The sequence below is a fragment of the Scyliorhinus torazame genome, chromosome 12 (genome assembly GCF_047496885.1).
Source record: "Scyliorhinus torazame isolate Kashiwa2021f chromosome 12, sScyTor2.1, whole genome shotgun sequence".
Taxonomy (NCBI): Eukaryota; Metazoa; Chordata; class Chondrichthyes; order Carcharhiniformes; family Scyliorhinidae; genus Scyliorhinus; species Scyliorhinus torazame.
The window spans coordinates 88,688,527-88,912,868 of record NC_092718.1 but is presented as its reverse complement, the minus strand read 5'-3'; the positions used below and the strand labels follow the sequence as shown (position 1 = coordinate 88,912,868).

The 224,342-nt window shown below is 51.8% G+C and overlaps 2 protein-coding genes across 2 annotated transcripts; both read left to right on the top strand.

The window, feature by feature from the left end:
* The first annotated feature begins 6,215 nt into the window (after nt 1-6,215).
* On the top strand, nt 6,216-207,174 carry LOC140387078 (histone-lysine N-methyltransferase PRDM9-like). Its single transcript, XM_072470088.1, has 12 exons — nt 6,216-6,452; nt 17,527-17,650; nt 18,972-19,094; nt 20,206-20,276; nt 33,722-33,854; nt 34,484-34,698; nt 35,535-35,580; nt 35,691-35,801; nt 37,547-37,812; nt 41,105-41,172; nt 58,282-58,472; nt 207,110-207,174. The coding sequence occupies exons 1-12, from the start codon at nt 6,381-6,383 to the stop codon at nt 207,172-207,174; spliced, it is 1,485 nt and encodes a 494-aa protein (XP_072326189.1). The 5' UTR covers nt 6,216-6,380.
* Nucleotides 207,175-208,195: 1,021 nt separating this feature from the next.
* Nucleotides 208,196-223,499, top strand: LOC140387076 (histone-lysine N-methyltransferase PRDM7-like). The gene is made up of 5 exons (XM_072470087.1): nt 208,196-208,753; nt 219,358-219,481; nt 220,802-220,924; nt 222,036-222,106; nt 223,464-223,499. Exons 1-5 carry the CDS (start codon nt 208,682-208,684, stop codon nt 223,497-223,499), a joined length of 426 nt encoding a protein of 141 aa, XP_072326188.1. The 5' UTR covers nt 208,196-208,681.
* The last annotated feature ends 843 nt before the right edge of the window (nt 223,500-224,342 follow it).

The following is a 224,342-nucleotide window of genomic DNA, read 5'->3' as shown; positions in this document are numbered from 1 at the left end:
GCGCGGGTTCAATTCCCGTACCGGCCTCCCCGAACAGGCGCCAGAATGAGGGGACTCGGGGCTTTTCACAGTAACTTCATTGAAGCCGACTTGTGACAATAAGTTATTATTATTATTAGTTGCCACATTCCGACGCCTGTTCGGGTACACTGAGGGAGAATTCAGAATGTCCAAATTACCTAACAGCACGTCTTTCAGGACTTGTGGGAGGAAACTGGAGCACCCGGAGGAAACACACAGACACGGGGAGAACGTGCAGACTCCACACAGACAGTGACGCAAGCCAAGAATCGACCCTGGAGCTGTGAAGCGACTGTGCTAACCACTGCACTACCGCTCTGCCTGCTGCTGATACATCTGTCCATGACAGTATCAGCAGAAGTGACCGCTGCACAGACCTTGTGGAGACAAAGTCCCATCTCCACATTGAGGATACCATCCATCGTTTTGTGTGGCATTACCACCATGCTAAATGGGATAGGTTTCGAACAGTCTAACAACACAAGACTGGGCGTCCATGAGGCACTGTGGGTCATCAGCAGCAGCAGAATTGTATTGACCACAATCTGCAACCTCGGGGCCTGGCATATCCCCCACTCTACCATTACCACCAAGCCAGGATACCAACCCTCGTTCAATGAAGAGAGCAGGAGAGCATGTCAGGAGCAACACCAGGCATACCAAAAATGAGGTGGCGACCTGGTGAAGCTACAACACAGGACTACTTGTGTGCCAAACCGCATTAGCAGCAAATAATAGACAAAGCGAAGCAATCCCACAAAAAAAGCATCTCTCTAAGCTTTGCAGTTGTGCCGCATCCAGCAGTGAATGGTGGTGGACAATTAAACAACTCACTGGAGGAGGGGGCTCTGCAAATATCCCCATCCTCAACGATGGAGGAGCCCAGCACATATGTGCAAAAGACAAGGCTGAGGCATTTGTAACAAACGTCAGCCAGGAGGGCCGAGTGGATGATCCATCTCAGCCTCCTCCAGAAGTCTCCAGCATCACATCTGTCAGTCTTCAGCCAATACAATTCACTCCACATGATATTAAGAAACAGCTGAAGGCACTGAATGCCGCAAAGGCTGTGGGTCTGGATAATATTCCGGTGATAGTTCTGAAGACTTGTGCTCCAGAACTTCCCTCACCCCTAGCCAAGCTGTTCCAGTACATCTACAACACTGGCATCTACCTGGCAATGTGGAAAATTGCCCAGGTGTGTCCTGTACACAAGAAACAGGACAAATCGAACCCAGGCAATTACCGTCCTATCAGTCTACTCTCCATCATCAGCAAAGTGATGGAAGGAGTCATCAACAGTACTATCAAGCAGCACTTACTCGGCAATAACATGCTCACGGACGCTCGGTCTGGGTTCTGCAAGGGTCACTCAGCCCCGACCTCATTACACCCTTGGTTCATACATGGACAAAGTGGTGAATGTCAGAGGTGAGGTGAGAGTGACTGCCCTTGACATCAAGGCGGCATTTGACTGAGTTTGGCATCAAGGAGCACTGGTTAAACTGGAGTCAATGGGAATCAGGGGGAAAATTCTAAGCTGGTTGGAGTCATACCTGGCACAAAGGAAGATGGTTGTGGTCATCAAAGGTCAATCATCTCAGCTCCAGGACATCACTGCAGGAGTTCCTGAGGGTAGTGTCCTCAGCCCGACCATCTTCAGCTGCTTTATTAATAACCTGCCTTCCATCATAAGGTCAGAAGTGGGGATGTTTGCGGGGGACTGCACAATGTTCAGCACCATTCGCGACTCCTGAGATAATGAAGCAGTCTGTATCCAAATGCAGCAAGTCCTGGACAATATCCAGGCTTGGGCTGACAAGTGGCAAGTTACATTTGCGCCACACAAGTGTCAGGCAATGCCCATCTCCTACAAGAGAGGATTTAACCATCACCCCTTAACATTCAATGGCCAATTAATATCCTGGGGCTACCATTAATCAAAAACTGAACTGGACTAGCCACATTAATACTGTGGCTAGTAGGGCAGGCCAAAGGCTAGGAATCCTACAGCGAGTAACTCACCTCCTGACCCCCCAAAGCCTGTCCACCATCTACAAGGCACAATTCAGGAGTGTAATGGAATACTCTCCACTTGCATGGATGAGTGCAGCTCCAACAACACTCAAGAAGCTCAAATCTTGGACAAAGTAGCGCACTTGATTGCTCCTCCTTCCACATACATTCAAACCCTCCACCATCGACGAACAGTGGTAGCCTTGTGTATCCTCTACAAGATGCACTGCAGTAACTCACCAAGGCACCTTTCAAACCTACAACCACTACCATCTAGAAGGACAAGAGCAGCAGTTACCTGGAAACTCCACCACCTGGAGGTTCCCCTCCAACTCACTCATCACCCTGACTTGGAAATATATTGCCGTTCCTTTGCTGTCGCTGGGACAAAATTCTGGAACTCACTCCCGAACAGCACAGTGGGTGTACCTACACCTGAAGGAATGCAGTGGTTCAGGAAGGCAACTCACCACCACCTGCTGAAGGGCATCTAGGGATGGGCAGTGACTGCTGGCCTATCCAGCGATGCCCACATCCCATAAATGAATTTAAAAAAAGGAGAAACAGGTTCCCATGTCCAAATGTGCCCTCTGAACAGGTCCATTTCCTTCACTAAAACTGATTAATAATAATCTTTGTTACTGTCACAAGTAGGCACACTGCAATAAAGTTACTGTGAAAATCCCCCAGTTGCCACACTCCGGCGCCTGTTCGGGTACACTGAGGGAAAATTCAGAATGTCCAATTCACCTAACAAGCATGTCTTTTGGAACTTGTGGGAGGAAACCGGAGCACCCGGAGGAAACCCACGCAGACACGGGGAGAACATGCAGACTCCGCACAGACAGTGACCCAAGCCGGGAATCGAACTTGGGTCCTTGGCGTCTGAAGCAACAGTTCTAACTACTGTGCTGCTGTGCCACCCATTGTTCAGCCTCCTGCCTCCAATGTACACAGTTAGTAAACTATAGTGACGTTGATCTCACTGTGAGATGCATTTTGAGGTTGAGCTTGCGCAGCGATTCTCCCCCCCCCCCCCCCCCCCCACCATTCCATGCCACTGAGTTAATGGAGTCACATCTGAATGAAATAGTTTTTGGCAAAGAGCCAGGGACTTCATTTAGAATATTGCATATTGCAAAATTCAGATATTTGTGGACCGTAAAGTCAATTTGGTGAAACTTTAGTCATCCACACAGGAAGACTAAATACCCCCAAATCCTGACTGCTAAATCACATTGATTCACTGTAAACACCTCCACCATCTGATGGTTAGTATTTTCAGGGTGATAACAGATAAATACACAGTTCAGTAATCATGCTGGTCTGACATCAGCAGAACCATTGGCTTACGGCAATTGAATGAACGTCAGTAAAAGGTTTGTCTGAATTAAACAAGGCACTGTTATTCTCCATAATGGGAATCATTTGCTTGCAATTATTGAAAGCCGCATCCTATTTTGTTGTATGATTTCAAATTTATTCGAAGTTTGTTGATTGTTTGCGGGAGAGGATCTCAAAGAAATCACTCAACGCCCAGGGCTACTGGTCCTCGCATCAAACAGTTTATTTCGCCGGCGGGGAGATGGCATCTGTTAAAGTCCCAGACTGTCTCTCCATCCATTCTTGTACAATTTTCAAAACAGCTACATAGCCCATTTCGGCTGGACCTCATGCAATAATATTGGCTATACATTACATACATTAGTTATATTCCAATTAAATTTGACATTACGGAAAGTGGGTTGGCACCTTCTCAGCCCCTGACTTCATGAAGAAGTCACTCCTAACTGTTAAAGTTATGTCTTCTGCCTGCACCTGGACCTTGGGCAGGCGAAGATACATAATAATAATCTTTTATTGTCACAAGTAGGCTTACATGAACACTGCAACGAAGTTACCGTGAAAATCACCTAGTCGTCACATTCTGGCGCCTGTTCCGGTACACGGAGGAAGAATTCAAAATTCTCAGCTGAGACGGAAATTGAGCCTGCACTGCTGGCCTTGTTCTGCATCACAACCCAGCTGTCTAGCCCACTGAGCTAAACTAGCTCTTTGTCCTGTGGAGCTGTTATCACTCGCTGGTGAAGTACTTCCTCGAAACTCCCATGTCTGTTTACTTCATTCTTGTCCCCGACAAACTCTGCTGTCTGTAATTAAATTCTGTTATTTATACCAGTTTGCAACTTAACCCACCTAATGGTTGTTCAGGAATGTGGGTAGTTCAGCTAAAAGCCATTTTGTGTCTTTAGTATTGCTAGCTCGGCCAACAGTCATTTTGTGTCCTTTCTGATATTAGTAATTCTAAGATTATAAAATGACATGCATTTTGTATACACTATCTATTTCTACAAATTGCCTCTTATACAGGCATCTAAGCCAATGTGTACCTTTTGTCTAAAATCCTTCTTTCTAAATCTGACTTCAACAGGGATCAAGTGTGTTTTTCCTTCAAGAAGCACAGCAGCACCAGTTTGTGGGTAAACACAGGTGAGGACTTTTCCCCTGTCAAATTCTCTATTGCTCCGTAAATGCCCTCCCCACCCAGACATTGTCTCATCTCATCAAATCCACCCGCCCAATAAATTCTTCATGTCCTGAGGAGGTGGATTGATTACTTTGCACATGTGCAGCTCATCATTAGCACAACGTTCTCTTTCTACAGAGTAAATATTTATCTGATTTTCAAAACTGTATTTTCTACTTTCAGTCTCTTTGTTGGAGTCTTCATTTGCTGACCCCAAAATCTTCCCAGTGAAAGCAACTGTGGAATAAATCAGAAAAAGTTTTATTCCTTGAAAGGTTCGTTCTTGGTTCAGGAGTAGATGGGAATATTTAGATGACATTGCAAGACACAGTGCATTAATCTGACTAGAATTATTATTGTAGAGGTCACAATATGAGCAGAAAATATCTCTTCCTCATTGCCAAAAAACGTCAATTATTCAAAATAGAAATGTAATTTATGCGCCCAATTTATCCTTTTACAATTCAAAATACAATCAAATGAGATGAGTTTTAATCCTCACAACAGAAAATTATTGCAAATTAATGTTCCTATTTGGAGAAGAGGAAGATCAATTCTGAAATTAATTTTCTTCTAATTTATCAATTTACATTTTTCAATACATTTAAAAAATGTTATTTTAAATTATTTGTTAACGTGCTATTTTATTTTCTGACTATCAATTATTATTTCCTGCTCTTGGTATTTCTTTATCACATTTAAACTGTTCCTGTGAATGATTTAAGGTTGAATCTGGCTTTAATTATTCTAACTTTTTGCTTTGAGTTCTAATCCCGCGGAATTTGAGCTAAAAGTTGGACATTATTTCCAATGACCTCTCCCTTGCGCACAACCAGCCCAGCGCCCCCAGCCGGCCCAGCGCGCCTCCTGCAACCTGGATGCCGACTTGATTTGAAGTCCGGACCTCTCTCTCGTCGGCCTGGAAGGGAGACACGTGAATCGCGCTCCACCAATCGGAGCGCCTCTATCTGACGGTTGAGCGGTGCCTCGTGCGCCGGCAGGTGGAGAGTGCGCGCGCAGCACGTGCCCAGAGGCGGAGCGCGAGGGCTTCACAAAAAGGCGCCAAAAAGAGGGAAGCGCGTGGCTGGATCCGTACTTCAGGGAGGGACCGGGGATATAAATAGAGGCGGAGCCGCCGGACGATCGTCAGAAAGGGGGAGGCTGGAGGAGGGAGAGGGAAGAGTGAGGAGAGGGAGTGTGAGGAGGGAGAGGAGTGAGGAGGGAGGGAGAGGGAGTGTGAGGAGAGAGGGAGTGAGAGTGTGAGGAGGGAGAGGAGTGAGGAGGGAGAGGAGTGAGGATAGGGAGTGAGAGGAGTGAGGAGGGAGGCTGGACGGAGATATTGAACAGAGTGTGGCAGAGGGAGAAGATCATTTTAAATTCATAGGAGATACTGAGGAATTGGAACTCAAACACATGACTGAGGAGAGCTTCAGTGAGAATTTAAAGTGATATAATTCAAAGAAATAGTTTTGATATTTCATCATTCACTTCAGTAAATAAAAGGAATTTAAATTTCCTGAGGGAGAACAGGAGCTGCCACGTTTACGTTCACTGAGAAAGAGACTGAGGTGGTGTTAGTCTGAGCGAAAGTCAGAAGAAAAGACAGCTTCAGATATTAGTACCAGAAACATTATAAACTGTTGCCGGTAGGAGAGTATTTAACTGAGATTGTACTTCAATTCACACTGTGAGGGAACAAGAAAAGGGAGAAACAATAGACCCGGCACACAGCCACTGAAAAGACTGAGGGATAGACCAGGACACAGAAATTTGAGGGAAAAGTCGAGTGAATAAGGTGCCCGACCTGAGGAAGGAGATGGGTAAAGCTAAGAGTGACGGGACAGATAGTGGAGAGGGAAGGACCGTGTCTGAACAGAGGAAATCCGAGGTAAGATCATGGCAGATTTGAAATGGAAACCAGATAGAAAATGCTGGGTCCGGGTATTTATTGCAGCTTCAGATGGGGAAGGTTCAGCTGGTCAGTCACATTATTACTGTCAGTACGGAGTGGGTGAGCTCCCCAAATTGTCAGTGGGATGACAAATAATGTCAGAGAGACCATTTGCTCCATCTAGCTGATCCTCTCTGGAATTATTCAAAATCCTTATCGAAATGTCATAAATTATTTGATTTCATTTTCTTGCCATTATCTGATCCAGGCGACTCCTTCAGTTCCTGATCATTCTTTCTGCGTCCTTAATTCTGAATTTCTCTTTTCCCATGTTTATCCCAGTCTTGTTATTAGAATTTAATTAACTGCATTGCCATGAATCTGTCTTCTATTTTTCCCAGGGTAGAGGGGTCAATTACTAGGGGTCATAGGTTTAAGGTGTGAGGGGCAAGGTTGAGAGGAGATATGCAAGGCAAGTTTTTTACACAGGGTAAGTGGGTGCCTGGAATTCACTGTTGGAGGAGGTGTTGGAAGCAGGGACAATAGTGACGCTTAAGGGGCATCTTGACAAATACATGAATAGGATGGGAATAGAGGGATATGGACCTGGAAGTGCAGAAGATTTTAGTTTAGATGGGCAGAATGGTCGGCGCAGGCTTGGAGGGCGGAAGGACCTGTTCCTGTGCTGTACTTTTCTTTGTTCTATTCCATTTGTTAGTTTTTCTCTGATCGGAAGAGGAGTGAACTTGCCTGGATATGAGGTGTGATGTGATCGAGGTGGTGCCTCTTAGGCTTGTCCAGCTTTGTTTCTAGTGCATCATAGCACAAAGATCACAGGTGGGATACTCAGTTTCAGAAGCTAAGTGTTGATTTCGGGATTGAATTGGCAGACTACAACGACAAGTAAATTGCGTCGGTCCCAGAGCAATTCATGATCCATTCATGGGCTAGCACCAATGCCACATGGAACAAGATCGATTCCATTGAACAATGGTGTCCGATTCGCCGGCATCGGGACTGTCACTTGAGAGGCTGACAAGCTGCATCCGCTTATCAGCACTCCCCTCCCCACACACACTCATCCCAGCCAATAAGATTGCAGCACAAAGAGCGGCATCCGGTTTGCAGGCGTCGAGCTGGAGATTCTGCTGGATGTCGTGAAGGAAAGGCAGGCCACCCTGTTCCCTGGGGTAGGAAGGAGGCTACCACCTATTCCGCACACCAGGCCTGGGTGCAGGTGGTAGAGGCCGTGAGCGCCATGGGGTCAGTCCCTGAGACGAAGGACAGCATCGGGCAACAAAGTTGGGCCCTGCTGGGTTGCAGTGTCCTGTGGCATGAACCCCCCCACACCACCCTATGTTTCATGTCTTGTGTTTTGCCGGGTTTCATGGCGACTAGGCAGTCATTTCTGGTGTCCCCCAACCCCAAGCAGATTCCAGCATCGAGGAGGCAAATGGCAGTGACGCAGACCCCAAATGCCAGCCCGAGACATCCCGGTGCACCCATCTGTGGAACTACACTGAATTCCTGCCACAGCTGTCATTAACACCGTCCAAAATCCCAGAGACACCCAACTCAGTTGGACAAATTAGTGAAAAGGTTTTCTGGGGCACTATTTGGCACACACCGTACACGTGCTGCAGTCCACCAAGTGGAGGTAGGAACTCCTGAGGGGGTGGATGGTCAGAGGCGGCCCGACCCGAGGGTCTAGCTGCCGTCCAGATGGGTCTCAGGCTTCTGGAAAGGGCTATCCTATCAATAATAGAGATGCAGGCACAAAGCCAGGGACTACAGCCACCATCCAGTGGCTGCAGGTGCAGTTGAAGTAGTCCAATCCGCAGGAAGAGGAAGCCGTGCCGACAATGCGTGCCACTCCGGCCAAAACTAAACGGGCAGCATCCGCGATGGAGGCCTTGGGGGTGAAGGTATCATCCAGGGGTGAGGATGTCCATGGCCTGGGGCACTCTGTGCGGGCAGTGGCCGAGGCATAGGACAGGGTTGCCCTGTCACAGGCAGCTATGTACCATGGCCACCTACACACTGCAGCGGTGCTCCAGGGATTGGCCCAGTCAAAATGTGTTGTGGCTGAGGGTGGATTCGGCATTGCCCGGGCATGAAATGACCTGTGCCAGCCCTGGAGGGAGGTAGCATAGACACTGAGTGACATGGAACAGTCCCAGAAGGAGATGGCACAGTCCTGTGCTCCATGGCTGCGAGCATAGAGGAGGTACTTAGCCCCTTGGACACCCCCTGTCCCAGGCACATCTGATGGGCAGAACAGAGTGGCACCACACCAATTGGGACACCCGAGCGACTGCCGGGCCAATCCCGGCCAAAGGGGACCATGTCACATGGTGGGATTCGTAGCAGGCCGCCTCTACTCCTCATGGGGAACCACCGAGACATAGCGTTAGAGCCTGTCAGGCCAGAAAGTTAATCATTAGTTAAGTTGGCACGGATCATAGAATCATAGAATTTACAGTGCAGAAGGAGGCCATTCGGCCCATCGAGTCTGCACCGGCTCTTGGAAAGAGCACCCTACCCAAGGTACACACCTCCGCCCTATCCCCATAACCCAGTAACCCCACCCAACACTAAGGGCAATTTTGGACACTAAGGGCAATTTATCATGGCCAATCCACCTAACCTGCACATCTTTGGACTGTGGGAGGAAACCGGAGCACCCGGAGGAAACCCACGCACACACGGAGAGGATGTGCAGACTCCGCACAGACAGTGACCCAAGCTGGAATCGAACCTGGGACCCTGGAGCTGTGAAGCAATTGTGCTATCCACAATGCTACCGTGCTGCCCATAGATGCAGCACATAGGATTGTGTTAGGGGTTAGGGCACAGACTTGTCCATAAATGTTCACCCTTGCACAAACTTATCAATTTGCCTCGTCACTCTGTCAGAAGGATGTGAAGGATGGGCTGATTTGAGATGGGGGTTGGGGGGGGGAGATGTGTGGTCGCTCACTGTCGCGGTACCCAGCCCAACCCCAACCCCTCAACTGCCCCCCACCACCACCCCAAGGGTTTGATGGGACCGTGTGATGGAATGGTCAGCTCGCAAGTAGGCCTGCTACTGTGGACAAGAATCAGATGTTGTCAAATGATGCAGATCACCAGAGTTTCTCACGGGGCGGGTCATCATCATCCTCCACCCCATGGACCAGACCCGCTGTTAGTGCCAACCCAGGGCCCATATCTGTGAGGCAGGTAGCAATCAATGGGGAGGTTGCACGGCGGACAGGGAGGTAGACATGAGAGTGAGTGCTGGTTAGGGGTGTGGGTGAAACAGATTTGTATGCCTCCACGTCCCCATGTCAGCCAACCTGGAGGCGATTAGCGCGTCGGGCGCATACATTGTACGTCCTCCTGTGCCTGCCCGGGCCACACTCCCTGCCCACCCTGGCCCCCCTCTGTATCCTCCTCATCGAACGAGGCCTGGCGTACACCGTCTTCCTTCTCCAGCATGTCTCCCCTCTGCTGTGCGATGTTGTGGGGGATGTAGAGGTCACCATGATGTGGGAGACTGTTGTGTTATTCTGGAGGACCCCTCCAGAGCGGCCTGGGCACCCGACGCACTGCTCGATTATGATGGCTTCATGGGCATCGTTGTAGCGGGTCTATGCTTTGGGCTGGTGTCTCCAGATAGGCGTCATGAACCATGACCGTAGCAGGTAGCCCCTGTCACCTAGCAGCCAATCCCTCACCCGCGTGTGTGCCTCAAAGTTGTCAGGAACCGTTGAGTGTGTCAGAATGAAGGTGTCATGCACACTGCCTGGGTATTGGATGCAGATCATGGTCACACACCAGCTGTTCGTTCAACGAGTGGTGGCCTGCCAGCGGGTGGCAGCTGGCTGTGGGTGGGGGGGGACTTGGTGGGGTGGATGAAGGGGTCGGTATGTGGGGTGGGAGGGTCGGTGCATTCATATGGCCAGTGTCACCCTGCGCAGCCCCGTTGCGCACCAAGATGGCTGCCTTACAGGCTGCGGCAATGGTGAGCTGTGCCTAGACACCGCCCCAGTCCCTTGCGGAGCACCCCAACGGCACAGCCCATCTGCTGGTCATCCTCCGCTACTTCCCCCAGCCTTGGCAGAGGGCCCCACCTCACAGCCAGTCATGCCAGCGGCAGGTCCGGACGCCCATGGTCGAGTTCCCCCCCTCTCCCTTGCTTCATTGTACGCCCTGATCAGCTGTGGCCACAGGTCCGCCCCAGACTTTTTATAGAACTTGACCGTCAAGCTCGGGGTCTTCCCTGCCTGCATCGCCATCATACTCTCGATCACCTCTCTCAACCCAATTGGGGCCCCCAGCCCCACCTCTACTTTGAGAAACTCCAGCCAATCCAGAAAGAGCTGCATCGCCTCCTCCCCCGGGACTCCGACTCATATAACCTTTTATAAAACGCCTTAAACACCCCATTCTGCTCCTCTGAGTCCATCGCTACCGTATCATCCCTCAGTCTACCAATCTACCTCACTGCCTCTTGCTTTCTCAACTGATAGGCCAACATCATGCTCGCCTCCTCCTTGTACTCATAAACTGGCTCTCCGTAACTGCCCACCGCCTTCCCCATGGAAACTAGCTTAAACTCCTCTGCCTCTCCTTCAACAGTCCTGCCTCCAGTGCCTCCGAGCATCTCCTGCCCACCCTCAAGATCTCGTCCACCAGTCTTGCCCTCTCTATTCGTTCCGTTTTCTCCTCATGCGCCAAATTGGTATAAACTCCCCCCTAACCACTGCCTTGAGTGCCTCCCACAGGATGGTAGCCGTGACCTCCCCCGTATCATTTCACTCCACGTAACCCCGAATGGCAGTTCGCACATCTCAGCCGCCAACAACCCCACATCCAGCCTTCATTGCGGGCGCTGCCTGCCCCTTCCCAGGCCATGCGCCGATCCACCCAATGCAGCGAGTGGTCAGAAGCCACAATTGGCGAATACTCGCAAGTCGACCCCTGCCCCGCAATAGCGTCGTATCTAGCCCAAAAAATAAATCCGATAGTACACCCGGGTATGAAAACTCCTTTGCTCTGGGCCTCCCATACCTCCACGGGTCCCCACCCTACCTCCATGAGCTCCATAAACCCCCTCAGCTCCTTTGCCAGTGCTGACACCCACAACGACTTGGGACTCGACTGTTCGAAGCTCAGATTCATAACCTATTTAAAATCCCCCTTCCCGCCATAATCAGCTAATGCGAGTCCAAGTCAGGAATCTTCCCAAAAACAGCTTCCTAAAATCCATGCTATTGCAATTTGGGGCACAGACGTTTACCAGAACCACCAGCAATCCCTCCAACGACCCCCCAACCCCCACCTTGCTGGCCCAGGATTGGCCACAATACTTCCCACCTCGAACGCTACCCGCTTGTTAACCAACACTGCTCCCCCTAGTCTTTATATCCATCCCCAAATGGAACACCTGCCCCACTGGCACCATCGATAACACACGAGGCGAGACGTAGAGAACTCAATCGAGGCTTTATTGAGCAGACTTGTTCCCCAGCAACTCAGTTACAGAATGCGGCTGCTGGGAGAAACCGGGTTCTTATACCCCGCCTTTCTGGGTGGAGCCCAGTAGGCGGCAGATCCAATCAGGACCCAGTATCTGTCCACCAATAGCCCCTCGACATCATGGTGTACCGTATTACCCCTAATACATACCACCACACCCACCCATCCCTTTCTCGGCCTAGTCTGGTCCCCTATCTTCAGGTGCGTCTCCTGCAAAAAAGCCAGGTCCGCCTTCAAAGTCCTCAAGTGCGTGAACACACGCGACCATTTAATCGGCCCATTGAACCCCCTCATGTTCCACGTGACCAGCCTGGTAGGGGTGCTCCAAGCCACCTTCCCCTGCCGATTAGCCATGCCCTTTCTTGCGCCACTGGTCCACGTCACGCGATCCACCAGGCCCACCCTTGGATGTCCACCATCATCGACCTCTTTGAAACTGCGATACACCAACCACACCCATGTCAGCACCCTTCCCCACCCGCAAACAAAAAAACAACTCGCTCCCCCGTGCCTTCCTCCTGGCAACCCCTTCACTCCCCTCCCATTAACTAGTCTGCCCAGCTAGCATGGTAGCCCTCGCCCAAGGCCTTCCATCATCTTACCTCCCTCCAATTCTCCTCCCCACCCAACCAGCCCAACCATCCATATCTAAAGAGAAACAAAAGGCACATTCACCATCGTTGCTCCCCCATCAAAACCTGCCCCAAAACACTCACCACCAAACACTTTAACAAGCAACCAAATACTCCTACAAAGTTCATTGTCCTCACACTGCCCCCAGTTCATTGCCCCTCATAAATTTCATCGCCTCCTCTGGCATGTCGAAATACCAATCTTGCTTCTGGAAAGTCACCCAGAGGCGGATTGGGTACAGTACCACGAACTTCACCCCCTTTTTAAAGAGGGCAACCGACATCAGGTCAAACCCAGTCCTCTTTGTTTTGTTATGCTCTTGACGTAGCATAAGCTGCTTCCTTGTTCTATACTCTGACAAAGGAAGGTTCAGACTTGGAGATAGCTTTAATACATTTATTAAACTATTAACAATTCTCCTACTTGGTTTCGACTCTCCTGTTAATCCTACTATAGCTACTCAGACTAACTAACCAGTCTGCTACAATCCACGTGGTGGGTGTGATGTGTTTCAATCAACCCTGTCTTTACTCACTAAGTGTCTCCACTGGAAAGAGAAAGATCATGTGTGCTGTGTCCTTAAAAATGGGTAGCCGCCTTGTGGTAGTGTCACCTGTGTGTGTGTCTTGACTGCCCATTGGTCGTGTCCTATCTTACTGACCTATTGGTTGAATGTCTGTGTGTCATGATGTCTCTGGTGCTCCCTCTAGTGTTTATCTAGTCTTAATGTATTTGCATTAACCCCTTGTGTATTTACAGTGATGCATATAACCACTCCTCTTCATCAGATCTGCACCTAAGTCCTGGTACACCCGCAACTCGTTTCCTTCCCATATTCATTTCCTGGTCTACCTCTTGCATCAAAGGGTCTTCTTGTCCAGAAAACGGTGCAACCGCACCACCATCATTCTTGACGGCTCGCCTGTCTGCAGCCACCTCCTCAGCGCTCTATGCGCCTGCTCCACCTCCAGAGGCCAATCAAAGGCCCCCCCCTCCGTCAACTTCTCCAACACCTTTGCCCCATCCACTGCGGCCACCGCACGTTCAATGCCTTCAGGCATCCTGAAAATTCTTAGGTTTTTCCTTCCAGAGCGATTCTCCAAATCTTCCACCTTCTCCCTCAAGTTTCTCTGGCACTCCCGCATCACTCCTATCTCAGCCACCAATGAGGCCATCTGTACCTTGTGCTCCCCCACTGCCTCCTCCACATCCTGATCGCCAGATCCTGGTACTACAGTCTCTGCTCCACCCGCTGAATCGCAGACCTCAGCGATTCCACCACCTTGGCTAGGTCTTCCAGGGCCTCTTTCCTCTACTGCCAAAACTTATCATTTCAGAACTCCACCAACTGCTCCATCAACCACTGAGTAGGCAGCGCAGCCCTCCTGGCCCTCCGCCATATTTCCTTGTGGTGCACCACAAAATCTCTCCTGCTCCAACAGCACTTTCTTTCTCGTGGCGCTCTTCACCTGCGTATCTCCTTCCCCAGGCACTCCTGTACCCTCTGCCCTCTAATACCTTGCCCTTCGGGCAGCGAAAAGACAAAATAAATCTTGCTGGAGAGGGAGCCACCAAATGTGCGACCACTCACTCCATGGCCGCCACCGGACGTCTCTGTTCTCGATTTTTGAAACCACAAGTGAAACTCGCCGTCGGTAATTCCTCCTGGCGGTGGCATAGCATCACGGAGGTCGCGAAGAATACTGGATCGAACCCATCAATGATATGCCAACGGCATTTACTGTATGTGCGAGGTGGAATGCATTGATGCCGCTGTCGAGAAGTGGCATTCTGTTGGGCGCCTGGCACTGGCCACGATTTTCGGCTCACGAGCGATTCTCCACCCAATAACATTTCCCGATTTTGGTATCGTTGGACCGAGAATTCCGCCCCACATGGGCAATAAACTCACCATTCTGACATTGCAGGCGCAATTTTCCGGCCTTGCGGGAGAGAAATGACGGGAGAGGCCAAAAACGAGAACCGTGCCACGCGCCAAACAGTTTGTGATACAACCAGCCCCCTCCCGTAGGCGAAATTGGGATCTTGCTGTAGCGTGCTGAGAAACCAATTATCACCACTTAAGCCCTACTTCCATACAATTATCGGGAGTCACCCTTATCCAACACCCTCCTGTGATTCATCGGCCTCCCCAGCAAGTGGTTATGCTGGTGCCGATTAGTAGTCCTTTTTAAAAACGTGACCCTGGCAGAAGAGCTCCTGTGGGGAGCCGAGACGGTGTGTATCCATCTTTGCTCAGAGGCAATGAGTCTGGGGACACTGGGCTTGCCGCTCCAGTGCTCGGCGGGGGGGCTGGGGGTCATCGGGTGAGGGGAGAAACCCTGACTTAGGGTGGTGGACTTCCCGCAGGGATGGACCGCCATGGGAGGGTGTGACTTGGGGGGTGGGGGAGGAGGACGACACCCAGTCATCGCATCTCTTAACCATGCCTCAGGATCTTGCCAGGGCTCAAGCGGGATCTGTGCAGAATCTCACAGGCCACAGCCCACAGGTGTATCCGACATGTCACAGATGCCCTGCTTGCTCGGTGGGAAAACTACATCAACTTCGACATGAACCAAGCCCAACAGGATGCCCGGGCAGCAGGATTTGCTGCCATTGCCAGGACACCCCAAGTCGAGGGGGTAGTGGATGGTGCGCATATTTCTCTGCGCTCACTTGCCTATCTGGGAGCGTCCTATGTTAACAGAAAGGGGTTCCACTCCCTGAACACACAGCTTTTGTGCAACCACCACATGAAGATCATGCATGTGTGTGCACGCTTCCCAGGGAGTGTGCACGCTAGTTACATCGAAGATCATCCCGGCCCTCTTCGACGACCACTCCAGGATGTGTGGCTGGGGGATAAGGGGTAGCTGCTGAGGACCTGGCTAATGACGCCAATATGGAGGCTGGAGACCAAAGCGGAGACCCAGTACAATGAGGCTGTAGTGATATCATAGTTGTGTTGTAATTCACTGACTGAATCTCATACATAAATGAATGTTGGAGTCAGGTGACCTCAGACTGACGAGGGAGCTGGGAGAGAGATAGTGGTTTGTGCATGTTAATACTGTTATTCATGTGTTTTGTATATATTTGACCCATAGTTAATGTTAATAAATCGTTTATAGCTTTAGCTACAAGTGTTCTTGTAATATAAAGTAGGCCATCCAACAAGAACATTACAGAGGCCCATGCAGTCACCCGGACTGTGATTGAGCTGTGGATCGGGCTCCTCGAGATGCGGTTCCGAAGCTTTGACTGCTCCAGTGGTGCACTCCAATACATACCCCCAGAGGGTCGCATTCTTTGTGGAGGCTGCTGCGCCCTTCAGAACCTCGTGCAGCAGCAGGGAGATGAGATGGAGGTTGGTGATGAGGAACATGTGGCCACCTCCGAGTACGAGGGTGATGAGGCGATGCTGGACCAGCAGGGGCTGGAGGATGAGCCCAGGAACCAACTGGAGGACCATCCAAGGATAAGCGGCAGCAGCGAGTGTCTGGCAAGCCCAGAGGGCCATGGAAGCCCTCATACCCGCCCGATTTAGGCTGGGACCCAGCTGTGGCCTGGGATCCAGCAGACGTCTGACTGCTGCCTCACCTGGGGGTTTCTGCCTCCACCTGATGTACAGCAGCAGCTGTGTGGCGCTCACCAGAGTGTGCCCCAAAAGCCTGACCACTAATATTCCCCACTGAGGTGTGTGTATCTGTGCTGGTGGAGTGTGTGGATGACAGATGTGGCGTTTCGATCACGGCATCCTCGAAGCTCTCGGAGGTAGTCTCCTGGGAGGCTGGATGGGCTGGCGCCATCAGTTGTAGGACCTGCAGGAGAACAGACATGTAGTCAGTGGGAGGGTTGGGTCAGTCAGTAAGGCAATAACAACTCACGTGACAGGTCCACCAGATGGGGCCTGATGTTTCCTCACCTTAGCAGCTTCCGCCTACCTCCGGGTCGGTGACCGCCCTGTCCACAGCCACCCCTGTCATCTCAAGGATCGGTTCCTCAAAGGTGGTGAGGATTCTTGAGTCTGGCACCACCCAGCCAATCTGGGCCCTCGCCCAGAGGTTTTGCGAGAGTTTTTCCTGAGGAGACACAGAGAGGGCATCATTAGCCACACATGTGGTTCACAGTGGTGGGAGGGTGGATGTGAAGGGAGGGTTGGGAGGGGGGATGAATGGAGCGAGGAGTGAAGGGAGGGTTCAAAGCCGCATGGTGAGTTGTCAGGGGAAGATTGTCTACTCACTCGTGCTGCACGGTCTAGGTTGTTGACCTTTTTCAGGACTGGAAGCCAGTCCTGGTCATATTCCTGTAGCTTCCAACTGCCTCCACCTCGTCCCAGGCAGCACTGGCTGCCCTGTGACTCATCCTCCGGGAATCTCAGGGGACAGGACATCTCTCCTGGCCTCTTTTGCGACTCAAAGCCACCTTAGGCCTGCATCGACTAATCTTGGTGCGGGTCTCCTTGGTGCCATTGTCGCAAGCTGAGGGGTTGGTTGAGCAAGTGCTGTTTAAGTGCTGCTCTACCTTGTAAGCGGGGGGCTGGCAAGCACGGTGTTGGCAAATCAGCCGGCAAGCCTTCATTTGCGGCCAAAATCCCATGAGGCCTCGTTAAGTGGACATATTAACGTTGAATAGTGTTGCTGGCCTCGCTGGGCCTGGTTCCAGCTCGCTACCACACTTAGAAATCTTTCCGGTGAATCGCACCTTGAATTGTTTGGTAGAGAGGCTGTTCTTTATGAGTCCTCTACCACTGATTATAGTACCAGTCCATTCTAGTGGAGGGTATTCTAGAAATCCACCGATGGCAGAGCTGACGGATTGGCTAATCTTACATTTATGGAACTTGTGTTTGTGAACATTACTGATTCAGTGCCTGAATGTATTAACAATCCGAATCATCTTACATTTCCAGATTACAGACAAGTTTAAAGACATTGCCGCTCATTTTTCCAAAGGTGAATGGGCAGAATTAAGTGAATGGGAAAAGATCCGTTATAAGAACGTGAAGCGAAACTATGAGGCCATGCTTGCAATAGGTCTGTACAAAATCAATGTTTTTTTCCCTTTCCACATTTCTCACTTTTCCTGAAAACTTACATATCCACTGGCACGGTATTCATCTAATATTACAGCCAAGTGGATATTCGCCTAAGAGATCTGAGATTTTCATTGGGGTTCTCCATTTCACCACTGCTGACACACATCAGGAACGTATACCGAGGAATTAATCATCATCGACCTGTGAGTGCCTGAATGTTAATTAATGGCTGTGAAATAACTGGCTAAAGTTCCCAACGTGCCTTCCTCCTGTGCATTAGGAATGATGCAGTGAAAAATCTTGAGTGTTAGCAGTAATGTGATGTGGGAGATGGTGGAGAGGATGCTTGCTCGTCTGACGAGCAAATTGGATGAAATCTGGAATTAAATTTAATGATAACCATTAAACCATTGTTTTTTAAAAAATGACCCCTATTGGATCACTAATGTTCTTTTGGGGGAACAAATCTGCCACCTGCCTGCCTGCGACTCCAGACGTGCAGCAATGTGTTTGACTCTGAACTGTCCCCTGAAATGGCCTAGAGCGGTGTTTTTCAATCTTTTTTTCGAGCGACCAACGTTCACAGAATGGCCAACTATCGCGACCCACATCACATTCACAAAAGATTCTCCATAATTACTGTTAAAACGTTACACTCGTTGTTGGCACTTCTGAATGTTTATTGAATGTAAATTTGTAAATTGTAATACACTGTAATGCAGTGAGAATTTACCTCGAGAGAAAACGGCAAACATGGTCAGGCGATATTTGGGAATCCTTTTGGTGACCCATTCTACACCATCCGACGGCCCATCCGTGGGTTGCGATCCCATTTTTGAAAATCGCTAGCCGAGACTGCCATTCAATTTAATTAGAGATGGGCAATGAATGTTGGCCCAGCCGGTCATGTCCAGTGATAATTTTTAAAAAAGTAAAGAGAACAGTGCTATTCTATTTCACTTGATGTAGAGATGAGTGGAATTGGATGAAAAATAGTATTTGAAGCTTTCCTCCCTCCCTCCTCATGATAGATGCTGGCTGATCTGGGGGTTGTTTGCAGCATTTCCTGTTCTGATTTCAAATTCTGTTTGTTCATTTTCCCCCATAGTTCTCTTCCTATTGTATCAGTGTGGCTTTCCCCAACGCTGCGCGCTAAGCCACTAAACCTAACTCAGGAATAAAAATTATGTTTTGGAATAATGGAGATGAACTGTGCATCTCAGATGTCATTATTACCCTGCCTTTCCCTTGGACCTGCGAGTGACCACCAGCTGTCACAGATCTAAAACTTCTTTCTTTTGACTCTACAATTTTTGTAGGATTGAATGTACCAAAGCCAGCATTCATGTCAAGACATGGCAGGAGGCATCAACCCCGTGTGGATGAATCTAGTGATTCAGATGAAGATTGGGCACCGAAACGTCTTGTGAAAAATCCACCACGTAAATTGAATATCTTTCCTTCATTAAAATATTTAAAGCACATTTTGATGAGGGCAGCATGGTAGCACAGTGGGTAACACTGTTGCTTCACAGCTCCAGGATGCCCAGTTCGATTCCCGGCTTGGGTCACTGTCGGTGTGGAGTCTGCATGTTCTCCCCGTGTCTGCGTGTGTTTTCGCCAGGTGCTCCGGTTTCCTCCCATGATCCCGAAAGATGTGCTGTTCGGTAATCTGGACATTCTGATTTCTCCCTCTGTTTACCCGAACAGGCGCCGGCATGTGGCAACTTGGGGCTTTTCACAGTAACTTCATTGCATGTTGATGTATGCCGACTTGTGACAATAAAGATTATTTTTTTAAAAATAACCCTGATTACCTTTGTGTTTTGGAGAGTTGGAAGATAAGGAAATTGAATGATATTTGTCTTAACTTCTCTTTATAACTCTTTCACTTTCATTCAGCGTCAGTTGATTGTCTTTGTGTCTTCATGTGATTTTAAATAAATAAATTTTGAGTACCCAATTATTTTTTTTAAATTAAGGGGCAATTTAGTGTGGCCAATCCACCGAGCCTGCATATCTTTGAGTTGTGGGGGCGAAACACACGCAAACAAGGGGAGAATGTGTAAACTCCACATGGATCTGTCTTCACGTGAATTGAACATCATTTCCCAGAGTGGGACTGGAGCTCTGGACCATTCGATAAATGCCTGATGCTAACTTATGTGTATATTCTTTTGCTGAGACAAAAGAATCAATATATTCAGCAAAAAACAGAAAATGAGAAGAGGTGATATACTCTGATGGGGATTGTAACTGGAAAACAACATAAAAGAAACTTAAATAACTAAACCAAAATATAATTTCCAGGGGTGATGATAAACCCCAGCCCCCGAGGCATCCACCGATCCCAGAAGGCCTGGAAAATCCTTATGAATATGTAGACATATAAAACTAATGTCGACTTTATTTTTCGAATTTTTAGTAGCATTTATGTTTTGATTTTATTTTGAACTACAAAATGCCATTTTTGGAATTGCCTTCCTGCTCAAATATGAAAAGCTGAAATATGAGACAACAGAAATCTAAAACATCATTGTCATTATTTTCAAGAGATGAGAAACTTAAAGCCACCTTTAAAGAATGAAGATACCAAGAAGCCAAAGAAAGACAGTATCAAAAAGGTAATTGAGTGTGGACAGAAATTCTTACAAACCAAATATATCAAATGGAAACAGACTGCTCGATATTCACTCAACAGGCCTGTCAGCATCTGAAAGATATAGAGCTGCAGGGTCCCACCCGTAACGTTAACCAGCCTTTCTCCTTCAGACTGAAATTTACCTCTCCGTATTTTCAGCGTTCACGGCCTTCATTTTTAAAATATTAGTTCAGGGGGAATGATCGGCTAGCCCATCCATAATTGTCTTTGAGAGGGAGGTGGTGTGCTCCCTTATTGGACTGCTGCTGTCCATGTGATGTAGGTTCACCCACACTGCTGTTAGGGAGGGAGTACCTGGACCCCGTGGTTTTTCCTGGGTGATCAGATGATGGCTATTGTGTCTGTGATGTTGCTTCCTGCAGTGCTCATGCACAGTGTCCAACCATCAAGGTCTGATTGGGATGCCATGCAATTGCCTCCAGATGCTACATGGCATGCCTACCCACGGGAATCTCCTTTGGAGTTAGTGTTTCATTTTATATCTGTTACTTGTCTGCTTAGAATCCCTGGGAACTTGATTGTATTTTTATTTAGACTCCTGACCTGCATTTTGTCATATTTGAATTTCATGATCTGGGCGTGATTTAATGGCCACGTTGTGCTTGAGCAAGAGCGCAGTGAGGTCATTAGATCATGGGAGAGGCCAAAATCGAGAACCACATGGGCACCGATCGGTTTGCGATCTATCCGGCCTGCTCCCGTTGACAAAATCAGGATCCCACCGTGGCGTGGCGAGAAACCAATAATCAAAACTTAAGGCCAATCTCAATACAATTAATGTGAATGACTCCTATCTGACGGCCCCCGTGACCTAACCGCCTCCACAGCAAGCGGTCACGCGGGCGCTGATTAATACACCTTTTTAAAAATGTGAAGCTGGCGGAATGGCTGGTGCGAGGTGGCGAGAAAACACCTTCACCCCTGGACCATGAGCCTGAGGGCACTGGTGTTGCTTCCTGTTGCTGGGGTTGGCAGATATGATTGGGGTGGGCCGCCACCATTAGAGTGGATCGCCCCTCGGTGGGGTGGGGAGGGGGGTGGGTGTCTCAGCGCCAGTGGGTCCTCCATGCCACCCCCTGGATTGTGTGTGCCTGTTACATGGACAACCCCAGGCCCTGCCTGTCTGTCTCACTGACCACCCATAGCTCCCACTGACCGTGGAGTAGTCTGGCCATGTGGTTGAAGGCCACTGCTAATAGGAACTTGGCAATTGTAGTTAGGTGTGCACGTTAAAACTCCCAAGTGCCAGAGGTGTCATATGTCTTGGGTGTAACTTGTTTAATGCTGTCCATATTGTGTTCTTTTGTTGCTAATTTTAGGATGGTTGGTGTAATGTTCATAAAGACCACAAATAGCTTTTAAATTGAACAAAGCTATAGATTTATTCACACTACTTTATTAGATTCAACACTTCTATATGATACCCAGTTGGTAATAAACATATAATCTACACGCATCTACTACTAATCTCTACACTGTTACATTAACTAGGATCTGCTTTCACTCACACTATCCATCAGTCTGTCCTCTCGCTTTCTCCTCAACCTCTCACACACAAGGCTTAGCATCAATGCCTTATATAGTTCAACATCTAGCTCCCTCTAGTGGTTGATTTGGACATAACATTAACCCTTACAGTTCTTTACATTTATGATAACGTCACACATATGTGTCCCCAATTGCCCCTAGCCCTGATGGTGCCATCCCACCTTCCCCACCCCTGCCGACACCTTCCCCACCTCTTTCACCCTTTACCCCTTCACCCTTTTCCAGGGCCCTCTCAGTGATCCTCGACCTGTTTAGCCTTCCATGCTCTACCGTTGCGTCTAGGTGTGTCCCCAGGATGCACATCAGAGTTGAAGGCAGCCTTCTGCCTACCGAGTCCCGTAACCTACCGTTGGGGGCCCTAGGGTCGGTTTCGGCCCCGCTGGGATGAGCGTCGGGAAGCTTGCGACAGTTCCGGCTCCCTACCACACTTAGAAAATATTCCATTAATTCGAGCCCACTGTAAATTAACAGTTCTTAATGTGCTTGATGGATGAATCCTCCCAAAATCTGTGAGCAGTTTGGAATATCTGCAAATTAGTTAGACGATGGACGTTAACTTTGTTTCCATGAGGCTGCACAGCAGCGTTCACAAGAACAAACTCAATGATCACTGCTACATCACTGAAATCTCAAAGTTGCTGGGCTGAACCAGGGTCACTGCTCTTTCGATGTCTTGATCTCTACTCGAAAAATAATGTTGTGTGTAATCTTGAAAGGCACCATGATCAAGCTCTAACATCATGCTTCCAGAATCCTAATTTTCCTGTTAATATTTGCTGTGTACAGTTTTGAACAAGACAATGAAGGATAATTAGCATCTATGGAACATACTTTCATTCCTTCAGAAAAGCTGCGAGAATAAAAAAAACCCTTGTATAGTATCTGATTATTATTTACTCATATAGGTAATACTCAATTGTGTTTTTTTTCATAGTTTTAATTACCTTGTACAAACGCAGATGTGCTTTAATTCAGATAGTGCGAGACTTCCGGTTGCGGCTATGCAGAGCTAAGTCGTATGTTCGGCAGCTCCCGCTTGGAACGGACTTGTGGGCTCTTTACAGGGCCCCCAATGGCATTGTTTTGACATTTCCCGGTGTGGGAAGAAGACTGCAACATTCCCCCGACAGTGTCCCCCAGGAATGGTATGTCTCTTGGTTACCAGACCCGGCAGAAACAGTAAAAGATTTGGCTGGAGCTGCAGGAAAGACAAAAGCCTCTTCCAGCATGCAGGCGGGGGAAGGGCAAGCTTAAAGGCTTCAAGCTGACTTGAGGGCCTTTATTAAAGGTGAATTCTAGCAGCAGAGGGAACAACTGTGAAAAGATCTCACCAAGGCCGTTGAAGAAGCGGGGACGAGGCTTCCGGTGGCGGCCATGGAGGAGTAGGTTGCGCATTCGGCAGCTCCCGTCTGGAAAGGACTCTCAGACCTTTTTCAGGAGTTTCCACAGACATTTTGGGGCAGATTGGTTAAGCGAACACTGCCAAAAGGATTCTCTCTCGAGACTTCCCGTTGCGGCTATGCGGAGCTAAGTTGCACATTGGGCGGCTCCCGCAAAAACTGACTTTTAGGCTCTTTTCAGGGCTTCCAACGGCACTTTTCCGACGTTTCCCAGTGTGGGAAGGAGTTAATAACAGCTCCCCATCAGTATATGGCTTTAAGTAGGAGCGGGGCGAAAAAAAGGCGGTGGTGGACGCGAAGAAGGGAGGGAAGAAGGACAAAATGGCGGCAGGCGGAGACCAGGCAGCGTGGAGGCAGTGGGCGGAGGAGCAACAGGAGGGTATCCAGAGCTGCCTCAGAGAGATTAAAACGGACCTGCTAGAGCCGATGAAGGCTTCTATTGATAAGCTGCTGGGGACACAGACGGCCCGGGGGTGGCGATCCGAGAGGCTCGACAAAAGATCTCTGACAATGAGGATGAGATCTTAGGTCTGGCGGTAAAGGTGGAGGCGCAGAGGCGCTCCACAAGAAATGGCAGGAGCGGTTCGAAGAGATGGAGAATCAGTCGAGGCGGAAGAATCTGCGGATTCTGGGCCTCCCGGAGGGCCTGGAGGGGCCGGACGTGGGGGCCTATGTGGTCACCATGTTGAACTCGCTGATGGGAGCGAGGTCCTTCCAGGGACCCCTGGAGCTGGAATGGGCCCATGGCGTGTTGGCGAGGAGGCCCAAGGCTAACAAGCCTCCGCGGGCGGTGCTGGTGCGGTTCCATTGGTTCGTCGATCGGGAGTGTGTGCTCAGGTGGGCCAAGAAGGAGAGGAGCAGCAGGTGGGAGAACACAGAGGTTCAAATATACCAGGACTGGAGTGCGGAGGTGGCGAAGAGGAGGGCCGGGTACAATCGAGTGAAGGCGGTGCTGCACAGGAAGGGGGTGAAACTTGGCATGTTGCAGCCGCTGTGACTGTGGGTTACCTACAAGGACCGGCACCATTATTTTGAGTCTCCGGAGGAGGCGTGGGCCTTTGTTCAGGCCGAGAAGCTGGACACAGACTGAGGGTCGGGATGGGCGATTGGGGACTGCAGTGGATATGTTATGCCTATTTTTTGTTCGGCGGAGGGGGGAGCCTTTGCATTGTTTTGGGTTTTGTTTTCTCTGTGTTTTTCTCTTTCGGGTTGGGGAGGGTGGATGGGGCGGGTTGGGCACTGTTTTGGTTGGTGGCGGGGCCTGGTAGGTGGAGAGCGCGGGCTTTTTTCCCGCGCCGAAGACTGGGGGGGGGGGGAGCGAGGATTGTTTCCCGCGCTTAGAACGGAGGGGGGAGGGGAATCGAGTTGCTGCTGCTAAGGTCAAGGAGGAGCTGGAGCGAGTTGTGGGGGGGGGGTCAAGACGGGGGTATGCCGCTGTGGGGAACGGGCCGGCTGTGGGGTGCGGGTGCGTAGCTTGCCGAGGAGGGGCCATGGCTAGTCGGCGGGGGAGGGGGGGGGCGGGTAGCCCACTGATCCGGCTGATAACCTGGAATGTAAGGGGACTGAATGGGCCGGTTAAGCGGGCCCGCGTGTTTGCGCACCTAAAGGGGCTCAAGGCGGATGTGGTTATGCTTCAGGAGACACACCTGAAGGTGGCAGACCAGGTAAGACTGAGGAAAGGGTGGGTAAGTCAGGTGTTTCACTCGGGGCTAGATGCCAAAAATCGAGGGGTGGCGATCTTGGTGGGAAAGATTTTGGTGTCATTCGAGGCGTCGAGCATTGTGGCAGATAATGGCGGTAGGTACATAATGGTAAGTGGTAAGTTGCAGGGAGAGAGGGTGGTACTGGTCAATGTGTATGCTCCGAACTGGGACGATGCGGGTTTTATGCGGCGTATGTTGGGTCGGATCCCAGACTTGGAAGTGGGGGCCCTGATAATGGGGGGAGACTTTAACACGGTGTTGGATCCGGCACTGGATCGCTCCAGGTCTAGGACGGGTAGGAAGCCGGCGGCGGCTAAAGTGCTGAGGGGATTTATGGACCAAATGGGAGGGGTGGACCCTTGGAGATTTGCAAGGCTGGGGGCTAGGGAATTTTCATTCTTCTCACATGTCCATAAGGCTTATTCTCGAATCGACTTTTTCATTTTGAGTAGGGCGCTGATGAAATGAAATGAAAGGAAATAGCGAGAGTAGAGGATACCGAGTATTCGGCAATAGCCATTTCGGACCACGCCCCGCATTGGGTGGACATGGAGATGGGGAGGAGAGGGACCAGCGCCCGCTGTGGCGCTTGGAAGTGGGACTGTTGGCAGACGAGGAGGTGAGCGAGCGGGTCCGAGAAAGTATAGAGAGGTACTTGGAGACCCACGACAACGGGGAGGTCCGAGTAGGGATGGTACGGGAGGCACTGAAGGCGGTGGTGAGGGGAGAGCTGATCTCCATTAGGGCCCACAAGGAGCGGGAGGAGAGGGAGAGGCTGGTGGGGGAAATGGTGAGGGTAGACAGGAGGTATGCGGAAGAGCCTGAGGATAGACTGTTGAGGAAGAGGCGGAGCCTCCAGGCCGAATTCGACCTGGTGACCACCAAGAAGGCGGAGGTGCAGTGGAGGAAGGCCCAGGGGGCGGTTGACGAGTATGGGGAAAAGGCAAGCCGGATAATGGCGCATCAGCTTCGGAAGCGGGACGCAGCTAGGGAGATCGGGGGAGTTAAGGACAGGGGCGGGAGCATGGTGCGGAGTGGGGTTGGCATCAATGGGGTCTTCAGGGACTTCTACGAGGAATTGTACCAATCCGAGCTCCCATGGGAGGAGGGAGGGATGGGCCGTTTCCTGGACCAATTGAGGTTTCCAAAGGTGGAAGAGGGACTGGGGGCCCCGATTGGGCTGGAGGAGCTGATCAAAGGGATAGGAAGCATGCAGGTGGGAAGGCACCGGGGCCGGACGGTTTCCCGGTCGAGTTCTACAAAAAATATATGGACCTGTTGGGCCCGCTGTTAGTTAGGACCTTTAATAAGGCAAGGGAGGGGGTGGCTTTACCCCTGACGATGTCCCGGGCACTGATATCTTTGATCCTGAAGCGGGACAAGGAACCCGTGCAATGTGGGTCTTACAGACCGATTTCCTTGCTAAATGTAGATGCCAAGGTGCTGGAGGAGGTCTTAGCCATGAGGATTGAGGATTGTGTGCCGCAGATCATCCATGAAGACCAGACGGGGTTTGTGAAGGGGAGACAGTTGAACGCGAATGTGCGGAGGCTTTTGAACGTTATCATGATGCCGGCGAGGGAGGGGGAGGCGGAGATAGTGGTGGCGATGGACGCTGAGAAAGCCTTCGATAGGGTAGAGTGGGGGTACCTGTGGGAGGTGCTGAAGTGGTTCCGGTATGGGGAGGGGTATGTCTGGTGGGTTAGGCTGTTGTATGAGGTCCCAATGGCGAGTGTGGCCACAAATAGGAGGATGTCCGAGTACTTTCGGTTGCAGCGAGGGACGAGACAGGGGTGTCCCCTGTCCCCCCTGCTCTTCGCACTGGCGATTGAACCCCTGGCTATGGCACTGAGAGAGTCGAGGAACTGGAGGGGGTTGGTGCGGGGTGGGGAGGAGCATAGGGTGTCGCTTTATGCGGACGGCCTGCTGCTGTATGTGGTGGACCCGGTGGGAGGAATACCAGAGGTAATGAGGATCCTTAGGGAATTCGGGGACTTTTCGGGGTACAAGCTCAATATGGGGAAGAGCGAGCTGTTCGTGGTTCACCCAGGGGACCAGGAGAGGGGGATTGGCGAGCTCCCACTAAAAAGGGCGGAGAGGAGCTTCAGATATTTGGGGGTCCAGGCGGCCAGGAGCTGGGGGGCACTGCATAGGCTTAACTTTACAAGGCTGGTGGAGCAAATGGAGGAGGAATTCAAGAGGTGGGACGCGTTGCCGCTGTCTTTGGCGGGTAGGGTGCAGTCAATCAAAAATGACGGTGCTCCCAAGGTTTTTGTTCCTGTTCCAGTGCCTCCCCGTGTTTATCCCGAAGGCTTTTTTCAGGCGGGTTAACAGGCGTATAATGTGGTTTGTGTGGGCGCGAGGGACTTCGAGGGTGAGAAGGGTGTTCCTGGAGCGGAGTAGAGATAGGGGGAGGCTGTCGTTGTCCAACCTTTGTGGGTACTACTGGGCCACCAATGCGACGATGGTGCGCAAGTGGGTGATGGAGGGGGAGGGGGCTGCATGGAAGAGACTGGAGACGGCGTCTTGTGTGGGTACGAGTCTGGTGGCGATGGCAATGGCGCCGCTGCCGCTCCGTCCAAGGAGGTATACCACGAGCCCGATGGTGGTGGCGGCCCTCAAAATTTGGGGCAGTGGAGGCGGCATAGGGGGGAAGTTGGGGCCTTGGCGTGGACCCCATTACGGGGGAACCACCGGTGGGGGGGTTTTCAGGGTGGCACAGGGCAGGGATACGAAAGTTGGGGGACCTGTTTGTGGACGGGAAGTTCGTGAGCTTGGGTGAGCTGGAGGAGAAGTACGGGCTCCCCCCAGGGAACACCTTCAGGTACTTACAGGTAAGGCCGTTTGCCAGACGGCAGGTGGTGGAATTCCCACGGCTACTGCCACACACAGTACAGGACAGGGTGCTCTCATGGGGGGGGGGGGGGGGGGGGAGGAGTGGGGAAGATCTCGGAAACTTACCAGGTGATGCAGGAGGAGGAGGAGGCCTCGGTGGTGGAGTTGAAAGGTAAGTGAGAGGAGGAGTTGGGAGAGGAGATCGAAGAGGGGACATGGGCAGATGCCCTAGGGAGGGTGAACTCTTCCTCTTCGTGCGCGAGGCTCAGCTTCATACAGTTTAAGGTGCTGCACAGGGCATACATGACTGGGACAAGGATGAGCCTGTTCTTTGGGGGTGAGGACAGGTGTGTTAGGTGCTCAGGGAGCCCAGCAAATCACACCCATATGTTCTGGGCATGCCCAGCGCTGGAGGAATTTTGGAAGGGCGTAGCGAGGACGGTGTCGAGGGTGGTAGGATCCAGGGTCAAACCGGGCTGGGGGCTCGCAATATTTGGGGTGGCAGAGGAGCCGGGAGTGCAGGAGGTGAAAGAGGCCGGAATTCTGGCCTTTGCGTCCCTGGTAGCCCTGCGAAGGATTCTCCTTCAGTGGAAAGATGCGAGGCCCCCAAGCGTGGAATCCTGGATCAGTGATATGGCAGGGTTCATTAAATTGGAGAGGGTGAAATTCGCCTTGAGTGGGTCGGTACAAGGACTCTTTAGGCGGTGGCAACCGTTCTTAGACTTTCTGGCAGAACGATAGACATTGGTCAGTGGCAGCAGCAGCTCGGGGTGGGGGGGTGGGGTGCGTGGGTTTACTCTGTTTTTGTTTTTGTTATTTACACTGGAGGGTCTGAGGGGGTGTATACACCTGTTGTGTTAAGTCAGGGTGTTAATGTTAATTTATTATTTATGTACGGGGGGAGGGGTTTGGGGGGTTGCTTTTTTAGATTGTGTTTTGTACTTAACCCTGTGGGTTCTTTTTTCTTTCTCATTTTGTTATTGATATTTTATGAAAACCTTTAATAAAAATTATTTTTAAAACAAAATTCAGATCGTGCGAGGTTCCCCAGAATGAAGACATTTTTGGTTGCTTTTGTATCTCAGATAGAAGTCAATGATGTTTATTGGACAATAATACTTCTCTTTTAGCGATTGTGCTTGGGTTAGTTACATTTGGGATACCTGTGAAGTGAATATAGGAGGGTGGTATTAAACATGGGAACCATCTGAAATGTGTGGCTTAGTGCTACACTAAGAGAGTGACTGATTTTCTTAAATGGATCATGGGGACCTTTCTTTCTTCAATGTGATACAAGTGTCATGTGAGAGTCCCTTTGAGAAATGGGTGTTTATCAAATTGCTGCAGTGATGTCATTGTGTGGGTGGAGCTTGACTGTCTGTCTGTCTTTTACTTTCGTTTTTGAGCTGGCAGCCGCCGTGTGTTTTTAGTTTAGTTTTCAGAGGTGGAGAGCTGCATTCAAAGCAAGCAGCTGTACAATGATCTTTCTCTCTGCAAGTTAAAGAACGTCTCCAGATTATTGATGATTTCAAAGTAATATCTGTTTCTGTAGAGCATTTAAACCTGCTGTCTTATTTGAAAAAGGATTTAACTTATGGATGTTGTTTGGGGAATTTATTAAGGGTTGCCTATAGAATATTGTATTTGGGAAAGTATCAGTGTTTGTAGTTGATAAGATGTTTACTGTGTGTTTATAAAATGTTAACTGGATTCATAGAATAAACATTGTTTTGTTTTCAACATACTTTAGCTCTCTGTTGCATCACACCGGTAAAGTGGGCCCTTTTGCTCCCCATAACCAAAATCTATTTAAAGTTGCGAGTCAGGTGAACTCCATGATACACTTTGGTGTTCTCTAAACCCTGGCCCATAATAAATTGGGGGCATGTCCAGGATAAAAGTCTATTTTTTGTGATTGGATTGGCTTAATAAACTTAAAGATAGTGAGGGGTGAGCATATTTGTGTTTGCTTTTCAGGTGTGGTATACCAGTTTAAGTAGGGAGTGTGTTGTGTGCAATGGCTCTTTCAGAGGCTCAGAAGTTTTTGGGGTGGAGAACATCACATGCAGTACAACAGAGACTAAAAAAGGGCTTTTAGATTTGGCAAAAACATTGCTGTTAGCGTTACCTGATAGCACACGAAAAGAAGAGGTACTTGTGGCGCCAGCTGAGCATTTAAAATTGCTTGAGATACATCTCACTCAGTAGAAATGGCAAAAATTCAGTTCGAAATCAAGCAACTTGAACATGAAAAAGAATTAAAGCAGCTTGAATAGGAAACGAGATAAAAAGGGAGATACAGATCAGGGAAAAAGAAAAGGAGAGAGAAGAAAGAAATAAAGAAAGAATAGCCTTAGCAGAACAAAAAGAAAAAGAGAGAGAGGAAAGGGAAAAAGAGAGAGTTTGAACTTCAGAAAATGGCCATGAAACATGACAGTCAGTTAGAATTGGTGGATGTAGAGGGAAACGTACAGTTGGAGGATGGTGGTGAGGATAAAGAGAAAGTACTTGGTGGGGATCTATTTAAATATGTCCAAGCATTGCCAAGGTTTGATGAGAAGGAGGTGGAAGACTTTGTCATTTCATTTGAGACGGTGGCTAAACAAATTAAATGGTCACGACATGTGGTTGTGGTATTACTGATTCAAACAAAGCTGGTAGGTAGGGCTAGTGAAGTGTTTGCATCACTGTCAGAGGAGGTATTTGGGAAGTATGAGGAGGTGAAAAAAATCCATCTTAGGTGCATATGAACTAGTGCCTGAAGCCTAAAGACAATGGTTTCGAAATTTAAGGATAGAACCTGCTCAAACATACATGGAGTTTGAAAGGATCAAACAAAGTAACTTTGATAGGTGGATAAGGGCTTTGAAAAGAGACCAAATGTATGAAGCTCTCAGAGAAATTATACTTTTGGAGGAGTTTAAACATTCAATTCCTGATGCAGTGAGAACTCATGTGGAAGAGCAGAGGGTTAAAACTGCGAGGTCAGCAGCAGAAATGGCAGATGATTATGAATTAGTTCATAAATCAAAGCTTGGTTTCCGACATCAGTTTCAGCCTGTGAGGGATTGAAACTGGGGAAAAGAGAAATTCTCAAGTGGTGAAGGTAAAGGAGATCTGATGGGAGATCATAATGAAAGTGTACCTCGGATTAAAAATGAAATCCAGGAGGATGGAAGAGAAATGAAAAGTTTCAAATGTTTTCACTGTAATAAACTAGGCCATGTGAAGTCACAGTGTTGGTGGTTGAAGAAAAGCAGGAGGAAGGCTGATGTGGTAAAACAGGATAAGACAGTGCGGTTTGTTAAAGTGGTGAAGGAAACCCCAAGTGAAGCGAAGGAGGTGCAAAAGATTGTACAGGTGATTGATCAGAAGTTGCCAGATCTCTTTAAAGAATTTACTTGTGTGGGTAAAGTTTACTTGTGTATCAGGAGGAGCAGGTAAAGAAGTCACAATTTTAAGAGATACGGGAGAGTAGGAGATGAGGAGTTATGTAGTTTGGGAAGAATATTGCCAGAAAAGGTGGTAATATGTAGAATTCAGGGTAAGAAGAATAGTGTTCCATTATATAAGGTAAGGTTGGAAAGTCCAGTGAAGAATGGTGAAGTGGTAGTAGGAGTAACAGAGAAACTATCTGGTCCAGGAATACAGTTTATCTTGTGTCGCAAGTGGGAGTGATGCCTACTGTGGTTGATAAACCAGTGGAAAATCAGACAACTGAAGTGTTGAAGGACAAATATCCTGGGATTTTTTTCGGATTGTTTAATGACATGGTCACAAAGTCACAGGTTAAGACAAAAGGAGAAATCGAAGAGTGAAGATAAAGTTGAAGTTCAATTATCAGAAACAATTTTTGATCAGATGGTTGGAAGATAACAAGAACAGATGGAGGATGAGGCTGATATTTTTAAATTGGCGGAATTACAACAGAAAGATATAGAAATAAAACGTATGTATGAGAAAGCATCCACGGAAGAGGAATCTGATTGTTTCCCAGAATATTATGACAGTAAAAATATTTTATAATGAGAGCACTTAAACCAGCTGTCTTTATTTTTATTCTCCTTTTTCACATTTTCTCCCAAATTTACACCCACCAACAATAAACAATAATCAGCAACAAATATGTCAATCCCCATAATATTAACAACAATCCCATCCTCCCACCAACCCCCAAACATTAGTCCGCATGTTTACATAAACAAATAGCAAAAGGGAATCAGGGATTACCCATAGTCACCCTTAATACACACAACCACCCTCACCCCCCAACCCTCCCACCCACCCCCCCCCCCCCCCAACTAATGTTCGATGTTATCCAGTTCTTGAAAGTGCATAATAAATAATGCCCAGTTCAAACTTAACCTTCTCAAGAGTCAAGAATTCCGACAGATCCCCCCCCCCCCGGCCACGCCAAGGCACAGGGTGAAGAGGCTGCTCTCCATCCCAACAGGATCCACCTTTAGGCGATCAACGAGGCGAAGGCTACGATATCTGCCTCCGCACCCGTTTCCAACCCTGGCTGTTCCGACACCCTGAATATGGCCTCCCAGGTGGTGCATGTCAAAGAGACTCCACCTTGGAGATTACCCGAAAAACCTCCTTCCAATAATCCTCTAGCTTTGGACAGGACCAAAACACATGAACGTGATTAGCGGGGACCCCCCGCAACGCTCGCACACATTTTCTACTCCTTCAAAGAATCATCTCATCCTCGCCCTCGTGAGGTGTGCTCTGTATGCCACCTTCAGCTGCATCAGTCCCAACCTCGCACATGAGTTGGAGGCATTTATTCTCCGGAGCATCTCACACAAGACCCCCTCCTCTATAACCTCTTCCAACTCTTCCTCCCACTTTCCTTTGATCCCTTCCAGTGGTGCCTTATCCTCTTCCAAAATAGCTCCGTACACCGCTGACACTACCCCATTCTCCAGTCCCCTTGTCGTCAGCACCTCCTCCAGCAATGTGGAGGCCGGTTCCTCTGGGAAGCTCTGTATTTCCTTTCTGGCAAAATCCCAAACCTGCATGTATCGAAACATTTCTCCCTGCTCCGGCCCATACTTTGCTTCCAGCTCCTTCAATCCTGCAAACTGACCCCTAAGAAACAAATCTTTCAGCGTCTTAATCCCCTTCTCTTCCCATTTCCGGAAATTTCCATCCCACCTCCCTGACTCAAATCTATGGTTCCCCCGAATCGGCATTTCCCTTGACCCTGCCCCCAACCCTAAGTGGTGGCGAGACTGCCTCCAGATTTTCAATGAAGCTATTATTACCGGACTTCCTGGGTATTCCCCGGAGCTATTGGGAGCGGTGCTGTTGCTGGTGCTTTCAGTCCCGACCCCCTGTACATACTCTCCCCCATTCTGATGCACTGGGAATCAACCCCTCTGACCCAGCTCCACACCGTCTCCACATTCGCCGCCCAGTAGTAGTACATCAGGTTCGGAAGACCCAAACCCGCTGCCTGCTTTCCCCTCTGTAGCAGCACCTTTCGCACTCTGGCCACCTGCTGTCTTTATTTTAAAAAGGATTTAACTTACAGATGTTGTTTGGGGAAGTTATTCAGGGTTACCTATAGAATATTGTATTTGGGAAAGTGTCAGTGTTTGTAGTTGATAAGATATTTACTGTGTGTTTACTGTGTGTTTATAAAATGATAATTGGTTTCATAGAATAAATATTAGTTTGTTTTAAACACACTTTAGCTCTCTGTTCCATCACACCTGTAAAGTGGGCCCTTTTGCTCCCCATAACCAAAATCTAGTTAAAGTTGTGGGTCAGGTGAACTCCATGATATACTTTGGTGTTCTCTAAATCCTGGTCCGTAATACAAGAAATAACGGAGAGGAACATGGATAAATACTTTGTTTTCCACATAATCTCTGCAGCAATTCAAAAAATCTTTGCATTCTGCATTTCAGAACCAAAAAGTTCCATCGTCGATTACATTTCATTCAGAAGAGGATCAAAATGATGGAACTCTGGGCTTCCCGAATGACACAGTCACAAATAAGAAAGAGATAGTTTCTGTGAAAAAGATCAATAGAAAAACAGGTATCTTGGTTTGGAGAAGTGATGCTCGTAGTTAATCCAATGATAGTATTTGTCCTGGCATAAAGGATTTCAGTAAAGTATATTTGAGTACATTTCAAGGATGAATAAATGCTTGACATGACAATGTGACCACTGCAGCAGTGACTGAAGATACATTAACTCCGTGTCTTGCTGAACTATATAAATATCTTCAGCATTGGCAGATGTTGGGCAGCACAGTTGCACAAGTAATTAACACTGTGACTTCACAGCGACAGGTCCCAGGTTCGATTCCCTGCTGGGTCACTGTCTGTGCGGAGTCTGCACGTTCTCCCCGTGTCTGCGTGGGTTTCTTCCGGCTGCTCTGGTTTCTTCTCACAGTCCAAAGACGTGCAGGTTAGGTGGATTGGTCATGATAAATTGCCCTTAGTGACCAAAAAAGGTTAGGAGGGGTTATTGTGTTACGGGGACAGGGTGGAAGTGAGGGCTTAAGTGGGTCGGTGCAGACTCGATGGGCCGAATGGCCTCCTTCTGCACTGTATGTTCTATGTTCCATTTATCATTCAAACAATAAACAACCTTTACGTGCACCAAGAATTACATTTAATTTATTCAAGTTCTGTCCATGATCTTTTTTATTTATTTCACAGTTGTTTGTTCTGGAAATACTTTGGGATCTACAAATGTACAAGTGATCAAAGAGACTGAAAGTAGAAGATACAGTTTGAGAAACAGAGAGAGAAAGGTTTACACCGAAGAAAGGGAACTTTGTGATGATGACTACCTGTGTATGTACAAAGTATATCCAATCCTTGGGTCAGGAAGAATTTATTGGGAGATTTGGTGTGATGACATTAGGCCTTGGTAAACGAGGGCATTGCGATAACAATGAACATGGCATTGTGGCAGGAGAGGAGTGCAAGCCTGTGCTTGCCTGTCACTAATTCTTCATTACCTTAATCACAAAAATTATCCTAAACTATGGGTTATTATTCTGAAATGTTGTGATATAATAGAATCTGACTTCTTTTGTAAACTAAAGGCCTCTGATTTTAGGGAAGAACAGACTCATTTCAATTGAATACATTTTATTACATTTATACAATTACTGTAAGAATCAAGTATGGAGTCATCAGTATTGGAAGGGATGTGGTTAGAAAATCATATAATTCAAAGTATAGTATAAATTGTGGATTGGCTCTAGGTCCAAGTGTGATTTGTCTCAAGGTTTAGAGAAACATTTGTAACTGGCTCTGTGTTAGCTTCATTCAAATAATAAAACTGTAATCCAGAGGAAGTAATATCTGATTGTATTATGATCTTCACACTTCTTTGAATTTCAGTCTCCACATTCAAAGTTCCCTTGCTATTTTGGGATCAGACTATAAACCAAAATAATCTCAGGAGGCCCTGGTACAGAAAAAATATTTATTAACCAATGCATTGGGAGAGTACAATCTCAGAAAAAAATCTGGAGCTGGCTCTATAGAACTGAGAAACCAAGTAATATTTATACATTGTAGATCACGTAGACAAAGGCATTATTTACATTTAATCATTGTCTGGTTCTAACTTTACATTAAACAAATTACAGGTGTTTACCCAGGCAGAGTGAGTATTTTCTCCCCTTATCTTTCTCTGGCTCTTTCCCTAATCTCTTGTTGTCAGCATGTTGGTTGTGTCTGTGTCTTTACATCTTAGAAAACCAAGTGTAAGATCTACACTTTCCTGTTGTTGCATATATTAAGTAACACCTACCATGCAACTAACAATGCAGAATCTTGTCTGTCCATTTCGGGTGCCAAGTAATTTTATTTGGTATCTATTGATCGATTATAACAGAAATTCTTGTTACAGAATTTACAAGGTTCTCAGTTCAGCCCTTGCCTGCAAAAGACTGTTTTGAGAATCAGATTATCCTCAGTAACTTACAGAATGACTTGAATTCAAAATACAATGGCAGTAACGGTTTGTTTGCATGAAGCAAAACAGCTGCGCAGGTTAGAACTAGAAATGGAAAATATGAAACAAAGATAGCAGATAGGTTCTTAGGCAAAAAGTATAGGATGATTCTAGAATGGAAATAATAGCCTAAAACTATTACCGTTTTAGGAATTTGTTATCAGTCTAAGTCAATCTATTCCTGCCCCGATAACATGCTGACTGGTTTGGATGGGTCTTCAATACATTTGATTCGATGATTGGGTTGTCAACCTTCAATATGCAACATTAACTGGAATTATCAGTCATGTTGCATCTTCGAATTCTTTAGTGTATGTCGGATGCAAAATCTGTTCTTATTGCACTGGTATGCGCTTTGTCTTATGATTCCTTCTTTCGGACAATGGAAGGCTCATATGAACTCTGATGTCAACCTGACCTTCATTGGAAATGTGGCACTTGCTCAGCTCGTTGCAAGCTGTTCCTTGCAAACAGATATCCATTTTGCAGAAGCAAGCAATGTCCATTTTGCAAAGGCAAGCAATATCCATTTTGCACAGTCATGATGGAATCCATTTTAAATGGTTTCTGATTGAGCTTTTTAAGTCAATTATTAATTCAACTTATTAATTAACCCTCTTTTAACTACAAGAAATAACTAGTTTCTTTCACCAAGTTAGACTGAAAAACATATTATTGAGGGCCTCACAGGTGGCTTGGAAAAATAAGTTTTCACAGGTCACTGAAATCCAGTTGGACTGAAAAACACGCCATTGAATGTCTCACAGGTGGCTTTTATTGCTACGTAAGCATTCAATTAGTCCCATTTGAGTCTTTTGCTACATTGTGAAATTTTCTTCTACTGTTCTAATATGCTGATCAAAAAACTCCCTGCAATCCTTTAATGGACTATAATTATTATTTGCCCTGAAAAATCGTTGTCATTAAACCACATTCATTAGTTCCCCTCCTACACTGCCCACTCATACCTTATCAGGTGGAGCATGGTTTTGGGAAACGTTTGCCAGAGTTTTCATTGTTACTGTTCCTGATGTCAGTGTTGCCTTCTTGGAATGAAGGACTGAATATATTGCCCAGAACAAAATCTTGTATACAACAGAGTGGGGAAGGGCAGCACGGTAGCATGGTGGTTAGCACAATTGCTTCACAGCTCCAGGGTCCCAGGTTCGGGTCACTGTCTGTGCGGAGTCTGCACGTTCTCCCCGTGTGTGCATGGGTTTCCTCCGGGTGCTCCGGTTTCCTCCCACAATCCAAAGATGTGCGGGTTAGGTAGATTGGCCATGCTAAATTGCCCTTAGTGTCCAAAATTGCCCTTAGTGTTGGGTGGGGTTACTGGGTTATGGGAATAGGGTGGAGGTGTGGTCTTGGGTAGGGTGCTCTTTCAAAAGAGCCGGTGCAGACTCGATGGGCCGAATGGCCTCCTTCTGCACTGTAAATTCTATGATTCTCTGATTGGCACTGTATGTAATTTTCAGTAAGGAAGGTGCCCAGTTACTTTCAGCACCTACTTCTATTGGCAGACTGAATTCTAATGAAACGATAAAGACCATGGGTGGGATTTTCCGGTCCGCCAGCCGGGTTTTCCTGCGCAGCGTGCCACCGCCGGCAGCGGGATTCTCCGTTCCTGTGGCCAGCCAATGGGGTTCACCATTGTGGCCACCCCACGCCGTTGGGAAATTGCAGGCGTGTGTGTGATGCCTGTGGATAGGAGGATCCTGCTGACAGAGAATTCAGCTGCATACCTATGATAGGTCATCTGCCTCTTCTCTGTATTGAAGAATGCCCTGTGCATGGTCCTCCAGTATTTATCAAGGACACGGTTGTTGAATTCAGCCAACCAGACAGAGCACGTTTAACCCTTCCAGAGGGTCTCAGCATTGCAACCTCAAAAATTCGAAAAGCCGGTCTTGGTGTGTGGAATGAAGGGAAGATTATTCCCAAAGGAGTTCACTTTGGACCCTATGAAGGAGTTGTATCAAATGAAGAATCAGCTGCTATCAGTGGATATTCATGGATGGTAAGTTCCTAAAATGGTATTCAAGTTTCTTACTTGTTTGAAAAGAAAGTTCAGGCCTTATTTGAATGCAATTAAAAAAATTTTTTTTTAGAATACCCAATATTTTTTTCCAATTAAGGGACAATGTAGCGTGGCCAATTCACCTAACCTGCACATCTTTGTGTTGTGAGGGTGAAACCCACGCAGACACGGGGAGAATGTGCAAACTCCACACAGACAGGGACCCGTGCTGGGATTGAATCCGGGTCCTCAGCGCTGCAGGCAGCAGTCCTAATCACTGCTCCACCGTGCTTCCCTTTTTGAATGCAATTTCAATAATTTATTGCAGGTTTTTGTTCCTGGTTGCTGCTGGGTGCAACTGATGAGTTGGAAACAATTGAAGACAAAATTAGTTTCGCTCTGATCTTTCTCATATTGATCTGGCCTTAAAACTTGTAGAGTTGTTCACAACTGAAGTCTACTATTACTGGGTATGTTCATTGGAGGTCTGGTAGTAACCAAGGAACTCATTGAGCAGCAGACACCGCTAACAAGAAGCAAGAAAGCAAACAAACCTAAATCAGACTAAAACCCACTTTTCTCTCTCCATGTAGACCGACTTTTTTTTTTTCTCTTCTCACTTCCCTGCTCGCACCTTTTTCTCACCTCAGCTGATTTTGTGATTCCCTCTGTTTCTCTGCTCCGTCCTCGTCCTCTGTGCCTGAACCAGTTCTTCTCCACCATCTCCTTCTCTTCCATCTCTGTTTTCTATCTTCCCTCCATTTAGTTTATTGATACATCTTCACAGACACATAAGGAAGATGATACGAGGGATCAGGATTATTGGGTCTTTGGTTGAGTTGAGACTTTCATAGGTCTGTAGATGATGGGTGCATTGAATGTTTTCAAAATTAACCTGATGATTTCCCCATGTTGGGAAACTGATTTCATTTGGGGAGCAATGGATTAGATCTTTGAGGCAGCTGTCATAATATACACCAGTATATCATGGTGCAGACACACACACGCACACTGATGGACATGCAGTGGGACCAATCAGCATACACAACACCGCAGCCAATCACCAGTGAGAGCACACGCACTATAAAGACAGGGGACAGGAGAGTTCCCGCTCATTCTAGTAGCAGCCAGCTCAGAGCACAGAGCTCACAGCCTGCAACACAGACATTCACCATGTGCTGAGTGCATCACCTGGTTAGGACTGGGCAAGGGTCAACAGTTAAAGCTGGTATTGCATTTACCCACAGTTTAAGCATGTTCATATAGTTAACCTTACAATAAAATAGAGTTGCACCACTTCAAGTGATGGTGACCTGTTTGTGATCCAGAACACCCAACACTTCATGGTACCAGGAGTGAACTGGTTCAGTCCAGATAGCCATACCTCAGCGTACAGTGACAACCAGCAACGATACCCAGGCAAGATGTTCAAGATCCGGGCTCTGCAGCAGCTCCCGTGCCACGGCGATCTCCACAAAAACTGGCGGGCATTTCGGCAAAAGTTTGAAATCTTCCTGCTGGCAGCTGAACTAGAAGACCTGGCCGATCCTGAAAAAACAGAGCTTCTCCTCACCATCGCCAGTGCCAGAGCAGAAGAAATCTTTTAAAAATTCAAGTTCTCCAAGGGGCAAAACAGGAGCGACTTCCAGGCAGTCCTGGACAAATTCGGCAAATACTGTGAGGAAAACACACTCCATCCTGTAAGGAAAGGTAAGAGAAGCGCCAGTACTCACCTCGAGGCCGAAACCCCGGAGCAGAGAACGATTTTGGTTGGCGGCCATCTTTCTAAAGGGATTGCACTTGCGCAGTTGCGCGACGCCGCGCATGCGCAATCACGAAAACAGCCATCAGTAAATGAACCGCGTCTGCGCATGTGCAAACGCCTCCTACGTGCTACGTCACGCGCGTCATGATGTCAGAGGCCCCGGACCACGCCCATTTAAAGGGGAAACGTCCCAAATCAAAGAAAGAATCTTTTAAAGCTGTAAAACAACCTTCCTTCACCTGGAATGACAGCACAATGCCTCAAATTGAACCAGGAAATGAAATAAACCTCCGAAGAACCCTACAACAAGCAGTTACCTACCCCCAAACCGAGTCCAATTCTGACTTCCCGCAGACCAGTGACACCGAGGACCCGAGGGAGCCTTTTCGAGTCGCTGTTACAACAAAGAAACAGGCTGTCCCTGAATCAAAACCACCAGCTGCTGTCGGTGCACAGCATTGATCCAGACGACGAGTGCTGTGCCACTCTGATGGTCAACCAGAATTCGTCGTCCACCTCAGAGACTTGACTTATGAGTTTTACGATGTTGGACTCTTTGATCTGTTCTGTTATCTGTTTCATCATTCCAGTAGTTTGTATATAATGTTCATTTCGTTGTTGGTGTGACACCCTATTTCTCGGCACCAGGCACCTTCCCGTGTAAATAGATTAGCCTTATGTACATAGTCAAGTAAATAACACGCACACACATAGTCAGGTACATTCACTACACAATATTTATTGTCACGCAGGCACATATTCTTTATATAAAAGGGGGGATGTCATAATATACACCAGGATATCATAGTGCAGACACACACACACACACACTGATGGACATGCAGTGGGACCAATCAGCATACACAACACCGCAGCCAATCACCAGTGAGAGCACACGCACTATTAAGACAGGGGACAGGAGAGTTCCCGTTCATTCTAGTAGCAGCCAGCTCAGAGCACAGCTCACAGCCTGCAACACAGACATTCACCATGTGCTGAGTGCATCACCTGGTTAGGACTGGGCAAGGGTAAACAGTTAAAGCTGGTATTGCATTTACCCACAGTTCAAGCATGTTAATATAGTTAACCTTACAATAAAATAGAGTTGCACCACATCAAGTGTTGGTGACCCTTTTGTGATCCAGAACACCCAACACATCAGCAGCTGAGTGGGAAATGGTTAGATCGGGCCAAGCTAATGTAAGGAGGAAGATGAGGAAGAGATGGCAACATGACAGAGAGCATGGACTTGACTTAATTCAGGGACCATTCCTCACTTTGCAAAGCTCCCTGAGAGTGTTCACCAATTCTGTGTTTGTTGCTTTTGTGGAGCTCTATGCTTTCTAATTCAGAGGTATAGTCACAGAAAACAGATAAGGATTTGTTTAAGGTTTACTGAAAGATGTGGGAGGCCAAGACTAGCTTTTTTCAATTTATGTTCAGCTTGATCCCTTGTTAAAATAAAGGTAAAATTGATTTGCTAACTTTGAAGATTTCCAATCCTGTTATTAAAATACCTTTCTGCAGATCAGTAAAGGCAAGCAAGATTTTGAGTATATTGATGCGAAGGATGAATCTAATTCAAATTGGATGAGGTAAGGGAAGGCTGATACAATATCATCAGGATCTGAGAACCTTGGGCCCAACCAATCTCCTTGGCTCTCCCTCTGTCTCACAATGTCTCCTTTGTTGCTTTACACTCCTCAGCTGCAGCATAACGCCGCAGGAGAATCTGCTCAACAGGCAGACAGCTTCACAATCTGGGCGGCTGTGGCAACATTGGGCGGCATTTAACATAAACATTTTGAAGTTCATTTGTGGCGTGTTTTGCAGGGAGTTTCTCACCGGATCTGACAGTGAGTTTCCCACTGCTGTGAAACAACGTTTAGGGCGGGATTCTCCCACTACGTTCGCCCAGCTACCAGAGAACCCCACCTGAGGTCAATGGATTTTTCCAATGTCGGCATACCGATCGTGGCGTTCTTACGGCGGGCGGGGTGGAAGAATCCAGCACGTAGTCACTTATTTGGGTGCAAGAAATTTCTCTCCGGTTTAGGGCACACTTGGGGCGGAATCTAACGCAAAAGTTTCGAAGTACATTTGTGGCGGGTTTCTCCCGCCAATTGGTGTCAGGAAGGGGATGGGCACTGGATTGGGGATGATGGGCACTGGATTGGGGATGATGGACACTGGATTGGGGATGAAGGACACTGGATTGGGAATGATGGACACTGGATTGGGGGTGATGGACACTGGATTGGGGATGATGGACACTGGATTGGGGATGATGGGCACTGGATTGGGGATGATGGACACTGGATTGGGGATGATGGGCACTGGATTGGGGATGATGGACACTGGATTGGAGATGATGGGCACTGGATTGGGGATGATGGACACTGGATTGGGGATGATGGACACTGGATTGGGGATGATGGCCACTGGATTGGAGATGATGGGCACTGGATTGGGGATGATGGACACTGGATTGGGGATGATGGGCACTGGATTGGGGATGATGGGCACTGGATTGGGGATGATGGGCACTGGATTGGGGATGATGGGCACTGGATTGGGGATGATGGACACTGTATTGGGGATGATGGACACTGGATTGGGGATGATGGACACTGGATTGGGGATGATGGGCACTGGATTGGAGATGATGGACACTGGATTGGGGATGATGGGCACTGGAATGGGGATGATGGACACTGGATTGGGGATGAAGGGCACTGGATTGGGGATGATGGGCACTGGATTGGGGATGATGGGCACTGGATTGGGGATGATGGGCACTGGATTGGGGATGATGGACACTGGATTGGGGATGATGGGCACTGGATTGGAGATGATGGACACTGGATTGGGGATGATGAGCAATGGGTGGGGATGATGAGCATTGGGTGGGGATGATGAGCATTGGGTGGGGAAGATGAGCATTGGGTGGGGATGGTGGACATTTGATTGGGGATAATGGAGAGGCACGGCGGTTAGCACTGTTGCATCACAGTTCCAGGGTCCCAGGTTCAATTCTGGCCTCGGTTTACTGTCTGTGTGGAGTTTGCGCTTTCTCCCGGTGTCTTCGTGGGTTTCCTCCAGGTGCTCCGATTTCCTTCCACTGTCCAATGAAGTGCAGGTTAGGTGGATTAGTTATGCTAAATTGCCCTTAGTGTCTAAAAGTTTAGATTAGGTTGGGTTATGAGGATAGGAAGGAGGTGTAGGTTTAAGTAGGGTACTCTTTCCAAGGGCTGGTGCAGACCTGATGGGCTGAATGGCCTCCTTCTGCACTGTAAATTCTATGAACTGTGCCGGCGAGTTCCCCACTGCTATCAAATGACACTTAGGTCATGATTCACCCAAAAGGAAACAAAGTCCCCAGCCAGCGCGTTTAGCCGTGTGTTTCCCGACACCCACAGTGCCGAGAAATACATAGCAATTCAATGTGACGCATTGAATAAGGGGCCTGAACGGAGAACGCGCAGCCGAGGCCTCACATACCCCGTTTTGTGAAGTGGGGATCTCCATTCGCCAGGATTCCCCATTGTAGCGAGGGATCGGATGGCATTTAAAAACGGCATCCCGATCTCCGAAGCCCCTGAAATAATCCTCGACGACCTCCCCCCACCAAGCCCAAACGTAATGGGAGGGTCCCCGACCCAAACACCCATGCTGGACAACCCCAGCTCATCGTGCATGCAAATTGCCAGTTTGGCAGTGCTAACCTAGCACCCTGCCAGTGCCTATGCCAGTTGGCAATGCCACCTGGGTACCTAGGCAGGGCTAGGCTGGCACATAGGTGGCACTGCCAGGTTGCCAGCTGGCACTGCCGGGATGCCAGGCTGGCACTGCCAGGATACCCACGTGGCATCAGTAGTGCCAGAGCACCATCCTTCCCTTTATTTTTAAATACATTTAGAGTACCCAATTAATTTTTTCCAATTAAGGGACAATTTAGCGTGGCCAATCCACCTTCCCTGCACATCATTGGATTGTGGGGATGAAACCCATGCAAACAGGTGGAAAATGTGCAAACTGCACACGGACAGTGACCCAGAGCCGGGACCGAACCTGGGACCTCGGCACCATGAGGCAGCAGTGCTAACCACTGCGTCACCATGCTGCCCTCGCACCATCTTTCCCAAAGGGCATGTGGCTATGGGCCTCTGATCCCCTGGGGGACTTCCATGAGCACCTTTCCCTCTGGTCCCCGTTTGAGGGGACCAGTGCTGAACTGTGCTCAGCCGAGGTCTCTGAGGCGAAAGGGTTGAATCCCAAAGTCTGAGGTACCTCGGGAATTTGCACATTAGAGTGATTCTTACTGCCTCGCTCTAATGTGCAGCTTTGCAAAAAAGTGATCCCGCCCATTATGGGCAGGATTTACATTGCAACGTCTCGCGAGATCCAACAGGAGTGGAGTCTCCCAGCTTTCATCATGAAATGAAATGAATGAATGAAAAGAAAATTGCTTATTGTCACAAGTAGGCTTCCAATGAAGTTACTGTGAAAAGCCCCTAGTCGCCACATTCCGGCGCCTGTTCGAGGAGGCTGGTACGGGAATTGAACCGTGCTGATGGCCTGCCTTGGTCTGCATTAAAAGCCAGCTATTTAGCCCAGTGTGCTAAACCAGCCCCTAGTGACACCTCCCACTAGTCCCGAAAGTTGCGCTGTTAGTTAATTTGGACATTCTGAAGTTTCCCTCTGTGTACCCGAACAGGCGACCGAATGTGGCGACTAGGGGCTTTTAACAGTAATTTCATTGCAGTGTTAATGTAAGCCTACTTGTGACAATAAAGATTATTATTATTCCTTCACACATCCCAAACGGATTCCAGTGGGTAGGCCTGCTATGTAGTATGTGGGAGTGATTGCCCAGCATCCCAATGGGACCTTGATGCATGGACAGTGTGCCCGAACACTGTGGGACGCAACACCTAGAATGCAGCGGCCAGCATCCGAACACCACCGAGTATATTCCGGCCTGCACCGGAGAGGGGACCAGCACCCGGTCTAGGTCACGTTGTCTGGGGCACAAGGTCTGTGATCCGGTGAGCAGGGCCCCCCACTGCGACCGGATGTGTGTGAGCCGCACGTATCGATGCAGGGAGGGCTGGGGAGGAGGTGCAATGGAGGAATGGCGGGTCCGGGATGGAAAACATCGCTGGTTGCTGTTCTCGCACCCTCTCAAACCCCTTACAGGTTTTACACATGATGGACGATATCTTGGACCCCGCGGAACATGCCCTAGTGGTGCTGCTGGCAGGCCGGAGGAGACAGCCGCGGCAGAGTCGACAGAGACTCGAGGTGGCGGCACAAATGCAGGGCACTGCCCCATACCCTGAGGTCCCGGCCATCCAGCAGGTAAGGGAAATAACCAGAGGGGGAGGCCCGAAACAGCAGAAGGTGTACAGGCGTCACTGGCCTTTCAAACAGATGACGGACAGCATGTGCAGCAGAAGGCTCCACCTCAACAAGAGGGTGGTGTAGCACCTGTGCCATGTCCTTGCAGACTTGGCACCCCGTGGAGGAGGAGGATACCCACCCCAGTGGCCGTCAAGGTTACCACAGCCCTGAACATTTCCACCTCAGAATCATTCCAGGGCTCAAGCGAGGACATGTGTGGCATTTCACAAGCTACAGCCCACAAGTGCATCCATGAGGTCACAGGTGCCCTGCTTGCCCAGGCAGAAAACCATTTCAACTTTGACATGGACCAGGCGCAACTGGATGACCGGGCAGCAGGATTCTGCTCCATCGCCGGATTTAAGGGGCTAATAGATAATACGCATGTCGCCTTGCATGAACCTGATAGTCTGGGAGTGCCCGACATCAACAGGAAGTGGTTCCACTCCCTGTGAACATCCAGCTTGTGTGCAACCACCATGAAGATCAAACACGTGTGTGCACTCTTCCCAGGAAGTGTGCATGTCAGCTACATCCTGAGGCAGTCGGACGTCCCCGGTCTCTTGGAGGACCACCGCAGAATGGCGGGTTTGCTCTTAGGAGTTAAGGGGTATCCGCTGAGGACCTGGCTGTGACGACAGTATGGAGGGTGATGACCGATGTGGAGACTTGGCACAACGATGCCTATGCAGCCACTTGGACTGTCATTGAGCGGTGCATCGGACTCCTCAAAATGCGGTTCCAATGCCTTTCCCTCTGGTGGTGCACTGCAGTACACCCCCGGAGCGTTACAACTTTGTGGTGGTCTGCTGTGTCCTCCACAACCTGACTCAGCTGCTGGGCCACGTGCTGGAGGTGGAGGGGGAGGAATATGTGGCCATCTCCGAGGCGGAAGATGAGGAGGCAGCGGACAAGGGTGGGCTGGATGATGAGCCCGGGGAGGACCTGCGGGACCACCCAATGAGCGGCTAGGGTCCAGAAAGATCGGAGGACCAGAGATGCCTTCATCCTCGCACACCTCACATAGGATGTGGCCCCGGTAGTCATTCCCCCTCTCACCACCCATTACCGCCCGCCATCCCTCTGCCATCCCCCTCTCCCCCTTTTCCATACTCTCCCCGCACCCATCCCCACTTCCCACCTTCCCAGCGTTGGTGTAACAATATTCCAGGGCGATGGGATTGTCTCACCGGGTCACGGTGGACGGAAGGGGGGTGATAAAGGCCCGCAGAGTGCTGAGCGCTGATGCTCCTCAATCTATGCCATAGCCTGACCCCTGCCTGTCTGCTGAGATCTCGCTCACATTCATCACCTATTCATGGTGTGCCTGGAGGGTAGGGGAGGAGCTGAGGACCCCATGACTGGGGGTATGGGGAATTGGATTGGTACTCGGTCGCAATTGCAAAAGAAAGTGCCAGAGGTGCCATCCTGATCGAGGCCAACAGACGTCAATGCTGTACAGAAGTGTCCCCAACTGCCCTGATCTCCCGATAATGCCTCACTCACCCCAACCCTCCCAGACCTCCACACCCTTCCCCCGCAATGACCCTTTCCCACTACCCCCACATACCCCCTATTCCATCCCTTACGCCCAACCACCAGTGCCCCATTGGTGATCTCGATCTGATTAGCCTCCCGTGCTCTACTGCTGCGTCTAGGTGTGACCCCAGGATGCACGTCAGAGGTGGAGGCAGCCAGCTGCTTACCACGTCCCTTAGCCCTCGATGCCCGACGTGTGTCCTCTGGGAGAGGAGGGCACTGGCGCATTTGCCCGTGGCACATGCCTCGCCTTGCCGCACTGTACCAGTTGCTGCCTGCGAGACGCGCCGTAGTCAGGGGAGTGGAATTTGTGGGTGCAGGTGGCTGCCATCGGCACTACGTAGGATGGCACCGGATTGACACTCAGCACCCCCTCCTCCTGGTCGGTGCTCAGAGCACCCTGAGATTCACATCGGAATGGGGGAGGGAAACTGGCTTGAGCCACGAGTACCCCTGCTTCATCCGGCTCTGCAACAATGGCACCGAGGAGACCAGCCCCAAGATTCGAGGATGCAGATCTGGTAAGGCTCCTAGACGCTGTGGAGGCCAGGATGAATGTCCTGTTCCCCCCAGGGTCCAGGAGAGTCAGCCACAGGGCAGCCAGTGCTGCCTGGGATGAGGTGGCAGCAGTTGTGAGTTTGGGGAGTGTGACTAGGCGGATTGGCCTTCAGTGCAGAAAAAGGTCAATGACCTACACCGGGCAGCACGAGTAATGCCAGTGTCTCCTCCCCCCCCCCCCCCAACACCCCAAGGGAGCATAAACCATGTGAACCCCAAACCTCCCTCCATCCCCTCTCCCTTCAACCCCATCCCAACACTCCCTTCACACCCCCTTCCCACCACTGTGAACCACGCATGTTACTAATGATACCCCCTCTGCGTCTCCTCAGGAAAGCTCTCCCATAATCGTCAGGAGAGGGCCCAGACTGGCGGAGGTGTGTCAGATTTCACAATCCTCACTTCCTTGGGGGAGCGGGCCTTGGAGGCGACCAGGGTGGTCGAGGACAAGGCGGTCACCCTTGCGGAGGCTGGCAGACGCCGCAGAGGTGAGGAACCTCCAGGCTCCACCTGTAGGACCTGGCAAAGCGTTCCTGACTGAGCTAAAGAACATAGAACAGAGAGAATACAGCACAGAACAGGCCCTTCGGCCCATGATGTTGTGCCGAACCTTTGTCCTAGATTAATCATAGATTATCATTGAATTTACAGTGCAGAAGGAGGCCATTCGGCCCTTTGAGTCTGCAATGGCTCTTGGGAAGAGCACCATACCCAAACTCAACACCTCCACCCAACACCAAGGGCAATTTTGGACACTAAGGGCAATTTGTCATGGCCAATCCACCTAACCTGCACATCTTTGGACTGTGGGAGGAAACCGGAGCACCCGGAGGAAACCCACGCAGACACGGGGAGGATGTGCAGACTCCGCACAGACAGTGACCCAAGCCGGAATCGAAGCAATTGTGCTATCCACAATGCTACCGTGTGCCCTTAAGAACAAATAAATCTACATTATATCATTTTTCCGTAATCCATGTACCTATCCAATAGCTGCTTGAAGGTCCCTAATGTTTCCGACTCAACTACTTCCACAGGCAGTGCATTCCATGCCCCCACTACTCTCTGGGTAAAGAACCTACCTCTGATATCCCTCCTATATCTTCCACCTTTCACCTTAAATTTATGTCCCCTTGTAATGGTTTGTTCCACCCGGGGAAAAAGTCTCTGACTGTCGACTCTATCTATTCCCCTGATCATCTTATAAACCTCTATCAAGTCGCCCCTCATCCTTCTCCGCTCAAATGAGAAAAGGCCTAGCACCCTCAACCTTTCCTCGTAAGACCTACTCTCCATTCCAGGCAACATCCTGGTAAATCTCCTTTGTACCTTTTCCAAAGCTTCCACATCCTTCCTAAAATGAGGCGACCAGAACTGTACACAGTACTCCAAATGTGGCCTTACCAAAGTTTTGTACAGCTGCATCATCACCTCACAGCTCTTAAATTCAATCCCTCTGTTAATGAACGCTAGCACACCATAGGCCTTCTTCACAGCTTTATCCACTTGAGTGGCAACTTTCAAAGATGTATGAACATAGACCCCAAGATCTCTCTGCTCCTCCACCTTGCCAAGAACTCTACCGTTAACCCTGTATTCCGCATTCATATTTGTCCTTCCAAAATGGACAACCTCACACTTTTCAGGGTTAAACTCCATCTGCCACTTCTCAGCCCAGCTCTGCATCCTATCTATGTCTCTTTGCAGCCGACAACAACCCTCCTTACTATCCACAACTCCACCAATCTTCGTATCGTCTGCAAATTTACTGACCCACCCTTCAACTCCCTCATCCAAGTCATTAATTAAAATCACAAACAGCAGAGGACCCAGAACTGATCCCTGCGGTACGCCACTGGTAACTGGGATCCAGGCTGAATATTTGCCATCCACCACCACTCTCTGACTTCTATCGGTTAGCCAGTTCGTTATCCAACTGGCCAAATTTCCCACTATCCCATGCCTCCTTACTTTCTGCAGAAGCCTACCATGGGGAACCTTATCAAATGCCTTACTAAAATCCATGTACACTACATCCACTGCTTTACCTTCATCCACATGCTTGGTCACCTCCTCAAAGAATTCAACAAGGCAAGACCTACCCCTCACAAATCCGTGTTGACTATCCCTAATCAAGCAGTGTCTTTCCAGATGCTCAGAAATCCTATCCTTCAGTACTCTTTCCATTACTTTGCCTACCACCGAAGTAAGACTAACTGGCCTGTAATTCCCAGGGTTATCCCTAGTCCCTTTTTTGAACAGGGGCATGACATTCGCCACTCTCCAATCCCCTGGTTGACAGTGAGGACGAAAAGATTATTGCCAACGGCTCTGCAATTTCATCTCTTGCTTCCCATAGAATCCTTGGATATATCCAGTCAGGCCTGGGGGACTTGTCTATCCTCAAGTTTTTCAAAATGCCCAACACATCTTCCTTCCTAACAAGTATTTCCTCGAGCTTACCAATCTGTTTCACACTGTCCTCTCCAACAATATCGCCCCTCTCATTTGTAAATACAGAAGAAAAGTACTCGTTCAAGACCTCTCTTATCTCTTCAGACTCAATACACAATCTCCCGCTACTGTCCTTGATCGGACCTACCCTCGCTCTAGTCATTCTCATATTTCTCACATATGTGTAAAAGGCCTTGAGGTTTTCCTTGATCCTACCCACCAAAGATTGTTCATGCCCTCTCTTAGCTCTCCTAATCCCTTTCTTCAGTTCCCTCCTGGCTATCTTGTATCCCTCCAATGCCCTGTCTGAACCTTGTTTCCTCAGCCTTACATAAGTCTCCTTTTTCCTCTTAACAAGACATTCAACCTCTCTTGTCAACCATGGTTCCCTCACTCGACCATCTCTTCCCTGCCTGACAGGGACATACATATCAAGGACACGTAGTACCTGTTCCTTGAACAAGTTCCACATTTCACTTGTGTCCTTCCCTGCCAGCCTATGTTCCCAACTTATGCACTTCAATTCTTGTCTGACAACATCGTATTTACCCTTCCCCCAATTGTAAACCTTGCCCTGTTGCACGCACCTATCCCTCTCCATTACTAAAGTGAAAGTCACAGAATTATGGTCACTATCTCCAAAATGCTCCCCCACTCTCCCAAGAGTAAAAACAACAGGGTTGTGGTGATGGGAGACTTCAACTTCCCCAATATTGACTGGGACTCACTTAGTGCCAGGGGCTTAGACGGGGCAGAGTTTGTAAGGAGCATCCAGGAGGGCTTCTTAAAACAATATGTAAACAGTCCAACTAGGGAAGGGGAGGTACTGGACCTGGTATTGGGGAATGAGCCCGGCCAGGTGGTAGATGTTTCAGTAGGGGAGCATTTCGGTAACTGACCACAATTCAGTAAGTTTTAAAGTACTGGTGGACAAGGATAAGAGTGGTCCGAGGATGAATGTGCTAAATTGGGGGAAGGCTAATTATAACAATATTAGGCGGGACCTGAAGAACATAGATTGGGGGCGGATGTTTGAGGGCAAATCAACATCTGACATGTGGGAGGCTTTCAAGTGTCAGTTGAAAGGAATACAGGACAGGCATGTTCCTGTGAGGAAGAAAGATAAATACGGCAATTTTCGGGAACCTTGGATGACGAATGATATTGTAGGCCTCGTCAAAAAGAAAAAGGAGGCATTTGTCAGGGCTAAAAGGCTGGGAACAGACGAAGCCTGTGTGGCATATAAGGAAAGTAGGAAGGAACTTAAGCAAGGAGTCAGGAGGGCTAGAAGGGGCCATGAAAAGTCATTGGCATATAGGGTTAAGGAAAATCCCAAGGCTTTTTACACTTACATAAAAAGCAAGAGGGTAGCCAGGGAAAGGGTTGGCCCACTGAAGGATAGGCAAGGGAATCTATGTGTGGAGCCAGAGGAAATGGGCGAGGTACTAAATGAATACTTTGCATCAGTATTCACCAAAGAGAAGGAATTGGTAGATGTTGAGTCTGGAGAAGGGGGTGTAGATAGCCTGGGTCACATTGTGATCCAAAAAGACGAGGTGTTGGGTGTCTTAAAAAATATTAAGGTAGATAAGTCCCCAGGGCCGGATGGGATCTACCCCAGAATACTGAAGGAGGCTGGAGAGGAAATTGCTGAGGCCTTGACAGAAATCTTTGGATCCTCGCTGTCTTCAGGGGATGTCCCGGAGGACTGGAGAATAGCCAATGTTGTTCCTCTGTTTAAGAAGGGTGGCAGGGATAATCCCGGGAACTACAGGCCGGTGAGCCTTACTTCAGTGGTAGGGAAATTACTGGAGAGAATTCTTCGAGACAGGATCTACTCCCATTTGGAAGCAAATGGACGTATTAGTGAGAGGCAGCACGGTTTTGTGAAGGGGAGGTCGTGTCTCACTAACTTGATAGAGTTTTTCGAGGAGGTCACTAAGATGATTGATGCAGGTAGGGCAGTAGATGTTGTCTATATGGACTTCAGTAAGGCCTTTGACAAGGTCCCTCATGGTAGACTAGTACAAAAGGTGAAGTCACACGGGATCAGGGGTGAACTGGCAAGGTGGATACAGAACTGGCTAGGCCATAGAAGGCAGAGGGTAGCAATGGAGGGATGCTTTTCTAATTGGAGGGCTGTGACCAGTGGTGTTCCACAGGGATCAGTGCTGGGACCTTTGCTCTTTGTAGTATATATAAATGATTTGGAGGAAAATGTAACTGGTCTGATTAGTAAGTTTGCAGACGACACAAAGGTTGGTGGAATTGCGGATAGCGATGAGGACTGTCTGAGGATACAGCAGGATTTAGATTGTCTGGAGACTTGGGCGGAGAGATGGCAGATGGAGTTTAACCTGGACAAATGTGAGGTAATACATTTTGGAAGGGCTAATGCAGGTAGGGAATATACGGTGAATGGTAGAACCCTCAAGAGTATTGAAAGTCAAAGAGATCTAGGAGTACAGGTCCACAGATCACTGAAAGGGGCTACACAGGTGGAGAAGGTAGTCAAGAAGGCATACGGCATGCTTGCCTTCATTGGCCGGGGCATTGAGTATAAGAATTGGCAAGTCATGTTGCAGCTGTATAGAACCTTAGTTAGGCCACACTTGGAGTATAGTGTTCAATTCTGGTCGCCACACTACCAGAAGGATGTGGAGGCTTTAAAGAGGGTGCAGAAGAGATTTACCAGAATGTTGCCTGGTATGGAGGGCATAAGCTATGAGGAGCGATTGAATAAACTCGGTTTGTTCTCACTGGAACGAAGGAGGTTGAGGGGCGACCTGATAGAGGTATACAAAATTATGAGGGGCATAGACAGAGTGGATAGTCAGAGGCTTTTCCCCAGGGTAGAGGGGTCAATTACTAGGGGGCATAGGTTTAAGGTGAGAGGGGCAAAGTTTAGAGTAGATGTACGAGGCAAGTTTTTTACGCAGAGGGTAGTGGGTGCCTGGAACTCGCTACCGGAGGAGGTGGTGGAAGCAGGGACGATAGGGACATTTAAGGGGCATCTTGACAAATATATGAATAGGATGGGAATAGAGGGATACGGACCCAGGAAGTGTAGAAGATTGTAGTTTAGTCGGGCAGTATGGTCGGCACGGGCTTGGAGGGCCGAAGGGCCTGTTCCTGTGCTGTACATTTCTTTGTTTCTTTGTTCTTTGTTCACTAACAAATCTATCAATTGCCCTGGTTCATTACCAAGTACTAAATCCAATATTGCCCCTCCTCTGGTCGGACAATCTACATACTGTGTTAGAAAAGCTTCCTGGACACACTGCACAAACATCACCCCATCCAAGCTATTTGATCTAAAGAGTTTCAACTCAATATTTGGGAAGTTAAAGTCACCCATGACTACAACCCCTCCCACTGACCACATGTCCATTCTCCCGCCGGTCCCACAGCTGACGGCGCCGGCCCATCCCGGGCGGACACCCTTTCCTTCCTCCCAAGAGACCACCTCGGAGGACAGCTCCGAGAATGCAACATTATAGTCGCGGCACAGCTGTCATCCCCACCATCCATCAGCGCTGATACACACACCTCGGTGGGATATGTTAGCGGTTAGGCTTCTGGGGCACAATCTGGTGAGCACCATACTGCTGATGATACACATCAGGTGGAGGAAGGAACCCCGGTTGATGAGGTTCTACAGGACATGTCCTGCTCTCGGATGGGCATGGCCGAGGTGCTGCGGAGGTTGTCCCAGTTGCAGGTAGACATTGCCGAGGCACTGCAGAGCACGTCCCAGTCACTGAGGAGCATCGCTGAGGGCGGCGACACGATGGTGCAGACCATGGGGAACCACCAGGGCTGGCAGAGCCATATTGTACAGGGACAACCGGGGTTCGAACCAGCTGCCCTCCGTCCCAAGGTGAAGCCCCAGGGCCCGATGCGCACTGAGCGGGAGGAGAGGGTGCTGACCATCCTATGGAGTGGCGGCGGTGCCCACCAGCTCTGCCGTGTTCCACCCCTCCAATGAGGCTGCGTCTCACAGTCAGCACATTTAACAGGACAGCACGGCTGTACTTGTGCCATCGACAAGTGCACCGAGGCACTCCAGCCTCAGAACCCCAGAGGACGCCTGCCAGGGGCATTGAAGACCACGGGACGTGGGTCACTGTCTGTGTGGAGTCTGCACATTCTCCCCGTGTGTGCGTGGGTTTCCTCCGGGTGCTCCGGTTTCCTCCCACAGTCCAAAGATGTGCAGGTTAGGTGGATTGGCCATGATAAATTGCCCTTAGTGTCCAAAATTGCCCTTAGTGTTGGGTGGAGTTACTGGATTATGGGGATAGGGTGGAGGTGTTGACCTTGGGTGGGGTGCTCTTTCCAAGAGCCGGTGCAGACTCAATGGGCCGAATGGCCTCCTTCTGCACTGCAAATTCTATGATAATCTATGATAATCTATGAGATGTGTCTCATCCCCTGAGTGTTCTGATGTTGGCAACTGTGTGTGTGGTATTGCCTCCCGCAGTGTTCAAGCATAGTGTCCATGCATCAAGGTGTGATTGGGGTGCTTGGCAATGACGCCCACATGCTACATCGCCTGCCAACCACCCACGAGAATCCATTTGGGATATGTGAAGTGCTCACTTAACCACAATTGCCAATTCCCTATTAGCAATAGCCTTCAACACATGTCCAGAGGCCTAGGCAGTCAGGGGGGTTATGGGCAGTCGTTGGGGCAGACAGGCAGGGACAAGGGATGTCCCCGGAATGGTAAACAATCCAGGAGTTTGGCATGGTGACCGGTATGGTTTGCGGGCCACGTTTCCATACCTCGACAACGTCACCATCTGCGGCCACGACCAGCAGGACCACGATGCCAACCTCTGCAAATTTCTCCATACCGCCAATCTCCTTAACCTGACCTATAATAAGTAGAAATGTGCATTCAGCACCGATCGTCTAGCCACCCTCGGCTACGTAGTACACGATGGAGTCAGAGACCCCGATCCCGAACGCATGCGCCCACTCAGGGAGTTTCTCCTCCCACACTGCTCCAAGTCCTTGAAATGTTGTCTGGGGTTTTTTGCATATTACGCCCAGTGGGTCCCCAATTATGCAGACAAGGCCCGCCCACTAATCCAATCCATGGTTTTCCCCCTGTCGGCAGAGGCCCGCCAGGCCTTCAGTCGCATAAAGGCGGACATCGCAAATGCCACGATGCACGCAATCGATTAATCCCTTCCCTTCCAAGTCGAGAGCGACGCGGCCGACGTAGCTCGGGTGGCCACCCTCAACCAAGCCGACAGGCCCATGGCCTTCTTCTCATGCACACTCCATGCCTCAGAAATCCGTCATGCCTCTGTTGAAAAGGAGGCCCAGGCCATAGTAGAAGCTGTGTGGCATTATAGGCATTACCTGGCCGGCAGGAGATTCACGGTCTTCACTGACCAACGTTCGGTAGCTTTCATGTTCGATAATACATAGCGGAGCAAGATAAAGAACGATAAGATCTTACGGTGGAGGATCAAGCTCTCCACCTACAACTACGAGATCTTATATCGTCCCGGGAAGCTAAACAAGCCTCCTGATGCTCTACCCCACGGCACATGTGCCAACGCACAAGTGGACCGACTCCAGACCCTCCACGAGGACCTCTGCCACCCGGGGGTCACTTGTTTCTTTCATTTCGTTAAGACCCGCAACCTGCCCTCCTCCATCGAGGAGGTCAGGACCATCACCAGGAACTGCCAAATCTGCGCGGAGTGCAAGCCGCACTTCTACAGGCCAGAGAAAGCACACCTTGTGAAGGCTTCCCGCCCCTTTGAATGCCTCAGTATGGACTTCAAAGGGCCCCTCCCCTCCACCGACCGTTCTTCCTGAACGTGATTGACGAGTACTCCCGGTTCCCGTTCGCCATCCCCTGTCCCGACATGACCGCGGCCACAGTCATAAAAGCCCTCCACAATATCTTTACCCTGTTCGGTTTCCCTGCCTACATACACAGCGATAGGGGGTCCTCCTTCATGACAAACTGCGTCAATTCCTGCTCAGCAAGGCCATTTTCTCAAGCAGGATGATCAGTTATAACCCCTGGGGAAACGGGCAGGTGGAGAGGGGGAACGGAATGGTCTGGAAGACCGTCCTACTGGCCCTACGGTCCAGGAATCTCCCAGTCTTCCGCTGGCAAGAGGTCGTGCCCGATGCACTCCATTCCATTCGATCACTGCTGTGTACCACGACCAACGAAACACCTCATGAATGTCTCCTTGTCTTCCCTAGGAAATCCTCCTCCAGGACCTCGCTCCCAACCTGGCTGGCAGCTCCTGGACCCAGTCTGCTCCGCAAACATGTGCGGGCGCACAAGTCGGATCCGTTGGTCGGGAAGGTCCACTTCCTTCACGCTACCCCTCAGTACGCCTATGTGGCATACCCCGATGGCCGACAGGATACGGTCTCCCTGTGGGACCTGCCGTCTGCTGGATCCCCACCCACACCCCCCTCACCAACCCCACCCTCCCTCCCACCGGCGCACCCCACGGCTGCCCCCTTCCCAGGTGGATCGGTCCTTCCACTGGTCCCACCCAGGGTTGATGAAGGTACTGAAGAAGCCGGAGTCACACTCCCAGAGTCATGGATGCCTGAGCCGGCGCCTGCATCACCGCCGAAACTGCGACGATCACAGAGGACGACCAGTACCCCCGATCGACTAATTGCTTCATTATGAAATATACTTGTAAATGAATACCTGTAAATAGTTGCGTGACATGTAATAAGGCAAAACACTGTACCATCGACGGGTACCACCATAACCTCCACCACTGTATAACGCGAGACCACCACCCCCGCTGGACTCTTTTTTAACGGGGTGAATTTGGTAGTCGGAATTAGGAGTATTACGGACCTAGGTTGGACGTACCCGATACTGTAAGATCATTGGTGTTCGAGGTACCTGATACTGTAAGACCACTGATGAAGCCTGCCTGCTGGTTCCGCCCAGTAAGGCGGAGTATAACAGTCTGTGTCTCCTTAGCTGCTGCATTCTGTACCTGCGCTGCTGGGGGAAACATCTAGTCCAATAAAGCCTTCAATTGTCCTACAATCTCACTTCAAGAGTTATTGATCATGCATCACGACACCAGCGTGAGCACTTGCTGGGGAGGCCGCTGAATGATAGGATGCTGTTGGATAAGGAGTGGCTCTCGTTAATTGCATGGAAATTGGGCTTAAGTGGTGCAAATTGTTTTTTTGCCTCGCTACGGTGAGATCCTGATTTCGCCTACGGGAACGGGCCGGTTGCATCTCAAGCTGTTTGGCGCTCGGTGCGGTTCCCATTTTTGGCGTCTCCCGCTATTCACTGGCCTCGTTTCGCTTGAGCGAGAGCGTAACGATGCCGGAAGATCGTGCCCTGAGAATTTCTTTTGGCACTGAGGAGCTGATCTCAGAGATCAGGTCGCCATTGTGAAAGGGTGCCCTGATCTCTCAGTGAGTGTGTGGGTCCCCCACACACTCCACCCATGGGAAATGTCAACCCCCACACACATGGGCATTACCCCATACTCCCCCAAATGAGGACACCCCGCTATGGGGACCTCGGGGGCCCCCCTCTTCAGACACCCCCATGTCCCAGTACAGGCTCTCCTTTCCAGGACCCCAACCGCCACACCCCCAACCTCCCAGAGGCCCCTCCTTACCTGCTCTGCACCCCTCTCAGCCTTTATACTCCCCTCCACATGGGCATGGCCCTGCCTTAGACCCTGACCTTTGGCAGTGCCTCCTGGGCACCCTTGCACTGGCACCCAGGAGGTGCTCCTGCTGGCTTGGTAGTGCCAGGATAGCAGTGCCAAATGACAGCTGGGCAGTGCCAAGGTGCTCGCATTCCAGGGGAAGGGCCAGGGAGCCACCTGCACTATCCCTGACCACACAGGGGCCTCCTAGGGCCCGTGAGACCTCTCAGGTGTTGTTTCATCTGGTGCACGTTTGTGTGGACCAGTACTGAATGGCGCCTGGCTGCAGCCTCCCTGGGGAGGCCGGTAAATCCCTAGAGGCCGGTGGATACCAGGTACGTGGGCGTAAAGCCTACTTACACTTGCGCTGTTCGGGCACGTCCCCTTTGGGCAGGATTCTAAATTTGATGCCTTGCGGGACTTGAGTATATCCCGTGAGGTGCAAAGGCTGCCGGGAAGTCTGAGGGAGTCTCTCCCGGGATCTACCGGCTATGTTGCGCAGCCGGTAGATCACATCCAATCAAACATTACCAAGAAACAGCATGGATCTACCTTTGGGCAGATTTCCTAATAACTTATTTTACACATCCGGGGCACAGGGGCCTTTGAATTTAAACAAGCGCATCGATCAGAGTGAGTTTTGGGAAAATGAAGTGAGTTGGGCAGTGTAATGGTTTCCAAGGAAACAACCCACCAAGGTATCCTTGTCCTTTAATATGTGTTTGACATGGTGCCTGACAAATGGTTGCTGCAAAATACTGGGCTTATTCTCGAAGAGCGCAGCAGGAGGACTGGGAAACCATGAACATATTGCAGGGCACATCGACCCCCTCCTCTAAACTCCTCCATCTGCCCAGAAACGTTCAGGTGATTATTTTAATATCTACACTCAGTTCATTGGTCTTCTGTGAATGATGTCTCCTGACAGCGTGTTTAAAGTTGAAATTTGGCAATAGCTGGAGGCATGCCCCGTCAGCCGAACACACTATACTAACATGTCTCTCATTCTGTATTCATGCCACATTTTGAACTGAGCTTTCACCAGTTCTGTATTCACTTCTCTTGTCCCAGATTTGTTAACTGTGCCAGAAAGGAAGAGGAGCAGAACCTTGTAGCCTTCCAGCAGCAAGGAAAAATTTATTACAGGAGCTGCAAGCCTATTCCTCCTCGGTGTGAGCTGCTGGTCTGGTACGGTGATGAATATGCAAAGGAACTCGGCATCAAATGGACGACAATGTGGACGGCAAAACAAGAATCAAAATGTAAGGTTACTGGGGCGTCATTCTCCGACCCCCCGCCGGGTCGGAGAATCGCCGGGGGCTGCCGTGAATCCCGCCCCCGCTGGTTGCCGAAGTCTCCGGCACTGGATATTCGGCGGGGGCAGGAATCGGGCCGCGCCGATTGGCGGGCCCCCCCGCTCGATTCTCCGGCCCGGATGGGCCGAAGTCCCGTTGATAAATTGCCTGTCCCGCCGGCGTGGATTAAACCACCTTTTGAACGGCGGGACAAGGCGGTGTGGGCGGGCTCCGGGGTCCTGGGGGGGGGGGGGGGGCGATCTGGCCCCGGGGGGTGCCCCCACGGTGGCCTGGCCCGCGATTGGGGCCCACCGATCCGCGGGCGGGCCTGTCCTGTGGGGGCACTCTTTCCCTTCCGCCTCCGCCACGGTCTCCACCATGGCGGAGGCGGAAGAGACTCCCTCCACTGTGCATGCCTGGGAAACTGTCAGCGGCCGCTGATGCTCCCGCGCATGTGCCGCCCGGGGATGTAATTTCCGCGCCAGCTGGCGGGGCAACAAAGGCCGTTTCCGCCAGCTGGCGGGGCGGAAATTCCTCCGGCGCCGGCCTAGCCTCTCAATGTTGGGGCTCGGCCCCCAAAGATGCGGAGCATTCCGCACCTTTGGGGTGGCACGATGCCCGTCTGATTGGCGCCGTTTTGGGCGCCAGTCGGCGGACATCGCGCCGTTTCGGGAGAATTTCGCCCCTGACCAGGACTGGGAACTTTAGTGAAAGTTTTTTTGTGTCCTGTAAGAATATCAATGTGATAAAATGTCTCTTCTTGACGTGTTGATAAATTGAAGTCTGTTGGATTAATGTTGCAGCCGTACAGTAGATACAAAATAGATTGGAGGACAGGAAGCAGACAGTAATGCTGAATGGAATGGCTGTTCACCAAGCTTGAGCCAATTACACGTGTTTCACCCAGTGGACAGTGTTTAGACTCCTGACCGTTTTGATACAAATCAATGACCAGGACGTGGGTAAAGGGAGCATCATATCAATGTTTACAGCTGGCACAAAGCTTGAAAATAAAGTAAATAGTGAAGAGGAGGAAAAAAGTTCTCAGGAAGATGGAGCTAGAGTGGTGCGATGGAAAGACACAGAGTAGATTAAATTTCAGGCAAAGAACTGTGAGGAGGCGCAATAGAAATGAAATGGTACAATGTGCAAGGGGATGGAGGAACAGAGACCTGGGATGGAATTCTCCGGTCCACTGCATCCGTTGTCTGGTGCCGCATGCCCCCGCCACAGCGGGCTCCTGCTTCCCGCAGCTGGCCAATGGGGTTTCCCATTGTGGGCACCCCCATGCCGACGGGAAATCTGCAGGCGTGAGTGCGCTGCCGGTGAAACGGAGGATCCAGAATGGAATTAGAAATGGGAGACTTCACTTGTGTGTAAAGAGGCTAAAACCTTTCTCCTTAGTGTCTGAAGGTCAAGAAGAGATTTAATTGTGATATTCAAAGTTATTTGAGGTTGTGATCGAGTAATTCAGGAGAAACTATATCTACAGATCAGCTGTTTGTTAACCAGAGGTTAAGATAATGAACTGAATGTGACTTTTGTGTTATGATAGGGTTAAGAAAGTAGTTGAAATCTTAAGATTCACCGTAATTTTATGTTTGGTTCATTGGGTTTCTGCATCTCTATCTGGATGTTAGGTGAGGCAGTGTAGTTACCCGTTGTACTCCTGGATTGGGAAAAGAGCATTTTAGCAAGAGTTCCTTTCCTGATCCCAAAACAGTGAGTTGTTGCTATGTCAATTCTCAGTTGGAAGCAGAAGTCAGTCTGAAAGAGTTTGTATCCACAGTGGCGTAAATCGTCTGGTCCCGTTCACCACAGGAATTGTTGCAGGATGGATGGATAATTTGAGGGACCAGGGAAAAGTCCGCTAACAAAGAACAAACAAAGAACAAAGAAATGTACAGCACAGGAACAGGCCCTTCGGCCCTCCAAGCCCGTGCCGACCATACTGCCCGACTAAACTACAATCTTCTACACTTCCTGGGTCCGTATCCTTCTATTCCCATCCTATTCATATATTTGTCAAGATGCCCCTTAAATGTCCCTATTGTCCCTGCCTCCACTACCTCCTCCGGTAGTGAGCTCCAGGCACCCACTACCCTCTGCGTAAAAAACTTGCCTCGTACATCTACTCTAAACCTTGCCCCTCTCACCTTAAACCTATGCCCCCTAGTAATTGACCCCTCTACCCTGGGGAAAAGCCTCTGACTATCCACTCTGTCTATGCCCCTCATAATTTTGTATACCTCTATCAGGTCGCCCCTCAACCTCCTTCGTTCCAGTGAGAACAAACCGAGTTTATTCAATCGCTCCTCATAGCTTATGCCCTCCATACCAGGCAACATTCTGGTAAATCTCTTCTGCACCCTCTCTAAAGCCTCCACATCCTTCTGGTAGTGTGGCGACCAGAATTGAACACTATACTCCAAGTGTGGCCTAACTAAGGTTCTATACAGCTGCAACATGACTTGCCAATTCTTATACTCAATGCCCCGGCCAATGAAGGCAAGCATGCCGTATGCCTTCTTGACTACCTTCTCCACCTGTGTAGCCCCTTTCAGTGATCTGTGGACCTGTACTCCTAGATCTCTTTGACTTTCAATACTCTTGAGGGTTCTACCATTCACTGTATATTCCCTACCTGCATTAGCCCTTCCAAAATGCATTACCTCACATTTGTCCAGGTTAAACTCCATCTGCCATCGCTCCGCCCAAGTGGGAATTTCCTGTCCTGGGGCAGGAGGTTTTCAGGTTTAGAAAGAATTATCCTGTTAGAATCACATGGGATGTCCCAATTTTCATTAGATCCAATCTGTTGCCTTTAGGAGTGCAATCATTGTTGTTATTTAAGTGGTTAGAACAGCTCAGCTGATACACAGCAAGATCCCAACAACAGCGATAAGATAATTGATTTGACACGAGGAAAACATCCTGCACTTCTTTATATTGAGCCATGGGATTGATGTTGTCCACCTTAATGCACACGCAATGTGCAGTTTAGCACGCTTTGCGAGACTGGACCTCTGACAGTGCTGTACTCCTTCACTGGAGCATTGCATTGTCCTTCTGGATTACACACAAATGTCTCTTGAGGGAGACATGAACCCACAAGCTCTGCCTTAGATGTGAGAATGCAAATCCCTGAACCCCTGTGGTGAATGTATTGCATTAATCATTCACCATGTATTTAACTGTATCACGCTGTTGCCCATGAGGACTCCACCTATGGACCATTGTAAAGTATTACCTGTGATGTATCATGTTGGTGCCTTTGTGGGCACTGCCCCTGGCTTCTCCCCTTGTGGGGAGGTATAAAGAGCAGTAGCCCTGTAGGCGGCTCTCAGTAGCAGAGCAGTCGCAGGCAGGCACTGTTCTAGTCGATTAAAGCCACAGTTTACTTCTATTCCTTGTTTTGTGTGAATTGATGGTCACATCAATTTAATCGACGACAACACCACAATGGAATCGGCCCTCAAACCTGACCGACTGGAATTCGACCCGCAAGCCGCGGAGGTAAAAGAGATTTTTCCGCACTGGCTCCGCTGTTTTGAGGCCTACCTCGCAGCCTCCTCCTCGCCTTCCGTCTCCAACGATCAGAAGCTGAGCCTCCTCCACGCCCGGGTGAGCCATCGAATCTCTGTTCAACTCGAGGAAGCTTCCACCTATGCAGACGCGCTCGCGATGTTGAAGCGCCGATAAGTAAGGCCAGTGAACGAGGTGCACGTGCGGCATCTCCTCACTACGCGTCGCCAACGCCCCGGGGAATCGCTGGAGGAGTACCTATGCAACCTCAAAATCCTTGTGTGAAGTTGCAACTACCAGGCCGTTACGGCCACTCAACATTTGGACCTCACAGTCCGGGACGCCTACGTGGCTGGAGTCAGATCCAACTACATGAGATAGAGCCTACTCGAGAAGGGTGCCCTAGACCTGGAAGAGACGGTAAAGCTAGCCTACTCCCTAGAAGTAGTGTTCCAAAGCCTCAACGCGTTCCCGTATGATCATACGACCCCCTCGTGAACCCCCGACGAAAGAGTACCCAGGCCTGTGCCGCACGGCTGACCCCCCAAAACGGGGGGGGCTACCCTGCTATTTCTGCGGCCAGCATCAGCAACCCAGGCAGCGCTGCCCGGCCCGGAACGCGAACTGCAGCGACTGCGGAAAAAAGGACATTTTGGTAAGGTTTGCCTGGCCAGGTCCAGACCCTCAAAATCGCAGGCCCGACCCTCAGACTCACAGGCCCGCAGATCCCGCAGTGTAGAGCTTGCCTGCCGGCTCCGCCCCCGGATACGTCATCAACCTTGTGCTGTCCGTGGGGGCAGTCATCTTCAAGCCCACACAACGTGTGCGACTCACGGGGGCCGCCATCTTGGCCATCCTCGCCTATGTGGCCACTCATGGGGGCCGCCATCATGGACGCCATCCTCCTCGCTGCCCGAAACGTGCGACCGACGGGCCACCATCTTGGCCGCCATCTGCAACGCCGCCCGACACGTGCGACCGACTGGGGCCGCCACCTTGGGACCACCCCAGCACCTCCAACCACGCCAGCTACCCACAACTCAGCGCGGTCACCCTGGACCAGTCGCGACCTAAACACCTCCGGGCCTCCATGATGACCGCCTCCCTGGGTAAATGGACACAAAACCCTTTGCCTGTTCGACTCCGGGAGCACGGAGAGCTTTATTCACCCAGACATGGTAAGACGCTGCTCGCTCCCAATCTTCCCGGCACACCAAACCATCTCCCTCGCTTCTGGATCGCACGTGGTGCAGATCCGGGGGTGCACTACTGCAACCCTAGTAATACAGGGCGCCGAATACGCCGATTTTAAGCTATATGTACTCCCTGACCTCTGCGCTCCTCTCCTGTTGGGACTGGATTTCCAGTGTAACCTCAAGAGCCTAACTCTGAAATTTGGCGGGCCCCTACCCCCACTCACCGTATGTTCACTTGTGATACTAAAGGTCGACCCTCCCCCGCTCTTCGCTGACCTCACCGCCGACTGTAAGCCAGTCGCCACCAGAAACAGGCGGTATAGCATTCAGGACAGGATTTTATCAGGCCGAGGTCCAACGACTCTCGCGGATGGGGATCATTGAGGCCAGCAGTAGCCCCTGGAAAGCTCAGGTGGTGGTCGTCAGGACTGGGGAAAAGAACCGGATGGCTGTAGATTACAGCCAAACCATAAACCGGTACACGCAGCTTGATGCGAACCCCCTTCCCTGGATCGCAGACATGGTTAACCAGATAGCCCACTACCAGGTGTTTTCCACGGTGGATCTGAAGCCTGCGTACCACCAGCTCCCGGGACTGCCACTACACGGCCTTTGAGGCAGACAGCCGACTGCCTCTTCCACTTCCTCCGGGTCCCCTTCGGCATCACAAACGGGGTCTTGGTCTTTCAAAGAACCATGGACCGAATGGTGAACCAGTACGGGCTGCGGCCACATTTCTGTACTGACAACGTCACCATCTGCGGCCATGATTAGCAGGACCACGATGCCAACCTCCAGAGATTTCTCCAGACCACCCAAACCCTTAACCTCACTTACAACAAGGAGAAATGCATTTTCCGCACAACCAGGCTAACCATCCTTGGCTACGTCGTGGAAAACCAAGTTCTCGGACCCGACCCTGACCGTATGCGCACCCTCCTGCATCAAGGCGGACATCACGAAAGCTACAATGCGCGTGGTGGACGAGTCCGTCCCCTTCCAGGTGGAGAGCGACGCATCAGAGGTCACCCTCGCCGTTCCCTCAAACAGGCAGGCCAGTAGCATTGTTTTCACGCACCCTCACCGCCTCTGAAATTCGACACGCCTTGGTCGAAAAAGAAGCCCAACCCATCGTGGAAGCCGTGCGGCACTGGAGGTACTACCTCGCTGGTAGGAGGTTTACCCTCGTCACCGACCAACGATCGGTAGCCTTCATGTTCGATAATACGCAGCGGGCAAAATCCAGTGCGACAAGATCTTGAGGTGGAGGATCGAACTCTCTGCCTATAATAACGATATAGTATATCGCCCTGGGAAGCTCAACGAGCCCCCAGCTGCCCTGTCCCGAGGCACATGCGCCAGCGCGCAAGAGGACCGACTCCGGGCTATCCACGCTGACCTCTGCCACCCAGGGGTCACCCGGCTTCTCCACTAGATCAAGACCCGCAACCTGCCCTACTCCACTGAGGAGGTCAGAGCCATGATCAGGGACTACCCGATCTGCAAGCCGCACTTCTATCGTCCGGATAAGGCCCACATGGTAAAGGCATCCAGGCACTTTGAGCGCCTCAGTATCGATTTCAAAGGGCCCCTCCCCTCCACCAACTGCAATACATATTTCCTCAACGTCATTGACGAATTCTCCCGCTTCCTCTTTGCAATCCCCTGCCCCGACATGACCCCTGCCACCGTCATTAGAGCCCTACATAGTATCGTCACCCTGTTTGGTTTCCCCACGTATGTTCACAGTGACTGGGGCTCATCATTCATGAGCGACGAACTGCGGCAATACCTGCTCAGTAAGGGCATTGCCTCGAGCAGAACTACCAGTTATAACCCCCCGGGGAAAAGGGCAGGTGGAGAGGGAGAGCGCGACAGTCTGGAAGACCGTCCTCCTGGCCCTACAGTCTAGGAATCTCCCAGTTTCCCACTGGCAGGAGGTCCTCCCCGACGCGCTCCAGTCCATTCGGTCCCTCCTTTGCACGGCCACAAACAAGACTCCTCATGACCGCCTGTTTGTTTTCCCCAGGAAATCCACCTCTGGGTCCTCGCTTCTGCCCTGGCTGAAGACACCGGAGCCCGTCCTACTCCGCAAACACATCAGCAGCCATAAGTCCGACCCCCTGGTTGAGAGGGTCCAGCTCCTACACACCAACCCCCAGTGCGCATACATAGAACACCCCTCCGGGACCTAGCACCCGCAGGCTCCACTACCACCGCCAACCCAACTTACCTCACCCAACCTACGCTGACCAGCGCCCCCGCCCCTACATGGCACCCGCACCCCCTCCCGCCCCCCCCCCCCCCCCCATTCCCTCTTCACCGACCCACAAGAACGAAGCTCTGGAAGACATGCTCCCGGAGTCCACGTCTGTACCCGCACCGGCAACGTCATTATCCACGCCAGCACGGATGAGTTCGACACCCGGGCCAGCTGCGATACCAGAGCTCCGGCAATCACAGCGCACGATCCGGGTGCCGGACAGGCTGAACTTGTGAACCCTTCACCCCCACCGGACTTCATATTTTAACAGGGGGTGAATGCGGTGAACGTATTGCATTAACCATTCACCATGTATGTAACTGTATCACGCGATTGCCCATGAGGGCTGCACCTATGGACCATTGTAAGGTATTACCTGTGATGTATCATGTTGGTGCCTTTGTGGGCTCCGCCCCTGGCTCCTCCCCTTGAGAGGAGGTATAAAGAGCAGTCGCAGGCAGACACTGTTCTAGTCGATTAAAGCCACAGTTTACTTCTACTCCTTGTTTTGTGTGAATTGATGGTTGCATCAACCCCCCACCACAATCTCCACACATTCCTGAATTTATCTCCAAAAGAAACTTATCGATGTTTCATCACACTGACAATTGTCCTTCTTTCTTCAGCAGGGGAACAAGATGAGTGCCATCCTTGCCCTCATTGCAGTGTTGGATTTACCACTGCAGGTTTCCTTCACAAACACATCAGAAGACATCCAGAATCCTCAGAACATATTCCAACTGGACAAAACTCTCCTTCCAGCAATGGTCATCAAACTGAGCAGGGATCGTTCACACAATCTGCACAGGAGAGGGAATTTATAAAATCAAATTGCCTTCATCAGCACCAGAGGATCCACACAGGAGAGAAACTGTTTCAGTGTCCTGAATGTGGGAAGAGTTTCAAACGGGCTGGGAGCCTCCATAGACACCAGAGGATCCACACAGGAGAGAGACCCTATAAATGTCCTGAATGTGGGAGGAGTTTCACACGGGCTGGGCACCTCCATGTTCACCAGAGGATCCACACAGGAGAGAGACCCTATAAATGTCCTGAATGTGGGAGGAGTTTCACAGACTCAGGGAACCTCCATAGACACCAGAGAATCCACACAGGAGAGAGACCCTATAAATGTCCTGAATGTGGGAGGAGTTTCACAGACTCAGGAAGCCTCCATGTTCACCAGAGGATCCACACAGGAGAGAAACCCTACAAATGTCCTGAATGTGGGAGGAGTTTCACACGGGCTGGGAGCCTCCATAGACACCAGAGAATCCACACAGGAGAGAGACCCTATAAATGTCCTGAATGTGGGAGGAGTTTCACAGACTCAGGAAGCCTCCATGTTCACCAGAGGATCCACACAGGAGAGAAACCCTATAAATGTCCTGAATGTGGAGAGAGCTTTGTTCACAGATATCAGTTGAAAGCTCACACTTGTTATGAAAGCTGCCATCAGTGTGGGAAAGTCTTCAAAGATTCAGCAGCTTTCAAAATGCACCTGAGAAAATGTTTTGAAACCTAATGAAGGCAAGTGTAAATAATTTATAGTTTTATTCATTTTGAATATATTTTCATATTTGGACAACCTTATCCAAACATTACTATTATTTAGATTGCCAACCGTTTATTCTTTATGATGATTTTGTGTGGATAATGCTGGAATATTAGGTGATTTCCAGTGAGGGTGCAACATTTGGGACTCTGTTGTTGCAGCCTGTCTGAAATTGTGTTGTCAGTTTGAGCTTTTTAAATGTTCCCTCTGATATAAACTGCAGCACCTGCAGAACGTGTTAAATTTCCAAGAATCTTTATCCTACCGAACTGTCATAACCTCTTCATTCTGATGGTGAAAGGTCACTGGGGTGGATGCTGTCTTGCTGCAGTCAGGTGATATCTGTGTTGGTAAAGGTGTCAATCACTAAATATATGGTAACAAATGTAGCCACTGAAAATGTAACTACTTTCTTGCTACAAGTGTTGAAAACTCCCGTGTTGTGGACTGTGGTCCCAGTTACTTTGTTCAAACACCTCCCCACATGAACTTTTCAATATTTAATCATGACATGATCAATAAAATTCTGTTGTTGCTGTTTTGAAAGTTGAAGAAATTGTTAATAAAATTTTAAGCAGAAGCTGAGTTTGACAATTGAAAAGTTGAGGTCGACGCAACACCGAGGGCCGAAGGGCCTGTACTGCGCTGTAATGTTCGATGTTCTATGTTCTAATGTGTTGAAATGTATAATTTATTTAACTCAAGTTTGTTTGGTCAAAATGTGCTTTAATTTGTATTAATCTATTGTATTTCAATTATTTTGAAATCTTTAATTTGTGTCTATATTTGTCCAAATAAAATCTGTGTTGATGTTCATAGTTATTGAAATGTTATGAAATTTTGTGACCTGATTGTCAGTGAGTTATTGATTTGACACGAATGGGCCGTAATTCCCAACAAGCATCGGAAAGTGATGACTGATATTGCAAAACTATAACATTCACTTACCTGCTCTTGAAAACTGCACTGAAGCCTCCAAACTGTGGGGCAACATGGAGTCTGCATCGGAAGAGTCTTCGCAGTCCCCAGAGTAGTCTAGTTCCAGTAGATTCAAAGAGACCATGTGTCCTTTACTGCACCAGCTGCTGTAAAGCAGCAAAGTTTAAAGCGGCCGCTGGAATCAACCGGCCTTGAGAGAGAGTGGAGAGAGTGAGTGTGTGAAAGAGGGAAAGTGACTGTGTGAGGGGGAGAGTAAGTATGAGAATGAGTGCGTAAGAGGTAAAGAGTGCGTGCTTGGGAGAGAGAGAAAGGGAGCTTCATTGTGAGAGCGTGTGAAAGACACACACTCATGTTCACTTTACCCCTCACTCTCTCCATCTCACCCTCCCGGCTCTCACACTCATTCTCTCATACACTCCATCACTCACTATTCTTACACTCAAATCACTTTCTCCCTCATAAATTCAGTCTCCCTTTCTCTCACACGCACTCATTTTTTGTCACACACTGACTCCGTGTCACACGCTCACTTTCCCCCTCTCACATTCTTGTCTTTCACCGGGGCGAGCCTCCGATGGGGTCTGGCCCACCAATCGGCGGGCCGGCCTCTCCCCCCCCGCCCCCCCGCGCCTACCTCCTTCCGCGGCTGGCCCCAGAACACCGGTGCCATGTTGGTGAGGGGCCGGCGTATGTAAGAAGTTCCCCGCGCATGGGGCGGCCCAACTGCGCATGCACAGGAATGACCTGCCCCAACTGCGCATGCACAGGAATGACCTGCCCCAACTGCGCTGGCGCTGCACCCATTTAGTGCCGCGTAAGGAGGCTGGGGCAGCGTGAACCACTCCAGCGCTTGGCCTCCTGTGGGGGCCAGAATCGGTCGTGCCCGGGCCATGTTCGCGCCGTTGTGAAACACGACAGCGTTCACGTCGGCGCGGGCACTTAGTCCCGGGAGCGGAGAATCCCGCAACATGTGTCTGAAAGTGTAAGAGAAAGTGAGCGCGGAAGAGAGAAAAGGAGAGTGTGTGAGAAAGGAAGAGAGTGGTGGATGGGAGAACAGAAACAAGTGAATGTGAGTGAGTCAGAGAGAGTGTGAGAGGGATAGAGTAAGTGTGAGTCTGTATATTAGACTGAGTGGGGGAGCCCGAGGGAGAGAATAAGATTGATGTGAAATTGAGAAAGTGCAGGTAGAGGAGAGAAATGGGAGAGAATGTGAGGAGTGAGAATGGAAACGAGTGAATGTGTGTGTGAGAGTGAGTCCATGAGGGATTGAGTATGAGAGGGACAGAGTAATGTGTGAGTGGAAATCGGAGTGACGGAGAGGATGAGGGAGAGATTGAATATGTGAGGGAGTGAATGGGTGAGAGAGTATGAGAAAGGGAGAAAGTAAATGTGAGGGAGAGTGAGAAAGGGAGAGTGAGAGTGAACGTGTGTCTTGAGAGGGAGAGAGTGGAGGAGAAAGGGGCTGTGCACGTGAGAAAGTAAACAGGTGTTTGTGCGAGTATGAGGGATTGAGTTTATGTGTCAATGAGAGGGAGAGATTGTGTGCATGAGGGGAGTGACTATGAAAGTGGGAGAGTGAGATTGCATACGTGAGAGATTGGGAGAGTGCATGTGAGAGGGTGAGAGGAAGGGAGAGAGTGAATGTGTGAGCGGGTGAGTGCCAGAAAGGGAATGAGAATCTGTGGGAGAGATAGTGGGCTGGATTCTCCAATTTTGAGATTAAGGGCTGGATTCTCCGTTTGCTGATGCCGGAATCGTCAAACGTGATTGGGCGGAGAATAGCTTCCGCCGGCAAAATCGCGGTAGCCGCTGGTTTGACGCCAAATCGGGATGCTCCAGCACCCCAAAAATGGCATAAATGCGTCACTCGCACCGTGGAGCTAGTGTACGGGAGGCATATCATTCACGGGCCTGAAACCCTATTCTCGGGGTCCTCCAAGATTCACCGCCATTGATGGGCCGAGTTGTGCTCTCAAACGTCGTGAACCTGCCGTTGTGGCTGCTGAGGGAGAGAGAGGAGGTAGGAAATGGCGTGGAGTGACTGCGGCTGCTGGCGGGGACACCGGCCGTGGTGGGGGGGGGGTCCTTCCAGGGGAGGGGAGTTGAGTAGCAGGGGTGACCCTCCCATGGGACTGGGGCAGTGACCAGGCACCGTCTGCCATCACAGTGGCCATCTTGCTGCGCACACACTGACCGCCCACCTCAGCCTCTGGTTCTACACCACCCAGGGCAACACTCACTGCAGCCCCCAATGAGGGCAGTGCCAGCCAAAGGTACCCCTGGCAGCATGGTCGGGCTCCAGGACTGGGAGCTGTCGACCCGGACACCGGCTGTGCTGGCTGCGGTGGGGGAAGCCCGCCAGGGCCGGGGGAGAGCAGGGGAGAGGGCAGACTGAGCAGCAGGGGTGACCCCTCACAGGACCGGGGCGGTTACCGACCGCCACTACGCAGGCCATCGTGCTGTGCACCCAGTTGTCTGACGAGGATTATGCGGGGGGATGGGGACGATGAGCAGGACAAGGGGCCCGGGCAGGCAGGGGAGACCGCACAACATTATCACCAGGGTCCACGCACATGGAACGCCCTGATCACCTACAGGTTCACCGACGAGGAGGGAGGGAGTGGAGCGATGTGGGGGTGCTGGCCAGGAGCACGGACACCACATCTGTGGACAGCGGGTCTGGTGCATGTGTTGGAGGATGATGACAGCCTGCTCTGCGATGAGCTCTGGTGCTCCACATCGTATGACTCATGCCCACAGTGGCACGTTCCACCTGGGTGATCCCTGCATAGGAGCTGGCCAGCCCATCACACGGTCCCGTCGGATTCCTCGGGTGGGGGTACTAGGTGTGGTCGGGGCAAGTGTTGGGGGGGGATTGTGGGTGGGGAGCATGGTCCTCCCACAGGGCCTGCACTGGTCCCCCGCCCCACGGCCAACCCAGCCCCATACCCATCAGACAGAGCACCGAGACAGGTTGTAACGGTGTTAACAGGTGTTTATTGTGCAGAAATATATACACAGTCTGTGTCCTCGCCCAGTGTTTTTCAAACTTTTTTCCAGGGACACATTTTTATTGACCGGCCAACCTTCAGGACCCAACCCAGCCGACCTTCGTGACGCACACCAGCCGACCTTCGCGACCCACGCCAGCCGACCTTCGCGGCCTACGCTGGCCGGCCTGCGCGACCCACTATTTTCTCTTACCTTGTTTGCTGCTGACAAAAGTGGAGGAAATGGTTTTGGGTCCCTTTGGCCCTCGTACACGCTCCTCCAATGGAACCTGTTGGATGAAGGTGAAGCCTTCTGGTGTGGGAAAGTATGGAGTCTCCACCTGCCCAAAATTCTGCATTTATTTCCTGTAAAATGTTATCAAATAAATCCCCTTGTAGAAGTTGTAAAGAAATAAATAAATAAAAAGAATAAAATTAAAGAACAAAATGAATAAAACCCCCCCGAACCTGTAAAACAAAAAGCTGCGTTATTAATAGCCGGCTGTTGCGCGCAGCTTTGTGCGATCGGGAACGCAGCGATGGACGGCTCCGCGACCCTCCCGGCCTGGATGGGACCGGCCGCTGCTCGGGTATCTCGGGTGGCATGGTGCTGCCCGCTGCTCACCAGATGCGCCAGGGACAGGAGGGGGGAGTGCTTGGTGCTGCGGTGTTCTGGCGCCTCCTCTGCGGAAGTCACTGGCACAGACCGCATCACCTCCTCCTCCTTCGGGGTGCCCGATGGCCCCCGGCCTACTCCATTGGTCGGGTGTGCTGGCGGAGCCATCCCGAGGCCTCCCTGCCACCTGGCACTGTCAGTCCTGGAGGCCTGCTCTGGTCTCGACCAGGGTCTACGTGCTCGTGGCCATGGAGCACAGGGAGTGGACCATCGCGGTCTGCGACTGCGCCACATAATGCTGCGACTGTGCCACATCAGCCAGTGACTGGGCCACCTTCCTCTGGGACTGCGTCGTCCCATCTAGTATTTGCGCAATGCTGGCCACTGCCTGAACAATGCCGCCGCCGTTTCCAGCCATGGCCTGCTGTGACTGGGCCATGCTGAGGTGCGTCGCTGCAACATCCAGGTGGCTCTGGCACATGGCTGCCCGTGAGAGGGCAGCCCTAACCTGGGCCTCGGCTACCGCCTACACAGAATGCCCCAGGCCTTGGACACCCTGATCCATAGCCCCCAATGCCGCCACCTTGGATGCCACCTGTGCGGCGTCATCCTGGATGATACCAGTCACGCATCATCGGCACCACCCCCTGCTCCTGCAAGCGGATGTACTCCTCCACCTGCGCCCGCAGGTGCTGGATACTCGCTGCCATCCCCTCTTATAGTCCCTGGCTCTGCCTGCTTTCGGGCAGCATGGTAGCATAGTGGTTAGCACAGTTGCTTCACAGCTCCAGGGTCCCAGGTTCGAATCCCGGCTTGGGTCACTGTCTGTCCGGAGTCTACATGTTCTCCCCGCGTCTGCGTGGGTTTCCTCCGGGTGCTCCGATTTCCTCCCACAGTCCAAAGATGTGCAGGTTAGGTGGATTGGCTGTGCTAAATTGCCCCTTAGTGTCCACAAAAGGTTAGGTGGCGTTATGGGGATAGGGTGGAGTTGTAGGCTTGGGTAGGGTGCTCTTTCCAAGGGCTGGTGCAGACTCGATGGGCCGAATGGACTTCTTCTGCACTGTAAACTTTATGATTCTATGATTTGCCATGTGGCCTGGACTGGATGTTCCAGAAGCCCGGGACCTGTCTGGACGGCAGCTGGTTCCTGGGTCCGGTCTGCCCTCCGACCATCCGGCCCCTCGGCTGCTCCTACCTCCACCAGCTGTATCGGATGAAATGTGTGGTGTGCACCAGATAGTGTCCCAGGGGCCTCTTCACTAAAGTGCCCAACTGATGTGATAGTCTCTGGGATGGTGGAGGGTGTTGGAGACAGCTGTGATGGAATGTCCATGTCCTCCTCCGACCCGGTCTCCAAGGTGTCCTGTGTCCCGGGCGGAGGGCTGGTGTCCGCGCTGCTGTCCCCGTCAGTGCTCGGCTGTCTGGGGGGCACTGGCTCTGGCACTGGCTTGGGACTGGAGACTCCAGATGGACCGACCCCATCTCCGGCAAGTCCTATGAGACACAGAACAACATGTATGATCAGACAGCAGGGGGGGGGGGGGTAAGGGGCTGAGGGGGGTGAGGGGTTAGAGGGGTGGGGGTGAGGGGTTAGCGGGGTGTGGCTGAGGGGGGGGTGGGTTGTGCCGGGTGTGGGGCGGATTGTCCACACATGTCTGCTCGGGCATGGTGAGGGGCTGCAGTACTGCTGCTCCCCCTCCGGTTTTCTCCCGCTCCCGGCGGTTGTGCGCGACCTTCTCCTGGGGGGGTGGGGGGAAACATACAACGACACCTTTCGGCAACCGACGCATGCAGCCCAGGGGTTGGGTCGATGGTGGCCTCAGTGGCCAGGGCACCCAGCCATGGCGGCTGGCATGTGGGGCAGGATGGGGGATTTGGCCGTCCCCTGGGGGGGAGGGGCCGGGTTACGGGTGTATGGGGGGGCGGGGTTAGTGCCAGGGGCACGGAGCAGCCAACTCACCCTGGCCGGCCTGAGGAGGTTGAGGAGTCTCTGCTGGCACTGCATGCCGGTCCGGGCGACACTGTTAGAAACAGAGGTTAGAAACAGGAAAGGAGAGGTCACCCTGTTGGGAGTTTTCTTTCGGCCTCCTAATAGTTCTAGGGATGTAGAGGAAAGGATGGCGAGGATGATCCTGGATAAGAGCGAAAGTAACAGGGTAGTTATTATGGGAGACTTTAACTTTCCAAATATTGACTGGAGAAGATATAGTTCGAGTACAATAGATGGGTCGTTTTTTGTACAGTGTGTGCAGGAGGGTTTCCTGAAACAATATGTTGACAGGCCAACAAGAGGCGAGGCCACGTTGGATTTGGTTTTGGGTAATGAACCAGGCCAGGTGTTGGATTTGGAGGTAGGAGAGCACTTTGGGGACAGTGACCACAATTCGGTGACGTTTACGTTAATGATGGAAAGGGATAAGTATACACCGCAGGGCAAGAGTTATAGCTGGGGGAAGGGCAATTATGATGCCATTAGACGTGACTTGGGGGGGATAGGGTGGAGAAGTAGGCTGCAAGTGTTGGGTACACTGGATAAGTGGAGCTTGTTCAAGGATCAGCTACTGCGTGTTCTTGATAAGTATGTACCGGTCAGGCAGGGAGGAAGGCGTAGAGCGAGGGAACCGTGGTTTACCAAAGAAGTGGAATCTCTTGTTCAGAGGAAGAAGGAGGCCTATGTGAAGATGAGGTGTGAAATTTCAGTTGGGGCGATGGATAGTTACAAGGTAGCGAGGAAGGATCTAAAGTGAGAGCTAAGACGAGCAAGGAGGGGACATGAGAAGTATTTGGCAGGTAGGATCAAGGAAAACCCAAAAACTTTCTATAGATATGTCAGGAATAAGCGAATGACTAGGGAAAGAGTAGGACCAGTCAAGGACAGGGATGGGAAGTTGTGTGTGGAGTCTGAAGAGATAGGCGAGATACTAAATGAATATTTTTCATCAGTATTCACTCAGGAAAAAGATAATGTTGTGGAGGAGAATGCTGAGACCCAGGCTATTAGAATAGATGGCATTGAGGTACGTAGGGAAGAGGTGTTGGCAATTCTGGACAGGCTGAAAATAGATAAGTCCCCAGAGCCTGATGGGATTTATCCTAGGATTCTCTGGGAGGCCAGGGAAGAGATTGCTGGACCTTTGGCTTTGATTTTTATGTCATCATTGGCTACAGGAATAGTGCCAGAGGACTGGAGGATAGCAAATATGGTCCCTTTGTTCAAAAAGGGGAGCAGAGACAACCCCGGCAACTATAGACCGGTGAGCCTCACGTCTGTAGTGGGTAAAGTCTTGGAGGGGATTATAAGAGACAAGATTTATAATCATCTAGATAGGAATAATATGATCAGGGATAGTCAGCATGGCTTTGTGAAGGGTAGGTCATGCCTCACAAACCTTATCGAGTTCTTTGAGAAGGTGACTGAACAGGTAGTCGAGGGTAGAGCAGTTGATGTGGTGTATATGGATTTCAGTAAAGCGTTTGATAAGGTTCCCCACGGTAGGCGATTGCAGAAAATACGGAGGCTGGGGATTGAGGGTGATTTCGAGATGTGGATAAGAAATTGGCTAGCTGAAAGAAGACGGTTGATGGAAAATGTTCAGAATGGAGTTCAGTTACAAGTGGCGTACCACAAGGATCTGTTCTGGGGCCGTTGCTGTTTGTCAATTTTATCAATGACCTAGAGGAAGGCGCAGAAGGGTGGGTAGTAAATTTGCAGACGACACTAAAGTCGGTGGTGTTGTCGACAGTGCGGAAGGATGTAGCAGGTTACAGAGGGACATAGATAAGCTGCAGAGCTGGGCTGAGAGGTGGCAAATGGAGTTTAATGTAGAGAAGTGTGAGGTGATTCACAGGAATGCGGAATATTTGGCTAATGATAAAGTTCTTGGAAGTGTGGATGAGCAGAGGGATCTAGGTGTCCATGTATATAGATCCCTGAAAGTTGCCACCCAGGTTGATAGGGTTGTGAAGAAGGCCTATGGAGTGTTGGCCTTTATTGGTAGAGGGATTGAGTTCCGGAGTCAGGAGGTCATGTTGCAGCTGTACAAAACTCTGGTACGGCCGCATTTGGAGTATTGCGTACAGTTCTGGTCACCGCATTATAGGAAGGACGTGGAGGCTTTGGAGCGGGTGCAGAGGAGATTTACAAGGATGTTGCCTGGTATGGAGGGAAAATCTTATGAGGAAAGGCTGATGGACTTGAGGTTGTTTTCGTTGGAGAGAAGGTTAAGAGGAGACTTAATAGAGGCATACAAAATGATCAGGGGGTTAGATAGGGTGGACAGTGAGAGCCTTCTCCCGCGGATGGAAATGGCTGGCACGAGGGGACATAGCTTCAAACTGAGGGGTAATAGATATAGGACAGAGGTCAGAGGTAGGTTCTTTACGCAAAGAGTAGTGAGGCCGTGGAATGCCCTACCTGCTACAGTAGTGAACTCGCCAACATTGAGGGCATTTAAAAGTTTATTGGATAAACATATGGATGATAATGGCATAGTGTAGGTTAGATGGCTTTTGTTTCGGTGCAACATCGTGGGCCGAAGGGCCTGTACTGCGCTGTATCGTTCTATGTTCTATGTCCACAGCGCTAACCGCCTCCGCTACCAGCGCCCAGGCACGGCGAACGGTGGTGCCTGTCCTCCCAGGCCAGGGTATTGGGTCATCCTTCTCCCCTCCACGGCGTCCAGGCGGGTGTCCAGCTCAGCGTCCCTGAACCGTGGCACTACTCCCCATTCAGCATCTTGTTGGCTGGGACGGTGTGGGGGGGGGGGACCGTTTCAGTGTGGCTGCAGCGTGTGAGCTTCATGAGCGCCCATCACGGACCCGGAGAATCCGGCACCGTTTTCCATGGAATTTATTGTGTTCCACGTGGCGATGGTGCGAGCACATTTAAGGTAACTGAATCGGTCCAGCTCTTGCACCGTTTTTTCTGTTGTAACACGCCACACTTCCTCCGGCGGCAACACTGAGGGCTGGATTCTCTGATTTGAGACGAAGTGCCGACGCAAACTCCCCCCCCCCCCGTCCCTGGTGCATCTCGTGGGCAGAAGGCAGAACAGGGCGGCACCACATCACCCGGGACACCCAGGCAGCGGCCGGGCCCATCCAGGCCGGGTCACCCCAGGAGACGCGTGCCAACAGGTTGGTGGTGTGGGAAGTGAGAGGGGTGGGTCTGGCATGTGATGTCCATGCCCCTGACCAGCAGCCCCCTCTACCCCCTCCCTGCTAGTTGGTGAACCTGACGAGGATTATGCGGGGGGGTGGGGACGATGAGCAGGACATGGGGCCAGGGGAGGCCGCACAACATTATCACCAGGGTCCACGCGCATGGAACGCCCTGATCACCTCCAGGTTCACCGACGAGGAGGGAGGGAGTGGAGCGATGTGGGGGTGCTGGCCAGGAGCACGGACACCACATCTGTGGACAGCGGGTCTGGTGCATGGGTTGGAGGATGATGACTGCCTGCTCTGCGATGAGCTTTGGTGCTCCACATCGTATGACTCATGCCCACAGTGGCACGTTCCACCTGGGTGATCCCTGCATAGGAGCTGGCCAGTCCATCACACGGTCCCGTCGGATTCCTCGGGTGGGGGTACTGGGTGTGGTCGGGGCAAGTGTTGGGGGGGATTGTGGGTGGGGAGCATGGTTCTCCCACAGGGCCTGCACTGGTCCCCCGCCCCACGGCCAGCCCAGCCCCATACCCATCAGACAGAGCACCGAGACAGGTTGTAACGGTGTTAACAGGTGTTTATTGTGCGGAAATATATACACAGTCTGTGTCCTCGCCCAGTGTTTATCAGACTTTTTTTCCAGGGACACATTTTTATTGACCGGCCAACCTTCAGGACCCAACCCAGCCGACCTTCGCGACGCACGCCAGCCGACCTTTGCGACCCACGCCAGCCGACCTTCGCGGCCTACGCTGGCCGGCCTGCGCGACCCACTATTTTCTCTTACCTTGTTTGCTGCTGACAAAAGTGGAGGAAATGGTTTGGGGTCCCTTTGGCCCTCGTACACGCTCCTCCAATGGAACCTGTTGGATGAAGGTGAAGCCTTCTGGTGTGGGAAAGTATGGAGTCTCCACCTGCCCAAAATTCTGCATTTTTTTCCTGTAAAATGTTATCAAATAAATCCCCTTGTAGAACTTGTAAAGAAATAAATAAATAAAAAGAATAAAATTAATGAACAAAATGAATAAAACCCCCCCGAACTTGTAAAACAAAAAGCTGTGACTTCCGGGTGCGGCGATGACCAGCTAGGTCGCACGTTTCGGCACCTCCCGTTTGAATGGACTTTTGGGCTCTTATTGGGAGCCCCAACGGCAATTTTTGACGGCTAAACCCATTGTGCGGTGAAACAGAAGGGAATCCCCCCGGATGTACATGGAGAAAGGAGATAATAGTGGCCGGATTGCAGAGGATCCTCTTGGGGCAGCGGCAAGGAAGGGAAGCACGAAGCAAGATGGCGGCGGAGGGAGGCCATTTGGTATGGGGCCCGGAACAGCAAGAGTTCCTTCGGAGATGTGTTGAGGAGCTAAAGAAGGAGGTGCTGGCCCCGTTGCTGCAGGCGATTGAGGGGCTAAAGGAGGCGCAGAAGACCCAAGAATTGGAGCTTCGTGGCGTGAAAGCAAAGGCTGCCGAAAATGAGGATGAAATACAGGGCCTGGTGGTGAAGACAGAGACACACGAGGCACTGCATAAGAGGTGTATAGAGAGGCTGGAAGCCCCGGAAAATAGCTCGAGGAGGAAGAACCTAAGAGTTTTGGGTCTTCCCGAAGGTGCAGAGGGAGCGGACGTCAGGGCATATGTGAGCACGATGCTTCATTCCTTAATGGGACCGGAGGCCCCGACGGGCCCCTTGGAAGTGGAGGGAGCATATCAAGTCCTTGTGAGAAGACCGAAGGCGGGAGAAATACCTCGAGCTATAGTGGTGAGGTTTCACCGCTATAAAGACAGGGAGATGGTCCTGAGATGGGCGAAAAAGACACGAAGCTGCAGGTGGGAGAACGCGGTGATCCGCGTGTACCAGGATTGGAGTGCGGAGGTGGCGAGAAGGAGGGCGAGTTTCAATCGTGCCAAGGCGGTGCTCCATAGAAAGAAAGTTAAATTTGGTATGCTGCAGCCAGCGAAACTGTGGGTTACACATCAAGGGAAACACCACTGCTTCGAGACGGCAGAAGAGGCGTGGACATTCATTGAAGAGGAGAAGCTGGACTAGACTGGAGAGAGAAAGAACTTTTGTAATAAAGTAGTGGTGTGATTGCGTGGGACTGGGAATCGAAAGGGGGGGGGAAATTTTCTCTTTCCCCTCGATGGCGGGGGGGTGGTATGGTGAACTGTGGGCACCGGTGGGGAAGGAGAGGGGGAAGGAGAGAGGGAGCTGCGCCATTAGGGGCGGGGCCGAGTGGGAAGCGCGGGCTTTGCTCCCGCGCTATGGTAATTGTGGCGGGAAAAGGGGGCGCAGGAAGGAGGGAGCCTTACACAATGGGAGGCTGAGGATAAACGGGGGAAGCCGAGGTCAGCCAGATTTTGCTGACGTCTGGAAGCAACATGGGGGGAGCAATCACGCTAGAGGAAGATCTAGCGGGGGGGGGTAACTGGGTTGCTGCTGTTAAGGGGAAGGGGAGCTGCTTTGGGATGGGATGGTCGGGACGGGAGGACACCGTTGCTGGGACAAGTGGGTGCGTGGGACCCGGGTGAGGAGCTGGTCTAAAAAAGGGGATGGCTAGTCAACGAGGGGGGGGGGGGTAAAGTGCCCCCCAACCCGGTTGATCACGTGGAACGTGAGAGGGCTGAATGGGCCGATTAAGAGGGCAAGGGTACTTGCGCACCTAAAGAAATTAAAGGCAGATGTGGTCATGCTACAGGAGACGCATCTGAAACTGGCGGATCAGGTCAGATTAAGGAAAGGATGGGTGGGACAGGTATTTCACTCGGGCTTGGATGCGAAAAATAGAGGGGTGGCAATATTAGTGGGGAAACGGGTATTGTTTGAGGCGTGGACCATAGTGGCGGACAGTGGGGGTAGATACGTGATGGTGAGTGGCAGATTGCAAGGTGAGGTGGTGGTTCTGGTGAACGTATATGCCCCGAACTGGGATGATGCCAACTTCATGAAGTGTATGCTGGGGCGTATCCCGGACCTGGAGGCGGGAAAGTTGGTAATGGGGGGAGACTTCAATACGGTGCTGGATCCAGGGCTGGACCGGTCCAGGTCTCGGACCGGGAGGAGGCCGGCAGCGGCCAAGGTGCTCAAAGACTACATGGAGCAGATGGGAGGAGTGGATCCCTGGAGATTTACTAGGCCTAGGAGTAAAGAGTTTTCCTTCTTCTCCCATGTCCACAAGGTGTATTCTCGGATAGACTTCTTTGTCCTGGGAAGGGCGCTGATCCCAAAGGTGGCCGGGACGGAGTCCTCGGCTATAGCCATTTCGGACCATGCCCCACATTGGGTAGATCTGGAAGTAGGAGAGGAAAAGGAACAGCACCCACTGTGGAGATTAGATATGGGACTGTTGGCGGATGAGGGTGTGTGTGTAAGGGTAAGGAGATGTATCGAAAGGTATCTGGAGATTAATGACGACGGAGAGGTTCAGGTGGGAGTGGTCTGGGAAGCACTGAAGGCGGTGATCAGAGGGGAACTGATTTCCATAAGGGCCCATAAGGGGAAACAAGAGAGCAAAGAGAGGGAGAGATTGTTGAGAGAAATTTTGAGGGTGGATAGGCAGTATGCGGTGGCCCCGGAAATGGAAAGACGAAGGTTGCACACGGAATTTGATTTGTTGACCACGGGCAAGGCGGAGGCACAATGGAGGAAGGCACAGGGAGTGCAGTATGAGTAAGGAGAGAAGGCGAGCCGGTTACTGGCCCAACAACTGAGGAAGAGGGGGGCGGCGAGGGAGATTGGAGGGGTTAGGGACGAGGAGGGTGAGATGGAACGGGGAGCGGAGAGGGTGAACGGGGTGTTTAAGGCATTTTATGAGAGTCTGTATAAGGCTCAGCCCCCGGAAGGGAAGGAGGGAATGATGCACTTCCTAGACCAGTTGGAATTCCCGAAGGTTGAGGAGCAGGAGAGGACAGGACTGGGAGCACAGATTGAGGTGGAGGAGGTGGTAAAAGGGATTGGGAGCATGCAGGCAGGGAAGGCCCCGGGACCGGATGGGTTCCCGGTGGAATTTTATAGGAAATACGTGGACCTGCTGGCCCCGCTTCTGACGAGAACCTTTAATGAGGCCAAGGAAAGGGGGACGTTGCCCCCGACGATATCGCTGCTCTTGAAAAGGGACAAAGACCCGCTGCAGTGCGGGTCTTACAGACCTATCTCCCTCCTGAATGTAGATGCCAAGCTTCTGGCCAAGGTGATGGCGACGAGGATGGAGGATTGTGTCCCGGGGGTGGTTCACGCGGATCAAACGGGGTTTGTTAAGGGGAGACAATTGAACACTAACATACGGAGGCTGTTGGGTGTGATGATGATGCCCCCGCCTGAGGGGGAGGCGGAGATAGTGGTGGCGATGGATGCAGAGAAAGCATTGATAGAGTGGAGTGGGATTACCTTTGGGAAGTGTTGAGGAAATTTGGATTTGGAGAGGGGTTTATTGGATGGGTTCAGCTTCTATACAGGGCCCCGGTGGCAAGTGTGATTACAACTAGGCAGAGATCTGACCACTTCCGTCTATACAGAGGGACAAGACAGGGATGTCCTCTGTCCCCGTTACTGTTTGCGTTGGCAATTGAGCCACTGGCCATAGCGCTGAGGGGCTCTAGGAAGCGGAGGGGAGTACTCAGGGGAGGAGAAGAACACCGGGTGTCACTATACGCGGATGATTTGTTGTTGTATGTCGCGGATCCAGTGGAGGGGATGCCCGAGATAATGCAGACACTCAGGGAGTTTGGGGAATTTTCAGGATATAAATTGAATATGGGGAAGAGTGAGCTGCTTGTGATGCACCCTGGGGAACAGGGCAGGGGAATAGATGATTTGCCGTTGAGGAGAGTAACAAGGGATTTTCAGTACCTAGGGATCCAGATGGCCAGGAACTGGGGAACCTTGCATAAGCTTAATTTAGTAAGATTGGTGGAGCAGATGGAAGAGGACTTTAGGAGATGGGACATGGTGCCCCTGTCACTGGCAGGTAGGGTGCAGGCGGTTAAAATGGTGGTCCTTCCGCGGTTTCTTTTTGTGTTCCAGTGCCTCCCTGTGATGATTACAAAGGCCTTTTTCAAGAAAGTGGATAAGAGCGTTATGAGTTTTATGTGGGCTGGGAAGACCCCAAGGGTGAAGAGGGGGTTCCTGCAGCATAGTAGGGATAGGGGGGGGACTGGCACTGCCGAATTTAAGTGACTATTATTGGTCCGCCAACATATCAATGGTATGCAAGTGGATGGGGGAAGGGGAGGGAGCGGCGTGGAAAAGACTAGAGATGGCGTCCTGTAGGGGAACCAGCCTAAAAGCATTAGCGACGGCGCCTTTACCGTTCTCCCCAAAGAAATACACCACAAATCCAGTGGTGGTGGCAACGCTGAAAATTTGGGGGCAGTGGAGACGGCATAAGGGAGTGACGGGTGCCTCGGTGAGGTCCCCGATAAGGAACAACCACAGGTTCGTCCCGGGGAAGATAGATGGGGGATTTAAAGTCTGGCAGAGAGCAGGGATTGTGAAATTGAAGGATTTGTTCCTAGGCGTGACGTTTGCGAGTCTGGGAGCACTGACAGAAAAATATGGGCTGCCACCGGGGAATGCATTTCGATATATGCAACTGAGGGCTTTTGCGAGGCAACAGGTGAGGGAATTTCCGCAGCTCCCAGCGCAAGAGATTCAGGACAGAGTGATTTCGGGGGCATGGGTGGGTGATGGCAGGGTGTCAGATATATTTGGGAAATGAGAGACGAGGGGGAGACGATGGTAGAGGAGCTGAAGGGAAAATGGGAAGAGGAGCTGGGGGAAGAGATTGAGGAGGGGCTGTGGGCAGATGCCTTAAGTAGGGTAAACTCTTCGTCCTCATGCGCCAGGCTCAGCCTGATACAATTCAAGGTTCTACATAGGGCGCACATGACTGGAGCAAGGTTAAGTAGATTTTTTGGAGTGGAGGATAGGTGCGGGAGATGCGCGGGAAGCCCAGCGAACCACACCCACATGTTTTGGTCATGCCCGGTACTGCATGGGTTCTGGGTGGGGGTGGCGAATGTGCTTTCAAGGGTGGTGGGGGTCCGGGTCGAGCCAGGCTGGGGGTTGGCGATATTTGGGGTTGCGGACGAGCCGGAAGTGCAGGAGGCGAGAGAGGCTGATGTTTTAGCCTTTGCGTCCCTAGTAGCCCGGCGAAGGATATTACTTATGTGGAAAGAAGCTAAACCCCCGGGTGTGGAGGCCTGGATAAATGACATGTTTATAAAACTGGAGCGGATCAAATACGCACTAAGAGGTTCGGCTCAAGGGTTCACCAGGCGGTGGCAAACGTTCCTCGACTATCTCGCAGAACGATAAGGGAAATGGGAAAGGTAGCAGCAGCAACCCGGGGGGGGGGGGGGGGGGGGGGGGAGGGCCCATCCGGGCCCTCAGGGGTTTTGTACAGGTGTTTGTATCTGAGTTATTTATATTGGTTTTTGTGACTATTATTTTGGATATTGGCTAATTTTTATTTTTGTTGCTGGCAGTTGCCGTCTAGTTAATATATTATTTATTCTTTTTTAAAAAACGGTCATCATCATTATTTATATTGTTTTAAAGTTGTAAAAGGGGAACATTTTGTACTGTGTTTGTTTGACCGAAAAATTTGAATAAAATATATATTTTTTAAAAAGCTGTGACCGTTTTTAAAATCACCGGCACGCATGCACAGTGCGGCCTCATTTTCGTTTACATGTTCGTGGCCACTTTGAAGGCCGCTATTAATAGCCGGCTGCTGCGGCTGTTGCGCGCAGCTTTGTGCGATCGGGAGCGCCGCGACGGACGGCTCCGCGACCCTCCCGACACTCACCCGCGACCCACACGCGGGTGGCGCCTCCAAGTTTGACAATGCCTGCCCTAGCCCCTGTAACTCAACTGTGCCCTGCACTAACACTATGACCTAACACTACGCTAGGCGGTTCCCCAGATGGTAAAGCAGGAGTTGAGGCGGCCAGCTGTGACACCTGCCCTGCGGCAAGGGTCCCCGTTGGCACGTGTCTCCTGGGGCAACCCGGCCTGGATGGGACCGGCCGCTGCTCGGGTATCTCGGGTGGCATGGTGCTGCCCGCTGCTCACCAGATGCACCAGGGACAGGAGGGGGGAGTGCTTGGTGCTGCTGTGTTCTGGCGCCTCCTCTGCGGAAGTCACTGGCACAGACCGCATCACCTCCTCCTTCCTCAGGGTGCCCGATGGCCCCCGGCCTACTCCATTGGTCGGGTGTGCTGGCGGAGCCATCCCGAGGCCTCCCTGCCACCTGGCACTGTCAGTCCTGGAGGCCTGCTCTGGTCTCGACCAGGGTCTACGTGCTCGTGGCCATGGAGCACAGGGAGTGGACCATCGCGGTCTGGGACTGCGCCACATAATGCTGCGACTGTGCCACATCAGCCAGTGACTGGGCCACCTTCCTCTGGGACTGCGTCGTCCCACCCAGTGTTTGCGCAATGCTGGCCACTGCCTGGACAATGCCGCCGACGTTTCCAGCCATGGCCTGCTGTGACTGGGCCATGCTGAGGTGCGTCGCTGCAACATCCAGGTGGCTCTGGCACATGGCTGCCCGTGAGAGGGCAGCCCTAACCTGGGCCTCGGCTACCGCCTACACAGAATGCCCCAGGCCTTGGACACGCTGATCCATAGCCCCCAATGCCTCCACCTTGGATGCCACCTGTGCGGCGGCGTCCTGGATGGGACCGGTCACGCATCATCGGCACCACCCCCTGCTCCTGCAAGCGGATGTACTCCTCCACCTGCGCCCGCAGGTGCTGGATACTCGCTGCCATCCCCTCTTATAGTCCCTGGCTCTGCCAGCTTTCGGGCAGCACGGTAGCATAGTGGTTAGTACAGTTGCTTCACAGATCCAGGGTCCCAGGTTCGATTCCCGGCTTGGGTCACTGTCTGTCCGGAGTCTACATGTTCTCCCCGCGTCTGCGTGGGTTTCCTCCGGGTGCTCCGATTTCCTCCCACAGTCCAAAGATGTGCAGGTTAGGTGGATTGGCTGTGCTAAATTGCCCCTTAGTGTCCACAAAAGGTTAGGTGGTGTTATGGGGATAGGGTGGAGTTGTAGGCTTGGGTACGGTGCTCTTTCCAAGGGCTGGTACAGACTCGATGGGCCGAATGGACTTCTTCTGCACTGTAAATTTTATGATTCTATGATTTGCCATGTGGCCTGGACTGGATGTTCCAGAAGCCCGGGACCTGTCTGGACGGCAGCTGGTTCCTGGGTCCGGTCTGCCCTCCGACCATCCGGCCCCTCGGCTGCTCCTACCTCCACCAGCTGTATCGGACGAAATGTGTGGTGTGCACCAGATAGTGTCCCAGGAGCCTCCTCACTAAAGTGCCCAACTGAGGTGATAGTCTCTGGGATGGTGGAGGGTGTTGGAGACAGCTGTGATGGAATGTCCATGTCCTCCTCCGACCCGGTCTCCGGGGTGTCCTGTGTCCCGGGCGGAGGGCTGGTGTCCGCGCTGCTGTCCCCGTCAGTGCTCGGCTGTCTGGGGGGCACTGGCTCTGGCACTGGCTTGGGACCGGAGACTCCAGATGGACCGACCCCATCTCCGGCAAGTCCTATGAGACACAGAACGACATGTATGATCAGACAGCAGGGGGCGGGGGGGGGGGGGGGGGGGGGAGGAGGGGTAAGGGGTGTGTGGGCTGAGGGGGGTGAGGGGTGTGGCTGAGGGGGGTGAGGGGTTAGCGGGGTGTGGCTGAGGGGGGGTGGGTTGTGCCGGGTGTGGGGCGGATTGTCCACACATGTCTGCTCGGGCATGGTGAGGGGCTGCAGTACTGCTGGTCCCCCTCCGGTTTTCTCCCGCTCCCGGCGGTTGTGCGCAGCCTTCTCCTGGGGGGGTGGGGGAAAACATACAATGACACCTTTCGGCAACCGACGCATGCAGCCCAGGGGTTGGGTCGATGGTGGCCTCAGTGGCCAGGGCACCCTGCCATGGCGGCTGGCATGTGGGGCAGGATGGGGGATTTGGCCGTCCCCTGGGGGGGAGGGGCCGGGTTACGGGTGTATGGGGGGGGCGGGGTTAGTGCCAGGGGCACGGAGCAGCCAACTCACCCTGGCCAGCCTGAGAAGGTTGAGGAGTCTCTGCTGGCACTGCATGCCAGTCCGGGCGACACTGTCCACAGCGCTGACCGCCTCCGCTACCAGCGCCCAGGCACGGCGAACGGTGGTGCCTGTCCTCCCAGGTCAGGGTATTGGGTCATCCTTCTCTCCTCCACGGTGTCCAGGCGGGTGTCCAGCTCAGCGTCCCTGAACCGTGGCACTACTCTCCATTCAGCATCTTGTTGGCTGGGTGTGTGGGGGGGGGGGGGGACCGTTTTAGTGTGGCTGCAACGTGTGAGCACGTTCCTGCACCCACCACGTGCGAACCAGGGGCGCCGCCATTTTCCTCGTCGCAACCGGATTTTTGCCATTTCCAATGAGTCAGCCTCTGTCTCAGGCAACTTTAAATGCTTAACCACCGCCTCATCTTTTCACATTTTGTCAGGTAATGTTAACTGCAATGTTTTTGCCAAATCTATCAGTCTGCTTTTCGTCTCTGTAAGGTACTGCGTGTGACATTCTCTACCCCCAAAAACTTCTGAGCCTCTGAAAGAGCCATTGTCCACAACACACTTAAACAAAACTACCACTCCGGAAAAGCAACAATCCTTCACTGTCTTTAGTTCACAAGTTCACAAAAGCCAATCCAATAGATAGACTTTTATCCCGGACAAGCCCCCAATTGTTTTGGGAGAGGCGTTTTCAGAACCCCAAAATGTATCATAGAGTTCAACCAACCTCCCCTTTAATGTTTTGTTACTTTTGAAGCATACGGTGTGGTAATGCAATTATGGACACGTGGGTTTTTAAACACAAAACAATGTTTATTCCATGAACTCAAGTTAACCTTTTAAATAAACATTAGATCACTTAACACCCCTGACTTCAAAGATAACCCCAAAAATAATACAACGGTAAATAATCCCTCAAAATGTTCCTTCAAACTTCCAAAAGACTTCACGTTTAACAACAGACATGAGGTTACACTCAATATACTTATCGTCTTTGGATTTTCAGACACCAACAGCCCAGTTCTGTTTTCTTCTTGCAGCTTTTTTGCAAAACACACAAACACTCGCAGCTTTCTTCACAAACTGGCTTTCTCCTTTTATGCAGCTCTCCTCAAACCAGCCAGGCACTTTTCAGCTGCTCCTCGAACCAGCCAGGCACTTTTCAGCTGCTCCTCGAACCAGCCAGGCACTTTTCAGCTGCTCCTCGAACCAGCCAGGCACTTTTCAGCTGCTCCTCGAACCAGCCAGGCACTTTTCAGCTGCTCCTCGAACCAGCCAGGCACTTTACAGCTGCTCCTCGAACCAGCCAGGCACTTTTCAGCTGCTCCTCGAACCAGCCAGGCACTTTTCAGCTGCTCCTCGAACCAGCCAGGCACTTTTCAGCTGCTCCTCGAACCAGCCAGGCACTTTTCAGCTGCTCCTCGAACCAGCCAGGCACTTTTCAGCTGCTCCTCGAACCAGCCAGGCACTTTTCAGCTGCTCCTCGAACCAGCCAGGCACTTTTCAGCTGCTCCTCGAACCAGCCAGGCACTTTTCAGCTGCTCCTCGAACCAGCCAGGCACTTTTCAGCTGCTCCTCGAACCAGCCAGGCACTTTTCAGCTGCTCCTCGAACCAGCCAGGCACTTTTCAGCTGCTCCTCGAACCAGCCAGGCACTTTTCAGCTGCTCCTCGAACCAGCCAGGCACTTTTCAGCTGCTCCTCGAACCAGCCAGGCACTTTTCAGCTCTCCTCAAACCAGCCAGGCACTTTTCAGCTGCTCCTCGAACCAGCCAGGCACTTTTCAGCTGCTCCTCGAACCAGCCAGGCACTTTTCAGCTGCTCCTCGAACCAGCCAAGCACTTTTCAGCTGCTCCTCGAACCAGCCAGGCACTTTTCAGCTGCTCCTCGAACCAGCCAGGCACTTTTCAGCTTTCTTCTCAAAACTGAAACTAAACTGCAAAATGGCTGAACTGAAACCAAGCTCCACCCACAATCTGACATCACTGCATTTCTTAAAGGTACATTGCTTAAACATCCATTTCTTAAAGGCACTCTCACATGACACTTGACCTGGACTTCCAGTGCCACCGCCAAAGCTTGACCTTAAAATTCGGCCATTCCCTACCCCCCCTCACCATATGCAGCCTCACGACCCTTAAGGTCGATCCACCTTCCTTGTTTGCGAACCTCACCCCGGACTGCAAACCCATCGCCTCCAGGAGCAGATGGTACAGTGCCCAGGACAGGACCTTCAGCAGGTCGGAGGTCCAACAGCTTCTGCGGGAAGGGGTCGTCAAGGCCAGCAATAGCCCCTGGAGAGCTCAAGTGGTAGTAATAAAGACCGGGGAGAAGCGCAGGATGGTCATTGACTACAGTCAGACCATCAATCGGTACATACAGCTTGACGCGTACCCCCTCCCACGCATATCTGACATGGTCAATCAGATTGCGCAGTATCGGGTCTTTTCCACAGTGGACCTGAAATCTGCCTACCACCAGCTCCCCATCCGCCCGGAGGACTGCCAATACACTGCATTCAAAGCAGATGGCCGCCTCTATCACTTCCTTAGGGTTCCCTTCGGCGTCACTAATGGAGTCTCGGTCTTCCAACGTGAGATGGACCGAATGGTTGACTGGTACGGTCTGCGGGCCACCTTCCCGTACCTAGATAACGTCGCCATCTGCAGCCACGATCAGCAGGACCACGACGCTAACCTCCTAAAATTCCTCCATACTGTCAAACTCCTTAATCTCACGTACAATAAGGAGAAATGCGTGTTCCGCACCAACCGCTTAGCCATCCTTGGCTATGTTGTGGAAAATGGAGTCCTAGGGCCCGACCCCGACCGCATGCGCCCCCTCCTGGAACTCCCCTTCCCCCACTGCCCCAAGGACCTGAAACGATGCCTGGGGTTTTTCTCCTCCTTTGCCCAGTGGGTCCCTAACTATGCAGACAAGGCTCGCCCACTCATTCACTCCATAGTTTTCTCCTGATGGCTGAGGCTCGCCAGGCCTTCAACCGCATCAAGGCAGACATCTCCAAGGCCACGATGCACGCGGTCAACGAGTCCCTCTCCTTCCAGGTCGGCAGCGATGCATCGGACGTAGCTCTGGCTGCCACCCTCAGCGAGGCGGGCAGCCCCGTGGCCTTCTTTTCCCGCACCCTCCATGCCTCCGAAATTCGGCACTCCTCCGTCGAAAAGGAGGCCCAAGCCATTGTGGAAGCTGTGCGGCATTGGAGGCATTACCTGGCTGGCAGGAGATTCACTCTCCTCACTGACCAACGGTCGGTTGCCTTCATGTTCAATAATACACAGCGGGGCAAGATCAAAAACAATAAGATCTTGAGGTGGAGGATCGAGCTCTCCACCTATAATTACGAGATTTTGTATCGCCCGGGGAAGCTCAACGAGCCCCCTGACGCCCTATCCCGCGGTACATGTGCCTGGGCACAAGTGGATCGACTCCGGGCTCTCCACGATGACATCTGCCACCTGGGGTCACCAGGTTCTTCCATTTCATCAAGTCCCGCAACCTGCCCTACTCCATTGAGGAGGTCAGGACCATCACCAGAGACTGCCAGTTCTGAGCAGAGGGCAAGCTGCACTTCTACCGGCCAGATCGAGCGCACCTGGTGAAGGCCTCCCGCCCCTTTGAGCGCCTCAGCATGGACTTCAAAGGGCCCCTCCCCTCCACCGACCACAACACGTACTTCCTGAACGTGATTGACGAGTACTCTGGGTTCCCTTTTGCCATCCCATGCCTCGATATGACTTCTGCCACGGTAATTAAAGCCCGCCACAGTATCTTCACACTGTTCGGTTTCCCCACCTACGTCCACAGCGATTGGGGAGCCTCTTTTATGAGTGATGAGATGTGTCAGTTCCTGCTCAGCAAGGGCATCGCCTCGAGCAGGATGACCAGCTACAACCCCCGGGGGAAACGGGCAGGTGGAGAGGGAGAACGGGACGGTCTGGAAGGCCGTCCTGCTGGCCCTACGGTCTAAAATTCTCCCTGCCTCCCACTGGCAGGATGTCCTCCCCGACGCGCTCCACTCCATCCGATCACTCCTCTGCACCTCAACAAACGAGACACCTCACGAACGTCTCTTTGCCTTGCCCTGGATGTCCACCTGTGGGGTCTCACTCCCAACATGGCTGACAGTCCCAGGACCCGTCCTCCTTTGCAAGCATGTACGGACCCATAAGCCGGACCCTTTGGTCAAAAGGGTCCACCTCCTACTCGCGAACGCCCAGTACGCCTACGTGACGCACCCCGGCGGGCGCCAGGACACAGTCTCCCTCCGGGACCTGGCACCCGCTGGATTCACACCCACGGCCCCCGACCCGATACCTCCCCCTCGCCGTTGCCTCATTCACCCCTGCACCATTCACCCTCCCCCCAGCGAACCTCTCCGCAGCCCCCGCCTCAGGAGGATCCGTCCTCCCACTGGTTCCACTCAGGGGTGACGAAGACGAGGACAACACGCTCCCGGAGTCACAGGTGACCAAGTCGGCGCCCGCATCACCACCAGGACTGAGGCGATCACAGAGGAGGGTCAAGGCCCCCGACAGACTGAATTTGTAATTTCTTTCCACCACCCCCGCCGGACTCTATTTTTAACAGGGGGTGAATGTGGTAGTCACCACTACCAGTATTATATGTATTAAGGGAAGACATGTATACGAGAGGTATATAGGTAAATCCCTGCCTGCTGGCTCCGCCCAGTAGGCGGTGTATAAATGCGTGTGCTCGCCGGTGCTGCAGCCATTCTAGTAGCAGCTACAGGAGGCACAACATCTTTGCTCAACAAAGCCTCGATTATTCCACTGCTCTCGTCTTTGTGCTAATTGATAGTGCATCATTAATCAAGCCTGATCGCCTGGAGCTGAGCCCTCACGCAGCCAATGCCACCTTCGACCACTGCCTAGCCTGCTTGGAAGGCAACCTCAGAGCAGCCACTGAATACCTCTCGGACCCACAGAAGCTCCAAGCCCTCTACTCACGAGCCCTGAAATTTTTCCCCGCATCCGGGACGCACCCACCTACACAGAAGCGATGACGCTACTCAAGGGACATTACATTAAGTCAGTGAATCAAGTGTACGCCAGGCACCTCCTGGCCACGAGACAGCAACTCCCGGGTGTTATGGGCCAGGGTTTAGGGAATCCTAAAGTGTATCATGGAGTTCACCTGACCTACAATTTTTAATAGATTGTGGTATGGGGAGCACACGGCTCACTGGACAGGTGTGGTACAGCAGAAAATGGACCAGTGGTTTTTTAAAACAAAACAATGTTTATTCTATGAACTCAAGTTAACCTTTTTCAAAACAAACAGTGAATATCTTAGCAACCAGTAAATCAAATACACCCCCCAAGGAATACAACACTAAATAACCTGTATGCTGACCTTTTAACACCCAAAAGATTTAACAAACCTTCAAACAGGAGAACATGAGATTTATATTCAATACTGAGACCGTTTTACAATTCTGAGTTCGCCAAATGATCCATAGATAGTCTTTTGATGGCAGAGATCAACAGCAGTGCAGCTCACTTTGAACTTCAGATTCAGCTCACTGCAAAACACAGACACATCCAAGCTCTTTCTCAAACTGAAACTAAAAAGCAGATGTACAGCTCAGCTCCACCCACACTCTGACATCACTTCAGTAACATGAGCAGCTCCATTTCTTAAAGGTACATTTCTTAAGCACCCATTTCTTAAAGGGTACTCTCCCATGACACGGGGGAGACTCTGGACGATTTCTTGCGGGACTCTACAGATTCTCAGCAGGAACTGTGACTGCCAGGCAGTTTCGGCAGTCCAACACACCGAACTACTAATCAGAGACGCTTATGTCACGGGCATGAAGTGGGTACGCTCGATCTTGCAGGGACTATGCAGCTCGCTAATTACCGAGATGTGGCCTCCCATAATCTGGAGGCCTTCACCTCCGACCGCGCAGCACCCTCATGGGCATCGTGGGCCCCACCAGATGCCGACTCGAGCTCACCGCAAGCGTGCGCCGCGCAGCAGCCAGCCAATTCCAGGGGGCCCAAGTGTTATTTTTGTGGCCAGAGCAAACATCCTAGGCTGCGCTGCCTGGCGCGGAGCGCGACCTGTAATGGGTGCGGGAAGAAGGGCCACTTTGTTTCCGTTTGCCAGGCCCGGTCGGTCGCCGCTGTTTCCTGGCTCGGCATTGCTACAATCCCCATGTGTGATCCAGGGGCGCCGCCATCTTATTCACCACAAGCCACGTGCGGCCCATGAGCGCCGCATCTTTGATGCCGCCCGCCATGTGCGCCCTCTGGGCGCTGCCATCTTCGGCACCATTTTGGACCGTGATGCTCGATCAATGACTCCAGAAGTGAGATTGGATGACAATTGAAGGCTTTAATGGACTAGATGTTTCCCCCAGCAGCGCAGGTACAGAATGCAGCAGCTCGGGAGACACAGACTCTTATATTCCGCCTTACTGGGCGGAACCAGCAGGCAGGCAATGATCTTACTGTCTCAGGTACCTCCCACACCAATGATCATACAGCATCAACCTAGGTACCGTAATACCCCTAATACCGATTACCACATTCACCCCCTGTTAAAAAAACGAGTCCGGCGGGGGTGGTGGTCTTCGCCTTATGCAGAGTTAGAGGTTATGGTGGTACCCGTCGGTGGTACAGTGTTTTGCCTTATTACATGTCACAACTATTTACAGTATTCATTTTACATGTACATACCAAAATGAAGCAATTAGTCGATCGGGGGCCCTGGTCGTCCTCTGTGATCGTCCCAGTTTCGGCGCTGATGCAGGCGCCGGCTCGGGCATCCGTGACTCCGGGAGCGTGACTTTGGCTTCTTCGGTAGCTTCATCACCCCTGGGTGGGACTAGTGGAAGAACCGATCCACCTGGGAAGGGGGCAGCTGTGGGGTGTGCCGGTGGGAGGGAGTGTGGGGTTGGTGGGGGGGGGGTGTGGGTGGGGATCAAGCGGGCGCCCGGTCCTGTAGGGAGACCATGTCCTGCCGGCCGATGGGGTACGCCACGTAGGCGTACTGAGGATTAGCGTGAAGGAGGTGGACCCTCTCGCCCAATGGGTCCGACTTGTGCGCCCGCACGTGTTTGCAGAGCAGAATGGGTCCAGGAGCTGCCAGCCAGGTTGGGAGCGAGGTCCTGGAGGAGGACTTCCTCGGGAAGACAAGGAGACGTTCATGAATTGTTTCGTTGGTTGTGGTACACAGCAGTGATAGGATGGAGTGGAGTGCATCGGCGAGGACCTCTTGCCAGCGGGAGACTGGGAGATTCCTGGACCGTAGGGCCAGTAGGACGGTCTTCCAGACTGTTCCGTTCTCCCTCTCTACCTGTCCGTTTCCCCGGTGGTTATAACTGGTCATCCTGCTCGAGGCAATGCCCTTGCTGAGCAGGAATTGATGCAGTTCGTCGCTCATGAAGAAGGACGCCCTATCGCTGTGTATGTAGGCGGGGAAACCGAACAGCGTAAAGATACTGTGGAGGGCTTTCATGACGGTGGCTGCAGGGGCTGGTTTAGCTCACTGGGCTAAATCGCTGGCTTTTAAAGCAGACCAAGGCAGGCCAGCAGCACGGTTCAATTCCCGCACCAGCCTCCCCGAACAGGCGCCGGAATGTGGTGACTGGGGGCTTTTCACAATAACTTCATTGAAGCCTACTTGTGACAATAAGTGATTTTCATTTCATTTCATTTCATGTCGGGGCAGGGGATGGCGAATGGGAACCGGGAGTACTCGTCAATCACGTTCAGGAAATACGTGTTGCAGTCGGTAGGGTGGAGGGGCCCTTTGAAATCCATACTGAGGCGTTCAAAGGGACGGGAAGCCTTTATCAGGTGCGCTTTCTCTGGCCTGTAGTAGGGCAGCTTGCACTCCGTGCAGATTTGGCAATTCCTGGTGGCGGTCCTGACCTCCTCGATGGAGTAGGGCAGGTTGCGGGTCTTGATAAAATGGAAGAATCGAGAGATCCCTCGGTGGCAAAGGTCCTCATGGAGGGCCCGGAGTCAGTCCACTTGTGCGTTGGCACATGTGCCGCAGGATAGGGCGTCAGGAGGCTCGTTTAGCTTCCCGGGACAATACAAGATCTCATAGTTGTAGGTGGAGAGCTCGATCCTCCACCGTAAGATCTTATCGTTCTTTATCTTGCCCCGCTGTGCATTATCGAACATGAAAGCTACCGACTGTTGGTCAGTGAGGAACGTGAATCTCCTGCCGGCCAGGTAATGCCTCCAGTGCCGCACAGCTTCTACTATGGCCTGGGCCTCCTTTTCCACAGAGGAATGGCAGATTTCTGAAGCATGGAGGGTGCGTGAGAAGAAGGCCACGGGCCTGCCCGATTGGTTGAGAGTGGCCGCCAGAGCTACGTCGGACACGTCGCTCTCGACTTGGAAGGGAAGGGATTCATTGATTGCGTGCATCGTGGCCTTTGCGATGTCTGCCTTTATGCGGCTGAAGGCCTGGCGGGCCTCTGCCAACAGAGGGAAAACCGTGGATTGAATTAGTGGGCGGGCCTTGTCCACATAATTGGGGACCCACTGGGCGTAATATGAAAAGAATCCCAGGCAGCGTTTCAGGGCCTTGGAGCAGTGGGGGAGGGGAAGCTCCATGAGGGGGCGCATGCGTTCGGGATTTGGGCCTATGACTCCATCATGCACTACGTAGCCGAGGATGGCTAGATGGTCGGTGCTGAACACGCATTTGTCCTTGTTGTAGGTTAAGTTAAGGATTTTTGCGGTATTGAGGAATTTTTGGAGGTTGGTGTCGTGGTCCTGCTGGTCGCAGCTGCAGATGGTGACGTTGTCGAGGTACGGAAACGTAGCCCGCAAACCGTACCGGTCAACCATTTGGTACATCTCCCATTGGAAGACCGAGACTCCATTTGTGACATCGAAGGGAACCCTTAGGAAGTAGTAGAGCTGCCCATCAGCCTCGAATGCAGTGCACCTGCGGTCGCCCGAGTGGATGGGGAGCTGGTGGTAGGCGGATTTGAGGTCCACCGTGGAAAAGACCTTGTATTGTGCAATCTGATTGACCGAATCAGATATGCGGGGGAGAGGGTACGCGTTGAGCTGCGTATACCTGTTGATGGTCTGACTATAATCGATGACCATCCTGTGCTTCTCCCCAGTCTTTACAACCACTACTTGAGCTCTCCAGGGTCTGTTGCTGACCTCAATGATACCTTCCTTCAGTAATCGCTGGACCACCGACCTAATAAAGGTCCGGTCCTGGGCACTGTACCATCTGCTCCTGATGGCGACGGGTTTGCAATCCGGGGTGTGGTTCGCAAAAAGGGAAGGCGGGTCGACCTTGAGGGTCGCCAGGCTGCAGACAGTGAGGGGGGGGGGGAATAGGGCCACCAAATTTAAAGGTTAAGCTCTGGAGGTTGCATTGGAAATCTAACCCTAGGAGCTTGGCAGCGCAGAGGTGAGGGAGGAAGTAGAGTCGGGAATTTTTAAATTCTCTTCCCTGGACCGTGAGGTTAGCTACGTAGAACCCCTTGATCTCTACAGAGTTTAGACCCGGAGGCCAGGGAGATTCTTTGGTTAACTGGGTGTATGGGAAGAGAACAGCGCCTTACCGTGTTGGGGTGTATGAAGCTCTCTGTGCTCCCGGAGTCGATCAGGCAGGATGTTTTGCGCCCGTTGATGAGCAAGGTCATCGTCGCGGTCGAGAGAGTTTGGGGCCGAGACTGGTCCAGGGTCACCGAGGAGAGTCGTGGTAGAAGTTTAAGATTTTCCTTGGGCGGTGTGTGGTCATCCGAATCGGGGTCCTGAGACTCCAGCCAAGATGGCGGCGCCCACGGGTCGCACATGGCTGGGGTGGGCAAGATGGTGGCGCCCGGGGCCCGCACGTGGCTCGGGAAATTGAAGGTGGCGGCGCCCACGGCCCGCACGTGGCCCGCGGAGAGAGTTGTGGTGGCGGCCCCGGTTCGCCCCCGGAGACAGCGGCGACTGCCCGAGCCTGGCATACTGTCACGAAATGGCCCTTTTTGCCACATCCTTTGCAAGTGAAGGAGCGGGCTGGACAGTGCTGCTGGGGGTGCTTGGCTTGCCCGCAAAAATAACGGCGGGCCCCCCTGGGTTGCCTGGTAGCTGCATGGCACAAGCTTGTGGGGGGATGGGGGATGCATCGGGGTCAGCCGCGGGTGGGTTCCATGCTGCCCAACGGGCTGCCGTGTGTTCGGGGACGTACGCGCGGGCGTTGCGGGAGGCCACATCTAGGGAGCTAGCGAGGGCCCGTGCCTCCTTGAGGCCTAGTGTCTCTTTCTCCAGCAGCCGCTGATGGATTTGGCAGGACAGCATACCTGCAACGAATGTGTCCCGGATTAAAAGTTCTGTGTGGCCGCTGGCTGAAACTTGCGGACAGTCACAGTTCCTACCAAGTACCAGAAGTGCACGGTAGAATTCATCCAGCGATTCCCCCGGGATTTGTCACCTTGTCGCGAGCAGATGTTGGGCGTAAACCTGGTTTACTGGGCGAATGTTGTGTCCTTTCAACAGGGCCATCGCGGCTTCGAAATCGTCCGCATCCTCGATGAGCGTGTAGATCTCTGGACTCACCCTCGAGTGGAGAACTTACATTTTCTGGTCCTCTGTGGGTGTAGTCGTGGCGGTCCTGTGGTACCCGTTGAAGCACGGCCAGTGATTGAAAGTTGCCTCTGGGTTCGCCGCGTGGGGGCTGAGCTGCAGACACTCCGGCTTGATTTGGAGCTCCATTCTTTAAAATCTAGTCCAATAAATTGATGCTCGATCAATGACTCCAGAAGTGAGATTGGATGACAATTGAAGGCTTTATTGGTCTAGATGTTTCCCCCAGCAGCGCAGGTACAGAATGCAGCAGCTAGGGAGACACAGACTCTTATACTCCGCCTTACTGGGCGGAACCAGCAGGCAGGCTTCACCAATGATCTTACTGTCTCTCACACCAATGATCTTACAGCATCAACCTAGGCACCGTAATACCCCTAATACCGACTACCACAGACCGCGCCTCAGGACCCCTGCTCGCCTGGCCGTTCGGTGCCCGCTGATACCTCCGCCATCACTCATCAGCCCGGGACCTCCCAACATCTTCCGCAGCTCGCCTCCATCATCCTGGATCAGTCTCGGCCCCGCAACCTTGCGACCGCTACAACGATGGTGAAGATCAACGGGCACGAGACGACCTGTCTCTTTGACTCCGGGGGCACAGAGAGTTTCATCCACCCTGCTGAGGTAAGATGCTGCTCCCTCCCAGTACTCCCCGTCACCCAGAAAATCTCCCTGGCCTCCGGATCCCATTCCGTGCAAATCTGGGTATTCTGTGTCGCGACCCTCACCATTCAGGGCGTAGAATTCAGCAACTTCAGGCTCTACGTCCTCCCCCATCTCTGCGCTACTCTGTTACTAGGCCTGGATTTTCAATGCCACCTCCAAAGCCTTACTTTGAAATTTGGCGGACCCCTGCCCCCCCCTCACCGTCTGCGGCCTCATGACCCTTAAGGTCGACCCACCTTCACTTTTTGCAAACCTCACCCCGGACTGTAAGCCCATCGCCACTAGGAGCAGACGGTACAGTGCACAGGACAGGACCTTCATCAGGTCGGAGGTCCAACGACTTCTGCAGAAGGGGATCATTGAGGCCAGCAACAGCCCCTGGAGAGCTCAAGTGGTGGTGGTGAAGACTGGGGAGAAGCACAGGATGGTCATTCACTACAGTCAGACCATCAACTGGTACACGCAGCTCGACGCGTACCCCCTCCCACGCATATCTGATATGGTCAATCAGATTGCACAGTATCGAGTCTTCTTCACAGTAGATTTGAAGTCCGCCTACCACCAGCTCCCCATCCGCCCGGAGAACCGCCAATACACTGCATTCGAAGCAGATGGCCGCCTCTATCATTTCCTTAGAGTTCCCTTCAGCGTCACCAATGGGGTCTCGGTCTTCCAGCGAGAGATGGACCGAATGGTTGACCAGTACGGGCTGCGGGCCACCTTCCCGTACCTAGATAATGTCACCATCTGCGGCCACGATCAGTAGGACCACGATGCAAACCTCCAAAAATTCCCCACACCGCAAAACTCCTCAACCTCACCTACAATAAGGAGAAATGCGCGTTCCGCACCAACCGCTTAGCCATCCTTGGCTACATAGTGGAAAATGGAGTCCTATGGCCCCACCCCGACCGCATGCACCCCCTCCTGGAACTCCCTCTCCCCCACTGCCCCAAGGCCCTGAAATGGTGCCTGGTTTTTTTTTCCTATTACACCCAGTGGGTCCCTAATTATGGGGACAAGGCCGGACCCACTCATCAAGTCCACAGTTTTTCCCTTGAGAGTGTCAAGGCGGACATCGCCAGGTGGAGAGCGATGCACCAGACGTAGCTCTGGCCTCCACCCTCAACCAGGCGGGCAGGCCCCTGGCTTTCTTTTCCCGCACCCTCCATGCCTCCGAAATTTTGCACTCCTCTGTTGAAAAGGAGGCCCAAGCCATGGTGGAAGCCGTGTGACATTGGCGGCATTCCCTGACTGGCAGGAGATTCACTCTCCTCACTGACCAACAGTCGGTTGCCTTCATGTTTAACAATACGCAACAGGGCAAGATAAAAAATGACAAGATCTTGAGGTGGAGGATCGAGCTCGCCACCTATAACTGTGAGATCTTGTATCGCCCAGGGAAGCCCTATCCCACGGTGCATGTGCCAGCGCACGAGTGGACCGACTCCGGGCTCTCCACAATGACATCTGCCACCCGGGGGTCACCCGGTTCTTCCATTTTGTCAATGCCCGCAACCTGTCCTACTCCATTGAGGAAGTCAGGACCATAACTGCCAAGTCTGCGCAGAGTGCAAGCCGCACTTCTACTGGCCAGACAGAGCGCACCTGGTGAAGGCCTCCCGCCCCTTTGGACGCCTCAGCATGGACTTCAAAGGGCCTCCACCGACCGCAACGTGTACTTCCTCAACGTAATTGATGAGTACTCCCTGTTCCGTTTCGCCATCCCATGCCCCAACATGACTTCTGCCACGGTCATCAAAGCCCTGCACAGCATCTTCACTTTGTTCCGTTTCCCGACCTACATCCACAGTGATCGGGGATCCTACTTTATGAGTGATGATCTACGTCAGTTCCTGCTCAGCAAGGGCATCGCCTCGAGCAGGACTACCAGCTACAACCCCCGGGGAAACGGACAGGTGGAGAGGGAGAACGGGACAGTCTGGAAGGCCGTCCTCCTGGCCCTTCGGTCTAGAAACCTCACGGTCTCCCGCTGGCAGGAGGTCCTCCCTGACGCGCTCCACTCCATCCGGTCACTCCTGTGCACCGCTGCTAATGAGACCCTGCATGAGTGCGTGTTTGCCTTCCCTAGGAAGTCCACCTCCGGGGTCTCGCTCCCAACATGGCTGACAGTTCCTGGACCCGTCCTCCTCCGGAAGCATGTACGGAGCCATAAATCGGATCCCTTGGTTGAGAAAGTCCACCTCCTCCATACCCGCAGTACACCTACATGGCACACCCTGACGGGCGACAGGACACAGTCTCCCTCTGGGACCTGGCACCCGCTGGGTCCCCACCCACAACCCCCGACCTGACCCCACTCCTTCCCCCCCCCCCCCCGGTTGCCTCATCCACCCCTGCGCCACCCACCCTCCCACCAGCGAACCTCACCGCAGCTCCCACCCCAGCAGGCTCCATCCTCACTGGATCCACTCAGGGGTGACGAAGACAAGGACAACACACTCCCGGAGTTGCAGGTGACCACGTCGGCACCAGGACTAAGGCGATTGCAGCGGAGGGTCAGAGGCCCCGACAGACTCAATCTGTAATTTTTTTTTCACCCCCGCCGGACTCTTTTTTAAACAGGGGGTGAATGTGGTGAACACCACTAATAACACATTGCATGTATTACAGCACTGCGACTGGCTGCATATAAAAGTGTATTCTCTCCTGCGCTGCTACCATTCTGGTTCCAGCTGCAGGAAGCACAACATCTTGTGCAATAAAGCCTCGATTGTTTCACCATCCCCTTCCCGTGGTAATTGACGGTACATCAGGCCACGGCAACAGTGGGAACTCTTGGCGTCAGGAGCCAGCCCCTCAGCCAAGGGTGGGGGAGGGGGAGGGGGTGGTGGGATGCCCCTCGACATGTCAGGAATCTCCGAATATGCCAGGATGAAGGAGTCGTGCACGCTGCCCGGATATTGGGCGCAGAGGTCCACGATGTGCAGCTGATGGTCACAGACCAGCTGGATGTTCATTGAGTGATACCCACTTCGGTTAGTGTAGAGCGGCCTGTTATCCAAAGGTGCCCAGAGGGCGACATGCATCCACTCTATCACCCCCTGGACCCGGGGCATCCCGGCGATGGCAGCGAACCCCAATGCCCGGGCATCCTGGTGGGGTTGGTCCATATGGAAGTGGATGTATTGTTCCGCCTGGGTATATGGGGCCTCCGTGCAGGCGTGGATGCACCTGTGCGCCGAGTTCTGTGAGATCCAGGAGAGGGCCCCCCCTTGGCGACTGGAAGGGCCCCATCGCGTAGATGTTCAAGGCGACGGTCACCGTGACGGTCACCAGGAGCGTGTGTCCTCCCCCATAACCCCACGATGCCAGGTGTGCCATCATCTGGCAGATGTGTTGCACTGTCTCTCCACTCAGCCGGAGTCTCCGATGGCATTCCCGGTCCGGCAGGTCCTCGAATGACAGGCCGTACCGGTATACGCGAGGCCTCATGCTGCGCCTCCCCGGCACCTCCTCCTCCTCGGCCTGTGGGCAGCCGGCCCTCCACCCTGTGTTGTAATGATATGTATAATCTAAGGAGAGTAAAGGGTTAACAAAATGATGTTCATGTATATCAACACTAGATGGCATCACTGAGTAGTCTTATGAAAGGCTGTGTTTCTAAGCATTCTGGGAGAAGCTGGGGAGTGTGAGGTTGAGTTAGAGTGCAGGTTGTATTCGAAAGAAATAATTAATTCTGTAATATAGATTCATTGCTATTATTTTGTTAACTGTTGATCAGTAGAGTTTGCGAACCATTACAAGTAGCGTAAAATAAAATAGCTTTGGTTTAACATATAGGTCTATGTTCTTTGTAAACACTGTGACTTTTGCTATCTTGGAGAACAATACAAGGAACATAACATGTGTGGCCACCACCTGCACCTCTGCAGCCCCTTCCTCTGCAGCCCCTTCCTCTGCAGCCCCTTCCTCTGCAGCCCGGTCCGCTGCTGTCCGTTCCGCTGCTGCCCGTTCCGCTGCTGCCCGCTCAGCTGCTGCAGGTCCCCCCTCCTCTCCGAGCAGCTACCGCTCAGGCGGCCGCAGGGCATCTCACAGAGCTGCGACCATCGCAATGACAGCCAGAATTGCTGGTTGAACGGTAAACCCCATTGTCTGCAGGGAGTGGAAGGAAAACATGTTAGCATGGCGCATACTCCCGTGCCCAGCCAGGTTCCATGAGCTACACGGTCGCCCCAGTTGGCAATGCGGGCTTCGCCTACGCATGTCCATCCCCACGCCACACTCCTGCCCCATCGGTATCCGGCACCGTCGATGCCCTGGTCCTGGCGCCCATCCCTGCTGCCATGGGTACCATTGGCTGGCATTGCCCTCATTGAGGGCTGCCTTGGGTGTGGCCCTGGGTCCTCCAGTAGGTGGCAGCCAGTTGGACGGGGGCGGAGGTGGCGCACTGTGGCGGGGGGTGGGGTGCGGTGGTGGGTGCACCCATTTGGCCGGTGTCACTGTGTGGAACCAGGGGCCCAGGTGGGTGGTCACTCGGTGCGCAGCACGATGGACGGCATAATGGTGGCCGGTGCCTGGACACCGCCCCAGTCCTGTGGGGGGTCACCCCGGCTGCTCAGCTGTCCCCCTCCTTCCCCTCCCCTCCACTGGCCCAGGCAAGGGCCCCCCACCGCAGCCAGCACGGCCAGTGTCCAGGCCGGCAGCCCGCAGTCACTCCGCGCCATTTCCTACCTCCTCTCTCTCGCTCAGCAGCCACGACGCCAGGTTCACGACTCTTTAGAGCACAAGTGAACCACGCCATCGGGAACTCGGCCCATCGGAGGTGTTGAATCTCGGAGGCCCCGGGTGTCAGGCCTGTTAATGATATGCCTACTGTACTTTCACCCCGCACAGCGAGCAAAGCATTTACCCCATTGTCAGGGTGCCGGGGCACCCCGATTCGGCGTCAAACCGGCGCCCACCCTGATTTTGTCGACGGAGGCTATTCTCCGCCCAATCGCGTTTCGTGATTTCGGTGCCGGCAAACGGAGAATCCAGCCCAGTTTGTGTAAGAGAGAAAGGGAGAAAGTGTGAGAGACAGAAAAGGCGAATGTTAGTGACAGGAGTGACAGGGAGAGAGTAAGAGAAGGAGAGTAAGTGTGAGAAAGCAAACGAGTGTGAGCTGGTGATCCTGTATGAGTGTGTGAGAGAGAAAAGGAAAGTGTTAGTGAGAGTGTGTGTGAGAGGGAGAGGGAGTGAGAAAGGAAAAGTGAATGTGTATGAGAGATTGTGTGGGGGAGAGAGGGAAAGAGTGAGTGAGAGAGGGAGAGTGTGATTGTTCATGTACGAGAGAGGGAGTATGTGAAAGAGATAGGGAGGGAGAGAGTGAATGTGAGTGAGAGAAGAGGAGGGAGAGTGTGAGAGAAAGGGCGAGAGTGTGTGAAAGAAATAATGAATGTGTGTGTGAGAAAGGGAGAGAGTAAATGTTTGAGAAAGTGAGTGCGAGAGAAAAGCAGAGCGAGATTGGATGTGTGTGAGAGTGGGAGTGGGAGAGAGTGAGTGTGGGAGAAGGGGAGAAGGTAAGGAGAGAATATGTCAGAGAACGTGTGTGAGTGAGGGAGAGAGTGAGTGTGTGTGAAAGGGAAAGTGAGTGAGAGTGGGTGTGTAAGGAAACAAATGAATGAGTCAGGGACAGTGTGTGAGAGAGGGAGAGAGTGAGTGTGTGAGATTGAGGGAGAGAGTGAATGTGAGGGAGAAGGGGAAAGTGAATGTGTGAGAGGGAGAATGTGAGAGTGAACGTGTGACTGAGGGAGAGAGTGAATGTGAGGGAGAAGGGGGAAAGTGAATGTGTGAGAGGGAGAATGTGTCAGCGGACGTGTGACTGAGGGAGAGTGAAGGAGAGATTGTGCAGAAAGGAAACAAGTGAATGCTTGTGAATGAGTCTCTGGGGATTGAGTGTGTGAGGGAGAGAGTGAGTGTGTGAAAGTGTATATGAGAGGGAGAGAGTGAGTGTGTGAGAGTGCATATGAGAGGGAGAGAGTGAGTGTGTGAGAGTCTATATGAGAGGGAGAGAGTGAGTGTGTGAGAGTGTATATGAGAGGGAGAGTGTGAGAGTGTAAATGAGAGGGAAAAAGTGAGTGTGTGAGTGTATATGAGAGGGAGAGAGGGAGTGTGTGAGAGTGTAGATGAGAGGGAGAGAGGGAGTGTGAACGCGAGATTGTGCATGAGGGTGAGTATGAGTGTGAGAGGGAGAGATTATGTGAGAGATTGGGAGTGTGAGTGAGAGTGAGTGTGAGAGAGGGAGAGCAATGAGTGTGATAGAGGGAGAGAGAGGAAGGGAGAGTGAATGTGAGAGGGAGAGTGAGTGTGAGCGTGTATGAGTGAGTGGGAGATTGAGTGTGTGGAAGAGAAGGGGAGAGTGTTAGTGACAGAGACGGAGAGAGTCTGAGACGGAAAGTGAGTGTGCGAAAGCAAACAAGTGAGTGTGTGAGAGAATGAGCCTGTCTGAGAGTGTATGTGAGAGACAGAAAAGAAGAGTGTGATAGTGTGAGAGTGAATGAGTCTGTAAGAGAGTGAGGACAGCGAGATGCCCATGGGGCCTCGTTAAGTGGGTCAATGAACATTTTATAGCGGTGACGGCCGAGCGTCGGGGAGCTCATGGTAGTTCCCATTCACTTCCACACTGATAGGTTATTGATTTATTGAGCCATTGATTTATTTGATGTCTTTAGGTACTGATTGAGTGCATAGCTAGAGAATGGAATTATTCAAAAGGCCATGATTGTGAAAAGATAGCAATTGTTTCAGATAATGAATAAACTATTGAACTTTAGGGTCAAGTCTCCAGAAATTCAGACATTGTTTCGACGAATGTTTCATATAAATGAATAGACCATTGTATTCCAGTGCATTCAGTAATAAGAATGTGTAAAATAATTAGTTACAGCAAGGTTGATGGCTAGCTGTGGCGAGAGAATCCCATTCTCGCAAAGTGGAGCACGTAGACACTGAATTATTCCTCATTGATACCAGTCAATCTTAAGTAATGGCCAATGTCTGATTAATACATTGTCCTCTGAGTAACAGACATCTATTTGAACGAACCAGGAAGCCTCAGCTATGAATTAGAAACCAATGAGAGTCAATGAGGAACTAGACCATAGATAAGGATTCCCTTAAAAGTGAGACCATGTGATCAAGGACTCGTCCCCAACTTTCTGCCTTCCCGAATTCTTGAATCATTCTATTCATTTGTTTCAAAGTAATTTCTTTTTGCTTTATGATTGATGCATTCCTTTGCCATGTTATTAACCAACTAATACATTGTTTGATATTTTGTTTCTAAGTTTTGTTTTAGTTCTTATGCAAGTGTATTAAAGCGAATAATTGGCAAAGAAGTTGTATTTTGTACACCTCCAATCAACCGGACTATCGACTCACTTAGAAGAAAGAATAAGAGATCTTTCACACACTTAGAAATATTTCCATTCTTCCAGTGGCGGCCATGGAGGAGTAGGTCACACATTTGATAGCTCCTGCCCATGACGGATTTTTGGACCTTTCTCTCCCGTTTTTTCCGGATTTTATTGGATAAATTGGTGAAGAGTGAGATAGTCAGGAGAAATCCCCCTCCAGTGTATGGGGAATTGGACCAGAAGTGGCCATGTGAGACGACAAAGTCCTTTAAGGAAGACGCGAGCAGAGCTGGCAACACGGGAAAGCATGGCGGGGCAGCAGGGCCGCGGGGAGACGGCACAGTGGTCGACAGAGCAGCTGGAGAAGTTTTTTGAAGAATGCTTCGCCAAGCTTAAGAAGGACACGCTGGACCCGATCAAGGCTTCGATTGGTGCAGACTCAAGAAACCCACGGACGTGCGATCCAGGAGGTAGAGAAAATGGTGTCCGAGCACGAGAATACCTAACCGTGCTGGAGACCTAGGTGGAGACGATGAATGACCGCTAGAAAAGAATGCAGGAGAAGCAGGAGGACCTGGAGAACAGGTCCAGGAGACAGAATCTGAGAATCGTCGGCCTCCCTGAAGGTAGTGAGGGATCGGATGCGAGGGCCTATGTGACGAATATGCTGGACAAGTTGATGGGGGCTGAGGCGTTCACTCGGCCCTTGGAAGTGGATAGAGCACACAGAGCCCTCGCGAAGATGCCCCGAGCGAACGAGCCGCCGAGGGCGATGGTGGTACGTTTGCACCGATTCCTGGACAAGGAACACGTTCTACAGTGGGCCAAGAAAGAACGGAGCAGCAAGTGGGAGAATTGTGAGCTGTTCATTTATCAAGGCCTTTATTTGGCTGGGTTTAATCAAGCAAAAACGGCCCTCTTTCAGAAGGGGGTGAAGTTCGGGATATTGTACCCAGCCCGTCAGTGGGTCACATGTGACGAATGAGATTTTTATTTTGAAACACCAGACGATGTATAGACTTTCATCAAGGAAAAAAGACAAGGTGAATTAAAGACACTGAATCCTTGGAGAGTATTGTAGTGGCGATTTGCTGAAAATCACTTTTGTGCTAGTTTGAATAAGCAGTGTTATGTGCAATAAGGGGCTGTTTCATTGGCTAAAGTTAACTTTGTCTTACTGGGAGCTGGTTGGAGAGGGGTGGTTTCTGTGGTTGTTTTTATCCGTGGCTGTTTTTCCATTGTTTTTTCTGCTGTTTGTTTCCTGGGGAATGTGATGCTTTGAATATGTTTGTCCAACTGGGTGGAGAGGGGAGAGAACAATTGGGAGACAGTTTTTGGTGCCAGGGGAGGGAGCTATCAAGTCAGCTTGGGTCAGCTGACTCACGGAAGCACAGTGGTGGGGGGGGGGGTTGCGTGCGAACAGGTGTTAAGTTGGAGCTTGATATGGGGGGTTGGGTTTCTAGTGCTGTTACCTAGGGAGAGGGAGCGGGGGTTGGGGGAGCTGCTTTGCTGACAGGGGAGGAACTGTTATTAGGGGACAATTGAGAGGTCGGGGACGGCGAATGCCCGAGGGAGGGGGGCTCGAGGAGGTTGGGGCACGAGCTGGAGGCTGACCGGGTAATGGCTGGTCGGTGGGGGGGCGGGGGGAGGGGGGGGGGTGGCGGTGCAGGAAGCCCCCCGACCAGGCTGATTACATGGAGGGTTGAATGGGCCGGTCAAGAGGGCTCGCGTGTTTGAGCATTTAAGGGGGCTGAAGGCAGACGTGGCAATGCTACAAGAGACACACCTGAAGGCCATAGACCAGACCAGATTGAGAAAGGGGTGGGTTGGTCAAGTATTCCACTCAGGGCTGGACCCAAAGACCAGAGGGGTAGCGATCTTGATCATTAAACGAGTGGCATTCAAGGCAGGGAGAATTGTGTCAGACATGGGGGGTAGGTACATAATGGTGAGTGGGAAGCTGGAGGGGGTGCGGGTGGTACTCGTGAATGTATAGGCTCCAAATTGGGATGATGTGGAATTTATAAGGTGGGTGTTTGGCAAGATCCCAGACTTAGAGTCACATAATTTGATCATGGGGGGAGATTTTAATACAGACATTGATCCAGAATTGGACCAGTCAAAATCCAGGACAGGGAGGGTGCCAGCCATGGCAAAGGAATTGAAGGGGTTTATGGAACAGATGTGGGGGAGTAGACCCATGGAGGTTTGCATGGGGTGTGGGGGTGGAACCTGCTGGTGCCAGGTCCCTGAGAGAGACAGTATCCTGGCGGCAGTCGGGGAACGCCACTTAGGCGTACTGGAGGTTTGCGTGGTGCAACTGCACCCTCTCCATCAATGGGTCCGCCTTGTGGAGTCGGACGTGCTTACGGGGAAGCACGGTTCCCAGAGCTGCGAGCCAAGTCGGGAGCGACACCCCGGATGTGGACTTCCGTATCCGGGTGGATGAAGCTTTCGGTGCTCCCGGAGTCCAGCAGGCAGGAGGTTACGTGTCCGTCGACTTTCACGCTGGTGGGTAAGGTGGACAGGTTATGCGGACGAGACTGGTCGATAAACATTGAGGCGAGTCTTGGTTGATCGTCGCTGGTGTCGGATGATGGGGCGGCTGGTGGGCCCGGGTCCTGGAACGCTGATGGTGCCCATGTGCTGAGGGATAGACAAGATGGTGGCACCTGAAGATCTTGGGGATTACAAAATGGCGGCACCCATGTAACACACATTGCAGGGGTGGAACAAGATGGCGGCGCCCATGGAACACACGTGTTGCGCGGAGGGGAAGATGGCGGCGCCCACTGGCAGCACATTGTCTGAGGGGTGGGATGGAGCGCCCATTGTCCATGACCGAGGGGGTGGGGGCGATAGCGGCGACTGTGCGGGCCTGGCACAAGTGGCCCTTCATCCCGCAGGCTTTACAAAGGGCAGCGTGGGCTGGGCAGCATTGGCGGGGGTGTTTCTGTTGGCCGCAGAAATAGCATTGGGGGCCCCCGGGGTTCGCTGGCTGGCGTGCGGCGCAGGCATATTGGGTGGGCAACGCCCTCGCTGGGGCGGCTGACTGTGGGGTCCATGATGCGGAGGAGGGGTGGGCCGCGCGGCTGGGGGTGTAGGACTGGACGTTGCGCAAGGCGACCATCATGGAGAGCGCTAGCGAGCGTCTCTGTGAGGTCGCGCGTGGCCCCTTCTAAGAGTCGCTGGCGTATGAGGCCTGACCCAATCCCAGTCACAAAAGCGTCCCGCATAAGGAGGTCTGAGTGTTCCGTGGCCGTAACGGCCTGACAGTCACAGTCCCGGACTAGTGGGATTAGGGCCCGCCAGAAATCTACTATGGACTCGCCAGAAAATGCATGCCAGGCGAAGAGCGTGTTCGTTTTCTGTGCGTAGTTGTCCTTGAGTAGAGTCATGCCCTCGGCATAGTTCGGCGTGTCCTGGATTAGCGGAAAGACTTTGGAGCTCAACCTGGAATACAAAATCTGAATCTTCTAAGCCTCCGGAACAGGGGTTGGTACCGCGTTGATATCCGCCTCGAAGCAACCTAGCCAGTGCTGGAAGTCCTTTCTGGCGTCGCTTGAGTGCGGATCCAGCTGCAGGCGATTCGGTTTGATACGGCGGTCCATCCTTAGAAAATTATAGCAATAAATTGAGGCACGCTCAATTGGACAAAGACGAGAGTTGAATCCAACTGAGGCTTTATTGCTGTAAGATGTGTGGCCTCCCACAGCAGCTGGCGAACTGGCTGCTGCCTGGAGGACACGCATATTCATACCCCGCCTCCTGGGCGGAGCCAGCAGGCAGGGACTATTGGCGAACCTGTAGTACAGGTCCTACCGTACATCACCTAATAAAGGTGCAACAGTGGTTTACCACAGTGAGTACATGAGAGACGGAGAGTGTGGGAGCGAGAAGGAAAGATTGTGCGGGGGAGAGAAGGAAAGAGTGCGCTTGTAAGAGAGTGTGTGAGAGAGGGCGTGTGAGAGAGGGAAATTGTGTGTGAAACGTGGAAAGAGTGGGTTTGTGTAAGGGACGGGGAGGGAGTGAATGCGTGTGTGAGAGGGAGAAAGCGAGTGTATGGGAGAGAAAGAGAGCGACTGTGAGAGAGTGAGTGTGTGCGTGAGGGAGAGGGAGTGTGTGGGTGAGGGAGAGGGAGTGCATGTGAGAAGGAGAGTGACTGTGTGTGTGAGATAGAGAATGTGTGTGTGAGAGAGTGAATGCATGTGTGAGAGCAGGAGAGAATAACTGTGTCAGAGAGGGAGAGAGCGAGTGTGTGAGGGAGACTGGGGTGGAGAGTGTGTGCCAGAGAGAGTGAATGCGTGTGTGAGGGCGGGAGAAAGTGAGTGTGTGAGAGAGAAAGGGAGAGTGTTTGTGTTAGAGAAAGTGAATGCATGTGTCTGAGAGTGGGAGAGAGTGAGTGCATGAGAATAACAGAGAGGGTGTGTGAGGGAGACTGTGCATGTGAGAAAGAAATGTGAGTGTGTGTGAGAGAGAGTGTATGAGAGTCTGGGCGAGAGAGTGTGTGTGAGGAAGAGAGGGAGTGTGAATGATTGTGAAAGAAAGAGGGAGAGAGAATATGTACATGTGAGAGGGAGAGAATGTGTGACAGAGACAAAAGTGAGAGTGTGCAAGAGAGAGAGAATAGTTGTGCATTTGAGATAGGAAACAAGTGAGTGCGTGTGTGAGGAAGAGTGTTTTAAATTAATTTATGGGATGTGGGCGTCGCTGGTTAGGCCAGCATTTATTGCCCATCCCTAGTTGCCCTTCAGAAGGTGGTGGTGAGTTGCTTTCTTGAGCCGCTGCAGTCCTTGAAGTGTAGGTACACCCACTGTGCTGTTAGTGAGGGAGTTCCAAGATGTTGTCCCAGCGACAGTGAAGGAGCAGCGATATATTTCCAAGTCAGGGTGGTGAGTTACTTGGAGATGAACCTCCAGGTGGGTGGGCTTCCCAGGTATCTGCTGCTCTTGTCCTTCGAGATAGGAGCGGTTGTGGGTTTGGAAGGTGCTGTCTTCGGAACCTTGGTGAGTTCCTGCAGTGCATCTTGTAGATGGTACACACGGCTGCTACTATTCACCGGTGGTGGAGGGTTTGAATGTCTGTGAAAGGAGGAGCAATCAAGCGCGCTGCTTTGTACTGGATGGTATTGAGCTTCTTGAGTGTTGTGGGAGCTGCACTCATCCAGGTAAGTGGAGAGTTTCCATTACACTCTTGACTTGTGACTTGTAGATGGTGGACAGGCTTTGGGGGGGGTCAGAGGTGAGTTACTCGCTGTAAGATTCCTGCCTTACCTCCGCTGGCGGCCACAGTGTGAGTGGTCACACATTTGGTGGCTCCCACTCATGGCAGTGTTTTTGGACCATTTCCCTGGATAACAGGCGGATTTATTAAGGAAAAAAAGTGCAGGAATGGTGGAAGGAGAGGGTGTCCCACCGGTGGATGGATTCGTGGACCAGGAGTGGTTTTAAAAGAAAGGAGCAGTTGTCGCAAGAAGCTGGACGTGCGACACAGGGGAAGATGGCGGAGGGTCAGGGATCGCCCCTAACGTTTCAGTGGTAGATGGAGCAGCTGATGGGCTACCTGATCGAGAAGTTCACTCAGCAAAGGAAGGAGACATTGGAGGGTTTGGCAAGGACGGGGGACCCGATTAAGGTGGGGATCAACCCGCTGGAAACAAGGCTGGAGGCTCAGAACCAGGCGATCCAGAGGGTGGAGGGGCGGTGGGGGAGCATGAGGAGTAGCTCACCTCGATGGTGCCAAGTTGGGGGTGATGCGCGATACTCAGAGGCAGCTGCAGGACAAGGTGGAGGATTTGGAGAACCGATCCCTGAGGCAAAACCTGAGGATCGCGGGGCTGCCGGAGGGCAGTGAGGGAGCGGATCTGGGCTCATATGTGGCCAGGGTGTTGGAGAATTTGATGGGAGAGAGGTCCTTTGAACGGCCCTCGGAGGTGGATTGGGTGCACAGGGCGCTGATGAGGAAGCAGCAGGGTAACGGACCGCCCAGGGCCATGGTGGTGCGGTGCCACCGTGTTTTTTTTAATAAAATATTTTATTGAACATTTTTGGTCAACCATCACAGTACATTGTGCATCCTTTACACAATATTATAACAACACAAATAACAATGACCTATTTTATAAACAGAAAATGAATAAATAATAAATAACAAAAATGAAAACTAACCCTAATTGGCAACTGCCTTATCACAAGTAACACTCTCCAAAAATATAATTTAACAGTCCAATATATAATTATCTGTAGCAACGACCTATACATACTATACAGTATATATTAACAACCCTGAGAGTCCTTCTGGTTACTCCCCCCCCTCCGAGTTTACCCTGCTTAGGGCATCTGCCCACAGCCCCTCCTCGATCTCCTCCCCCAGCTCTTCTTCCCATTTCCCTTTTAGTTCATCTACCATAGTCTCCCCTTCGTCCCTCATTTCCCTATATATATCTGACACCTTACCATCCCCCACCCATGTCTTTGAGATCACTCTGTCCTGCACCTCTTGTGTTGGGAGCTGCGGGAATTCCCTCACCTGTTGCCTCGCAAAAGCCCTCAGTTGCATATACCTGAATGCATTCCCTTGGGGCAACCCATATTTCTCGGTCAGCGCTCCCAGACTCGCGAACATCCCATCCACAAACAGATCTTTCAGTTGCGTTATTCCTGCTCTTTGCCACATTCCATATCCCCCATCCATTCCCCCCGGGGCAAACCTATGGTTGTTTCTTATCGGGGACCCCCCCAAGGCTCCAGTCTTTCCCCTATGCCGTCTCCACTGTCCCCAAATCTTCAGTGTAGCCACCACCACCGGGCTTGTGGTGTAGTTCCTCGGTGAGAACGGCAATGGGGCTGTCACCATAGCCTGTAGGCTAGTCCCCCTACAGGACGCCCTCTCTACTCTCTTCCACGCCGCTCCCTCCTCCTCTCCCATCAACTTACTCACCATTGAAATATTAGCGGCCCAATAATACTCACTTAGGCTCGGTAGTACCAGCCCCCCCCTATCCCTGCTACGCTGTAAGAATCCCTTCCTCACTCTCGGGGTCTTCCCGGCCCACACAAAACCCATGATGCTCTTTTCAATCCTTTTAAAAAAAGCCTTCGTGATCACCACCGGGAGGCACTGAAACACAAAGAGGAATCTCGGGAGGACCACCATCTTAACCGCCTGCACCCTCCCTGCCAGTGACAGGGATACCATATCCCATCTCTTGAAATCCTCCTCCATTTGTTCCACCAACCGCGTTAAATTTAACCTATGCAATGTGCCCCAATTCTTGGCTATCTGGATCCCCAGGTAACGAAAGTCCCTTGTTACCTTCCTCAACGGTAGGTCCTCTATTTCTCTACTCTGCTCCCCTGGATGCACCGCAAACAACTCACTTTTCCCCATGTCCCCTGAAAAATCCCCAAACTCCCCAAGTATCCGCATTATTTCTGGCATCCCCTCCGCCGGGTCTGCCACGTATAGTAGCAAATCGTCCGCATACAAAGATACCCGGTGTTCTTCTCCTCCTCTAAGTACTCCCCTCCACTTCTTGGAACCCCTCAACGCTATTGCCAGGGGCTCAATCGCCAGTGCAAACAATAATGGGGACAGAGGGCATCCCTGCCTTGTCCCTCTATGGAGTCGAAAATATGCAGATCCCCGTCCATTCGTGACCACGCTCGCCATCGGGGCCCTATACAACAGCTGCACCCATCTAACATACCCCTCTCCAAAACCAAATCTCCTCAACACCTCCCACAAATAATCCCACTCCACTCTATCAAATGCTTTCTCGGCATCCATCGCCACTACTATCTCCGTTTCCCCCTCTGGTGGGGGCATCATCATTACCCCTAACAGCCTCCGTATATTCGTGTTCAGCTGTCTCCCCTTCACAAACCCAGTTTGGTCCTCGTGGACCACCCCCGGGACACATTCCTCTATTCTCATTGCCATTACCTTGGCCAGGATCTTGGCATCTACATTTAGGAGGGAAATAGGTCTATAGGACCCGCATTGTAGCGGGTCCTTTTCCTTCTTTAAGAGAAGCGATATCGTTGCTTCAGACATAGTCCCCTTTGTCCCCTTTCCTTTGCCTCATTAAAGGTCCTCGTCAATACCGGGGCGAGCAAGTCCACATATTTTCTATAGAATTCGACTGGGAATCCATCGGGTCCCGGGGCCTTTCCCGCCTGCATGCTCCTAATTCCTTTCACCACTTCTTCTACCTCGATCTGTGCTCCCAGTCCCACCCTTTCCTGCTCTTCCACCTTGGGAAATTCCAGCCGATCCAAAAAGCCCATCATTCTCTCCCTCCCATCCGGGGGTTGAGCTCCATATAATTTTTTATAAAATGTCTTGAACACTCCATTCACTCTCTCCGCTCCCCGCTCCATCTCTCCTTCCTCATCCCTCACTCCCCCTATTTTCCCTCGCTGCTCCCCTTTTCCTCAATTGGTGTGCCAGCAACCTGCTCGCCTTCTCCCCATATTCGTACTGTACACCCTGTGCCTTCCTCCATTGTGCCTCTGCAGTGCCCGTAGTCAGCAAGTCAAATTCTAATTGTAGCCTTTGCCTTTCCCTGTACAGTCCCTCCTCCGGTGCTTCCGCATATTGTCTGTCCACCCTCAAAAGTTCTTGCAGCAACCGCTCCCGTTCCTTACTCTCCTGCTTCCCTTTATGTGCCCTTATTGATATCAGCTCCCCTCTAACCACCGCCTTCAGCGCCTCCCAGACCACTCCCACCTGGACCTCCCCATTATCATTGAGTTCCAAGTACTTTTCAATGCACCCCCTCACCCCCTTAGACACACCCCCTCATCTGCCATTAGTCCCATGTCCATTCTCCAGGGTGGGCGCCCTCCTGTTTCCTCCCCTATCACCAAGTCTACCCAGTGTGGAGCGTGATCCGAAATGGCTATAGCCGTATACTCCGTTCCCCTCACCTTCGCGATCAACGCCCTTCCCAGCACAAAACAGTCTATTCGCGAGTAGACTTTATGGACATAGGAGAAAAACGAGAACTCCTTACTCCTAGGTCTGCTAAATCTCCACGGGTCTACACCTCCCATCTGCTCCATAAAATCTTTAAGTACCTTGGCTGCTGCCGGCCTCCTTCCAGTCCTGGACTTCGACCTATCCAGCCCTGGTTCCAACACCGTATTAAAATCTCCCCCCATTATCAGCTTTCCCATCTCTAGGTCCGGAATGCGTCCTAGCATCCGCCTCATAAAATTGGCATCATCCCAGTTCGGGGCATATACGTTTACCAAAACCACCGTCTCCCCCTGTAGTTTGCCACTCACCATCACGTATTTGCCCCCGTTATCCGCCACTATAGTCTTTGCCTCGAACATTACCCGCTTCCCCACTAATATAGCCACCCCCCTGTTTTTCGCATCTAGCCCCGAATGAAACACCTGCCCCACCCATCCTTTGCGTAGCCTAACATGGTCTATCAGTTTCAGGTGCGTTTCCTGTAACATAACCACATCTGCCTTAAGTTTCTTAAGGTGTGCGAGTACCCGTGCCCTCTTTCTCGGCCCGTTCAGCCCTCTCACGTTCCACGTGATCAGCCGGGTTGGGGGGCTTCCTACCCCCCCCCCCCTTGTCGATTAGCCATCCCCTTTTTCCAGCTCCTCACCCGGTTCCCACGCAGCTGTATCTCCCCCAGGCGGTGCCCCCCCCCGCCCATCCCCTCCCATACCAGCTCCCCCCTCTCCCCAGCAGCAGCAACCCAGTAATTCCCCCCTCCCACCCCACCCCGCTAGATCCCCCGCTAGCGTAATTACTCCCCCCATGTTGCTCCCAGAAGTCAGCAAACTCTGGCCGACCTCGGCTTCCCCCCGTGACCTCGGCTCGCACCGTGCGACGCCCCCTCCTTCCTGCTTCTCTATTCCCACCATGATTATCATAGCGTTTCTCCCTTGGCCCCGCCCCCAATGGCCAACGCCCCATCTCCTCCACCTCCCCTCCTCCCCCCATCACCACCTGTGGAAGAGAGAAAAGTTACCACATCGCAGGATTAGTACATAAAACTCCTCTTTCCCCCCTTTTTAACCCCCCTCTTCGCCCCCCACATTTGCCCCACCACTTTGTTCAAACGTTCTTTTTAATAACCCGCTCATTCCAGTTTTTCTTCCACAATAAAAGTCCACGCTTCATCCACCGTCTCAAAGTAGTGGTGCCGCCCTCGATATGTGACCCACAGTCTTGCTGGTTGCAGCATTCCAAATTTTATCTTCTTTTTATGAAGCACCGCCTTGGCCCGATTAAAGCTCGTCCTCCTTCTCGCCACCTCCGCACTCCAGTCTTGATAAACGCGGATCACCGCGTTCTCCCATTTACTGCTCCGAGTTTTCTTTGCCCATCTAAGGACCATTTCTCTATCCTTAAAACGGAGGAATCTCACCACTATGGCTCTGAGAATTTCTCCTGCTCTTGGTCCTTGCGCCATCACTCGGTGTGCTCCCTCCACCTCCAACGGACCCGCCGGAGCCTCCGCTCCCATTAAAGAGTGCAGCATCGTGCTCACATATGCCCTGACGTCCGCTCCCTCCGCACCTTCAGGAAGACCAAGAATCCTCAAGCTGTTCCTCCTTGCGTTATTCTCCAGTGCCTCCAACCTTTCCACACATCGTTTCTGATGTGCGTCATGCATCTCCGTCTTCACCACCAGGCCCTGTATGTCGTCCTCATTCTCGGCTGCCTTTGCCTTCACGACCCGAAGCTCCCGCTCCTGGGTCTTTTGTTCCTCCTTTAGCCCTTCGATCGCCTGTAGTATCGGGGCCAACAGCTCTTTCTTCATTTCCTTTTTGAGCTCTTCCACACAGCATTTCAAGAACTCTTGTTGTTCAGGGCCCCATGTTAAGCTGCCACCTTCCGACGCCATCTTGGTTTTTGCTTGCCTTCCTTGCCGCTGTTCTAAAGGATCCACTGCAATCCGGCCACTTTCTCCTCCTTTTTTCATCCGTATCCAGGGGGGATTCCCTTCTGGTTTACCGCACAGTGTTTTTAGCCGTCAAAATTGCCGTTGGGGCTCCTATCAAGAGCCCAAAAGTCCGTTTCACAGGGAGCTGCCGAAACGTGCGACTCAGCTGGTCATCGCCGCACCCGGAAGTGGCACCGTGTTTTTATAAGGAACGGATCCTGAGGTGGGCCAGGCAGATGAGGCAATGTACCTGGGAGGGCAGTGAACTTCGAGTGTACCAGGACCTGGGCGCGAAACTGGCCTACAGGAAAGCGGGGTTCAACAAGATGAAGGCTGCCCTCTTTAAGAAGGGGGTAAAATTCGGAATGCTGTACCCGGCTCGCCTCTGGGTGAGTTATAACGGCCGTGAACTTTATTTTGGGTTGCCAGGGGGACTGATAGAGTTTGTGAGAGATTATGGACTGGAAGCAGAAGGAGGACATTGGACTTTGGAGACGGTGTTCTGTTTCGTTTCTTTTGGTTTGTTTTTTCTGGGGGCCATTGTCCCCAGGGGTATTAGTGGGGGGATAGGATGCTAGGCGCCATGGGCAGTGGCGTCCAGGCTAACTGGGCGGGCTAGTTCAGTGGGGGGTGAGCAGGTGGTTAGAGTGTGAATGGGGGTTGGGATAGTTATGACCAGCGTTGCGCTGGTCAAAGAGACACAGCCTGAGTGAGTGAGACACAGACAGAGTGAGAATTTGAAACTTGGTAATTTGGTGCAGTGAGGTAATTCGGTGAAGAGTGGGAGAAGGTGCTTTTTCCCGACTGTTTTGTTCTCTCTCTTTGTTCGGGCCTAATTTTGGGAGCCGTTCGGAGGAGGAGGAGCAGTCTCTGTGAGTATAAAAACCTAATGGTTACTTCCTGTTTTCCAGTTTTTTCCCCCAAAAGTGACGTCAGAGGGAAGCTGTGATCTGATTGGTTGATAGCAAATCTGGCCCAAATTTAAAAAAAACACAGCTAAACTCGTAAACTTAAATTAAACTAATTAATTAATTAGAGATGGCTAGTCAGGTGATGTGCTTGAGCTGCTTGATGTGGGAGCTGGCAGATCCCATTGCGAGCTGCAGCGACCACATCTGCAGTAAGTGTTGGCTGCTCGAAGAGCTCCGGCTCAGAGTTGATGAGCTGGAGTCTGAGCTTCAAACACTGAGGCACATCCGGGAGGGGGAGACTTACCTGGACACTGTGTTTCAGGAGGCAGTCACACCTGTCAGAGTAAGTAGTTTAAATCCTGCCAGTGGCCAGGGACAGCAGGGTGTGACTGCAAGTCAGGCAGGTAAAGGGAACCAGCAGTCAGGAACTCAGGAGCCTCAGCCCTTGACCCTGTCCAACAGGTATGAGGCACTTGCTCCCTGTGTGGATGGCGAACAGGGCTGCAGGAAGGATGAGTCAGCTGACCAAGGCACCATAGTTCAGCAGGCCATTCAAGGAGAAAGAGTAAATAGGCAAGTTGTAGTTGTAGGGGATTCTATTATCAGGGGGATAGATAGGATCCTTTGTGAGCAGGATAAAGAGTCCCGCATGGTATGTTGCCTGCCCGGTGCTAGGGTGCGGGACATCTCTGACCGGCTTGAAAGGATACTGGAGAGGGAGGGGGAGGATCCAGTTGTTGTGGTCCATGTCGGTACCAACAACATAGGCAAGTCTAGGAAAGAGGACCTGTTTAGAGATTATAAAGAGCTCGGATTCAAATTAAAAAACAGGTCCTCAAGGGTCATAATCTCCGGATTACTGCCCGAGCCACGTGCAAATTGGCAAAGGGAGGCAAGAATAAGGGAAGTTAACACGTGGCTGAAAGAGTGGTGTGGGAAAGAGGGGTTCCTTTTCATGGGACACTGGCATCAGTTTTGGGACAGGGGGGACCTATACCGTTGGGATGGTCTCCACCTGAACCGAGCTGGGACCAGTGTTCTGGCGAAAAGAGTAAATAGGGTGGTCAATAGGACTTTAAACTAGAGATTGGGGGGGGAAGGGAAAGTCAGGGAACCAAGAGGTGAAGTAATCAGTGGGAAGCATAGCTGCTTAGGAATACAAAAAAGCACGGAAAGACAGAACTCAGGAGAGGTTACGATAGTCCCCATCCTACAAAATATGACACAGGGTATGGAAAGGCTCAGTAAACCAAGGTCCACCACACTAAGAAAACAATAAGGGATGGTCAATAGAGAATTAAAGGTGCTATATTTAAATGCGCGCAGTGTACGGAACAAGGTAGATGAGCTTGTGGCCCAGATTGTGACTGGCAGGTATGATGTGGTAGGCATCACAGAGACGTGGTTGCAGGGGGTTCAGGACTGGCATTTAAACATCCAGGGATTCACAACCTATCGAAAAGACAGAGAGGTGGGCAGAGGGGGCGGGGTTGCCTTGTTAATTAGGAATGAAATTAAATCAATAGCACTAAACGACATAGGGTCAGATGATGTGGAATCTGTGTGGGTAGAGTTGAGGAACCACAAAGGCAAAAAAAAATAATGGGAGTTATGGACAGGCCTCCTAACAGTGGTCAGGACCTGGGGCACAAAATGCACCACGAAATAGAAAGTGCATGTCAGAAAGGCAAGGCCACAGTGATCATGGGGGACTTCAATATGCAGGTGGACTGGGTAAATAATGCTGCCAGTGGACCCAAGGAAAGGGAATTCATTGAGTGTTTACAGGAGAGCTTTTTGGAACATCTTGTGATGGAGCCCACGAGGGAACAGGCCATTCTGGACTTAGTGTTATATAATGAGCCAGACTTGATTAAAGATCTTAAAGTAAGGGAACACTTAGGAGGCAGTGATCATAATATGGTGGAATTCAATCTCAAATTTGAAAGAAAGAAGGTAGAATCAGATGTAAAGGTGTTACAGTTAAATAAAGGTAACTACAGGGGCATGAGGGAGGAACTGACGAAAATCAACTGGGAGCGGAGCCTAGTGGGAAAGACAGAACAGCAATGGCAGGAGTTCCTGGGAGTAATTGAGGACACAGTACAGAGGTTCATCCCAAAGAAAAGAAAGGTTATCAGAGGGGGGATTAGGCAGCCATGGCTGACAAAGGAAGTTAGGGAATGCATCAAAGCAAAAGAGAAAGCCTATAATGCGGCAAAGAGTAGTGGGAAGTCAGAAGATTGGGAAGGCTACAAAAACAAACAGAGGATAACAAAGAGAGAAATAAGGAAAGAGAGGATCAAATATGTATGAAGGTAGGCTAGCCAGTAACATTAGGAATGATAGTAAAAGTTTCTTTAAATACATTAAAAACAAACGGGAGGCAAAAGTAGACATTGGGCCGCTCCAAAATGACGCTGGTAATCTAGTGATGGGAGACAAGGAAATAGCTGAGGAACTAAATAAGTACTTTGCGTCAGTCTTCACAGTAGAAGACATGAGTAATTTCCCAACAATTCAGGAGAGTCAGGGGGCAGAGTTGAATATGGTAGCCATCACAAAGGAGAAAGCGCTAGAGAAACTTAGAGGTCTAAAAATTGATAAATCTCCAGGCCCAGATGGGCTACATCCTAGAGTTCTAAAGGAGATAGCTGAAGAAATAGTGGAGGCGTTAGTTATGATCTTTCAAAAGTCACTGGAGTCAGGGAAAGTCCCAGGGGATTGGAAAATCGCTGTTGTAACCCCCCTGTTCAAGACGGGAACAAGGAAAAGATGGAAAATTATAGGCCAATTAGCCTAACCTCGGTTGTTGGCAAGATTCTTGAATCCATTGTTAAGGATGAGATTTCTAAATTCTTGGAAGTGCAGGGTCGGATTAGGACAAGTCAGCATGGATTTAGTAAGGGGAGGTCGTGCCTGACAAACCTGTTAGAGTTCTTTGAAGAGATAACAAATAGGTTAGACCAAGGAGAGCCAATGGATGTTATCTATCTTGACTTCCAAAAGGCCTTTGATAAGGTGCCTCACGGGAGACTGCTGAGTAAAATAAGGGCCCACGGTATTCGAGGCAAGGTACTAACATGGATTGACGATTGGCTGTCAGGCAGAAGTCAGAGAGTTGGGATAAAAGGTTCTTTTTCGGAATGGCAACCGGTGACGAGTGGTGTCCCGCAGGGTTCAGTGTTGGGGCCACAGCTGTTCTCTTTATATATTAACAATCTAGATGACGGGACTGGGGGCATTCTGGCTAAGTTTGCCGATGATACAAAGATAGGTGGATAGGCAGGTAGTGTGGAGAAGGTGGGGAGGCTGCAGAAAGATTTAGACAGTTTAGGAGAGTGGTCCAAGAAATGGCTGATGAAATTCAACGTGGGCAAGTGCGAGGTCTTGCACTTTGGAAAAAAGAATAGAGGCATGGACTATTTTCTAAACGGTGACAAAATTCATAATGCTGAAGTGAAAAGGGACTTGGGAGTCCTAGTCCAGGATTCTCTAAAGGTAAACTTGCAGGTTGAGTCCGTAATTAAGAAAGCAAATGCAATGTTGCCATTTATCTCAAGAGGCTTGGAATATAAAAGCAGGGATGTACTTCTGAAGCTTTATAAAGCGTTAGTTAGGCCCCATTTAGAATACTGTGAGCAATTTTGGGCCCCACACCTCAGGAAGGATATACTGGCACTGGAGTGGGTCCAGCGGAGATTCACACGGATGATCCAGGAATGGTAGGCCTAACATACGATGAACGTCTGAGGATCCTGGGATTATATTCATTGGAGTTTAGGAGGTTGAGGGGAGATCTAATAGAAACTTACAAGATAATGAATGGCTTAGATAGGGTGGACGTAGGGAAGTTGTTTCCATTAGCAGGGGAGACTAGGACCCGGGGGCACAGCCTTAGAATAAAAGGGAGTCACTTTAGAACAGAGATGAGGAGAAATTTCTTCAGCCAGAGAGTGGTGGGTCTGTGGAATTCATCGCCACAGAGGGCGGTGGAGGCCGGTGGAGGCCAGGACGTTGAGTGTCTTTAAGACAGAAGTTGATAAATTCTTGCTTTCTCGAGGAATTAAGGGCTATGGAGAGAGAGCGGGTAAATGGAGTTGAAATCAGCCATGATTGAATGGTGGAGTGGACTCGATGGGCCGAATGGCCTTACTTCCGCTCCTATGTCTTATGGACTTATGGTCTTATGCTGTGGGTGGGGAGGGGGGGGTGGAGCTGCTAACATGGGAGGGGCTTTTGAGATGTGGTATGGGGAGGGTCGATGACGGTGGACATCTGAGAGTGGGCCTGAGGAGGTGCGGGTCGCGTGCTGGAGGCTGGCCCAGGAGGGGATATGGTTGATCGGCCTGGGGAGGGCGTCCCAACCAGGCTGATCACATGGAATGTGAGGGGATTGAATGGGCCGGTCAAGAGGACTCGCATATTCGCACATCTGCATTCATGGCTTTTTTGCAAGAAACGCACTTGACGATTGGGGATCAAACTAGGCTTAGGAAAGGGTGGTAAGGCAGGAATTTCATTCTGGATTGGACTCAAAGATGAGGGGTGTAGCAATATTGATAAATAAACGGGTAGCTTTTGAAGTGGGGAGCATAGTGGCAGACTCCGGGGGAGGTATGTTACGGTGAGTGGGAAATTGGAAGGGATGCCGGTGGTTTTGGTGAATGTTTATACCCCAAACTGGGATGATGTTGAGTTCATGAGGTGGGTGTTGGGGACAACCTGGACCTGGACTCACGCCAGTTGATAATGGGGGAAGATTTTAATACAGTTCTAGATCCAAAGTTGGATCGGTCGAGTCCGAGGTCGGGGAGTGTATTGGCGGTGGCGAAGGAGCTGAGGGGGTTGATGGAACACATGGTGTGTGGGGAGGGGGGGGGGGGGGGGGGGTGGATCCATGGAGGTTTGGGAGGCTGAGGGTGAAGGATTTTTTGTTTTTCTCTCTCGTGCATAAGGTGTACTCCCAAATCGACTATTTTGTGTGGGATAGGACATTATTGGCAGGGTTAGTCAGTTCGGAGTAATCGGCAATCATGGTATCGGACCATGCGCCACACTGGGTGGACTTGCAAGTGAACGGGGGGGTGGTGAGGGGGCAATGCCTGCAGTGGAGGTTGGACGGGGGGCTACTGTCGGATGAGGAGGTCTGTGAGCGGGTGAGGGCTGCTATTCGGAGATTTGTGGAGCTGAACGACACGGGTGAGGTTTCGCCGCCACGCTGTGGGAGGCACTGAAGACAGTGGTGAGGGGGGAGTTTATTTCAATACGGGCGCATAGAGACAGGCTGGAGCAGGCGGAGGTGGTGAGATTAGCGGAGGAGGTTGTGCGGGTGGACAGGAGGTATTCGGAGGCCCCAGAGGCGGATTTGTTGAGGGAGCGGCAGAAACTGCAGATGGAGTTTGGGTCATTATCTGCGGCGAAGGTGGTCGGGCAGTTGAGGAGGGCGAGGGGGCGGTCTATGAATATGGGGAAAAGGCGAGTAGGATGTTGGCGGATTGAGGAAGCAGGAGGCAGCAAGGGAGATCGGAAAAGTGAAGGATAGGAGGGGGAACACGGTCTTGGATGTGGTTGGGATGAATGGGGTGTTTGGAGATTTTTACAGGAGGCTGTATGAGTCGGAACCCCCAGCCAGGGTGGAGGGAATGAGGTGAATTTTGGAGGGATTGGAGTTCCCGAGGGTGGAGGAGGATCTGGTGGAAGGGCTGGGAGCCCCCATTGGGCTGGTGGAGGTCTCGGAGAGTATTGGGGCAATGCAGGTGGGGAAGGCCACGGGCCTGGACGGGTTTCCAGTGGAATTTTCCAAAACGTTCTTGGGGGACCTGGGGCCTCTGCTGGTGAGGGCGTTTAACGAGGCAAGGTAGCAGGGGACACTCCCCCTGACATTATCGCAGGCCTCAAATTCCTTAATTTTAAAGAGGGACAAGGATCCGGAGCAGTGTGGGTCCTACAGGCCATTTTTATTGTTAAATGAAGACACCAAGTTACTGGCCAAGATCTTGGCCTCAAGGATCACGGATTGTGTGCCGGGGGTGATAGGGGAGGACCAGACGGGGTTTGTTAAGGGGAGGCATCTGTCGGCCAACATCAGGAGGTTATTGACCAATATAATGATGCCTCCGGAGGGACAAAGTGTGGAGGTGGTGGTCGCCATGGGTGTGGAGAAGGCCTTCGATTGGGTGAATGGGATTATTTGTGGGAGGTTCTGTGCGGTTTAGGTTCGGTCAGGGGTTTGTGGACTGGGTCCGGTTATTGTACCAGGCACCGGTGACGAGTGTTCGGACAAACCAGGTGAGTTTGGAATATTCCAGTCTGCACCGGGGACAGGGCAGGGGTGTCCACTCTCCCCATTGCTCTTTGCCTTAGCTATAGAGCCACTGGCAATGGCGCTGAGAGTGTCAAGCGATTGGCAGGGGATAGTACAGGGGGATGGAGCATAGGGTCTCGCTGTATGCGGATGACTTGCTGATTTATATTTTGAACTTGTTGGAAGGTATTGGGGGGGGGGGGGGATTACGAGCATTTTGGAGGAATTTGCCCGGTTCTCGGGGTATAAATTGAACATGGGGAAGAGCGAGGTTTTTCCGATCCAGGCGAGGGGGCAGGAGAAGAGGCTGGGGGAGTTGCCGTTTCAGATGGTGGGGGGAACTTTCGGCACTTGGGCAATCAGGTGGCGCGGGTGTGGGAGCAGCTGCACAAGCTGAATTTGGCTCGGCTGGTGGAACAGATGAAGGGAGATTTTAGGAGGTGGAATGTGCTCCTGTTGTCACTGGCGGGGCGGGTACAATCAGTGAAGATGACAGTCCTCCCGAGGTTCTTGTTTGTGCTCCAGAACCTCCAAATTTCCACTCCTTAGGCTTTTTTTAGGAGGGTGAACGCGGTGATTTCAGGGTTTGTTTGGGAGGGTAAAGCCCCGCGGGTGAAAAAGGTTCTGCTGGAGCGGGGTTGGTGCGAGGCTTGAGCGGGGCTGGAACGGGGCTGGAGCGGGGCTGGAGCGGGACTGGAGCGGGGTTGGTGCGGGGCTGGTGGGGGGCTGGTGGGGGGCTGGAGCGGGGCTGGAGTGGGGCTGGAGCGGGGCTGGAGCGAGGTTGGTGCGGGGCTGGAGCGGGTTTGGTGCGGAGCTGGAACAGGGCTGGAGCGGGGTTGGAGCTGGGCTGGATTGGGCTGGAGCGGGGCTGGAACGGGGCTGGAACGGGGCTGGAGCGGGGCTGGAACAGGGCTGGAGCGGGGTTGGAGCTGGGCTGGATTAGGCTGGAGCGGGGTTGGTGAGGGGCTGGAGCGGGGCTGGAGCGTGGCTGGAGCGGGGTTGGTTCGGGGCTGGAGCGGGGTTGGTGCGGGGCTGGAGCGGGGCTGGAGCGGGGCTGGAGCGGGGCTGGAGCGGGGCTGGAGCGGGGCTGGACCGGGGTTGGAGCGGGGCTGGAGTGGGGTTGGTGCGGGGCTGGAGCGGGGCTGGAGCGGGGCTGGAGTGGGGTTGGTGCGGGGCTGGAGCGGGGCTGGAGCGGGGCTGGAGCGGGGTTGGAGCGGGACTGGAGCGGGACTGGAGCGGGGTTGGTGCGGGGCTGGTGGGGGGCTGGTGGGGGGCTGGAGCGGGGCTGGAGTGGGGCTGGAGCGGGGCTGGAGCGAGGTTGGTGCGGGGCTGGAGCGGGTTTGGTGCGGAGCTGGAACAGGGCTGGAGCGGGGTTGGAGCTGGGCTGGATTGGGCTGGAGCGGGGCTGGAACGGGGCTGGAACGGGGCTGGAGCGGGGCTGGAACAGGGCTGGAGCGGGGTTGGAGCTGGGCTGGATTGGGCTGGAGCGGGGTTGGTGAGGGGCTGGAGCGGGGCTGGAGCGTGGCTGGAGCGGGGTTGGTTCGGGGCTGGAGCGGGGTTGGTGCGGGGCTGGAGCGGGGCTGGAGCGGGGCTGGAGCGGGGCTGGAGCGGGGCTGGAGCGGGGCTGGACCGGGGTTGGAGCGGGGCTGGAGTGGGGTTGGTGCGGGGCTGGAGCGGGGCTGGAGCGGGGCTGGAGTGGGGTTGGTGCGGGGCTGGAGCGGGGCTGGAGCGGGGCTGGAGCGGGGCTGGAGTGGGGCTGGAGTGGGGTTGGTGCGGGGTTGGTGCGGGGCTGGAACAGGGCTGGAGCGGGGCTGGAGCGGGGCTGGAGCGGGGCTGGAGCGGGGCTGGAACAGGGCTGGAACGGGGCTGGAGCGGGGCTGGAGTGGGGTTGGTGCGGGGCTGGAGCGGGGCTGGAGTGGGGTTGGTGCGGGGCTGGAGCGGGGCTGGTGCGGGGCTGGAGCGGGGCTGGAGCGGGGTTGGTGCGGGGCTGGAGCGGGGCTGGAGTGGGGTTGGTGCGGGGCTGGAGCGGGGCTGGTGCGGGGCTGGTGCGGGGCTGGAGCGGGGTTGGTGCGGGGTTGGTGCGGGGCTGGAACGGGACTGGAGTGGGGTTGGTGCGGGGCTGGAGCGGGGCTGGAGCGGGGCTGGAACAGGGCTGGAACGGGGCTGGAGCGGGGCTGGAGCGGGGTTGGTGCGGGGCTGGAGCGGGGCTGGAGTGGGGCTGGAGCGGGGCTGGTGCGGGGCTGGTGGGGGGGGAGGGGGGGGGGTCAGCGCTCCCGAACCACATGAATTATTACTGGGCAGTGAACATAGCTTTGGTGCGGAAGTGGGTAGTGTGGGGGGGAGTCGGTATGGGAGACGATAGACGCAGCCTCTTGTAAAGGCACGAGTTTGGGGGCACTGTTAACGGCGCCTCTGCTGTTCTCTCTGGCCAGGTACTCCACAAGCCCGGTGGTGGTGGCGGCCCTGAGGGTGTGGGGACAATGGCGACAGCATCTGGGGCTGGAGGGAGCCTTCGTTTGGGCACTGATTTGCGGGAATCATAGGTTTGCTCTGAGGGGGCTGGATGGGGGACTTCGGGGGTGGTATTGGGCGGAGATTGAGCGGTTTGGGATCTGTGCATTGATGGCGGCTTTCCGAGCCTGCAGGGATTGGAGGAGGAATTTGAGCTGCCTGTCGGGAATGGGTTCCAGTATTTGCAGGTGAGGGACTTTGTTCGGAGACCCCTACCGTCCTTTCCTCATCCGCCGCCCCAGGGGCTATAGGACACAATGGTGTCAAGAACCGGGGTAGGGGAGGGGAAAGTATCGGAAATTTACAAGGAATTGATGGACTGGGAGGGAGCCTCGACAGGGGTAATGAAGCTCAAGTGGGAGGAAGACTCGGGTAAGAGTTTGAGGCTGGGTTGTGGGAGGATGCTCTGAGGAGAGTGAATGCATTGTCGCCGTGCGCTAGACTTAGCCTTATCCAATTTAAGGTGGTACACAGGGTACATATAACTGTGGCCCGGATGAGCAGGTTTCTTGAAGGGGTGAAGGATAGGTGTGGGCGGTGTGCGGTGGGCCCGCAAATCATGTCTGCATGTTTTGGGCATGTCCGAAGCTTGGGGGATTCTGGCTGGGGTTTGCTGATTTCATGTCGGAGGTACTGAAGGTCAGGATGGTTCCGAGCCCAGAGGTGGTGATCTTTGGAGTGTCAGAAGACCGGGGAGTCCAGGGGGTGAGAGAAGGGATGTCTTGGCCTTTGCCTCCCTGGTAAGCCAGAGATGGATATTGTTGGAATGAAGGGACACGGGGCCCCGAAACTGGGGGTGTCGGTGAGTGACCTGGCAGTATTTCTCAGGACAAAAAAAATAAAGTTTATCTTGAGAGGCTCTGTGGAGGGGTCTGCCCGGAGGCGGCAGCCGTTTCGCGACTTCTTCGAGAAAAGTTATGGTTGGGTGGGGTTACTAGGTGGTGTAAGGTTTTCGGGCAATTCGGCCCTTTTGGAGAAACTCAGAGACTGTAAACCGACTTTCCAGCCAAGGGAACAGAACCAGTTTTCCCAGCAGGCTTGGCCCGCTGAGCTGAGTAGGGACATAAATACATAAATATTTACAAACACCCCCCTAGGAGCTACAAGGAAGAAGGAGCCAGACAACAAGATAACATCAAAACACAGACAAAGGGGCACGGGAATACACAGGAGGCTTGCATGCAAGCAGGACAATGGGATGGTCATAGCCCCATGCAAATGTAAATGACCTGGCCTCCACCAGAGCAGAATCCAATTAACACCCCATCAACATAGCGAGGTGAGAATAGCAGCCATCTCCGGAGCAGCTGGAAGACACTGAAATTCTCCACAGAAGAGCCTAACCTCGTTAAACTAGAAATCAGACTGTCTGAGTCCAGCATATTGCGCTGGAAAAGCCCCTAGAAAATCAGCGGTAGAGAAAAACCAAGTTGGAGGCGGACCTGGGGGAGGTACTCCAATCTTGACAGAAGCTGCCGGCAGAAACTCACTGAAAGAAGGGGGCGGAGCCAGCGCCAAATTCAAATCGCGCAGGTCTGCCTAGCTGGAAGAAGCGGACCTGCAAGGAATACCCGGAAACATACAGCTCTGACCGGCTCAAAGGGGGCGGGACCAGCGGGAACTTTAAAACTTACCTTTTCAATGCAAAAGGGGCTGGCCGATCACAGAACAAAGCCAGGTATAACTATATAAAAGGGGCTGTGTTTTCGAGTGGGGGTCTCTTCGTTCGTGGCTCGACCTCTGCACCCCTGACTTGACCTCTGCAGCCTGTGACCGTAAGTACTCCGCAGCAGCTTACGAAACTCCCTTGACTTTAATAGTGGTTGAGGCTTTGGGGAAGGGAACTTGTTTTTGTGCCTTGTGATATTGCTAAAAGCTGTGTAAGCATAAGAATTTTCGTTGTGTCCGCTATATTACTTTTGAATAGACATAGTGTATATTAGAGCATAAGATTGTATTGTGTTTCTTCTGTTGATGATTTTGACCTGGGTTTTACAATAAACCTTGATTTGATGACAATTGGAGTCGTTTAAATTCTTCAATCTTTCACCAGCGACCTCTGACCAAGTCATTGTTAAAATACTCCTCACCTTAATTCCGGGTTCAGGAATCGAGGGTCATCTTGAGCGATTCACTCAGGACAGACTGCTGGTTAGGGAATAAACAGCAGTGTCCTATTCTCTCTCTTGGGAAAGCTACTCTAGTGGAGTAGGAACCGGGTGGCTGTTGCACCACCGGCAAGAGAGAGAATCACCTGGGTATTGGTAGGGGTCTGGAGATCTGTGTGATATAAGTCTCAGGCTGTCGGTTAGGAATAAACGGCAGGCTTGAATCAGTGCTCTCTTCAGTGGAAGTGTCCCAGTGCGACATCCCCTGGCCTCTGAAGTTTCAGTGCCAGCTGGAGAGAGACACACACAGATATTCAAACCCCAGATATCGGCCCAGTAGTGGAGTAGCGGAGATGGCACCCTCTACAATGGCGACCGCGGCAGGAGCCCGGTGGTTTGGAGTATGTGACGTGGCAGAGGGGGTGAGGGAACGAAGCAAAATGGAGGAGAGAATATCCTCATATTTGTGGCAAAAGGTCAACCTCACCAAACCTTGGGTCTCAGAATTGATCAATGCGGAGCAACCGGTAATGGCAGCGGCTGCATGGACAGAAAGCAAGGCGCACAAAAGGCACTTGGAGAAGGCAGTTTGGCTGGTTTGCCTGTCTCAGCAGGTAGTCAACGCAGAGCAAAGGATCGAAGAGTTAGAGCAGGAGGCTAGCGCAGCGGAACGACTGCGGGGGGAAGTGGCAGAAATGAAACAGGAAAGCGAGTCTAACAGATGTGAGAAGGACTATCTCCACTGCCAGATAGTGGAGGGTAAAGAAAAGGAACGGAGGCTCCAGGAACTCTATGCTCGGAGTACAGAGCAGTGTAGGAAGCTGGAGGGGAAGTTCCGGGACATCCAGGCAGCGTACCGGGTGGCCCGCGAGGAAGTAGGGGACTGTGCCCATGGGCCGTGCCAGGCACGAATAACGGAGTTGGAGGAGACCTTGTCCAAGTTCAGGGGACAGATACACCTGGTAGGTCCAGGGGGGGTCCCAAGGGGCAAGGTGCTCCTCGCAGCGGATGATTCCCCAAAGGCCAAGGGGAATAGACCGCCTCCTGAGGCACCGGGATCGTGTCCGGGTCGGCAGGGGGGGATCGGGCTGCACGTTAAGGGGCAAGTCCAAGGGGGGTCGGCAGTGTATCCCCAGGTAGCGGCGTCTCCTATATGGGTAGCTAGCCCGGGGACAGGGGGGCTACCCAACGAGGCAGGAGAGCTGGACAGTGGGGAGGAGGAGCAGGAACCCCAGGTAGGGCAGATGTGCCCTGTCAGGCAAAGGAGGTATGGTCCCCCGGCGGGGATGGCAAATAGGGGACCGATTGAGGGCGACATTATCGTTCCTCATGGGGCATCCGCGCTCAGGGGGATGGTGGCCCACGTTCCCAGACTAACTCAAAAGGGGGATCCGTCGCTGCATTTTATGGAGGTGGAACAGGCAGCCCACATCAATGACTGCGACGAAGGGGAGCAAATAAAGATGCTCCTGATAACCCTAGATGCCCAGCTATGCAGGACAGTGACCTCTGGGAATGGGGGAAGACCCGACACCTGGGCGGCAGCACAGACTGCTGTTCTGGAGGCAATGGGTTTGAATCTGGGGAGCCCTTTCATGAGGGTGGGGGAAACCAAACAGCAACCAGGGGAATCTCCCACCATGTTCGCAGACAGACTGTGGACTGTCTATATGGAGGCATGCGGGGTTCCCGCGGATAGACGGAATCTAGGGGAAAGAACCGCCCACTGGCTGAAAACCCTAGTTGCCAATTGCCTCCCCAACGTTAGGGCAAAAGCCGAACACTGGTTCGACCCGCAGACCCCGGCCCTTAACGAGGAAGAGGTCCTCAGGAAACTTACCCTCGCCTATCGCAATGGGGAGAGGGGTGAGGACAAGCCCCTTAAGGGTAAAGTACACGAAATCGTGCCAGCAGCCCCTAAGAGAGAGTGGAAGCACGAGGGCACCCGGACCTCCGACAAGAAACCGGTATGCTACGGGTGTGGGAAGGCCGGGCATTTCAAGAGGGAATGTAAAAACCCCAACAAACAGGAGAGGGCTCCCGCAGTAGAGAGTCAGACCCCGGTGGCAGGAGCAGCTGCCCCGGGAACCATCGAGATAAGTAAGATCTTAGCCCTTTTGCAAGGCTCAGGACAGGTGGCTATGGCAACGGGCCAGGGGCAGCCCGCCCCCGCACCCAGGGAAGCCTCCGAATGACTAGCCCCTCAGCCACCCACCTTTCTATGCCCACTGGAATATGGCCCGTGCGGGAGACCCTGGGTAAAAATGGAGGTCCAGGATACGGTCGGGAGTTACCTACTGGACACCGGTGCTTCCAGTACTATAGTCCACACGGACAATCCCCGAGCATCCCCTCTGTCTAGCGGGGTACCCTATAGCCTCATTGGTTTTACCGGGAACGAAAAAATGGGCTTTTTCTCTGTTCCCCTGTCTATCAGGTTAGGGGCACTCCAGGCGCACTGGAAATGCGTCCTGATGAGATGGGAACAGGAGGGAAAAGGGATCCTAGGAGCTGATTTCATAGTGGCTCATCAGATCCTGGTGGACCTAAGAAATCACTGCCTGTGGGGTGCAGCAACGGAAGGGACTGAAAGGGAATTGAGAGTAATAGACAGAGCCCAGGAGAAGGGAGCTTTGTGTGTGGTACAGCCAAAGGAAGGGTACGATCTAGAAGCCCTGGAGAGGAATACCCCGGAAGAGTTCAGGGAGTATGTCCGCAAGAATCTGGCTGCTTTTGCCACCCACAAGCATGATTGTGGGAGAGTTACTGGGACAGAGGTCAGGGTAGATGGGGACCCCATGTCCCAGCCCCAGAAACAGTACCGCTTCCCCCGGGAAGCAGAGGCAGACTTGGAGGTGGCCCTAAACTCACTGGTGCGGCAAGGAGTGTTGAGGACAATTGCCACCCATGTAAACTCCCCGCTCTGGCCGGTGAGGAAGCCGGACAACTCCTGGAGGGCCACCGTGGACTACAGAGTCCTGAATAAACACATTCCAGCCTGCGCCCCAACGGTGGCGGCCGTGGCAGACTTGCTAGGAGAAATTCCAGCATCCGCCTCAATTTTTACGGTGCTGGATATTTCGAATGGATTTTGGTCAGTCCCGGTCAGAAGGGAAGACCAATACAAGTTTGCATTTACTTTTAAGGGGCAACAATACACCTGGACCTGTCTCCCGCAGGGATTCCACAACAGCCCGAGCATTTTCCATCAATGTATGGCAGAATGCTTAAAGGGCTTCAGTGAGCCACACAAGCTGGTGCAGTATGTGGACGACATCCTGTTGTTCACCAGTACTAGGGAGGAGCATGGGCCCCTAGTGGACGAGCTGTTGGGGATGTTACACAAAGGAGGGCTGAAAGTTAACCCTAAAAAGGCACAAATCGGGCTAGGAGAGGTGAAGTTCCTGGGGTTAACCCTGAGAGCTGGGGAGAGAGGGATTGACACCGCCAGGAGGCAAACAGTGCAGGAACTCCCAGTCCCCGTAGATGTAAAGGGGATACGGTCCTTTTTAGGAATCACCGGCTACTGCAGGGATTTCATTGAGGACTATGCCACCACAGCAGCGCCTCTGCTTAGGCTGCTGCACAAGGGGGTGGAGTGGGACTGGGACAGCAAATGTGAGACGGCGTTCGTCCAACTCAAGCAGGACTTGCAGAAAGCCCCAGCCCTGGGAGCCATTAACCCCCGGGAGGAGTTTTTCCTGGAGGTGGCCGCAGGCAGCGATGGCCTGAGTGCTGTGCTCCTCCAGACCCGACATGGCAAATTAAGGCCGGTGGTGTACTCCTCTCGGGTCCTCACAGACGTGGAGCGGGCATACTCCAACTGTGAGAGGCATCTGCTGGCCACCCACTGGGCGGTAAAGCGAATGCAGGTATTTGTTAGGATGGGCCCCATCACTCTCCTGACACACCACACCCCGACCCAGATGCTGCTGGACGGCCGGATTAAGGACGGCACGGTCAGCAGCGCCAGGATCACCAGGTGGACCCTCCTGCTGTCTCAAATGGCCCTTCAGGTAAAAGGGCTGAATGAGCCACAGCTCGCAGCCAACCTAATATACCCCGGGGAGCCACACCACTGTTCCGTAGAAGGGGTATGGGAGGTAGGGTTCGGACTCAGGGCAGGGCTGCACCCGACAGGGAGGGAGATCTATGTGGATGGGTCCAGTACGGTAGCGGAGGGCGTCAGGCTCACGGGCTGCGGGATCTGGGACCCCGATGCCGACATAGCCCTGACCCTTAAACTCCCCCATACACTCAGCGCCCAGCAGGCAGAGCTGGCTGCAGTGATGTATGTGGTGACCCACCCCGACCGTTTTCCCACGCCGTATACCATCTGCTCAGATAGCATGTTTACATGCAACTCCTGCACGGAGTACCTGGCTATCTGGTCCCGACGAGGATACACCTCCTCGGATGGAAAACCACTGGCCACAAAACCCCTCCTCGAGAAAATCGTGGCGGCAGTTGGGCAGGGAGAGGACAGGTATATCCGCAAGGTGAAAGCTCACTCCAAAACAGAGCCACGGGGCGAGGGGAACCAGAAAGCAGACGGCCTGGCTCGAGAGGGGGCTAAGAATGGGATAGCGTGGGACCCGTACGAAGAGGGACAAGTAGCGGCCGTTACAAGACAGCCCCAGAGGGGGGATGGGACGAGTTTGGCCCCAGATCTGGCCACTGCCCAGGGACAGGACCCCGAGCTGAAGAAAGTCATAACGGCCATGGGTAGACAGGAAAGGATAGAGGGGCCCTATGGGGGAAAGGACATCACACTGAAGGAGGGCATGCTCTTCAGGGGGGACCAGTGGATAGTGCCTTCCCAGCATCATAGGGAATTTATCGAAATGGCCCATGAAAGCCCCGGAGCGGGACATCCCGGCCCTGAGACCACCTGGCAACGGGTGGAGAGGGTGGGGTGGTGGCCGAGCCTCCGGGAGGATGCTCGCGATTTTTGTGCGAGCTGCCTGGTGTGTGCTACCAATAACCCGGACCCCAAGAAGAGAAAGGTCTCGTTGGGGCACATCCGCAGGGTGGAGGGGCCCTGGCAGTCGATACAGATCGACTATATTGGACCCCTTCCCCCAGCGACGGGGGGTTACAAGTACTGTCTGGTGTTGGTGGATATTTTCACCAAGTGGGTGGAAGCCTTCCCCTGCCGAACAGCCACCGCAGCAGGCACAGCCAGGATACTGGTCAGGGAGGTATTCTCGAGGTGGGGACTCCCACAGTTTGTGGAGTCAGATCAGGGGAGTCACTTCACGGGACAAGTGATGCAAGCGACCCTGAAAGTCCTGGGGATTAAGGCCAAATGGCATGTGGCTTATAACCCTCAATCCTCAGGTCCTGTGGAAAGGTTAAACAGGACCATAAAGGAAAGGATCAGGAAAGAAACAGGCAGCTCGCCCAACCGGTGGGTAGAAATCTTACCCTTAGTTTTAATGGGGATCCGGGCAAGCCAGTCCAGAAGCACAGGGTACTCCCCGCACGAGCTCATGACAGGGAGAGTCATGAGAACCCCGATCCATGTCAGGGTACCTTCCCTGACAGAGGGGCAGCTTAGGGAGGTAAACCGAGACAGGTTTGCTAAGAAGCTGATGGAGCAGCTAAAGGAAATTAACTGGCAGGCAGCGTTTAATATGGGGACCCAGCACCGGAGGAACAAGCTGCTACTCGAGCCCCACACTACCCAGGAATGGGCCATAGGGGACCAAGTAATGGTCCGGAATTTCGCACGGGTAGGAGCCTTTGAGCCACTGTACGCGGGACCGTACAGTATAGTGGACAAGGCCAGCCCCATGGTTTACGCAGTACAGCTCCCCCGGAAGATTAAATGGTTCCACGTGAATCAGTGCAAACTTTTCGACCCCACCAGGGCCGGTAAGAGCAAGTTGGGGGGGGGGCTGGGGGTGATAGTGGAGAAGCCGCCTGCAGAATTGACGACGGTGGGGGAGGTCCCTGACCCCACGACCACACAACCGGTGACAAGGTACTGTCCCCAAGGGGCAGTCCCAAAGAGACCGACAGTGCTGCAAGCACCCAACCCAGGGACAGTGATGATTCCCAAGCCCTTCCCTGTGGGTCAGGTAGCCTGCCTTAGTATAGAGGCCAAGGAGGCGGAGGAAGTGGAGGTATCACCTTGGGTTTGGGAACCAGTCAGGGGACGAAGGAGCAATCGGGTCTCCAAGCCCCCGGTAAGATGGTCCCCATCCCATCTCCCTGTCACCCGGTCCCGCAGTAAGGGGACCCGAGTAGAAGGGAGCGATGAGGGATCACCGAACCCTGTTGGGAAAGGAGAGGCAAGGGGCAGCCCGAACCCCCGGGAGGGGACGGTCTGGCCCGAGCCGTTGGACCAAACAGGCGTAATGCCCCAGCGTAACGGGGCACAGTTTTAATTTGGCCACCCGGAGACGGGTGGCATTGTATATAACATATTCCCTTTCCTTTCCCCCTGCTAGTTCTAAATTAGTGTGTAGTTGTGTGTGAGGTATTTGGGATCGTGGGGACACAGAAGCGCCTGGTGCAAGGGTAAAATGATGAAGCACCAGGCACTAGGACCCTGGTGCAGCCGGGCTGTAAACACAGAACCCCAGACAGGCTGCGGCAACTTCAAAGCAGGAGCTGCTGCCGCCACCGGATAGCACCCATGCACTTCAAGGTAGGTAGTTCTGTGGAGGCAAGGATGTGTTTTGTTTGTCTTACAGATGGGGCACCCGACGATGTGGAGTTTGCTGATCCTGGCGATGGTGGGACCGGGAGAACTCCGCAGAGGAGAGACAGAAGAGTCCTTTGTCTATGGGTGTTCTGGCGGCAGAGCCCCCCTGGTCACTACCGGACAGGGAAACCAGGTGGCCATAGAACAGGCCCGCTACTCACACCTAGGGAGGTGGCCTGGGTGGCTGGGGTCGAACTCGACCAGGTACTCCAGCCACCAGAGCTTCACCTATGGAGAGGCCTCGGTACTCTGCGAGGAGATACAGGTGGCGACTGACCGGGTTAGGGTGACTGAGGGCAGGCGGGTGTGTTTAACCTGTGAGGGGGACGTTCCTGTGGGGAGATGGTGGTGGCTCAGGAAGCTGAGCCCGGACATGAGGGATCGATCCTCGGACTGGGAACGAATGGACAATAACACCTACCGAACCATCACGGGGTCACCGGGTAGGATCACCGTTTGCTGGGATAAGTGGTGGGCTTCCGACCAGGGCATGTATCTATGTTTGTGGGGGTCGGCCAAGGCATGTCCACAAGGGGCATCAATCACCTTTGTAAGGTGGTGGCAAGACACCGGACATGGGATAAATTGGGATCAGAATGGGAAGGGATGTGTAACCCCCGGAGGGAAAGAAACCGTGAGAGCTACCGAACTGCTGGTTCAGGTAAAGAGGCCCCTACCCACAGCCCAACCAATCGACCCTCACAACTGTCCAATCACCACCCGGGGGCCCGAAAATGGTTTGCTGCTCGTCCCAACAAAGAAACTATTATACCAGGGGGTACATTACGCGGTGGCATCGGTGGTGCTAAACCTAACCGAGGTGAAGTTACCAGAATGGTGCCCTCGCAAGACTGAACTATTGTACCAGGCGCTGCTGAAGGACATGTTCCAGAAATTCCACAATTTGGATTTTGGGGACGTGGAAGTGGAGGATTTGTACAATAGGGCGGGGGAATTTAATGGGGACTCCAGTAGACAACGTAGAGGGCTAGTCAATGATGGGTTCACTGCCTTCAATACGGGGACATCCATTGTCAACAGCATGGATACTGTAGAGCTGGCCTTGCAAATCAATCAGCTAAAAGGCCAGCTGAGAAAGGTATTGAAGGATGAGAACACAGTAGTGCGGTCGGGTTTGCACGAGGAGGTGGCAATGACCCTACATCTAAAAGAAATAATCGCGCAATTGGAAGGGCATGCAAAAGCCATTAACGCGCTAATTAAAGAAGATCGAAATTCATCAGATCAGGCTGCCCAGAATGAAGTGTGTGGGCTGTATGGTGCCTGGTTGCTAGGAGAGGGGAGGAGTAATCTGGAGGACCTGAGACAGGGTCAGGTCCCCTCGTGGATTAGCAACAGGCACTTGGCAGCGCTGCACCCATTCCACAGGGTTTTGAGTCCTTGCCAGCTCCGTGCAGCCTCAGAGGCATACCCGGTACCGGTCGATTGTGGGAGGTCAAACCACACGATCTTGGGGGTCATCGTGAGAATCCCAATCTTGGGTAGTTCAGCACAGCCGGTGCCGCTGTACCGAGTGGAGAATGTGGGGGTCATTCGTGGGGGGGTACACATTCGGTTTGGAAAGGTCCCGCCGTATGTCATAGTGCGGGAGCGAGCTGTGGCAGGCATTGACCTCTCGGGCTGCCGGAACCGGGGAGCGCAGGTAATCCTGTGCCCTCAGCACCTGGGCACTGAGGCGCGACCCCAGTGCGGGTTCAGGACTGTTGGGGCAGAACCTATTAACTGCACCATGGAGGCAATGGCAGCGAGCCATGTCCAGCCCCAGGTGGCATATATAGGAAGTGGGACATACTGTGTCACCACTGGAGCCCAGCAGTATCAACATGGGCCACAGCAGTGGTGTCCGATACTGCACAGCAGCTTCTGTTTTAAACCCAAGGCAGAGGTCCAGGTGGCACAGCAACGGATACTGCCCATTCCACGACCCTCCTCAGTTCACCTCTCGGTACGGGAAAACATTACTAACATACAAGAATATGTGGCCCGTTTTGGGTACGATATTCCCCCGGTTAAGGAAGACCTAAGGGTATTACTGCAAGCTGTGGAAGTCTCACAAAGACACTTTTTCTCCTTAGAGCAAAAAACCCAAAACATTGATCGTGAAATTACAGATCTCAAAGCCCCGGACTGGTGGAACATGGGATCATGGATTGTGATACCAGCCTGGATCCGAATAGCCTCACACTTGTTAGTAGTATTACAGGTGTTCGTAGTTTTGTACTTATGTTGCCTCAGCTGCAGGTACCGACGACGGAGGAAAATGAAGAGCCTTCATCGGGTCCTCGGGGAGACGCTGAGTGCAGCCCACAAAAGAAAAGTCGTAGTGTAAATAGTTGTGTACAGCGCGGGTCTTCAGTTATTTGATTGTAATATATGTACCGGGACCCTTACGTTTGGGGTTCCGGTGAAATGTGTATATGTTACTGTGTGTTTAAATTAGATATGGTCTTGTCTTTCCCTTTCATTGAAACCAGGGGTAGCCTAGATTAAGGGAACTGTCTTGGGAATTGTAATTTCGCATGTTGCTGAGGGGGGGACCTACGGTCCACACAAAGGCAAACAATTGCCCTTCACCTGGGTCGATACGGTCCAAGCAGGTAGGGACGTATCGAAGGGGCATCTGTAAGGTTTTCGGGCAATTCGGCCCTTTTGGAGAAACTCAGAGACTGTAAACCGACTTTCCAGCCAAGGGAACAGAACCAGTTTTCCCAGCAGGCTTGGCCCGCTGAGCTGAGTAGGGACATAAATACATAAATATTTACAAACACCCCCCTAGGAGCTACAAGGAAGAAGGAGCCAGACAACAAGATAACATCAAAACACAGACAAAGGGGCACGGGAATACACAGGAGGCTTGCATGCAAGCAGGACAATGGGATGGTCATAGCCCCATGCAAATGTAAATGACCTGGCCTCCACCAGAGCAGAATCCAATTAACACCCCATCAACATAGCGAGGTGAGAATAGCAGCCATCTCCGGAGCAGCTGGAAGACACTGAAATTCTCCACAGAAGAGCCTAACCTCGTTAAACTAGAAATCAGACTGTCTGAGTCCAGCATATTGCGCTGGAAAAGCCCCTAGAAAATCAGCGGTAGAGAAAAACCAAGTTGGAGGCGGACCTGGGGGAGGTACTCCAATCTTGACAGAAGCTGCCGGCAGAAACTCACTGAAAGAAGGGGGCGGAGCCAGCGCCAAATTCAAATCGCGCAGGTCTGCCTAGCTGGAAGAAGCGGACCTGCAAGGAATACCCGGAAACATACAGCTCTGACCGGCTCAAAGGGGGCGGGACCAGCGGGAACTTTAAAACTTACCTTTTCAATGCAAAAGGGGCTGGCCGATCACAGAACAAAGCCAGGTATAACTATATAAAAGGGGCTGTGTTTTCGAGTGGGGGTCTCTTCGTTCGTGGCTCGACCTCTGCACCCCTGACTTGACCTCTGCAGCCTGTGACCGTAAGTACTCCGCAGCAGCTTACGAAACTCCCTTGACTTTAATAGTGGTTGAGGCTTTGGGGAAGGGAACTTGTTTTTGTGCCTTGTGATATTGCTAAAAGCTGTGTAAGCATAAGAATTTTCGTTGTGTCCGCTATATTACTTTTGAATAGACATAGTGTATATTAGAGCATAAGATTGTATTGTGTTTCTTCTGTTGATGATTTTGACCTGGGTTTTACAATAAACCTTGATTTGATGACAATTGGAGTCGTTTAAATTCTTCAATCTTTCACCAGCGACCTCTGACCAAGTCATTGTTAAAATACTCCTCACCTTAATTCCGGGTTCAGGAATCGAGGGTCATCTTGAGCGATTCACTCAGGACAGACTGCTGGTTAGGGAATAAACAGCAGTGTCCTATTCTCTCTCTTGGGAAAGCTACTCTAGTGGAGTAGGAACCGGGTGGCTGTTGCACCACCGGCAAGAGAGAGAATCACCTGGGTATTGGTAGGGGTCTGGAGATCTGTGTGATATAAGTCTCAGGCTGTCGGTTAGGAATAAACGGCAGGCTTGAATCAGTGCTCTCTTCAGTGGAAGTGTCCCAGTGCGACATCCCCTGGCCTCTGAAGTTTCAGTGCCAGCTGGAGAGAGACACACACAGATATTCAAACCCCAGATATCGGCCCAGTAGTGGAGTAGCGGAGATGGCACCCTCTACAGTGGGGTTACTGGTTACGGGGATGTGGGCTTGGGTAGGGTGCTCTTTTCAAGGGCCGGTGCAGACTCGATGGGTAGAATGGTCTCCTTCTGCACTGTAAATTCTATGATTCTATGAACCAGCAGAGGGAGGGTTAAAATGGGGGAGCTGGGAGTTGGGAAGTGGGGGGGGGGTTGTGGAGTATTTTGATGAGTTGGTTATTTGCAGCCCTGTTGGCTTGATTTGAATTCTGATTCTATTTTTATAAAAAGGATTCCTCGGCTTTGACCACCGGGTAGCCACAGTATTAATGTGGTTATTCCAGTTCAGTCTCTAATCAATAGTAACCCCAGGATGTTGATTGTGAGGGATTCAGCGATGGTCATGCTATTGACTATCAAGGGGCGATGGTTAGATCCTCTCTTGTAGGAGATGTAGAGTGAGTCAGTGTGAGAGGGTGAGAGTGTGAGAGAGTGAATGTATGTGTCTGAGGGAGAGGGAGAGAGTGAGTATGTGAGAGGGAGAGAGGGAGTGTGTGAGAGGGAGAGAGGGAGTGTGTGAGAGAAGGAGGGAGTGAGGGTATGTGAGAGATTGGGAGAGTTAGTGTGTGTGAGAGGGAGAGAGTGAGTGTGTGAGAGAGAAAGGCAGAGAGTGGATGTGTGAGAGGGAGTGTGTGAGAGAAAGGCAGAGAGACGTGCATCTTGATGACGCTGATTTGGAGGGGGCGAAGGTTTGTGACCCGGCGTGAAACCTCCGCCTGCCGCGATTTCGGGGTCAGGAGCCTTTCTCCACCTGATGGCCGTTCCCGATTTCAGCGTTGGACAACGGGAGAATCCCGCCCATTGTATTATAAGCATTTGGTGCAGTAAGGGTTAAAAGCCTGAGTTAGAGTGTGTGTGACTGCTGCCGGCATGTTTTGAAAATAGTATTAGGTTGAAATACAACAAAGGTTTCAGGAGCCTTTGTGAGTGGCACGTAGCACAGTGGTTAGCACTGTCGCTTCACAGCTCCAAGCTCCCAGGTTCGATTCCCGGCTTGGGTCACTGTCTGTGCAGTGTCCTGATACCAACCTTTGCCAAAATAAATTCACCACCTGCCCTGGTGGGGTTTGAACCCAGGATCCCAGAGCATAATCCTGGGTGTCTGGATTACTAGTGACAATAGCACTGTGCCACTGCCTCCCCGAGTGGCTGCTTTCTGCAGGGAGGAGGGTGTTTACATTGACTGGCTTTTCCAGGGTGGGAACATGGACTGTGTTTTTGCTGAGCCCTACTTGGGCCAAAGACCTCGCAAACCAGTGGCACTTACCTCGGTGTGGACGTCCTAGGCTGGGAGCACGGACTGTGTTTGTTGCTGGACCCCTCCCGGGCTGAAGATCTGCCTCTACTCCCCAATCCTCCCACCCTTCAGCTTCACCGGTGTCTCAGGAGTCTCCCACCTCAGGCATCCTACAATCTGCGGTGCCCGATCCTTCTGTGTTGCTGCCCTCACTGTGTCCCTTACTCTCTCTTCCCTTCCTTGTCTCGCTCCTCCATGTAACTTTCTCGGGGGAGAGTACATTGTTCCACCTCGCTCTTCCCCTAACACCCCCGCCCCCCCCACTGTCTATTTCTCCTTCAATGACAACACAGCCCACATTGGGGTGGGCGTGACACTTGTCCTGATGGTCACTCCACCTACACCAGTGGGAGGGCCGTCCAGAGCCACCTATGCGGGGGTGGTGGCCTCTTCAGCCTCCACTACTTCTGGTTGTTGACCTGAAAGCTGGATGTAAAGTGATACGCTCACCCCACCATCACCATAAATGCGTGTGTTCACGCGATGGCCGGGGTCATCGGCCCCTCGGCCATTGTGGCCGCCTCTCGTATGTACGGGCAAGTCATGTTCTTACTGAGAGCTGAGAGGGCGGTCCACCTCGCCCTTGAAAAGGGGCTCGCAGTGGGCGGGACCTACGTGGCAGTCTTGAGGTCACCGCCGAGAGGGTCATTCTCTGCAATGTCCCATCCTACCTCCCTAGGGAGGTCCGCCTCCCCCACCTCCAACTACTGGGGGAGGTTCGTTCTGAGGTGGCGCCGCTCCCCCTAGACCTGAAGGACGCCTCCCCTCAGGCACATCTACTCCTTCTGCGCCAGGCTTTCATCTTCCTCACCCGGGAGGATGTGTTAGAGGGGGGCAGCATGGTAGCACAGTGGTTAGCACAGTTGCTTCACAGCGCCAGGGCCCTAGGTTGGATTCCCAGCTTGGGTCACTGTCTGTGCGGAGTCTGCACGTTCTCTCTCTGTCTGAGTGGGTTTCCTCCGGGTGCTCCGGTTTCCTCCCAAAAGTCCTGAAAGACGCGCTGTTAGGTGAATTCGACAATCCAAATATTCCCTCTGTGCACCTGAACAGGCATCGGAATGTGTGGACTAGGGTATTTTCACGGGAACTTTATTACAGTGTGAATGTAAGCCTACTTGTGACAATAATAAACATTATTATTCCAGGTCTCCCATCTCGGAGCGACCTGCAGATTTTGGTCTGTGGATGGTAGGCGGTGCCACGCCTGCAAGAAGGTGGGACATGTGAGGAAGAACTGCCCTGCCTCCAAAGCCCCCACACACACCAAGGCGGCTGTGGCTGGCACCGCCGCCCCCTCTCCCTCCCTTGGCATCACCACCCTGACCCTGCAGGGGGACACCACACCGGCGCCTACTGGTCAATCGACTGCCGGCGTGGAGGAGGGAGGGCATCTACCAGGCTGCTAGGCCCGAAAGACGGCCAGACGGGGATTGACTCCAGATAACCCCGAACCCGTCAGCCTAGAGACCCTTGCACCCCAGAACTCCAGCCTGGGGGCCACTGATACACCTGGCACCGTGGACACTCCATCTCATCCAGGGCCCACTGACGCCTCAGCCTCGGGTACTGGGCCGAGTGTCGTTTCGGCGCAGGTCAGCAAGGGTGGGGTGGGGATGGTGATGCGCGTGATCCTAAGCTGGTGCGTTCAAATCTTGAACCCGGGGGCAGAGTGTTTGAGGGAATGGGGGAAGGGCAAGGCGAAGATGGAGGTTTCCTTGGCGCAGGCCTCCCTCCGCAAATGGTGCCACTCCTTGGAGAGGGGGGAGAAAAACATGACCCCCCCCCCCCCGGTGCAGAAGAGTGAAGACCTGACCCCTGCTCCTCGACATTCCACCGCGCCCCCGAAAGAGATTAGACAAAGTCCATCACCTTTCAGCCCCTGTTGCAGCCCCCAGAGCAGGTCGCCTTGGAGCCGTGTGCAAGCGAGACCCCCGAGGGCTCGTTCCACCAACTGCAATTTTGCACCCCGAGGCATTTCTTTTTACAACGCCGGAGGGCTGTGGTGGTTCCCTGACCTCAGGGTCGGAGTCGCCACCTCCCTCGGGCCTGATACCTGTAGAGGAGCCTGCGAGTGACTTCCGGTGGTGGCCATGGAGTGAGTGTCGCATATTTGTCAGCTCCCGCTTATGGTGGTCTTTTTGTGGCCTTTACCCCGGTTTGTTGCAGGGATTTTGGGGGCAAAAGGTGTAGGAGTGAGAGCAGAAGGGATTGACCCCCAGTTGATGGAGCTGCGGACCAGAAGTGCCCGGAAAAAAGCAAACCAGTTGGTTGAGGCGAGTGAGGAGCGGGCAACGCACGCGGAGATGGCGGATGGGGAAGGTCAGGGTCCGGCCCTGCGGCCGAGTGGTCGATGGACCAGTTGGTGAGCTTCTTGAACGAGAAGTTTACCCAGCAACGGAAGGAAAGTTTGGAGGACCTGGCCCGGGCGGTGGACTCGATCAAGGCGGTGGTTGACCGCGTGGAGACGAGACTGGCAGCCCACGGACAGGCGATGCGGAGGTTGGAGGACTTGGCCCGGGCGGTGGACTCGATCAAGGCGGTGGTTGACCGCGTGGAGACGAGACTGGCAGCCCAGGGACAGGAGATGCGGAGGTTGGAGGACCTGGCCCAGGCGGTGGACTCGATCAAGGCGGTGGTTGACCGCGTGGAGACGAGACTGGCAGCCCAGGGACAGGAGATGCGGAGGTTGGAGGACCTGGCCCGGGCGGTGGACTCGATCAAGGCGGCGGTTGACCGCGTGGAGACGAGACTGGCAGCCCAGGGACAGGCGATGCGGAGGTTGGAGGACTTGGCCCGGGCGGTGGACTCGATCAAGGCGGTGGTTGACCGCGTGGAGACGAGACTGGCAGCCCACGGACAGGCGATGCGGAGGTTGGAGGACTTGGCCCGGGCGGTGGACTCGATCAAGGCGGTGGTTGACCGCGTGGAGACGAGACTGGCAGCCCAGGGACAGCCGATGCGGAGGTTGGAGGAGCTGGCGGGTGAGCATGAGGAACAGTCCACCTCGATGGCAGCAGAGATTGGGCTGATGCGAGACCAGCAGAAGCGACTACTGAGGGGATTTTGGCAGGGATTTTCAGATGTCATGTCAGAAGTCCTGGAAGGGAGGGCGACTCCGAGTCCAGAGATGGCAATATTTTGAGTGTCGGAAGATCCGGGAGCCCAGGGGGGGAGAGAGTCTGGCGTTTTGGCCTTTGCCTCCCTGGTTTCCCGGAGATGGATTTTGTTGGGATGGAGGGACTCGGAGCCTCCAGCGTGGTGTTTGGGTCAGTGATATCGCAGGGTGTCTTGGGCTAGCAAAAATTAAATTTGCCTTCAGGGGTTCACTACAAGGGTTTGCTCAGAGGTGGCAGCTGTTCATCAACTTCTACAAGGAAAATTGACCGTCAGCAGGGTGGAGGGGGGGAACGGGATGGGGGGGGAACGGGGCGGGGGGGAGACGGGGTTGGGGGGGGAAAGGGGTGGGGGGGAACGGGGTGGGGGAGGGAACGGGGCGGGGGGGAACGGGGCGCGGGGGGAACGGGGTGGGGGGGAAGGGAGGCATGGAAGTGACGAATAAGGATAGGGAATCGTATGGATAGTTTGGGTCTATGCTTGGAGGCGGGAAGGGGGGCGGTTGGGTCTGTTATTGTGGGGTTTTCGTGTGCATTGGATCTCTTTGTTTAAAATGTTAAAATTGTAAATGCCTCAATCAAATATTTTCTAAAAAAAGAAGGAGCCTGCGAGGAACCCGTCTGTCCACGATCCGGGGGGTGGGATTGAGGTGGATCCAGGGCTCGTTGGTGGGACCGTGCCGTCTGCCACACTCAATGTGGTGGAGTACTCGGTCCCAGTCGGTGACTGCCCAGAGGAGGACGGCTGCTCGGTGCGGCGCATGGGGGATGATTATGGCTCCATCTGCAGTGAGGCGGTGGATTCCCTCGTGCCCGACACTGAACATAGAACATAGAACAATACAGCGCAGTACAGGCCCTTCGGCCCACGATGTTGCACCGAAACAAAAGCCATCTAACCTACACTATGCCATTATCATCCATATTTTTATCCAATAAACTTTTAAATGCCCTCAATGTTGGCGAGTTCACTATTGTTGCAGGTAGGGCATTCCACGGCCTCACTACTCTTTGCGGAAAGAACCTACCTCTGACCTCTGTCCTATATCTATTACCCCTCAGTTTAAAGCTATGTCCCCTCGTGCCAGCCATTTCCATCCGCGGGAGAAGGCTATCACTGTCCACCCTATCCAACCCCCTGATCATTTTGTATGCCTCTATTAAGTCTCCTCTTAACCTTCTTCTCTCCAACGAAAACAATCTCAAGTCCATCAGCCTTTCCTCATAGGATTTTCCCTCCATACCAGGCAACATCCTGGTAAATCTCCTCTGCACCCGCTCCAAAGCCTCCATGTCCTTCCTATAATGCGGTGACCAGAACTGTACGCAATACTCCAAATGTGGCCGTACCAGAGTTCTGTACAGCTGCAACATGACCTCCCGACTCCGGAACTCAATCCCTCTACCAATAAAGGCCAGTACTCCATATGCCTTCCATATGCCATCGTCCCTCATCTCCTGAGGGGTACTCCGGTATTTTCAGCGTGTTAACCGTGGTCACCGAAACCCGGTGCAGCTAGCCCCCGACCGGTGGTCTGACATGGCCGTGTTCATCCGGTCTTCCCGCACCTACGTTAAAGAGGTGGGAGACGCGGAAGCAACTGAGCATCGCTGGCAGAAATCTTTCCTCGCCGGAGTCCTGAGGCAGCAGAGGGGCCCGCGCACCTCTGCTCCTTCCGAGCACTGAACAGGTGAAGGTAGCACTTTACTGACTTGGAGGTGACCATATCCAGCCTAAAGGGACGCGCTCCGCAGGTTCCAGAACTTCTCAGTCCTCCGGGACGGTAAGTAAGCGCCGTGCTTCCTGCAAGAAACCCACACCGTTCTGGGAGATGTAGCCACATGGCTCCTGGAGTGGCGAGGCGTGGGGTGGGGGGGGGCGGGGGGGCGGGGTCAACCTCACATTTAGGCGGAGTGACTCTCTTGTTGGCCCCACATTTTCAGCCGGAGATCATGGGGGTCAAGGAGCCAGTGCCAGGCCGGTTGCTGCACCTGACGGTGAGCCAGTGGGTCGAGGTTCTTCACTTTGTGAATGTCTACGCTTCCCAGGCTAGCCATCAGCAGCCAACCTTCTTCGATCAAGTGTCCACTCATCTTGACACCATTGCTGCGGGCGAGTGCATGGGGGGGGGCATTTAATTGCACCCTCGGCCCTGTCTCGCGCTCAGTCGCGGTCCATGTACTTGATGTGTTGGGTACTCTGGATCTGTGGAGACTGCGTTTACCTTAGCAGTAACATAGACAGGCTACAAACACTTGTAATAGTACAACTCTATTTTATTTAACTAAGAGCTGTTAAACATACTTGCACTGTGGGTCGACACGATGTTAGATTGACTGAAGACCTATGCCTAACCTGACCAGCCTATACTGCTAGCACATGGTGGATGTTTGTGCTACTGACTGCGGTCTCTGTCTCTCTCAGAGGCTGCATCCCGAATGAGAGGGAAAACTAGTGCCCTCTGTCTTTATAGTGACTGTGCCGTAACTGGTGATTGGCTGCTGTGTTGTGTGTGTTGATTGGTCTTGCAGTGTGTCAGTCAGTGTGTGTCTCTGCACCATCATATACTGATGTGTCTATTATGACAATACTAGCAGTTTAATAACCTGCTGCTGGAGGACGAGCGGTTCCTTGGCTCATTTTGTCGCTTCTGGACCGGCTGGAGAAGGAAGTGGGGGGCTTCCCCTCCTTGAGACTATGGTAGGACGTGGGCAAGACTCATGTGCGTACCTTCTGTCAGGAATATGCGAGGGAGTCGACAAAGAGGCGGAAATCCAGGGTTGAGGATTTGGAGAAGGAGGTGCTCGATCTGGAGTCACGTCTCGGTCAGGCTGATGAGGACCCAGCCCTGCTGCTGGTGTACAGAGAGAAGAAGGACGCGCTGCGGGACCAGCAACTTGTCGAGTCCTGGGGCGCATGTGTGAGGTTGCGGACCTAGATCCTCACGGACATGGTCCGCAGCTCCCCCTTCTTCTACTCGCTGGAAAAAAGGTGCGAGGTCCGTCAGCAGCTCCTTACGCTGCTGGCTGAATGTGGGTCCCTCGTCTCGGATCCGGAGAAGGTTCGGACCCAAATTCGAAGCTTCTACTGCGCCCTCTTCTCTCCGGATCCGTCCAGCGAGGATGCTTGTGGAGATTTGTGGGAGGACCTGCCGCAGGTCGGCCCAGCGGGCGCTGGGAGGCTTGGTACCCCTGTCAGCCTGGGGGAGCTGACCAGCGCCCTTGACAGCATGTCCAGGGGCAAAACCCCAGGGCTGGACCAGCTCAATGTGGAGTTCTTCAGGGTGTTCTGGGATATCCTGGGGAAAGACTATGCAGGGGTCCTGGGGGAATGTATCGTGACAGGGGAGATGCCCCTCTCATGGCACACAGCCACCGTTACCTTGCTGCCAAAGGGGGCGGATCTCCGTAACCTTAAAAACTGGCGCCCGGTCTTCCTCCTCAGCACGGATTACAAGATTTTCACCAAGGTGATGTGTTTGCGCTTGGCACCGTGCAGGACCACATGATCCACCCTGACCAGTCCTACATGGTCCCGGGCCGCAAAATGCACAACAGCATCCATCTGTTCCAGGACCTTGTCCATCATTCCCAGAGGGCCATCCTATCCCCTGATCAGGAAAAGGCGTTCGACAGGATGGATCACGAAAAGTTATTCGGGACTCAGCAAGCATTCGGGTTCGGGACGCAATTCGTTGCCCGGGTCCGAGTTCTGTATACTGCCGCAGTGCGTCATTAAGGTTAGTGGGTCCCAGGTTTGATTCCTGGCTTGGGTCACTATCTGCACAGACAGTGACCCAAGCCAGGAATCGAACCTGGGACCCTGGAGCTGTGAAGCAACTGTGCTAACCACTGTGCCACCGTGCTGCCTTCCTGCAGAGGAGGTTGTCGGGACTGCTTCTGCGTGGACCAGGCATGGGGGTGATCCTCTTGGCTTAATCTGGTGATGTGCTGCTCACGTTCACCGACCCTGCTGACCTGCGGAGGATGTGAGAGTGCCAGGCTGTGTACTCAACCGCGTCCTCTGTCAGGGTCAAGTGATCCAAGTGTTCCGGACTTAGTCGGTCCGTGGCAAATGGACCCCCTCCCAGAGGAGATCAGGCCTTTCACCTGGAGCAGGACCAGCCTCCTCTACTCGGGAGTCCATCTTTGCCTGGCAGAGGAATGCTGGCTGGCTAACTGGCAGGAGCTGGAGACCAAGGTCACCGCTCGCTTGAGACGCTGGACAGGACTGCTCTCAGTGCTGTCTTGCAGGGGCCGAGTTCTTGTCATAAACCAGCTGATAGTCTCTCTGTTGTGGTACCGGCTGGTCACATTGACTCCTCCCCGACTTTGTCACAAAGATCCAGACAATGCTTGTAGAGTTCTTCTGGGTCAAGAGACTGCACTGGGTCGCTGCTGAGATTCTGAGTCTCCCGCTTAGGGAGGGCAGCCAGCCGCTGGTGAGCTTTCACACCCAGGTGGTGACCTTCTGCCTTCAGACCCTGCAGCGGTACCTTTACATTGAGCCCCCTCCATGATGCTTTGACCTGGCGATGCATTTCTTCCGCCAGGTGCACGGCCTGAATTATGATGTCAGGAGTGGTGGCTGTCATCAGGGAGGCGCTGCTCAGGAATCCGTTCCTCCACCAAAACTATTTTGACTGGCTGGAGGAGGAGCGTGCTGAGGCTGCCGGGTGACCAGGATCGGGGATGTGCTGGGTGACGGAGAAGTGGGCTGGATGATTGTAGTAGGGGAAATGGAGAATCTGAGGTACATATGGGGCAGCAGGGAAGAGGATGCCTGGGAAGGGTTAACCTGACAGTCTCCAAGACCCAAATGTGGACAAACACAAATTAGCATCGGTACAAGCAGGCGTACTTCAGGTAACACATTTCCAAAGTCTTAGCAACAGGGACTAATCGGAAACGTTTAGCCTGTCTCTGGCATGTCAGGAAAGGGCATTGTGCACATACCCTTCTGCAAGTACCAGGGAGATAGGACAATCACCACTCATGACGGACTGATTATCTAAAAAACATTCCTTTGTATTGTAAAGCAGGTGGACAAGATGTATCCACCGAACGATTAGAAGTAAAGCATGTATGACAATGTATCCACGTCATCCAATCAGGAGAATGATTGTAACCTAATCAAGTTACCGGTATCGATAATCGGTTGTATTGTATTACTTTGAATTGCTTTGTATTCCTTTGAATCAGTCCAAACAGTGTAAAGAAATGTAAACAAGCTTTGTGTGGCAGAGCGACTTGGACCAGGCGAGAGCTACAACAGCCGGGTTTCCTCTCTCTCGCATGCATGAGGCATGAAAAGACATTTTGTTAAAGTTCCATATGGTCTGAAGAACTCAACTCATTAACTCCGCTAACAATTTGGCGCTGCGAACAGGGTACTGTACTGGACGACCGGTGACTAAGTGTAGAAGCCAAGTATTTGAAATACTTGGCTTCTACACTAAGTGGCTCCAATTCGGGTGAGTACGTTTAAATTACCACCATAGCTAGGCGAGCGATTCCACACGAGTCGTTGGCCGGCTGTGAGTTGCGGTACAAAAGAACTATGCGGCGGAAGGGTTTGATCTTGTGAGCTTTAAGATAATTGTAAAAGGGGATACCACGGTATATAAGTAAGGGTAAATAAGTAGGATATATAAGTAAAAGATAAGACAAAGGAGAATTCCGCGAGTGGGATGAGCCATGAAGGAGAATTCCGCAAGAGTAGAGGGTATATGGTCGGCTGCAATGGCCAGGAGTGACAAGGCAGGCCCCGGTGTGGGGGATCTACAATGGGGGCCCGAGGGATTGTACCTGGATCATCCAGCAGGGAGGGGGGAGTAAAGACATCCTCTTTCCAGCTTTTAGATTAACGGTACGAATGCCCTTGGGAGAGGCAGTCCAAATTGGACACTGATCACCCTGATTACACAAGGATCGAAAAACTAGGAGAGGAAAGACAGTGTTATTGGTGCGGAATAAAAGGACACTTTGCTAGGGAATGCAATGATAAGAGGGAACCGAAGCAGGGTCCACAGAGTTGTCATAATTGTTGAAAGTTAGAGCATGACCAGGGGGATTGCTGGGCTAAAGGAGGAGGCAAGGAAGGTCAGGGACCCCGAGCAATAAAGAGTAGTGGAGGGTCGGGGGCCCCGGATCAGTGGTACAGGACCTTTTAATGGCCTTTTTCCTCTGTCAGTTTCTGCATAAGTCTGAGCTGTAGCTTTTGTATATTTGCAGGCTGCAGCCTGTCTGTGCTCAGGTTTGGCCAAATTTCCCATCGGTCTTTGCGGGCGGCCACTTTAGATGGTCACAGTGTGTAAAACCGCAATGGGAACTATATTGGGGATAGACTGGCTTGAACAACTGCGAGCAATAATTGATACAAGAACCCAAAGCATTGAGTGGGGGAAGCCATGCTCCGTAGACCGGTGGGGAAGGAAGGCACGGCACTATGTCCAAACCATTGCTTCAGTCACAACGGAATGGGAGTAACAGGGATATGGGGGGTAATAGCACAGACCTACTTAGTGGTATTGGGCAAGCAAGATTGTGAGAGGTTGGAGGTGCCCCCAATCACCATAGAGGGAGAGCCACATCCGCCACACCGGCAGTGCCCATAAAACAGGAGGCCATAAATGTTGTGCGGGTTATAATGCAGGGACGACAGAAACAGGGAATTGTGAGAAGCTTCCACTCACCCAGAAACCCCCCAATCTGGCCAGTTAGAAAACCAGACAGTTCGTACCAGTTGAGGATATCTTACACGAGCCTGAACAAATATGGGATAAGGGACTATCCCATTGTGGCAAAAATGACCACAATATGGAGTAACCTCAGCCCGGAACAAAATTTATTCTCAGTATTGGACATCGCAAATGGGTTCTGGTCCATCCCAATGTGGGAGGGACATCGAGATAAATTGGCATTTTCTGTAGGGGAACAGCAGTACACCTGGACTAGATTACCCCAAGGGTTCCACAACAGCCCGGCCATATTCCACAGGCATATGATCCAAGTAACAGTCCAGATAGACCTCAGCGGGACACAGAGCAGCATACTCCAGTATGGAGATGATATCCTGATAGCCTCCCAGAGGGAGCAAGACCACCTGTCACCCTCACCCAGACTCTAGCAACCATCCAGAGAGCTGGCCTTAAGATCAACTCTAAGAAAGCACAGTTGGGACAAAACGAAGTGTTATCCTTGGGACACCAGATCACACAGGGGGAGAGAAAAATACCAATAGAAAGGAAGAAAGCCATCTTTGAAATGCCCAAACCACAGACCGTAAGAGGGGTCAGGCAAGCACTGGGGCTATTCCACTATTGTAGGAGCTTTGTATGGAATTACTCCGGACTTGCTGAGCCTTTGCAAGTACTGACCGGGGGTTAAACAGTCCCGAGAGTGTGTAGAATGGAGGCCCGTGCAGATAAAACATACCCTCACCTCCTCCCCAGCCTTGGGCTACCATATTTAGCCAAGCCCTTCCACTTGTATTGTGGCAATCAGGGGGGACAGTACACAAAGCAGGAGTGGGCCAGAAACATGGGGATAGGACGCGGCCAGTGACATATTACTCTGCAAAACGTAATCCCGTAGTGGCAGGGTTACACCAAAGCGCGCAGGCATTCGACAGGTATCCGAACCCGTAGTGCTTTTTAAACCCATTATCCTCCACTCCCCTCACTCCAGAGTGCAGCTATTTATAAGCAAGGAAGCTGAGGGCAGTTTCAGACATCCGCCGGGCCAAGTGTCAAAGTGTGCTACTCCTGGGGGACAAGCATTTACAGATAATAAAAGACTCAGCCCTTAACCCCGCAGCCATGATAGTTAAAGAGGGTACGGAACATCGTTGTTTAGAGGAAGTCGATGAGGGTGAGAGTGGCGGGATAACAGAAGATCCGTTGGAAGGAAAGGATGTAGTAGAATTATATGTAGATGGGTCTGGGAGATACTGTGAGGGGGTCCCACGGACGAATGGGTGGTAGTGGACAGAACCCTCACAGTACTAAGAGGGAGTCAGATCCCGGGGACTCAGTCAGCTCCAGTGGCAGAACTAACAGCCCTCACCGAAGCATTGCGATTTGCTAAGGGAAAGAAGGAGAACATTGATACCCACAGCCGGTTCGCATTCGGGGTAGTGCATGACTATAGAATAGCTTGGGCTCGGCGGGGGTACATAACCTCCTCAGGGCGGCATGTGCAGCATGAGAATCGCCTAAGGGATGCAGGCAAACCGCAGTGTGGTCTGTGCCCAATTTGAGCCGGGAAAGTCTCCCAGGATAAGGCTGGGGTATCAACCACAGGGGCCATGGGAACAGTTATAGATAGACTTTACCGGACCCCTCCCCCAGTCTCAGAATAAACAATACTGCCTGGTGCTGATAGACGGATTCACCCGGTGGGTGGAGGCATTCCCCTGCAGGGGCTGCTCAGCCGGGACTGTTGCTAGGACACTAGCAGAGGAAGTCATTCCACGGTGGGGTGTCCCATTGCAGCTAGATTCCGACCTGGGCACTCACTTTACGGGAAAAATAATGAAACAGTCTTGTGGCCGGCTGGGAATCAGACAGTGATTTCACATCCCATATCACCCACAAAGCTCAGGTATGATTGAAAGGACAAACCGGACTCTCAAATACAGCTTGACCAAAACCTGAGTGGAAACCGGACAGGGGTCGGTGAAGGTTTTACCTGCCTTACTGATGAAAATGAGAGCCACCAGGGCTAGAGGGACGGGACTGACACCTGTTATATTATTCTTTGCTCATATATCGTTACTCTTTGCTTCGCAATCCAGAATGGTCTGATGGTGTGATTATAAATAAACCACCAGACTTCCGGTTGCGGCGATGACCAGCTAAGCCGCACGTTTCGGCGGCTCCAGCTCAAACGGACCTTCGGGCTCTTTTAAGAGCCCCAACAGGGAATTTTTTCAGGACGAAACCCGGTGTGGGGTGAGTTAACAGGGAGTCCCCCCCAACGCAAGAGAAAAATATCGGCGGCGGTGGCTACATCGCGAAGAATCCTCGAGGAAAGGGACAGGAGGAAAAAAGAAGCAAGATGGCGGCGGAGAAAGCCCAGGCGACATGGGGGCCCGATCAAGACGAATTTTTAAGACGGTGTGTGGAGCTACTTAAGAAGGAGGTGCTGACACCGATGCTACAGGCAATTGAGGGGCTTAAGGAGGCACAAAAGACCCAGGAGACGGAGCTCCGCGTGGTGGAGCAGAAGGTGACGGATAATGAAGACGAGATCCTGGGTCTGGCGGTCAAAACACAGACGCACGCGGTGCTCCACAAAAAGTGCATTGAAAGGATTGAGGCCCTAGAAAACAGAGCACGAAGGAAGAACCTTCGGATCCTGGGTCTCCCCGAGGGAGTGGAAGGAGCGGACTGTGGGGCTTACGTGAGCACGATGCTAAGCTCGCTGATGGGAGCTGAGGCCCCTTCGGGCCCCTTGGAAGTGGAGGGGGCTCATCGGGTCCCTGCGAGGAGACCAAAGGCGGGAGAACCACCTCGGGCGACAATCGTGCGATTTCATCGCTTTAATGATAGAGAAGTGGTTCTGAGATGGGCCAAAAAGGTACGGAGTAGTAGATGGGAGAATGCGGTGGTACCGGTGTACCAGGATTGGAGTGCGGAGGTGGCGAGAAGGAGGGCGGGTTTTAATCGAGCCAAGGAGGTGCTACACAAGAAGAAGGTGAAGTTCAGGATGCTGCAGCCGGCGCGACTATGGGTCATGTACCAGGAGAGACATCACTACTTCGAAACGGCGGAAGAAGCATGGACCTTTATTAAAGACGAGAAACTGAATCGGAACTGAGGGACTGATCTTAGAGGGGAAATGACACTGTCGATGTATATTGGGATGTAAATTGGGAAGGGGGGGGGGGCACTAAGAAATGTGGGCGTCGGTGGGGGGAAAGAAGAGACATAGGCGGGGGATGAGGAATGGGAGTGGGGCGGTAGAGGGAGCTGCGCCACAAGGGGCGGGACAACTACAGAGAATATGGGGCCGACTGTCCTTGTTCCCGCGCCAGAAAGGTGATGGCGGGAAGATAGGCGCAAGGTAGATGGGAGTTTCCCACACGGGGGGGTCAAGGGGTGAGCGGGAGAAGCCGGGGTCAGTTGAAGTCAGCTGACTTTCGGAAGTAATATGGGGGGAGCAATCACGCGAGATGGGGATCTAGCGCGGGGGGGGGAGGATAACTGGGTTGCTGCTGCAGAAATCAAAGAGGAACTGGTTAAAGAAAGGGTGGTCGGGGCTGGAATGCGCCACCTGGGGAACGGGTGGGAGCGCGGAACCGGGACGTGGGACTAGCCTAGAGAGGGTGATGGCTAGTCGACAGGGGAAGGGGGCAGGTAGCCCCCCAGTGCGGCTGATCACGTGGAACGTGAGAGGCCTAAATGGACCGATTATAAGGGCCCGAGTGTTCGCGCACTTGAAAGGACTGAGGGCAGACGTGGCTTTGCTTCAGGAGACGCACCTGAAGGTGGCGGACCAAATTAGGTTAAGGAAAGGATGGGTGGGACAGGTGTTCCATTCAGGGCTGGATGCAAAGAATAGAGGGGTGGCCATACTGGTGGGGAAACGGGTATCATTCGAAGCTAGGAGCATTGTAGCAGATAGTGGAGGCAGATATGTGATGGTGAGTGGCAGATTGGAGGGAATGGAGGTCGTGTTGGTTAACGTATATGCCCTGAATTGGGATGACGCGGGATTCATGAAGCGGATGCTGGGACATATTCCGGACCTGGAGGTAGGAAACTTGATAATGGGGGGAGACTTCAACACCGTGCTGGACCCAGGGTTAGATAGATCTAGATCTAGGACTGGAAGAAGGCCAGCAGCGGCCAAGGTGCTCAAGGGGTTTATGGACCAAATGGGGGGAGTGGATCCATGGCGATTTGTTAGACCGAAGACCAAGGAGTTCTCCTTCTACTCCCATGTTCACAAGGTGTACTCCCGGATAAATTTCTTTGTTTTGGGAAGGTCGTTGATCTCGAGGGTGGAAGAAACTGAGTACTCAGCCATAGCTGTCTCAGATCATGCCCCACATTGTGTGGACCTGGAACTAGGAGAGGAGAGGGAGCAGTGTGCACTCTGGCAATTAGATGTGGGATTGTTGGCGGATGAGGGAGTCTGTGGAAGGGTGCGGGGATGTATCGAGAGATACCTGGAGGCCAATGACGACGGGGAGGTCCAAGTGGGAGTAGTATGGGAAGCACTAAAGGCGGTGGTCAGAGGAGAGCTGATCTCCATCAGGGCCCACAAAGGGAAAATAGAGGCCAAGGAAAGGGAAAGATTACTGGGGGAGATTTTAAGGGTGGATAAAGAATATGCGGAGGCCCCGGAGGAGGGACTATACAGGGAGAGACGACAACTCCAGACGGAGTTTGACCTTCTGACCATTAGGAGGGCGGAGGTGCAGTGGAGGAAGGCACAGGGGATGAGATATGAATATGGGGAAAAGGCTAGTCGCCTGTTGGCCCATCAGCTGCGAAAGAGGACAGCGGCGAGGGAGACAGGGGGAATTAGAGATGAAAAGGGAGCTACAGTGCGGAGAGCAGGGAAGATAAACGAGGTGTTTAAGACCTTTTACGAAAGACTTTATAGGTCCCAACCCCCGGAGGGAAAAGAGGAGATGCGGCAGTTTTTGGACCAATTAAGGTTCCTGAGGGTGGAGGAGCAGGAGGTGGAAGGCCTGGGGGCACCAATTGGGGTGGACGAAGTTACCAAGGGGCTGGGGAACATGCAGGCAGGGAAGGCCCCGGGACCGGATGGGTTCCCGGTGGAATTTTATAGAAAATATGTGGACTTGCTGGCCCCGCTGTTGGTGAGGACTTTTAACGAGGCCAGGGAAGTGGGGACTCTACCCCCGACAATGTCGGAGGCGACAATATCGCTAATTTTGAAGCGGGATAAGGATCCGCTGCAGTGCGGGTCCTATAGGCCTATTTCACTACTAAATGTGGACGCCAAATTGCTAGCAAAGGTGCTGGCAACGAGGATAGAGGACTGTGTCCCGGGGGTGGTGCACGAAGACCAGACAGGATTCGTAAAGGGGAGACAACTAAATGTCAACGTGCGACGGCTATTAGGGGTGATAATGATGCCCCCAGCAGAGGGGGAGGCCGAGATAGTGGCGGCAATGGATGCAGAGAAGGCATTTGATAGGGTGGAGTGGGAGTATCTATGGGAGGTGCTGAGGAGGTTCGGGTTCGGGGACGGATTTGTTAGCTGGGTCAAACTCCTCTATGGGGCCCCAACGGCAAGTGTGATCACGGGCCGGCAAAGATCGGAGTATTTCCGACTATATAGGGGAACAAGACAGGGATGCCCGCTATCTCCATTACTGTTCGCGTTGGCAATTGAACCACTGGCCATGGCGCTGAGAGACTCCAGAAAATGGAGAGGGGTGATTAGAGGGGGAGAGGAACACCGAGTGTCACTCTACGCGGATGACCTACTGCTGTATGTGACGGACCCAGTGGGGGGGATGACAGAGGTCATGCAGATATTGAGGGAGTTCGGAGATTTCTCGGGATATAGGCTTAACATGGGAAAGAGTGAACTTTTTGTGATACTCCTGGGGACCAGAGTAGAGGGATAGATGGCCTGCCTTTAAGGAGAGTGGAAAGAAACTTTCGATACCTAGGGATTCAGATAGCCAGGAGTTGGGGAACCTTGCACAGACTTAATCTGACACGACTGGTGGAACAAATGGAAGAGGACTTCAAGAGGTGGGACATGCAGCCACTGTCACTGGCGGGCAGAGTGCAGGCAATTAAGATGATGGTCCTCCCGAGGTTCCTATTTGTATTCCAATGTCTCCCTCTACTGATCACTAAGGCCTTCTTTAAAAAAATAGACAGTAGCATCACGAGCTTCGTGTGGGCAGGGAAAGTTCCGAGGGTAAGGAGGGGGTTCTTACAACGTAGTAGAGACAGAGGGGGACTGGCGCTATCGAATTTGGGCGACTACTACTGGGCCGCCAATGTGGCGATGATCCGTAAATGGATGATAGAGGGAGAGGGAGTCGCGTGGAAAAGATTAGAGAGGAAGTCCTGTAAAGGGACGAGTCTAGAGGCGCTTGTGACGGTGCCACTACCGTGCTCACCAAAAAAATTTACCACGAACCCAGTGGTGGCGGCAACATTAAATATATGGGGGCAATGGAGGCGACAGAGAGGTGTGCTGGGAGCCCTGGTGGGGTCCCCAATCAGGAACAACCATAGGTTTGCCCCAGGGAAGATGGATGGAGGATTCCAGAGCTGGCACCAGTTGGGAATTAGGAGGGTGGGAGATTTATTTATAGACGGGACGCTTACGAGCTTGGGAGCGTTGGAGGAAAAGTATAAGCTGCTCCGGAGAAATTTCTTTAGGTATATGCAGGTGAGGGCGTTCACAAGACAACAGGTGAGGGAATTTCCATTGCTCCCGACACAGGGGATCCAGGATAGAATGCTTTCGGGGGTGTGGGTCGGGGAGGGCAAGGTGTCAGAGATATACCGAGAGATGAGAGAAGAGGGGGAGGAGCTGGTGGGCGAACTGAAAGGAAAATGGGAAGAAGAGCTTGGGGAGGAGATAGAGGAGGGTTTGTGGGCTGATGCCCTAAGCAGGGTAAATTCCTCTTCCTCGTGTGCCAGGCTTAGCCTGATTCAATTTAAGGTGCTGCATAGAGCACACATAACGGGAGCAAGACTGATCAGGTTCTTTGAGGTGGAGGACAAGTGTGGGAGGTGCGGCGGAAGCCCGGCAAACCACACACATATGTTTTGGCTGTGCACGGCACTGGAGGGGTATTGGAGGGGAGTGACGGGAGTGATCTCGAAGGTGGTGAAGGTCCGGGTCAAACCAGGTTGGGGGTTAGCTTTATTTGGAGTTGCGGATGAGCCGGGAGTGCAGGAGGCGAAAGAGGCCGATGTCGTGGCCTTTGCGTCCCTAGTAGCCCGGCGTAGGATTTTACTCATGTGGAAGGAAGCGAAACCCCCTGGACTGGAGGCCTGGATAAACGATATGGCGGGGTTCATAAAACTGGAGCAGATTAAGTTTGCGCTGAGAGGATCGGCTCAAGGGTTCACCAGAAGGTGGCAACCTCGACTACCTAGCGGAACGTTAGAGGGAAGATAGATGACCAGCAGCAGCAACCCAGGGGGGAGGGGGGGGAGGAAGGGAGGGAGGGGGGGGGGAAAGTTTCATTTTATGTTAGTTGGTTAGTTTACCATGTTAGTTAGTTACTCATTATTAGATTGTAGTTATCATGTTACTTGTACTGTTAACTTTTCTTTTTGTTTGATGTGTAAGGGGAAAAAACTGTGTATGAAAAACTTTAATAAAATATATTTTTAAAAATAAATAAAATAAACCACCAATCTCTAACTTAAAGCAAAACTGATTTATTGAATAACGATTGATTAATATTGAGTTCACACACTCCACAGAATTATAACTAGCAATCAAATAATTTATATTAAAGTATAACTAATTTAAACTACACATGCTGCTTCTATCTAATCTTAACTATGCTGTGATCTATCTCTCTCTCTTCCACTCTACTGTCTAGAAGCTCCCAAGATCCCCTGAATTCTTATATTTATCGTGGGAACTAGTGGTGCCCTCTAGTGGTTTGTACTATGCTCAGATGTAATAATTAACCCTTTACTTGTCTACATATATACATATCATTACAACACCCTTTGAGTTAATGACCGAGAGGGCCATGACGCTTTCCGAGGATATAGTAACAGGAAGCACGGAGGTTTGTAAGGGAAAGAGTATTCGGTTTGTCAGACACTTTGCCGAGCAACTGCACAGCCTAAAAGAGGAGGTGATAAATATGCAGAGAATTAAAGATTGGGAAAAGGAAAAAGAGTGCATCAAAACCCAAAACCCCCAAGGTGGGGATAAGGTAATGGTTAATGTGCTTCCCGGGCGAGCAGGTTTGCAGCCCCGATGGCTAGGACCCAATGGGGTGATTGTTGCAGGAGATACCTGCGCCCTGATAGATATGAGAGGCTCGCCGAGGTGGAAACATTATACACAAGTAAAGTTATAAAAGGAACCAAAAGGTGCCTAACGTCCCCCTGGCTGGTGGGACTAATGTTATCTTTATTCTAGGTTCCTCCTTCCTTTGATGACCCTTGCGAGGACCTGGGAGGCACCAACGTGTATGTAAATGGGGAAACCTGTTTGTGCCCGGGGCAATACGTCCAGCTTCCCGTAGGGGGATCCAGCGAGTGGATGAAGAAGCCAGACACCTGGATTTTGGACCGAGTGACCCCTGTCAGCCACTGGACACGAGACATCACGCCGATATGGGGAAAAACCTTCAACAAATGATCTGTCATTGTACCTCTCGAGAAGCCCAGAATGCCGATTCGAATCAAGGACCCAGGCTGCGGACGGGTGGACAGGAACTGGGGATCGGACGTTGAAAAACACTCGACAGGATAGCGTTTCCTCCACGAAATGGGATGAGGACATCGGGTTAAAGGCTGAGCTAGACCAAGACTCAGAGGGACATCTAATCATTAAAGGGCTATACGATGTACATATGGGATTGGGGATGTGGGGGTTACACATGTAACATTACAGGGCCGGGACGGGGAATATGGCTAATCGGTCCATACGTAAACCTAACAGCAGGATGGGCCTTTGTGTGGGAGCCTGGTCTTGAAGGTCAATACTGTCAGGAACACTGCACACATGTAATCGATGGATTAGGATGCAGCAATTTTAGGTGTTTTAATCTTAGTACTTGTGGATATCAAAAGCCTCCCTGATGCCCTCAGTTGGTTGGACTCCTCCCGGACGGATTACTTAAGATTGGGAAACCTAAGACTCGATTGCACGATGTCACCATGGTGTCGTTAGAAACTACATAGAGCCACTTCCGGGTGCGGCTATGCAGAGCTAGGTCGCATATTCGGCAGCTCCCGCTTGGAACGGACTTTTGGGCACTTTTACAGGGCCCCCATTCATTTGTTTGACATTTCCCGGTGTGGGAAGAAGACTGCAGCATTCCCCTGACAGTGTCCCCCAGGAGTGTTGTGTCTTTTGGCTACCAGACCCGGCAGAAACAGTGAAGGATTTGGCTTGAGCTGTAGCAGTAGACACAGGCCTCTTCCAGCATGCAGGCGGGGGAAGGGCAAGCTGAAAGCTGCAATCTGACTTGACTCTATCAAAGGTGAATTCTAGCAGCAGAGGGAACAACTGTGAAAGGATCTACCAAGGCCATTGAAGAAGCAGGGACGAGGCTTCTGGTGGCGGCCATGGAGGAGTAGGTCGCACATTCGGCAGCTCCCGTCTGGAGCCGACTCTCAGACCTTTTTCAGGAGTTTCCATAGACTTTTTGGGGCAGACTGGTGAAGCAAACACTGCCAACTTCTCTGAAACGGACCAGAAGTGTAACGGCCAAAGGAGCGGCACTGGAGCAACGGGAGAAGCGAGGGGAAGAAAACAAAATGGCGGCGGCCAGGGACAAAGGGGAGCTGCAGGTGTTCATCAAGCGCTGCTTCGAGGAGCAGCACGAGGAGATGCGCAAAGAGATGTTGGCGCCTATGCTTTCGGCAATTGAAGGACTCGGGATCACCCAGAAGGCCCACGAAGCTAAGATCCAGGAGGTACAGAAAAGAGTCAGTCAGAACGAGGACGAGCTCGTGGGCCTGGTGGTGAGAGTGGAGCAGAACGAGGCGCTACACAAGAGGTGGGCGGGAAGACTCGAAGACCTGGAGAACAGGTCGAGGAGAAAGAATCTGCGAATCCTGGGTCTCCCTGAGGGAGTGGAGGGGGCTGATGCCGGGGCATACGCGAGCACGATGCTCGAGACGATGATGGGCACGAAGGCCCCTTCGAGGCCGCTGGAGTTGGATGGGGCACATCGGGTGCTGGCGAAGAAGCCCCAGGCAAATGAGCCGCCAAGGGCGATGGGGTGAGATTCCACCGGTTCACGGACAGAGAGTGGGTCCTGAGATGGGCCAAGAAGGAGCGGAGCAGTAAGTGGGACAATGCAGAGATCCGAATATACCCGGACTGGAGCACGGAGGTTGCAAAGCGGAGAGCGGGTTTCAACCGGGCCAAAGCGGCGTTGTACCGGAAAGAAGTGAAATTCGGAATGCTGCAGCCAGCGCGACTGTGGGTCACACACAAGGGCCAACACTATGACTTCGAAACGCCTGAAGAGGCGTGGATCTTTGTACAAGCCGAAAAGTTGGACTCTAACTGAGGGTTTGTGAGGGTGGGGGGATGTTTTGGGGTTTGATGTGCGATGGTTGTTGTATATAGGGGGTCAATCACGCACAGGAAATGTTACATGGGCTGGGGGAGAGAGACAAGGCCGCAACAGGAGCTGCGCCAGAGGGGGCGGAGCACGCTTTGGAAAGCGCGGTTTTTTTCCCGTGCGCGGGGAGAAAGGCGGGAAGGGGAACGAAGGAATGCATATGGATTGGGAGACTCCCACGCGGGGAGGACAATGGGACGGCGGGGAAGCCGGGGTCAGCAGGCGTCAGCTGACTTACGGGAGTGACATGGGGGGAGTAAAAAAGCTAGACAGGGGTCTAGCGGGGGGAGGGGAGGGGGGGAAGGGTTGCTGCTGCACTGGCCGAAAGGGAATGGGACACAGAAGAGGTGGTCAGGACGGGGGTCCCCCCTCTGGGGGACTGGAGGGTGAGGGAGGCGTGGACACGGGACTGGCCCAGAAAAGGAGATGGCTAGTCGGCGGGGCGTGGTGGGGGGGTGAGAGCTCCTCCAATCCGGCTGATAACGTGGAATGTGAGGGGCCTGAATGGGCCGGTGAAGAGGGCTCGAGTGTTCGCGCACTTAAAGGGACTGAAGGCGGACGTGGCCATGCTCCAAGAGACACACCTGAAGGTGGCGGACCAGGTCAGGTTAAGAAAGGGATGGGTAGGCCAGGTATTCCACTCAGGACTGGACGCGAAGAATAGAGGGGTGGCAATATTGGTGGGAAAGCGGGTGTCATTTGAGGCCAAGACTATTGTAGCGGACAATGGAGGGCGATATGTAATGGTGAGCGGTAGGCTGCAAGGGACGTGGGTGGTGTTGGTAAACGTATACGCCCCGAACTGGGATGATGCAGGATTCATGAAGCGCATGTTGGGGTGCATTCCGGACCTGGAGATAGGAGGCTTGATAATGGGAGGGGACTTCAATACAGTGTTGGATCCAGCACTGGACCGCTCCAAATCAAGGACTGGAAAGAGGCCGGTGGCGGCCAAGGTACTTAGGGGGTTTATGGATCAGAGGGGGGAGTGGACCTATGGCGGTTTGCAAGGCCGCAGGCCAGGGAATTTTCTTTCTTCTCCCATGTGCACAAAGCCTACTCCCGGATAGATTTCTTTGTTCTGGGTAGGGCGTTCATCCCGAGGGTGGAGGGGACGGAGTATTCGGCTATAGCCGTTTCGGACCATGCCCCGCACTGGGTGGAACTGGAGCTGGGAGAGGAGAGGGACCAACGCCCGTTGTGGCGGCTGGATGTGGGACTGCTGGCAGACGAGGTGGTGTGTGGGAAGGTGAGGGGGTGTATCGAAAGGTACTTGGAGGCCAACGACAACGGGGAGGTGCGAGTGGGGGTGGTATGGGAGGCGTTGAAGGCGGTGATCAGGGGAGAGCTAATTTCCATTAGGGCTCATAGGGAGAAGACAGAGGGTATGGAAAGGGAGAGGTTAGTGGGGGAGATTTTGAGAGTGGACAGGAGATACGCAGAGGCCCCGGAGGAAAGATTACTTGGGGAAAGACAACGGCTCCAGACGGAGTTTGACCTGTTGACCACGGGGAAGGCGGAGGCACAGTGGAGGAAAGCGCAGGGGGCGACCTACGAGTATGGGGAAAAGGCTAGTCGGATGCTGGCACACCAGCTCCGTAAGAGGATGGCAGCGAGGGAAATAGGGGGAGTCAAAGATGGAAGGGGAGCCACGGTTCGGAGTGCGACGAAAATAAAAGAGGTATTCAAGGCCTTTTATGAAGAGCTGTACAGATCCCAGCCCCCAGCGGGGGAAGAGGGGACGAGACGATTCCTAGATCAGCTGAGATTCCCGAGGGTGGAGGAGCAAGAGGTGGCTGGTTTGGGGGCACCAATTGGGTTGGAGGAGCTGAGCAAGGGTTTGGGGAGCATGCAGGCGGGGAAGGCCCCGGGACCGGACGGATTCCCGGTGGAGTTCTACAGGAAGTACGCAGACCTGTTGGCCCCGCTACTGGTGAGGACCTTTAATGAGGCAAGAGAGGAGGGGACCCTGCCCCCGACAATGTCGGAAGCGACAATTTCTTTGATCCTAAAGCGGGGCAAGGACCCACTGCAATGTGGATCGTACAGGCCGATCTCGCTCCTCAATGTGGATGCAAAGTTGCTGGCAAAAGTGCTGGCCACGAGGATCGAGGACTGTGTCCTGGGGGTAATCCACGAAGACCAGACGGGATTTGTAAAGGGCAGGCAACTAAACACCAATGTGCGGCGGCTCTTAAACGTGATAATGATGCCATCGGAGGAGGGAGAGGCGGAGATAGTGGCAGCTATGGACGCGGAGAAGGCCTTTGACCGAGTAGAGTGGGAGTACCTCTGGGAGGTGCTGCGTAGGTTTGGGTTCGGGGTGATCAATTGGGTTAAGCTCCTTTACAGAGCCCCGATGGCGAGTGTAGTGACGAACCGGCGGAGGTCGGAGTACTTTCGGCTGTACCGAGGGACGAGGCAGGGGTGCCCCCTGCCCCCCTGTTGTTCGCATTGGCGATCGAACCATTGGCCATGTCATTGAGGGAGTCTAATAAATGGAGGGGGGTGGTCCGAGGGGGAGAAGAGCATCGGGTGTCGCTATATGCGGATGACCTGTTGCTGTACGTGGCGGATCCAATGGAGGGGATGGTGGAGGTCATGCAGACTCTAAGGGAGTTTGGGGAGTTTTCGGGCTATAAGCTCAATGTAGGGAAGAGTGAGCTCTTTGTATTACAGGCGGGGGACCAAGAAAGAGGGAAAGGGGACCTACCGCTGAGGAGGGCGGAGGGGAGCTTTCGGTATCTGGGGATCCAGATAGCCAGGAGTTCGGGGACCCTACATAAACTGAATCTGACGAGGTTGGTGGAGCAAATGGAAGAGGATTTCAAAAGATGGGACATGTTACCGCTCTCGCTGGCGGGTAGAGTGTAATCGGTCAAAATGGTGGTCCTTCCGAGATTTCTGTTTGTGTTTCAGTGCCTTCCCATCGTGATCACTAAGGCCTTTTTTAAGAGAGTAGGCAGGAGTATTATGGGGTTTGTGTGGGCGAATAAGACCCCGAGAGTAAGGAGAGGGTTCCTGGAATGCAGTAGGGACCGAGGAGGGTTGGCGCTGCCAAACCTGGGGAGCAACTACTGGGCAGCAAATGTGGCGATGATCCGCACGTGGGTTATGGAGGGAGAGGGGGCGGCATGGAAGAGGATGGAGATGGCGTCCTGTAAAGGAACGAGCCTGGGGACGTTGGTGACGGCACCGCTGCCGCTCTCGCCGACAAAGTATACCACAAGCCCGGTGTTGGCGGCAACGCTAAGGATCTGGGGCCAGTGGAGACGGCACCGGGGTGCAATGGGAGCATCGGTGTGGTCCTCAATCAGGGGTAACCACCGGTTTGTCCCGGGGAAGATGGACGGGGGGTTCCAGAGCTGGCATCGGGCGGGGATTGGAAGAATGGGGGACCTGTTTATCGACGGGACGTTTGCGAGCCTAGGGGCACTGGAGGAGAAGTTTGCGTTACCCCCGGGAAATGCCTTTAGATATATGCAGGTGAGGGCTTTTGTGAGGCGACAGGTGAGGGAATTCCCGTTGCTCCCGGCACAAGAAGTTCAAGATAGGGTGATTTCGGGTGTATGGGTCGGGGAGGGCAAGGTGTCGGAATACACCAGGAGTTGAAAGAAGAGGGGGAAGCGCTGGTAGAAGAGTTGAAGGGTAAATGGGAGGAGGAGCTGGGGGAGGAGATCGAGGAAGGTCTGTGGGCTGATGCCCTAGGTAGGGTTAATTCCTCCTCCTCGTGTGCCAGGCTCAGCCTGATACAATTTAAGGTGGTCCACAGAGCGCACTTGACGGGGGCGAGGTTGAGTAGGTTCTTTGGGGTAGAGGACAGATGTGGAAGGTGCTCAGGGAGCCCGGCGAACCATGTCCATATGTTTTGGTCATGCCCGGCACTGGAGGGGTTCTGGAGAGGAGTGGCGGGAGCAATATCTCAGGTGGTGAAAGTCCGGGTCAAGCCAAGCTGGGGGCTAGCAATATTTGGAGTAGTGGACGAACCGGGAGTGCAGGAGGCGAAAGAGGCCAGCATTCTGGCCTTTGCATCCCTAGTAGCCCGGAGAAGGATCTTGCTAATGTGGAAGGAGGCGAAGCCCCCCAGCCTGGAGGCCTGGATAAATGATATGGCTGGGTTCATAAAGTTGGAGAGGATTAAGTTTGCCTTTAGAGGGTCTGCGCAGAGGTTCTACAGGAGGTGGCAACCGTTCCTAGACTATCTCGCGGAGCGTTAGAGGAAGGTCGGTCAGCAGCAGCAGCAACCTTTGTGGGGGGGGGGGGCTGGAGGGGATGTCCTGGGGGGGGGGGGGGGGGGGGAGCGAGGGGGGGGGGGAAAGGGGGGACTGCCTGGGAGGGTGGATGAGCAAGAGATAACATGAAGGGTTGGGGAAACTGGCACGTACGGGTGAGGGCCAGTGTACAAAGCTGTGTAAACATGTCATTTTGCCATGTATATATCTTGCTCTGCGCGATTTCTCGTTTTTTCTTTGTTACGGGGGTGGGGTTATTGTTTGTAAGGGAGAAAAATTGTGTTAAAAAACTTTAATAAATATATTTTTTTTAAAAAAGAAACTACATGGAGCCTCACAGGGTTGTTACCAGCCCTACACTCTAAGCACCACGACCATCCCAGTGCCATCAGGTGGGCAAAAACCAGGCTGTAGGAGACCATAGACAAAGAACAATACAGCACAGGGACAGGCCCTTCAGCCCTCCAAGCCTGCCCCGACTATGGTACCTACCTAAACTAAAACTGTCTGCACCTCCAGAGCCCGTATCCTTCCATTCCCACCCTATTCATATATTTGGCTAGATGCCCCTTAAATGCCGCTATCGTATCTGCTCCCACCACCTCCCCAAGCAGCACCTTCCATATATTTACCACCCTCTGTGTAAAAACGTGTCTCACACATCTAGATAATCCCCTCCAAGTGGACCTTATCCTTCCCCACAATCCTCCCATAGACCGCCGACACCACCCCATTCTTCAGTCCCCCTACCACCTATACCTCTTCCAACAACGAGGGAGCCGGCACCATCGGGAAGCTCTGCACCTCCTTCCTGGCAAAGTCCCAGAGCTGCAGCTACCAATACTTCCCCCTGCCCCAGTCCATATTTCTCCCCCAACTCCTCCAGCGTCGCAAAAGGATCTCTCAGGAACAGGTCTTTAAATACCCTGACCCTTCCTCACCTCCCATCTCCGAAACCTCCCATCCCACTTCCCTGGCTCAAACCTGTGGTTCACCCTAATCGGCATCTCTCTTGACCCCGCCCACAACTTGAAGTGCTGCCTCCAGATCTTCAACATTGCTGCCACCACCGGACTCCCCGAATATTTACCCGGGGCCGCGGAAGCGGCGCTGTTGCCAAAGCCCACAGCCCCGACCCCTGCACAGACTCTCTTCCATTCTAACCCACTGGGACTCCCCCGCCCTCTCTGCAGAACTTCCTCCCTAACCCTGGCTATCTTTTCCCCACAAATAAAGAGGTGATCAACTTATCCACCTCCTTGAAAAATGCCTTCGGCAAAAAGATCAGCAGGCACTGAAATACAAACAAAAATCACGGCAGCACATACATTTTAATCACCTGAACCCGCCCTGCCAGCGACAGAGGGAGACTATCCCACCTTGCCAACTCCGCCTTCACCCTCCCCACCAAGCTAGTAAGATAGAACCTACGGAGCCCCCCTCAGTCCCGCGCTATTTGCACCCCCAGATATCTAAAGTGGGTTACCGCCCTGTGGAATGGCAGCCCCCCCTCACCCCCTCCCCCACCCCCGGCCGAGCCACTGCAAAGTATTCAAAGTTTTACCAGGTTTAATTTAGACCCCAAAAAGGACCGAAACCTTCGGAGAAGCTGCAATATGCCCCCCATCGACGCACTCGGCTCTGACACAGACAGTAATAGATCATCCACGTACAGAGACAACCTATGTTCCAACCCCCCCGCAACACACTATTTCCTTCCACACCCCCAAACTCCTCAGTGCGATGGCCAAATGCTCAATCACTTTTCTTTAAAAAAATATTTTAATTGAAGTATTTGCAAAATGTTTATAACAATAACAGAAGCAATAATAACATAAACATGAACATAGTAAAATAGACATTTCCCACCCGACCCCTTCTGTACATCCCTTAAACATATTGCACCTACCCGCACCCCCACCCCCACGACCCCCGCCCTTTCGGATTGCTGCTTCTGCCGACATTTTAATTTTCCCCAAGGAAGTCGACGAACGGCTGCCACCTCCGAGAGAACCCCAGCATTGACTCTCTTGTTATGGGTGAGGCGTGTTCAGAACCCTAAAATGTATCATGGAGTTCAACCAACCTCTCCCTTTAATGTATTTGTTGCTTTTCCAAGCACACGGCTTGTTCCCTAGGTGTGGGATTACAATTATGGACACGTGGGTTTTTAAACACAAAACAATGTTTGTTCCATGAATTCAACTTTACATCTTAAATAAACATTGGATCTCTTAACACCCCTTACTTCAAAGATAACACCGAAAATATTGCAACAGTTAATAATTCCTCAAAATGTTCCTTCAAACTTCCAAGAGACTTAACACCTTTAAACAGAATCACATCAGGTTAAAGGCTTTACTATTACGAGTTTAAATCACCATAATGATCCAGAGATAGTCTCCCATGTCAGAGATCCAGCTCACTGCAAATACAGACACTCCCAAGCTCTTTTTTCAAACTGCAAAACTGCAGCTCTCTGGAAACACACAGACACACACAAGCTGCTTTTCCAAACGGAAACTTCCAAAATGGCTGACCTGAGCTCAGCTCCAACCACTCTCTGACATAACTGTTTTCTTAAAGGTACATTGCTTAAACACCCATGTCTTAAAGGTACTCTCACATGACACTCTCAAGGCAAACTTTATTTTCTCCAGCTTGAGAAAACCAGCCATGTCACTGACCCAAGTCTCCACACTTGGAGGTTTTGAGTCCCTCCACATTAAAATGATCCATCTCCAGGCTACCAGGCAGGCAAAGGCAGAACGTAGGCCTCTTTCACCCCCTGAACTCCCGGATCTTCTGACACTCCAAAGATCGCTACCTCCGGACTCGGCACCACCCATGTGTCTAACACCCTGGACATTGCCTTCGCAAAACCCTGCCTAAAGCCTCTAAGCTTCGGGCATGCCCAAAACATCTGGACATAGTTTGCTGGGCTTCCCGCACACCTCGCACATCTATCTTCTCCCCCGAAAAACTTGCTCATCCTCGCCGCCGTCATGTGTGCCCGGTGGACCACTTTAAACTGGATTAGACTGAGCCTGGCACATGATGAGGAGGAATTAACCCTGCTTAGGGCATCCGCCCACAGACCCGCCTCTAACTCTCCACCTAACTCCTCCTTCCACTTGCCCTTCAGTTCCTCCACCAGGGTCTCCTCCGGCTCCAACAACTCCTGATAGACATCTGCCACCTTCCCCTCCCCCACCCAGGTACCAGAGACTACTCTATCCTGTATTCCCTGTGGCGGCAACAGTGGAAAAACCAACACCTGTTTCCTCAGAAAGTCCCGCACTTGCAGATATCTGAAACCATTCCCCGGCGGCAGCTTAAACTTATCCTCTAGCGCCTTCAGACTGCGAAAACTCCCACCTGTAAATAGGTCTCCCATCCTCCTAATTCCTGCTCTCTGCCAGCTCCGGAACCCGCCATCTATGCTGCCTGGTGCGAACCTGTGGTTATTGCAAATTGGGGTCCATATCGACGCACCCTCCACCCTCTTGTATCTCCTCCACAGCCCCCAGATCTTCAGTGCCGCTGCCACCACCGGGCTAGTGGAGTAACGGGCCGGCGAGAATGACAGAGTTGCCAATGCTCCCAAACTGGTGCCTTTGCATGACGCCGCCTCCATCCGCTTCCATACCGACCCCTCCCCCATTGCCCACTTCCTAATCATCACTATATTAGCCGCCCAGTAGTAGTTGCAGAAGTTCGGCAGCGCCAACCCACCCTCCCCCGACTGCGCCCCAACTACATATTCTTCACTCGCGGGATTTTATTCGCCCACACAAAGCCCAAAATAATCTTGTTCACCCGCTTGGAAAAGGCCTTAGGGATGAAGATGTGGAGGCACTGAAAAACAAACCGAAATCTGGGGAGGACTGTCATTTTCACGGTCTGTACCCTCCCCGCCAACGATAGCGGGAGCATATCCCATCTTTTAAAGTCCCCTTCCATTTGTTCTACCAGCCAGATTAGGTTAAGCTTGTGTAGTGCCTCCCATTTCCGAGCCATCTGTATTCCCAGGTAGTGAAAGCTCCTCTCTACCATCTTAAGCCGTAGCTCCTTCAGTCTCCTCTCCTGCCCCCTTGCATGGATCACGAACAATTAACTTTTTCCCATGTTCAATTTATACCCCGAAAACCTGCCAAATTCCCCCAAGATCTGCATAACCTCCCCCATCCCCTCCACCGGGTCAGAGATATACAGGAGCAGATCGCCCGCATAGAGCAAAACCCGATGCTCCATCCCCCCCGAACCAGCCCCTGCCAATTCCTTGATGCTCTCAGTGCCATGGGCAACGGCTCTATAGCCAGAGCAAACAGCAACGGGGAGAGCTGGCACCCCTGCCTCGTCCCTCGGTGTAGCTTAAAATACCCCGACCTCAGTCGGTTCGTGCACACGCTCGCTACAGGCGCCTGGTAGAGCAATCGCACCCAGCCAATAAAGCCCTCACCAAACCCAAACCTTCCCAGCATCTCCCACAAATACTCCCACTCCACCCAATCAAAAGCCTTCTCCGCATCCATCGCTACCACCACCTCCGCCTCCTCTCCTTCTGAGGGCATCATAATAATATTTAAAAGCCTCCGGACGTTGGCATTGAGCTGTCTACCCTTAACAAATCCAGTTTGGTCCTCCCCTATCATCCCGGGACGCAGTCTTCTATCCTAGTGGCCAAAATCTTAGCCAGCAGCTTGGCATCTATGTTCAAAAGCGAAATCGGCCTGTCTGACCCACATTGCACCGGATCCTTCTCTCGTTTAAGAATGAGTGAATTTGAGGCCTATGACATTGTTAGGTGGAGGATTCCCTTCTCTCTCGCCTCATTAAAAGTCCTCACCAGCAGTGGGCACAACATCTCTGAGAACATCTTATAAAATTCCACCGGGTAACCGCCCGGCCCCGGAGCCTTGCCCGACTGCATGCCCTCCGGCCCTTTAACAAATTCCTCTGCCTCAATCGGGGTCCTCAGTCCCTCCACCAGATCCTCCTCCACCCTCGGAAACCTCAACTGATCTAGGAATTGCCTCATCCCTTCTTCTCCAGCCGGGGGTTCCAACTCATACAATTTACTGTAAAATTCTTTCAAAACTTCGGTCAACCCCCCTGGTTCCAAGACCACGTTACCCTCCCTATTCCTAACTCTCCCAATCTTCCTGGCCGCCTCTCTCTTCCTGAGCTGGTGCGCCAGCATCCTGCTCGCCTTTTCCCTGTACTCATAAACCGCCCCCCTTGCCTTCCTCAACTGCTCCACCGCTCTCCCTGTGGTCAACAACTCAAATTCTGCCTGTAGCTTCCGGCGCTCCCTCAGGAGCCCAGCGTCCGGGGCCTCAGCATATCTCCTATCTACTTGAAGTATCTCCTCCGCTAATCTCTTCCTCTCTGCCCATTCCTTCTTTTCTCTATGGGACCGAATCGAAATTAGTTCCCATCTTACAACCGCCTTCAGAGCCTCCCAAACCATCGCTGCTGATATCTCTCCTTTGTCATTTGTTTCCAGCCAATTCTGGATGGACTTATTCACCCGCCCACAGATCGCTTTGTCCGCTAACAACCCCACATCTACTGTCCACAACGGGCACTGCCCTCTCTCCTCACTCAACCGCAAATCCACCCAATGTGGGGCATGATCAGAGACTGCAATTGCCGAATATTCCGTCCCTGCCACCTTCGGAATTAGCGCCCTGCTCAGAACAAAAAATCAATACGGGAGTAAACTTTATGGACATGAGAAAAAAACGAAAACTCCTTCGCCCTCGGCCGCTCGAATCTCCACGAGTCTACACCCCCCCCCCCCCACCTGCTCCATAAAACTCCTCAATTCCTTTGCCGCGGCAGGCCTCCTCCCAGTCCTCGATTTTGACCGGTGCAGTTTGGGATCAATGACCGTGTTAAAGTCTCCCCCCCCCCCACCAAGCCCCCCCCCCCCACCTGCCCCCCCCCCCTACCCCCCCCCCCCCCCCCATGATCAGGTTGTGAGACTCCAAGTCTGGGATCTTGCCTAACACCCGCCTCATAAATCCCACATCGTCCCAGTTCAGAGCATATATGTTCACGAGCACCACTCGTAAACCCTCCAACCTCCCACTCACCATGATATATCTACCCCCCTTATCTGCCACAATTCTTCCAGCCTCAAACACCACTCGCTTACTGATCAATATTGCTACCCCCCTGGTCTTTGAGTCCAACCCAGAGTGAAACACCTGATCAACCAAACCCTTTCTCAATCTCGTCTGATCTATAATCTTGAGATGTGTCTCCTGAAGCATTGCCACGTCTGCCTTCGGCCCCTGTAAATGCGTGAAAACGTTAGCCCTTTTGACCGGCCCATTCAAACCCCTCACATTCCACGGAATAAGCCTGGACGGGGGGCTGCCACTTCCCCCCCCTCCCCCCCCACCCCCGGCCCGCCCCCCCTGACGACTTGCCATAACCTTTTTTTGGCCAGCCTCGAGCACGCGCCCCCCGCTTCCCCGAGCACCCCCATGAGCATCAGCCGTTCCCGACCTCCCATTTGGTCCCCAATGATAGTTCCTCCCCTGTCAGCAAAGCAGCCTCCCCCTCCCCAAAGAAGCACCCGAAACCTAATCCCCCAGGTCAAGCACCGACTTAGCACTTAGTCACCCCGCACTACGCTTCGGAGAGTCTGCTGACCCCATGCTGACCCCGATAACCCCCGCCCCTGGTGCCAACCAGTCTGATTCCGTATTGTTCGAACCCTTCTCCCTATATGAATAAACCATTTAACAACATCGCATTCCCCAGTAAGTGAACAACATCAAGTAAAAAGAAATTAACATAGACCAGTGAAGAAACAATCACTTGAAACAAAATCCAACCTCCCACAGAATAGCACCAACTTAGGGCCCCTCCGTATCAAATCCGTGCAAAACAAAGCAGCCTCAAACCACCACCCCAGCCCAATAATTCACCCAAAACTACATGCAATCTTATTTGAAGCGATACAAAAATTACAACAATTACGAAGCACCGCCACATAACTTCTTCGAGACTTAAGTGTCCTTTAAGATGTTCCTAACTTATTTTCCTTGATGAATGTCCATACATTGTCTGGTGTCATAAATTAGAAATGCCGGTCTTCGTGCGTAACCCACAACCGCGCTGGTTACAGCATCCCGAATTTCACCCCTTTGAAGAGGATCACCTTCACCCGATTGAACTCAGCCCGTCTCTTGGTCAGTTCCGCTCCTAGATCCTGATAGATGCGAACCTCGCTGTTCTCTCATCTGCTGCTCCGTTCTTTCTTGGCCCACCGCAAGACGAGTTATTTGTCTGAGAAATGGTGAAAACGCACCACCATGGCCCTCGGCGGGTCATTCGCCGTAGGCCTCCTTGCGCTCCATCCACTTCCAGGGGCCGAGGAAACGCCCCAGCCCCCATCAGCGTCTCCAGCATGCCCGCCACATATGCTCCCGCATTCAATCGCTCAATTCCTTCAGGGAGGCTAACAGTCCTTAAGTTCTGCCTCCTGGACCTGTTCTCCAGGTCCTCCAGTTTCTCCTGCATTCTCTTGTGGCGATCGTCTAGCACCTCCACCTGGTGCTCCAGCACGGTTAGATAGTCCTCCTGGCTGGATAACCTCAGCTCAATCTCTTGTATCGCTTTTCCTTGGGCCGCCTGATTCAATACCATATGATCAACCGATGCCTTGATGCAATGTTTCCTTTTTCAGCTCAGTGAAACAGTCCTTACAGAACTTAATCTGCTGCTCCTTAGACCACTGAACCACCGCTCCCTGGTCCTGACCCTCCGCCAAGCTGCACCGCGGTACCAGCTACGACTGCTTCACTCTACCAAGACTGAGTCTTTTCACACGGCCACTTCTAGTCCAATTAGCCATACATCGGAGAGGGAATCCTTCTTAATATTGTCCATTTCACCGATCTATCCCATAAAGTCTGAGAAAAATCAGGAAAAAAAGTCCAAAAGTCCATTCCAGGCGGGAGCTATCGATCGTGCGACCTACTCCTCCATGGCGGCCACCGGAAGTCCCCAAATGCTCAATCACTACTGCAAATAACAGATGGGACATGGGACAACCCTGCCTGTTCCCCGGTGCAGAGCAAGGTACCCCAAACTCATATTGTTTGTACGGCCGCTCGCCCTCGGTTCCTTATATAATAACCGGACCCACTTCACAAATCTCGGCCCGATCCCAAACCTCTCTGGCACCGCAATCAAATACCCTCATTCTACTTGATCAAATGCTTTTCCTGCATCAAGCACGATCAAACATCTCTGTCTCCTTGCCCTCAGCGGGTGTCATAACTATATTTAGCATATTCCTAATATTCGAGAATAGCTGCCTCCTTTACACAAACCCCGTCTGGTCCACCCTATCACCTTCAGGAGGCACCCTCCAACCGAGCAACCAGAACCTTTGTCAATATCTTTGCATCCACATTCAGTAGCGATACAGACCTGTACGACCCACATGCTGACAGGTCCTTATCCTTATTCAGAGAAAGGAAATTGAGGTCTGTCCCAAAGTCTGGGCAGCACCCCTTTCCCTTTCGCCTCTTCAAACATCCCCAACATCAGTGGCGCCTACTTGTCCTTAAATTTCTTGTAACACTCCACTGGGAACCCGTCTGGTGCTGCGACCTTCCCCGACTGCATCCTCCCAATTGCCTCCATTATCTTAATTGGCGCATTGCCTTCCCTGTGGACAACCGATTAAAACTAGCCTGAAGCTCCCTCCTTCTCTCTAAAAGTGCTGGATCTACATCCCCCATGTACCTCCTGCCCACCTCCAACATCTCATCTGTTAATCTTTGACACTCCACCCTCGCCTCTTTATCCACGTTAGCTTTAAACAATATCACCTCCCCCCCTCACCACCGCCTTCAGAGCCTCCCATACCACTGCCTGCGATACCTCCCCTGTGCAGTTAAAACCCACGTTCTGCTCAATTACCCTCCCAATCTTTTCACAGCAACCTCACATCCATCCTCCACCCCGGACTCTGCACTGTCCCCTTCTCCGAGACCATGTCCACCCAATGCAGCGCATGATCTGAAATTGCGATCGCCGAATACTCTGATCCCTTAACCCCAGCCAACAGCGCCTTTCCTATCACAAAAAAATCTATCCTCGAATAAATCTTGTGGACCAAGCAGAAAAAATAATACTCCTGCTCCCTCGGTGCAAGAACCTCCATGGCTCCTCCCATTTCCTCCATAAGCCCAGTCAATGCCTTCGCCCTGCCCCCGTCCTCCACTGGGCAAGTGAACACGGCTGTGACCTGTCCAGCCTTGGCTCCTGCACCAAGTTCCAGTCTCACCCACGATCAGCTTGTGCGAATCCAAGTCAGGAATGGCCCCACATACCTTCCTCACGAACCCTACGCCATCCCAGTTAGGGCCATACATACTTGCCAATGCCCCCAACTTCCCCTCCAAAGCCTCTCTTACTATCACATCTACCCCCCTGGTCAACCACCACCTTATCCACCTGAACATCACTCTCTTACTGACCAAAGCCGCTCCCCCCTGTGCCCTGCTGTCAAACCCCGAATGAAACACTTGGCTTACCCAACCCATCCTGAGCCTCACCTGATCTTTCACCCTCAAAAGAGTCTCCTGTAACACAGCCACAAACCTTTTAGGTGCGCAAACACCCTCAACCTCTTCACTGGCGCTCCCAACACCCTCATGTTCTATGTAATTAACCTAATCGGGGGTCTTTTCCCCACCCCCTCTCGCCCTATCCTCCATCACATTAACCCTAGGCCCTGCCCACTGGACCTGACCCACCCCCACCCATTGTTACCATCAAATCCCTCTCCCTCTCCCAGAATTGCCGCATCCACGTCCTCTCGAACATATCTCACGCAGTATCGACCCCCTCCCCCCACGTTTCACACCTCCTGGGCCCATCGAAACCTGCTGACCAGGCTCCAATGTCCGCAGCCCCTCCCCTCACCACACCTCGACCAATCCGCAGTCCCATTCCTCACTTATGCCCCAAATCTCCGCCTTCACAAATGCCTCCGCCGCCTCCACCATCTCGAAATAAAAGTCTTTGGCGTTGTAGGTCACCCTCAACTTTGCTGGGTACACTACGCCGAACCGCACCCCACTATTATACAATGCCGTTTTCACTCGGCCGAAGGCAGCCCACCTCCTCGCCAGCTCCACAGAAAGGTCCTGGTAAATGTGTACACCAGCTCCTGCCCACTGCATCTCCCGCCTCTGCTTCTCCCAACTCAGGACCTTCTCCTTCACGTGGGACCTGTGAAACAATCACTGCTCTTGGTGGCTCATTTGCCTTGGCTTTAGGCCTCAACGACTGATGAGCCCAGTCCAGTTCAGACGGGGAGGAATCCTCTCCCTTCCCCATCAACTCCACCAACATCTTGGCAAAGCACTCAGTCGGCCTCGGGCCCTCCACCCCCTCCGGGAGGCCCACGATCTTCAAATTTTGCCGCTTCGATCTACTTTCCAGATCCTCCAATTTAGCTCTCAGTCCTTTGTTGGCCTTGATCACCCTCTGCAGCCCCTCCCCCATCGAGGTCAGCTGATCGTTGTGTTGTGAAATGGCTTCCTCCATTCCCTTCATTTTCTCACCCTGCTCTCGTACCTCGGCCGCTGCCTTCGACACAGCCACCTTCACCGGGGAAATTGCCTCCTCCACCAACACCTTCATCTCCTTCCTCATCACCTCCATGTGCTTTGCGAACTGCTTCTCCAATTCCAAAGTCATCACCTCGGTCATCTTTTCTGCCGTAAGCAGTGCGGCCCCACCCAGCGACCCAGCCTCCACCATCTTGCCAGCTCCCAGGCAGGTCCTCACACTCGATGGCGAACCCTCACTCCCTCCCTTCTTCACTGGGGTTTTCTTCTGGTTTTTCGACATCTTCCTCCTTTCTTATGCCTTCCTGCATTCGAGTGTCAAAAAATTACCCCTGGGACCGGGCATTAAACTCTAAAAAACCTAGCCTCGAGCAGGAGCCACCCAATGTGCGACTTCCTCCTACGTGCTGCCACCGGACGTTATCAAGGGCTTTTCCTGCACGTTTTTGGTACCGCCCCTTCTCTGCCCCCTATTGGCTGCAAGTTCTGAATTGTGACATCTGATTGGTGCTCCATACCAGCACTCACACTTGTATCTAACTTACTGGCTGTGTTTACATTGATATATTCCCACATTTGTAGTCTGGATTCCAAAAAGCTGATATGTTCCCACAGTATATTTTCCCACAGACTCAATATTTTACATTGAGTTTGAATATTTCCCCACAATGACCGATTCCAATGAAAACTGGTGAGCGATTTGGCGGATTCGGGATTGGCACCGAGGAAGCTGACAAGCTCCATCCGCAAATTCACACTGCACTCCCCACACACACTCATTCCAGCCAACAAGGTGACAGTGAGACGAGCGGCACCAAGTTTACAGATGTCGAATTGGAGACCTTGCTGAACGCCATGGAGGAGAGGCGGACCACCCTGTACCCCGGGGTGGGAAGGAGGCTGCCAGCCATTCGCTGGGCCTGGATGCGGGTGGCAGAGGTCACCAACACCATGGGCAACACCATGAGGACTGGGCAGCAGTGCCGAAAGAAACTTCACAACCTCCTCAGGGCGGCCAGGGTGAGGAGGCAGTGCTGTGCCCCTAGCACCAACCTCCGTCCCACACACCCATAACCCCAACACCCCTCTCCTTTCCCACCAGGAGAGCGACTGATCCCTCACCCTGTACAACATGCTGGTACCCATACTGGCCTCCATGGCCTGGTGCCCTGGCCACTGAAGTGACCAGCTACCCACTCCCTGGCTGCATGTGTTGGACTGTCTAACACTGAGCGTTATCTGTTTGTCCCCCCCTCCCCCACACACCGAAGGAGAAGGCCGCACACAACCACCGAGAGAGGGAGAAAACTGGAGGGGACCGGCGGACCTGCGACCCCCTCACCGCAGCAGAAAAGAAGAGGTACTTACGGCGCTAGCTGAGCATTTAAAATTGCCTGAGATACAGTTTGACTCATTAGAAATGGCAAAAATCCAGTTACAAATCAAGCAACTTGAACATGAAAAAGAATTAAAGCAGCTTGATTACAAAATGGGAGAAAAGGAGAGAGAGGAAAGAGAAAAAGAGAGAGAGAAAGGGAGATACAGATCAGGGAAAATGAAAAGGAGAGAGAAGAAAGAAACAAAGAAAGAATAGCTCCAGCAGAACAAAAAAAAAGAGAGAGGAAAGAGAAAAAGAGAAAGAAAGGGAGATACAGATCAGGGGAAAAGAAAAGGAGTGAGAAGAAAGAAACAAAGAAAGAGAAAGGGAGGAAAGGGAAAAAGAGAGAGACTTTGAACTTCAGACAATGGGCATGAAACATGACAGTCAGTTAAAATTGGCGGATGGAAATGGAAATGTACAGTTGGAGGATAGTGACGAGGATAAAGAGAAAGAGCGTCATAGTTGAAGGTTTGGTGGGGATCTATTCAAATATGTCCAAGCATTGCCATGGTTTAATGAGAAGGAGGTAGAAGCCTTTTTCGTTTCATTTGAGAAGGTGGCTAAACAAATGAAATGGCCACCGGACATGTGGGTATTATTGATTCAAACAGAGCTGGGAGGTAGGGCTGGTGAAGTTTTTGCATCACTATCAGAGGAGGTATCTGAGACGTATGAGAAGGTGAACAAATCCATCTTAGGTGCATATGAACTAGTGCTTGAAGCCTACAGCCAAAGGTTTAGAAATTTAAGGAAAGAACCTGGTCTAACGTACACGGGGTTTGGAAGGATCAAACAAAGTAACTTTGATAGGTGGATAAGGGCTTTGAAAATAGACCAAACATATGAAGCTCTCAGAGAAATTATACTTTTGGAGGAGTTTAAAAAGTCAATTCCTGATATAGTGAGAACTCATGTGGAAAAGCAGAGGGTTAAAACTGCGAGGTTAGCAGCAGAAATGGCAGATGATTATGAATCAGTTCATAAATCAAAGCTTGGTTTCCGACATCAGTTTCAGCCTGTGAGGGATAGAAACTGGGGACATGAGAAATACTCAAGTGGCAGAGGTAAAGGAGATCCGATGGAAGATATAAGGAGAGTGTACCTCAGATTAAAAAAGAACAGGAACAAAGAACAAAGAAATGTACAGCACAGGAACAGGCCCTTCGGCCCTCCAAGCCCGTGCCGATCATGCTGCCCGACTAAACTACAATCTACTACACTTCCTGGGTCCGTATCCCTCTATTCCCATCCTATTCATGTATTTGTCAAGATGCCCCTTAAATGTCACTATCGTCCCTGCTTCCACCACCTCCTCCGGTAGCGGGTTCCAGGCACCCACTACCCTCTGCGTAAAAACTTGCCTCGTACATCTACTCTAAACCTTGCCCCTCTCACCTTAAACCTATGCCCCCTAGTAATTGACCCCTCTACCCTGGGGAAAAGCCTCTGACTATCCACTCTGTCTATGCCCCTCATAATTTTGTATACCTCTATCAGGTCTCCCCTCAACCTCCTTCGTTCCAGTGAGAACAAACCGAGTTTATTCAACCGCTCCTCATAGCTAATGCCCTCCATACCAGGCAACATTCTGGTAAATCTCTTCTGCACCCTCTCTAAAGCCTCCACATCCTTCTGGTAGTGTGGCGACCAGAATTGAACACTATACTCCAAGTGTGGCCTAACTAAGGTTCTATACAGCTGCAACATGACTTGCCAATTCTTATACTCAATGCCCCGGCCAATGAAGGCAAGCATGCCGTATGCCTTCTTGACTACCTTCTCCACCTGTGTTGTCCCTTTCAATGACCTGTGTACCTGTACTCCTAGATCTCTTTGACTTTCAATACTCTTGAGGGTTCTACCATTCACTGTATATTCCCTACCTGCATTAGACCTTCCAAAATGCATTACCTCACATTTGTCCGGATTAAACTCCATCTGCCATCTCTCTGCCCAAGTCTCCAAACAATCTAAATCCTGCTGTATCCTCCGACAGTCCTCATCGCTATCCGCTATTCCACCAACCTTTGTGTCGTCTGCAAACTTACTAATCAGACCAGTTACATTTTCCTCCAAATCATTTATATATACTACAAAGAGCAAAGGTCCCAGCACTGATCCCTGTGGAACACCACTGGTCACAGCCCTCCAATGAGAAAAGCATCCTTCCATTGCTACTCTCTGCCTTCTATGGCCTAGCCAGATCTGTATCCACCTTGTCAGCTCACCCCTGATCCCGTGTGACTTCACCTTTTGTACTACTCTACCATGAGGGACCTTGTCAAAGGCCTTACTGAAGTCCATATAGACAACATCCACTGCCCCACCTGCATCAATCATCTTAGTGACCTCCTCGAAAAACTCTATCAAGTTAGTGAGACACGACCTCCCCTTCACAAAACCGTGCTGCCTCTCACTAATACGTCCATTTGCTTCCAAATGGGAGTAGATCCTGTCTCAAAGAATTCTCTCCAGTAATTGCCCTACCACTGAAGTAAGGCTCACCGGCCTGTAGTTCCCGGGATTATCCTTGCTACCCTTCTTAAACAGAGGAACAACATTGGCTATTCTCCAGTCCTCCGGGACATCCCCTGAAGTCCAGGAGAGTGGAAGAGAAGTGAAAAGTTTCAAATGTTTTCACTGTAATAAACTAGGCCATGTAAAGTCACAGTTTTGGTAGTTGAAGAAAAGCACGGGAAAGGCTGATGTGGTAAAACAGGATAAGACAGTGGGGATTGTAAAGGAAAGTCCAAGTGAGGCGAAGGAGGTGCAAAAGTTTGTACAGCCTGATCCAGAGGTGATTGATAAGAAGGTGCCAGATCTCTTTAAATAATTTACTTGTGTGGGTAAAGTCTACTCATGTGTACCAGAAGTAGCAGGTAAAGAAGTCACAATTTTAAGAGATATGGGAGCGAGTAAACCTTTAATGGTAAGGATGAGGGGTTATGTCATTTGGGAAGAATATTGCCAGAAAAGGTGGTAATATATGGAATTCAAGGTGAGAAGAGTAGTGTTGCGTTATATAAGGTACGGTTGGAAAGTCCAGTGAAGAGTGGTGAAGTGGTAATAGGAGTAATCGACAAACTATCTTGTGCAGGAATACAGTTTATCTTGGGTCATGATGTAGTTGAATCACAGGTGGGAGTGATGCCTACTGTGGTTGATAAGCCAGTGGAAAATCAGACAACTGAAGTGTTGAAGGACGAATATCCTAGTATTTTTCCGGATTGTGTAGCAACAAGGTCGCAAAGTCACAGGTTAAGACAGGAGGAGAAATCAGAGAGTGAAGATAAAGTTGAAGTTCAATTATCAGAAACGATTTTAAAGATCAAGAACAGGTGGAGGATGAGGCATATATTTTTGTTCAGGAAAATTGGCAGAGTTACAACAGAAATATATAGATATAGATATATAAAGATCCATAAAACAGATGTATCAGAAAGCATACACGGAAGAGGAATCTGAGTGTATACCAGAATGTTAGTACCATAAAAATGATGCCTTGATGAGAAAATGGAGACCTTTACATATGCAGATGGATGAGAAGTGGGCAGAAGTTCATCAGAAGTGGTATTATCGGTAGGGTGTAGAAAGGAGGTGTTGCGAGTAGCACAAGAGGTACCAGTGGGAGGTCATTTGGGAGTGCGGAAAACTGAAGCTAAAATACAATTATTGGCCTGGACTACATAAAGACGTAGTTAAATTTTGTCGATCATGTCACACATGTCAAGTGAAGGGGAAACCTCAAGCAGTGATAAAACCAGCGCCCTTAATACCCATTCCAGCATTTGAGGAACCTTTTACAAGGGTCTTAATTGATTTGTAGGACCACTTCCTAAAACGAAAAGTGGGAATCAATATCTTATGACTATAATGGGTGTGTCTACTAGGTTTCCAGAGGCCATTCCAGTTCATAATATTACCGCTAAAAAGATGGTGGAGGAGTTACATAAATTATTTGCTAGATATGGACTACCCACAGAAATACAATCGGATCAAGGATCAAATTTAACCTCAAGATTATTTAAAGAAGTTACGGATAGCTGAGGAATAAAACAATTTAAATCAACTGAGTACCACCCACAATTGCAGGGAGCGTTAGAAAGGTGGCATCAGACATTAAAGACAATGTTGAGCGGTTATTGTCACGATTATCCAGAGGTTTGAGATAAATGAATTCAATTCGTACTGTTTGCAATTAGGGATGCACCTAATGAGTGAACCAAATTGAGTCCTTTTGAACTAATTTTTGGTCATGAGGTAAGAGGACCACTTAAATTGATTCAGGAAAAATTGGTGAGTGAGCAGTTGGAACTTACATTATTGGATTACGTGTCAAATTTTAGGGAAAGATTAAATAGAGCAGGGGAATTGGCTGGACAACATTTAAAAGTTACACAAACTGTGGTGAAACGGGTAGCGGACAAGAAAGCAAAGTTTATAGTTTTGCCAGTGGGGATAAAGTTTTGGTATTGTTACCAGTGGTAGATGAACCTTTAAAAGCAAGGTTTTGTGGACCTTATCAGATTGAAAGGAAATTAAGTGAGGTGAATTATGTGGTAAGAACGCCAGATAGATGGAAGATTCACCGAGTGTGTCATGTGAATATGCTTAAAAGGTATTTTGAAAGGGAAGGAGTGCAAAAGGAGGAGGTTTTAATGATTCTAACTCAAAGTGAAGAACTAAATCCAGATGACTTTGAATTTGCCATCCCTCAAATTAAATTGGAAAACGGAGATGTTCTTAAAAATTGGGATAAATTGTTGAGTTACCTTCCAGAGGAAAAACGAACTGACCTGAAAGAGTTATTGATATCACTTGGGCAAGTTTGTGGAGATAAATTAGGAAGCACTAAAATGGCAATACATGATGTAGATGTGGGAAATGCTGATCCAATTAAATAACATCCATATGGACTTAACCCTGTAAATTTGGCACAGGTTAACAAGGAAATTGAAAGTATGCTGAAAACAGGCATAGTTGAAGTGGGTTGCAGCCAATGGAGCCCACCCATAGTGATGGTCCCAAAACCGGACGTTATCAAATGGTTGTGTGTGGACTATAGAAAGGTTAATGCAGTTACAAGAACGGACTCTTATCCTATCCCACATTTGGAGAATTGCATTGAGACGGTGAGACAATCAGCTTTTATTTCCAAACTAGATTTACTTAAAGGTTACTGGCAGATATCTTTATCTGAAAGGGCGAAGGAGATTTCAGCTTTTGTGACTCCAGATGGTATATACCAATTCAAAATTATGCCATTTGGCATGAAAAGCGCCCCAGCCACATGGGGGTGAGGGTGGGGTTGGGGTGGTGGTGAGGGTGGGGGTGAGGGTGGGGGTGTGGGTGGGGGTGGGGGTGGGGAGTGGGTGTGGGTGGGGGTGAGGGTGAGGGTGGTGTGGGGGTGAGGGTGGGAGTGAGGGTGGAGGTGAGGGTGGGGGGTGAGTGTGGCGGTGTTGGGGTGTGAGGGTGGGGGTGGGGTTGGGGTTGAGGGTGGGGGTGAGGGTGGGTGTGAGGGTGGGGGTGGGGTGAGGGTCGGGGTGAGGGTGGGTGTGAGGGTGGGGGTGAGGGTGGGGGTGTGGGTGGGGGTGTGGGTGGGGGTGAGGGTGGGGTTGGGGTGGGGGTGAGTGTGGGGGTGAGGGTGGGGTTGAGGATGGGGGTGAGGGTGAGGGTGGGGGTGTGGGTGGGGGTGTGGGTGGGGGTGGGAACCAAAACTCATCAGAGCCTCACACCCTCGCCCGACGCCGTGGTGACCTGTATGGGTGCTGGCACGTGGTGCAGGGTGGGTGTTTGGCAGCTCTCCGGGTGGCGGGGGGTGGGTAGGGTTACGGGTGTGTGAGACAGGGGTTGGTGCCAGAAGCACAGTGCTGCCCACTCACCCTGGCCACCCTGAGGAGAAGGTGCAGCATCAGTTTTGTTGTCGGCGAAGTCCACAAATCCTGCCCCGGAATCAACAATTAGTCTCAGGAACGGTGAATTCCGCCGAGTGATTGGTTTTAAAGATTGAGAGAAAATCCCAGACCACAATGCAGGGTTCTGATTCCCATTTGAAGCTGACACTGGGATCCTGACGCTTATGGGAAAACTCCTCACATGTGTCTGAAATTAAGAGCAGGATTTTCTGGTCAGGCCAGCAGAAGGCCTTGCCAGTGGCGGGACTGGAAATCCCCAGCAGGGAGGTCTTCCAGTCCTTAGCGTTTATCTTGATAAGTTTAAAAATCCAAACCAGAGGAAACACCCATTTCCTATAACATATACTGCAGGCTTTCTCTTCTTCCCTTGCCAGTGGCGGGACTGGAAATCCCCAGCAGGGAGGTCTTCCAGTCCTTTGCTTTCATGTTTTTTTATAAATGTTTTTATTCTCCATTTTCACATTTTCCTTCAAAATTTATACCCCACCAACAAGCAGTAAATGGTAACAAATACAAAGTCAATACCCTTAACATCAACAACGATCCCATCACCCAACCAATGGCCCACCTGTCAACATATGCATCAAATTAAACAAACCCTCCCACGGTGGAAAAAAAAACAAAGGTGAGAAAGAGAAAGGAGCCCAGAATCGCCCATGGTCACCATTAACATAGAGAGTCTCCCCCCACCCACCCCCTCTGCCCCACTCCTGTCATAATGTACACCAGTATATCATGGTGCAGACACACACACACTGATGGACACACAGCAAGACCAATCAACACACACAACACCGCAGCCAATCACCAGTTAGAGCACACTCACTATAAAGACAGGGGGCATCAGAGTTCCCGCTCATTCGGGATGCAGCCTCTTAGAAGGACAGAGCTTACAGCTTACAGCACAGATCTTCACCAAGTGCTGAGTGCATAGACTGGTTAGGACAGGCATCGGTCTTTAGTTTAATCTAACATCGTGTTAACCCACAGTGAAAGTTTGTTCAACAGTTTCTAACTTAATAAAATAGTGTTTCACTATTTCAAGTGTTGGTGGCCTGTATGTGTTCCACGGATCCAGAACACCCAACACATCATGGTACCAGGAGTTGAGGGATATTAGATCTTCTTAGACTTACCTGCAAGTGATCTGTCTTCCACCAGCGTACAGCCATCCTGCAAAATGGACAGCGTCCGCCCGCCGCCGCTCTGCATCACCGGTAACCTAGGGGCCAACTGGAAGATATTCAAACAACGCTTCCAGTTCTACCTTGAAGCGCAAGATGCCTCAGGCACCAGGAAGATCGCTCTCTTCCTATCCACGGCCGGGGAACATGCCATCCACATTTTCAATTCTCTCACCTTTGCTGATGATGAAGACAAATCAAAATTCAAGACGGTCCTCCTCAAGTTTGACACTCACCGCAACATTGAGGTGAAATAAAGTTTCGAGCGGTATGTATTCCAACAGCGTTTGCAGGGTAAGGATGAACCTTTCCAGTCCTTTCTCACCCACCTCCGCATCCTTGCGCAGTCCTGTAATTACGGGCCCACCTCCGACTCCATGATACGCGACCAGATCGTTTTTGGTGTTCAGTCGGACCCCCTACGCCAGCAGCTCCTCAAGGTAAAGCAGCTCACACTAATGGCTGCCATCAAGACCTGCGTGCTACACGAACACGCCACTAGTCGGTATTCCCACATCCAAGCGGCTGAAACGGCGCGGCAAGGTCCCCACGAGGCAGAACGGGTCCAAGCAATCGAGCAACTCCAGGGCCTCAGCCTGGATGAGAGTGGCCATTTCGCGCGCTTTTCACGGACTCCCGCGCTTGTGCGCACCGAACGAGGGGACAGCGACGTCGACGTACGTACTGCGCAGGCCGCACCACGTATGACCGCACCATGCATGCGCAGTGGCGCAGTGAACGTACTGACGCTACAATGTGCGGCAACTGTGGCTCTGCCCACTTAAAGAGGCAATGACCTGCCAAATCCCGACGATGCCTGAGATGTGGCAAACTTGGCCACTATGCTGCTTTATTCAGATCAGCTCAGCCTGACAACTCTCATTGCTCCAGCCAGCCTCGCAGGAATGTCCGGCCATTCAACCCACGGTCACCGAGTCCGATGCAGACTTACTACCCGATATTAACACCGAGGACCCGAAGGCGCCGTTTCGAGACGGTATCGTTACAAAAAATAGGATGTACCCGAAGCAAAGAATCCAGCTTCTATCAGTATACAGCATCGATCCAGACTGATGCACAATCAATTACTCGTGAGACAAGGAGAGTCATACTAATCGGCTTTAATCAGCTAGAACTGTACTCAGCAGCTTCGATACAGAAAGTGAAGGCTGCTGGGACGGCATGGGTTCTTATACCCGCCTCTCAGGGCGGAACTATGTGCGTTAGCCAATGGTAGACTCCTAGGTCTAGCCAATGGGCATCCACCTCTCAGGTGTGGTGATGTGCATCACTGTAAATACATGTAAGCTAGACAGACACTAGAGGGAGCACCAGAAACATCACACACACACACTCAACCAATAGATAAGCTACATGGGAGGCGACCAATGGACATTCACGATACACAAAGAGGTGACACGACCACAGTGGGGCATTACACCAACCCATACATAAAGGACACCACACACATGATCAGCCCCTTTGGCCAGTGGAGACAGTCAGTGAGGACAGGCACAGGGTTGATTCAATATTACACCCACCACGTGGAAGACAGCAGCTGGTCAGTCAGTTTGGGTAGCTATAATATGGTTAGCAGTAGTGTCGAACTCAAGTTATAAAAGTGTACATAGTGTAAATAAATGAGTTGAAGTCATTTACACGTCTCGACCTTCCTTGACAAATGCAACACAAGGAAGCCGCTTATGTTACGAGGGAAACATAACAAAACATGGTACCACGAGTGAACTGCTTAAAATCCAGATAGCCATACCTCAGCGTACAGTGACAACCAGCAATACCCATGCAAGATGTACGGGCTCCCGGTTCCGCAGCAGCTCCAGTGCCACGGCGATCTCCGCAAGAACTGGCAGCGATTCCGGCAGGCATTTGAATTCTACCTGGTGGCAGCCGAACTTCAAGACCTGGCCGATAATGAAAAAATAAAGTTTCTCCTCACCATCGCCGGTGCCAGAGCAGAAGAAATCTTTAAGGAATTCAAGTTCTCCAAGGGGCAAAACAGGTATGACGTCCAGGCAGTCCTGGACAAATTCGGCAAATACTGTGAGGAAAACACACTCCAATCGGCAAGGAAAGGTAAGAGAAGCTCCAGTACTCACCTCGAGGCCGAAATCCCGGACCAGAGAGTGATTTAGGTCGAGGTCGGCGGCCATCTTGCTAAAGGGACTACACTAGCGCAGTTGCGCGAGAAGTGCGCAGAACCGGGAGGTTCGTTTGCACATGCGCAATCAAGAAAACGGCCATCGGTAAAGGAACAGCGATTTGCGCTTGCGCAATCTCTTCCTACGTGCCACGTCACACGCATCATGACATCAGAGGCCCCAAACCGCACTAATTTAAAGGGGAAACGTCCCAAAGCCAACTTAAAGGGGAAACGTCCCAAATCAAAGAAAAAATCTTCTAAAGCTGTAAAACAACCTTCCTTCACCTGGAATGACAGCACAATGCCTCAAATTGAACCAGGAAATGAATTTAACCTCTGAAGAACCCTGCAACAAGCAGTTACCTACGTACAAACCGATGATTCCGACCTCGAATACTTCGATACCGATCTTTACATTTTTTCCGGACCTCGCGAGCCCAATGACAGCTCCATGGTCCTAGATGACTACGACCCGGACGAACCTTTCGTGTTGCACAGTGGCGACCCCCGCATTGAATCCGATGCAGATGCGGATATATTTTTCGGATTTGAGGATCTTCAGCCCAGCAGATATGACGTCCCAACTCATCAGTGCAGGATGATGCTGCAGCCTGAAATTAAGAGACAGAAAGCGGTACAAGCCCACAGAGAACGGCCTGCTGCCACACAGAGCGTGGTCCACGCCCCGCTCAGGGTTCCCGACCCTACGAAAGAAGACATGCAAGACTCCACACCGCGGTCCTTGCAGGAACAAGACGTGACTCCAGTGTCACACGACTCCACAGCAAGCTCGTGGACAGACTCCACAATTGCAGAAACGCAAGACTCCAGAGCGCAGTCCTTGCATGAACAAGAAGTGACTCCAGAGTCAGAAGCCTCCACAGCGAGCTCGTGGACATACTCCACGATAGAAGGAACGCAAGACTCCAGAGCACAGTCCTTGCACGAACAAGAAGTGACTCCAGAGTCACAAGCCTCCACAGCAAGCTCGTGGACAGACTCCACAATTGCAGACACGCAAGACTCTAGAGCACAGTCCTTGCACAAACAAGAAGAGACTCCAGTGTCACAAGCCTCCACAGAGAGCTCGTGGACAGCCTCCACGATAGAAGCAACGCAAGACTCCAATGCGTAGTCCTTGCAGGAACAAGACCATGAGAGTCTAGCAACCTCCTCTGACCAACTAGCGGCAGATGATGCAAGTCTGCCATGCTCACGTAAACAGCAAGAAAGCTATAACAGTCTTCCACGCTCCACTGCACAGCAGGATGACCATGATGGTCTATCATGCTACAATGAAGGGCACAGAGCTGATGACTGTTCAAGCCCAAATGAAGACAAGCCAAAGGAATCGCCTCTTCCAAGCCCGAAGAAAAAAGGATTATGCGCTGACCTTCAGGATCATTCTAGCCAAAGAGATATTAATAATGCTGCACAGTCACAGAAGGATGCTGAGGATTTGCTAAAGAAATTGCTTGTATGTCTAACTTGCAAGGGGCAGACTGAAAATTGCCACTGCTTTAGTACGGATCGAAAAAATGGACAGGACATTCATCCTCATTTAATGGAAATAACACAACCTGAATCATATCTACAGCAGGGACAACTGTCTCCCTTCAACACAAAACCGCAAAGTCCCAACTTCAGAGACCAGCAGTTAGTCAGTAATGACTCTTCAACCCCTGATGGGAATATTAATCGCATTGAACCTCTGCACACTCCACTGATAAATGAGCAGAACATTGGAGCAAGAATCCTGAGGACACCGACATCGATAGCCAGATAAAGCACTTAAAACCCGCAGCAGTCTCAAGTGAACCAATTGTGCTTTCCAGTGATGGTGAAGATGCAGATAAGGTCGACCCGATTATCCATTGTACCACATTAACTCCAGAGATTGGGCATTTATGCCTGGGGAGTAGAATGTGGGCAACTGAGAACAGTAAAAGAGAGACTGTGACTATGCCAGTCCCAGCAAAATCAGACCCAGAGACTATGAAGGCATGTACATTAGAAAAGGATGCATATGAAGTAACTGAGAAGAAAATTGAAACGGACTGTTCTTTGGAAACTAGTACAATGACGAAAGAAATATTGGATCTAACATTTGATGCCCTACATATGAGACAAATTGAGGAAAATGAACAAGGTTCTGTAATGTCTGGGGGAAGATTTAAAATTCCAAAGAAGAAAAGCCCAAATGAAGGATAACGGCAAGACAATGACAGTCAACCAACATGGTTTGCACCACCAGATGAAAACTCTGACAATTTACCCAACCCTAGTGAACAGCAAGCAGCTACTGAGGATCTACCCACGGTATGTGAAACGAGTGACGACAGCATCCCACATACCATGCAAAAGGTGCAAAGTGCAGACCTCAGCTAGTGCGTACAGAGGCACTCGACGATCACGGTGAGACCACTGGTGACTCCGGTGACACCACACTACTTCCACCCTCAATTGCTCGAACCTCTCCACTAGTCAATGCATTCCTGCATGTTCCGACTCCAGACGTGCAGCTTCAAGGACTCTCAGCTGACTCCAGTGAACCTGCTAAGACTCCGGACGGGGAGCATCAACAAAAAACAGACCAGACTCCAGATGGGGAGCAACCAAACGCCGACTCTGATTCACATAAGCCAGACTTTACTCCAGACAGGCAGTGTCGCAACCTCAGTGATGGCACGCTCAGGGTGACAGCAGATGCCACAACGACAGGAGATGGATCACGTGACAATCACACTGGGTCAGCAGTAACAAGCAGCAGCTACAGTCCAAGAGGAATACACCAATTTTCACCACAGCTATGTCCACACATTTGTTCCACACCGACAGTGCGGCCAATGACAGCTCATGCTGGACAAACCCAGTATTCAAGCCTGCAGCAGCCAGCAGTCTATGCAGCATATCCTCAAACAGGCCAGCACTACGGATTGCCCACTAATGGAATCAAGACCGAAGGAGGACTACCGCCAGCGCAATCTGCACTACAGACTGGATGCCTTAGTTACTGCCCAGGATTTGCTGCACCACAGCCTGGCCAGACAGCATATTCCTATCAGATGCAAGGTTCTAGTTTCGCACCATCACCAGACATTGATGCGAGCAGCAATTCTGTCTCCAAAGCGACATGCTTCAACGCTTCTCAGCTGAATCACCCTTCCACCACAGCATGTGGCCAGAACCAGTATGCACACTCTCATCCGACTTCAACATCTGGCACATTCATGACCTTGAATGATACTGTTGATGGTACCTCTTCAATGTCAACGACCTATCAACTACATGATGCCACCCGACAGCACCACCACAAACATAAAAAGAAAAAAAAGAAAAAGACTCCAAAGCGGACAGCGCAGTAATTCGACCACTTCTTGGTTCCTGTTGATGGCGTTCATACCCAAGAGAGACATTTGACCATGATGATTGATGGTTTTTGGACTCACATGAATGATTTGGAATTATTGTTTAATCACTGTTCCCATGACTTGTCTATACCTTCCCTTCTCTACCTGTTCTTTGTTCAGTTTTTCTTAAATTGTACAGAAAATATGAACATATAAAAAGGGGAGGATGTGGTGATGTGCATCACTGTAAATACATATAAGCTAGACAGACACTAGAGGGAGCACCAGAAACATCACACACACACACTCAACCAATAGATAAGCTACATGGGAGGCGACCAATGGACATTCACGATACAGAAAGAGGTGACACGACCTCGGGGGGCATTACACCAACCCATACATAAAGGACACCACACACATGATCAGCCCCTTTGGCCAGTGGAGACAGTCAGTGAGGACAGGCACAGGGTTGATTCAATATTACACCCACCACGTGGAAGACAGCAGCTGGTCAGTCAGTTTGGGTAGCTATAATAGGATTAGTAGTAGTGTCGAACTCAAGTTATAAAAGTGTACATAGTGTAAATAAATGAGTTGAAGTCATTTACACGTCTCGACCTTCCTTGACAAATGCAACACAAGGAAGCCGCTTATGTTACGAGGGAAACATAACAAAACATCAGATACTGCAATACCTGGTATTACCACATTCACCCCCTGTTAAAAAAAGGACCCAGTGGGGTGATGGCCACTGTTACTGTCACCTTTTGCATGGTAGGACCAGGTATTGCAGGTACCGTGATGTCAAGGGTAACAGAGAAAGTTTTTATTGTTTTATGGTGCAGCAATCAGACGATCGGGTGGCCTGGTCGTCCTTCTGGAGCGTCTGGGCTTTGGCGATGATCCTGATGTAGGCCCCGGCGGTTGTGGCTCCAGGAATGTGGTGTCTTCTTCCCTGGCAGCTTTGTCACCCCTAGGCGGCGCTGTTGGGGCGAAAAGTGGGTAGGGGGAGGGGCGCCTGTAGGAGGCGTCGGTGCCTGTTCGGCGCTGAGTAGGGGGGCGGCAGTACTGACCCTCCAGTCAGGTGCTGCGGGGAGGGTGGGGGTGGGGGCAATGGTGCGGGTGCGCGTGGGGCTCCGGCGGGCGCCAGGTCCCGAAGGGAGACCGTGTCTTGGCGGCCGTCAGGGAATGCTACGTAGGCGTACTGGGGGTTGGCATGCAGCAGGTGGACCCTCTCGACCAACGGGTCCGACTTGTGCGCCATCACACGTTTCCGCATCAGGACGGGTCTGGGTGTCGCTAGCCAGGTTGGGAGCGAGGTCCCGGAGGAGAACTTCCTGGGGAAGGCAAGGAGACGTTCGTGAGGTGTTTGGTTTGTGGTAGTACAGAGCAGCGACCGAATGAAGTGAAGGGCCACTGGGAGAACTTCTTGCCAGCGGGAGACTGGGAGATTCCTGGACCGAAGGGCCAGCAGGACGGTCTGCCAGACCGTTCCATTCTCCCTCTCTACCTGCCCGCTTCCCTGGGGATTGTAACTGGTCATCCTGCTGGAAGCGATGCCTTTGCTGAGCAGGAATTGACGCAGTTCGTCGTTCATGAAGGAGGACCCCCTATCACTGTGTATGTACGCGGGGAAACCGAACATGACGGTGGTTGTGGTCATGTCTGGGCAGGGGATGGCGAATGGGAACCGGGAGTATTCGTCAATCACGTTAAGGAAGTATGTGTTGTGGTCGGTGGAGGGGAAGGGGCCTTTGAAATCCATGCTGAGGCGTTCAAAGGGACGGGAAGCCTTTATCAGGTGTGCCCTCTCTGGCCAGTAGAAGTGCGGTTTGCACTCCGCGCAGATTTGGCAGTCCCTGGTGACGGTCCTGACCTCCTCGATGCAGTAGGGCAGGTTGCGGGTCTTGATAAAATGGAAAAAGCGAGTGACCCCCGGGTGGCAGAGGTCCTCGTGGAGGGATCGGAGGCGGTCCACTTGTGCTGTGGCACAAGTGCCGCGGGACAGGGCATCAGGAGGCTCGTTCAGCTTCCCCGGACGGTACAAGATCTCGTAATTGAAGGTGGAGAGTTCGATCCTCCACCGCAAGATCTTGTCGTTCTTAATCTTGCCCCACTGTGCATTGTCAAACATGAACGGCACTGACCGTTGGTCCGTGAGGAGAGTAAATCTCCTGCCAGCCAGGTAATGCTTCCAGTGCCGCACAGCTTCTACTATGGCCTGGGCCTCCTTTTTGACCGAGGAGTGGCGAATTTCGGAAGCACGGAGAGTACGGGAGAAGAAAGCCACGGGCCTGCCCGCCTGGTTGAGGGTGGCCGCCGGAGCTACGTCGGACGCGTCGCTCTTGACCTGGAAGGGGAGGGACTCATCGATGGCACGCATCGTGGCTTTTGCGATGTCCGCTTTGATACGGCAGAAGGCCTGGCGGGCTGCCGTCTACAGGGGGAAGGTTGTGGACTGGATCACGGGTCGAGCCTTGTCTACGCAATTAGGGACCCATTGTGCATAATAGCTGAAGAAGCCGAGGCAGCGCTTTAGGGCCTTGGGGCAGTGAGGGAGTGGGAACTCCATGAGGGGGCGCATGAGTTCAGGGTCGGGGCCTATGACTTCATTTTGCACTACGTAGCCTAGAATGGCTAGACAGTCGGTGCTAAACATGCACTTCTCCTTATTGTAGGTCAGATTAAGGAGGTTCGCGGTCTGGAGAAATTTTCGGAGGTTGGTGTCGTGGTCCTGCTGGTCATGGCCGCAGATGGTGACGTTATCCAGATACGGGAACGTTGCGCGCAAGCCGTACCGGTCAACCATTCGGTCCATCTCACGCTGGAAGACCGAGACCCCGTTCGTGACACCGAAGGGAACCCTTAAAAAGTGATAGAGCCTCCCGTCTGCATCGAAGGCAGTGTACTGGCGGTCCCCATGACGGAGTGGTAGCTGGTGGTAGGCAGACTTGAGATCCACCGTGGAGAAAACCTTGTATTGCGCAATCCTGTTTACCAGGTCGGCTATACGGGGGAGAGGGTACGCATCCAGCTGCATAAACCGGTTAATGGTCTGGCTATAGTCGATGACCATCCTATGTTTCTCCCCGGTCTTTACCACCACTACTTGAGCCCTCCAGGGGCTGTTGCTTGCTTCGATGACCCCTTCCTTCAGCAGCCTTTGGACCTCGGACCTGATGAAGGTCCGGTCCTGGGCACTGTACCGTCTGCTCCTGGTGGCGATGGGTTTGCAATCCGGGGTGAGGTTCGCAAACAGGGAAGGCGGGTCGACCTTAAGGGTCGCGAGGCCGCAGACAGTAAGGGGGGGAATAGGGCCGCCGATTTTAAAGGTCAGGCTTTTCAGATGGCACTGGAAATCCAGCCCAAGGAGGGTGGCTACGCAGAGGTGCGGCAGAACGTACAGGCGGAAATTGCGGAATTCCCTGCCTTGGACAGTGAGGTTCGCTAGGCAGAACCCCTTTACCTCCACTGCGTGTGACACGGAGGCCAGGGAGATCCGTTGGTTTACGGGATGGGTGACAAGGGAACAGCGCCTTACCGTGTCGGGGCGGACGAAGCTTTCCGTGCTCCCGGAGTCGATCAGGCACGACGTCACGTGGCCGTTGATAGCGATCATTGTGGTGGCTTTCGCTAGCGTCCGGGGCCGACTCTGGTCCAGGGTCACGGAGGCCAGCTGCAGCAAGGAGGAGTTCTGGTCAGGCAGCGTGGAGTCGGCGGTGCTGGGGGCCTGAGGCCGGTTCCGGGTAACGGAGGCCAGCTGTATCAAGGAGGAGTTCTGGTCAGGCAGCGTGGAGTCGGCGGTGCTGGGGGCCTGAGGCCGGTTCCGGGTAACGGAGGCCAGCTGTAGCAAGGAGGAGTTCTGGTTAGGTTGCGTGGAGTCGGCGGTGCTGGGGGCCTGAGGCCGGTTCCGGGTAACGGAGGCCAGCTGTAGCAAGGAGGAGTTCTGGTCAGGCAGCGTGGAGTCGGCGGTGCTGGGGGCTTGAGGCCCCATCCAAGATGGCGTCAGCCACGGGTTGCACATGGAGACCGGGGATACAGAAGATGGCATCGGCGAGGGACAAAATGGCGGCGCCCATCCACCCAGCGTCGTGGCCGGGGGGGCAAATTGGCCGTGCCCGTGGGTCGCAAGTTGCCTGCGGGTAGGAGGGTGGCGGTGGGCCTTGGACGGCCGGGACCTGGAACAAAGGCTGATCATAGTCGCTGGCGACGGCTGCCACGGCGCGGGCCTGGCAGACCGCGACATAGTGGCCTTTCTTGCTGCACCCTTTGCAGGTGGCGGTGCGGGCCGGGCAGCGCGCGCGCGGATGATTCGCTTGGCCACAGAAGAAGCAGCGCTGGCCGGCGGTGGAAACGGGCCGTCTAGCGGCGCAGGCCTGCGGGGTTAGCGGGAAAGTCTGGGGTGCTGCTGTGACGGGGTGCCACGCAGCCCAGGAGGGTGCCGTGCGCCCGGGAGCAAAAGTCAGTGCGTTTTTGTACGCAACGTCCATAGACCCTGCCAGGGCCCGTGCCTCAGTGAGGCCCAGCATGTCCATTTCAAGGAGCCTTCTGCGGATGCCGGTAGAAGACATACCTGCCACGAAAGCATCCCGAATTAAAAGTTCCGTGTGCTTATTCCCCGTGACTGGTGGGCAGCTGCAGTTCTGGCCCAGCACTAGTAGAGCCCGATAGAAGTCCTCCAGTGTTTCTTCAGGGCTCTGCCTTCTAGTTGCCAACAGGTGACGGGCGTAGACCTGGTTCAGAGGACAGATGTAATGTGCTTCTAGCAGCGTGATAGCTGCAGCATAATTCTCCGCCTCCTCGATCAGAGGGTAGATTGCAGGGTTGATCCGGGAGCGTAGAAGGTGCATCTTCTGCCTTTCCGTGGGGTTATCGGTGGCTGTGTCAATGAAGCTCTCAAAACACGCCAGCCAGTGCTTAAATATACCAGCGGAGTTGTCTGCGTGGGGACTGAGCTGAAGGCACTCCGGCTTCATGCGGTGGTCCATCCTTTCAGAAGTAATAGCTGATTAAATTGATGCACAATCAATTACTCATGAGACAAGGAGAGTCATACTAATCGGCTTTAATCAGCTAGAACTGGACCCAGCAGCTTCGATACAGAAAGTGAAGGCTGCTGGGACGGCATGGGCTCTTATACCCCACCTCTCAGGGCGGAGCTATATGTGTTAGCCAATGGTAGACTCCTAGGTCTAGCCAATGGGCATCCACCTCTCAGGTACTGCAATACCTGGTATTACCACACAGACGATGAGTGGTGTGCCACCCTTATGGTCAACCAGAATTCGCCGCCCACCTCAGATACTAAATTTATGAACTTTGCGGACTTATGGACTCTCTGAATTGTTTTGTTGCTTTGTTTGATCGTTTCCCTGGTTGATTTCGTTACTCTTGTTGGATACTGTTTCTCTGCACCAGGCACCTTCCCATATAAATAGCTTAGTTCTCATGTATGTAGTCCTGTAAATATGTCTTCGCACCCCACACGGAGTTCGGAACATTCTCACCATACATTATTTATTGCCACACACATACATTCTTTTATAAAAGGGGGGATGTCATAATATACACCAGTGTATTATGGTGCAGACATACACACACTGATGGACACACAGCAAGACCAATCAACACACACAACATCACAGCCAATCACCAGCTAGAGCACACTCACTATAAAGACAGGGGGCATCTGAGTTCCCGCTCATTCGGGATGCAGCCTCTCAGAAGGACAGAGCTTATAGTTTACAGCACAGATCTTCACCATATGCTGAGTGCATAGACTGGTTAGGACAGGCATAGGTCTTTAGTTTAATCTAACATCGTGTTAACCCACAGTGAAAGTTTGTTCAACAGTTTCTAACTTAATAAAATAGTGTTGCAGTATTTCAAGTGTTGGTGGCCTGTATGTGTTCCACGGATCCAGAGCACCCAACACATCACCTCCGACGACACTCAATGCCATCGAACCTCCGAAAGAGTACCGTAAATGACACCCAAGAGTTGTAAACACCACCCCCCACCCCCATCCCCAACTCCTCCCCTCCACTTCCTCTTGTAAAACTCCTCTCCCCAACCTCGGTTCCTTCTCCCCAATTTTCCATCCCGGCTAGACCCCTCGGACCCTGTTCTGCCAGGCTCCGATGGCCGCAGCCCCTCCCCTCCCACCTCACCCCCGTTCACTGACTGGCTTAAACCGGCCAGCGTGGAGGCCCCCGCCTGGGTCTCTTTCCCCCTTGCCCGGCCCCAGGAAAAACCCGGAAGTCCCCTTTAGCACACAAAGTCCGTATACACACCCACATCCCAAAGAACCCTCATTCCGACTGAAAGTCCCATTTCTTCCCTTGTCCAAATATATACAACATTGGCACCAATAGCCCGTACACCAGCACGCAGTGAAACAAAAGAGAAAAAATACAGTCATGAGGCTCCTTCAGTACATGACCATTTCTCAATTCTGCCACAGTCCTTCTGCCTTCGCAAACTCCTCCGCTGCTTCCGCCGTCCCAAAATAAAAGTCCTTGAACTTGTAGGTCACCCTCAGCTTCGCTGGATATACAATGCCGCACTGCACCTTGCTCATGTACAGTACCCTCTTCACCCGATTGAAGGCAGCCCGCCTCCTCGCCAGCTCCACTGTAAAGTCCTGGTATACGTGGTTACCAGCTCCAGCCCACTGCACCACCCGCTTCTGCTTAGCCCAACACAGGACCTTCTCCTTCACACTGTACCTACGGAAGCGCAGAGTCACCACTCTTGGCGGCTCACTGGCCATTGGTACAGGCCTCCACGACCGATGAGCCCAATCCAGCTCATTTCGGGAGGGATCATCCCCCTCCCCCAATTGTTTCGCCAACACCGTGGCTAAATACTCCGTTGGCCGCAGGCCTTCCACTCCTTCGGGCAGCCCCACAATCCTCAAATTCTGTCGCCTGGATCAGTTTTCCAGGTCTTCCATTTTGCCTTGCAGATCCTTGTTGATCTCTATCACCTTCCGCATCTCCTTCCCCATCGAGTTAAGTTGATCACTGTGCTGCAGTAATGTTTCTTCCACTTCCTTCAGCGCCTCGCCCTGCTCAAGCACCTCCGCCACTGCGCTCAATACCGCCGCCCTCACCGGGGCAATCGCCTCCTCCACCGCCCTCATCTCCTTCCTCATTGCCTCCATGTGTTTTGTAAACTGCCTTTCGAATTCCACGGCCATCACCTTTGTTATTTCTTCAGCCGTAAGCAATGCGGCCTCCCATGGTGCTCCAGCCTCCATTTTGTTTACTGACCCCGCGGTGACCTTTTCACTCCCTGACGGACTTTCAGCTGTTTTTTTCACGGCTGTTTTTTTGCTGGTCTTTGACATTTCCCTTCCCTGTTCTGTCTCCTGACTTTTGCTGCCTCTGCTGCCCTTAGGACCAGGCGTTAACCCCTGACAATGCCGTTCCCAAACGGGAGCCCTCCAGCGCGCGGCTACCTCCCACCCGCCATCACCGGAAGTCCTTTGCGTTCATCTTGATAAGTTTAAAAATCCAAACCAGAGGAAACACCCATTTCCTACAACATATACTGCAGGCATTCTCTTCTTCCCTCCCCAATGTCTCTGCCCCTTGTCCCCACTCTCTCTTTCATTACCACAGGAAGTAGCTGATGCTAAAACATTGAATGTATTCAAGAGGCGGCTAGATATAGTACTTGGTGCAAATGGGATCAAAGGTTATGGGGATAAAGCAGGATTAGGCTATTGAGTTAGATGATCAGCCACGATCGTGATAAATGGCGGAACAGGCTTGAAGGGCTAAAAGGCCTCCTCCTGCTCCTATCTTCTATGTATCTCTGTCCCAGCTCTGTCCTTCTTATTACCCTCCTCCATCCCACCCTTGGGGCCCCCTCACTCAATCCTGTGATCCCTCCGTCCCTCATTTCCCCTCCTTCATGGTCATCATCCCTCCGTGTCCTCCCTCCCTCTCCCTCATCCATCCCTTCATAGAACATAGAACAATACAGCGCAGTACAGGCCCTTCGGCCCACGATGTTGCACCGAAACAAAAGCCATCTAACTTACACTATGCCATTCCCGCATCATGTCCCGCCTTCCTCCATCATTACTCCCCCAATCGCCCCACTTTTCCTCCCTTACCCTTTTTCCTCCCTTTTTCTCCCCCTACATCCATTCCTGCCCTCCCCAGCACCGTCCACAACCTCGGACCTCCATTTATGGGCCCATCTGAAAACTGGAAGTGATGTTTTCCAGTTGGCTCTGTTACAGATTTGTGGCTGGATTCTCTGTCCCTGAGACTAAGTGTTGACGCCGGGGCAGGATTGGTGGAGATCCATGACAGCAAAACTGGCACCGCACCTGGATCGATTCGGCACCATGTGGAACTCAATCAATTCCAATGAGAAACCGTGCCGGATTCGCAATTGATACTCAGGCTGACAAGCTGCAGCCGCCTATATACACTGCACTCCCCACACACACCATCCCAGCCAACAAGGTGGCAGCAAGACATGTGGCACCACACTTCACCGAAGCCGAGCTTGCAACCCTCATGGATGCGGTAGAGGAGAGGTGGGCCACCCTGTACCCCGGCCTGGGAAGGAAGCTGCCAGCCCCGCTGTCCGCTGTGCATGGGGGCAGGTGGCAGAGATGGTCAGCATCATGGGTAACACTGTCCGGACCGGCCTGTAGTGCAGGAAAAACTACACGACCTCCTCAGGGCGGCCAGGGTGAGTAGGCAACACTGTGCCCGGCACTAACCCCTGTTGTGTAGACCTGTGACCCGCCTCCCAGCAGGAGAGCAGCCAAACCCCCACCCTGCACCACATGTTGCCACCCATACCGGCCGCCATGGCCGGGTGCCTTGGAATCTGAGGCCACCAGCGACCCACTCCCTGGGCTTCATGCGTCGGACTGTCTCACACTCGTTTTCTGTTCCCCCATCCTCCCACCCAGGAGAAGGCTGCTATTAAACGCCGGGAGCGGGAGAAATATGGAGGGGAACTGACGGACCTGTGGGCCCCACCATGGCTGCGCAGTGGGCCCTGGACGTGGTCGGCGGGCCATCAGGAGAAAGGGAAGTCGCCGGGGTGGAGGTCGGCCGCGGGCGAGGAAGTGAGACCCCGCTTTGTTGTGGCTCCCTGAGATACATGTGTCAACACCCCCTAAAACCAACCCCAACACCCTCAACCCCACCCTCACCCCCACACCACCCTCACCCCCAGCCCCTCTCACAACCCTCTGCAGCACCTCGGATTCGCACCTCCTGTCCCTGGTGAATCCGGTGAGCAGCGGGCAGAACAGTGCGGTGCCACACCACCTGGGACACCCAAGCAGCAGCCCAGTTGCCCCAGAAGACACCTGCCAACGTGGACCCAGGTTGTAGGGCGGAAATCTCAGCAGGCCGCCTCCACTCCTGATGTACCGTCTGGAGAACCACCAAGGCGGAGCGTTAGGGCCCCAAGGCCAGAATGTTAGACATCAGTTAAGTTGACATAGGTGCAGGGCACAGATTAGTTATCGGGCTACGGCGTGTATATATATATATTTGTGCACATTAAACAACTGTTCACGCTGTTACAACCTGCCTTGGTGCTCTGTCAGATGGATGTGCGGGGTGGGCTGGTTGGCCAGAGGGGGGGGGGGCGTGGAGGGGGGGAATGGGTGAACATTATGGGTGGGCTGGGCGCCCCACCTTGCCCCCGATTGACCCCACCTCCACTCCCTCAGGGATCCGATGGCATGCAAGGATCACCCAGGTGGACAGTGTAAAGTGCTACCGTGGGCAGGAGTCAGACATTGCAAAATGATGCGGAGCACCAGAGCTCATCGCAGAACAGGTTGTGATCATCCTTCATCCCATGGGCCAGACACGCTGTTACTGCCAACCCAGGGCCCACACCCCCATAGTGCAGCAGTTATGTATCACGGATGGGGTCGCAGGCATGGGGGTGGCTGGGAATGAGGGGTTGTGGGGGCGGGATGCAGTTTCTGTGCCCCTGGCCTGAGCTCTGGTACTGCCACCCTGGCAGCCGGGCAATGGCCCTGTCAGTGCCACCCATGCACCCTGGGTGGCACTGCCAGCTTGCCTGTGTGGTACTGCCAGGGTGCCAGGCTGGCAATGCCAAGGTGCCTGTGTGCCAGGGGGAATGCCAACCTAGTATCCTGTCCTGTCCCTGACCACCCAGAGGTCTCTAATGGCCTGTGAGACCCCCCGGCGTGCCGTCACACCTGGTCAGTGTTTGTGGCAACCAGTGCTAAATGGTGCGTTGTCGAGGTCTCGCAGCTGTGGCCGTTGACTGTTGGGCGCTGGGTGACTGCCGAATGGCTCATTTAAATACGCTGGCAGTGTTCCAGATCACCTGGGCTGAGTGTGTCAGGTGACCTGTGAGTGGGTCGGTACCTGTCACGGACCCCAATTTGGGGCTCACAGGGGATTCACCCATTGTGCCCAGCTCAGCACCGGGCGCAACGTGGTGGCTGAATTGCACCCTGAATCGTTACAACAAATATAACTATCCTACCCTATTACATAGAACATAGAACATACAGTGCAGAAGGAGGCCATTCAGCTCATCACGTCTGCACCAACCCACTTAAGCACACACCTCCAGCCCACCTCGCAATCCAATAACCCCTCCCAACCCGTCAAAATGAAAAAGGAGGCATTTCTCAGGGCTAGAAGGCTGGGAACAGATGAAGCCTGTGTGGAATATAAGGAAAGTAGAAAGGAACTTAAGCCAGGCGTCAGGAGGGCTAGAAAGGGTCACGAAAAGCCATTGGCAAATAGGGTTCTAGGAAAATCCCAAGGCTTTTTACATGTACATAAAAAGCAAGAGGGTAGCCAGGGAAAGGGTTGGCCCACTGAAGGATAGGCAAGGGAATCTATGTGTGGAGCCAGAGGAAATGGGCGAGGTTCTAAATGAATACTTTGCATCAGTATTCACCAAAGAGAAGGAATTGGTGGATGTTGAGTCTGGAGAAGGGTGTGTCGATAGCCTGGGTCACATTGAGATCCAAAAAGACGAGGTGTTGGACGTCTTGAAAAATATTAAGGTAGATAAGTCCAAAGGGCCTGATGGGATCTACCCCAGAATACTGAAGGAGGCTAGAGAGGAAATTGCTGAGGCCTTGAAAGAAATCTTTGGATCCTCACTGTCTTCAGGTGATGTCCCGGAGGAATGGAGAATAGCCAATGTTGTTCCTTTGTTTAAGAAGGGTAGCAAGGGTAATCCAGGGAACTACAGACCGGTGAACCTTTCGTCATGGTAGGGAAATTACTGGAGAGAATTCTTCGAGACAGGATCTACTCCCATTTGGAAGCAAATGGGCGTATTAGTGGGAGGCAGCATGATTTTGTGAAGGGGAGGTCGTGTCTCACTAACTTGATACAGGTTTTCGAAGAGGTCACAAGATGATTGATGCAGGAAGGGCAGTGGATGTTGTCTATATGGACTTCAGTAAGGCCTTTGACAAGGTCCCTGATGGTAGACTGGTACAAAAGGTGAAGTCACACGGGATCAGGGGTGAGCTGGCAAGGTGGATACAGAACTGGCTGTGCCATAGGAAACAGAGAGTAGCAATGGAAGAGTGATTTTCTAATTGGAGGGCTGTGACTACTGGTGTTCCGCAGGGATCAGTGCTGGGACCTTTGCTGTTCGTAGTATATATAAATGATTTGGAGGAAAATGTAACTGGTCTGATTAGTAAGTTTGCAGACGACACAAAGGTTGGTGGAATTGCGGATAGCGATGAGGACTGTCAGAGGATACAGCAGGATTTAGATCGTTTGGAGACTTGGGCGGAGAGATGGCAGATGGAGTTTAATCAGGACAAATGTGAGGTAATACATTTTGGAAGGTCTAATGCAGGTAGGGAATATACAGTGAATGGTAGAACCCTCAAGAGTATTGAAAGTCAGAGAGATCTAGGTGTGCAGGTCCACAGGTCACTGAAAGGGGCAACACAGGTGGAGAAGATAGTCAAGAAGGCATACGGCATGCTTGCCTTCATTGGCCAGAGCATTGAGTATAAGAATTGGCAAGTCATGTTGCAGCTGTATAGAACCTTAGTTAGGCCACACTTGGAGTATAGTGTTCAATTCTGGTTGACACACTACCAGCGGATGTGGAGACTTTAGAGAGCGTGCAGAAGAGATTTACCAGGATGTTGCCTGTATGGAGGGCATTAGCTATGAGGAGCGGTTGAATAAACTCGGTTTGTTCTCACTGGAACGATAGAGGTTGAGGGGCGACCTGATAGAGGTTCACAAAATTATGAGGGGCATAGACAGAATGGATACTCAGAGGCTTTCCCCAGGGTAGAGGGGTCAATTACTAGGGGGCACAGGTTTAAGGTGTGAGGGGCAATGTTTAAAGGAGATGTACGAGGCAAGTTTTTTACACAGAGGGTAGTGGGTGCCTGGAACTCGCTGCCGGAGGAGGTGGTGGAAGCAGGGACGATAGTGACGTTTAAGGAGAATCTGGACAAATACATGAATAGGATGGGAGTAGAGGGATACGGACCCAGAAAGTGTAGGAGATTTTAGTTTAGACGGGCAGCATGGTTGGCACAGGCTTGGAGGGCCGAAGGGCCTGTTCCTGTGCTGTACTTTTCTTTGTTCTTTGTTCTAACCCCTTTGGACACTCAGGGCAATTTATCGTGGCAATCCACCTAACCCACACATCTTTGGACTGTGGGAGGAAACCGGAGACCCCGGATGAAACCCACGCAGACATGGGGAGAATGTGCAGACTCTGCACAGACAGTGACCCAGTGGGGTATCGGACCTGGGACCCTGGCGCTGTGAAGCTACATTGCTATCCACTTGTGCTACCGTGCTGTGTTTTAAAAAATATTTTTATTGGTATTTTCAATCTATACATGGTAACACTTTACGTTTAATATTTACAGCATGTGTGGTTCTCATGTACATATTGATTTTTTCAGTCTTGATGTGTCCCCCCTCCCCCAATTACCGCCACCCTCACCCCGATCCCTCTTTGGTATCCCCCTTTTCCGTTCAAGGGGTTCTGTCCCCGAGCTCCTGTTCTCCCCTTTCCCCCCTTCTCTTTATGTTTTCTGTTGCCTGTCTTGTGGGTTTTGGGGGAGGGAGTTTCAGCCCCTCCCCCCCCCCGTGCTTCTCCCTGTATTTCCCCTGAGTTTCCTCCTCTTGACGAATGTGATATAAAATAGTTACTTTAGAGATATTAGTTAATGTAATGTAGAAATAAGCCACTTTGATTCTGGCAGGTAGAGACAAAGGGATTTGAGACCGCATGGAAAAAGCAGGAAGAGGTGTGTCTATGAGAGTGATGCTGCATTGATAGGGGCCGGAGAAAGGGATTGGAAGTGAGCCAATCAGAATAGATCAAACAAGTCAGGAGGGACATAGGATGACCTATGGGTGTCGAGTATGTGAAACTTGATGCCATTTGAATGTATGAGTACTGATCTCTTTGTCTGGGGACTTCACTTAGTTCCCGGGACTGCAGACAGCAACATGTTGTCTGTATCACTGTGGACTAGGTAGCTTGCAAGCTGAATAAAATAACTTCTTTTTACTTGCAAATCCATCTCGACTTTTATTGAGGCCAGACTGACGGAGAAAGAGATTTGGAAATCAACACTCTCCTCCCCCCCCCCCCCCCACCCCCCCCCCCCCCCCCACTCCCCCACGAGTTGTGTGTTCCTGTCTGTCTTCTCCCATCTCTCACTTTTTCCCCTAATTGCCGTTGGTTTCGAACAGGCCTTGGAACAGGCCGACGAATTGTCCCCATGCTTTGACGAACCTTTCCTCCGACCCTCAGATGGTGCATTTGATCTTCTCTAAATAGAAAAATTCTACCAGCTAGTCTGCAGCTGTGGGTGGTGCTGCTGATCGCCAGCCGAGCAGGAATCTCCGGGGTGCGATGAGGGAAGCAACAGCTAGGGCGTCGACCCTCTTCCCCACATGTAGCTCTGGCTTTTCGGATACACCGAAGATTGCCACTCTTGCGACGACTCCTTCTTCACCCCCACAACCTTGGACATTGCCTTGGAGAAGGCTGTGCAGAACCTACAAGTTTGGGACAGACCGAAAACATGTGGGTGTGGTTGGCCGGGCCTCTCTGGCACCGTTCACATTTATCCTCCACATCCAGGAAGAACCTGTTCATTCAGGTTCTGGTCAGGTGTGCTCTGGGTACCACATTGAACTGCATGAGGCTCAGCCTTGCACAGGAGGAGTTGGAGTGGGCCCTGGTCAGTGCTTCATTCCAGAGTCCCCAGCCCACTTCTCGCCCTGTCCAGTAGCTGCCCATACATTTTCCCTCAGTTTCCCCCTTCCGTGTTTATCAGGTCCTCTAATAATGTGGTTCCCGGGCCCTGGGGTATCTTCCTGTCTCTTTGCGGAAGAAGTGCTTTACCTGGAAGTGTCTAAGTTCCTGTCCTGTCGGTAGTTTCAGCTCCTCCGCCACTTTTCTAGTCTGCCCCCCATGTAAAAGTCCCTGTCAGCGTCCCCCCATCCCTTCTCCATTTTTTGAAGGTGGTGTCTCGCATGGCGAGTGAGAATTTGTGGTTTCCGCAGATGGGGGCCCCTGGGGCACATCTCGGTCAGATCGAAATGTTGCCTCATCTGATTCCACATCCCTTTCATTTTTTTAATATAATAATCTTTATTGTCACAAGTAGGCTTACATTAACACTGCAATGATGTTGCTGTGAAAATAGGGGCTCAGGGGTTTAGCACAGTTTGATCAATAGCTGGCTTGCAATGCAGAACAATGCCAGCAGCGCGGGTTCAATTCCCGTACCGGCCTCCCCGAACAGGCGCCAGAATGAGGGGACTCGGGGCTTTTCACAGTAACTTCATTGAAGCCTACTTGTGACAATAAGTTATTATTATTATTAGTTGCCACATTCCGACGCCTGTTCGGGTACACTGAGGGAGAATTCAGAATGTCCAAATTACCTAACAGCACGTCTTTCAGGACTTGTGGGAGGAAACTGGAGCACCCGGAGGAAACACACAGACACGGGGAGAACGTGCAGACTCCACACAGACAGTGACGCAAGCCAAGAATCGAACCTGGGACCCTGGAGCTGTGAAGTGACTGTGCTAACCACTGCACTACCACTCTGCCTGCTGCAGATACATCTGTCCATGACAGTATCAGCAGAAGTGACCGCCGCACAGACCTTGTGGAGACAAAGTCCCATCTCCACATTGAGGATACCATCCATCGTTTTGTGTGGCATTACCACCATGCTAAATGGGATAGGTTTCGAACAGTCTAACAACACAAGACTGGGCGTCCATGAGGCACTGTGGGTCATCAGCAGCAGCAGAATTGTATTGACCACAATCTGCAACCTCGGGGCCCCGGCATATCCCCCACTCTACCATTACTACCAAGCCAGGATGCCAACCCTCGTTCAATGAAGAGAGCAGGAGAGCATGTCAGGAGCAACACCAGGCATACCAAAAATGAGGTGTCGACCCGGTGAAGCTACAACACAGGACTACTTGTGTGCCAAACCGCATTAGCAGCAAGGAATAGAGAAAGCGAAGCAATCCCACAAAAAAGCATCAGATCTAAGTTTTGCAGTTGTGCCACATCAGGCAATGAATGGTGGTGGACAATTAAACAACTCACTGGAGGAGGGGGCTCTGCAACTATCCCTATCCTCAATGATGGAGGAGCCCAGCACATATGTGCAAAAGACAAGGCTGAGGCATTTGCAACAAACTTCAGCCAGGAGGGCCGAGTGGATGATCCATCTCAGCCTCCTCCAGAAGTCTCCAGCATCAATTCTGTCAGTCTTCAGCCAATATAATTCACCCCACATGATATTAAGAAACAGCTGAAGGCACTGAATGCCGCAAAGGCTATGGGTCTGGATAATATTCCGGCAATAGTACTGAAGATTTGTGCTCCAGAACTTGCCGCACCCCTAGCCAAGCTGTTCCAGTACATCTACAACACTGGCATCTACCTGGCAATGTGGAAAATTGCCCAGGTGTGTCCTGTACACAAGAAACAGGACAAATCGAACCCAGGCAATTACCGTCCTATCAGTCTACTTTCCATCATCAGCAAAGTGATGGAAGGAGTCATCAACAGTACTATCAAGCAGCACTTACTCGGCAATAACATGCTCACGGACGCTCGGTCTGGGTTCTGCCAGGGTCACTCAACCCCGACCTCATTACACCCTTGGTTCATACATGGACAAAGTGGTGAATGTCAGAGGTGAGGTGAGAGTGACTGCCCTTGACATCAAGGCGGCATTTGACTGAGTTTGGCATCAAGGAGCACTGGTTAAACTGGAGTCAATGGGAATCAGGGAGAAAAATCTAAGCTGGTTGGAGTCATACCTGGCACAAAGGAAGATGGTTGTGGTCATCAAAGGTCAATCGTCTCAGCTCCAGGACATCACTGCAGGAGTTCCTGAGATGTGGAGATGCCGGCGTTGGACTGGGGTGAGCACAGTACGAAGTCTTAAAACACCAGGTTAAAGTCCAACAGGTTTGTTTCGATGTCACTAGTGACATCGAAACAAACCTGTTGGACTTTAACCTGGTGTTTTAAGACTTCGTACAGAGTTCCTGAGGGTAGTGTCCTTAGTGTCCTAAGCCCGACCATCTTCAGCTGCTTCATTAATAACCTGCCTTCCATCATAAGGTCAGAAGTGGGGATGTTTGCGGGGGACTGCACAATGCTCTGCCCCATTTGCGACTCCTGAGATAATGAAGCAGTCCGTGTCCAAATGCAGCAAGACCTGGACAATATCCAGGCTTGGGCTGACAAGTGGCAAGTTACATTTGCGCCACAGAAGTGTCAGGCAATGACCATCTCCTACAAGAGAGGATTTAACCATCGCCCCTTAACATTCAATGGCCAATTAACTTCCTGGGGCTACCATTAATCAAAAACTGAACAGGACTAGCCACATTAATACTGTGGCTACTAGGGCAGGCCAAAGGCTAGGAATCCTACAGCGAGTAACTCACCTCCTGACCCCCCAAAGCCTATCAACCATCTACAAGGCACAATTCAGGAGTGTAATGGATCCACTTGCATGGATGAGTGCAGCTCCAACAACACTCAAGAAGCTCGAATCTAGGACAAAGCAGCGTGCTTGATTGCTCCTCCTTCCACATACATTCAAACCCTCCACCATCGATGAACAGTGGTAGCCTTGCACTGCAGTAACTCAGCAAGGTTCCTTAGTTAGCACCTTTCAAACCCACAACCACTACCATCTAGGACAAGAGCAGCAGTTACCTGAAAACTCCACCACCTGAAGGTTCCCCTCCAAGTCACTCATCACCCTGACTTGGAAATATATTGCCATTCCTTTGCTGTCGCTGGGACAAAATTCTGGAACTCACTCCCGAACAGCACAGTAGGTGTACCTACACCTGAAGGAATGCAGCGGTTCAGGAAGGCAACTCACAACCACCTGCTGAAGGGCATCTAGGGATGGGCAATGACTGCTGGCCTATCCAGCATTGCCCACATCCCGTAAATGAATTTTTTAAAAAAGAGAAAAAGGTTCCATGTCCAAATGTGCCCTCTGAACAGGTCCATTTCCTTCACTAAAACTGATTAATAATAATCTTTGTTATTGTCACAAGTAGGCATACATTAACACTGCAATAAAGTTACTGTGAAAATCCCCCAGTTGCCACACTCCGGCGCCTGTTCGGGTACACTGAGGGAAATTTCAGAATGTCCAATTCACCTAACAAGCATGTCTTTTGGAACTTGTGGGAGGAAACCGGAGCACCCGGAGGAAACCCTCGCAGACACGGGGAGAACATGCAGACTCCGCACAGACAGAGACCCAAGCCGGGAATCGAACTCGGGTCCTTGGCGCTCTGAAGCAACAGTACTAACTACTGTGCTACCCATTGTTCAGCCTCCTGCCTCCAATGTACTCAGTTGGTAAACTATAGTGACGTTGATCTCACTGTGAGATGCATTTTGAGGTTGAGCTTGCGCAGCGACACTCCCCCCGCCATTCCACGCCACTGAGCTAATGGAGTCACATCTGAATGAAATTGTATTGCTAGCTCGGCTTTCAGCCATTTTGTGTCCTTTCTGATATTAGTAATTCTTAGGTTATAAAATCACATGCATTTTTTATACACATTCTATTTCTACAAATTGCCTCTTATACAGGTATCTAAGCTAATGTGTACCTTTTGTCTAAAATCCTTCTTTCTAAATCTGACTTCAACAGGGATCAAGTATGTTTTTCCTTCAAGAAGCACAGCAGCACCAGTTTGTGGGTAAACACAGGTCAGGACTTTTCCCCTGTCAAATTCTCTATTGCTCCGTAAATGCCCTCCCCACCCAGACATTGTGTCATCTCATCAAATCCACCCGCCCAATAAATTCTTCCTGCCCTGAGGAGCTGGATTGATTACTTTGCACATGTGCAGCTCATCATTAGCACAACGTTCTCTTTCTACAGAGTAAATATTTATCTGATTTTCAAAACTGTATTTTCTACTTTCAGTCTCTTTGTTGGAGTCTTCATTTGCTGACCCCAAAATCTTCCCAGTGAAAGCAACTGTGGAATAAATCAGAAAAAGAGTTTTATTCCTTGAAAGGTTCGTTCTTGGTTCAGGAGTAGATGGGAATATTTAGATGACATTGCAAGACACAGTGCATTAATCTGACTAGAATTATTATTGTAGAGGTCACAATATGAGCAGAAAATATCTCTTCCTCATTACCAAAAAACGTCAATTATTCAAAATAGAAATGTAATTTATACGCCCAATTTATCCTTTTACAATTCAAAATACAATCAAATGAGATTAGTTTTAATCCTCACAACAGAAAATTATTGCAAATTAATGTTCCTATTTGGAGAAGAGGAAGATCAATTCTGAAATTAATTTTCTTCTAATTTATCAATTTACATTTTTCAATACATTTAAAAAATGTTATTTTAAATTATTTGTTAACGTGCTATTTTATTTTCTGACTATCAATTATTATTTCCTGCTCTTGGTATTTCTTTATCACATTTAAACTGTTCCTGTGAATGATTTAAGGTTGAATCTGGCTTTAATTATTCTAACTTTTTGCTTTGAGTTCTAATCCCGCAGAATTTGAGCTAAAAGTTGGACATTATTTCCAATGACCTCTCCCTTGCGCACAACCAGCCCAGCGCCCCCAGCCGGCCCAGCGCGCCTCCTGCAACCTGGATGCCGACTTGATTTGAAGTCCGGACCTCTCTCTCGTCGGCCTGGAAGGGAGACACGTGAATCGCGCTCCACCAATCGGAGCGCCTCTATCTGACGGTTGAGCGGTGCCTCGAGCGCCGGCAGGTGGAGAGTGCGCGCGCAGCACGTGCCCAGAGGCGGGGCGCGAGGGCTTCACAAAAAGGCGCCAAAAAGAGGGAAGCGCGAGGCTGGATCCGTACTTCAGGGAGGGACCGGGGATATAAATAGAGGCGGAGCCGCCGGACGATCGTCAGAAAGGGGGAGGCTGGAGGAGGGAGAGGGAGGAGTGAGGAGAGGGAGTGAGAGTGTGAGGAGGGAGAGGAGTGAGGAGGGAGTGTGAGGAGTGAGGAGGGAGAGGGAGGAGGGAGGCTGGGCGGAGATATTGAACAGAGTGTGGCTGAGGGAGAAGATCATTTTAAATTCAGAGGAGATACTGAGGAATTGGAACTCAAACACATGACTGAGGAGAGCTTCAGTTAAAATTTAAAGTGATATAATTCAAAGAAATATTTTTGATATTTCATCATTCACTTCAGTAAATAAAAGGAATTTAAATTTCCTGAGGGAGAACGAGCTGCCACGTTTACGTTCACTGAGAAAGAGACTGAGGTGGTGTTAGTCTGAGGGAAAGTCAGAAGAAAAGACAGCTTCAGATATTAGTACCAGAAACATTATAAACTGCTGCCGGTAGGAGAGTATTTAACTGAGATTGTACTTCAATTCACACTGTGAGGGAACAAGAAAAGGGAGAAACAATAGACCCGGCACACAGCCACTGAAAAGACTGAGGGATAGACCAGGACACAGAAATTTGAGGGAAAAGTCGAGTGAATAAGGTGCCCGACCTGAGGAAGGAGATGGGTAAAGCTAAGAGTGACGGGACAGATAGTGGAGAGGGAAGGACCGTGTCTGAACAGAGGAAATCCGAGGTAAGATCATGGCAGATTTGAAATGGAAACCAGATAGAAAATGCTGGGTCCGGGTATTTATTGCAGCTTCAGATGGGGAAGGTTCAGCTGGTCAGTCACATTATTACTGTCAGTACGGAGTGGGTGAGCTCCCCAAATTGTCAGTGGGATGACAAATAATGTCAGAGAGACCATTTGCTCCATCTAGCTGATCCTCTCTGGAATTATTCAAAATCCTTATCGAAATGTCATAAATTATTTGATTTCATTTTCTTGCCATTATCTGATCCAGGTGACTCCTTCAGTTCCTGATCATTCTTTCTGCGTCCTTAATTCTGAATTTCTCTTTTCCCATGTTTATCCCAGTCTTGTTATTAGAATGTAATTAACTGCATTGCCATGAATCTGTCTTCTATTTTTCCCAGGGTAGAGGGGTCAATTACTAGGGGTCATAGGTTTAAGGTGTGAGGGGCAAGGTTTAGAGGAGATATACAAGGCAAGTTTTTTACACAGGGTAGTGGGTGCCTGGAATTCACTGTTGGAGGAGGTGTTGGAAGCAGGGACAATAGTGACGCTTAAGGGGCATCTTGACAAATACATGAATAGGATGGGAATAGAGGGATATGGACCTGGAAGTGCAGAAGATTTTAGTTTAGATGGGCAGAATGGTCGGCACAGGCTTGGAGGGCGGAAGGACCTGTTCCTGTGCTGTACTTTTCTTTGTTCTATTCCATTTGTTAGTTTTTCTCTGATCGGAAGAGGAGTGAACTTGCCTGGATATGAGGGGTGATGTGATCGAGGTGGTGCCTCTTAGGCTTGTCCAGCTTTGTTTCTAGTGCATCATAGCTCAAAGATCACAGGTGGGATACTCAGTTTCAGAAGCTAAGTGTTGATTTCAGGATTGAATTGGCAGATTTCAACGACAAGTAAATTGCGTCGGTCCCAGAGCAATTCATGATCCATTCATGGGCTAGCACCAATGCCACATGGAACAAGATTGATTCCATTGAACAATGGTGTCCGATTCGCCGGCATCGGGATTGTCACTTGAGAGGCTGACAAGCTGCATCCGCTTATCAGCACTCCCCTCCCCACACACACTCATCCCAGCCAATAAGATTGCAGCACAAAGAGCGGCACCCGGTTTGCAGACGTCGAGCTGGAGATTCTGCTGGATGTCGTGAAGGAAAGGCAGGCCACCCTGTTCCCTGGGGTAGGAAGGAGGCTACCACCTATTCCGCACACCAGGCCTGGGTGCAGGTGGTAGAGGCCGTGAACGCCATGGGGTCAGTCCCTGAGACGAAGGACAGCATCGGGCAACAAAGTTGGGCCCTGCTGGGTTGCAGTTTCCTGTGGCATGAACCCCCCCACACCACCCTATGTTTCATGTCTTGTGTTTTGCCGGGTTTCATGGCGACTAGGCAGTCATTTCTGGTGTCCCCCAACCCCAAGCAGATTCCAGCATCGAGGAGGCAAATGGCAGTGACGCAGACCCCAAATTCCAGACCGAGACATCCCGGTGCACCCATCTGTGGAACTACACTGAATTCCTGCCACAGCTGTCATTAACACCGTCCAAAATCCCAGAGACACCCAACTCAGTTGGACAAATTAGTGAAAAGGTTTTCTGGGGCACTATTTGGCACACACCATACACGTGCTGCAGTCCACCAAGTGGAGGTAGGAACTCCTGAGGGGGTGGATGGTCAGGCGGCCCGACCCTAATGTCTAGCTGCCGTCCAGATGGGTCTCAGGCTTCTGGAAAGGGCTATCCTATCAATAATAGAGATGCAGGCACAAAGCCAGGGACTACAGCCACCATCCAGTGGCTGCAGGTGCAGTTGAAGTAGTCCAATCCGCAGGAAGAGGAAGCCGTGCCGACAATGCGTGCCACTCCGGCCAAAACTAAACGGGCAGAATCCGCGATGGAGGCCTTGGGGGTGAAGGTATCATCCAGGGGTGAGGATGTCCATGGCCTGGGGCACTCTGTGCGGGCAGTGGCCGAGGCATAGGACAGGGTTGCCCTGTCACAGGCAGCTATGTACCATGGCCACCTGCACACTGCACCACACCAATTGGGACACCCGAGCGACTGCCGGGCCAATCCCGGCCAAAGGGGACCATGTCACATGGTGGGATTCGCAGCAGGCCGCCTCTACTACTCATGGGGAACCACCGAGACATAGCGTTAGAGCCTGTCAGGCCAGAAAGTTAATCATTAGTTAAGTTGGCACGGATCATAGAATCATAGAATTTACAGTGCAGAAGGAGGCCATTCGGCCCATCGAGTCTGCACCGGCTCTTGGAAAGAGCACCCTACCCAAGGTACACACCTCCACCCTATCCCCATAACCCAGTAACCCCACCCAACACTAAGGGCAATTTTGGACACTAAGGGCAATTTATCATGGCCAATCCACCTAACCTGCACATCTTTGGACTGTGGGAGGAAACCGGAGCACCCGGAGGAAACCCACGCACACACGGGGAGGATGTGCAGACTCCGCACAGACAGTGACCCAAGCTGGAATCGAACCTGGGACCCTGGAGCTGTGAAGCAATTGTGCTATCCACAATGCTACCGTGCTGCCCATAGATGCAGCACATAGGATTGTGTTAGGGGTTAGGGCACAGACTTGGCCATAAATGTTCACCCTTGCACAAACTTATCAATTTGCCTCGTCACTCTGTCAGAAGGATGTGAAGGATGGGCTGATTTGAGATGGGGGTTGGGGGGGGAGATGTGTGGTCGCTCACCGTCGCGGTACCCAGCCCAACCCCAACCCCTCAACTGCCCCCCACCACCACCCCAAGGGTTTGATGGGACCGTGTGATGGAATGGTCAGCTCGCAAGTAGGCCTGCTACTGTGGACAAGAATCAGATGTTGTCGAACGATGCAGATCACCAGAGTTTCTCACGGGGCGGGTCATCATCATCCTCCACCCCATGGACCAGACCCGCTGTTAGTGCCAACCCAGGGCCCATATCTGTGAGGCAGGTAGCAATCAATGGGGAGGTTGCACGGCGGACAGGGAGGGTAGACATGAGAGTGAGTGCTGGTTAGGGGTGTGGGTGAAACAGATTTGTATGCCTCCGGCCACGTCCCCATGTCAGTCAACCTGGAGGCGATTAGCGCGTCGGGCGCATACATTGTACGTCCTCCTGTGCCTGCCCGGGCCACACTCCCTGCCCATCCTGGCCCCCCTCTGTATCCTCCTCATCGAACGAGGCCTGGCGTACACCGTCTTCCTTCTCCAGCATGTCTCCCCTCTGCTGTGCGATGTTGTGGGGGATGTAGAGGTCACCAAGATATGGGAGACTGTTGTGTTATTCTGGAGGACCCCTCCAGAGCGGCCTGGGCACCCGACGCACTGCTCGATTATGATGGCTTCATGGGCATCGTTGTAGCGGGTCTACGCTTTGGGCTGGTGTCTCCAGATAGGCGTCATGAACCATGACCGTAGCAGGTAGCCCCTGTCACCTAGCAGCCAATCCCTCACCCGCGTGTGTGCCTCAAAGTTGTCAGGAACCGTTGAGTGTCAGAATGAAGGTGTCATGCACACTGCCTGGGTATTGGATGCAGATCATGGTCACACACCAGCTGTTCGTTCAACGAGTGGTGGCCTGCCAGCGGGTGGCAGCTGGCTGTGGGTGGGGGGGGGGCTTGGTGGGGTGGATGAAGGGGTCGGTATGTGGGGTGGGAGGGTCGGTGCATTCATATGGCCAGTGTCACCCTGCGCAGCCACGTTGCGCACCAAGATGGCTGCCTTACAGGCCGCGGCAATGGTGAGCTGTGCCTAGACACCGCCCCAGTCCCTTGCGGAGCACCCCAACGGCACAGCCCATCTGCTGGTCATCCTCCGCTACTTCCCCCAGCCTTGGCAGAGGGCCCCCCCTCACAGCCAGTCATGCCAGCGGCAGGTCCGGAAGCCCATGGTCGAGTTCCCCCCCTCTCCCTTGCTTCATTGTACGCCCTGATCAGCTGTGGCCACAGGTCCGCCCCAGACTTTTTATAGAACTTGACCGTCAAGCTCGGGGTCTTCCCTGCCTGCATCGCCATCATACTCTCGATCACCTCCCTCAACCCAATTGGGGCCCCCAGCCCCACCTCTACTTTGAGAAACTCCAGCCAATCCAGAAAGAGCTGCATCGCCTCCTCCCCCGGGACTCCGACTCATATAACCTTTTATAAAACGTCTTAAACACCCCATTCAGCTCCTCTGAGTCCATCGCTACCGTATCATCCCTCAGTCTACCAATCTCCCTCACTGCCTCTTGCTTTCTCAACTGATAGGCCAACATCATGCTCGCCTCCTCCTTGTACTCATAAACTGGCTCTCCGTAACTGCCCACCGCCTTCCCCATGGAAACTAGCTTAAACTCCTCTGTCTCTCCTTCAACAGTCCTGCCTCCAGTGCCTCCGAGCATCTCCTGCCCACCCTCAAGATCTCGTCCACCAGTCTTGCCCTCTCTATTCGTTCCGTTTTCTCCTCATGCGCCAAATTGATATAAACTCCCCCCTAACCACTGCCTTGAGTGCCTCCCACAGGATGGTAGCCGTGACCTCCCCCGTATCATTTCACTCCACGGAACCCCGAATGGCAGTTCGCACATCTCAGCCGCCAACAACCCCACATCCAGCCTTCATTGCGGGCGCTGCCCGCCCCTTCCCAGGCCATGCGCCGATCCACCCAATGCAGCGAGTGGTCAGAAGCCACAATTGGCAAATACTCGCAAGTCGACCCCTGCCCCCCAATAGCGTCGTATCTCGCCCAAAAAATAAATCCGATAGTACACCCGGGTATGAAAACTCCTTTGCTCTGGGCCTCCCATACCTCCACGGGTCCCCACCCTACCTCCATGAGCTCCATAAACCCCCTCAGCTCCTTTGCCAGTGCTGACACCCACAACGACTTGGGACTCGACTGTTCGAAGCTCAGATTCATAACCTATTTAAAATCCCCCTTCCCGCCATAATCAGCCAATGCGAGTCCAAGTCAGGAATCTTCCCAAAAACACCCTCCTAAAATCCATGCTATTGCAATTTGGGGCACAGACGTTTACCAGAACCACCAGCAATCCCTCCAACGACCCCCCAACCCCCACCTTGCTGGCCCGGGATTGGCCACAATACTTCCCACCTCGAACGCTACCCGCTTGTTAACCAACACTGCTCCCCCTAGTCTTTATATCCATCCCCAAATGGAACACCTGCCCCACTGGCACCATCGATAACACACGAGGCGAGACGTAGAGAACTCAATCGAGGCTTTATTGAGCAGACTTGTTCCCCAGCAACTCAGTTACAGAATGCGGCTGCTGGGAGAAACCGGGTTCTTATACCCCGCCTTTCTGGGTGGAGCCCAGTCGGCGGCAGATCCAATCAGGACCCAGTACCTGTCCACCAATAGCCCCTCGACATCATGGTGTACCGTATTACCCCTAATACATACCACCACACCCACCCATCCCTTTCTCGGCCTAGTCTGGTCCCCTATCTTCAGGTGCGTCTCCTGCAAAAAAGCCAGGTCCGCCTTCAAAGTCCTCAAGTGCGTGAACACACGCGACCATTTAATCGGCCCATTGAACCCCCTCATGTTCCACGAGACCAGCATGGTAGGGGTGCTCCCAGCCACCTTCCCCTGCCGATTAGCCATGCCCTTTCTTGCGCCACTGGTCCACGTCACGCGATCCACCAGGCCCACCCTTGGATGTCCACCATCATCGACCTCTTTGAAACTGCGATACACCAACCACACCCATGTCAGCACCCTTCCCCCACCCGCAAACAAAGAAACAACTCGCTCCCCCGTGCCTTCCTCCTGGCAACCCCTTCACTCCCCTCCCATTAACTAGTCTGCCCAGCTAGCATGGTAGCCCTCGCCCAAGGCCTTCCATCATCCTACCTCCCTCCAATTCTCCTCCCCACCCAACCAGCCCAACCATCCATATCTAAAGAGAAACAAAAGGCACATTCACCATCGTTGCTCCCCCATCAAAACCTGCCCCAAAACACTCACCACCAAACACTTTAACAAGCAACCAAATACTCCAACAAAGTTCATTGTCCTCACACTGCCCCCAGTTCATTGCCCCTCATAAATTTCATCGCCTCCTCTGGCATGTCGAAATACCACTCTTGCTTCTGGAAAGTCACCCAGAGGCGGATTGGGTACAGTACCACGAACTTCACCCCCTTTTTAAAGAGGGCAACCGACATCAGGTCAAACCCAGTCCTCTTTGTTTTGTTATGCTCTTGACGTAGCATAAGCTGCTTCCTTGATGTATACTCTGACAAAGGAAGGTTCAGACTTGGAGATAGCTTTAATACATTTATTAAACTATTAACAATTCTCCTACTTGGTTTCGACTCTCCTGTTAATCCTGCTATAGCTACTCAGACTAACTAATCAGTCTGCTACAATCCACGTGGTGGGTGTGATGTGTTTCAATCAACCCTGTCTGTACTCACTAAGTGTCTCCACTGGAAAGAGAAAGATCATGTGTGCTGTGTCCTTAAAAATGGGTAGCCGCCTTGTGGTAGTGTCACCTGTGTGTGTGTCTTGACTGCCCATTGGTCGTGTCCTATCTTACTGACCTATTGGTTGAATGTCTGTGTGTCATGATGTCTCTGGTGCTCCCTCTAGTGTTTATCTAGTCTTAATGTATTTGCATTAACCCCTTGTGTATTTACAGTGATGCATATAACCACTCCTCTTCATCAGATCTGCACCTAAGTCCTGGTACACCCGCAACTCGTTTCCTTCCCATATTCATTTCCTGGTCTACCTCTTGCATCAAAGGGTCTTCTTGTCCAGAAAACGGTGCAACCGCACCACCATCATTCTTGACGGCTCGCCTGTCTGCAGCCACCTCCTCAGTGCTCTATGCGCCTGCTCCACCTCCAGAGGCCAATCAAAGGCCCCCCCTCCGTCAACTTCTCCAACACCTTTGCCCCATCCACTGGGGCCACCGCACGTTCAATGCCTTCAGGCATCCTGAAAATTCTTAGGTTTTTCCTTCCAGAGCGATTCTCCAAATCTTCCACCTTCTCCCTCAAGTTTTTCTGGCACTCCCGCATCACTCCTATCTCAGCCACCAATGAGGCCATCTGTACCTTGTGCTCCCCCACTGCCTCCTCCACATCCTGATCGCCAGATCCTGGTACTACAGTCTCTGCTCCCACCCGCTGAATCGCAGACCTCAGCGATTCCACCACCTTGACTAGGTCTTCCAGGGCCTCTTTCCTCTACTGCCAAAATTTATCATTTCAGAACTCCACCAACTGCTCTATCAACCACTGAGTAGGCAGCGCAGCCCTCCTGGCCCTCCGCCATATTTCCTTGTGGTGCACCACAAAATCTCTCCTGCTCCAACAGCACTTTCTTTCTCGTGGCGTTCTTCACCTGCGTATCTCCTTCCCCAGGCACTCCTGTACCCTCTGCCCTCTAATACCTTGCCCTTCGGGCAGCGAAAAGACAAAATAAATCTTGCTGGAGAGGGAGCCACCAAATGTGCGACCACTCACTCCATGGCTGCCACCGGACGTCTCTGTTCTCGATTTTTGAAACCACAAGTGAAACTCGCCGTCGGTAATGCCTCCTGGCGGTGGCATAGCATCACGGAGGTCGCGAAGAATACTGGATCGAACCCATCAATGATATACCAACGACATTTACTGTATGTGTGAGGTGGAATGCATTGATGCCGCTGTCGAGAAGTGGCATTCTGTTGGGCGCCTGGCACTGGCCACGATTTTCGGCTCATGAGCGATTCTCCACCCAATAGCATTTCCCGATTTTGGTATCGTTGGACCGAGAATTCCGCCCCACATGGGCAATAAACTCACCATCCTGACATTGCAGGCGCAATTTTCCGGCCTTGCGGGAGAGAAATGACGGGAGAGGCCAAAAACGAGAACCGTGCCACGCGCCAAACAGTTTGTGATGCAACCAGCCCCCTCCCGTAGGCGAAATTGGGATCTTGCTGTAGCGTGCTGAGAAACCAATTATCACCACTTAAGCCCTACTTCCATACAATTATCGGGAGTCACCCTTATCCAACACCCTCCTGTGATTCATCGGCCTCCCCAGCAAGTGGTCATGCTGGTGCCGATTAGTAGTCCTTTTTAAAAACGTGACCCTGGCAGAAGAGCTCCTGTGGGGAGCCGAGACGGTGTGTATCCATCTTTGCTCAGAGGCAATGAGTCTGGGGGCGCTGGGCTTGCCGCTCCAGTGCTCGGCGGGGGGCCTGGGGGTCATCGGGTGAGGGGAGAAACCCTGACTTAGGGTGGTGGACTTCCCGCAGGGATGGACCGCCATGGGAGGGTGTGACTTGGGGGTGGGGGAGGAGGACGACACCCAGTCATCGCATCTCTTAACCATGCCTCAGGATCTTGCCAGGGCTCAAGCGGGACCTGTACAGAATCTCACAGGCCACAGCCCACAGGTGTATCCGACATGTCACAGATGCCCTGTTTGCTCGGTGGGAAAACTACATCAACTTCGACATGAACCAAGCCCAACAGGATGCCCGGGCAGCAGGATTTGCTGCCATTGCCAGGACACCCCAAGTCGAGGGGGTAGTGGATGGTGCGCATATTTCTCTGCGCTCACTTGCCTATCTGGGAGCGTCCTATGTTAACAGAAAGGGGTTCCACTCCCTGAACACACAGCTTTTGTGCAACCACCACATGAAGATCATGCATGTGTGTGCACGCTTCCCAGGGAGTGTGCACGCTAGTTACATCGAAGATCATCCCGGCCCTCTTCGACGACCACTCCAGGATGTGTGGCTGGGGGATAAGGGGTAGCTGCTGAAGACCTGGCTAATGACGCCAATATGGAGGCTGGAGACCAAAGCGGAGACCCAGTACAATGAGGCTGTAGTGATATCATAGTTGTGTTGTAATTCACTGACTGAATCTTATACATAAATGAATGTTGGAGTCAGGTGACCTCAGACTGACGAGGGAGCTGGGAGAGAGATAGTGGTTTGTGCATGTTAATACTGTTATTCATGTGTTTTGTATATATTTGACCCATAGTTAATGTTAATAAATCGTTTATAGCTTTAGCTACAAGTGTTCTTGTAATATAAAATAGGCCATCCAACAAGAACATTACAGAGGCCCATGCGGTCACCCGGACTGTGATTGAGCTGTGGATCGGGCTCCTCGAGATGCGGTTCCGAAGCTTTGACTGCTCCAGTGGTGCACTCCAATACATACCCCCAGAGGGTCGCATTCTTTGTGGAGGCTGCTGCGCCCTTCAGAACCTCGTGCAGCAGCAGGGAGATGAGATGGAGGTTGGTGATGAGGAACATGTGGCCACCTCCGAGTACGAGGATGATGAGGCGATGCTGGACCAGCAGGGGCTGGAGGATGAGCCCAGGAACCAACTGGAGGACCATCCAAGGATAAGCGGCAGCAGCGAGTGTCTAGCAAGCCCAGAGGGCTATGGGAGCCCTCATACCCGCCCGATTTAGGCTGGGACCCAGCTGTGGCCTGGGATCCAGCAGATGTCTGACTGCTGCCTCGCCTGGGGGTTTCTGCCTCCACCTGATGTACAGCAGCAGCTGTGTGGCGCTCACCAGAGTGTGCCCCAATAGCCTGACCACTAATATTCCCCACTGAGGTGTGTGTATCTGTGCTGGTGGAGTGTGTGGATGACAGATGTGGCGTTTCGATCACGGCATCCTCGAAGCTCTCGGAGGTAGTCTCCTGGGAGGCTGGATGGGCTGGCGCCATCGGTTGTAGGACCTGCAGGAGAACAGACATGTAGTCAGTGGGAGGGTTGGGTCAGTCAGTAAGGCAATAACAACTCACGTGACAGGTCCACCAGATGGGGCCTGATGTTTCCTCACCTTAGCAGCTTCCGCCTACCTCCGAGTCGGTGACCGCCCTGTCCACAGCCACCCCTGTCATCTCAAGGATCGGTTCCTCAAAGGTGGTGAGGATTCTTGAGTCTGGCACCACCCAACCAATCTGGGCCCTCGCCCAGAGGTTTTGCGAGAGTTTTTCCTGAGGAGTCACAGAGAGGGCATCATTAGCCACACATGTGGTTCACAGTGGTGGGAGGGTGGATGTGAAGGGAGGGTTGGGAGGGGGGATGAATGGAGCGAGGAGTGAAGGGAGGGTTCAAAGCCGAATGGTGAGTTGTCAGGGGAAGATTGTCTACTCACTCGTGCTGCACGGTCTAGGTTGTTGACCTTTTTCAGGACTGGAAGCCAGTCCTCCTGGTCACATTCCTGGAGCTTCCAACTGCCTCCACCTCGTCCCAGGCAAGCCTTCATTTGCGGCGAAAATCCCATGAGGCCTCTTTAAGTGGACATATTAACGTTGAATAGTATTGCTGGCCTCGCTGGGCCTGGTTCCAGCTCGCTACCACACTTAGAAATCTTTCCGGTGAATCGCACCTTGAATTGTTTGGTAGAGAGGCTGTTCTTTATGAGTCCTCTACCACTGATTATAGTACCAGTCCATTCTAGTGGAGGGTATTCTAGAAATCCACCGATGGCAGAGCTGACGGATTGGCTAATCTTACATTTATGGAACTTGTGTTTGTGAACATTACTGATTCAGTGCCTGGATGTATTAACAATCCGAATCATCTTACATTTCCAGATTACAGACAAGTTTAAAGACATTGCCGCTCATTTTTCCAAAGGTGAATGGGCAGAATTAAGTGAATGGGAAAAGACCCGTTATAAGAACGTGAAGCGAAACTATGAGGCCATGCTTGCAATAGGTCTGTACAAAATCAATGTTTTTTTCCCTTTCCACATTTCTCACTTTTCCTGAAAACTTACATATCCACTGGCACGGTATTCATCTAATATTACAGCCAAGTGGATAATCGCCTAAGAGATCTGAGATTTTCATTGGGGTTCTCCATTTCAGCACTGCTGACACACATCAGGAACGTATACCGAGGAATTAATCATCATCGGCCTGTGAGTGCCTGAATGTTAATTAATGGCTGTGAAATAACTGGCTGAAGTTCCCAACGTGCCTTCCTCCTGTGCATTAGGAATGATGCAGTGAAAAATCTTGAGTGTTAGCAGTAATGTGATGTGGGAGATGGTGAAGAAGATGCTTGCTCGTCTGACGAGCAAATTGGATGAAATCTGGAATTAAATTTAATGATAACCATTAAACCATTGTTTTTTAAAAAATGACCCCTATTGGATCACTAATGTTCTTTTGGGGGAACAAATCTGCTACCTGCCTGCCTGCGACTCCAGACGTGCAGCAATGTGTTTGACTCTGAACTGTCCCCTCAAATGGCCTAGAGCGGTGTTTTTCAATCATTTTTTCGAGCGACCCACGTTTACAGAAAGGTCGACTATCGCGGCCCACATCACATTCACAAAAGATTCTCCATAATTACTGTTAAAACGTCACACTCGTTGTTGGCACTTCTGAATGTTTATTGAATGTAAATTTGTAAATTGTAATACACTGTAATGCAGTGAGAATTTACCTCGAGAGAAAACGGCAAACCTGGTCAGGCGATATTTGGGAATCCTTTTGTTGACCCTTCTACACCATCCGACAGCCCATCCGTGGGTTGCGATCCCATTTTTGAAAATCGCTAGCCGAGATTGCCATTCAATTTAATTAGAGATGGGCAATGAATGTTGGCCCAGCCGGTCATGTCCAGTGATAATTTTTAAAAAAGTAAAGAGAACAGTGCTATTCTATTTCACTTGATGTTGAGATGAGTGGAATTGGATGAAAAATAGTGTTTGAAGCTTTCCTCCCTCCCTCCTCATGATAGATGCTGGCTGATCTGGGGGTTGTTTGCAGCATTTCCTGTTCTGATTTCAAATTCTGTTTGTTCATTTTCCCCCAAAGTACTCTTCCTATTGTATCAGTGTGTCTTTCCCCAACGCTGCGCGCTAAGCCACTAAACCTAACTCAGGAATAAAAATTATGTTTTGGAATAATGGAGATGAACTGTGCATCTCAGATGTCATTATTACCCTGCCTTTCCCTTGGACCTGCGAGTGACCACCAGCTGTCACAGATCTAAAACTTCTTTCTTTTGACTCTACAATTTTTGCAGGATTGAATGTACCAAAGCCAGCATTCATGTCAAGACATGGCAGGAGGCATCAACCCCGTGTGGATGAATCTAGTGATTCAGATGAAGATTGGGCACCGAAACGTCTTGTGAAAAATCCACCACGTAAATTGAATATCTTTCCTTCATTAAAATATTTAAAGCACTTTTTGATGAGGGCAGCATGGTAGCACAGTGGGTAACACTGTTGCTTCACAGCTCCAGGATGCCCAGTTCGATTCCCGGCTTGGGTCACTGTCGGTGTGGAGTCTGCATGTTCTCCCCGTGTCTGCGTGTGTTTTCGCCGGGTGCTCCGGTTTCCTCCCATGATCCCGAAAGATGTGCTGTTCGGTAATCTGGACATTCTGATTTCTCCCTCTGTTTACCCGAACAGGCGCCGGCATGTGGCAACTTGGGGCTTTTCACAGTAACTTCATTGCATGTTGATGTATGCCGACTTGTGACAATAAAGATTATTTTTTTAAAAATAACCCTGATTACCTTTGTGTTTTGGAGAGTTGGAAGATAAGGAAATTGAATGATATTTGTCTTAACTTGTCTTTATAACTCTTTCACTTTCATTCAGCGTCAGTTGATTGTCTTTGTGTCTTCATGTGATTTTAAATAAATAAATTTCGAGTACCCAATTATTTTTTTTTAATTAAGGGGCAATTTAGTGTGGCCAATCCACCGAGCCTGCATATCTTTGAGTTGTGGGGGCGAAACACACGCAAACAAGGGGAGAATGTGTAAACTCCACATGGATCTGTCTTCATGTGAATTGAACATCATTTCCCAGAGTGGGACTGGAGCTCTGGACCATTCGATAAATGCCTGATGCTAACTTATGTGTATATTCTTTTGCTGAGACAAAAGAATCAATATATTCAGCAAAAAACAGAAAATGAGAAGAGGTGATATACACTGATGGGGATTGTAACTGGAAAACAACATAAAAGAAACTTAAATAACTAAACCAAAATATAATTTCCAGGGGTGATGATACACCCCAGCCCCCGAGGCATCCACCGATCCCAGAAGGCCTGGAAAATCCTTATGAATATGTAGACATATAAAACTAATGTCGACTTTATTTTTCGAATTTTTAGTAGCATTTATGTTTTGATTTTATTTTGAACTACAAAATGCCATTTTTGGAATTGCCTTCCTGCTCAAATATGAAAAGCTGAAATATGAGACAACAGAAATCTAAAACATCATTGTCATTATTTTCAAGAGATGAGAAACTTAAAGCCACCTTTAAAGAATGAAGATACCAAGAAGCCAAAGAAAGACAGTATCAAAAAGGTAATTGAGTGTGGACAGAAATTCTTACAAACCAAATATATCAAATGGAAACAGACTGCTCGATATTCACTCAACAGGCCTGTCAGCATCTGAAAGATATAGAGCTGCAGGGTCCCACCCGTAACGTTAACCAGCCTTTCTCCTTCAGACTGAAATTTACCTCTCCGTATTTTCAGCGTTCACGGCCTTCATTTTTAAAATATTAGTTCAGGGGGAATGATCGGCTAGCCCATCCATAATTGTCTTTGAGAGGGAGGTGGTGTGCTCCCTTATTGGACTGCTGCTATCCATGTGATGTAGGTTCACCCACACTGCTGTTAGGGAGGGAGTACCTGGACCCAGTGGTTTTTCCTGGGTGATCAGATGATGGCTATTGTGTCTGTGATGTTGCTTCCTGCAGTGCTCATGCACAGTGTCCAACCATCAAGGTCTGATTGGGATGCCATGCAATTGCCTCCAGATGCTACATTGCATGCCTACCCACGGGAATCTCCTTTGGAGATGGTGTTTCATTTTATATCTGTTACTTGTCTGCTTAGAATCCCTGGGAACTTGATTGTATTTTTATTTAGACTCCTGACCTGCATTTTGTCATATTTGAATTTCATGACCTGGGCTTGATTTAATGGCCACGTTGTGCTTGAGCGAGAGCGCAGTGAGGTCATTAGATCATGGGAGAGGCCAAAATCGAGAACCACATGGGCACCGATCGGTTTGCGATCTATCCGGCCTGCTCCCGTTGACAAAATCAGGATCCCACCGTGGCGTGGCGAGAAACCAATAATCAAAACTTAAGGCTAATCTCCATACAATTAATGTGAATGACTCCTATCTGACGGCCCCCGTGACCTAACCGCCTCCACAGCAAGCGGTCACGCGGGCGCTGATTAATACACCTTTTTAAAAATGTGAAGCTGGCGGAATGGCTGGTGCGAGGTGGCGAGAAAACACCTTCACTCCTGGACCATGAGCCTGAGGGCACTGGTGTTGCTTCCTGTTGCTGGGGTTGGCAGATATGATTGGGGTGGGCCGCCACCATTAGAGTGGATCGCCCCTCGGTGGGGTGGGGAGGGGGGTGGGTGTCTCAGCGCCAGTGGGTCCTCCATGCCACCCCCTGGATTGTGTGTGCCTGTTACATGGACAACCCCAGGCCCTGCCTGTCTGTCTCACTGACCACCCATAGCTCCCACTGACCGTGGAGCAGTCTGGCCATGTGGTTGAAGGCCACTGCTAATAGGAACTTGGCAATTGTAGTTAGGCGTGCACGTTAAAACTCCCAAGTGCCAGAGGTGTCATATGTCTTGGGTGTAACTTGTTTAATGCTGTCCATATTGTGTTCTTTTGTTGCTAATTTTAGGATGGTTGGTGTAATGTTCATAAAGACCACGAATAGCTTTTAAATTGAACAAAGCTATAGATTTATTCACACTACTTTATTAGATTCAACACTTCTATATGATACCCAGTTGGTAATAAACATATAATCTACACGCATCTACTACTAATCTCTACACTGTTACATTAACTAGGATCTGCTTTCACTCACACTATCCGTCAGTCTGTCCTCTCGCTTTCTCTTCAACCTCTCACCCACAAGGCTTAGCATCAATGCCTTATATAGTTCTACATCTAGCTCCCTCTAATGGTTGATTTGGACATAACATTAACCCTTACAGTTCTTTACATTTATGATAACGTCACACATATGTGTCCCCAATTGCCCCTAGCCCTGATGGTGCCATCCCACCTTCCCCACCCCTGCCGACACCTTCCCCACCTCTTTCACCCTTTACCCCCTCACCCTTTTCCAGGGCCCTCTCAGTGATCCTCGACCTGTTTAGCCTTCCATGCTCTACCGTTGCGTCTAGGTGTGTCCCCAGGATGCACATCAGAGTTGAAGGCAGCCTTCTGTCTACCGCGTCCCGTAACCTACCGTTGGGGGCCCTAGGGTCGGTTTCGGCCCCGCTGGGATGAGCGTCGGGAAGCTCGTGACAGTTCCTGCTCGCTACCACACTTAGAAAATATTCCATTAATTCGAGCCCACTGTAAATTAACAGTTCTTAATGTGCTTGATGGATGAATCCTCCCAAAATCTGTGAGCAGTTTGGAATATCTGCAAATTAGTTAGACGATGGACGTTAACTTTGTTTCCATGAGGCTGCACAGCAGCGTTCACAAGGACAAACTCAATGATCACTGCTACATCACTGAAATCTCAAAGTTGCTGGGCTGAACC

What these genes read in the sequence shown, in the direction of transcription:
- LOC140387078 (XM_072470088.1), top strand. Translation starts at nt 6,381, where the DNA reads ATGGGTAAAGCTAAGAGTGACGGGACAGATAGTGGAGAGGGAAGGACC. An exon ending in TCTTGTGAAAAATCCACCAC is followed by an intron (nt 19,095 to 20,205) that starts GTAAATTGAATA and finishes ATTATTTTCAAG; the next exon opens with AGATGAGAAACTTAAAGCCA. An exon ending in TCTAATTCAAATTGGATGAG is followed by an intron (nt 41,173 to 58,281) that starts GTAAGGGAAGGC and finishes CTCTTGTCCCAG; the next exon opens with ATTTGTTAACTGTGCCAGAA.
- LOC140387076 (XM_072470087.1), top strand. Translation starts at nt 208,682, where the DNA reads ATGGGTAAAGCTAAGAGTGACGGGACAGATAGTGGAGAGGGAAGGACC. An exon ending in CTGAACAGAGGAAATCCGAG is followed by an intron (nt 208,754 to 219,357) that starts GTAAGATCATGG and finishes TTACATTTCCAG; the next exon opens with ATTACAGACAAGTTTAAAGA. An exon ending in AGAAAGACAGTATCAAAAAG is followed by an intron (nt 222,107 to 223,463) that starts GTAATTGAGTGT and finishes TGCTAATTTTAG; the next exon opens with GATGGTTGGTGTAATGTTCA.